This window comes from Hylobates moloch, unplaced genomic scaffold (assembly GCF_009828535.3).
Source record: "Hylobates moloch isolate HMO894 unplaced genomic scaffold, HMol_V3 SCAFFOLD_13, whole genome shotgun sequence".
Lineage (NCBI taxonomy): Eukaryota > Metazoa > Chordata > Mammalia > Primates > Hylobatidae > Hylobates > Hylobates moloch.
This window is the reverse complement of record NW_026652288.1, coordinates 56887866-57176223: the sequence shown is the minus strand read 5'-3', so window position 1 is coordinate 57176223 and position 288358 is coordinate 56887866. Positions and strand designations below refer to the sequence as shown.

Sequence of the window (288358 nt, the reverse complement as noted above, 5' to 3'; positions counted from 1 at the left end):
CTGGACCAAACTGAACAGACTACAATACACAAGAGGGAAATTAGATGCCCATTTTATGATCTTTGGAAACAAAGCTGGAAATCAGCAATTTCTGATCAGATTGCAACCATGGGTATGGGATCCATGGGTTCATTGGCAGCAAAGGAGTGGTAGTGTCTTTTTTTTTTTTTTTTTTTTTTATTATTATTTTTTTTTTTTTTTATACTTCAGGGTTTTAGGGTACATGTGCACAATGTGCAGGTTTGTTACATATGTATCCATGTGCCATGTTGATTTCCTGCACCCATTAACTCATCATTTAGCATTAGATGTATCTCCTAACGCTGTCCCTCCCCCCTCCCCCCACCCCACAACAGTCCCCGGAGTGTGATGTTCCCCTTCCTGTGTCCATGAGTTCTCATTGTTCAATTCCCACCTATGAGTGAGAACATGCAGTGTTTGGTTTTTTGTCCTTGCAATAGTTTACTGAGAATGATGTTTTCCAGTTTCATCCATGCCCCTACAAAGGACACGAACTCATCATTTTTTATGGCTGCATAGTATTCCATGGTGTATATGTGCCACATTTTCTTAATCCAGTCTATCGTTGTTGGACATTTGGGTTGGTTCCAACTCTTTGCTATTGTGAATAGTGCCGCAATAAACATACGTGTGCATGTGTCTTTATAGCAGCATGATTTATAGTCCTTTGGGTATATACCCAGTAATGGGATGGCTGGGTCAAATGGTATTTCTAGTTCGAGATCCCTGAGGAATCGCCACACTGACTTCCACAATGGTTGAACTAGTTTACAGTCCCACCAACAGTGTAAAAGTGTTCCTATTTCTCCACATCCTCTCCAGCACCTGTTGTTTCCTGCTTTTTTAATGATGGCCATTCTAACTGGTGTGAGATGGTATCTCACTGTGGTTTTGATTTGCATTTCTCTGATGGCCAGTGATGATGAGCATTTCTTCATGTGTTTTTTGGCTGCATAAATGTCTTCTTTTGAGAAGCGTCTGTTCATGTCCTCTGCCCACTTTTTGATGGGGTTGTTTGTTTTTTTCTTGTAAATTTGTTTGAGTTCATTGTAGATTCTGGATATTAGCCCTTTGTCAGATGAGTAGGTTGCAAAAATTTTCTCCCATTCTGTAGGTTGCCTGTTCACTCTGATGATAGTTTCTTTTGCTGTGCAGAAGCTCTTTAGTTTAATGAGATCCCATTTGTCGATTTTGGCTTTTGTTGCCATTGCTTTTGGTGTTTTAGACATGAAGTCCTTGCCCACGCCTATGTCCTGAATGGTATTGCCTAGGTTTTCTTGTAGGATTTTAATGGTTTTAGGTCTAACATATAAGTCTTTAATCCATCTTGAATTAATTTTTGTATAAGGTGTAAGGAAGGGATCCAGTTGCAGCTTTCTACATATGGCTAGCCAGTTTTCCCAGCACCATTTATTAAATAGGGAATCCTTTCCCCATTTCTTGTTTTTGTCAGGTTTGTCAAAGATCAGATAGTTGTAGCTATGCGGCATCATTTCTGAGGGCTCTGTTCTGTTCCATTGATCTATGTCTCTGTTGTGGTACCAGTACCATGCTGTTTTGGTTACTGTAGCCTTGTAGTATAGTTTAAAGTCAGGTAGCATGATGCCTCCAGCTTTGTTCTTTTGGCTTAGGATTGACTTGGCGATGCGGGCTCTTTTTTGGTTCCATATGAACTTTAAAGTAGTTTTTTCCAATTCTGTGAAGAAAGTCATTGGTAGCTTGATGGGGATGGCATTGAATCTATAAATTACCTTGGGCAGTATGGCCATTTTCACGATATTGATTCTTCCAACCCATGAGCATGGAATGTTCTTCCATTTGTTTGTATCCTCTTTTATTTCATTGAGCAGTGCTTTGTAGTTCTCCTTGAAGAGGTCCTTCACATCCCTTGTAAGTTGGATTCCTAGGTATTTTATTCTCTTTGAAGCAATTGTGAATGGGAGTTCACTCATGATTTGGCTCTCTGTTTGTCTGTTATTGGTGTACAAGAATGCTTGTGATTTTTGTACATTAATTTTGTATCCTGAGACTTTGCTGAAGTTGCTAATCAGCTTAAGGAGATTTTGGGCTGAGACAATGGGGTTTTCTAGATATACAATCATGTCATCTGCAAACAGGGACAATTTGACTTCCTCTTTTCCTAATTGAATACCCTTTATTTCCTTCTCCTGCCTGATTGCTCTGGCCAGAACTTCCAGCACTATGTTGAATAGCAGCGGTGAGAGAGGGCATCCCTGTCTTGTGCCAGTTTTCAGAGGGAATGCTTCCAGTTTTTGCCCATTCAGTATGATATTGGCTGTGGGTTTGTCGTAGATAGCTCTTATTATTTTGAGATACATCCCATCAATACCTAATTTATTGAGAGTTTTTAGCATGAAGGGTTGTTGAATTTTGTCAAAGGCCTTTTCTGCATCTATTGAGATAATCATGTGGCTTTTGTCTTTGGTTCTGTTTATATGCTGGATTACATTTATTGATTTGCCTATGTTGAACCAGCCTTGCATCCCAGGGATGAAGCCCACTTGATTATGGTGGATAAGCTTTTTGATGTGCTGCTGGATTCGGTTTGCCAGTATTTTATTGAGGATTTTTGCATCAATGTTCATCAAGGATATTGGTCTGAAATTCTCTTTTTTGGTTATGTCTCTGCCAGGTTTTGGTATCAGGACGATGCTGGCTTCATAAAATGTGTTAGGGAGGATTCCCTCTTTTTCTATCAATTGGAATAGTTTCAGAAGGAATGGTACCAGTTCCTCCTTGTACCTCTGGTAGAATTCAGCTGTGAATCCATCAGGTCCTGGACTCTTTTTGGTTGGTAAGCTATTGATTATTGCCACAATTTCAGAAACTGTTATTGGTCTATTCAGAGATTCAACTTCTTCCTGGTTTAGTCTTGGGAGGGTGTATTTGTCGAGGAATTTATCCATTTCTTCTAGATTTTCTAGTTTATTTGCATAGAGGTGTTTGTAGTATTCTCTGATGGTAGATTGTATTTCTGTGGGATCGGTGGTGATATCCCCTTTTTCGTTTTTTATTGCATCTATTTGATTCTTCTCTCTTTTCTTCTTTATTAGTCTTGCTAGCGGTCCATCAATTTTGTTGATCTTTTCAAAAAACCAATTCCTGGATTCATTAATTTTTTGAAGGGTTTTTTGTGTCTCTATTTCCTTCAGTTCTGCTCTGATTTTAGTTATTTCTAGCCTTCTGCTAGCTTTTGAATGTGTTTGCTCTTGCTTTTCTGGTTCTTTTAATTGTGATGTTAGGGTGTCAATTTTGGATCTTTCCTGCTTTCTCTTGTGGGCATTTAGTGCTATAAATTTCCCTCTACACACTGCTTTGAATGTGTCCCAGAGATTCTGGTATGTTGTGTCTTTGTTCTCGTTGGTTTCAAAGAACATCTTTATTTCTGCCTTCATTTCATTATGTACCCAATAGTCATTCAGGAGCAGGTTGTTCAGTTTCCATGTAGTTGAGCGGTTTTGAGTGAGTTTCTTAATCCTGAGTTCTAGTTTGATTGCACTGTGGTCTGAGAGACAGTTTGTTATAATTTCTGTTCTTTTACATTTGCTGAGGAGAGCTTTACTTCCAACTATGTGGTCAATTTTGGAATAGGTGTGGTGTGGTGCTGAAAAAAATGTATATTCTGTTGACTTGGGGTGGAGAGTTCTGTAGATGTCTATTAGGTCCACTATATGTAGAGCTGAGTTCAATTCCTGGATATCCTTGTTAACTTTCTGTCTCGTTGATCTGTCTAATGCTGACAGTGGGGTGTTAAAATCTCCCATTATTATTGTGTGGGAGTTTAAGTCCCTTTGTAGGTCACTGAGGACTTGCTTTATGAATCTGGGTGCTCCTATGTTGGGTGCATATATATTTAGGATAGTTAGCTCTTCTCGTTGAATTGATCCCTTTACCATTATGTAATGGCCTTCTTTGCCTCTTATGATCTTTGTTGGTTTAAAGTCTATTTTATCAGAGACTAGGATTGCAACCCCTGCCTTTTTTTGTTTTCCATTTGCTTGATAGATCTTCCTCCATCCCTTTATTTTGAGTCTATGTGTGTCTCTGCAGGTGAGATGGGTTTCCTGAATACAGCACACTGATGGGTCCTGACTCCTTATCCAGTTTGCCAGTCTGTGTCTTTTGATTGGAGCATTTAGCCCATTTACATTTAACGTTAATATTGTTATGTGTGGATCTGATCCTGTCATTATGATGTTAGTTGGTTATTTTGCTCGTTAGTTGATGCAGTTTCTTCCTAGCCTCGATGGTCTTTACAATTTGGCATGTTTTTGCAGTGGCTGGTACCAGTTGTTCCTTTCCATGTTTAGTGCTTCCTTCAGGAGCTCTTTTAGGGCAGGCCTGGTGGTGACAAAATCACTCAGCGTTTGCTTGTCTGTAAAGTATTTTATTTCTCCTTCACTTATGAAGCTTAGTTTGGCGGGATAGGAAATTCTGGGTTGAAAATTCTTTTCTTTAAGAATGTTGAATATCGGCCCCCACTCTCTTCTGGCTTGTAGAGTTTCTGCTGAGAGATCAGCTGTTAGTCTGATGGGCTTCCCTTTGTGGGTAACCCGACCTTTCTCTCTGGCTGCCCTTAACATTTTTTCCTTCATTTCAACTTTGGTGAATCTGACAATTATGTGTCTTGGAGTTGCCCTTCTCGAGGAGTATCTTTGTGGCGTTCTCTGTATTTCCTGAATCTGAATGCTGGCCTGCCTTGCTAGATTGGGGAAGTTCTCCTGGATAATATCTTGCAGAGTGTTTTCCAACTTGGTTCCATTCTCCCCATCATTTTCAGGTACACCAATCAGACGTAGGTTTGGTCTTTTCACATAGTCCCAAATTTCTTGGAGGCTTTGTTCATTTCTTTTTATTCTTTTTTCTCTAAACTTCCCTTCTCTCTTCATTTCATTCATTTCATCTTCCATCAGCGATACCCTTTCTTCCAGTTGATCGCATCTGCTACTGAGGCTTCTGCAATCTTCGCGTAGTTCTCGAAACTTGGCTTTCAGCTCCATCAGCTCCTTTAAGCCCTTCTCTCCATTGGTTATTCTAGTTATCCATCCTTCTAATTTTTTTTCAAAGTTTTTAACTTCTTTGCTATTGTTTTGAATTTCCTCTCGTAGCTCAGAGTAGTTTGATCGTCTGAAGCCTTCTTCTCTCAACTCATCAAAGTCATCCTCCATCCAGCTTTGTTCTGTTGCTGGTGAGGAACTGCGTTCCTTTGGAGGAGGAGAGGTGCTCTGTTTTTTAGAGTTTCCAGTTTTTCTGCTCTGTTTTTTCCCCATCTTTGTGGTTTTATCTACTTTTTGTCTTTGATGATGGTGATGTACAGATGGGTTTTTGGTGTGGATGTCCTTTCTGTTTGTTAGTTTTCCTTCTACCAGACAGGACCCTCAGCTGCAGGTCTGTTGGAGTTTACTAGAGGTCCACTCCAGACCCTGTTTGGCTGGGTGTCAGCAGCGGTGGCTGCAGAACAGCGGATTTTTGTGAGACCACAAATTCAGCTGTCTGATAGTTCCTCTGAAAATTTTGTCTCAGAGGAGTACCCGGTTGAATGAGGTGTCAGTCTGTCCCTACTGGGGGGGTGCCTCCCAGTTAGGCTGCTCAGGGGTGAGGGACCCACTTTAGGAGGCAGTCTGTCCGTTCTCAGATCTCCAGCTGCGTGCTGGGAGAACCACTACTCTCTTCAAAGCTGTCAGTCAGACAGGGACATTTAAGTCTGTGGAGGTTCTTTGCTGAGTTTTTGTTTGTCTGTGCCCTGCCCCCAGAGGTGGAGCCTACAGAGGCAGGCAGGCCTCCTTGAGCTGTGGTGGGCTCCACCCAGTTCGAGCTTCCTGGTTGCTTTGTTTACCTAAGCAAGCCTGGGCAATGGCGGGCGCCCCTCCCCCAGCCTCGCTGCCGCCTTGCAGCTTGATCTCAGAATCTCAGACTGCTGTGCTAGCAATCAGCGAGACTCCGTGGGCGTAGGACCCTCCGAGCCAGGTGCGGGACACAATCTCCTAGTGTGCCGTTTTCCAGGCCCGTTGGAAAAGCGCAGTATTAGGATGAGACTGACCCGATATTCCAGGTGCCGTCTGTTTCCCCTTTCTTTGACTAGGAAAGGGAACTCCCTGACCCCTTGCGCTTCCCGAGTGAGGCAATGCCTCGCCCTGCTTCGGCTCGCGCACGGTGCGCTTCACCGTCTGTCCTGCACCCACTGTTAGGCACTCCCTAGTGAGATGAAACCGGTACCTCAAGTAGAAATGCAGAAATCACCCGTCTTCTGTGTCGCTGGGGCTGGGAGCTGGAGACCGGAGCTGTTCCTATTCGGCCATCTTGGCTCCACCCTCAGGAGTGGTAGTGTCTTGTTGCCCTTTCCCCCTATCTGACATGCTTGCACTAAAGGGCCTGCATACGACACTCTCAGGACAGGATACTCTCATTAAACTAGTGGCTGCCCCCAAGCCATCCACAGTTCTCCAATCAACACCAGTTTCAGAACCATGTTGGTGGTGATAAGAGCAAAGGAGTTTGAGACTGTATTTATGATCTGCTTCCTACAGCAAGAAGCAGCTGCCATATCATGGAAAACTCAGGGAAGTATTCCGAGCACTGGCCCCTCAGCTACTCAGGTGGTCCACTTGATCCCCAAATTCTACAGGCTTGTTGCCTTTGTGGGCTTACACAGCCTCATGCAAGCAAGCATGAGTGTAACACACACACACGTTGACACACGCTGAGGTGGTACACTTGCAAGAGAGAAACCATGGCACAGAGACAGGCCACATAGATGCTCTGCTCATGTCTTTCCAGCCAAGAAGTTTCGAGAAAAGGGTAACACATTTATTACATACTACGCCAGAAATTTAAGCCTTGGGAAAATCTCCATATTTGCAAGCAACATTGAATAAAGACACAACATCTGTCTGGGGTTGTATTTCCTCATCTGTAAAAAGAGAGGACCAGAGGTTCATAAATATTTTAGTGGAAAATAATGGCAGAATGCTTTTACCCTAAGAAATCCTACTCAGAACCACAATATATAAAACAAACGCCGACTTGTTCTTGTTGAGGGGGGCTGAGTCTTCCTTCCTGTCCCCTTCCCCAACCCCCATACCATAGGGAAAGTCTGAAACTCACTGCACTAAATGAGCTCAAAGCCTTCTTCTGGACCCAGCTTTCTGTGAATTTGTAAGTTAAACTTGTTTGTGTATATTTGTAGCTCATGCTATATAGAATATGATATGGCTAAACAGCAATGCCTTTTGGCTGCTACAGTCAGGTGTTGGCAGGAGGCTTCTTGTGGTGTTCACAGAAAATGTTAGAGCTTTCAGTCTTTTGCTCAACAGAGGACAGGTTTCGGCTCAGTTACCCTAGGCAGGGATCACAAACCTTCCCACCAACAGAGTGTGGAGAGAATGAACTCAGAGAGCGGGATCCCCAGCTGCAGAGCACAAGGTGATGGGACTAAAGAGTAGGGCCCAGGAGGGGCCACATGAGGAGCTAGATGTCACCTAAAACATTATCAAGCCACTTCTGTCTTTATCTATGTTACTCACACATTCACTTACAAACAAAAACAAGGTAAGGGGAGTTCATAGCATAATCTTGGAATTCAATAAATGGTATTTCAATCTGAATCTCATACCTTAGAGTCTGCAGAGAAGTGGCATGCTTTCGTTTTCAGATGAAAACCTAAAAATGTTGCTGTTTACTTGACCATGCAGAAAATCAAAGGTCAGCTAAATATACCACATTAACATAAAAGCCCCAATAATTTTTTTCTACAAATGGAAAAAAAATTACTCTTAGAATATCATTGAATACTCTCTTCTGACAATAGCTTCAACATGAAAACAAGGGATAGCTGAATGAATTCTTTTTGAGAACACATTTGAATAGAGACTTTTAAATATAAAACCGTCTTCAAGTCAAAAATGGATTCTGCAGAAAATATTCATTCCACATTCTGAAATGTATTATAAATGCAAAGTGGAATATTTTAGGTAATTGTATTCCAGATATTCCCTTTTATACTCAGATACGCTGTTGTTTTTGAGAACCCATTTAATCAGTAGAAAACTAAAATGTGAATTTCTAAAGGTAAAAATGTTCAAATGTGATCTTTGCTATCATTTAAAACATGCTTTGTTTAAGCTCTCAAAATGAAGCAAAATGTAAATTGTACTGTATATTGAAGTAGACTAATAATCAAAACAATTTAACTGCAAATATTGTAATTAAAGTAACAAGAGATTCTCTCATCTAGAAACTGCACCGACTTCTTTGCTTTACTGCTCTGCTTATCTGCTTAATAAAAATTCCTATTCATTCACTTTGAAAAATGCTGTACTATCAAAGAATAACAAATAGAGGATATCATTAACGATTAAAAGAAAACAGAGAAATTTTGAAGATGCTCCCTGACTTTGAAGCATAATTGCAAAGGCCTAAAAAGTAATAACAATAGTTTTGTGAATACTCCTAGGCAGTTATTTCTCTTTTCCTCTAATTTAATTCAATCACTCCTTTTACCTCCTCTCAAACTTATTTGATGTAACTTTCAAAAAGTTGCCCTGAGATAGGTTCCAGTGCTGAGATTTGCAAGATGATGGGTTTGTTGAACACCCCTAGGCACGTGGCATAGAGTTTGGTGATTGTTGGCACAACCAACAGACTAGAGGCACCACGCCAGTTCTCCGCCCTGATGCCTGCTAGATCCACCCTTCCAGCCTCAGTTGCCAGTAACAGCATTCAACTTCCCTGCTTATGGCACTTGCCATTTAAGGAAACTTTCAAACTCACAAGAATGGTATTATGGGACATCTTATCCAGGAACAATTGTTCTGCTGTCTCCAGTTCACCTGGATGGAAAGCAGCACGTGTGTCCTGCAGAAATGACGACCAGTCTAGAGCCATACCAGGGAACAGGTGGGTTAATGGCACTTGGTTGAACTTAATGCTGTAAATTAATTCCTTCCAGCTGGTCATTTATCCTCAGGAAATGTCCTGATTCTCAACCACTGTTTTCTAAATCTTGGAACAGAGTATCTCTCTTAGAATCTTGAAGCTGTCAATGCATGGAGGCCTTTATGCGGTTGTTTGGGAGACATTACCCAAATTTTCCAGATCTGGGAAAACTCTGTTTCCTCCTCCAGTCTTGCTGGCACCAATGAAGATTCACAGCAAATCTCATCAGCTATATTTGGTAACTCCAAAAGAATACATGCCCGATCTAATAGTTGTTTCTGGGTTTTTTTTGTTTTTTTTGTTTTTTTTTTTTGCCAATGCGATTGCTCACATAGATATGATTCTCAACAATTTGTATAGCTTTTCTTATTGAGGACACATAATGTAATGAGATTTTCCTTCTCGCAGGATAATGTTAAAGAAATGTATGAATCCTTACCCCTTCTAATGACTGACTTACAAAAATCCATTAGAGGGGACGCGTAAGCCTAAGAAAAAAATTAAGGAAAATGTAATAAAGAACAGGTTAAGACTTTCCCAAGATGTCTGAAAACAAAACTATGTTTCATGCCAGAAAACTTGACAGCTGCTACTCTGTAATTTTTTAAATATTTACTATAAACAGCATTAAGAATAGGCTGCTTTTTCCTCTAAAGGCACTTTGTGTTTTTGGTAAATGTCATTAGCCCCAATCAGCAGGTTCTCTTGACAATGTGGTTTACGTGCTATGAGGTTAGGGTTTGAGGATATAGAGAAGACGGATTTCTAGCAAACCAAAAATTGTTCAGAAAATACGACCATCACGTAATTCCTGAAGCCCACTCCATTAAGAAGCCCCATTGAAATACCTCCTTACTACTTCCTAGTAAAACTTCACTAAGTATTCTCATTGGGTTAGATTTGTCTTTTCTGATATACTTTATCTTGTCCAGATCTAGAAAATAAACTATGACCATGTTTCATGTAAATCCCTTAATTTTTATTTCTATGCACATTTATTTGCATGTCAAAAAGGCATTTGTTATTTGCCTCATTTGCTAAATGCTTCATCATCATGATTCCCACCTTTGCCCCAAAAGGAAACAGCTGATAGTCTCCCTAACTCTCTCCTAAACCCATGCAGAGGAAGAACAGCTTTCCCTGAAAAGCCAGGCAGTTTACAGGATTACCAGGAAAAACTAGAGGATAGTCAGAAGAGTCCAAACTTGAAGCCCCACAAGACAATCATCCTTATCCAATGACACCTTGATTAGAATTCCCAAGCATAGCCGGGCGCGGTGGCTCACGGGAGGCCGAGGCGGGCGGATCACGGGTCAGAAGGTCGAGGCCACGGTGAAAAAATTCACTAAGTATTCTCATTGGGTTAGATTTGTCTTTTCTGATATACTTTATCTTGCCCAGATCTAGAAAACAAACTATGACCATGTTTCATGTAAATCCCTTAATTTTTATTTCTATGCACATTTATTTGCATGTCAAAGAGGCATTTGTTATTTGCCTAATTTGCTAAATGCTTCATCATGATTCCCACCTTTGTCCCAAAAGGAAACAGCTGATAGTCTCCCTAACTCTCTCCTAAACCCATGCAGAGGAAGAACAGCTTTCCCTGAAAAGCCAGGCAGTTTACAGGATTACCAGGAAAAACTAGAGGATAGTCAGAAGAGTCCAAACTTGAAGCCCCACAAGACAATCATCCTTATCCAAAGACACCTTGATTAGAATTCCCAAGCATAGCTGTGTAGCCCTTTCGCAGAATAAGAATGGCTGCAAGGAGAGAAAGCCCAGGGAAAAGCTGTCAGTGAATGGCAGGGCATCTTCCTTGAGCCCCAGAACAGACCCAACGCTGATTAGCTGCGTTGGTCTTGAGCCAGCTGACTCTGCCACAGAACATGCTGGGGCTGACTGTCGCCTGCACGCCTGCAAGGAGAGAAACTGTTCTGTTCACTGAGTGCATTTTTGGAGACACTGTAGCCAAGAGGTAAAGTGTCAAAATACCTTCCTAAAATAGATAGTGCGCCTGCCAGGGATAAATGTGTACAAACCAAGGCTACAGCATCGTGGCTGTAGACAGTTGTTGGAAGCATCTGCTCGTATCTCAAAGAGGAATGAATATCAATCCTGAAGGGTGTGAGTGTTCTGGTGAGTCAACCTATGACAGGAGCGTGCAAGTTAATTATAGTTATCAGAGATTATTCTGTATTAGCACAGCAGCAAACCTGTTAGCCTGGTCTTTAGCACTTCTATTAACAGGCAAAGTAGTCCCTTTATGTATCATAGTTGTTCCAACACATTGAAGCTTGCCAAAAAGATTTTTTTTAAAAAGTCCATAAAGCTGACTGATTTTTGATATCTATGTCTAAAGCTTCAACAAAGCCTCTGCTAATGAGAAAAGATTATGTTCAAAGTTACAATTTGAAAACCCAAAGAGAAGATGTCCTACAATTTAAAAGACTCAGTGGAAATCTTTTCACCCCGTTAACACACAACTATCAGAGCCTGAAATAGAATGCTGAACCCCGAATTCGTGGCAAAGATTGCCATCATGATTTGAAAATACAGATAGAAACTATCTGTTAGAATGTGAAAACACAAGAGCATTCAAAGTCAAGTTGCTGCCTCTGACAGTGACTCAAAAAGACAGTTTGTAGAAGTCTAGATTCACTTTTATTAAAAAATAATCATGTTAGAAGAGTGCATAGGACTCAGCTACTGCAGCCTTCTGTCTTCCACCCTCCACCCTCCAACCTTACTTTGGGGAAATAAGACATAAAGAGCCAGGAGATCTGGCACTGTCACACGGCTAGTTAGGGCCAAAGCGAAAAGCAGAACCCAGATCCACTGACTTCTGGCTTACCACGCTGATCAACCTTCAAACATTAGAGATGATGCTGATACTGTTCTAGCTTTTACTGAGAACTTCTTCCACATAAAGCTATTCTGTAAAACATTTCACAAGCCCAGTTCTAATCCTTTTTCAACAGTCAACCAATTAACAGTTTTCATGTGTCTAGCATGAATACCTGGTTATTACATACAGCTAGCCTGAAAAGAACATGCAACACTGATGCCAAAATACTTTTTCACACAAAAATCCAAGATGAAGGTGAGGCTTAAAGCCACTCTTTGAATATACAACTTCCCACCATTTTTTTCAGATTTAAGTTTTTAAAAATAAAAGGAATTTCAAACAGTGCAGCCACATGGCAGTTATTGAGATCATGGTGGTCTAGACCTGGAAATCTAGGGTTGGTAGATAGAGAACGAACCCTCATTTTTCTCCCAAACCCAGTGCAGCTCAACCCCAAATCACAGAGAATGAGGCCATATCCCACTAATCCCAACCCAAGTCAATCCAGAGAGTGAAGGGAATGCTGCCAGGTCTTCCCCCTGACATGTCATCCAATCCAAGCCATGGACTAGCCCAAGCAGAATGGGTCAAACATTCCAAAAGTAGACTTGCCAAAAACAGGATAAGGCTCAGATTTTAGCCACAGTTGAAGAGCAACATGGAGGTGTAAACCCCAGTATTCACTGCCATCTGATGCCACCTTTGCTGTGATAGAAACAGAGCAATACAATATAGACTGGTACCATTGTGGCACCAGTGTGGATTCAGCATGAACGTGAACATGAAAAGGCTGCACTGGGCAAAACTGTGAAGTTTGCTTCGGTTCTCTATCCTTCCTCCATTTCAAGGAGCCTTTCTTTCTTTCCTGGAGGGATCACAATCCCTGGGAGTCTCCACCTTCATTTCCACCCTGGTTTTTCAGAGTCCTTGCGAAGGCTTTGCTCCCAAGCCTGCCACAGGCTCTGAACCTGGCCAGGCATCCTCCTTAGCATCCCAGCATAGCTGCTCTGTGTCCTGCTTGCTGCAACCCACCCTGCCCCCCGCCCACCATCTATGGAAAGATGATGACAGATAACCCATACCAGCTTATTAATGATTGAAGGTGATTTAATGCTGGGTTGACAGCATTCTAAAGATAGAAACAAGTGGCAAATTATCCTGTGACATGCCCAGGTACTTGCCAATAACTGTCAACCCTCATAAATCAGGATGGGGAAAGAGAGTACAGCAATTCTGTAGCAAGTGTCCCGCAAGTCAAGAAGACAAGGTCACACAAATGTGGAACCAGGCCAGGGGAAAAAAAAAGAGCGGGAATGGGGGAGGTGAGTTATTTCAAGCTTTACTTTGTCTGTGTCTAAGACCATTGCACAGACATTAACTCCTTTTATTAGGGAAGCAGAAGGGCAAGGAGTCAAAGATTCGGAACCAAACCTCATAGAGTGAATCTGGTCCTACCACTTAACAGTTGAGTGGCCATGGCCCAATTGCTTAACCTTTTTAAACCCCACTTTCCCCATCTGTATTTCTAGGATTATTTTGAAGATCATATGAACTAATGAATGTTAAGGTGCTTTGCATGAACCTTGAACAGAGTAGGTGCTCGATAGGGCGAAATCATTATTACTCTTTTTAATATTAACCATCCTTATCACAGCAAGGCTGTGCACTTTCTATTTTGTCATGCTTCCTCTGCAGTCAGCAGCACAGCCTTGTATCACCAAAGGTGGAAATCTTGTGGTGCCAAAGAGTGCAGGCTTTGCCACCACACAGAGCCAAATTTAATTGCCCACTCTGCCACTTACTCTGTGTCCCTGAACAAATCACCTGACCTGAGCCTCCTCAGTTTCCTCATCTGAAAGTAGAAGTAATAACATCCATCTCCTAGGTTTCCTGCAAAGATCGAATACAATAAAGTATGAAAAATATTTAACACACAGTCCAGAACACAGGAAATGCTCAATAAACAATAGCTGGTGGTGTTAGTAGTAGAGGTAGTATTCCACCAAAGGCATGTGTGCCTCAAATGACTCACTAATCTGCCCCAGTTCCAGTCATGACCCAAAGGCCTCCATCCATCACTTCTCATCAGATGGCACCTCATGAGTGACTTTGCCTAGCCTTCACCCTTTGAAGTCAGTCTTTCCACACATTACTTTGTTTATTTACTTCAGTGCAATTGTCACAATCTGTAATTAACTTAGGGCTTTGGGTTTACTTGTTTATTTTCCTTTTAAAAGGAAAATAAAGACAAGATGCTGATGAAGAAAGGAACTATTTCCAGGTTCCTTACATTATATAATTAGACTGTATGATCCACAAGGGAACTGTGTCTATCTATCTAGTTCCCCATTGTATTAGTCCCTTCTCATGCTGCTAAAGATATACCCAAGACTGGTGATTTATAAAGGAAAGAGGTTTAATTGGCTCACAGTTCAGCATGGCTGGGGAGGCCTCAGGAAACTTACAATCATAGCAGAAGGGGAAGCAAACAAGTCCTTCTTCACATGGCAGCAGCAAGAAGAAGTGCCAAGCAAAAGGGAGAAAAGACGCTTATAAAACCATCAGATCTCGTGAGAACTCACTGTCATAAGAACAGCATGAGGGTAACTGCTCCCATGATTAAATTACCTCCCACTAGGTTCCCTCCCATGACATGTGGCGATTATGGGGAACTATTCGAGATGAGATTTGGGTAGGGATACTGCCAAACCATATGGCCCATCATATATCTACATCAAGCAGAGTAAACTCATAATTAATGTATGTTAAGTGAACGTATGTATGAATTCTACCCTTAGGCCTAGCCATGCTGGCCTGTGTGAGCCTTGAGATAATCTGCTGAAGGTATTCATGGGGAAACAGTGGGAGGTTGTTCAGGCCAATCATCAGGTATCTGCCTCATGCCTATAAGCCTGTGTTTCTCAAAGTTTAGTGTGCATAGGAGACACCTGTGGACACTGTTAAACTCTATTCGTGGTTTTCACCACAGCCAATACTAGATTATAAGCAACATGGGTAGAGGCTAAGAATCTGCATTTTTGTTGAGCTGTCCCAGATGTTTCTGATGTAGGATGTTGAGGACCACACATTGAGAAATGCTCTTTGAAGTATCCATTTCCTGAGATGGCATTTAAGACTTACTCTCTTCTTGCATAGTGAGATGAGACAATCTGGTGGGGAGATGAGACAGTAAACCCTTATAGAGCAGTGCAAGGCATATTCAAGGGTTAAAATGACATAGGAATGCAAAAGTACTTTGGGAATGCATACAAGGAGAAGTCTAGATGGGCTCTGGGGCTACAGTTGACTCTTGAGCTTGAAAATAAGAGGGAGAAAGGCCATTCCCCTACTGGGCCAGAAAACTAGAACTAAAAAAGCATCCCCTGTATATCACGCCACTTGACTGAGCAGTGAGTTACCTACCAGTACTGTTGATATTCTCAACATCTCAGAAAAAACATATCCTGGTATGGATTTTGTAAGACAGCACAGGGGTAAAGATTCTGTAAATCTCAAGGGAAGGCAAACATTTTTAGGAGCCCACTAAGGTCATGGTGAGCGTCGCTTTCTGCCCAGTATCTTTTGTTAGACCATTGTGTTCAGTTCTAAAGAATAAATTCATGGATGAGACACACAGTTTAAAGGGGTTTTGAGTAGAATGGGGCATAAAAATGTAGTGGATGAAGAATAAGGAAGCTGGAGTCCCTGTTTGTCACAAGCTTCGTGACCTTGGGCAAATCCCTAATGTACATGATTTTCATGATTATGCATTGAGTGTACACCTACGGTAAGTATTTTTCTGTATGTAAAAAAAATGCATTCAATAAAAAGAAATGGGGAAAAAATAGAAAAGAAAAAAAGTATCCTGATTTCAGAAATTTGAGCTCTTCCCATGGCATGACCACCCAACGGAGGCACAGCTAATGGTGTTTCCGGAGAAATTCGTTGATGACATTCTTTAAAAACATAAATGAGAAATGCAAAACAACTTTGAAAAATTCCATTTCTTTTTTTAAGCTTGCTTGCAAGGGCTGGATGAATGTGGGAGACACGGAATCAGAATGGATACTTAAGAATTACATAAAGAGAAGATGACAGATTTGAGGGGGAGAAGTTAACAAGTTTTTACTTCATTAGAAGAAAAACTGTCAGTTCAATTAGTATTTATTTCATTCCTGCAGGAGGTAGGACACCACCATATGTAATCAAAATACTGAAGAGGATTTATTTCATGCATTAAATAAATTCAAGCTAATTAGCAATCATGTTCACTTCCTTCCAAAACTGTACCATACTATGGCTCATAACAAAATATGTCATATTCCACAATTGGAAAGTCCCTTAGCTCCAAGAATTTTGTTGCCACCCAAACTCAATACTTTTACTTACAGGAAAAATTATTTTAAAATTATATTTAAAATGTGTTCTCTGTGTCTAATCATTTTACTTCATTTTGTACACCCGCTGAAAATTTGAATCATGACTAGGAAGAGGGTGGTCTCTCTCACTCTGCAGCTTTTTAGTAGGTTATTTTAAAGATATTTACCCTGTGTAAAATAAAAAGGAAATAGACAATGCTGACAGTTTGCCTGGTCAATGTGAAATGTTGGCATAATTCCACTCTCGGCTCTGCAGGATTCTAAAAAGATGAGCTCATGTATTTAGTGTAGGATTTAATCTTCACTTCTGTCCCCTCAGGGATTCTTCCATTCATGGAGTTCCTCCTGAAATCAGGACAGAAGATGAGTTTGGGCAACAATACCTAAGAATGTATGCGGGTGAAGTGGGTGGTATTGAATAATCAGCTTGTTAGGTATTCTCAGGCTTGTACAAAAGCTGGTTAGGTCTGGCTTGAGGGAATATTAGGTTAAAACAGGTCAGTTTAGACAACTTCATGCAGTTGCTCTGTAACATAAAAATAATGTCTATCTCCTTGCTGGATGCTCAAAGGGTAGAGGGGAAACAAGTGAATTTGCTACTGTGTGTGTGATTCCAATCAACAAGCAAGAACTGGTGATATGGAAGCTACTAAAATCTTGGAAGAGATAGTGTTATCTTCAAGTTGAACAAAAACAAAGAAAGGGAGAATAGATACATGTGTGTTCTCTTAGACTCTAGATAGAATATTTTAAAATCAGAGAAAAGAGCCTACGGAAGATGCAACTATAAAAAGAAACACATCTCAAGAAACTCTAAAAATTACAATCTCTACTAAAAAAAATTCCTGAGCAATCTTTAGGTAAAGAAGAACTGAATTAAAGACTGTGATTGCACAGGCTGCTTGTTTATGAGTTTAATTTTAGAAGAACTTGAACACAAGCAGTCCAACCAGCTCCACAGCCTCGCTCCCGCTTGCCCCGCCAGAATGCCTCCTCCATATCCTGCACCCTCACAACACAGCTAAGAGCTTTTACTTACCGAGCATTTACTATGAGTCAGGGCAAGTTGTTAACTGCTTTTAAATATCATTTAATCCTCACCATGACTCTGCAAAGTAAGTACTGTTATCTCTAATCTAAAGATAAGACAACTGAGGTTCAGAAAGATTAGGTACATTGCCTTATATCACGCAGCTAATGAGCAGCAGAGGTGGAATTCCTATAAATAGGTTTATATTGTATAAATAACTTATAAGGATGGTGTAATGAACAGACGGGAAGATGACATAACATTAGCAGAGGACAACAATAATAATGAAAATTAAGACTCCGTGGCTGCCTGCGGTGGCTTACAACTTTAATCCCAGCACTTTGGGAGGCTGAAGCAGGAGGATTGCTCATGGGACCAGTTTGAGACCAGTCTGGGCAACATAGCAAGACTCCATCTCTACCAAAAAATTTAAAACTTAGCCAGGTGTGGTGACCCATTCCTAAAGTCCCAACTACTCAGGAGGCTAAAGTGGGAGGATCACTAGAGCCCCAGAGTTTAAGACCACAGTGAGCCATGATCACATCACTGTACTCTAGTCTGGGTGGCAGAGTAAGACCCTGTCTCTAAAAAAAAAAAAAAAAAAAACCTTATCATGCACTTAGTCTAAATATTTCACCTCTACAGTTATTTCTCTATATCTGTTTTTTCTATGTTCCCAGTAACCCTATGCAGTAGGAAATTTTATTACCCAATTTTGCACAGGGGAAAACAGATTAAATAACCTACCTAATGTTACACAGGCAGGATTTCGAGCCCATGCTCTTAAACAGTAGGTTATAATGCCTTGTAGAAAGAGGCAGTATTGGCTGATTCCTCTTTAACTTCAATTAGTCATTCAGCAAACATTTCTTAACCACATGCTGGGAGCCCAGCACATTTTTAAGCACTGGAGACACAACAGAGAGCAAAACGAACAATACAGACAACTGAAACCTCCTGCTGCCATGGAACTTAAATTCTGGTGGGAGAGTCAGATGAAAAACAAGATGGTATAAAATGTGAGGTACATTAGATAGTGATAAGTAGTGCTAAGGAGAAAAAGCAGAGAAGGAAATAGAAAGTATGCATAGGAGAATGAAATTTTAGAGAAGGTATCTGCAAAAGTCTTCACTAAAACTTTTGAATAAACACCTGAAGGGAGTGAGGACATGAGCCACGTGGGTATCTGGACAAAGGACATTTTGAGCATGGGAATGGCAAGTGCAAATGTCCTGAGGTGAAAGCCTATCTGGTGAACTCAGGAAAGCAGTGTGACTAAAACAGAGGGAGGAAACGTGATGGAAGAGGAGGTCAGAGAGTAACTTGGGATAGAAGTAACAGGGAGCCAGATCATTTAAGGCTTTGTAGGTCATGCATAGGGCATTGGCTTTTATCTGAGCAATCTGGAAAAACATTGCAGTATTATGAGTAGAGGAATGACATGATACGGCCTATGCTTTGGAAAGATTACCCTGGCTGCTGTGTGGAAAACAGAAAACAGAGCAAAGGTGAAAGCAGGGAGACCAGTTAGGAGGCTATTACAAATATCCAATGAGAGATAATGGTGGTTCACCTAAGATGGTAGCCATGGAGGAGATGAGTGACCTGATTCGGGACATATCTTAAAGCTAGAGCCAATAGGATTTGTTGATAGTGTGAGACAAAAGATGAATCAATTAACTCCAAGGTTTGGGGGCTAATCAACTAAAAGAATGGAATTGCCATTTTAGAGATAAAGAAGACCATGGGAGTAGCAGTTTCTTTGAGAGGAGAGATGGATATCAGTTGTTCAGTTTGATCTTGTTCAATTTGTGATGCCTATTTGATATCCAAGTAGAAATTCTGATTAGGCAATGGGGGTATGAAGTACAAGTCTGAAATTCCATGGAGTGTCCAGGCTGAAGATAGATTGGGAATTATCAACAGGAAAATGTTACTTGAAGCCATAAGGCTGGATAAGATCATTTAGGGAGAGACAGAAAGAGAAGAAGACCAAGAACGAACACTGGGGTGTTGCAATATTTGGAGGTTAGAGTTAAGGAAGAACCAGTAGAGGAGACATCACTTTGCAAAAAGGTTAATGGAAACCAGAAGAGTGTGGTGTCCTCGAAGCTAAATGAAAAAATATCCCAAGGAAGAGAGACCAACCTACTATGTTAAATGCTTCTAGTAGGCCAAGGAGAGGAAGATTGATAATTTGATCACTGTATTTGAGAAGGTGGTTGTCACTGGTGACCTTAACATGAGCAGCAGAGTGGAGAGGTGAAAGACTGACCACAGTCATGGAGACCTCAAGTGCAGACAATACATTTGAGAAATTTTCCTAAGAAAGAAAATAGAAAAACAGAGCAACTGAAGAGGGAAATAAGGTCTATAGAGACCTGTGTTGAAGAGGAAGGAAATAATGCCTAGATTCTGGTAGGAATGATCCAATGTAAAGGCATTATTTGGTGATAAAAAGGAGCAGAGAGAATTCTGGCAGCAGTGCCCTTGAGTAGGCAAAAGCAATGAGATTCAGTGCCCAAGTGGAGGAATACAAGCCAAAGAGAAGGCACAGCATGTAGACAGAGATGTACATGGGTGATTAGGTGTGCTGAGAGGAACTTGTGGAGGTTTTCTTGCCATAGCTCCAATTTCTTTGGTGGATTGGGAAGCAACGTCAGCAGTTGAAACTCAGTGAGGGAGGAGATGTTAAAGGTCTGAAGAGAAGAAAGAGGAAATTAAATCATTGTCTAGGCAAACAGAAAATTGTACGCAAAGGAAACACAGTCAAACTGATGGGAGGAATCATGGTTCACTTGAGGTTACTGATCACGAATTTGAAGTGTGAACAGGCAGCAGTTTGTTTTTTTTTTCTTAGCTGTGTCTGAAAGGGGTAAAAGAGGGCCAAAATCTAGTCTGTGTCTCATACCCAGAGAAGACACCTTTTCTTAATTCATCCACCCAGAGGGGTTGCCTCTGGTGTTTGACTGGTGGAGACACTAGATTGAAGGTCCTAGGAGTGTTGAAAGATTGTTGGAGCTAGGCTGCTGCAAGAAGTGGGCAATAAAGATGAAAAACATGATCTAGGAGCTGAATGTTTGAAATTAAGATTCTGGCAAGGTTCAAGTTAAGGGTAAGCACAAGATCTACTGGTGTAAGACCATGTGAAAGTTTACAGAACCAAAATGGAGTTACTAGTGTTTAAAAGAAAAAAAGCTCTTTTGCTCCCTCTATCACCATGTGATACCCTGGCTCCTGCCTTCACCTTCCACCATGATTGTAGGCTCCCTGAGGCCTCACCAGAAGCTGAGCAGATGCTGGCACCATGCTTCCTGTACAGCCTAAAGACACACTCTGGAGGAAAAACCAGCTGAAAAATTTGAAAGGCCTAATTTGTGGCTGCATCACCCATATGAATTCTTCCTTATGGAAAGACTGTGCAGGCACTGCTCTAAGAGTTGGGATTCGGTTTTCAAGGAGCCAATAGTGGGCAAAGAAATACCAATCTAATGTCAACTAATGGCAAATGAATGAAGTCTAAGATTCCTGAACATGCTTGACATTTCCTAAACCACACATTTTGGTTCTGTATGATCTATGATGCAGGGATATATAGTTGTTTCATGAAAGGCTGTGGGGCTTCTCTTTTGTAACCACCAGTCAGCATCCCAAGGAGGCGGCCCTGCTGACAGATGCCAGGTGTGAACCATAAGGAGCAAAGACAGATGATTTGTCTGAAACTTAAGCATACCCAGCCTTAGATCTTTCCAAAGTTTAGAGTCCAAAAGCCTGGCTCACTAAGGCACTGAACCAAAGAAAGTAAAGATGGCAAGTGTGGATATTTTCTATGAAGTTTTATCCCTTGCCCTTCTTTCCTCCTCACTGAACACCTCAGCCTTAAGGAACTATTTTCAATTCCCCAAAACATGTTCTAGGACTCTGTGTCTGGGCCACAAGTATTTGTGAAGTTATGCCCTGTATGAAGACAGGGGTTTAAGTGGATCTGCAAAACAGCCACTGTTACTCTGCTGTACAAAATGTGCTTCCCGTAAGAGGCACTCCTCTAATTGGCACCTAAGTTGTGGCCACCTACTAAATAATGCACCACAGGACTGCATCTGACTGAGGAAACATCTTTATACAGACTTGCATGAAAACAGCACGCATACAGGCTGGCTGTAGACCTGACAATATAAGACTAATCTTCACCATCTCCAACTCTATGAACTCTATTTACCTCTTAGACTTCTTCATTCAGTCCAAGTCTTGGTTGGACCCCATCCTGGTCCTTTAAATGTGACAGAAAATTTAATGAAGAATCCAGGTGTGGTGCAGAATGTAATTCACATGTAAAATAAAAATAGAGCTTATTTAAAATAAGACAAAACAGATTAAATACAAAAAAAGTATTGTATTGTTCAATGCAATTTACATCTTTTTAAATATATAATGCATAATTAGATTAATGCAGACTAATATGCAGTTTCATTCCATGCTGTAATATATTCTATGCATTGTGCATACATTTAAATGCATTGTCAATATTTCTGAATGTCAACAAAATTATAATTTTGAAATTTAAAAAGATGGCAATTGTTTAGAAAATCAGCAAAGTAGAAAAAATGAGTTAAGAGGCTTTGTTTCCACTGGAATTAACAGCAACCTGTGCACTCAACATCCTTATCTAATGACAGCTTTTGCAAAGTCTTGCCAAATGTATATAAAGGCTGAATATGGAAACATATAAAGATTGCATATAGGTTTAAACAGTTAAAGCATAAATCTCTATTTACCATGTTGTGTTATAAACGACCATACATTAATTAAAAATGCTCACAGTAAAAAACCAAATTTTAAAAACCCTTACAAACAGAACCAGGGAAGGCCACGAAGTGAAGGTTCTTCTGGCTAGGATGCCTGACAGTAAAAACTATCATGAAATACTGCAAAAACTACAACCTTGCACAAAGGCCATCGCAACCTCACACAAAAAAATACTTCTGCAAGGACATCTGCACAGCAAGTGCTTGTCCAACCTTGAACTGGTGTCACACTTGTCATTGGTCTTTGTAGCCAAGGATAATTATTTCAAAATGATGATGTATTCCTCATTTTTTCCTTTAAAAACTTTTATCGGCAGTGGCACATGGCTGTAATTCCAGCTGCTAAGGAGGCTGACATGGGAGAATCACTTGAGCCCAGGAAGTCAAGGCCAGCCGGGGCAACATAGTGAGACCTTGTCTCTAAAAATAAAAAATTTTTTAAAAAACAAAAAATCTTTGTCTTCCTTTACCTCCCTGAATATGCACATAGTTTACCATGGCACACATATTGACAAGGCAGTGCTCTATTTGCAAATAAACATATTTCTTAGAGAGCTCTGTTAATTTAGGTTGACAACTATGAGGGAGAGTTACTGAGATAAGACAGAGGACAAGACAAGCAGAGGAGAAAAAGTCAAGAATCCTCTACATGTCTATTTAAATTACTAACAATTAAAGAAATAATGATGAGAGAATGGCAGTGAGCTACAAGCTAAAAAGTCCTCAAGAAATCAGGCAGAGTGACCCAAGGTGTTCTCATGGACTACAGCAAGGAAGCAGGGATATAGGGTGACCTAAATTGACAACATATAACAGATTTTAAGGAGAGAGAGAAAGGTCTAGAGGCAGACCTTTGGGGACCCTTTGGGGGGTCTCACTCTGTTGCCTAGGCTGGAGTGCAGTGGCATGAGCATAGCTCACTGGAACCTCCACCTCCTGCATTCAACTAACTGATCCTCCCACCTTAGACTCTTAAGTAGCTGGGACTACAGGCATATGCCACCATGCCCAGCTAATTTTTGTATTTTTAGTAGAGATGTGGTTTCCGTATGTTGCCCAGGCTGACCTCCAACTCCTGGGCTCAAGAGATCCACCCACCTTCGCCTCCCAAAGTGCTGGGATTACAGGTGTGAGCCACTGTGCCGGCAGAAATTAAGGCAAAATAATTCACCCACCTCCAGGTCCAGCAGTGCAAGAAGGATGAGAGAGAAAATGTCCATCTTTCAAGAGAGCTGCAAGGAAGCAGTGTCTTGGGAAGAGCAAAGAAGTGAAGAGAAGATTCAGTGAAGAGTTGAAGATTTGGGAGATTATGCTGACAATTGGCCTTAAAATTCCAAAGGGCCAGTGAAATCCTTTAAGAGAAGTGCAAAGTCATGGAGGAGTCTTGGCATGAAAATAGCCAGGCAGTCCTGGGCTTCATGTGATAAGTGACATGATGAGAGTAGCCCTGTGGTCTCCAAGCACACAGGAGGTAGAGAAGACATAAGTGACAGTGGTCTTTATAGGAGTCCAAAGAATTCTACAGCACTCTCTTGGCTTCTACTAATGGAGACTTCCACGCCAGCAGGAGGTGATCCTACTCTTTTGGTCATCTAACACAGATCTGACAAGCCCAACAGAGCTTTCTGTGATCATGGAAATGTTCTATATCTACACCGTCCAATATGGTTGCCACCCGCCATATGTGGATGGCACAAATCTAACCCCAACCATATCCCCAGCCTTTTTTGACCATTCTCTTCATTACTAACAGGAGTATCATTCCTTGTCTACCAAAGAAAATGTATGTCAACTTAAAAAGCACAGAATAGACTACGTAAAACAGACTAGAAAACCAAGGCAGTGGGCACCTTCACGCACAAATTGAGGTCTACATTTCCAGATGATGATTAGAGGTGATAATTATAAATGGACATACATTATCATAAAGCTTGAGCTTAACAAAGTTCTAGAATAGATTATGAAGCTGATCCTGACACCTACTAAGGAATGCTCTCCAGAAGTCAGCATTGGCTCACTAAGAAAATGTCCCAGGACCTCTCTAGGGACCAATTTACAATCACTCAGTAAATGTTCTCTGCTAATGTTGAGAGTACAGTTTCTCCCCAACCATGAACACCTATCCCAGAAACAGCCCGGAGTACAGGGAGTCATAAGAGAGGAAGGTGACCTGCACCTGGGGAACTACTACTGGTAGAACAACATAAAAATGGGTTAGGAATAATTCAGTCACAAACACCAGATGGAAGAACTTCCTTTCTCATCACTGCATACATGGGACACCAGAGAGAGAAAGGAGAAAACAGAACTAGAGATTTTAAATGCTTTATTGAAAGAGAGAAAAACATCACTTTCCTCCTTTCCCAGTGTTTGTTTTTGACCCAGCAGTGGCCACTGCAGCACTGCATCCAGGAGGCTCACCATCCTAGATACTGGATCTAAGGAGTGCTTTTTAGCAGACAGAGAGGTAAAAGAGAAAACAAGGGTTAGAATTTGAGATCTCCTACCAATGAGCCACACAGAAAAAAGCAAGAGGTTTTCTTTTCTAATTCCTTAAGAAAACATTTATTTTTCCTGTCTCTGGGGACCCATGGCCGTCTAGGGATGGCGTGTGTGTTGCCTCACCTGCCTTTCCATGTGGTATCTCCCTGTGCAAAGCTCTGGTGATGGCTTGCTCGCTGGGGTTAACGCAGTGTCTCCACCACTGACCCCAGGCAGACACAGCTTCATGAGTCAGTAAAGGCTAGCCTTCAGAAGCTATTAAGTCCCAGAGAGGGGAGGCCGAGAAACATGTCTCCTCTGCTTGGTGGCAGTGTCATGTGCAGGACGTTTTCCTGGCTCCAGAGTTAACCATGCAGCTAATAAGCTGGATTCCAGTGAAAGGGAAGTCTGCGAGTCACAGATAGAAAACACTCTCTTTTCGTCAGTCACAGTGTTACACCCTTAAGAGAAAAGAAAGCAAGTATTCATATAATCTGCCTGCTGTAAAAAAGGCAATGATTAAATTTTTAGTGGTATTCGGCGGCCAGTTCCTTTGTGAAATTTTCTCTTACCATAGTTAAAATCACGGCTACCATTTACTGAGTCCATCACTACGGACTAGGAACCAGGATAAGTGCTTCAGACACACATTCTCCCATGATCCTCAAACCATCTTATATTCTGGATACCATTCAAGTGACGAACAAACAGACTCAGTCAAGGTTCCAGCTGTGACCTTACACACACTGGCAAATGATGGAGCCAGGGCTGTCTGATCCCAGAACCTCCTAATCATGATGATACTATCAGATAAACAATGTCCACGTAAATGCAACAATCATCCACCGCAATCTGAGCAGTAACATTCATGCTGAATGTTCTGTAATAAAATCTAATAAAAATTATCCTGCATGGTCTTCCATTTCTGCATACTACATTCAAAAAAAAAAAAAAAAAAAAAAGCTACTGCCTGACTTCCAGGTTTGATTCTCAACTCTCGTGGAGTTCCTCTCCCCAGCACCCAAATTAATGATATTATTTGTATTAGTCACTAGGCTAATCTAGTGCTCTATAGGAAGTCATAATTGCTCTCAGTTGTTAAACAAACCTCTAGGCTCATATCAAGATCATTGCCAATTAGTCCTTTTAAAGTCATTAAAAATAGGAAAAGCTTGGCCAGGCGCCGTGGCTCATGTCTCTAATCCCAGCACTTTGGGAGGCCGAGGCGGGTGGATCATGAGGTCAGGAGATCCAGACCATCCTGGCTAATACGGTGAAATCCTATCGTACTAAAAATATAAAAAATTAGCTGGGCATGGTGGCAGGCACCTGTAGTCCCAGCTACTCAGGAGGCCGAGGCAGGAGAATGACGTGAACCCAGGAGGCAGAGCTTGCAGTGAGATCACTCCAGCCTGGGTGACAGAGTGAGACTCTGTCTGAAAAAAAAAAAAAAAAAAATAGGGAAAGTTCCAAAAGACCAAAGACAGGAAAATATTGAAACTGTGACAATGAAATTTCAGATCAATTTTGTGGTATCTAGTGGACAAGATGGAGAAATAACATATTAAATAACTGACATTAAATGCTTGACACTGTGATAAATCTTTGCTATAATTTATCTTAGCCCTCACTTCAACATAGGTATTCCTCCACTTTACAGATGATGATGGTGAGGTTCAGAGAAGTTATTATACATAACTTTTCCAGTGTTGCCCTACTAAGTGAAGAGCTTCAAAATTGGTGCCATGGACTGAACATTTGCATCTCCCCAAAATTTGCATTTTGAAGCCTGAAACTCCAACATTAGGGTCTTTGGAGATGAGGGCTTCAGGAAACAATTAGGTCATGAGGGTTGAGGTGTCATGATGAAATTAGTGCCCATATACACATACAAAGAGACATGAGAGAGCGTCCTCTCTTTCTGCTCTCAACCATGTGAGGGTAGAATAAGAAAATGGCCAACTGCAAGCCAGGAAGAGGATGTCACCAGACACCTGCTAGTGCCTTGACCTTGGACTACCCAGCCTCCAGAACTATGAAAAATACATTTCTATTGTTTAAATCACCCAGTCCATGGTATTCTGTTACAACAACCCAAACTGAATCAGACTCGTGAGTAGCAACTATAGAGTTGTGGGAAGAATCAGCTGGTTGAATCCAAAGTCAAAGAGTGTTGATTAGTAGATGGGTATTCATCTCAGAGCAAAATTTGTAATGGGGTGCTGGAATATGCTTCCTTGTATTTCTTATTCATCTTCATGCTTATCAAAATTATGGGCACCAAAAATACCTCTAACTGGCAAATTCAAAATTACATCAGAGGATAAGTGAGCTGCAGTGAAATTAAACTGTTACATGTAGATTTACAAAGTCAATTACACAGCTATCGTGTGGAAGAAAATTGGGCAAATAATGACATTTAAAATTTTCCTTTAAAAGCTAAAACAGTCTTAGGCTCTATTAGTAGATCCATCAAGGAGACTCTTATTCTGCATATGGAGTGCTGAGACTAAATCTTTGTGCTGCATTTTTTATTATACTTTAAGTTTTGGGATACATGTGCAGAACATGCAGGTTTGTTACATAAGTATACACATGCCATGGTGGTTTGCTGCACCCATCAACCCATCATCTACATTAGGTATTTCTCCTAATGCTATCCCTCTCCTAAACCCCTACCCATTGACAGGCCCCAGTGTGTGATGTTCCCCTCCCTGTGTCCATGTGTCCTCATTGTTCAACTCCCACTTACGCGTGAGAACATGCTGTATTTGGGTTTCTGTTCCTGTGTTAGTTTGCTGAGAATGATGGTTTCCAGCTTCATCCACATCCCTGCGAAGGACATGAACACATCCTTTTTATGGCTGCATAGTATTCCATGATACATATATGCCACATTTTCTCTATCCAGTCTATCATTGATGGGCATTTGGGTTGGTTCCAAGTCTTTGCCATTGTGAACAGCACTGCAATAAACATACGTGTGCATGTGTCTTCATAGTAGAATGATTTATAACCCTTTGGGTGTATATCCAGTAATGGGATTGCTGGGTCAAGTGTTATTTCTGGTTCTAAACCCTTGAGGAATCAACACACTGTCTTCCACAATGGTTGAACTAATTTACACTCCCACCAACAGTGTAAAAACATTCCTGTTTCTCCACATCCTCTCCACCGTCCGTTGTTTCCTGACTTTTTAAATTATCACCATTCTAACTGGTGTGAGATGGTATCTCATTGCGGTTTTGATTTGCATTTCTCTAATGACCACTGATGATGAGCTTTTTTCATGTTTGTTGGCCACATATCTTCTTTTGAGAAGTGTCTGTTCATATCCTTCACCCAGTTTTTGATAGGGTTGTTTTCTTGTAAATTTAAGTGCTTTGTAGATTCTGGGTATTAGCCTTTTGTCAGATGGATAGATTGCAAAAATTTTCCCCCATTCTGTAAGTTGCCAGTTCACTCTGATGATAGTTTCTCTTGCTGTGCAGAAGCTCTTTAATAAGATCCCATTTGTCAACTTTGGCTTTTGTTGCCACTGCTTTTACTGTTTTAGTCATAAAGTCTTTGACCATGCCTATATCCTGAATGGTATTGCCTAGTTTTCTTCTAGGGTTTTTTATGGTTTTAGGTCTTACATTTAAATCTTTAATCCATGTTGAGTTAATTTTTGTATAAGGTGTAAGGAAGGGGTCCAGTTTTAGTTTTCAGCATATGGCTAGCCAGTTTTCCCAACACCGTTTATTAAGTAGGGAATCCTTTCCCCATTGGTTGTTTTTGTCAGGTTTGTCAAAGATCAGATGGTTGTAAATGTGTGGTGTTATTTCTGAGGACTCTGTTCTGTTCCATTGGTCTATATCTCTGTTTTGGTACCAGTACCATGCTGTTTTGGTTACTGTAGCCTTGTAGTATAGTTTGAAGTCAGGTAGCATGATGCCTCCAGCTTTTTTCTTTTTGCTTAGGATTGTCTTGGCTATACAGGCTCTTTTTTGGTTCCATGTGAAATTTAAAGTAGTTTTCTTCTAATTCTGTGAAGAAAGTCAGTGGTAGCTTGATGGGGATAGCATTGAATCTATAAATTACTTTGGACAGTGTGGCCATTTTCATGATATTGATTCTTCTTCCTATCCATGAGCATGGAATGTTTTTCCATTTGTTTGTGTCTTCTTTTAGTTCCTTGAGCAGTGGTTTGTAGTTCTCCTTGAAGAGGTCCTTCATATCCCTTGTAATTTGTATTACTAGATATTTTATTCTCTTTGTAGAAATAGTGAATGGGAGTTCACTCTTGATTTGTCTGTTATTGGTGTATAGGAATGCTTGTGATTTTTACACATTGATTTTTCTATCCTGAGACTTTGCTGAAGTTACTTACAACTTAAGGAGATTTTGAGCTGAGACAATGGGGTTTTCTAAATATATAATTATGTTATCTGCAAACAGAGACAATTTGACTTCCTCTCTTCCTATTTGAATACATTTATTTCTTTCTCTTGCCTGATTGCCCTAGCCAGAACTTCCAATACTATGTTGAACAAGAGTGGTGAGAGAAGGTATCCTTGTCTTCTGCTGGTTTTCAAAGGGAATGCTTCCAGCTTTTGCCCATTCAGTATGATATTGGCTGTGGGTGTGTCATAAATAGCTATTATTTTGAGATACATTCTATCAATATCTAGTACTTTGAGAGTTTTAAGCATGAAGTGGTGTTGAATTTTATCAAAGGCCTCTTCTGCATCTATTGAGATAATCACATGGTTTTTGACATTGGTTCTATTTATGTGATGGATTACATTTATTGATTTGTGTATGTTGAACCAGCCTTGCATCCCAGGGATGAAGCCGACTTGATCATGGTGGATAAGCTTTTTGATGTGCTCCTGGATTCTTTTTGCCAGTATTTTACTGAGGATTTTCGCACTGATGTTCATCAGAAAGATTGGCCTGAAATTTTTTTTTTGTACCTCTGCCAGGTTGTGGTATCAGGATAATGCTGGCCTCATAAAATGAGTTAGGGAAGAGTCCCTCTTTTTCTATTGTTTGGAATAGTTTCAGAAGGAATGGTACCAGCTCCTCTTTGTATCTCTGGTAGAATTTGGCTGTGAATCCATCTGGTCCTGGGCTTTTTTTTTTTTTTTGAGACGGAGTCTCACTCTGTTGCCCAGGCTGGAGTGCAGTGGCGCAATCTCAGCTCACTGCAAGCTCTGCCTCCTGGGTTCATGCCATTCTCCTGCCTCAGCCTCCCACGTAGCTGGGACTACAGGCGCCCGCCACCACGCCCAGCTAATTTTTTGTATTTTTTAGTAGAGACGGGGTTTCACTGTGTTAGCCAGGATGGTCTCGATCTCCTGACCTTGTGATCCGCCTGCCTTGGCCTCCCAAAGTGCTGGGATTACAGGCGTGAGCCACCGCGCCCAGCTGTTGGTAGGCTATTAATTACTGCCTCAATTTCAGAACTTGTTATTGGTCTATTCAGGGATTTGACTTCTTCCTGGTTTAGTCTTGGGAGGGTGCATGTGTCCAGGAATTTTTCCAGTTTTTCTAGATTTTCTAGTTTATTTGCATAGAGGTGTTTATAGTATTCTCTGATGGCAGTTTGTATTTCTGTGGGATCAGTGGTGATATCCCCTTTATTTTTTGTGTGTGTGTCTATTTGATTCTTCTCTTTTCTTCTTTATTAGTGTGGCTAGTGGTCTATTTTTGTTGATCTTTTCAAAAAAAAAAAACAGCTCCTGGATTCATTTATTTTTTTGAAGGGTTTTTCGTGTCTCTATCTCCTTCAGTTCTGCTCTTAGTTCTTTCTTGTCTTTTGCTAGCTTTTGGATTTGTTTGCTCTTGCTTCTCTAGTTCTTTTAATTGTGATGTTAGGGTGTCAATTTTAGATCTTCCTTGCTTTCTCCTGTGGGCATTTAGTGCTATAAATTTCCCTCTGAACACTGCTTTGAATGTGTCCCAGAGATTCTGGTATGTTGTGTCTTTGTTCTCGTTGGTTTCAAAGAACTTATTTATTTCTGCCTTAATGTTATTTACCCAGTAGTCATTCAGGAGCAGGTTGTTCAGTTTCCATGTAGTTGTGTGGTTTTGAGTGAGTTTTGTAATCCTGAGTTCTAATTTGAATGCACTGTGGTCTGAGAAACTGTCTGCTATGATTTCTGTTCTTTTGCATTTGCTGAGGAGTGTTTTACTTCCAATTATGTGATCAATTTTAGAATAAGTGCGATGTGCTGCTAAGAAGAATGTATATTCTTGATTTGGGGTGGAGTGTTTAGTAGATGTCTATTAGGTCTGCTTGGTCCAGAACTGAGTTCAGGTCCTGAATATCCTTGTTAATTTTCTGACTTGCTGATCTACCTAATATTGACAGTGGGGGTGTCAAAATCTCCCAATATTATTGTGTGGGAGTCTAAATCTTTTTGTAGGTCTCTAAGAACTTGCTTTATGAATCTGGGTGCTAAGTGGGGTGTTCAAGTCTCTCAATCTTGTCTGGGGGTCTAAGTATTTTAGTAGGTCTCTAAGAACTTGCTTTATAAATCTGGGTGCTCCTGTATGGGGTGCATATATATTTAGGATAGTTAGCTCTTCTTGTTGCATTAATCCCTTTACCATTAGGTAATGCCCTTCTATGTCTTTTTTGATCCTTGTTGGTTTAAAGTCTGTTTTATCAGAGACTAGGATTGCAACCCTTGTTTTTTGCTTTCCATTTGCTTGGTAAATATTCCTCCATCACAACCAACTTGTGAGCTGGTTAACTGGGTAAAGGTTAAGGTAAACTTCCTATGTGTGTCTTTGCACATGAGATGGGTCTCCTGAATACAGCACACCAATGGGTCTTGACTCTATCCAATTTGCCAGTCTGTGTCTTTTAACTGGGGCATTTAGCCCATTTACATTTAAGGTTAATATTGTTATGTGTGAATTCAATCATGTCATTATGATGCAAGCTTGTTATTTTGCACATTTATTGATGCAGTTTCTTCATAGTGTCAATGGTCTTTACAATTTGGTATCTTGTTGCAGTGGCTAGTACCAGTTTTTCCATATTTAGTGCTTCCTTCAGGAGCTCTTACAAGGCAGGCCTGGTGGTGACAAAATCTCTCAGCATTTGCTTGTCCGTAAAAAATGTTATTTCTCCTTCGCTTATGAGCTTAGTTTAGCTGGAAATGAAATTCTGGTTTGAAAATTCCTTGAGAATGTTCAATATTGGCCCCCACTCTCTTCTGGCTTGTAGGGTTTCTGCAAAGAGATCCGCTATTAATCTAATGGGCTTCTTTTTATGGGTAACCCAACCTTTCTCTTTGGCTGTCCTTAACATTTTTTCCTTCATTTCAACTTTGGTGAATCTGATGATTATGTGTCTTGGGGTTGTTCTTCTCGAGGAATATCTTTGTGGTGTTCTCTGTATTTCCTAAATTTGAATGTTGGCCTGTCTTACTAGGTTGAGGAAGTTCTCCTGGATAATATCCTGAAGAGTGTTTTCCAACTTGGTTCCATTCTCCCCATCACTTCCCGGTGCAACAATCAAACGTAGGTCTTTTCACATAGTCCCATATTTCTTGGAAGCTTTGTTTCATTTCTTTCTTTTTTCTCTAATCTTGTCTTCAAGCTTTATTAAGTTGATCTTCAATTTGATATCCTTTCTTCCACTTAATCAGTTCAGCTATTGATACTTCTGTATGCTTCACAAAGTTCTCGTGCTGTGTTTTTCAGCTCCATCAGGTCATTTATGTTCTTCTTTAAACTAGTTATTCTAGTTAGCAATTCCTCTAACTTTCTTCAAGGTTCTTAGCTTCCTTGCTTTGGGTTAGAACATGCTCCTTTAGCTCAGAAGAGTTTGTTATTACCCACCTTCTGAAGCCTACTTCTGTCAATTTGTCAAACTCATTCTCCATCCAGTTTTGTTCCCTTGCTGGTGAGACATTGTGATCCTTTGGAGGAGAAGAGCCATTCTGGTTTTTGAATTTTCAGCCCTTTGGTGCGGGTTTTTCCTCATCTTTGTGGATCTACCTACCTTTGATCTTTGATGTTGGTGACCTTCAGGTGGGGTTACTGTGCGGGTATCCTTTTTGTTAATGTTGATGCTATTCCTTGCTATTTGTTAGTTTTTCTTACAAAAAGAGAAGAGAGTGTGGAAATCATGCCATGTTTTGTTGAATGATCGGAATCTAGAACAAATGAGTCTGAAAAGGAAAAGATTCAGGAAGATAATGTATGCCATTAAATATATAAAATAGAGATTTGACTTGCATGAAAAACCAGAATAAGACAGACCTGCTGGAAGTTGTTTGGGAGAATTTACTATGCTCTGATAGGTCAAAGTGGTGAAGTCCCCTTGACTGGCCTAGCCCAGTGAGTAGGTGAATGAACAAATGAATAAAATGTTAGAGCAGAAATTAAATGATCATCTCCCAAGAGATAGCATCCAAAGATTCCTGAATTTGGATGAAAGGCTGGATTGTCTTGAGTACATCGTCCTCATATTGGCAGACTGTCCAGTTGCTAAGAATCATTCTCAGGGACTAGGCCTCCTTTCAGTGATTTTAAGGAACCCCATACCAATGCCAGCATCCTTCTCTAAGGTATCTCTTCCTGGACCAGGTATGTTAGACCCTCACAGGCTGAGCATATCAAGGAAAGACCATTCCTTACAATTCCCTATCTTCTACATTCCCTAGCCTAGTGTGTTGCATTAACCCCTCACTGAGGGGCAAGATGGGGATTGACCAAAGGTCATGTATTTCAAGTGAAAGTTTAGGAAGCTACAAAGAGGTGGAAGCTAGGAAGTCCCTGCAGATGCAGGGGACACACACCAAATAACTGGCTAGGCAACAATTCCCCCAGTCATACCCCACCCCAAACCAGAGGAAAACTTGGCATTGGAAAGAAGCTGTGGAGCAACAAAGCAGATATGCCATGTCCCAGGCAGTGTTCCAAATACACTATATATGTTAATCCATTTAATTCTCCCAATAACTCTGTGGGATATTACATCCTTTTTATAGACTAGGAAACTGAAGCCAAGGAAGAGCTGACAACTTCCCCATGATCACACAGCGAGTAATGGTGGAGCCAGGATTAGAACCCAGGCAATGCAATCCTGGGCTCCTAACTAAGCCCTTTAGTGTTTACTGAGATGTGAATTTGTACTTCAATCCCTTCTGCTTAAGGTGAAACTAATTAGAGGCAGCTTCTGACACAGAGTACATACTATGTGATCAATAAACAATTATCAAATTCAATTAGTACTTTAAATCATTTGGAACTTATTGACAGTGACCAGGGTATTCAGAACTGGAGATCTCTGGATGCATCTTCATGTTCTAGTTTAATTCCTAGCATGAAACCTTCATGTCCTCCACATTCCACTTTGTCTTTGTGGTTTTTATTTTATTGGCATGTTTTTGTTATTTAGCCTGGGGCATAAAGTCATTTATTTGGTCTTAGGCAAACCAAATTTAAATGTTGAGACCAGATTCCAGCTTCCTGTGGTGCCTCATTTGCTGAAGAAGAAAAAAAAAAAAACTTGTGAGCTGATTAACTTGGTAAAGGTTAAGTTAAACTTCCTTTACCAAAGAGGACAGAATTACTATCTACTTGGTGATCAAGCCTTTCTTTGATACCTGAATTAACCCTCAAAATAGTAAATTTAAGAGTGTAGTTGAAAGCCTAAAATTAAGAAAATCTCAGTTTTTAAGGGTTCAGAGTTGAAGAGGCCTGAAAATTCCATCCCCACCCCTGCAGGCTTCGTCCAGCTGGGGCAGGGACTGGGCTTTGACACAACATGGTTACGAGAGCCTCAGGAGAGCAGCCAATGGATGTCCTCAGGGAACAGGAGTGGACTTCACAGCAATCCACAAGGCCCTGGCCTTCAGTCTCAGTCCAGCTGGCTCTCAGTTCCAAAAGGCGGAATCCACCAGCTGAATGAATCCCAGCAGCTGTGGTAGCCTGGAGGCTCCATCCTGTACAATACGTCAGGCAGCCAGCCAATTCTGAGCCGACTACTTTCTGTACGATGAATCAGCCCTGGCCCCCAAAAGAGAGGCAGGTCAACATGTATGAGGTCCCTAGACTGTACATATCCCTTCCCACGCTGCTTTAGGCACTGAGAATTCATCAGTGGGCAGGCCAGATAACACCTCTGCTCTTGTAGAAGTTACCTTTTGAATCTACTCTAAGGAAACAATCAGAAATATACCCCCAAAATTGCATATAGTATTATAATAGCAAAATATTGGAAACGATTTCAACAACCAACAGTGGTCCACTGACTAAATAAATTCTAGTATATCTATTTGAAGTCAGAGAACTAACCATTTTTAAAAATCATGTTATACAAGAATACCAAATGATTTAGAAATTTTTCAATATATCAAATGGGAAAAAAAGATTACAAAGCAAAGAGTACAGTATGTCCCCAAAGTTGTGAACAAAAAAAAATGCTTATATGCACATGAAAAACTGGAAAGATACACACCAAAACACTAACTATAGCTACTTTTGGATGGTGGGATTAGTGGCAATTTTATATTCTTCTATGTTCTACAAAACTCTCCTCTTGCCAAATTTCAACAATAAATACACGTGTCAGTCAAGTTCCAACTAAGAAAACAGCACATACCAGGTAGCTCAATATTAGGAGTTTAATATGGAGAACAAGTTACAAAGCTTTTATGAGAGGTAACAGGAAACAATGAGGTAACAGGAAGCAATAGGGCAGTCCAGCAATTAGCAGAATCAAGAAGCTAGTACCAAGAAGTGGGAGAGAAAAGAGAAGAGGTGATATTAACAGAGCCAGTAGTCTGAGCCACCCAGTGGTATCTATGGCTTTTACGAGAGAAAATATAGCTACTTTTGGAACATCACTTGAAGCAAAGAAAGAGGGAAAGAAATACCATTGTTCTTCAGTACAGCACTTCACACCCCGCAATCCCCTGCGGTGCTTCACACCCACTAAGCCTGGAGCCAGTGGGGAAGGGAGCTGGGAAGTGAAGTCTGCAGTGGAAGCCACCTGCAGTTCAGAACAGTCAAAGATAAGAGTGGGGATGGATCTGAAAGCAAACACACAGATGACTGGCACATTAGTTCTAGAACCATGAGGGGAAGAAAAAAATTGATGCTTTTTTTTAAGAGAACACAAAAGTAGGACACATCTCCAAATGTTGTCTTCCTTCTGCTTGTAATTCAAGAACTTAAGATGCAACAAAGTCCTTGTTGTTTGCAAGCCATACAGAGGCATGTACATTGTCAGAATACACATTGTCAGACACTGAAAGTCTTAGGGAAAAAAATCAATCTGGGTTTCCTTTCTTGTTTTTCAGATTCCCAGCTTTACTTTGCCAATCACCTCTCAGCTGAAAGCCCTCAGCTGCCCCAGGTTTCCAATGTGGTGCCCCCTTGGGCCAACTCTTTCCTTTCTCTCCTCCACCCAAAATTCCCAAGCAATCCCTACCTGTTCTATGAGTCACACCATACAAGTCCCATTTGCTTCCAGAAAGTAGATGTTACTTTGAGAGATTTAGTGTTGAGTTTAGGGAAAAGGTGTATTTAAAACAAATTAGTTGCTTTAATCATCCTATAGGGCGTGAGTTTAGAGGGCTACAAATCTTTCAATTAAATTTAAATAGTTTTTACCAAAAACTTGAAATTCACCCAAAACTGCAATTGGAACTATGAAACATACAAAGAAAATTAAAACCAGCTTCTTTTTCACAAGGAACAGATAAGAGGCTTTCTGATTATTCATGACAAAAGTTCTGGAGTCTTCCTCATAAACTGTCAGTAAACCCTTCTGGTTCAGCCTTCAAGAGATATACAAAGTCTAGCCACTGCTCATAATCTCCTCTAAAGCAACTCTCCCCCAAGCCACATCATTCAACACCTGAATTGTTTCAATGGCCTCCTCAGTGGCTTCCGACCTTCCACACTTGTCCCCAACCTCCTCACTCCCCACAGTCAATCCTCAACATAGCAGCCAGAGCGATCCTTTAAACCATAAGAAAACCTACATCAGTCCTCTGCTCACAACCTTCCAATGGTCTCCCATCTCAGAATAAAAGCCAACATCCTTTAAGTGACCCATGAGGTCCTAAGTGACCTGCAAGTCCACCCAGCCATTACCTCTCAGCCCTCAATGCTCACTCACTCAGCTCCTCCGAGATGCCAGGCCTACTCCTGCCTTGGGACCTTGGCAGTTGCTTTGCCTCTGCCTGGAATATTCTTCCTCCAAACATAGGCAAGACTTCCTCTCTTACCTCCTTCATATCTTTGCTCAAGTCTCGCCTTCTCAGGGAGACCCTTCTTCAATCCTCTCTTTCTCCTGTTTCTATTTTTCTGCCTATGCCTTATCAACTTCTAATATGCTGTATAATTTACTCAGTTATTTTATTGCCTCTGCCCTCCCACCAGAATAGGTAAACTCAAGAGCTGGGATTTTTGTCTGCTGTGAACACTAATGTAACTCCAGCATTTCAAAAAGGGGATAGCTCCTAGTAGGTACTCAACCAGTATTTGCTGAATGGATGCATGCTGGCATGTGTCTGAATGACAACAGCACAAGGCAGAGGTTGGTGTGGCAGGTCAGTGTCCTGGGCCTGGCAGAATCAGGTGGGTGATGGATGGGAGCCTAGGGAGAACTTTCTGTCTCCCCATCTAAAGGAAGAAAACGTTCACCCTATGATGAATCCTCTCACCCAGCTGCTGAACCTTGTTCCCTCAGCCTCCCCAGGAAACCTCACTTTATCATCCTTCTTTCTTTATATTAGCCACACTCTATTTTTTTGAGACAGAGTCTCACTCTGTCACTCAGGCTGGAGTGGCACAATCACAATGCACTTCGGCCTCGACCTCCCAGACTCAATCGATCCTCCCACCTCAGCCTCCCAAATAGCTGGGACTATAGACACATACTACCATAACCTGCTATGTTTTTAATTTTTTTGTAGAGATGGGCTCTCACTATGTTGCCCACTCAGGTAGGCTCTTTCCAGTGGTTCTTTTCCTTCACACTAAAAACTTGCTCTTATGTCCCCATCTTACAGGAAAAGAGAAAGAAAAAACGCTCCTTGGATCCCACACCCCCTTCACCTATCCTATGGACTTCCTCCTTCTGTCACAAAGTCCTAGAAAAAGCCTGTTTCTCATTTTTTGGTTTTATTCATTTGTGCACTTATTAGCTCTACCTTTGCACCTCTCGTTTATTTCTCAACCCTCTGCAACCTGATGTCCATGCAGAGCAATCACTGGTATTGTGCTCATCTTTTTGTGGCCAAGTCCAGTGAATATTTTTCATTCCTTCGCTTATTTGTCCTATTTGTTTAATGTGCATCGAGTCTCCTTTCTGCATGAAACCACCCATTTAGTGCTTTTGCATCTCTAACTCCTCTGCACTCTTGAGTTCCTCCTGTCTCTCTGCACACCTCATCTCCCCCAGCTCACACTTCAAGGATGGGTGCTCCCTGCACTTCTGTCCTTGGTTCTCATCTCTCCACATTACTCTCCCTTGCCAATTTCATCCATCCCCAGGGCCTCTATTATAATCCACATATTGATGATTCCCAAGCCTATCTTCACATTCCAGATCTCTCAGATTCATAGCCGTATTCACTGCCTATTTGCACAAATCAAAAGCACCTCGCACTCCATATATTCAAATCTCGCCACCTTTCCTCCTTTTGTTCCTCTAGCATTCATCTCTGCAAAGGGCCCTTCTGTCAGGTAAAACCAGATACTACAACTCATTCTTGATTCTTCCTTTTCTGTCAACCACCACCCAAATAATCCTGTCTAATTTTTTCATGTGTCAAATATCCACACCTTTGTCCCCAGACTATTCCCCTAAACCCAGCTGCCAGCACTTCCTTACTATTTTCCCTGTGTCCAATATTACCCTTCCAACCTATTATCTGTCTGTGCCACAGTGATCTTTGCAAAGAACAACCCTGGCCAAGACCCTTACCTGGCTTCCCTTTGCACAATATAAAAGCTTGCTGGCTTTTATATTACCTCTCTATGGCCTTGTACCCTTAACTCCCTCTTTCCCCCATCTTTACTTTTTGGTGAATTGCTGGGACCCTGATGAACTACTTGCAGTTCCTCCACAGAACAGGCTTTCTGTTACATCTCTCTGGACAGACCACCCCACCTGGTCCAGTGCATAACAGTTATGGGATCAGGCTCTGGAGTGAACAATTATGGGATCAGCCTAGATTGGCTCCAACAGCTTACTAGCTGTGTTATTTTGGGCAAATTAATTATCCTGTGCCTCAGTTTCCTTATCTGCAAAATGGAGGCTAGAATAACAGTACCTATATCATAGGGCTACATATAACATACTTAGAACAGTTCCTGATACATAGCAAATATTCTATGCATAGTAATTATTATTATTAATGCTTATTCATCAGACTATCTCTTATTTGCCCAAGCCTCTAGAAAGATTCTACCGACCCCTTAGGTCTAGATTAGGACTAATCCATACATTCTTCTATCCTAGCACATCTTATACTCTACTGTTTATATGTCTGTCCCTCCCTCCACCCCAAAAAACTATGACCCTGTGAGGGCAGGAACTCTTACTAATCTTAGAATTCCCAGCACCAGTTCAATACTTAACAAATAATGCATTCAGATTAAGTTTGTAGAATGAACAGATGAATGCATGGATAGTCATGGTATGTCATTAACGTTTGCTCAAGCATTTACAGGGCTCGAAACACCTTCACATATTTCTCTCATTTGTTCCTCACATCAATCCTATACAGTAGGCAAGACAGGTATGATTATTCATTTTCTTAAAGGGCATTCGAGTTTAACTATATGAAGTAACTTGCTCAAGATTATAAAGCTGATCAATGACGAAGCCCAACCTGGGAGCAAGGTCTTCTAACTTCAAATTCTGCTCTTTCTTCTCTACAACAAACAGAATCACCACTGGAGAATTACAAGGTACACGTGGGATGCATAGAGCTATGAATGGCAAGCAAAAGAGTTTTGAATTTCAAACATGGCATCATCCAGTATACACACAGCAAAGAGAATGCCCCCAAAGAAAGGGAAAGATTAAATCTTAGAAATAGCTTCTGCATTCAAGGCCAACGTGGACAACATAGTGAGACCCCATTCTTACAAAAAATTTAAAAATTAGCCAGGCATGTTGGTACATGCCTGTAGTCCCAGCTACTCGGGAGGCTGAGGTGGGAGAATCTCTTGAGCCTGGGAATTAAAGGTTACAGTGGTCTGTGGTCACACCACTGCACTACAGCCTGGGCAACAAAGTGAGACCCTGTCTCAAAATAAGAAATAGCTTCTCCAACCTCAGTGTTGAATCAATTTAGGTATTGTTTTCAGCAGCTAGTAAAAGAGGCCTGAATATAGTGGCTTCAATAAACCAAGAACATGTCTCTCATTTGGCGGATCACAAGGTCAGGAGATCGAGACCATTGTGGTTAACACAGTGAAACCCCATCTCTAGAAAAAATACAAAAAATTAGCCGGGCGTGGTGGCAGGTGCCTATAGTCCCAGATGCTTGGCAGGCTGAAGCAGGAGAACGGTGTGAACCTGGGAGGTGGAGCTTGCAGTGAGCCGAGATCACTCCATCTAAAAAAAAAAAAAAAAAAAAAAAAAAATTTCGGAGTTAAACAGCTTACAGGTGATGAGGAGGCACCACAGTTCCTGAGAGCCTGGCTCTGTATTTCTACTGCACCATCTTATGTGTAGGAGGCAGAACTCAGTTGGTCCCAAGATTCCTGCCCCTGATGTTCAGAATAGTCCCCTCCCCTCTATCACAGGCAGGATAGTGAATAAGATGGATCTCACTACCATGATTAGGTTACATTACATGACAAAGTTGAAGAGGCATTGCAGATGTAATTAAAGACCCAAATCAGTTGACTTTAACTTAATTAAAAAGGAGAATATCCTGAGTGGGTCTGATAACCAAGTGAGCCCTTAAAAGGCATTGGGCTCATCCTAAAGAAATTACAAGGTAGCTTTTGAGCCTTTTTAAGAGAGATTCTCCAGTTGGCCTTTAAGAAGAAAGCAGCCATGTGGGAGGGGCCATGAGGCTAGGATGTGAGGGCAGCTCCAGGGAGCAGCATGGACCCCCACCCAACAGCCCAGAAGAAAACAGGACCTCAGTTCCACCACTGCCAGGAACTGAATGCTGCCAAAATCTGAACGAGCTTGGAAAAGGGGCCCAAGCTCCAGATGAGAGCGCAGCCCAGCTGACGCCTTGATTTCAGCCTCTCGAGACCTTGAACAGAGACTCCATCCTCAGACTCCAAATCCACAGAAACTGTAAGATGATAAATGTGTTGTTTTAAGCCACTAAATTTCTAGTAATTTCTTATGTAGCAACAGAAAACTAATACACTATAGATGCTGTACACTAATACCCCATAGGCGCTGTGCACTAATGCCCCGTAGGTGCCGTGCACTAATAACCTATAGGCACCGTGCCTTAATACCCTATTAGGCGCTATGCACTAATACCTTACAGGTGCTATACACTAATACACTGTACTTCTATTACCAAGCACCTCATGGTGCAAGTTGGCTATGGAAATCCCACCATCTGCATGCCAGGTTGCAGAAAAGAAGGGAAAAGGCCAAAAGGGAGCTGCTCTGCACTCAGTTCTCTCCTACTTTTAAGCAGCCTCCTCTGCTTAAGTCCCCAGAGAACTTCACTTAGTTCTCCTAAGCCAGACCTATGTGGCTAAATCTAACTTCCCAGGAGACTGGAAAGTACACTTTTTAGTGAGGCACTATGTGACCCCCAGTAATATAAGGAAGGGAGATGGGCCACCAGGGGGGCCACTCTCATAGAGACTGCAGCTCTAAGATGGCAGGGACTTACTTGCCCATGTCTTTGAGCTCTCTCATGGCCAGGTCTGGAATATTCTGACCACTATACCATGTGCTCTGCATTGCCAGCAGACTTGTGGGAGGCCAGAAGTGCTGATCAATGGCCTGATGCCCCTTCCTCCACCTTCTCTACTGGAATCCTTCCCGATTGCCTTTCCTCCCTGTGACCCTAAGCACAAGTGCTAGTCACACCAGACTCATTGACACTATCCACACTCTCCTTGGAAGGGAAAGCATCACTTGACCACTTCAGAGCAGAATTTTAACCGATTGGAGCTGAAAATAAAAACGACCAAGATCTAAGGGTAAACTCTGGGGGTGGGGGAAAGGAAGTCCTGATTCTATAGGAAAAAAAAAAAAGTGATTTCGAGCTGTTGAATCCAAGAGATGGGAAGAGATTTTAGTAATGTCATGGAGGCAAACGGAACCAGATTGAGGAACCACTGGAAGATAGGGCACAGCTGAGAGCAGAGCTGACCTTAAGACAAAGTATGTATAGGATAAAGGAGTTCTGCTAATGGAGACTAGGAAATTGGGCACTAGAAGAGCCTGAGGGGAAACTCAGCCCACCAGTCATGCTCAGCAGGAGCTAACAGCTACTTAACCAGGCAGAGGCATTACAGATGCAGCTGGAAATTATGCAATGATAAGGAAATGGGGAGTAAAAGAGTAGTTGTGGGAGTTGTTCACAAATGGAAACGTGAACAATATCTTGGGTGCAATAAATACCAATTGCTTAATCACTCTGTGGGGTGAAACATTTTGCAATGGAAATGAGTTATCGTTTTTCCATCTATGCAATTACAGAATAGCAATTCCCTCATCATTAATGAGAACTCTGGGTGAGTTTCCAGAAGATTTGATATATTTCCTGGTCTTTGATGACCTTGTAACACCAGATGTTCTTTTAACTCTAGGTATTTCCTTCAGAAAGTAAATTCCTTTCAAATTCCTTTCCACCAATGACAAACCATATATACAACAGTGCTCCTTGTAAGATTATACCACCGTATTTTTACTCTACCTTTTCTGTTTAGGTAAGTTTACATGCAAAAATACCATTGTGCTACAATTGCCTACAGTATTCAGTTCAGTAACATGCTGTACAGGTTTGTAGCCAAGGAGCAACAGGCTATACCATATAGTCCAAGTGTGTAATAGGCTATACCATCTAGGTTTGTGTAAGTACATTCTATGATGTTCACACAATGACAAAGTTGCCTAGTGATGCATTTCTCAGAATGTATCCCTCTCATTAAACTACTCATGACTGTATGTGTGAAAGAATAAAATGACGCCACCTTTGTATGAATCTGGTGTGGTATGCTGCAATTTTCAAAAATTAAATGGCCAAACCATGCCTCCATGCACTGTCTCTATAAAAGATTGTTATAAGCGAACATCACTTCCTAACTACCAGTAACCAAATATTATACAGAACATAGAGTGGAATTGCAAAGACTGATAAAGTCAATACTTAATAACCGTATAATCAGCTCCACACAATAAAAGCAAAAACTAAGAGAAAGACAGCAAGGGAGTGGTTAGGAATACAGGTTCTGAAGTCAGAGAGCCTGGGTTTGATCTCAGTTCCAGTGCTCAGCAATCTAGTTCAGCAACTTGGATCATTATTTGACCTCACTAAACCCCAGTTTATCTGTAAAATGGGATAATAGTAGTGCCTGCCCCATAAGGGCATTGTGTGCTTAGTAAATGAAATAATGCATTCCAAGCCCAGCACAGCACCCGGGTTCATAAATATTAGCTATTATTATTCAGAGGCTTTTTTTGTTATGTCTCTGAAGTCCTAACCTGTAATTCCAATCTGCTTACTTCCTTCCATCTAACTCCACAGGCTACAGCAATATCCAACAGCCCACATATATTTCTGGAACGGGAAGCCATCTTATAAATTGTATATCCAGCCAAGGATGCACAACCAAGGATGTATCAGACCCTCTGGGCACCCATGGTGTTGAAAAAGTGTACCTAGTTAAGAACCACTGCCGTGCTCTAAATGTCTCACTTTACAGAAGAGCAAGCTGAGGAGGCCCAGTAGCATGAAGAATCTTCTGGGGTCACAAGACCATTTTCAGAATCTCCTCTTGACAGACCTGGCTCAGACCTCAAACTGGGAGCCAAGTGTCTTGACTCTGATTGCACAATTTTGGCACTCCCCCGGGCCGTCTTATGAAATTCAACAAGCATTTCCTGAGAAACCACAGTAGGGGTCAGGAAGGAGAACAAGATGGAAACCCCGCCAAGAATGGCATCGCGATCTCATCAGGGAAACAGGCATTGGCGGCGTTAAGAATTCTATAAGAAGTGCCAACAAAGTGCTAAGAAGTCTGAAGTGCTGCCGCTAACTCACGAAACTTTCATGAAGGAGGTAGAATTTCTACTGGACTTAGAAGGCTAGGGATTGAAAGGAGCCATTCTGGGTAAAATAAATCATTCAAGCAAAGGCCCCGAGGTTTCAAGAGAGAAAGCTCATGAGAGATCTTACAATCTTCTTGAACACACAAGGAGATAAACCACAGAGCTGAAACATCTGGGTTCAGAAAAAGCCAACAGTCAAGTATCTTTTAGGGCTGCAAAGTGATAAAATTCTTCTACTGTCTCTTTCCAAATTATCCACAGAGCATCTGCTTTCTGCCTGCCACTGGTTCTGAAAGATTGAATGCCAGGGAAAGGAGTTGCTAGAACAGTTCATGTGTGGGACCCTACTCTGAAGACATTAAGAATGGAGAGGCTCACTTCTCATTCTTTGTAGAAGTAGAAGCCAACAGGAATAGAGCCAGCCCCTCTACTTGAAATCTGAGGAGATGATGTGGGAATGAAAATGACAATTCACCTCATGATATTTGATCCTACATGAAAAAAGTACAAATTTCCAATAATTCTTAATCTATTTTGCTCTGAAGTTTCAGTAAGCAAATAACTACAGCTTGCCATCATGATTTAAAGCTATTGAAACAATAGAAATAATACTATTCAAATTTTCTTTACAACCTTACTAAAATGTTAAAAACAGGTTTGGTGTAGATAAATCCTCCCATCTTGTTCTGGTTAGCTATTGCTGTGTAACAAACCACTCCCAAACTTGACGGCATGAAACAATTATTTTATTACTCTCGTGGATTCTGGTTTTATCAGTAGAGGGTCTTCACAGCAAGTTGTCCAGGTTCTTAGCGTTCGGAACAAAGAATTGGACAAAACACAGCAAAGCAAGGAAGAATGAAGCAACCAAAGCAGAGATAGAAAAGTGAAAGAAATAGAAAGTGTGGGAGCAGGCCCCAGCAGCAGCTCAAGGGCCCCTGATACAGAATCTTCTCGGGTCCAAATACCTCCTAGAGGTTTCCCATTGGCCACTAGGTGTTCACCTCATGTAAATGAGGTGGTGGCCCACAATCAGGGGCTGAAGTGAAGTTACAAAGGTCACACTCCTATGCAAACATCTGATCGGTTGTGGGAAGCAACCAGTCAGAGGCTAAAGTGAAGTTACAAAGTGACACTCCTATGCAAATGTCTGATTGGTTGCAAAAAGCAAACCAATCAAAGGTACTTTCAATTTCCCATATGCTGCAGAAAAGGTGCGGGTTTGCAAAGGGAGTAGCCTCTGGTCCTTTTGTCACTTAGGCCTGGAAAGTTAGGGTTTTCCTTTCAATTCAGTTCTAGGAAGTCAGTGTGAAATGGCCTTAAGTTTCCTGCCTCTAGACCCTGTTCTCCTGCCTCACTGGTAGGTTAGGCATTTGAAGGGGATACATCATAAATGGCATATCCCTGCTCCATGTCATCTGGGGCCTGATCTAGGGACACTCAAAGTGTGAAAACATCTCCATCCACTGTTGGGTGATGCTGGCTGTCAGCTAAGACCTCAAGTAGGCTGCCAGCCAACCTACACGTGGCCTCTCCTCCACATAAGTGGAACAGGGCTTCCTCACAGCATTGAGGCTGGGTTCTAAGTGTGAGTATCCCAAGAAAGCAAAGACAGGAGAAAACATCACCTCGGTCCAAGGGGAGGAAACATACCTCCCAATATGGGGACTGTCAAGATCGCATTGCAAGAAGAACGTGTGGGAGAAGAGAACACTGCAGTCTTCTTCAGAACATATAACCTGCCACACATCCCAAGTAGCATTCTATATCCACCTGCCTCTGCCTGAAACTGACACCATAAAAGGAGCAACCTGTGATGATAAAGTGTTCCCTCAGCAGGATTTATTAGTTTAGTTTAAAAAATTTCAAATAGCACTTTACACCTGGCAAATCCCCTTCAGGGTATTCACAATCTCCGTGTGTGGTTGTTATTCTCACACTACTCTATAAATGAAAGGCCTGAAATTCAGAGGAGTTATATGAGTTCAGCAGAGACCTTTGGGAGGTTAAGGATAGACTCACAATTTGAACTCAGAACTTCAGACTCTGAAGACTATATTATTTTCACACTTCCTTTCAAGTGAAAATAGGTTTATCCAATAACAACCAATAAATACCAAATGAATTAACAAATGGATAAACACTAGACCCTGAAATTATTTTCGCAGAAATTCTAGTCATTTATCAGAGTCCTGTGGAAATGGGACACTAACTAGGTTAGTGCTGATGAAACACGAACACCTTTTGAGAGCGTAAGCCTGAAGAAATGCCTTGGTAGAAACCCTGAAAGCCAATGCCAACTAAGATGGGGAGGGACTCTGTCAATGCTGAAGTTAAAATTGTGGGTGCCCCCAAACTTTGCCACAAAAAGCCTGTGAGGGTGGGCATTTTCCTGTTTTTCCATTTTCAATAATAACGTAAAGGTGCCACAGACAATTTAAATCATTGCCAATTGTGACATAGAAAAACTCTTCTAAGAGAATTAAATATTCTTGGAACACTGAAATAGTTGGTTTTCACATTTCATTCTTGGAGACATTTTTCCAGCTGCAGCCTGCTAATTAAAGTATAGCTTGTCTAATCTAGAATATGAATGATTTCTTATCTTCTGTTCCCAGCACGACTCCCCAGTATTATTCTAGGAGACATCAGATTAAACTTGAGAAAAATAATCTGTATCATTTTCAGAATTAAAAATGTTGGAAATTAATTCTCTGAATATTAGTTCTACCTCAATGACATTGCACAATGAAAAGAGAATGAATAATTTAAGTTTTCACTATTACCTTTAAAATGTAGTTAGGGCCGGGCACGGTGGCTCACGCTTGTAATCCCAGCACTTTGGGAGGCCGAGGCGGGCGGATCACGAGGTCAGGAGATCGAGACCACGGTGAAACCCTGTCTCTACCAAAAATACAAAAAATTAGCCGGGCGTGGTGGCGGGCGCCTGTAGTCCCAGCTACTCGGAGAGGCTGAGGCAGGAGAATGGCGTGAACCCGGGAGGCGGAGGTTGCAGTGAGCCGAGATCGCGCCACTGCACTCCAGCCTGGGCGACAGAGCAAGACTCCGTCTCAAAAAAATAAATAAATCAATAAATAAATAAAAATAAAATAAAATGTAGTTAGGAAGTAATAAATGAAGAAGTAAATTCTCAGTTCCGCAAATGTTCCAAGAATTGGCAGAGTAGGCATAACACTAAAAATCTTCAAGTTCTAAATAGATGTAAATCAATATGGAAGAATAAAGAATAACTTTTAGATTTCCAGACTACTAATATTTTTCCCTAAAACTTTTCTTTCAGTGTCCTTGCTTTGCCATTAAAAGTTCTCTAATGTTAAATGGGTTGAATAACCATCATTTATATCATTTCAGTATTTATAAATCTGTCCCAGATAGGTACTGGAGCACAGAGGCCAATTCATATTTCACATAATTCAATATATTCCTTTTTATTTCTCTAACAGAAAAATAGTAACTCCCAGGCTGTAATCTCCTTTTTAAAATGGGCCATTAATGATTTCCAAGGGTGGTTTTTGTTTTTTGTTGTATGGTTTTTTTATAAAGGAAGAGAAATAAAACCTTTCATGAGTAGTCTTCCAGGCTGGCTTTTTCCGAGAACATGAAAAAGGTATAAAATATGGTGTATAAGAAAAGCCCAAGCCCAACCTCTCCTCTTGGCATTCTGGTCCCTTTAAAATCTGTTCTTTACTTGCTTTTTCTAGCACTTCTTTCCCACCATCCCCTATCCTTCCTTCTTCAGCTCAAGAGAATTCTTCTCCAAATCCTTTCTGGACCAATGTGTGAGTCATTCTTTTCTGCTTCTCCATTTATGGGACCCTTACTCCTCCTCCAAGGTCCAAATCAAACACTGTCCTTGGCTGAAACATCCTCTAATCCACCCAGGGGATGATAATCACTCTAGCCTCACCTCATCTAACAAATAGAATACAACACTTATTTCATTCTGGTTTTTAAGTGAAATCAGGTTTATTAGGAAAGTAAAGAAATAAAGAATGGCCACTCCATAGGCAGAGCAGCCTCTAGTTGAATGTTAAGTGGTCATTCTTTACACATCCACATCCCCAAATGAGTTGCAAATTGCAAACTCCCTGAGGAAGGAAGCCCTGTATTATTCCATGGTTATATCCTTTCACAATGCATAGAATAGCTTAAAGCAAGCTCTCAATTTTATTAATAATAGCTGATATTTATTGATCACATACTACTTATCAGTCTTAGTTAAGCATTTAAAGCACTATTTCAATTAATTCTCACAAGAGCCATATGTATAAATATCATCTTTCACACTTTATAGAGGAGGAAATGAGATCACAGCATTTAAGGAGCTTTCCCGTCATGCAGTTAGAGACACTGGGATTTGAACCTGAGTATTTGGATTCCACAGCCTAAACCCCTATTCTCTACTTTCCACTTGATAGTTTAAATGAATTAATTTTAAGAAATTCAAGAATAGCATAGGCTATTCATTAAAAATGAAGTTGTAGAATGGGCGGAGGAAGTAGTTCTGTTACCGGTAGATGGTCTTGACTGCAAGTTGTCCAGGTTCTTGGCGTTTTGAACAAAGAATTGGACAAAACACACAGCAGAGCAAGGAAAGAATGATACAACAAAAGCAGAGATTTATTGAAAGTGAAAGTACACTCCACAGCATGGGATCCGGCAGCGGCAGCAGCTCAAGGGCCTGGATATAGAATCTTCTCAGGTCCAAATACCCCCTAGAGATTTCCCATTGGCCACTTTGTGTTCCCCTCATGTAAATGAAGTTGTGGCCCTCAGAGACTAAGGTGAAGTTACAAAGTTGAACGTCTATGCAAACAAAGACTTGGCTGGCGATCAGTCTGATTGGTTGCTATCTGCAACCAGTCAGAAGCTGAAGTTACAAAGTTACACTCCTATGCAAAAAGCAACCAATCAGAAGTACTTTCAATTTCCCACATGCCACGCAGAAAAAATAGGGGTTTGCAAAGGGAGTAGCCCCTGGTCCTTTTGTTACTTAGATGTGCAAAGTTAGGGTTTTCCATTCAATTTAGTTCTAGGAGGTCAGTGTGAAATGGCCTTAGCTTCCCTGACTCCAGACCCTATTCTCCTGCCTCAATTCCATTTGCTTATATATTATTTTTGTTGTCTACAACATATATGAGGAATCTCTGGAATTTCATCTTTCATAAGCCAACACCTGGATTTTCTTAAAACAGAATTTTTTCTTATCCATTAGTCAAAGTAAATTCATCTTCCCTTAATATCATGACACCACCAGGAGTACTAGCAAAGCATAATAGTAATTGTCTCACTCAGATGTACAATCATAGAACATAAAAGAGAAAACATTCTTCCTTTTAAATTCCTTATAACTCTCAAGTGATAAATAAGGGAGTAAATTTGGGTCAAAAGAAGGGTTCAGGCTATGTCTATACAGCCAAATCGCTAAGTCATACATCTAACAGGCTAATTATTATGTATTTTTAAAATATTTTACCATTCATATTGGCCAAATCAATGTAATTGATTCATAAATGCCAGCAATCCCTGTGTTGGGAATTATTTTTCCATTTATCTACTGATGCACAAAGTCCTAGAAAAACGAGAGATAAATTAACAAACATTCAACTTTCTTGTCTCTCCAATCCCCCCTCAGCATTGTTGATGGCTTTCTAAGATGCAACCTTAAGTGAAAAGAAATGAACTTCGACCCATACATTTCACCTTATCCAAAAATTAACTCAAAATGGATCACAGACCTAAATGAAAAACCTAAACTATACAGATTTCCAAAAGAAAATTTAGAAGAAAATATTTACAGCCTTGCTTAGGTGAAGATTTTAGAAAATATACCCAGAGGTTGTAGTGAGCCTGGGTGACAGAGTGAGACTCCATCTCAAAAAATAAACAAAAAAGAAAATATACCAAAACCTGGACCACAAAAAAGTTACAAACTGGACTTATCAACATGAAAAGCTTCTACAAGACACTGTTGAGAGAATAAAAAGATAAACCACAGACTGGAAGAAAATATTTATAAAATACATATAAGGGATTTGTATGCTGAATATATAAAGAACTCTCAAAACTCAACAATAAGGAAAAATAAAACTGGGCAATAGATTTGAACACACACTTCACCAACAAAGATATATGGATGGCAAAAAAAGAAAACACACACACACACAAAACGTGTTCAATATCACTAGTCATTTGGCCAAAAAAAAAAAAACAGTAAAACCACAGTGAGATTATCATTTCATATCTATGAAAATGACTCCATTTTTTAACTGACAATATCAAGTGCTGACAAGGATACAGAGTAACTGGAACTCTCATATGTTGCTAATAGGATTGGAAAAGGGTACAAGTACCTTTGGAAAACAGTTAGGCAGGTTCTTATAAAGTTAAACGTATACTCTCCAGTGACCCAGTAATTGTACTCCTAGACATTTACCCAAGGGGAATGAAAAAGTTATATTCATAAAAAGCCTGTACCTGAATGTTCATAGCAGCTTTCTATTACCAAAAAGTGAAAGTAAACCAAATGTCCTTTGATTGTTGAATGGATTAAAAGCCTGTGGTATATCCATGCCATGGAATACCACTCAGTAATACAACAGAACAGACTACTGGTATACATATTAAATGGATAAATCTTAAATATATTATGCTAAGTGAAAGAAGTCAGACTCAAAAAGCTATATATGTTATTGTGTTCCTATGACATTTTAGAAAAGGCAATGCCACAGGAACAGAAAACAGATCACTGGTTACCAGGGACAGAGGAGAGCTGACTTCAAAGGGAGAGCCTGGGGGACTCTTTTGGGATGGTGGAACTACTCTATATTTGTCTAAAGGGGTTGCAATATGACTTACACATTTGTCACAACTGGTAGGACTGTATACCAATGAAAGCGAATTTTACTGTCTTAATTTAGAAATAAAAAATTAAAAACAGTTATGTCTTAATATCCCTCTGTGGCTTCCCATCAATGACAAAAAACTCAATTTGCTTTAGACTACCATTCAAAGCCCTTCCTGTTTTGGTCTTTCCCTGCCTCTCTAGTTCCTTCTCTTTCCTGTGCCTCAGACAGGCCACATCACTGTGGTTCCCTGAATACCCTGCATTGTGTCTCAGCTTTCTGCCAGCGTGTGGTTCTCCAGGAACACCGTGCCTACTGCCTCTACAGGTTCTCTCCCCCTGGGCCCCACCCTAAGCATGTGAAGCTCCAACCGGGCTGGATATCTTGCAGTTCCCCCAAAATGTGCTAGGTAGTTTCAAGCCTCCTGGCCTCTGTGCATCCTCAGTCGGGAATATTCTTTCTCCCATGTATTCTTTTTAATAAAAGCCCAGTAAACATTCACTTGTCTTAGAATTCTCTTCTAACATTACTTCTGACATTTTTCCTGAAGCCTCCCCATGAAGGAGCTTGTTCTCCCCTTGTAATCCAACCATTCCATGCAGAGACTTCTATTATAGCATTTGAAAACGTTGCAGCCATGTGTTTTCATGTCTATCGTGACCTCTCTAAGGGCAGGGATCCTTCTTTTTCATTTTGTATTGCCACTACCTACACCTAGCATATTTCTAGCACATGACAGGTGCTTGATAAATGTTTGATGAATGAATGAATAAAAACCTAACAAGCGAATGAGCTAATAAATCTCATCTGGACTAAAACTCTGAAGTGTCCTGCAGAAGCATGCTCTACATCATCCCAGTTCTGAGCAGCCCACTTCCAGCACATACTGTCTTTCTTTGATGTTTGTAAACCAGTGTTGTAATTACCTATTTACTGTACATGGTTATGCAAATAGGTAATTATACTAGATTGTGAGTTCTTCCAGGGACTCACTAAACTCTAGATACCTAGCACCCAGGAGACAATGCCCAACTCAAGTAGTTACTCAATAAACTTGTGTTAAGCCAAGTGTAGTGGCTCCCAGCACTTTGGGAGGCCCAAGGAGGGAGGATGACTTGAGGCCAGAAATTTGAGACCAGCCCAGGCAACATGGCAAGATCCTGTCTCTACACAAAAATAATAAATGAAAATAAACTTGTGTTAAACTGACTTTTCAGATGAGTAGATTCCATGCTTTTTTCCTCTCCTGAGCCCAGGGCCCAATTAGGCTGCAGTGATGCCAGTAATAAGAAGTGTGTGAAAAGAAGAAAAGTTATAAAGTTCTTAAAGAGAAAACTTTAAGACAGGCATGCATAATCAGAGTAGAAAGACATCAATAACCCAACAGTAATAAATGTAGGGAATTAGAAATGACCTTGAACCACATTTTCCTCTGGAAAAATAATCCCTCAAAGAAAGTGAGAGCAAAATGAACAATGGTAGGATAAGCAAAACTGCTTATACCAAAAGAATCCTTGGAAGATAACACATGAAGTGAGCAGACACAGTATCTCCTTTTTCCAAAGCCCGGAATTAGTTTCAGGTCTGCTGCTTGGCCCCATCTCCCCAGGCATGTCTGCGTTGTCCCAGGAATGATTTAGAACCTGCAAGGGCAACATTATTTTACTAATGAAGGGGAATCCTTGGTTCAGTTTGGCCATGATACGTTCTGAATCCAAGTGCAATAGTACATATTCTTTGAATCTCAGTTTCTAAGAATTTGAGCAAAACAAATATTTATGTTATAGAAGACTTTGTGAATATTAAACTTTCCCAAATGAACTCTGCTGGAACAGCATTCATTGGCTGAACATTGCCTCCCCACACCCCACCTCCCTACCCCCGCTTCTCTCTCTCTCTCTCTCTCTCTCACACACACACATACACACACACACACACACACACACACACACACAATTTCGCTGCCTGTTGCCCATTTGGAGCTGATTAGCTCATCCCCCAACAAGTACTAAAACATTATGAGCTCAATGAGCCTGCTTACCCCACTGAGTAACCCCAGACTTGTATCTCAGCAAGCCCTGTGCTGAAACGTAAGTGCCAATTCCCTTGCTGCTTATCATAAAATTCCCATCAGTTACATGAATATTTTTAAACACTTAATTTTGATCAATCCTTTGGCTTTTTCCTATGTATGTGTATCTGTGTACGCCTGTGTCTATGGTGATTCTTTTATTAGATGGGTCTTAAATGTGATAGGCAATAATGCAACAAATCTAAAATTTGCAAGTCTACGTTCAGGGTCAGGACTAGGATAAGACAAGAGAGGGGCTAAAGTGGCAAAATTCAAGAAGGCCCTCACTGTCAAGGTGCCCAAAGCTTTTTCACTGCCAGTCTCACTCATCTGAGGCTCTGTAAAGTGACATGCTTTACTACTGTGCAAAAAAACACACACACGTCATCTAATCCTCTCACAAAAAATGCTGTGTCTCCTCTTCTCATAGCTGACTACTTCTCAACCTTCAAGTTCTAGCTCAGATGTCTCCTCCTTGGAGAGAATGTTCCTAAAAACCTTCTTTAAAGGAGCATCCTCTCCTATAAGTCATCATGGCACTCTTATATTTCTTCTCCATGTTGGTCAAAATGTATAATTACTTCTTGTTTACTGTCAGTTTCCACAAGAATATTAGCACTGTTAGGGCAGAAACAATGAATGTCTTGTTTAACACCATACCCCCATTGCCTAGCACAGTGCCTGGCACATAGTTAACACACAATAAAATAAGTGTTGAATGAATGGAACTTTAATGGCTTTGGGATGATTCAAGTCCACTAGTGACATTTACTTGCCTTGAATTCTTAGATGACTTACATAAATCCTCTATGGCCTACCTTTGAATGTTCTCACCTCAAAATGGAGATGTTCATTCATCCATTCATTCATTAAGTTGCTTGCAATGTATCTGACATAAGTCAAAGAGTAAATAAATGAATATTTATTTTCCCATTTGGAAGCATAAAAAGTTATATACTGTTCAAATTTACATGGCCAGTGTTCTGGTTTTTTAGGACTATATAACAAACCACCCCAAAATTTAATGGCTTAAAACAATTATTACTTCACTATGATTCACAGTTCCTGTGAGTCAGGAATTTGAGAAGGGCTCTGTTGGGTAGGTCTGGCTTGAGACTTGTCACCCAGTCAGATGGTGGCCAGAGCAGGAAAAAAAAATAGACGCCTGGAGAAGCTAGGGGTTAGCCAGGGATTGATATATTTCACCCTCCTCTCTCCTCTCTCTCTTCCCCTCTCTCAGCATGCTGTCGCAGTGCTTCTTTATATGATCTCTCTAGGTAGACCAACTGGACTTCTTCACAGCATGGTGCCCCTAGGGCAGTCAGATGGCTTACCTGCCAAAACAGCACTCCATTGCAAGTGTTTCAACAAGGCAGAAGTTGTATTGCCATTTATGACCTAGCATTGGAAATGCAGCTAAGTAGATATTTCAGGATCCTTCCTGCCCACATTCATTCTAGAAAACAAAGGCCTCTTTTCATTTTGCTCCGTCTGTCCTTTTCAGTTCAAGCTGATACAATTCCTTTAAAATTTTTTTGTGAAATTTTTGTATATTAATTTGTAATCTACTCCATTAAATGAAAGTTAGACAAAACTCTTTAAAGTAAGCCTTCACTCCCTGTGAGGTTGCCTTTGGAAAATTCCCTTAAGTGTCTTAAAAGTCCTGGCACAGTGGCTCATGCCTATAAATCCCAGCACTTAGGGAGGCCAAGGCAGGAGGATGGCTGTAGCCCAGGAGTTTGACACTCACCTGGGCAACATGTTGAAACCCTATCTCTACCAAAATACAAAAATTAGCTAGGCTTTGTGGCTTACACATGTGGTCCCAGCTACTTGGGAGGCTGAGGTGGGAGAATCCCTTGAGCATGGGATGTGGAGGTTACATCCCTTGAGCCAACAGCGAGCCACTGCACTCTAGCCTGGGAGAGACAGCAAAATCCTGTCTCAAAAAAAACCCTAAACAAAACAGTCTTAAAAAAACAAAAACAAAAACAAAAAATTTTAAAAACCCTATTAACACAAAGTGTTTGTGATGCACACCCTTCAGATTCTTAGAACATTTTTGTCTGTTTGAGAGGATATGAGGCCCCACCTAACATCTTTGAGGTCTTAACAAAGGATTGTACAAGACCACCCTGGATTTGATCTCTGCCCTGAAATTAGTACTTGAGAGTTTTTGTTCTCTGGTAAAATAAGAAATATTTATTTTCAAAAACAGTCTTGACATCTTACTATTTCCTCTATGTTTTTATTAAAAACTGAACAGTTGCATTTTTGGCTTATCTATTTGTGTCTTAGCGTGATGTCTAAAAGAAACCAGTTGGCCTTTTCAACATTCTACCTGCAAATTTTCTCAGACAGATCCATTAGTTCATTGGGTATGTTTCCTCTTTTCCATACTACTACAGGTGACAATTTGGCTAAACTTTCTACCACCACCTAACAAAGGCCTCCTTTCTTCTGGTTTTCAATAAAGTTTTCCTCACATTCCTTTAAACCTTTACAACAGATTCTTCAGGGCCCAAGGGGCTTCTGCTGACAATATCTTCAAGGCTCTTCCAGCATCTCCCTGATGCCTGACCCCAAATTGTTTTCATCTTTTGTTCTAGCAGCACCCCACTACAAAGTAACAGTCTGTTCCATTTTTCTGATATATATCAAATCTATCCAATACTTAAGGTCTTGAAACAAGAACAAACATTTTATTCTCTTGTTCTTTCTGTGGGTCAGGAGTCTGAGAAAGATTCTACCAGGGTGGGGTTCAGTGGCTCACTAATCCCAGCACTTTGGGAGGCCAAGGCATGCAGATTACTTAAGGTCAGGAGTTCAAGACCAGCCTGGACAAAACAGTGAAACCATGTCTACTAAAAATTAAAAAAAAAAAAAAAATCAGCCAGGCATGGTGATGCGTGCCGATAGTCCCAGCTACTCAGGAGGCTGAGGCAGGAGAATCAGTTGAACCCAGGAGTAGAGGTTATAGTAAGCCAAGATGGCACCACTGTACTCCAACCTGGGCAATAGAACAAGACTCCATCTCAAAAAATAAAATAAATAAAATTTTTTAAAAAGGCTCTGGCTTAGGGTCTCTCATGTGGTTGCTGTCAGACAGTGGCTGGAACAGTAGGTAGGTTGGAGCAGATGGGAGATGCTGGGCAGCTCTTTTATTCATGTATGCCCAGGGCTTCTCCATGTAGCGTCCTTACACAGGCTACCTTGGGCTTCCTCACAGCATGGTGCGTGGAGCTCCAGCAAGGCAGTATTAGCATTACATTTTGTCTTCACTTTGGAATTCACACAGCATCACTTTCATCACACACTGTTGAGAAATATAGTGAAAACACCTGCCCAGTTTCAGGAGAAAGAATGCAAACCCACGCCTTTATAGGAGGAGTGTTTTTTTAAGTGCAGATTTATTTTCAACCCTCTATATCCAGTAAGTAGCCATTGAACTACTTGTTTTCTATTACATTAAAGGAAATAGAAAACTTCATTCACTCATTCAATTGTTCATTTATTCATATTCCCTTAATCCTCTGTGTATATCCTGTTACTAGAATATCACATTGTTTTCAAATGACCTATTTTTGTATGTGTCTCTTCCCTTAGACTGTCATATTTCCCAATGTGGTTGGGAATTGTTTCATTCTTCTTTGTGTCTTCATTACTTAGTGTGAAATCTGACTCATAATAGATGCTCAAATAATATATGCTGACTAAACAGATGAATAAGTAAATTGTACTTACTTTATTTACAAATGTTGAATTGGAATATTTTCTATTAAGTAATGAATCACCAAAAACTAAATTTACATTTCTATTCCCTGTTGCTAGAAAATTTTGTTCTTATTAAGTCAACAGCATAATCCATTTATATTGGCTTTGCTTTGTAAATATGCATTTTCACATGTAGACCACAGAGAGGGTATACCCTACCTTAGAATCCAAACAACTGAAGCAAATGTAAAAAATACCTTCCAAAAAACAGGCTGACCCAACCACAGCACAGGACGGATTGCCTAGCATGGGGAAAGGGACAAGAGAACAACCTTGGGAAAAAGCAGCAGCAGGAAGAGAAATATTTTGGCAGAGGTGCAGCCCTCATGAGGAAGAACAGCAAAGCTCTGCGACCCACCTTGAGGCTTCTGAGCTGAGGAAATAGTTCCAGGGCATAATAAATCTCTAAGTGCAAAAGTTAGAAGAATACAAAGCTAAGGTGGTGTGAAAAGATGCCCAGCTCCAAGAGACTTGACTATTATGGATAAGGCAACAAGGCAGGGCACAGGGCTGGGCTCTTCCTCTGCATAAGGGATTCAGGGGATAGAGAGATTGGTGGTTGGAGGAAGCACACTCATTCTGCATGTGCAGGGAGTGGGGGCTTGAGGGAATGTTAAGGAGGGGCTAAGAAAGAAAATAGCTGAAAGGCTAGGACTACGATTTTAGCAGAAAGGCACCAAACAGCAGGTTCCCTCTCTGTACCTCCACACCCTACCCCCAATCTTGAATTCCTCCCAAGATGAGCATTGGTTCAGGACACTACCACATGTTTATTGTCACTGAACGGGAAAGATCTGGCTGATCTCCAGGCACTGCAGCCCCAAAGCTTGAAGGCTAAGTGTGTTTGTTGTTGTTGTTGTTTAACTCTGTTACACAATTATCCATTAAGGCAGATGCATCCATTTTTTTCTAAACACACATGAAACTGATTCCTTAGCACAGCTCATTTATTTGCCTCTGAAGAATGGTATGAAACAACTATTTGGGGAATAACACACAAGAGAATATGTTTCCCAAACCTCTCATTAGTGGGGAGAGGACTTTTGTGTTTTGCCAGGGGTCATACAAATTCTGGGATGGGGTGGATGGGATGGATGAGCGTTCTGAGAAACTGAGAAGAAGCCAGGATTGGACAGACACAAACATCTATAAAAGGTAAAGGGCATTTTTTCACAACAAATTGTTTGCTGAGAATTGTTTTTCACTCTTGAGAAAACCATGTATGTTCCTCCTCTTCAGAAGTTACATGGAAATTATAATAAAACTATTGCATTTATAACATTCCTCTGGTAAAACTGAACCTTCTCTCAAAACTACCAAATACTGACCCCCTGAAAAATAATTCTATTGTCACAAGCATGACTGAGGTGAGATCAGCAGAGCTCCCTACTCTACAGGATGGAGTTAACTAAAGGAATCATAATTACCTGAGCACTCACATCATTTGACTTCAGTCTCTGATCAAAATGGTGCCTAAATCAAGTTTCCTGTTTTTCCACCCTGTTACACAATGATCCATTAGGACAGGCGGATCAATTGGACCAGCCATCCATGCAACCTCTGGTTCCTGAGAGCAATCTGCTTATTTGCCCTGGTGAAAAATAGCATGAAGCAATGGTTTGAGAACAAAATTTACAGTTCACTTACAAGAGTTGGCATCATGTAGATACAATGCCTGAGAGCCAGTTTGGAATTTCTGATTACCATGCTATAAATCTTACCCAGTGAATAAAGAAGAAAAAGTATCAAGTCTTTATTTGCCTTTAATGAGTGTTCCTTTCTCTTAGTTCTCTCACATACCCTAGTCAATCAAAGAACCTAAAGGCATTAATGCCAAGTGAATCATTTTATGCTCACATATGCAAGCAATGGATAGTTTTTTTCCCCAAATTTTGGAGCAAGAAGCCTTTGAAACACTTCTAAACTGCACTGTATATTTTGTCAAGATGTGCCAGACAACTAGAGATGGAGTTATTTTCTTGGCCAACACAAAATGGCATGTGATTCACCATACCTTTTCCTACAGCAACAAGCTGCAGGAAATAAAACAAGGTAGAAATTATAAATGTATGAGAAAATAATGCTAGAACGCATCATATCTGGTAATTTGATAAGAGTTTGAAAACAATAAAGTTTCAGTATTTTAAACCTTAAAAGAAATCAAAGTTTCAGCCTGGGCAAAATAGTGAAACTCTGTCTCTACAAAAAACACAAAACAAAAAAAAATTACCTGGGCATGGTGGTACATGCTTGTGGTCCCAACTATTTGGGAGGCTGAAATAAGAAGATCGCTTGAGCCCAGGAGGTGGAGGTTGCAGTGAGCCAAGATGGCACCACTGCACTCCAGCCTGGGTGACAGAGTCCCCATCTCAAAAAAGAAAAGAAATTCAAGTTTACAAGTAGAGTATTACATTTTATGTCTTAATGTTTCCCACCAAGAATACTACTTAGAGAATTTTGTAAAGGTCTAGATTTCACAACAATGAGACATTAGTCAAAATCAAAAAAGGAATAGCAAGGATGAGGTGAAAAGAGTACTTGAATGTATTTCTGGATGCACCGGATAGTGGCAAATCACTTTTGAATATAGTTTATGAGTTTCATGATCCATAAAAGTATTTGTACTATTTGGCCCAGATTTTGCCATTTGGACTATCAACCCTAAGGAAACAATTTTGAAATATATGTTTATATTTTAATATAAACAAAATAAATTTGAAAAAGATGTTTTCCATAGATTATAGCAATAAGAATTGGAAATAATTTAAGTGGCCCCAAATTAAGGCAATTACATAATTTGGGATCCAGCCAACAATATAATTGTTAAACTACGGTACCATTAGGGCAATATAAGCAAAGGCACAGGTGTTTTTTTTTTGGTAATTTCCCAACTAACGGTAAGTGGTTATGATAGTTAGATTTTTAAAATAATTTAAGTCCTAGAAACCCTACCAATGCACTTGAGTGTTATGAGCACTTGAACACTGAGGTAGTTTTATAAACTCTGCTCTGAGGAACAGGATTGGGGAGGGAAAGATTGCTGCTTTTAATACTGTGTGATTTTAGACCATTTAACAAAAACTTCATATAAAGAAAATGACAATTACTGCGGTAAGTACGGAGGACAGAGACTATAAGCAAAGGAAACATGTGACCAGATTGTGTTTTAGGAATAACCCTCTGGTCAAGTCTGGAGAGTGGGTTAGAAGGAACTAAGGAGAAGATGGTTCACTGGAGTTAGAATGCTTTAACGATTATTCTTTACATTTGTGTTGCACTTTATAAACTACAGTATTCTTTCACTCCATGATCTAATCTAAATTCTTTCCATTTAAAAAAAGCAACGATTCAACATCAGGTTTCAGGAGAAATCAGCATGTAAATTAGACATTATGCAAAGAAAAAATAAACTTAAAATCTACAATGAAAATACGTCAGAGTCCACAGCTGCCAGGAAGCTCTAAGACATGTTTTATCCCAGGATCTGCCATTGAGCTATATTTTAAGTGTATCTGTTTTGTCTTCCTTCCTCCAGGTCTTTTGATATTTATTCTTTTTTACTTCTTTTTAAAAACAGGGTTTCCCTCTGTCGCCCAAGCTAGAGTGCAGTGTTACGGTCTCAGCTCACTGTAGCCTCGACTTCCTGGGCTCAGGTGATTCTCACACCCTCAGTATCAGCCTCCCAGGTAGCTGGGACTACAGGCACACACTACCACGGCCGGCTAATTTTTGTATTTTTTGCAGAGCTAGGTTTTCATCTTGTTGTCCAGGCTGATCTCAAACTCCTGGGCTCAAGCGATCCTCCCACTTCAGCCTCCCAAAGTGCTGAGCTTACAGGCATAAGCCACCATGCCCAGCCTGATATTTTATTCTTACTGAAACAAACTTACCATTATAACCAATGTCAGTTAGATGTCCCACCTTTATCTTCAAGTCACCCATACCCCAACCCCCACCCCCACTCCTTGCTCCAAAGAACAAATGGTTGATCATGGCTTGGATAAGTTTGTTCTCTATTCCCCAGGACCTTTTTACTCCTCTCGCATTTACCACTCTGGCTACAGAGAAAGAAGAGGCAGCACTGTCTCATCCAGGATGTTCCTGCTACTCAAGCTCTACCCACCCACCCACCTGCCTCCCACCCACCCACGTGCCTCCCACTGAGGGTGGGGAAGCAGTGGTTATGGCCCTGAACCCTCAAGTCTGGCCTGTGCAGAATACTTCACATGCTTGCTTTCAATGATGCTCCCTGCAGCCTTATAAAGCAGGTACTGTTATTCTCTCTACTGAGCTGCAAAGAAAATAAAACTTAGAGAGAGTCCTGCTAAGGCCACACAGGTAGTTAGTAGCAAAGCTAAGGTTCAAACCCGTGGTGTATAACCCTAAAAGTTTGTGCTTATACATTACAGTAAATACGACATTATTCTTGGGTGGTCTTCCCAGCCCACACATCCTTCAACCCTTTAGCTTTTACTTCAGGTTAAGTAGAGAAGGGGTGTTTGTGAAGCAACAGAATGCTCACAGTTCATGGAGCCTCTGCTTCTCGTTAAACCCAGGATAATACATTCATCTTATCATAGCAGTTGCTGAAATACACTTAAAAGGCTAACTCAATTCAGGGGTTTTAATGAGTGTGTAAAGACAGGCATATTCCTGAAATTCTACTACATAAAGCATCTGAGTCAGATTATACCAGAGCACGTGCTGGGCTATTTTTAGGAGGGCTGTATATAGGACATAGTTTTCTGGTTATGTCACGAGCTTGCAGGTGGGCCTTCTCTTCACATTTTAGATAAAAATAGATACATAAAGATAAATACAATACAGTTTCTGCCCTTGAAGAGTTCCAAGACTAATTACAGGGAAATAAAAGGTAAAAATGAAGCATGAGAATGTGAAATTTGGCATAACAGAGGTAGAGGAGCAGAGATAGCAGGAATTTAAGGCACCTTAGAAGCCTCTGCTTCATCTGTGCAACACATTTATTACATGCCAAGCACCAGTGAAGACAATTATGCACAAAAATCAACACCGTCTCGGCTGTCAGGACTCCGCTTTCTCAGGTGGGGAAATCAGACCTCATCAAATGCCAGCACAAAAGCAGAGTTCCGCCTTTCCCGCAGTGACCACCTACTCACACGAGAACATGCCTCTCGCAAAGGATCTCCTTCATCCCTCTCCAGAAGAGAGAAGAGGAAACACAAGAAGAAACTCCTGGTGCAGAGCCCCAATTCCTACTTCATGGAAGTGAAATGCCCAGAATGCTATAAAATCACCACTGTCTTTAGCCATGCACAAATGGTAGTTTTGTGTGTTGGTTGCTCCACTGTCCTCTGCCAGCCTACAGGAGGAAAAGCAAGGCTTAGAAGGATGTTCCTTCAGGAGGAAGCAGCACTAAAAGCACTCTGAATCAAGACGAGTGGGAAACCATCTCAATAAACACATTTTGGATGAAAAGAAAAAAAAAAGCAGAGTTCCACACTGAGGGAAATATGCCCAAGGAAAGCAATGCTGTCTGCAGAAGACACACAACAAAAGGACCTGCCTTGGACAGGGGCTGGGATGAGTGTAATCATGGTGGCCCTCCTCTGAGGAAGTGACTCTTGAGCTGAGAGGTGAGGACAGAGGAGGCATTAACTCAAGCAAAGGAATGGGGCTGAGAGCATTCTAGACAGGCAATCACGTGTGCCAAATACCGGGGATGAGAAAAGCAGAGCCTTTCCAAAACACTGGAAGGAAGTCATGTGACAAGAGTGCAGCAAGCCAGGGGAAGGGGCACAAAAGGATGGGCAGGGCGGGAAGATACCCAGGAGCCAGGGACGGTGGTGAGGATTACAGGTGGCAGAGATATAACGACACAAGACTCTTCACCTCTTTTCCATGTACCACGTAGGTACCATGTCCCCTAGGTAGCCACCTTTCCACAGCCTTGCACCATGACAAAAGTAGCACAGAACCACTACAAATGTTCAGACAGGTCATGTAACCTCTTAGATTCTTCACTTATTACAAAATCAACATTTTGGGCCAGAGATATGTTTTAAAATCCTTTCAGTTACGTGAAATATGTTAACATCAACCGTTTTCAGACTCTTCCCCCTACTAAAAGGTTGGTAGTAAACATTTCTACTGATCGAAAAAATGGCTCTACTGATTGATAAATGGTACTGGGCTTTCCGTCCAAACGTTAAATGAAGTCTAACATAGTCATAGCAGCACCTGCATTCATTTGAAAAATGATAATCCACGCATGTGTCCCAGATATAAGCATTTTTTTATCTGCAGAATGATGTTTGTGACACATATGAATTTAGGGACCACTTGTAAAAATGATATGGCCCATAACTTGGAAACCTCAAGGCTAGATAAACTCTAAGGTCCCTTTCAGTACTGAAATTCTGATTCTATCATAATTTTCAGTAAGAATCATTTTTATCCTTATATATAATGGAGCAAAAGACAGAAAAAACTGGCTAAAACTACAACTAAAATCTTTTGGAACACAAAGCCAATTAGGAAAATCTGCTTAAGTTGACCATGATTTACTGAGATTCTAAACATGTGCGCTCTGCAGCTGATTAACAATTCTCTTTAATGTGTTTTTAAGCTTCTTGACCCTCTTAACTTCAGCTGTTCTGAATCTTGATGTCATCAGCCTTGATCTCCCTACATCCAAATGTTCTCTGTGGGCTTTGCTTTCGCACAAACCCTTCCTATATAATCACCCCAATAGCTCCGGGCTGATGTCCTCTAGCACTGCAATTTCAGGAAAAAAAAAGTAGCTTTACGTTTCCAACACTTCATAAAAAAATCCAGAAATGAGTCTCCCAGACCTGGATTACACCTTGTGCTCATCCCTGAACCAATTGCTATAGCCTAGAAGACGGAAATCACAGATTGGCCAAGCCAAGTGTCACTATCCATACACTTGAGAGTAGGGAGAAGAGGGAGGTTCCAAAGGAAAAACCAAGGGGACATGATATGGATATCCCATAGACCAAAGCAACATTTTTAATGGCCTTCTGGACTTTTTTTTCTATTGCAAATGACAGAAACCCAATTTATGTGGTTTTAGCAAAAAAGAGTCTTAATTGGCTCACATAACTGAGAACTCCAACAGTAGATTGGCTTCCGGCATAGCTAGATTCAGGGATTCAAATAACTGAACTCCCTCCTCTTCTCCCTCTCCATCTCTCTCCCTATCCTGATTTCTTTAGTCTTGACTTCATCTTCAGGAATGCTTTCTCCAAATAGAAGACTGTGTAGTCCCCAGCAGACCTAACGGACATAATCTTAGCTTCTGAACTTTCCAAAGGAGAGTGGCCTTTTCCCTCCATCTCAGGCTTCAAAGGACTCAGAATAGCCCCCTGGGGCCACATGTCCAGTCAGCCACAAGTCACCCCAACCAGAGCATGAGCTACTCTCATTGAAAAGCCTAGAGCCCATACCTGGAGTTGGGAAAGTAGGGCCTCAAATTAGACCTACAAAATATAAAAGAAAAACAGTTCCTTAAAGGTAAAGTCAGATGCTCCACCAAAAAAAAAAAAAAAAAAAAAAAAAAAGAGAGGGAAAGTGGGGGGCACCAAAAAAAAAAAAAAAAAAAAAAAAAAAGAGAGAGAGAGATTGGGGGATAGGAAGGCAAAAGCAATAGGTGTCTATTATGGTCCTCATGCTAACATTCAGCTCCATACATCACCATGTCTGTCACCCAGCATTTGAGCTTCTGACCCTGTTGTTTTCCTCTCCCTCCTGGCTGAGCACACTCCTGGAAAACCCTTGGTGGTAATTCTCTTGCTTTAGCTCAACCTCAAGACCCTTCTTTTCCATACTCTAACCTGGTAGAAAGTCTCTATTCCAGTATGTATTGGTCATTTGGGCAGGATTTGCAAGTAAGAAGCCGGGGTTCGGGTGTGCTGGGGACTGAGGCAGGTGGAGCTGGTGATGAGGGTTCAGGAGGAAGAGAAGAATTCGTTGTATGTGAACGAGGACAACTTTACAAATAAAGATAATAGAAAGTACAATAAATGGCATTAACGCCAATGAAGAATGAAATTATTTTAGAGCAGTAATATCTCCCTATTACTAAGGGAGATACTACTATTTTTTAATGAACAAAAAGGAAAGAATAAAGTGTTACGAAGGGACAGGAAGAAAAGTCTATGGCAGTATTTCTCAAAGTATGGTCCCTGGACTATAGCAGCATGTATTAGCCCATTCTCATGCTGCTATGAAGAAATGCCCAAGACTGAGTAATTTATAAAGAAAAAAGGTTTAATTGACTCACAGTTCTGCATGGCCGGGGAGGCCTCAGGAAACTTACAATCACAGTAGAAGGCACGGCAGCAGGAGAGCGAATGAACGCTGGCAGGGGAAATGCCAGACGCTTATAAAACCATCGGATCTCGTGAGAACTCACTTACTATCACGAGAACGGCATGAGAGAAAACCGCCCCATGATTCAATTACCTCCCTCCAGGTCCCTCAGGACACGTAAGGATTATAGGGATTACCATTCAAGATGAGATTTAGGTGGGGACACAGCCAAACTATATCACAGCATCACCTGGGAGTTTGTTTAAAATGCAACTCTGAACTCGTCAGAAGCCTGAGGATAGGCTCCTTCAGGTGAATCTGATGCATGACAGTTTATAGACCTTTTACTCTAAAGGATGATCAGTCCTTCCTCTCTGGAGATCCATTTCTTGTTTTAAAACAAGGTGCTGATATTCATCTTTCACAATTTGTAAAATGCCCCCTTTCTAGTCTCTTCTTTCAATTCCTTCTTCCTTATTTTCTGCAATTTCAATTTCTAGTCCATGAGCATAACACAAACTGTCAAGTTTAGGTCAATGAACATAGCTAAAGACAAATAAGGAAAAGACAAAAGAACGGCTCACCATTTCTCAGTGTATATTAGCAAGGAGGAATTACTTGAATCAACCAAACTTTGGCTTTGAACTTTCTGCTCACAAAAATGGACTAGTCATTTTTTGAGCAGACATGCAGTGGAAAGGGAGCTTGCATCTTCTCTGTTGTACACCAGCTTATACATAGACTGTAGAAAGCAAGCATTAAAGTTTTTCATCTTAAGGAATAAGTTTTTTTCTTTTTTCTTTTTTCTTTTTTTTTGAGACAGACTCTCACTCTGTCGCCCAGGCTGGAGTGCAGTGGCATGATCTCAGCTCACTGCAACCTCCACCTCCCTGGTTCAAGCAATTCCCCTGACTCAGCCTCCTGAGTAGCTGGAATTACAGGCACCCACCACCAGGCGCAGCTAATTTTTTTACGTTTTTAGTAGAGACGGGGTTTCACTATGTTGGTCAGGCTGCTCTCGAACTCCTGACCTCATGATCCGCCCACCTCGGCCCCCCAAAGTGCTGGGATTACAGGTGTGAGCCACCGTGCCCAGCTAAGAAATATTTTTTAAAAATTTTACAAATATTATACCAATGTTATAACCTGGGAAATGCGCAGACATATTCAGTGTGAATGAAAAAGGAAGCAGCTACAGGACACAGACCAAATAGAGAAATCACAATGAACACTCTCATGGTATTTACATGCCAGGCCCTGTTCTAAGTGCTTGACGTATATGAGCTTATTCAATGTTCATAATAGCCTTACAACTTGCATACTGCTAGCAGGCCCATTTGAAAGATTAAGATGAAGCACAAAGAGGCACTTACAAAGACCACACAGTCTGAACTTGAAACCAGGCAGTGGAGCCCAGGAACCAATGAATGCTCTTGACCACCTTTCTTCTTAATTTCTGGTCCCAACCACTCTTGCAGTCTACCTCGAAGCAGAATTCAGTGATATTACTGTAACTTTAAGCAGATCAAGGGCAGCCAGGAGCAGGATGGGAAGAGGCAGAGATTTGAAGGAAACATGGAGACAGGAGGAATGAAGCTGGACAACCGGGCATAGAGTAGCAGCACCAAAAGAAAAGGACAAGAAGTCAAGGAAGGGGAAGCTGGAAATGGGTTGATGGAGTTCATGGGCAAGGGTGAAAAGCAAGGAAGTTGAGAGAGAGTAAAGGGGTCACCATGTTGCTCTGGAGAGGCTGAGGATGAGTTCAGATGATGAAGGGGTGGGAAGCTGCAGGAAGAGGGGACACAGACAGCTAAGGAGACCAGAGACCCAGGGGAAGGCATGAGGGAGCCAGTCTGGGAGGTAGAGCCAAGAAGAGATGTGTTTAGAAACGAGGACTTGGGTCCAGAAAGATAAAATAGAAAGGGGACAAATAAAAAGAAGGGGACAAAATGAAAAGGGAAGGTCCTCTCCTTGGGCATTCCAAAGGCCATCATGCACTATGGTCCAGATAAGAGAGCATTTGTTAATAAAAATTAAAAGACTTGGATCTAGCACCAGTGCCTTTTCATTTTGTTCATCCATTCCCTAACAGCTTGTGAGCTTTCACTTCTAAAATAATAGAGACAGAAGAGACCAAGCCAGAATGACATTTCCCATCCACTCAATACATGTCTCAGTCCTGTCAGTGGGGCAACCACAGAGGAGGGATTGAGCAATAGAAACCCATTTTTACTGCCTTTAAAGGGCTATTTAAACATGCCACAGAGAACATGGCCCAATTCAGTGAAAGAGAAGCTCTTAGCAGCAGCTGCCTGCTCCACTTGGACTGTGCGGATCCACGCTCTGGCTCCACAGTGTCACAATTCTTCAAGACGGGGAGGGCTGGCCTTGTGTCACATTTATCTGAGCGACCTGGGTTCCCAAAAGTCTAAAAGAATGTGACTGAAGAGTCAAAGGCATACAGACAAAGACAATTTAGGAATATTTTGCTTATTGACCAAATAGGTGGGAATTCTTGCATGCAACAGATTGCCTTCTGAATACAATCCAAGTGCAGGGCCTCCCTTTATCATTCCAGCCCTCACATTCCAGGGCTTCCCAAACTTACCTGATGTTAGCAATCACTTCGAGTACTTGCTTTAAAAAGAAAAGCGTTTGCCAAAAAAAAGTACCCCCGGGATTCTGAATTAATAGATTTAGGCGAAATCTAAAAAGAAACCTCTTTTTTTTTTTTTTTAAATTCCCACAGATACAAACACTTACAGAAGTAATTATTTTGGTCTGACATGTTCAGGAGGCTCTGGTATGCCCTATTCACCACCTAAACTGCATTTCTTTCTGTCGTTTAGTTTCGTTTTGTTTTGTTTTGAGACAGGACCTCACTCTGTCACCCAGGCTGGAGTGCAGTGGTGCCATTACAGCTCACTGTGGCCTTGACTTCCTGGGGCTCAGGTAGGTGATCCTTCCACCATGCCCAGCTAATTTTTGTATTTGTGGTAGAGACAAGGTTTCATCATGTTGCCCAGGCTAGCCTCGAACTCTTGGGTTTAAGAGATCCACCCACCTTGGCCTCGCAAAGTGCTGGGATGGCAGGTGTGAGCCACTGCACCTGGTCTAAACTGCATTTGTTTTTGCTCAAATAGTTCCCGCGTCTTTCCTACCCATACTCTTTACATCACACATCTACCTATGCGGACTTCTAGATTCCCCAACTTCTGCCACCACATGCTATGCTCTCCTATTGAAATCCTTGAAATTCTAGCCAATTCTCAGCTGGGATTTCTTGACCTCTCAATTTGAAGGTGGTCTCTTCCTCTCCACTCTCAATGCAATCCAGTTTGTACTTGTCTTGTGGCACATGCTCCCATTTTACCTTGCTATAGGAATAGTACCCATCATACTCTCCTTGCTAGACTGCAAAGCTTGTTGAAGGCAGTAGCTATGTCTTCAGATAGCCCCACAGATATCAAATGCTTAGCACAGTGCATGGGCCATTGTGTCTCCTCCAGAACGAATATTCCCCCCTTCCCTTTTCTCTTTCATATCTCTTCTGTGCATAGCAACAGGCTTTGCATACGGTATCTGTTTACTAAATGTATGTTGAATAAATGAGTAACTGAAATAAGAACTTTTGGAGACTTTTGTTAATTTGTGTTACTTTTTTTGATTCAGATAAAACATGCTTGGGAAAAAGTACCTGGAGGCATTTAGCACACAGAAAGGAGATGTTTTGTTTTTCTCTCTAGGCAACTCATAAATCACAATGCTAAAGTCTTGGCTGTTGAATTTTGGGACATTTTTAGAATAAACAAGCATTTAACTGAGTATCTAGAATGTTTTACAGAGCTCTTCAGAGAACTAAAGAAGGAGACAAAATAAATGGGGGAAAGATTCTCCTATTCTCATCAACACAGAGTTTTGTTTAAATATAACGAAATACATGGGGCACAGCAGCTCACACCTATAATCCCAGCAGTTTGGGAGGCGGAAGCGGGAGAATGGCTTTGTTACAGTAGGTAACTAGTCAGGCATAACCAGGGCAGGAGAGGGCTCCCCAGCACACCTCACCAGCAAAGTCAGGCAACCATCAGTTGATGGTCAGGCAGTTGTCACACTGCCTCTCTAAAATAATAACTGGTCACAGCCAGCACCAAGGAAAGGCAGGTCCCCTACAGATAGAAAATACCTGAAATTGGTGATTGACAGCTTCTCAATTAAGATCTCAGGAATTGGGCGAGTGGGCTCAAGCATGCGTATTAAGAACCAAAATGGCGGGCCGGGCGCGGTGGCTCACGCTTGTAATCCCAGCACTTTGGGAGGCCGAGGCGGGCGGATCACAAGGTCAGGAGATCGAGACCATGGTGAAACCCCGTCTCTACTAAAAATACAAAAAAAAAAATTAGCCGGGCGTGGTGGCGGGCGCCTGTAGTCCCAGCTACTCAGAGAGGCTGAGGCAGGGGAATGGCGTGAACCCGGGAGGCAGAGCTTGCAGTGAGCTGAGATTGCGCCACTGCACTCCAGCCTGGGTGACATAGCGAGACTCCATCTCAAAAAAAAAAAAAGAACCAAAATGGCGGAGTATGACCTTCCCAGGGCATTCCACTGGAAAAGGGACAAAGTCCCAGGCAAGCATGAGCCAGACTCCAGTAAACACACTGTGCATGCTCACCTCCCAGGTGCCAGTAGGCCACTGCACATGCTGGCAGGTCACCCTAAGGGAAGAATCAAGGAAAAAGGGACGCAGGAGCCCGGAAGTATGCCAACATATAACACCCTAAGTCAAAGGTCAAATGCCACACTTGACCTCCAAGATGCCCACTTGGGCCTCTTCCAAGTGTACTTTCCTTTCTTTCGTTCCTGCTCTAAAGCTTTTTAATAAACTTCCATTCCTGCTCTGAAACTTGCCCCCATCTGTTCTTCTGCTTTATGCCCCTCAGTCGAATTCTTTCTTCTGAGGCGGCAAGAACTGAGGTTGCTGCAGACGCCTACGGATTCGCTACTGGAAACTCGGATAACTTCCACTAGTAATAGCTTGAGCCCAGGAGTTCAAGACCAGCCTGAGCAACATAAGGAGACTGTCTCTACAAAAAAAAATTGTTTTTAATTAGCTGGGCAAGCTGGGCTGGAGTCCAGGAGGCTGAGGTTGCAGTGAGCTGTGATGGCACCACCGTACTCCAGCCTGGGTGACAGAGCAAGACGTTGTCTCCAAATATATGTGGGGGTGTGTGTGTGTGTGTGTAGAGTCTCACTTTATATAGATAGATAGATAGATCTCTATATATATCCAATATTATATTATTAAATCATTATATTATGAAATATATTAAATACAATCATTATATTATTAAAGTATTAATTGTTGCAGCAATTTCACTTAGTGGAAATTTCAGCCAATGTGCCAATTATTACCAATTATTCCAACTGCCACAAGAGATTGTTTTGCTCACTTTAGATGACGAAGTGATCTATAAATTGATTCTTCAGTTCATTCTCCAGTTTCTTATTTTTCTTTTCTTTTTTTTTTTTTTTTTTTGAGATAGAGTCTCACTTTTGTCGCGCAGGCTGGAGTGCAGTGGCGCAATCTCGGCTCACTGCAACCTCTGCCTCCCAGGTTCAAGCGATTCTCTGGCCTCAGCTTCCTGAGTAGCAGGATTACAGGCACCTGCCACCACGACTGGCTAATTTTTGTATTTTTAATAGAGACAGGGTTTTGCCATATTGGCCAGGCTGATCTTGAACTCCTGACCTCAGGTGATCCGCCCACCTTGGCCTTCCAAAGTGCTGGGATTACAGGCATGAGCCACTGCACCTGGCTGATTCTCCAGTTTCTTGAGTTGAAATTAAGCTTTCTTCAGTTCCATCTTGATGTGTAACCCTGGCTTTGCTAGGTCCTCTCCTGCAAAATACCAATTTAATTGGATAATGATCACTTGTCCTTGTATTATTATTATAAACATCCCTATACAACTGGATGTAATTTCTTCAGAAATCGGGGAGAATTCTACACAGCAAAGAAATCTTTTCCAGATATACTTTTGAGATTGTGTATTAGTATTAGGATATAAAACTACAAAACAGCCATGTTCTGATGTTGACTATGTAACTATGACCACATTATGGCAAGCATACATTCACATTAAAAAAAAAAACTTTAAAAACACAATTATCCAATGTTTCTTAACATCCAGCTGTTTGGCATTACAAAAACAAAACATCTGGCTAGCAATTACATGTATTTAGTTATCACAAAGATATTTTGCTTCCTATAAGACTGTATAAGAATCTTAAAAATCTTATTAAATTTTTTTGATAATCACCTCCATGGTCAAAGTAATCAAGGTAACAGAAATTTGAAATGTAAATTGTTTCCTGCCTTCAAACAATGCTCAGTGTTGCTGGCTCTAACCTCGGATGAATGCATAGCTTGTAAATTTCTTCTGAATGCATTGCATTCCAATCTTCACAAGTGAGGACTTTAAATAGCAGCTTATCATTATGTCAAAATTCCTTAATGCTTTTACACCAGAAAGAAGGCATATAAGGAAAATAAGAAATCGAATGGTTCCAGACCATCACACTGCTATTTATATGGTAAATGGGACACACAGTGACCTCTAAGAATTGTAACTGTTCAACTGTACAGTACAGCTGGTACATATAAAAAATGAGTTCTTTAGGAACTGGTTAAACAAAAAGATTCATTTGGAACTAGCTCTAATGCCTTTCAGTTACATAATGTAAGATGTGAAAAACTTCTATGCATATGTCCTGTGGCATTATACAAAAATAGCATCTCTCAGTGCAACTTGATCACCAGATAATACTGAGGATGGAGACCGGTAGCAAGTAATAATAAATTGTGGCTATGCAGCATTAACCAGAAAAAAGAAAAAAGTAACCTGGTGAACTCTCCAGTTAGTAATCAGGCTCCTTTCATTCATCTGAATTATAAATACAGAGAGAAGAAAAGAAAGAAAAGATCCACAAAATATTTTACCTCAATTAATTCCAACAGAATGTTGGAATGTGTGTGTCAGACTCGACCATTATTAAGCCTGGTATATAATTATAGCAAAACTTCTTGCAGAATCTTGAAGCAATCATTTTCATTTTTCGTTTCTACTTGGTGACTAAAAATTACCATTTCAAATTTTGATGAGTAATCCACATCAATTTTGGATATTTTACAAGTCACATAGACCTGAAGACATTATAAAATTTACAAAAACATTCAGATACAGGTAACTGTAGTTATCAGATAGGATGCTACAATATTAGCACTGCTTTTTTAGAATGATACCTACGTGGTAAGTAGAAAAACAAATGTATACCCTTTATCACTCCTCAATTATATCTATATGACTGAAATAGCACCTGAGGCAGAATATTCTGTGTTGGAACAAAATAATCATTTGAATGTGAAATGTTGTGTGCCAGTCAAGACAGCTCTGATGCTCTCCTTTACCAGAATGTAAGCTCTTTGAGGGCAGAATTATTTGCATGCCCAGTGCTGATCACCTCTGTGCCTAGAATAGTATCTGACATATATTTAGGTGTTCACTAAACATTTGTTGAATGTATGAGTGAATTCGGTCTTTGAACAAATACTTCCTGAGAGTCTTTTTGTGTGTGTGTGGAGACAGGGTCTCACTCTATCGTCCAGGCTGGAGTGCAGTGGTGCAATCTCAGCTCACTGCAACCTCTGCCTCCCAGGTTCAAGTGATCCTCCCACCTCAGCCTCCTGAGTAGCTGGAATTGCAGGCACACACCACCACACCCAGCTAATTTTTGTATATTTAGTAGAGATGAGGTTTTGCCATGTTTCCCAGGCTGGTCTTGAACTCCTGAGCTCAGGCAATCCACCGGCCTCGGCCTCCCAAAGTGTTGAGATTACAGGCATGAGCCACCGCGCCTAGCCTGAGAGTCTTGGTTAACTATCACAGGTGCAATACCCAAATATAGGATACTAGGATACTTGGCCTTCAGAGAAAATAGAGGGCATTTCAAACCAGGTGACCACAAACCTACTGTTTAGGTAATTTGAAAGGAAAACAAAAAAAAAGAAACAATTGAGAATTTAGCCTTGGTTCCTTCTGTGAAAGCAGCAGAGTAAGATAGTAAGGAGGAACTTCAGGAAATTTAGCCTGAGGTTGTGAACAGTCAGTCTGCTGTGGTTCAGTCTAGACATTTTGGGAGAAGAAAAAGGGGACTAGCAAGATTTCACACAACTATATGCGTGGCCATGTTATTGTTTGTTTGCTTTTAATTGTTGTCTAAATTTCTGATTTCTGAAAGGGGCTCTAGCAGAAGTGCTAAACACCTGAAAGAAGCTACTCTGGCCATGTTGGTCATCAAAACAAACCAGGAGGAATTACCTGTTCTCATAAGAGTTCAAGTCCAGTTTTTCCAACTCTAGAGACAGAACATTTGCCTGAGAAATGAAACTTCCTGAGGGTCATCCAAAACAAGCCCAAAAGTCTTTTGAGGTTCTCCAACTGCTACTTATCTTCTACCATAATTCTGCTTATAACTGTAAGTCTGTCTGATATGATCCCTGATCCATTTTTTTTACATATATCAATTTTTCTATTTTATAGTTGTGCTAGGAGTGGTTTAAAGTTGTGGTGTCATAGAAGTTAAATCAGACAAACTTTTTTAAGTGCTACCAAAATTACCTGAAATATGTGTGTGTGTGTGTGTGTGTGTATATATATATATATATACACACACATATACATATACATATATATCTTTATATAGCTTATCTCTGATTCATTTCATTGGGTTTAATACAGTGGGATGTGCTAAAATATAAATAAAGTGCATCTTTTTCTGTGATTAGTAAAAAGCTGTTCCTAAGATTTGCTTAACCTCTTGCTGTGTGCAATTGCCAATGGATCCCATTAAAGGGTTGGTTTGATGCTGGCTAATCTGAATTCCCAGCAGTTCAGGCTGAAGGAATTGTTTCAGGGCACTGAGACCAATCAGGAGAAAAGACATCCAACCAACAGAATTGCTATAGGATTGTCACACTATCTGTTTACATTTTGATGATACTGTTTAGAAGACAATGTTCAGGCACTGTTCTTGCTGAGTGTTTAATGTGCCCAAGTATCAAACTGAGTGTTCTACTGCAGGACCCCAGGTGTGTCTTCTTTCTTTAAACTTAGGCAGAAAGCACAGCAGCCTCCCACTGCTGCTATATAATTCATTCCAAGCTTTGCTTGATTTTGTAGACCCAGACAGTGCCCCGACCTAAGCTACCTCTAAGTAACACACACCCTTGACTCAACACGAAGCCACCCCACCCACTTCTGCATGTAAAGACCCAAAGTGCTTGCCTTCCAGAGGGTGGTTTCTCACAGCAGTGAGTAGGAATAAACATTGAGTCAGACAAATGATCAATGGCTGCTCTTTGGAGGAACCAGTACTCTTCGCTTTGCTTTTAGATAGGTGAGCTCAGAGGCACTAGAAGATTCGTTTCTATAGCATCATTTATTCTGGGGCAACAAAAAATGGTTTGGCAGTCTCTTCCAATTGTTTTTATTTTGTATTATTCGATATATTTACTATATGACCCAGCTATCCTACACCTAGGTATTTACCTAAGATAATGAAAACATGCTCGTAGAAAAATGGGTACACCTCTGTTCCTAGTCACCAAAAATGGGAGGCAATCCAAATGTTCTTCAATCCGTGAATGGATAAATAGCCATCGGATGGAATACTACTCAGCAATAAAAAGGAGCAAACCACTGATACACGCAACAACCTGGATGAATCTCAAAGGTATTAGGCTGAATGAAAAAAGCCAGTCTCAAAAAGTGGCATACTGTATGATTCCATTAATACAACACTTTCAAAAATATGTATACAACCATAGCAACAAAGAACAGATCAACATTTACCAAGGATTACTTGTGAGAGCAGAGGATTGACCTAGAGGGTGATGGAATTATTCTGTATCCTGAATGTGGTGGTGGTTACACAAATCTCTGCAAGTGTCAAAACACATAGAATAGGCCGGGTGCGGTGGCTCACGACTGTAATCCCAGCACTTTGGGAGGCCGAGGTGGGTGGATCACCTGAGGTCAGGAGTTTAAGACCAGCCTGGCAAACATGGCGAAACCCCGTCTCTACTAAAAAAAAAAAAAAAATCACTCATAGGATAAAAAATCAAAGTCAATGTCAAATTTACTGTTTATGAATTTAAATAATCCCAAACAAACACACACTGAGTGGTGGGAATAGCAGAAAACTAATATTTGAAGAGACCATAGGTGAAAATTTTCCAGAGTTCTTCCACCATTTCTGAGGAGTGATGGCCCAAGGTGAGAACGAAACCTGCAGAAGTGAGTGCATCTCAGCACAGATGACAAGCTCTCTAGTTGCGCTTGGAACCAGGGTGATGCATCCGCCACCATCCCTCTGGATACAGACAGAAGCCATGGAGTATGATTACCATTTGAGGGGTTCCAATGACTCCCTGCCACCACCCCATGACTTGAAATTGTTAGCATTAGAGACCTTCCCCAGGCTTAAAGCAGGTGTCTTCATTGTGCTATTCCCATATAAACATGCTAACTAGGAAAAAGAATCCATTATCACTTTACCAAGAGGTTTTTCAGATAAAGTAGACTCAGAATTCTGGGAGAGCAGCACACAAGGCAGCTGTATTTGCTGAAAGGACGCAGAGGAGAAGGCTGGACCAAGGAAAGTTACCAAGTAAGGGAGCCCTAAGGAAATCAGCGGAAGCAACAAAGGCCACCAGTGAGGACAGTTCCCCAAGAGGGGACAAGGCAGCCGTGTCAACACAATTCGTTGTCCATAAACACCATGTCTGTGTCCATCAACATTAAAATCAGCCCAAGCTGCAAAGCACATGAACTATGCATAATGGATCTCATACTTTAAACCTGACTGATTTTAAGTTCCTCAGGGACAGGACCTATTTATCTCAGGGTAGTGATCCTTCCTGTGCTCCCAGAAGGAGCTTAATAGTTTTCCAAATGAATAGAATGGATGATTGAACATGCAAAGTTTATTAAGGAGGTCAGACTGATGATGACAACACCTCAACAAAATCCCTTTCAAGTTTCTCTTTCCCATTTTCCAGCCTGAAACTCTTTAGTCCATAAACCAAATTCTCATACCTTGTCAGAGTAGAAGCACTGCCTTAGAACCACATACACACTTCCTCTGAGTTTACAGAAGTGGATTAAATGGACAGGGCAATATCATATATTTTTCTCAGTAGTTGGGACAATTTTTCCTGGACTATGTTTTCTTCCTCTTTAACCTGTCCTGCCTCGACCTACCTTCTCCCTGCCATGTCCTCACTCTACCATGCTAAAAATTCTTTTACTATTCTCAAGAAACATTCTCCTCCTCTGGAAAATAGCAAAGTTTAGAGACCAACTATATTTCTGATATCCAATCTCAAAAATGACTCCAATACCATCTATATGTGTTGACCAGGCTGGGCACGATGGCTCACGCCTGTAATCCCAGCAGTTTGGGAGGCCAAGGCAAGAGGATTGTTTGAGTTCTCGACCAGCCTGGGCAACATAGTGAGACCTCGTATCTATTATTTTAAATAAATAAATAAATAAATAAATAAATAAATAAATAAATAAATATGTGTCGACTAAGAGTTGAGGTAGGTAATTGGACATAGGTTTCATTTTCTCTGTTCTGGAATTAGCATCTTTCTTTTAAATTTCACTACCACACACATTAGTCTTCTTTTTTCCTTCCTTTTTTTGATATGGACTTCAAAACAATTATTCAGTTATTATACAGATGCACCAATACACATCGCCAAAGGATATTATACACAACAATCCTTATTACATTTATCTTCAAACACAAAGGATATTTCCTTTTGAACAATGCCTTTCTCTGATAAACTTGTTTAGTATAGAAAGCAGTTATATAGAATTCTATCTCCAACAAGTATTGTCTTGGGTGCTGTTTACTGTCAGTTTTTATTGAAATTATATTTTTTATGTGTGCATGCACGTTTATTATAGACCATACATACAGTAATCACACACATACACGTGAACTGTGACTCTGTCTGAAGACTTCTGTACTATGCAGAAGCATGAAAATGTTAAGCAGACATCACTGGTACTGGCTCCGGCCACATAGTATCTCTTTTCATTAAAACAGAACTTTTTTCAGCAGTAAGAGCATGGCAAGACCTGAAGGAGGTCCAGCCTTCTGGCATAGAAGCGGAGACACAGCTCTACTGTTTAACACTGAAATGCTATTTATTAGATAAACATTACATTGAAATAGCCAAAGAACATACAAGGCCATTACAAGAGTGAGCCTTTTTTTTTCTTTTTTTTTTTTTTTTACCACCACTTATTTCTTTTCATGTTATCTCCTTAAAGAAGGACTTTCATACCAGAGCAACCTTGGGGAAAATGAGACCCACAAAAACAGCATTCATGGTGGCAATTTTCTAGACCCTCCATTCTATTATTTTGGATATTTCCTTTTGAACATGGCTTTCTTTCCCACAGCTATGCTTGGCCTCCTGGTTTGCAATGACGTTATGTCTGTGTTGGTGACTTCCCCAACTGTCACTGGGAAAATTAGTGCCACAAATTTAACATAAAGAGCTAAATTCTAGCCTCAGTTGTTTCACTCTAATTCAAGGACTCTTTGGCTGTAAATGTAGCCCTGATACAGTCTTTTTTTTTTTTTTTTACTACTTTCAGGAATGGATGAAAAAATAAAGGCAAAAATAAAATCCATATGCCAGATATATATCACCAATATTGTATCCAATTCCTCCCAACTTTATCAACAAATATTTATCAGGCACCTTCCATTTGAAAGACAGCAGGGGCTACTAGAAAATGAGAAACAATATTATTGTCAAAGAACTTTTGATCTGTAGGAACACAACCAAAGATGTAACCACTTCTAGGCGTGTACTGAAAGAAAAATACAAATACATGGAAATTGGGAGAATGAAGAAAGTAGATTAATAAAGCTTTCACGAAGAAAAATGATTTGAGCTGGGTCTTAAAGAATGATTAAAAGTGCAAAAGTATGAAATTGGAGAAAATAGAGGAGAACGACATACCACATCAGAAACAAGCTAATGAGGTGCATCTTGAAGAACATCGTGTGGCCGTGTACCATTTGGGCAGCACAGGCTTCCTTCGTGTGGCTCTCCAGCTCTGGCTCATGCTAACCAGTGTCCCGGGCTTTTAAGGGAAGGGTTGACTTGACCTGCAATTGGCATGGCCCAAGAGAGCCAAGGTCAGAAAAAAATTAGGTTAGAACTGCCAGGCACGGTGGCAATCCCAGCACTTTGGGAGGTTGAGGTGGGTGGATCACTTGAGGTCAGGAGTTTGAGACCAGCCTGGCCAATATGGTGAAACCCTGTCTCTACTAAAAATACTAAAATTAGCTGGGTGTGGTGGCGCACGACTGTAATCCCAGCTACTTAGGAGGCTGAGGCAGGAGAATTGCTTGAACCCGGGAGGTGGAGGTTGCAGTGAGCCAAGAGTGTACCATTGCCTGGGCAACAGAGTGAGACTCCGTCTCAAAAAAAAAAAAAAAAGAAAAGAAAAGAAAAGGAAATTAGGTTGGACCTATTTCTAATCTAAAGAATCAGAAGACAGATCCTAAGAATGTTAAGATAAATTGAATATATATTGCTAAAAATGAATGAAAACTTCAAACTCCCGAAGCTCACCGTTATTAGTTGTAGAACCAAATGAGGCTCAGTAAATATTTTTTTCAATAATGAATGAATTCATGATGGAGTCAAAAAATTGATAAAGATTTTGCAGGTTGGTAAAACTATTAGTAACTGTTAGATTTTGGTCAATCTACCCGGAAACAGTGATTTCAAATCTGTCAATTTTTGCTAACATAAGTAACATTTAAAACATGGCCTGTTTATTTAAAGATTGTTCATATTCAAATATCTAACCCATTTCATTGGGCATACATGTGTTCTCCTAGAGCATGCTTTTGTAGCTAGAGATGGGGAGAAATTCTTGGAGCAACCCACACTTGATTTCATGGTTGTTGAAAATCAGAGTGTTTCTTAACTTTCTTCTTGAGCCTCCACTTTTTAAAGAGAACTGCTATAACAGTATTTATGCCTATAATTTCCTAACATCACCTAGCAAGATAGAAGATGTAAGACAGAAAAGGTCAATTGCTGCTGAAAATGCAACCTCATCACAATTTATTTTTAAAGCCCAGGACTAATGAAAAAAGAGTAAATCTACTTGTTTTTAAAGAAAAGCTTTCTTCAGTTCTACTTTAAGAGATGATTAATGGCAGTGATTTTCCTGTGTGTTCCGCTGATCTTACTGAACTGCATTCCCTGAATTCAAGTGGCAGTTGGGGCTAAATAGCTCTATATCTTCTGGTATCACATGTCCTGCCTCAAATGTAATTACAAGTTTCTAGAGGCTGAATATAAAGAACTCATTTAGAACAGCTGTTTAGGTTGTTTACTATAGACCATACATACAGTTACTCAGAACTGTAAACTCATTCAGTTACAAATAGGCCTTTTAAAAAATGAATAAACCTCTTGAAACTGGGAGGTTTGACTTTAATCAGTGCTCCAATGTTCAATCTTGCCTTTGCCATTAGACCCAAGTCCAAAACTGGGGTTTGATTTTGTGCCATTACAGCAGTCTGTATGCTCACCCTGACCTGGTTCTCCAGTGCTCACTGAACTGCCTTAGCAGCTGACAACTAAAAAAAGGAAGTGCCTCTTTATCTGCTAAAGAGAAATGACAGCTGTCAATCTGGAACTATGAGTCACGGAGAACAGCTCCTGGTTCACTCTATAGTTTTAAAGCAACAATAATCCCAGAAAAATTCTAAAGAGCAAATTGATACCCTTAGTGTGTTTTGAGTTTGGTTTGTGTTGTTTTCATTTTAAGCTTTCATTTGTATAGTCAATATTTTGTCCTTGTTTTTCTTCAGCTTCCTTTTAACCAAAAAAAAAAAAGTAAAATTGTGTATTTTCTACCCTGTTTCAAAAGTTGAAAAATCCTGTGACACAAATAAGTATAAAAAGCAACCTGTCACACAGCTGAGTGTCACAGTTTCCATGAGGCAGTAATAATATTAGCTAAATTAAACACCACTGGAATTTTCATGAAATTGTGTTTACTTCTAATGAGATATTTTTGAAACATTAACAAGTTAATCTGTTCTTTTTCAAATCAGCCTCATTTCTCTTCCCAGGAATAAAAAAGGTTATTACGATTGTTTATTTAATCTGGTAGCTCTCAGATTGCTTTTCACCCATATCCGAAACAAAATTATGAAGATCATATATCTTCAAATATAATATTTCCATATGCAATTGTGAGACCAGCTCTCCTGACTAGTAAATGACAGGAAAGATTGGGTTTCATTACACAATAAATGGAATTTCTGCCATTTCTAATATTCTACTGTACGTATGCACATTCATGTGTGGATACGTAGTCCTCATCACAATGGGCAAGAAGCATTCAAATAATAAGATCCCAGAACTGTTGCTGCCAGGAGTATCAAATGGGATGCACAGGAGATTTCATGCATCTGTATTTCTGCCCAATGGGGAAATCTATTTTCAGTTCTATCTCCAAGCAGAGTTGCTTTTCCTGCCAGAGCTGGTTTAATACTCTCCTCCCAGTACTATGATATGCATCCTCTTTAAGGAGAACACACAAACCAAAGCATACACAAATGCAGGAGAGCATGCAGAAGTGTAGACTAGGGTGAGGGGGCCTCACTTAAGATGCAGCCATTGTTGCTCATAGGTGTTAAAAGAAGAACTTAAGACAAACTGAACTTAACAGAGTTCAGTTGAGCAAGGAACAATTCGCCAGTCAGGCAGCCCCCAAACCAGAATAGGTTCAGAGCAACTCCCACATGTGGTCACAAAGGATTTGTTGACAGAAAAAGGAAAGCAAGGTATGGAAAACAGAAGTGAGGTACCAAAATCACTGGATTGGTTCCATCTCAGCATGTGCCTTATTTGAACATGGTTTAAACAGTTGGTCACCTTAAATTGGCCAAAACTCGGTGATTAGTGCAAGAGTTGGTTACAGTCTTTTGACGCAGCCTGTTAGGTTGCAGCCTGTTAGGTTACAGTTCAGTACATATGGAGAAACTTTCAGACCGAACTTAAAACATGTAAAGAGGCAGCTTTAGGCTTAATTTAATGTCAGTATAACAGACCAGCATTTGCAAGGCATATTGGAGAAAAGCCAAACCTCCTATAAAAATCAAATGACTTAATGAAAATAAATGTTTTAAAGACCTGAACCTGGAGCAAGAGAATAATGAAAGACTGATGATGGTCTGTGATTGCTCATAGCAGATACCAAAATTTCATGGACCTTGCACAGTGGCTTGGGGGGATCAGAACTACTCCTTCTATCAAAGGTTATTTCCAGGGGGTGAAGCCAAGATGGCCAAACAGGAACAACTCCAGTCTACAGCTCCCAGCGTGAGTGACGCAGAAGATGGGTGATTTCTGCATTTCCAACTGAGGTACCAGGTTCATCTCACTGGGGAGTGCCGGACAGTGGGTGCAGGACAGTGGGTGCAGCGCACTGTGTGTGAGCTGAAGCAAGACGAGGCATCGCATCACCCGGGAAGCGCAAGGGGTCAGGGGATTCCCTTTCCTAGTCAAAGAAAGGGGTGACAGACAGCACCTGGAAAATCGGGTCAATCCCACTCTAATACTGCACTTTTCCAATGGTCTTAGCAAACAGCAAACCAGGAGATTATATCCCGTGCCTGGCTCAGAGGGTCCTACGACCACGGAGCCTCACTCATTGCTAGCACAGCAGTCTGAGATCAAACTGCAAGGCGGCAGCGAGCCTGGGGGAGGGGCGCCCGCCATTGCCGAGGCTTGAGTAGGTAAACAAAGCGACTGGGAAGCTCGAACTCTGTGGAGCCCACCGCAGCTCAAGGAGGCCTGCCTGCCTCTGTAGATTCCACTTCTGGGGGCAGGGCATAGCCAAACAAAAGGCAGCAGAAAACTCTGCAGACCCAAATATCCCTGTCTGACAGCTTGGAAGACAGTAGTGGTTCTCCCAGCATGCAGCTGGAGATCTGAGAACGGACAGACTGCACCCTCAAATGGGTCCCTGACCCCGAGTAGCCTAACTGCGAGGAACCCCCCAGTAGGGGCAGACTGACACCTCACTCGGCCAGGTACTCCTCTGAGACAAAACTTCCAGAGGAACGATCAGGCAGCAACATTTGCTGTTCACCAATATCCACTGTTCTGCAGCCTCCACTGCTGATACCCAGGCAAACAGGGTGTGGGGTGGACCTCCAGCAAACTCTAACAGACCTGCAGCTGAGAGTCCTGACTGTTAGAAGGAAAACTAACAAACAGAAAGGACATCCACACCAAAACCCCATCTGTACGTCACCATCATCAAAGACCAAAGGCAGATAAAACCACAAAGATGGGGAAAAAACAGAGCAGAAAAACTGGAAACTCTAAAAATCAGAGGCCTCTCCTCCTCCAAAGGAATGCAGCTCCTCACCAGCAACAGAACAAACCTGGACGAAGCATGACTTTGACGAGTTGAGAGAAGAAGCCTTCAGATGATCAAACTACTCCAAGCTAAAGGAGGAAGTTCAAACCCATGGCAAAGAAGTTAAAAACCTTGAAAAAAAATTAGACAAATGGCTAACAAGAATAACCAATGCAGAGAAGTCCTTAAAGAACCTGATGGAGCTGAAAACCATGGCACAAGAACTACGTGAAGAATGCACAAGCCTCAGTAGCCAATTCCATCAACTGGAAGAAAGCGTATCAGTGATGGAAGATCAAATGAATGAAACGAAGTGAGAAGAGAAGTTTAGAGAAAAAAGAATAAAAAGAAATGAACAACGCCTCCAAGAAATACGGGACTATGTGAAAAGACCAAATCTACGTCTGATTGGTGTACCTGAGAGTGACGGGGAGAATGGAACCAAGTTGGAAAACACTCTGCAGGATATTATCCAGGAGAACTTCCCCAATCTAGCAAGGCAGGCCAATATTCACATTCAGGAAATACAGAGAATGCCACAAAGATACTCCTCGAGAAGAGCAACTCCAAGACACATAATTGTCAGATTCACCAAAGAAGAAATGAAGGAAAAAATGTTAAGGGCGGCCAAAGAGAAAGGTCGGGTTACCCACAAAGGGAAGCCCATCAGACTAACAGCTGATCTCTTGGTAGAAACTCTATAAGCCAGAAGAGAGTGGGGGCCAATATTCAACATTCTTAAAGAAAACAATTTTCAACCCAGAATTTCATATCCAGCCAAACTAAGCTTCATAAATGAAGGAGAAATAAAATCCTTTATAGACAAGCAAATGCTGAGAGATTTTGTCACCACCAGGCCTGCCCTAAAAGAGCTCCTGAAGGAAACACTAAACATGGAAAGGAACAACTGGTACCAGCCACTGCAAAAACATGCCAAATTGTAAAGACCATCGAGGCTAGGAAGAAACTGTACCAACTAACGAGCAAAATAATTACGAGCTAACATCATAATGACTGGATCAAATTCACACATAACAGTATTGACCTTAAATGTAAATGGGCTAAATGCTCCAATTAAAAGACACAGACTGGCAAATTGGATAAAGAGTCAAGACCCATCAGTGTGCTGTATTCAGGAAACCCATCTCACATGCAGAGACACACATAGGCTCAAAATAAAGGGATGGAGGAAGATCTACCAAGCAAATAGGAAACAAAAAAAGGCAGGGGTTGCAATCCTAGTCTCTGATAAAATAGACTTTAAACCAACAAAGATCAAAAGAGACAAAGAACGCCATTACATAATGGTAAAGGGATCAATTCAATAAGAAGAGCTAACTATCCTAAATATACATGCACCCAATACAGGAGCACCCAGATTCACAAAGCAAGTCCTTAGAGACCTACAAAGAGACTTAGACCCCCATACAATAATAATGGGAGACTTTAACACCCCACTGTCAACATTAGACAGATCAACAAGACAGAAAGTTAACAAGGATATCCAGGAATTGAACTCACCTCTGCACCAAGTGGACCTAATAGACATCTACAGAACTCTCCACCCCAAATCAACAGAATATGCATTCTTTTCAGCACCACACCACACCTATTCCAAAATTGACCACATAGTTGGAAGTAAAGCACTCCTCAGCTAATGTAAAAGAACAGAAATTATAACAAACTCTCTCTCAGACCACAGTGCAATCAAACTAGAACTCAAGATTAAGAAACTCACTCAAAACCGCTCAACTACATGGAAACTGAACAACCTGCTCCTGAATGACTACTGGGCACATAATGAAATGAAGGCAAAAATAAAGATGTTCTTTGAAACCAATGAGAACAAAGATACAACATACCAGAATCTCTGGGACACAGTCAAAGCAGTGTGTAGAGGGAAATTTATAGCACTAAATGCCCACAAGAGAAAGCAGGAAAGATCTAAAATTGACACCCTAACATCACAATTAAAAGAACTAGAGAAGCAAGAGCGAACACATTCAGAAGCTAGCAGAAGGCAAGAAATAACTAAGATCAGAGCAGAACTGAAGGAGATAGAGACACAAAAAACCCTTCAAAAAATCAATGAATCCAGGAGCTGGTTTTTTGAAAAGATCAACAAAACTGATAGACTGCTAGCAAGACTAAAAAAGAAGAAAAGAGAGAAAAATCAAATAGACACAATAAATAATGATAAAGGGGATATCACCACCGATCCCACAGAAATACAAACTACCATCAGAGAATACTATAAACACCTCTACGCAAATCTTCTAGAAAATCTAGAAGAAATGGATAAATTCCTGGACACATACACCCTCCCAAGACTAAACCAGGAAGAAGTTGAATCCCTGAATAGACCAATAACAGGCTCTGAAATTGAGGCAATAATTAATAGCTTACCAACCAAAAAAAGTCCAGGACCAGATGGATTCACAGCCGAATTCTACCAGGGTACAAGGAGGAGCTGGTACCATTCTTTCTGAAACTATTGCAAACAATAGAAAGAGAAGGAATCCTCCCCAACTCATTTTATGAGGCCACCATCATCCTGATACCAAAGCCTGGCAGAGACACAACCAAAAAAGAGAATTTTAGACCAATATCACTGAAGAACATAGAAGTAAAAATCCTCAATAAAATATTGGAAAACCGAATCCAGCAGCACATCAAAAAGCTTATCCACCATGATCAAGTGGGCTTCATCCCTGGGATGCAAGGCTGGTTCAACATAGGAAAATCCTTAAAGGTAATCCAGCATATAAACAGAACCAAAGACAGAAACCACATGATTATCTCAATAGATGCAGAAAAGACTTTGACAAAATTGAAAAACCCTTCATGCTAAAAACTCTCAATAAATTGGGTATTGATGGGATGTATCTCAAAATAATAAGAGCTATCTATGACAAACCCACAGCCAATATCATACTGAATGGGCAAAAACTGGAAGCATTCCCTTTGAAAACTGGCACAAGACAGGGATGCCCTCTCTCACCACTCCTATTCAACATAGTGTTGGAAGTTCTCACCAGGGCAATCAGGCAGGAGAAGGAAATAAAGGGTATTCAATTAGGAAAAGAGGAAGTCAAATTGTCCCTGTTTGCAGATGACATGATTGTATATCTAGAAAACCCCATCATCTCAGCCCAAAATCTCCTTAAACTGATAGGCAACTTCACCAAAGTCTCAGGATACAAAATCAATGTGCAAAAATCACAAGCATTCTTATACACCAATAACAAACAAACAGAGAGCCAAATCATGAGTGAACTCCCATTCACAATTGCTTCAAAGAGAATAAAATACCTAGGAATCCAACTTACAAGGGACGTGAAGGACCTCTTCAAGGAGAACTACAAACCACTGCTCAATGAAATAAAAGAGGATACAAACAAATAGAAGGACATTCCATGCTCATGGGTAGGAAGAATCAATATCGTGAAAATGGCCATACTGCCCAAGGTAATTTATACATTCAATGCCATCCCCATCAAGCTACCAATGACTTTCTTCACAGAATTGGAAAAAACTACTTTAAAATTCATATGGAACCAAAAAAAGAGCCTGCATTGCCAAGTCAATCCTAAGCCAAAAGAACAAAGCTGGAGGCATCACGCTACCTGATTTCACACTATACTACAAGGCTACAGTAACCAAAACAGCATGGTACTGGTACCAAAACAGAGATATAGACCAATGGAACAGAACAGAGCCCTCAGAAATAATGCCACATATCTACAACTATCTGATCTTTGACAAACCTGACAAAAAGAAGCAATGGGGAAAGGATTCCCTATTTAATAAATGTTGCTGGGAAAACTGGCTAGCCACATGTAGAAAGCTGAAACTGGATCCCTTCCTTACACCTTATACAAAAATTAATTCAAGATGGATTAAAGACTTACATGTTAGACCTAAAACCATAAAAATCCTAGAAGAAAACCTAGGCAATACCATTCAGGACATAGGCATGGGCAAGGACTTCACGTCTGAAACACCAAAACCAATGGCAACAAAAGCCAAAATTGACAAATGGGATCTAATTAAACTAAAGAGCTTCTGCACAGCAAAAGAAACTATCATCAGAGTGAACAGGCAACCTATAAAATGGGAGAAAATTTTTACAATCTACTCATCTGACAAAGGGCTAATATCCAGGATCTACAATGAACTCAAACAAATTTACAAGAAAAAAACAAACAATCCCATCAAAAAGTGGGCAAAGGATATGAGCAGCCACTTCTCAAAAGAAGACATTTATGCAGCCAAAAGACACATGAAAAAATGCTCATCATCATTGGCCATCAGAGAAATACAAATCAAAACCACAATTAGATACCATCTCACACCAGTTAGAATGGCCATCATTAAAAAGTCAAGAAACAACAGGTGCTGGAGAGGATGTGAAGAAATAGGAACACTTTTACACTGTTGGTGGGACTGTAAACTAGTTCAACCATTGTGGAAGTCAGTGTGGCGATTCCTCAGGGATCTAGTACTAGAAATACCATTTGACCCAGCAATCCCATTACTGGGTACATACCCAAAGGATTATAAACCATGCTGCTATAAAGACACATGCACACGTATGTTTATTGTGGCACTATTCACAATAGCAAAGACTTGGAACCAACCCAAATGTCCAACAATGATAGACTGGATTAAGAAAATGTGGCACATATACACCATGGAATACTATGCAGCCATAAAAAAGGATGAGTTCATGTCCTTTGTAGGGACATGGATGAAGCTGGAAACCATCATTCTCAGCAAACTATCGCAAGGCCAAAAAACCAAACACCGCATGTTCTCACTCACAGGTGGGAATTGAACAATGAGAACACATGGACACAGGAAGGGGAACATCACACACCTGGGCCTGTTGTGTCGTGGGGGGAGGGGGGAGGGATAGCATTAGGAGATATACCTAATGTTAAATGAAGAGTTAATGGGTGCAGCACACCACCATGGCACATGTATACATACGTAACAAACCTGCAGGTTGTGCACATGTACCCTAAAACTTAAAGTATAATAAAAAAAATAATAAAAAGGTTATTTCCTCCTTTTTTTTTTAATCACCAGACCCTGGCTCTGAACTGACAGCAGTTTATTTCATAAAAATGAACTAGAGACTACCTTTAAGGCGCTTACATTCTAGACGAGATCAGGGAAGAGAAAATAAACAGTAACACAAGTAAATAATATCAGGTGCTAATAGAAGTATAAAAAATACAGAACAGACTCCTGTGCTAGGGGTTGCTGGTAAGAGGTTGACTCTTGGGAGTGGGGGCAGTAATTTTAGTTGACTGGTGGGGACAGCCTCTGTGAGGGGGGAATATTTGAACTGAACGTGGGAACAAAGATTTCCAACCAGAAAATGCAGAGCACAAAGTTCCTAGTACAGAAAAAGGCTTTGTATTATTTTGCTAGGGCTACTATAACAAACACCACAGACAGGGCGACTTAAACAACAGAATTAATCTTCTCACCATTCTCGAGGCTTTAAGTCCAAGATCAAGATTGCAGGGTTTATTTCTTTTTTCTTTTTTTTTTTTTTTGAGACAGAGTCTCGCTCTGTCGCCCAGGCTGGAGTGCAGTGGTGCGATCTCGGCTCACTGCAAGCTCCGCCTCCCGGGTACACGCCATTCTCCTCCCTCAGCCTCTCGAGTAGCTGGGACTACAGGCGCCCGCCACCACGCCTGGCTAATTTTTTGTATTTTTAGTAGAGACAGGGTTTCACCATGTTAGCCAGGATGGTCTCAATCTCCTGACCTCCTGATCTGCCCGCCTCGGCCTCCCAAAGTGCTGGGATTACAGGCGTGAGCCACCGCGCCCGGCGGCAGGGTTTATTTCTTTTAAGGCCTCTCTCCTTGGCTGATAGATGGTTGTCTTTTCCTTGTGTCTTCACCTCATTTTCCCTCTGTATGTGTCTATGGGTGGAAAAGCAAACCATTTTCCTCTATACACTCACAACATGCTTGTGACACCAGATGTGTGGGGATTTCTCCCACCGGCAAGCGATTGTGCAGAGGACAACAGCGGGGTGTCCTCCAATTCAACTCAATTCTGACAATATCTACCTGGAGACAGCATCAGATCACAAAGGTTGAGGACTCAGCCGCACAAGACTGCCCTCCCCTTCCGACGACAATTGCAAGCCCCAGGTTATTTTGCCCGTGCTTCTGACTCACGAAGTATAAATCAGGGCTCCCACGAGCTGCTAGAGCAGGTCACAGAACTCAGGGAAACAGTTACTTGGTTTATTACACAGGATATTTTAAAGGATACAAATAAACAGCCAGATGAAGAGAGGCATAGGGCAAGATCTGGAAGGGTCATGAGCCCAGGAACTTCTGTCTGGGTGGAGCTGGGGTGCGCCACCCTCCCAGCTCGTGGATGTCTTCTTGTTCATCTTCCTGGAAACTCTCGCATGCTCAGCTATCTACAGCTCTTCCAACCTGGTTCTTTTGGGGTTTTAATGAAAGCTTTGTTACATAGATATGACTAATTAAATCAATCAGCCATTGGTAATCAGCTCAACCCTCAGCCTCTCTCCCCTCCCTGGTTGTTGGGTGGTTAGAGTGTGGGGCTGACCACATGGCTAGTTCCCCTGACCACATGGCTAATTCTCCCCTGGCAATGAGCACCCCATCATTTGCCCACCCTGAGTTTCCAAAAATCACCCCATTCACACCAGCTCAGATGTGGTTGAAAAGGCTCTGTTACAAATAACAAAAAAACATCTTTCTCCCTCACTTCTCTGAAGCTGTTTCTAGGGTGTTTCAAGAACCCAGGACAAAAGGCCAAATAATTTAACAAAAGGTATTCTTATTGTTGTAGTCACTTAGGAAATAGCAAGGCTTGCAGGAGCCGAGAACCTGGAATCATGGACAAAACTCAAAATATATACATCATAATATCATGGTCGTATTGAGAATACGTCATATTGGATTACGGCCCACCCCAATGACCTCATTTTACCTTAACTGTCTCTGTAGAGGTCCCATCTCCAACTACAGTCACATTCTGAGGTACTGGGGCTTAGGACTTGGGCATATGACTTTAGGGGGCTGAAAGGGCACTATTTGGCCTCTAACAGGCTGGGTGTGTTTTAGAGATAGAAAGAGCACCAGAGCGGCTGCAGTGTGGTCCATCCAAAGAGAGTAAATGGGGGGAAAGAGGGAGAGAGGACTCTAGATTTTATTCCACCTGTTTTTCCAAGGCTTAGCACAACCATAGCTAAGCCCTTTCTATGACTTCAGTGCTTTATTCAGTGTATTTTATTCTCAATCATTTTTGCATGGCTTACATATATCATTAACTTAGTGTATCGCTTTATGTGTTTTCTGTGTTATTTTGAAATCACTGACACATAATAATGATAAAATAGTTCTTATGTCATACTATCATCATGAAGATCTAACTAGATTCAGGTAGGCACTCAGCACAGTCTAAAACATGGTAAGCACTCGCACGTGGCAGCTACTTGTCATCCTCCTCATCATCGTGTTGATGGAAAAACCAAACTTTAAAATATTTTAAAGAGGCTTACTGTGAACTTGTATGAGTGACCATGGCCCAGGGAACAGTCTCAAGAGGTCCTGAGAAAGTGTGCCCAAGGTGGTCAGGTTACAGTTTGGTTTTATACATGTTAGGGAGATGGGAATTGTAGACCAATTAATAAATCAATACAAAGCCAGGTGTGGTGGCTCACACCTGTAATCACAGCACTTAGTGGGCAGATCACTTGAGCTCAGGAGTTTGAGACCAGCCTGGGCAACATGGCAAAACCCTGACTTCACAAAAAATACAAAATTAGCCTGGCATAGGGTGCACATCTGTAGTCACAGCTACTCAGGAGGCTGAAAAGGGAGGATCCCTGGAGCCCAGGCAGTCAAGGCTGCAGTGAGCTGTCATCATGCCACTGCACTCCAGTCTGGGTGACAAAGGGAGACTCTGCCTCAAAAAAAAGGGGGGGAGGGCAGATTTTATGGTTTGTAGGATGTGACTTAACCCCTGCCTTGCATGGCCTCAGGTCTTCTTTGTAATTTGGTATCCCATTGCCACAAAGATTCTGTTTTGCCAGTCTTATGATCTCTATTTTAACCTAAACCCCAGAAGAGTACAACAAGGTGTGTTCGGCCTCCCTTCCTGGCATGGCCGGGAATTTCGTTTTTTGGATTTCTCTGGGGTTCCCTCAGCCAAGAGGGGGTCTGTTCAGTTCAGTGAGTTGGGGGGTCAGGATCTTATTTCTGGCTTACAATCATCAAGAGGCAAGCCCTAGTTCCCAGTCCGGGGCAATGTTCCCCCTAAATGCCAAAAAAGAGGACAACTTGAGGCTTGTCCTTGAAAAGTCTTCTCCAGACACTTCCTCAACTAACTACAGAGCAAGCTCAGAACATGAGAAAACAATACACTCGCCATATTTTGAACATTGACAGGAGACAGACTTGCTCTGTTGATTGGGATCCACCCACCTGGGACTGGGACTGTGCTGGCCTAGGCTGGAGGAAAGCTCACCCCACGGAGGGAAAGCAGACTTTTCTCCCTCACACCTGCTGCTGCCTGGCCCGACAGTGGAGCCTCTTGCTGGCCTTTCCCCATGCCCCAGCTTCTGAGGCAGCCCTTTCTATGCAATGCTCCTTCCCTAGCACCTGGGGGCTACATAATCCAAGCACAAGATAAGTAGAAGGGAGCATGTGAGAGCTTTCTGTCCCCAGTTGCTGGATAGAAAAGCCCTCAGAAAACTCCAGAAGGGCTCTGGCTTGTATGAACAACTGTTTTGTTCCATGGTGAGTAAGTAAGAACTGTTAAGTCAAGTTTAGCCTAAAGGTGCCTCCCTACATATTTTAAGTTCTGTGTAAAGGTTTCTCTGTACATAGTGAACTGTAACTTAACTGGATGTGTCAACAGACTGTAGTCTCCTCTTGTGCCAATCACCAAGTTTTGGGCAATCAAAGGAAGCCAACTGTTCAAACCTTGTTCAAATAAGGCAAATGCCAAGCTGTAACCAATCTGGCTGTTTCTGTACCTCACTTCCATTTTCTATATGTCACTTTCCTTTTCCCATCCATAAATCTTCCACCACGTGGCTGCGCACTGGAGTCTCTGAGCCTACCTGGGCTCTGGAGGCTGCCCAATTGGCGAACCGTTCTTTGCTCAAATAAACTCCATTAAATTTAATTTAGCTAAGGATTTTCTTTTAATGTAACAGAAGCCTTCAGTGACACTAGTGGAGATAGCTAAAAAGAAGCAGGTGAGTCAATCGCTTGGGTCACTGGGAAAACTGAAGGAGAAAAACGGGAGCCTCCCAGGATACCCTCGGAGATTTACACCAAAAAAAGAGGTCCCACAGCTACCTTCCCTCGAACTCACCTAATTCCTCAGCTATTCCTCACTTCCTACCCCCATCCTGCTTGAACTCATGCCACAGGCCATGGGGATCACCACCTAAGGATTGAAAACGGAATCTCCACTCAGTATTCCCGAACATACGAGGAGAAGGGAGAGGAAAAAATAAGTATAAGGGAGAAAGAAGAGAGTAAAGCAGAGGCTGAGAAAAAAGGGGGAGGGTTATGTTCCTGGCATCCACTTGGGAACTCTGAATACATTCTCCTGATACAGTCAGCTAGACCAGTGGGTAGAAATTAGAGTGGGGCCGGACGTGAGTTTAATGGAAGGATATGTTTTCTACTAATAAGACATGCCCTAATGTTAGTAAGTTGCCTTATGTTATAGAGTGTTCCCAGTCACTGGGAGGATTTAGACAAGGTCTGGATTGCCCTGTGCCAGAGATGGAGTTGAATGGACTCCCTTCTTAGATGGAAAATTGAACTAAATCTCCCTTTCAGAGGGAGAATCTTTGATAAGTTACATATAGTGAATCTACACGGCACCATAGGTATATTTGTAAAGAGGTAATCTATAAACCATTGGAACTTGCTGTTGTTCATTCTTTCAGGTACTGATGAGTAACAGCACTAACAGGACCATTTGAACAAGTTTACTGAAAAAGTAAAGTCCCCCCTATCATGGGTCACATAGGCTCTGATGACTAGCCTGGAGCATGGCCTCATGTATGACTTTGTTTCTATTGGAAATAATGAGTTCAGCAGGGATTCAACACATTTTTTACAAATGTTTTCTTTTCCTGACCACATGTGGTAAGCAGAACAATGCATTCCCCCACCAAAAATATTCATGTCATAATCCCTGAATCCTGTGACTGAGTTGCCTCACTTGGCAAAAGGGACTTCACAAGTGTGATTAAGGATACAGGCCTTGAGATGGGGAGACTATCTTGGATTATTTACGTAAACTCAAACTAATCAAGAGAATGCCAAAAGCAGGAAACATTTTCTAGTTGAAGCCCATCAGAGGAGATATGTCTATGAAAGAATGGTCAGAGAGATGCAACTTCACAGCCTTTGAAGACGAAGGAAGGGGGCCATGAGCCAAGAAATGCAGGCAGCCTCTACAAACTGAAAAAGGTGAGGAAATTGATTTGATTTTACCCAATGAACGCCTTTATTTTAACCCAGTGAAATTTGCAATGGACTCAACCTATAGAACCATAAGATAATAATTCATGTTTTTTAAGCTATTAAGTTTGTAAGAATTTGTTACGGCAGAAATAGAAAACTAAGATAACACTAAGGTAATGTTTGCTTATTTTAAGAACTTTGGAAATTTTAGAAAACATTTAAAGTAGAAACAAAAGTCACCCTTAATTCTACTCCCCTATAATATCCATTATTAACTTTTTGAGGTACATCCTTCCAGTCTTCTTTTTCTTACAAAATTAAAAGCACCTTTAATCTATATTTAAAAACATAAATGTATACTTTTTCCCCATCAAAAGTAGAATCATTCTTCATGTGATTTTTATGATCTGCTTTTCTTCAGCAGTGTGTGAATATTTCCCCACAACGTTATATATTTTCTGTAGCAGTGTTATGTTAGTTACATAATTTACCATCTTACAATTTTAAGATCAAAATTATGTGAAAAATTCTTTTAGAAATAGACTATGTTGTACACATAAACTTGTAATTATAGATTGCATATATGTGTATTTTAAGTTGTACAATTTTATATTATAATGCAACTATGTTGTACTCACTTAAAGCCTGGAACAGTATGTATTATCACAATTATTTTTTCATCACCTTGTCTTTCCAATCCCACTCAAAGACCTTCCCACTTAGAAGTTACAGATGCATCATCATTACCTATAATCAGTCCTGCATTGGCCAGCAACTGTCAGGATAGAAAAATTCAAATGGTTTATAGATTATCTCCTTACAAATACTCCTGTTGTACCGTGTAGGGTAGCTATACCTAACTTATCAAAGAATCTCCCGCTGGAAGGGAGATCAAGTTCAATTTTCCATCTACTAAGGGAGTCCACTCAACTCCATCTCTGGCACAGGGCAATCCAGACTGTCTAAATCTTCCCAGTGACTAGGAGCACTAAAACATAAGGCAGCTTAATAACATTAGGGCATGTCTTATTAGTAGAAAACATAACCTTTTATTAAACTCAGGTCTGGCCCCCCCTGATTTTTTTTTTTTTTTTTTTTTTTTTTTGAGACGGAGTCTCGCTGTCGCCCAGGCTGGAGCGCAGTGGCGCAATCTCGGCTCACTGCAAGCTCTGCCTCCCGAGTTCACACCATTCTCCTGCCTCAGCCTCCGAGTAGCCGGGACTACAGGCGCCTGCCACCACGCCTGGCTAATTTTTTGTGTTTTTAGTAGAGACGGGGTTTCACCGTGGTCTCGATCTCCTGACCTCCTAATCCACCCGCCTCGGCCTCCCAAAGTGCTGGGATTACAAGCGTGAGCCACCACGCCCGGCCCCCCCTCTGATTTCTACCCACTGATCTAGCTGACCCTTGGAAGCAATATGCAATAAACTTACACCTTCAAATATTCAATTATTTGAAGAAAACATTTATAACCTTGAAGAGTGTGGCTCTGCTGAAGGGATGTTGGGATTTTGAGGTCCTAGTAGAATTGTAGTTAAGTGTGGTCTCTCTTAAAGACATGTCATATGGACATTCTGTTGCCAGTCCTCAGAAATATCAGGCAATTCACCTAGAATTCAGAAAGCAACAAATAGAACAATTCCTTTCTCTTGGGACTTCATTTTCTTGGATCTAAATTTTTAAGCCCTGAAGATTCTGAACTATTCCAAAGGATTAGGAATTTAAAATTCTCTCTTTCTCTTGGAGGAAAACCAGGAGATATATAAAAAGGTATCCTGCTAGAGGATTCCAGGCTAAGGATGGCTTAGGGAAGAACAGGTAAGATTATCTGGTGTTATATTATTTTATTTCCACCTTATTAGTGACTTAGACTTAATTACAATCTTAATAAATATTCTAGTCTTGTCTCAACTGTTATCTGGGTATTGCAGCAGATTTATTTAAATATAGATCATGAAGCCCCCTTGGTGTTAAAGGGCAGAATTATCTTCCTGACAGCAGTAATTAGCAAGAGACCTTTAAGGTAGGAATTACACATAATGTCATCTTTAACACCAATACCAATCAATTAGTAGTGGCTGCCTGAAGCCACATCCAGATTCAAACAGGAAAGAATGCTTTGATCAATTAGTACTCCTATCAATCATGAATACAACAGAGGAAGTGGCAACATAGGTGAATGGTGAATATCATCCCTGACCTAAAGGAAGTCACATATCAAGGAACAAGGTTAGGGCCTTGGAGGATCCGGGTTTTAATTAAAAAGGACAATTCACTGTATTAAGGAAGAAAATATACTAAGTTATCATTTACCATATAATTTCACATCATAATTTCTCTGGGCAATTGCCTTCATTTCCTTCAAATGTTCATCACCCAACATGGTTTGCAGATCTTTTGGCATGTGGATTATGCATGATGAGGCACATTCTGGTTTACCTGTGTACATTCTAAAATGCTGTGCCCAGAACTCCCTGGAAAGGGGTGGAATAGGGAACAGCATAGACAAAAATATCCCCAAGTAATATTGGAAATGGAGAAATAGAATAAAAACCACAAAACAGCAAGAATATCCTCCAACACCTTTATTAAATCTAAGAGAAACAGTGGAGGTGCATCTAACTAGTATGGCACCACCAAAAAGAAAAGGCAGGCAAAAAATCTAAGGAAGATGCCTCCAGTGAAAGAAACTCCAGTGCTAACCAGAAACTTACAGTCAAGGGTAGGCAAATTTTTATTCTGCATTTGAAAAAGATAGATAATTTAATAATCATTGCAGAAATAAAGGTGAACTACTTCATTAAATAACATTTAAGAAGTAAGTATTAATTACAGAGAAATATAATATTAGAGCTTTATATATGTAAAGTAAAAGTACCAAGGCTGAAACACAATTGTAAATGTTCAGTACATTCTTGGGCCATTCCAATCTATTCATTTACATCTATGATTATTTTTCAAATGTACCTGAAACCAAAAATCACAGGAAAGAATAAATTTGAAGAGTATGTATTATTCCTTAAGAGAACCATGTGGTCTCTAATTAAAAGCTGTGTAGTCCAAAGGCCTCGTATAAGGCTGGCTCAGTCCCAGAAGTAGCTCTCCTGGCTACACATTAGAGATACTTGGAGAGGTGTTTTGTGCTTATTGTTTTGTTTGGTTGTTGTTTTTATTAATTCCAAAGTTGGCCAATTAAATCAAGCTTAATCTGCAAAAACCTCTCCAGAGGATTCTAATCAGAAACCAGGTTGAGTCCTACCTAAATTCTAACGCAGTTTTGCCTACGTTAGATTTGCTACATTCAATTCTCTAACAACTACTCACTCCAGCATGCCAGGTGGTAGGATGAAAATTGACTATGAGCTAGGGAAATTAAATTCTTCCTGCTCTGTTTTTATCAGATAACTCCTCTCTGTTCCCAATTAAGCCATGACCCAGTACCTTCTCATTTATGTAAATTGTAGATGATGTGTCCAAGCGAGGAGGACATAAGAGAAGCAAGGTGCCAAATAAAGAATGAGAGGTCAAATGTGTAAGTAATAAAAGTATTTCTTCAATCGCGTTTGTCAGTTCAAAGCTATGAAGACTTTGTTCCAAAAGTGCAGATATTTTTTAACAAAGCAAGAGCATTTGGTACATTTTTTGGCAGATGGCAAGATGAAGTCCATTTGCTTAAGAAGCCACTCCTTCTTTGATGTGGTTAATTATGACCTCTTGGGGTACATACCAACCTTATCAAAATCCATCTGGGTAGTGCTGTCTCTTGTAAAAATGCCTCCTCTTGTTTTACTGTTAGTATTGCTTTCATGTCAACAGTGTTCTTGACAGTGCATAATCCCAGGAAGACGGGGTTCCAAACCAGTGATTTGAAACCTAAATAACAGACTCAGCAATTGAGACATAAAACTACAGGTGGGAATGCGGGCAAATTTGAAGATTGTAAGTTTCATTTCATTTTTCTTCATCCTTCCTTTTGTCGCCCATAAATCCATACTTTTTTTTTTTTTAGATGGAGTCTCCCTCTGTCGCCCAGGATGGAGTACAGTGGTGCAATCTCGGCTCACTGCAACCTCCACCTCCCAGGTTCAAGCAATTCTCCTGCCTCAGCCTCCTGAGTAGCTGGGATTACAGGCACATGCCACCACGCCCAGCTAATTTTTGTATTTTTTCTTCTTTTTAGTAGAGATGGGTTCCTTGTGTTGGCCAGGCTGGTCTCAAACTCCTGACCTCAGGTGATCTGCCCACCTCAGCCTCCCAAAGTGCTAGGATTACAGGTGTGAGCCACAATGCCTGGCCCACACTTTTTCTCATTTTCTTTTCTGTGTTACAGAATATAATTTGCTGACTATAAGAGGGAGGGGTTTTTTCCCCAAAATGCCAAAGTACATAAAGATGAAGGTGAAGGTTTCCTCTCACCAGTTCCAGTGTTAACAGTGAGGTATGTGTTATTCCAGACATTTGTTCCCATGCGTATAACAATACTTAACTTTCACTGTTGCTTTTTATTAAAAATCAAAACCATTTCACACAAAATGAGTTTTGTAAAGACCTTTTTAGGAAAGAATTTTCTAGTCAGTCTGATAGATTCAGAGGGAAAAGATCTAAAGGTTAAGTGTGGGCAAGAGGAAGAGACAAAAATGAAACTAGAAGAAAATGAGAGAAAGTCTTCATCAATAAATGGAGAATTAAAGACAGACTTCGCTATGGCTCAAACAGTTAAACAGAGGCAACATAAACAATATGGAAAACAAAAAGTCTCTATCTTATTCTCAGTGGTATGTATACCTAGGGGCATCAGAACTTAGCATAGTAGGTGCTTAATGAATATTTGTTTACTAAATGAATACCATACAGTCTCACTTGTGTTGCATGGCCTAGATCAAATTAGAACCCAGGAAGGCAGAGGTAAGTTTATGATAGTTAACAAGACAAGAAATTAGCTCAAGAAAAGCATTTTGATGTTGAGAGACATATTAACATTTGATGCTGGCTTATACATGTTTAAGAGAAAGAATCTAGAGGTAAAATAATAGGAAAAAGCCAAGATAGATAAAATATAGTTATTGATTATAGCAGATATAGAGGGAAAACTATAAAGTATTTGTTAGAGAACGTAACCAGACAGGGTAAGTTGGGGAGCCCAGAGAATGAATCAACATTTGTGGAGTTATAGCACGTGCCAGGCTTTTTTTTTTCTTTTTTTATTTTTTATTTTTTGAGACAGAGTCTCACTCTTGCTGCCCAGGCTGGAGTGCAGTGGCACGATGTCGGCTCACTGCAACCTCCGCCTTCCGGGTTCCAGTGATTCTCTTGCCTCAGCCTCTCAAGTAGCTGGGATTACAGGCGTGTGCCACCATGCTTGGCTAAGTTTTTTTTGCATTTTTAGTAGAGACGGGATTTCACCATGTTGGCCAGATGGTTTCGAACTCCTGATCTCAAGTTATCGGCCCACCTCGGCCTCCCAAAGTGCTAGGATTACAGGCGTGAGCCACTGTACCCAGCCAGCATGTGCCAGACTCTTTCACCTGGGTTATTTTATTCAATTGCATAACAAACCTGCAAAGGAGCAATTAATGATCTTCATTTAAAAATACGAAAACTGAGGCTCTGAAAGGTTTGGGGTCTGAAACTTGTTAGATAATAAAGAGCAGAAGCACTTTTCCAAACCAGGCCTTGGTCCTGTAAGCCCAGGCCTCACTCCAACTGACCGAAGCTTCCTCCAGAGCAGTATGTTGTGGGAATAAGCTCATCGGAATTGTAAACAGTAGCATAGAGTCTTACTATTCAGAGCAAGCTATAGGGACCATTATCATGGGCATCACCTGGAAGCATGATCTTGGGCCCCACTCCAGAATTACTAAGCAACAATCTGTATTTTTACAGATCCCTAGGTGACTGGTATGCATATTAACATTTGATAAGCCCTCATTTGCCTATTTCTTCTTGCAATTAAAGAGAGAAAGAAGCACTCATTAAACATCATTTTCCCTGGAATTCAGCACCACCCATTTGGGAGAATTTCAAGGATTCTCTAAAACTAAAATGCCTGGAAACAGTGAGAAGCCAGTTTCCATTAGGTGCCTTGCCAATTGCATACTGGACTCTCTTTAATCATTGCATCCTTGTTATGTACATATCAAATGGTTCACGTAGTGGAACAGAATAAAACAAGTCAAAAGTCAGGATTACTCTGATTCAGTGTAGAGTAGGCTGATGCATCTCAGCAACATCCAGTTAAAATGCAATTCTCTGCCCACGTTCTTTCCTTTCCTTCCTATCCAAAGACATATGACAGCCAACTTTACCTCCACCTCTACTGCTTAGACCTCAAAAACAACCACTCACAGGCTGTGCATGTGTGTGCTGGGGATGAAAAAGCACATACTTTGGAAACTCTCTCAGAGCTTCTATGCACTACTAGGGTTTAGGTAACCAAGTCTTAGAAAGCCTTATTCTGGTGTGGTCCCTCCCACTCACTCACCCAGAAGATGCAGCTGGCTCTAGACAACTGGAGGTACAGAGCTCTCTGTCATTCAGTACCCAAGGGCCTTGAGAAAGCCATTCATCCTTTCTGTGCCTCAATTGCCTCACCTGTAAAATGGGCCTTACCTAGTTCACAGGGAGACCAGGAGAATTAATTAGTGTTTGTAAAGCTTTAAGATACCCTAGATGAAAGTGGCTATGTAAGTGTAAATGATTATCATTATCATTATTATTATTATTACATAAAGTATGGATGACAGATTAAGTATGGGATTATATGTCAACCTCCTGGGGATGGCAGATTTCTGGATAAACAAAAAGTGCTGTAGACTATTATTATCCACCTGCCTTTCCCATGTCTGTTCAGGAATGCATCATCATGTTTACTAGGCTAATCATATAACAAGAAGTCTTCCTTAGTTCACTAGAGATGAACTCAGAAGAAATGGTAATGAATGAAGACTAGAAAATCTCTTAAACTGTGTATCTCCAAGATAAAGCAGAATTTGCTACCCACGTGAACTGTAATCATCTGGTAAATGGGGATGGGGCAATTTTGAACCCAGCCTATCACTGAACCAAGTTACCAGGTCAGTCCAATTAAAAGTTTGCATTTTCCTTTCAGACGTACTATAAATGAAAGTATAAATAAATGCTGAGAAAACTTAAAATCTCTGCCAGATGATCCCTCTGCACAACAACAAAGCAAAGGAAATCTGTAGGGGATTAAGGCCACTTCTGTTCACCCTGAGTAAAACTGAATCAGCCTCACACCAGATGTTCTGTCCTTTTTTTTATTCTTTTCTGTTTTTGTTTTTGTTTTTTGTTTTTTTTTGCTACAACCTGGCCCTAGAGTGTATGTGTGTGAAGGGGCTGGAAGTTCCAGGTGCCAGCCAGGCAGCTCTGCCACATGTAGAAACCAGAAATTCTAGGAAAAATAGCTAAATAAGAGGTACTTAATGTAGGTTCCCAGCACCCTATGGGCATCGTTGGGTCCGAAAGCTTTCATATGCATGTGAATTTTTATGGGGAGAAGGTTCACGGCTTTCATAGATTTTCAACAGTTTCTGTGACCTCAAAGGATTAAGATCCAAATGTTTTCCTCCCATTTAATTTCGCTCTCTGTGGACACACACAATTTCAGGTCTCCTGAAATCCTAATTGACACTGCTTCCTGATATGGACGTGATAACTGCATCTGATAACATGGTTTTCCCAACAATTTCTCCACTCTGATATGCTGGCCATTATTAGGAAAAAGTTTAAGTCAACACGAGCTATAGAACCTGAATCTGGTTCTAATTTTATGTTTAGGTAGGAGCATTTTTGTTGTTCCAAACCTTTCTCTATTTGAAATAACATTTGTGCTTTGCTGTTCAGATTTTTTACTACACTTCTAATGCTTACACTGTTCATTTAACTGCCCTTTCACTGGATTAAAATGACCAGACTATGATTAAAATTTGGTGGAGTGGGAGCTCAGTCTGAGAAAGTATGAATCTTTATTTTATTTCAGATAAGCTCCTGGAAAATGTACATATTTTCCAAAGCAATCAATCAGAATTCACTTGGCAACTAAGCAATCCTACAGGCCCCAGTTCCCTTATGTGATTTATGAGACCTTCTCTTTCCAATAAAGCTGAAAGTACCAGGAGAATAGCTTCTCACCCAGCATTTTTTAACTGCAGCTTCCAAGCTAAGCCAAGAATTAGAAAGGCGCACGATGGGATGCAAAAATTCAGAAATGGAACACATTCTATGTGGAGGCAGAACATCCTCCCTAAATCACTTTCTAGCTCAATGTCTCTGCATTTTTCACTGATGCAAATATTAAATGAAATACTGCTTTATACTATAATTCATAAAGGGTCATGCAGCATTGGGTAGTGTGAGTTTGAGGGTTTTTTAAATTACACAAACCACCTTGGGGGAGTCAAAAGAACACAGGACTGAGAGGTAGGAGGCCTGAGTCCTAAGTCACTACTTGCCTCTTGAGTGAACTATCACTGCCCTGTTTGTAAAATGAGGAGGGTCTATAGATAGCCTCCAGCTCTAAAGCTCTATACCACTGAACTCTACATGAGTACTCTAAAGATTATTTAGAGGCATCCTGTTGAGATTTCTGATCTCCCTGGCTACCACAAACATTAATTGAAAAGCTGTTTTATGCTAGAAGCTGAGCCTAGTGCAAGATACTCAAGATAAATAAGACATTATCTCTGCCCTTCAAAAAGCTCCCAATCAGAAAAGTTGACCCCAGTCAAGGTTGTGACCATTTCGCCACTGCACCAGCCGAAGTAAAGAGACCCTTTCTCAAAATAAAAAAGAAAGAAAACAAAGAAAAGAAGAAACAAAGGAGACAAGGCCTGCAAAAGCACGGAGAAATGAAATGCCTTGTGTGGTCAGGGATGGGATGAGCAAGCCCAGGATTTGGCCTCCTTCTCCATCCTGGTAAATCAACCCAGGCAATTTGAAAGGAAACTCAGAGGTCTCCTTATCTCTCTCCCTCCAGCTAATCTGTGCCCTACTTCCTTTAATCTGGACCCATCTTTGTCCCTCTAGTTCTAAAGCCAAGCAAAAGGCAGTCCCACCCCCAGAGAGAAGGCCCTAAAGTTCAGTCCTCCCTTATCATTTCTTTACTGCCTGGCTCTGTGTTGTTTATGCCTAATGGGAGAATGGTGGGAAGAAAAACTGGGGTTGCCTTTCACCACTTCTGCCGCAGAGTGAATTACTTCACTTCCATCCAATTTCCTGCTCAACTGTGTTTACTTCTTTCCCGTTGTTCTACTTGATTGGCGTTTCTGGAAGAGCTCCTTGCTCCTCCCTCCGTATAGTCTATTGTCAAATGGCAACCAGATCTCCCAGAACTCTTCTCTGGAGGTGTAGGGTGAGGGGGTAGAATGTCTGGGCAAAATACATTGCCAGAAGTATTCATATACGTCACTCTTCATAAAATATGATAGTATCAGAAACGCTTGTTTACTTTTCTAGCAATGTTTCTGGTGTTAACTCACTCTTTCACTCTGTCTCCCCTGTGATTAAGAGAACATGACTGCTAGGTAACTGAACCAACAGTATAAAATTCAGGATTCACACTCAGATGTCTGTCTAATGCTTATAGCAAGACACGACAGTAACTCAGTATCAAACTAGAAAGCAATTGCGACAATCTACAATTATTATGCTATTAGATAGAGTAACTTTTCCCAATAGTATTTGATCAACTAACAAATGTTCCTCCCAAAAATGAATTCTGTAATCAAACAATTTGAGGTGGGGCACAGTGGGACTCACACGGGTAATCCCAGCACTTTGGGAGGCCTAGGTGGGCAGATCACTTGAAGCCAGGAGTTTGAGACCAGGCCAACATGGTGAAACCCTGTCTCTACTAAAAATACAAAAAATTAGCCAGTTGTGGTGGCACACACCTGTAGTCCTCGCTACTTGGAGGCTGAGACAGAATAGCTTGAACCCGGGAGGCGGAGGTTGCAGTGAGCCAAGATCGCACCCCTGCACTCCAGCCTGGGCAAGAGAGTGAGACTGTCTCAAAAAACAAAAGAAACTGAAAAATCAAACAATTTGAGAAAATCCTGGGTTTAAAAAAGTTAAATAGGTCTCCACTACAGAACTTTTCAGATCCCTTTCAGATCCTTTAATTTGCTAATGTAGTCTGTAAGTCAAGAAAGTAATTCGGCGGTAGCAGCACGGAGTCGGTGCCCTTAGTACGCCACTGGCACCTACCTTGACTCTCGCTGGCCGCGCGAACCCGTTTGTGTTTGGTATCCTAGTGCACACGCCTTGCAAACGACGGCGCCATGAGTCTGACTTCCAGTTCCAGCAGACGAGTTGAATGAATCGCAGCAGTTACCGTTGCTGCTGGGATAGCTGCAACTGGTTATCTAGCTTACAAAAGATTTTATGTTAAAGATCATCGAAATAAAGCTGTGATAAACTTTCACATCCAGAAAGACAACCCAAAGATAGTACATGCTTTTGACATGGAGGATTTGGGAGATAAAGCTGTGTACTGCCGTTTCTGGAGGTCCAAAAAGTTCCCATTCTGTGATGGGTCTCACACAAAACACAACAAAGAGACTGGAGTCAGCGTGGGACCTCTGATCATCAAGAAAAAAGAAACTTAAGTGGACAGTTTTGATACTTGTCGTGAAATTACCTGATTGTTTAATTAGAATGACTACCACCTCTGTCTAATTCACCTATCCCGGGTTCTAAATGTGGTATATTGCAAACTGCAGCTTTCACATTCATGGCATTTGTCTTACTTCTTGAAACATCGTGATGCACATTTGTTTAAACAAAACAAAACGCAACAAAAAAAGGAAAAACCAAAAAAAAAAAAGAAAGTAATTCACAAATTTACTAGACCCCTTTTTGCCAAAGTACATGTGAATCACTCTGAGAAACTGTTGAAAATTCATATTACCAAGCCCCTCAGAAGCAGCCCTGGAGCCTGTACTTTAACACCCCAGGTAGTTCAGATGCAGATGATCTGCACACTGAGAAATACTGACATGAAATGTTTCCCTAACTAGGGTTCTTGGAACACACTTTGGGAAATGCAAATGCTGGTGCAGGGAATTAACTCAAGGTCAGTCCCCCAAAGTGCTTGTTTTGTTCCAATACATCACAGTTCTCATTCACGTTAATTTAAATAGCTTGTTTTGTTATAGTTGCAAGATGACAACTCACTATTGAAAAAGGGGCAAACTAGCAACAGAATTAAGAGGAGGCAACCAGCTATTGACAAGGAAACCCCTAGTAGAGCTAATAATGGCGGCGTCAAGGTTTTTGTTGTTTAGTTTATTTCTAAACATAATCATCCAAATCAAAACAGACTTTCTCTAACATCTTTTTAAGCCAGAGAAAGAAAAGAACATTTTATTTCAGGGATGGTAAATTTAAACCATCTTAGCACTTGGCAAGTTATGAGGTTTGGCCTCATAAGATTTTTGTGAATGTTGACTATTAACCACCAACACCTCTGAGCTATCAACAGTTAAGTACCAGAAGGCGAACACACCGATGGGATTTTGATTCTTTTGAATCAACAATATGCGAGATGGGTCATAGCTACAGTGAGCCAGGAATAAAATGTTAGATATGCACTTCAGCTGTGTCAAATTGGAGAGTATTCCTAATATCTCAGTAGGACCTACTCCAGACTCATTCACTAATTAACAAACACCACCTCAGGATGCACCATGGGGACATCACGCTGGTAAAATGAAATCAATATTTCAAAGGGAGAAAGTACAGTGTTCTTAAAATGCACAGTAACTATATCTTAACAGGGCTTTCTAGACACAGTGCTGTGGTTGAATATAGATAATAATCATTATCTGAGGATAATTAAAAGTTGGTTTTAAAAAATTATTTTAATGTGGATCAGCTTGAACATAATATTTTATTTTCAAAAGAAGGGGGAAAATCTTGTAAAATGAGCAAAATTATTAACATCGTTTATTTCATCTGTCTTATGGCTTAAATTTTGGCTACACGACATTTAATGCTAACATTATACAGACTGAATGTTTGAGTGAAGACATTCACTCAAATCACATAAATAAATATGTCAGTCTACTAAAGAGCCTTAAAAATGATGTAGACAAAGAAAAAAGAAATGAAGTCCACAACATGAGATCCCATTTTTTACAGGGAAAAACATGTCTGAAAGGATAGGCCATACCAAAATATTAACAATGATAGTATCTACATTGAACAAAAGTTGTTTTTGTGTTTTTAAAGATTATTGCTTTTGTATCTTTTTAAAGATTATTGCTTTTGTATATCTTTTTAAAGATTATTAAATACCCAAGCCACTCAACTATTTTTTTTTAGCTATGCTCTGTTCATTGTAATATATTGGCTTTCTTACTGAATTCGCCCTGGTTTAAAATCATTTCAAAACTATTTACTGGAGGTGGGTTTACCTTGTGGCAAAAATAAAAGCAAAGGAGACCATGTTAAAAATACATCTAAAGAAACATCCATATGTAAACATTCAGGAGAAGAAGCCTGAATTCCCTGGCCTACAACTCTACCATTTTCAACTTTGTGTGCTGACTTTTTTACAATTGTTCTAAATTTACTTAAAACTGCAAACTTTGGGAAACTGTTGTAAAACAACAGAAATAGATGTCAACTCAGATTATTTCCAAGAATCTCCCCTGCTTTCTCACATAAAGGATGAATTCAGAGAGCCGTGGGCTTTTAAGAATCCAGCAAAGTCTCACTGAGGTTTGACACAGCCTCCAAATACAGTTTATAAAAGAGTCAAAGGGCCTAATTTTAAAATTCATATGACAAGAGGAAATTGAAGGAATAAAATTAAGTAGAGAATATGAAACAGAGAGGCAAACATTACAGTAAATGTCTTTCTTTAAAGTCATTTAAAGAAAAGTTTATGAATGTAAAGGCTTAAAAACATTTCTTTTGCAAGTCACAATGAATTTTTAAGCTATCCAAACTTATTTAATTGAAGACAAAATATTGCCCAAGCAACACACATGTCCAGGAGGCCCTGAAGGTAGAAATCCACTTCCCTAGAAACATATTTATTTCACTCTTATAGCAACAGAAGGAGTGAAAGAAGAAACAAGGAAGCTTCAAGGCTCAGATTTTTAAGTTACAGCTATTGCATCAGAAAGAGGAGTATACTTAGAAACTGAAAATATGGGTTGGGTCTTGGCTCTGCAATTTACCAGCTGTATTTTTTATTTTTATTTTATTTTATTTTATTTTATTATTTTTTTAGTTGTAGACACAGGGTCTCTCTGTGTTGACCAAGCTGATCTCAAACTCCTGGCCTCAAGCCATCCTCCCACCTCAGCCTCCCTAAGTGCCAGGATTGAAAGTATGAGCCCATCATACCCTGCCTTCAGCTCTATTACTTTGGAAAGATCATTTAACCAGTCTAAATCTCAATATTTTGGTCTTAAAATGCTAACAACTATATGGTTGTTATGAACACAATGGCTGGTACATATTGTATTCTCAATAAATATTTGTTAAATGAGTAAATTATGTTTGTGAAATTACTTTGCAAGCTGTACGGATAATCGTACACTCACGCACTTAACACCACTTGACCCAATAACATCTATTACTTATTTATTTTGTGTATATTCTACCTTCCCCAACTAAATGCAAGCTCCATAAGGGAAGGATTTTTTGTCTTTTCTGTTTAAGGCCGTATCTCCAGAAACTAGAACAGCTCCTTGCACATACTAGGCACTTAATAAATATTTGTTAAATAATTTTTTGTGTAAGTGCTTGTCACAAGCTAAGCCCTTAATCAATGATATCCAATATTGTTATTCACCTGTAAACCATCATACGAACGTTAAGAATTAAGTATTCCAGGCTAGACACGGTGGCTCACGCCTGTAATCCCAGCACTTTGGAAGGCCGAGTCAGGCGAATCACCTTAGGTCAGGAGTTCAAGATCAGCCTGGCCAACATGGCAAAACCCCACCTCTACTAAAAATACAAAAGTTAGCTGGGTATGATGGTGCGCACCTGTAATCCCAGCTACTCAGGAGGCTGAGGCAGGAGAATCGCTTGTACCTAGGAGACAGGGGTTGCAGTGAGCCGAGGTTGCACCACTGCACTCCAGCCTGGGTGACAGAGTGAGACTCCATCTCAAAAAAATATATATTAAAAATAAATAAATAAAAATGTATTCCCAAGCATCCTGAATCATCCTCTTCTACCCTACTTTGTTTTAGCTTTAATATCATGCTAATCCTTCCTCACTAACTATATCACCAAGAACAATTTCTGAGAGCCTCCTGAAGTCAACCCATACATATTTATCTCCTAAGATCTTTTCCCATAAATCAGTCCTTCATGCCATTAATCATTTCTGTTTCTGAATTGTTTTCACCTTCTAGAATTTAAAACAAAGGCCTTAGGGCAGAGATATGGAAATGGCAGTGAGAAAGATTATGTTTCAGGCGCTCTCTTCTCATATAATCTTGATAAGACATCTATAGCAGAAAGAGCTTTTTGGCTCTGAGTAACAAATGCTCTAGCACTTCTTCTCTCAACAGGAATTCTGTCCCAGTCTCTCTAGAATGTGTTTGAACTGCACAGGTACACATGTTGGGATGAGAAAGCTAGAGAAGAATTTAAATAGACCAACTTATATTTCATCAAGGAAGCTGATTCCCCTTTCCCCTGAGTGTAAGCTCCTATAGGGTAGGGATCTGTCTCCACCTGGTTCATAGCTGCATTCCAGCAGCTAGCATAGAGCCTGTAACACACTGTCCTTCAATAAACAGTTGTGAAAAGAAATATTTGCAGAATGAACTTACTCTCTGATTAGATTTCGGAATACAAAGCTGCTCCTGGACAGTGGAAAGACAGGTCTATGAGAAGGCCTGGAATCCAAGAGACAGTCATAATCTTAACAGAGTAGAATGGAGATGTAGCAAATGGGGGCACAGAAAGAGGAACGTTGGTTTGTTACTAAAGAGAAGAAAATATATCTGATAGGTTAATCATTCCTTAGAAAGGGCTGCCTGATGATGGTAGAGCCACGTCTTTTTAGGGAGGCTATATCTCCTAACCCAAGGCAAACACACATTCAAATGTAAGTCAGCCAGTAAGAAGAGTATTGGTTTCTATGTTTTGAAAAGCAGCTCCTAAAAATGTCAGCCTCTCTTAACATAATTTGTTCTTTGTCACCTAGAATAACTACAACCGAGAGGGAAAAAAAAAGGGGGCTAAAATCAGATTTCCTCACTTGGTGCCTCAAAGCTGCTTCAATTTGACCTATTTTGGAAGGATTCATCAAAAAACAAATTTTTGTTTCCCTCTCAGACAAGTACAGTTGTCTCAATGCACCTTTCGTGTGCATTCTAACTTTGACAGATCATTGAACAGGAGTTGGGAAACTCCATTTACCAAAGAGACAAGGTACTTTTTAAAATACCTCATAGTTACCTAAAAAGCTTCTCTCATCTCAGAAGTTGTGACTTCCTCTGTTTCTCTCATTGTTGACACCTCGAGGTGGTAAAGTTAGTTCTGCTCTGTGCAGCACTCTTAAAAAAAAATGTACCTTTCAGACTTCTGAGTGTAAAAAGAACATAAAGTTGCATTTGCTTTCAAAAGCATTACAACAGGCTCCTAATAAAGACTCCATAGAGATTTCCTATAAAGCAAGGAGCTGTGAAAAGGCCTAGCATTTACTGCCATGTGATAGTGATGCAAATTAAAATGAAGCTCTAGGCTGGGCACGGTGGCTCACGCCTGTAATCCCACCACTTTGGGAGGCTGAGGTGGGCAGATCACCTGAGGTTGGGAGTTTGAGACCAGCCTGGCCAATATGGTGAAACCCCATCTCTACTAAAAATACAAAAAATTAGCCAGGCATGGTGGTGGGCACCTGTAATCCCAGCTATTTGGGAGACTGAGGTGGGAGAATCGCTTGAACCTGGGAGGCGGAGGTTGCAGTGAGCTGAGATCGCACCAACTGCACTCCAGCCTGGGTGCAACGGAGGGAGACTTCCGTCTCAGAAAAAAAAAAAGAAGCTCTAAATGATATACCTTGTTAATGTGCTGCAATTCTTTATCAACACTATGGAAATTGAAATGTTTCCTTTATCCTTAACTTTCTTGAAATGACGACCCAAATTCCCTTAATACATAAGCAGGAATGGGCAGGATTTCTACAGAAAAAAAAAAAAAATAAGAGTTCAGCTTTGGAGTGCGTGATATATAGTAAATACCAGATACATTTTTGCTTTATCTAGACATCCCTGGGACATTGCCCTTGTCCCCCTTCTCCGCATTGCTGTTCATCTGCCTTGCAGCTAACAGAATCCTCTATTTTCTGAGAGGCAATCTACCCAGACTAGGCTGCAGGACGTTGAGGCACTGCTTATGATCTAGGCTTCTCCCAACTAAATGAAACCCTCATTTAAAATTTAACATCTTCCCATGCATAGTTTGTACTTCACATAGCATTTTCACAGGCATCATTTTATTGAATCCTCACCATAACATTGTGAAGTTTAAATTATTAACTCCTTATTCTACATGAGAAACAGGAGTAGAGAAGTTATGACTTGATCGTACAGAAAAACAATGGCCACATTGAGACTTTTTGAAAAAATGATTTCTGTTTACAGTGTCAAAGCTCCTTTCACTATACCACAGTTGTCTCTGAGAAAATCTTTATATAAACCCACAGGTCAGAATATCGGGCAGATGAACTGGCTAAATCCAAATATAGAAATAACCTGTTATATCGAATTCTTGCTCTTTTGTTTTTCCACATCATTTTTCATTGTCATCACTTACCCTTGTTCCCAGTCATTGCAAAGTCCTGAGTAAAAGTGGAGTAGAAGAGTAGAAGATTAACTTTGGAATTGTTTTAGTGTTTTCGTGTTTTATATTAAACATCATTTAAGTAAGGCTAATTTTTTTTAACTTCTTGAAAGAATTCTCTCCATCCCTTTTTATTTAAATGTAAATTGCAAAATAAAATCACTAACTCGATTGATTATTCATCAGATACCTGTGGGCCATGAAATCAATTATTCATCATTCTGTGAGAGTGGTCCACCAAAAGAATAAAGTAAAACAAAATTAAATTAAATAATATTGGGTTTCATACCAATTATTCCCTTTCAAATTACAATTCTTGCAATTAAATCACACCAAAATGTGAATGAACTAATTGCAGGTCTAAGTTAACAATGCACAAGGTTTATAACCTGCAGAGTCCTTGTCACAGACAATGACAGCTACCACTGTCATTTTTTTTTGTTGTTTTTTAAGTTTTTTTTTTCTGTAGCCATGACTCTCATCAAAACACAAGGATATTTCAGTAATTGCTGACTTTTTTTCCTCAAAGATCATGTACAATTAGCTCAGATAGAATAATTAACCTCAGATAGACTATTTAATGGTTAAAAGTTTCTAGGAGAGCACTTTTCACTTGTAACACAATTTTGGAGGAAAACTTCTATGCTTTCTGGTGTGAGATTTTTTTGGCTCAGTTTTTCAAGACCCACGTCTGTGTTTTGTTGCATGTTGGAAAGCTTCCTGTCCTTTGGAGAGTAGGGCTTTGATTTGGAATGTGTAGCTGGCTTCAGAGAGCCACGACCTGCCCCAGCTGTTGGAGAAGCTGAAGATAAAGGGAATCAACAAGCAGCCAATCATCCAAGCCAGCAACCTCCTCGCCGTGGATACCAATGTCCCCACAACTATTTACGTAGCCTCTGTCCTCCTAACTCCCCTTCACAAGATGGCAGAGACCGAAGCAGGTGAAGCCCCAACTGAGAACCCTGCTCCCACCACTGAGCAGAGCAGCGCTGAGTTACACCAGGCACCTTCACCATCAGCAAGGCAACCTGAAGAATTAATGACCACTCAAAAATAACGTAAAGCAAAAAGCAGACCTCGATCTTACCAGCATCAAAGACACATCCGAGCAAGAAAGTGGAAGACTAACCAAGATTTGGACATTAGAATGTTTACTATTATTCTTTAAGAAAATAACAACTGCAAAAGGAAAATGACAGCAAATTTTTCCAGTAAGTTGAGACACTAGGAATGCCTGCACAACAAAAGACAAGATGGCAACCTCTCCAGTTTTCAGCAAACTTAGGGTTTTTTCCCCCGTTTTTTACTGTTTTGGTTATATAAATTGAAAGAAGAAATATGTGAATTCAAAGAAGGAATATTAATACCACCTCAGGAGAACCCCAACCCAAAAAAGTCTGAAATATATAGCAAAGCCTTTTTATTTTATTTTTGTGTGTTCATTTTGTATGCTGGTGCTAAACTTCCAAGTGTTCTGATTTAAAAAGAAATTTTACACCCTTCTTATTTATTTCTGGGATGTGGGGAGAATAACATTTGTACTTTCTCATGAGACTTTCTTTGAAAATGTGCAGTAAGGCCGGGCGAGGTGGCTCACACCTGTAATCCCAGCACTGGGGGAAGCAGAGGCTGGTGGATCACCTGAGGTCAGGAGTTTGAGAACAGCCTGGCCAACATTGTGAAACCCGAAACCCCGTCTCTACTACAAAATTACCTGGACATGGTGGTGCACATCTGTAATCCCAGCTACTCTGGAGGCTGAGGCAGGAGAATCGCTTGAACCTGGGAGGCAGAGGTTGCAGTGAGCCACGATCACACCACTGCACTCCAACCTGGACAACAGAGTGAGACTCTGTCTCAAAAAAAAAGAAAGAAAGAAAACGTGCAGTAAGAAATTCCTCAGAAATAAAATATTTACCCTTCAAAGGAAAAAGAAAAGCATTTTACATATATTTACATATATTAAGCTATTTGTATCTGAAAGCAGTCATGTAAGGTAGTGCTAAAGTATGCTCCTGGGTGACAGGCAAAATGGATTCCCCATGGCTAAGGTGCTCAGAATTAAAACAGAACCAGGTGGTCATAACTGGGCGAGGGAGCTGTCACACACTCTGTGTTACCAGAAAGACGTTATAAAATGTCACAGGATCTCCCTTTCTGAAATCAAGCCAAACAAGTTCCAATTGTCAGTGCCAAAATAAACTGTGACTAGAAAAACCACCACTACCCCAGCCCCACTTCCAGCCATTTGAAAGAAACATCTGACAGAGACTTCTGGTTTTAGACTTGGAAACCAACTAATCAAGGCTCACCAGCCCCAGCCAATCAGGGCTCAGCTGTAACAACCAATCAGAACTAAGAAAGTGTCAATCTTTCATTTGCATAAACAGACCTGATCGGGAACCTGGGCAGGAACTGATTGGATTTTTTGTTTTTTGGTTTCTGGTTTTCATGGGTTTTTTTAGATAGAGTCTTGCCCTGTTGTTGGCCAGGCTGGAATGCAATGGTTCGATCTCTGCACAATGCAACCTCCACCTCCTGGCTTCAAGCGATTCTCCTGTCTCAGCCTCCCTAGTAGCTGGGATTACAGGCAAGTGCCACCACACCTGACTAATTTTTTTTTTAATCTTTAATAGAGATGGGGCTTCACCATGTTGGCCAGGCTGGTCTTGAACTCCTGACCTGGTGATCCACCCACCTCAGCCTCCCAAAGTGCTGGGATTATAGGCATGAGCCGCTGTGCCCAGCTGTGTTTTCTGTTTTTTTAAGAGATGTGTCTTGCTCTGTTGCCCAGGCTGGAGTGCAGTGGCACAATCATAGCTCACTGTAGCCTAGAACTCCTTTGCTCAAGTAATCATCCTGCCTCAGCTATTTGGGAGGCTGAGACATGAGAATTGCTTGAACCCAGGAGGCTGAGGCAGGAGAATCGCTCTGCCAGGAGGCAGAGGTTTCAGTGAGCCATGATCACACCACTGCACTCCAGCCTGGGTAACAAAGTGAGACTCTGTCTCAAAAAAAAAGAAGAAGAAAGAAGAAAGAAGAAGAGGAAGAGGAAGAGGAGAAGAGGAAGAAGAGGAAGAAGGAAGAAGAAGGAAGAAGAAGGCAAAGAGATTTTAGGTTACTCAACTTACTATATAGAGAAATCAAACCCAAGCACTGAGGCTCAAGATTCCTGGTTCTTAATGCCTTTTGTGCCCACTCCAACATGGAAAGAGAAAAACCCCTGGGGGTTTCATGCCCAAGAAATGCTGAGAGGACCACAGAGGCCTAGGTTCTGAACAGACTGTGCCAGAGTTTTGGGTGCAGAATCCTGGGGACTGGAGGCAGTGGTTATCAGCAGTGGTAACCAATAGATGGGGCAGATTCAAGTGCATAAGAAAAGCCAGTGTCAAGGCACATTGCATTAACTTCAATAGACGCAAGAAGGGCTGAGGCAAATACACAGGATGAGGCAGGACAAGACAGTTCACCAGGACGGGATGCTCACTCTGCTGCAACTGAATACCATGCTGCAAAGGTGCAGTGGTGGGAGGCCCTTGAGAATGGTAAGGAGGAACCACTAAGACAAGACATCATTTCAAGTAGAAGGAACTCCTATGCCCTTAATCAGTAAAATCAAGTGTTTCCTTCCTTAAGGAAGCTGAAGACCTAGATCAGTAGTTCATGTGGTAAAAAATAAATTTGCAGGCTCATGTCTGCCCAAGGTTTTCCACTCTCTGTTCTCTCTTTCTAGAATGTTCTACCCAGGTCTTTATAGTCTTTCCCTGGCTGCATTTGGCTGTCTGTTCAAATGCCACTGCTCAGAGAGATTCCCACTGCTTCCGTGCCCTTTCTCTGCTATAATATACCAATCATTCCCTGTAATCTCTTTGTTCATTAATCTATCCCTCAACTAGAATGTATGCTCTGTGAGGATAAGGACTTGTCTCCTTTACTGCTTTATCCTCAATGCCTAAAACTGTGGTCAATGCACAGTAGATGCTTAGTAAATATCTGAATAATGTATTCATGTCAACCACACTGCATTCACGTTTAGAATGATAATGCTAGAAGGGAACGTAAAATTCAATTTGGTGGCTCCAAAATGATTTTTTTTTCTTTTAATCAGCAGTAAGTATTCTTTAAAGACTGTGGTAAAATCAGAAAAAGTCCTAACAGGTCTGCTTGTGCCCTGGAAGTTAGGGATGGGGCACTTTCTAGGAAAAGTTTTAGACAACTGTTTAGAGACCACTTATCTAGACCGATTGCTTCATTTTTCAACTGAGGATATTGAAGCCCAGAAAGGTTAGATAATTTGCTGAAAGTCACTAAGTCCAAAGTTAGTTAGTCTTCATGAGCTTCAGTCTAAATGAACACTATATTTGCAAGTTACTTCTTTTGCACCAGGCAGAGTAAAGATTCTGGTTCCAGAAGTAAGACCATTGTTTAGATTTCATGTGATGAAAACTACCCTGCCTGCAGACTCCAAGGGTCATGAAATTTCTTGAATATTACAAATCCAGGCTCCAGGTGAAGAATGCCGTTTCTTAATTTTCTGATCTAACAACTAAAATTTGGCAAACCGGCTAATGGTATGATGTGTGTTTCCTCTACCTTCTGAAAGGAATCAAGATATTCTTCCCCAAAATATATTTCTTTGACATATTTTGGAATGACAATCAGAGAGCCAGCAAAATGAGGTAACACCCTCGAAACCTGTCTTTTGCTGGGAAAATTGTGACCGCCCAATGGGTTCACCTTGCCTGCTGCCTACACAGAGCTGATTTATCAAGACAGGGTAATTGCCATGGAGAAAGAGTAATTCGCGCAGAGCCGGCTGTGTAGAAGACCAGAGTCTTATTATTACTCAAATCTGTCTCCCCGAACATTCGGGGATCAAAGTTTTTAAAGATAATTTGGTGGGTTGGGGCTTGGGAAATGGGGAGTACTGATCGGTCAGGTTGAAGATGGAATCATGGGGGTCAAAGTCAGTTTTTGTTTCTGTCTTCTGTTCCTGGGTGGGATGGCAGAACTGGTTGAGCCAGATTACCATTGTGTATGGTATCAGCTGATCCATCCAGGGCAGGGTCTGCAAAATATCTCAAGCACTGATCTTAGGTTTTACAATAGTGATGTTATCCCATGAACAATCTGGGGAGGTTCAGACTCTCGGAGCCAGAGGTTGCATGACCCCTAAACTGTAATTTCTAATCTTGTAGCTAATTTGTTAGTCCTGCAAAGGCAGACTGGTCCCCAGGCAAGAAGGGGGTCTTTTCGGGAAAGGGCTGTTATCAATTTTGTTTCAGAGTAAAATCATGAACTGAATTCCTTTCCAAAGTTACTTCGGCCTACGTGCAGGAATGAACAAGGACAGCTTGAAGGTTAGAGGCAAGATAGAGTCAGTTAGGTTTGATTTCTTTCACTGTCATAGTTTCCTCAGCTATAATTTTGCAAAGGCAGTCAGATGTTGCATCTATAGATAATCCACATTGATGCAGCCAGGCCTTCCCTTGTCCACGTCCAGCAAAGATTAACTGAGAGTCCGACATCTCGAAAGGCCTAAGAAAACAGTTACTAATTCGTCTATATGAGGGCTGCTACCCGTGAGGTGTCATTTACATAACAAGACCACCTTTGCTAGCCAAGTCTCTTCTCTTCCTCCCATAACCTGTCTTGCCACTAAAACCTGACTTACACCATATGCTGTTTTTGGCCATGAACTAATCCCCCATTCTCTCTGTAACCTCAAGATGGTATACAAGTTTCTGCGACCTACCAGGGGGTTGGGTCTTCATTCTGAAGTCTCTCCATCTACAGCATACACATTAATAAATTAGCATGCCTTTCTCCAATTAGCCTGCCTTTTGTGAGTTGATTTTTTTTTTCAGCAAACCTATCCCTTTGCTCCTAGAGTTTGGCTTAGTTGGTAGGGTCAAAGTTCCACTCTTCTGGAAGCTACAGATAAGAGAATCTGGGACCTGATCCATGGGCAAAAGGGTAAGAATTTCTTACAGCCAGGCTCCCAGCATCTCTCTTTGTACAATACAGTCAGGTGGATGGCAAAAATCACTGTTTCATCTGCAAAATTCTGATTAATGGGAGAAGAAGACTTATGTGACTAGTCTTGGGGCAGTGACTCTAGTGTACTATTTGGTACTTTGTGATATGAATATTCATATTGTTTGATCTCTTTCCTCCCAGAAAAAGTCCTTTCCTTTGACTTTGTCTGTCATAAAGAGGGGCACTGGTTGAGGCTCCCTCTGTTCTTGTTCCATGTGCCTGAGAGTTTGACTTGTGGCCAAACAGAAGTACTCCCTCTTGGTCTCTACCATCCAGGGGACATGATTTTCAGATCACATTAGGTGGTCAGCCTGAAAATGACCTGGAACCCAAGATTTTCATTCCGAAGATATGATGCTTTTGGGATAGTTTGTTTTGAGATGTTCCAACCCTACAGGACTTATGTCATTTCAATTCTTGTTGCCTGGTTAGTGCCAGAAAAGTCCAGTTCCAGGAAGGCATATGGGATGTCTCAGATTAGGAGGTCTGTGACTGGTGTCCCCTTATAAATTTGTGGGTTACTGGACGCAAACCCCGTCCTTAAACATCTGTCACAACAAATGCCTTTTGCTGTCTTAGCCTAATCCTGGTGTCAGAGGCAACTCCATCTTGAATAGGGGCTAGGTAAAATAAGGCTAAGACATGCTGGGCTGCATTCCCAGATGGCTAGGCATTCTAAGTCACAGGATGAGGTAGGAGGTCGGCACAAAATACACAAGGTCATAAAGACTTTGTGGATAAAACAGTTTGCAGTAAAGAAGCCAACCTACCAAAACCAAGATGGCAACAAGAGTGTCCTCTGGCTGTCTTCATTTGTTGTCCTAACTCCCACCAGTGTCATGACAGTTTACAAATGCCACGGCAATGTCAGAAAGTTACCCTATATGGTCTAAAAATAGAAGACATGAATATTCCTCCCCTTGTTTAGCATATAATCAAGAAATGACCACAAAAATGGGCAACCAGCAGCCATCGAGGCTGCTCTGTCTATGGAATAGCCATTTTCTTTTATAAAGATACCCTATGGGGACAGAGTCTCACTCTGTCACCCAGGCTGGAGTGCAATGACATGATCTTGGCTCACTGCAACCTCTGCCTCCCAGGTTCAAGCTATTCTCCTGCCTCAGCCTCCCTAATAGCTGGGACTACAGGCGTATGCCACCATGCCTGGCTAATTTTTGTATTTTTATAAGAGACTGGGTTTCACCATATTGGCCAGGCTGGTCTCGAACTCCTGACCTCATGATCCACCCGCCTCGGCCTCCCAAAGTGCTGGGACTACAGGAGCCTGCCACCGCGCCCAGCAACTTTCTGGATTTTTAGTAGAGACGGGGTTTCACCATGTTAGCCAGGCTGGTCTCGAACTCCTGACCTCGTGATCCACCTGCCTCGGCCTCCCAAAGTGCTGAGATTACAGGCGTGAGCCACCATGCCCGGCCAGAATAGCCATTCTTTTATTCCTTTACTTTTCTTTACTAATAAACTTCCTTTCACTTTACTCCGTGGACTTGCCCTGAATTCTTTCTTGGGCAAGATTCAAGGACTCCCTCTTGGGGTCTGGATCCAGACCCCTTTCTGGTAATGCTGGGAGTAGATTTTTTTTTTTTTTTTTTTTTTGAGACGGAGTCTCGCTCTGTCGCCCAGGCTGGAGTGCAGTGGCGCAATCTCGGCTCACTGCAAGCTCCGTCTCCCAGGTTCACGCCATTCTCCTGCCTCAGCCTCTCCGAGTAGCTGGGACTACAGGCACCCACCACCACGCCCAGCTAATTTTTTGTATTTTTAGTAGAGACGGGGTTTCACTGTGGTCTCGATCTCCTGACCTCGTGATCCGCCCGCCTCGGCCTCCCAAAGTGCTGGGATTACAAGCGTGAGCCACCGCGCCCGGCCTGTAGATTTTTTTTTTTTTTTGGATGGGGGCGGTCTTTGGGATTGCTTCTTCTATGCCCTCTCCAGGAAGCACCTTTTTTTCTAAACTTGGAAAATTACATCCTGGGCTTTCCGTAAATAGGCAATTGGATTGAGTTGCTATTGGAATAATTTCCACTGGAAATTCTAATTAATTGTCAATGGCCAGAAGATGGATACTTTAAATTAGACTCCTAAATTTAAAAACAAAACAAAACAAACAACAAAAAAAAACAGAGATCTCTTATTCTAAATAATTGATGGGAAAATCAAATTAAAAGAAAGACACATAATACTGTCATGACTAGCCTTAGAAATTCTCATGACCAAATTAAATAGTAAAACCCTGACCTAAAACAAAGTTAAAATCCTGCTCTAACTGCCTGCTTTGGATCCCTGCAGGATTAACAATGAGGGCTGCTTCACTTTGTAATCCAAAAGTTAAAACGTTCCCAAAAAGCAAGAAACTATTAGACTACCACACAGCTTGGATTAGATTTCCAGTAAGGGAACCCATCCTTTTTGGTTTGTTTGTGTGACTTTTGACTTTTTGGGATGCCCATTCACCTCTCTGGAATCACCTCATGCATCCTTGGTTAAGTCATATTCTTGGTTCACTTGGGAGGGTGTCTTTGGTAAAAAATAATAATAATAATAATAAAATAAAAATTCAAGAGCCAGAAATATCGGCTGTTTTTCCCAGCTAAAATCTGAGAATAAGGCCAGGCACAGCGCCTCACGCCTGTAATCCCAGCACTCGGGAGGCCAAGATGAGTGGATCGCCTGAGGTCAGGAGTTCGAGACCAGCCTAGCCAACATGGTGAAACTCTGTCTCTACTAAAAATACATAACTTAGCTGGGCATGGTGGTGCATAACTGTATTCCCACCTACTCAGGAGGCTGAGGCAGGAGAATTGCTTGAACCCAGGAGAATTGCTTGAGCTGAGATCATGCCACTGCACTCCAGCCTGGGCAACAGAGTGAGACTCCATTTCAAATAAATAAATAAATAAATAAATAAATAAATAAATAAATAATCTGATAATAATAGATTTTAAGATAATTTTTTAAAGGCTCTATGGTTAACAGTTCACTTAATTAAAAGCTAATATTCAAACTACTTATAGGTATAGGTATATTTTAAAGGACTTTCGGTATATGTTAAAGGACTTTTGGTTTTCTCTCGTTTGTATCCTGTTTTTAAAATTTTTTTCTCAATTGACCGAAAATTTTTTTTAAGTGTGTGCCTGGTCCCTCTGTTCACTTCCTTTCTCAAGAATAGTTCTCCTAGGCCAGGCGCGGTGGCTCATGCTTGTAATCCCAGCACTTTGGGAGGCCGAGGTGGGCGGATCACGAGGTCAGGAGATTGAGACCACGGTGAAACCCCGTCTCTACTAAAAATACAAAAAATTAGCCGGGCGTGGTGGCGGGCGCCTGTAGTCCCAGCCACTCTGAGAGGCTGAGGCAGGAGAATGGCGTGAACCCAGGAGGTGGAGCTTGCCGTGAGCCGAGATCGCGCCACTGCACTCCAGCCTGGGAGGCAGAGCGAGACTCTAGCTCAAAAAATAAATAAATAAATAAAAGAATTGTTCTCCCATTTACTTCTACTGCTCCCTGTTCTTTCTTTCCCTTTGCCATCTTTGGTACCACATGAAAAGATCTATGGGGACATCTAATGACTCAGATCCCTTACAGAACACAGAAAAAGGTATCGCTCACCCCATTTTAGGGTCTCATGTCTTCCTGTAGAGTCTAAAGAGTTGTGGACAGATTCAGCTCTAAAACTATGCGCTCTTTTGTATTATATTACCTGATCTCTTGGGCTTTTGGGAGTAGCAGAGATTACTTTTTACTGAGAGGACACTTGCCCTTTGTGTCTATGATGACTGCAAGTCCCTGGCAAGAGCTACAGTTTTAGAGGTGACTGACAGCAGTCATTTACAATAAATGATTATTACGACAGGGGGCTAGTTATTTTTTTTTCATGTTTAAATAAGAAAGGCACAATCTAAACACTTAGAGAAATGTCTCTGTAGCACAGTGCACTGTGGAAGCATTGCATGGCCCTGCCCATGGTGTTTTCCTCTTTTGGGGGACCCACGATTCAGTGCAAGGGTGAGATCATTGGTTTTTAAAGGGCTAAATGTTCTGTCTTCCAACTACACCTGCTTTTCACGTATTTAAAATATCAGGCCCTAAAAATTGCAAATGCACTGTTGGCCCTGTTCCTTAATGGGCTCTGCCATGAGCTCAGTGGTCTAGTTCGAAAACAGAACTAAATTAACAGCTATCTGCTGAAATGAAATTGTTCTCTTTATATAATTCTATGGTAAATTCCTATCATTTTGTGTTACCGTGGCTTCTTTCTTTCTTTTTTGTTTTTTTTTTTTTTTTAGTAGAGATGGGTTTTCACCATGTTGGTCAGGCTGGTCTCAAACTCCTGACCTAAAGTGGTCCACCCATCTCAGCCTCCCAAAGTGCGAGGACTACAAGCATGAGCCACTGTACCTGGCCTATCTTGGCATTCATTTTTAATCTTCCTCTAACACAAACTCCTTATTGAAAAAGCTTAAATTATCTCTGTGTATATGCTTTGAGATATAAATTGCTACCTGGTTTTCTCTAAAACTCAATAAGGGTTTCTCAGGATAAACCCTAACCTTTTCCATTTACAAAGGCACAGTTTGCCTCCCGCTGTCCCTTTAAATTAGTGAGTTTTACTATTCTCATGGCCAAAATTCTAAAATCAGAACTATAAAACCTTTATTGATGTCTGTCTATGGTTTTATGTGTACATGTGTATTGTCTGTTTGTGTACTATCTATATGGTACCAAATTGATTTATAAGTAAATAAGCACTCATAAATTAGGTAAATAAGCTTAAATGTTGTTTAAGTTCACATGATTTTAGTAATCTTTGGCAAATAGTTTGTTAAATTGTAAATAAAAACATCTTTAGAATATAATTTAGACAATTTTTGCCTGGGTCTATTGGTCAGACAGGTTTACACTGTCCTGATAAATGTTTTAAGGTCATAAAACTGTTGCTTCTATGGTATTTTTAACACTTGAATAATTTGTCTGTTAGCTTACATCTTTGGATTTGAGCCTTTAGATTCTGAAGTCTAGATAAGTGACCATGGTGGGGTGTGGGGACAACACTTAGGCCCTTTCCTCCCTTGCCCAGCTGTACCTCTTGGCCATGCTGAGAGGGGTTATATCCTCTAAGCATTGTCTTCACAGCTCTATCTTTTGTCCTGGACATTACATCTGATGCATGATTAAAATTGCTTACTGCTGAGGCTTTTCATAAAAAATAAGGGTTATTAAGAGTAAACATTTAATTAATATATGTAATTAAAACTATTAGATATAAGAGAAACAATTCCATATGTAAAGTATATAAAGAAAGTAGGAAGGACTTTTGGTTGAAAAGGAAAGTTATAAAAAGGCATCAGAATGTGGTTTTTGTTAAAGGGAAAGTAACAAAATTTGCTTGCCTTCTAAAAGTTGGTTTTAGCTTTTAAAAGTTGGTTTATACTAAAGAAATTAAAAAATTGATAAACTAAATGGATATAAAAAGTTGGAGAAGCTGGGCGCGGTGGCTCACACTTGTAATCCCAGCACTTTGGGAGGCCGAGGCGGGCGGATCACGAGGTCAAGAGATCGAGACCACAGTGAAACCCCATCTCTACTAAAAATACAAAAAAATTAGCCGGGCATGGTGGCGGGTGCCTGTAGTCCCAGCTACTCGGAGAGGCTGAGGCAGGAGAATGGGGTGAACCCGGAGAGGCAGAGCTTGCAGTGAGCCGAGATCGCGCCACCGCACTCCAGCCTGGGCCACAGAGCGAGACTTCGTCTCAAAAAAAAAAAAAAAAATTTGAGAAAAATTGTAAGAGGTTATAAAATATTTATAAAAATCTTATCTTGTGGTTAAAACTGATTGAGATTGGATATATTTGCTTAAAAGGTTTTATTAAAATTAGCTTGAACATTAATTATACACTAACACGAAGGTAGAGTTTGGATTTCTTTTTTGAAAAAGATTTTTGTATAGTATTAATAAGAGATAGTAAAATATTTTTGTTTAACTTTTGACTAGACTACAAGAAAAAGAGAGGGGAGTGAGGGAGAGACAGATTTTTGTTTCTCTTATGGTGTTTTTGTCAGGTTTTATAATTGGGAAACTTAGTGCCCTCTCTGTCAAAGAGTAAAATGTTTTGCTTTTTAAAATGTTTACATTATCACTTAGCTAAATTAATATTATCTTATAATGATCTGTGATCCTATTTCGAGCAAATTTTTTAAACTTTTGATATTTGACAAACTTTCCTAAATCAACGTTTCAAATTCTAAATTCAGTTTTTTTAACCTCAGACTAACTTTGTGTATATTACGCCCCCTGGAAGTTCAAACGAGCTATATTAGGATTATTTAGTATATTAAAATCATACAGGAAGCATTGTCAAATATGAAATGGTGTTTAACTTTCTTTGCATTATATTTGTGTAAATGCATTATTAATATATATTCCAAAATTATGAGATTTCTAAAATTCTGATATATTTTAGTATATGTTAATAATAATTATGATTATTATGTTAAATTATTGCATGTCATAGAAATAACCAAATGTCCTTGTCAAATGTCATTAGCCATAGTTATTCTAAGATTTTTGTCATCCACAGACAATTATTGTTTTACTATGATTCTTCTCAAAAAGTGGTTTATAATCAGCTACAGTATAAAATTGCTTCTTTAAGAAAATTTGTGGAAAAGGCTCTGACAAGTACTCTTATTCAGGTTTCTGATAGCTTTAGGGATTATACCATTGGAATAAATAAAAACTTCCAGCATTCATGAGAATTGCTAGCCCAACATCAAGCAAAACAAGAATTAATTACATGGGACTAAACTAACAGTGGACTAAAATGATGTTTTCTGATTTCTTTTGTTTGAAGCACTGCTTTTTTTTTAACGTTTTGTCTTCCAGGGTCAAGAAAACTTTTTCTTTTGAGCTATTCAAGCTTACGACAAATTGGGTAAAGTATATTTTGTGAGCAAAACCTGAAGCTTACAACAAATTGGGTAAAGTATATTTTGTGAGCAAAACCTGAAGCTTTTATATTTCTCTCTACCTGATTTCTCCAGAATTTGGAAACTATATTTTTAATTTATAGCAATATGGTTATTTGCATAAATTCAATAAAAATCTGTTGTATTTATGTTTGTTTGTTTGTTTCTCTAACAGGAAACAATTGGAGATACTGGTTACTTTACAAAGCATTTAACTGGAATGGCATATTTTCCATAATGACCAGACTGCTTTGAGGAATTAAGGTTGACTTATAAAGCTCAAAAAAAGCTTCTTGGAAAGGCTGGCCTGGTACGTTGTCTACAAGGTTCCTTTACAAGGTCCCTGACCTTTGATAAGTAAGGAATGTCACTTTCTGACAGTCCCAGGAACCTCAAATTATTTGAGTACTTTGAGGAAAGAGGAACTCACCCAATTCATACAGATATTGCAATAGTCTGATGGCAAATCCTTGGCATGGCTTCTAGCCTTGAGGCTTTTAAAAGTCTAATCTGAGATTCCTTACGAAGAAGTTCCAGCAAAGTCAGTCTTAAAAGAGTTTATATGCAGCCTGAATGACATAGTGAGAATCCCATCTCTAAAAGAAGAAGAAAACTAAATAAAAATTAAAAAGCCTATATAGCCAATCACAATTCTTGCTGCACTTTATGCAAATAACCAGGCCAAGTATAATAAGACTAAAACTTACCTCAAAAATAAATTGGTCCTACTGTAATTTGTCTTTGGTAGAAATGGAGGACTGTAGAAATAAAAATTATTTTCCAAAAGAAAACTAGAGTATACCTGTTATGAGATTCCAGCTGTGTCCATTATTTTTGAGTTTTTATTATATGCCTACACTTTGGATTGAATTCTGAATTTTTTCCTGGCCACATGTCTCCAAACTGACATTTCCAAATGTTTCTTTCACTTTCCTGACTTGGAATCACTAGAAACTAAAACTGTGCTTTTCTTAAAGCCTTGCAAACTGAAGCTAAACAACTTAAATGAACTTCAGGAGAAATCAAAGCAACTTTCATAAACAACCTTCTCACCTCCTGATGTATGGACTACTCAGAAAGTTTACTTGAACACTTAATTCAAACTACAATCCAGAAAAATCTGTCAGATTGCCATTACAATTTGAAGATGCTTCAGAGACTCTAGAAAAATTAGTCTATACAGTATTCCAGATATTAACCTTTTTCTTCTTTTTCCATAGAAATGCCTCTTATTAAAGATCTGTTTGCCTACATCATATGTAGAGGCCTATCCTATCTGCAATGCCACCTCTTAGAATGGGATACAGCCATTTAACTAAACTGATCTATTCTCATGGCTAAGAGGCTGATTAAAGAAGATATGGGATGATATATTTGAAGTTGTTCTTTTGTGCTTATCCCAATTTGTTTCCACTCCTTCATCTAGCAACATCTAGCCCAAATCCCTCCAGTGGGATCAACTTGGTTTTTAATATGTGAAAATTTTTTAACGTTTCAAAGTGGAGTCTGAAGGAAAGAAAAATATTTTTCCTCAAAATACACTTCTTTGACATATTTTTGAGATGGCTATCAGAGAGCCAGCAAAATGAAGTAGCACCCTCCAAACCTGTCGTTTGTGGAGAAAATTTGCATCTGTAGAAAATCTGCATTGATGCAGCCAGACCCTCCCTCGTCGAGACCCAGCAAACATTAACAGAGAGTCTGACATCTTTAAAGGACTGGGGGGAGAATTTTACCATTTAATCTCACTGAGGACTGCTAACTCTGAGGTTCCATTTACATAATAAGATCACTTTTGCTAGCCAAGTCTCTTCTCTCCTTCCCATAACCTGTCTTGCCACTAAAACCCGATTTACCATCACAACTTGTTTTTGGCCATGCACCAAGCCCCCATTCTTTCTGTCACCTTGAGATGGCATATAAGGTTCTGCACCCCAGTGGGGAGTTGGGTCTTCATTCTGAAGTGTTCCCATCTACAGTGTAAACATTAATGATAAATTAGCATACTCTTTCTCCAATTAGCCTGCCTTTGTGGAGTGATTTGAACCTTCTGAGGACAAAGAGGAAGTTTTCCTTTCACTCTTACACTTCTTTACAGCTTCCTTCACCAGGCCCTTGCTTACACACCCAGGATCTCAGCCTCATCTCATTTTGCAGCACACTGATGTTCCTCTCTTCCCCCAGTCCTCCTCTTCACCATACAAAGTTGTGCCACACATGTTCTGCATCTGTCAAAATGACCTGCAGCTACACACTCCAAAATACTTACACACACAGTATCTCCTGAGGATGTACGTAGGTTCTCTCTCTCTCACACACACACACACACCACACACACACACACACACACACACCACTCAGCTCTTACTATCCTAGGACTCTCAGTCAGGTCTTTGACAAGCCAAGCCTCCCCTTGCTTGCTGTGTCTTTCCCCCCCTCCAGGCTCTGCCAGGCATGACTCACTTGCCACTTTACTCCATCCCGTGGTTCCTGTAGATGGCAGGGGGAAGTGGGATCATTGGCCGTGAGTACCAAATGATCTATTATTATGGAAAATTCTTTTCCAGATGAAACTCCTCAGTCATCTGGCAAAATGTGTAATGAGGGGAAACCAAAAGGAGAAGGAAAAACCCATGAAACATTTGCTCATTTCAGGTTGGGAAGGAAAATAAAAGCAGAATATGGTCTACTCAAATGCATCTACTAACACAAAACATAAGACAGAGCAGCCTATATTAGTGAAAGAAGCATCTGTATTTCACCCCTGAGTACACAATATTTATTATTGGTTTAGCGATGGGATCTCGCTATATTGCCCAGGCTGGATTTGAAGTCCTGGGCTCAGCCTCAAGCTTCCACCTCAGCCTCCCACCTCAGTCTCCCAAGTAGCTAGGACTACAGGCATGCACCACCATACCTGGGTGATAATATTTATTTATTTTATTTTTTTTGAGACAGAGTTTTGCTTTGTTGCCCAGGCTGGAGTGCAGTGGTGCGATCTTGGCTTACTGCAACCTCTACCTCCCAGATTCAAGCGATTCTCCTGCCTCAGTCTCCCAAGTAGCTGGGATTACAGGCACATGCCATCACGCCCAGCTAATTTTTTGTATTTTCAGTAGAGACAAGGTTTCACCATGTTGGCCAGGCTGGTCTCAAACTCCTGACCTCAAATGATCCACCTGCCTCAGCCTCCCAAAGTTCTGGGATTATACGCGTGAGCCACAGTGCCTAGCCTGGCTCATAATATTTAAATTGTGGATTTGAAACTAACTTTTGCCAGGAGAAACTTGTGAGAGGCAATATTTGTAATGGTGTTAGTTGGGGAGAACATTTGCATTTTTGACTGACACAATGTGTGAATAACATTTATTTGCCTTGCTCTTCCTAAGTAAAAGTAAAAACCATTCTGTGATTTTTGTTTTATGTTAATTTATGAAAAACATTTTAACGTCAAAAATAAAAAATTATCTAACATTTCCATTTTATGCCCATATTCTGAATATGTACTCTCCCTGATGTTTAAATATTCTACTCATGTAACCTGAAATCAGAACAGAAAGTCCCAAGGACAGAGTTAGAATCATAATATATTCCTTCTCTTATAAAGCTATAGATCAGCCACAGTGGAGATTTGTCCACTTTATTTCCAACTGAGACAGAATTTTGGCATAAGACAGAGAAAGAATGTGCTTTATGAGAAACAGACAATGCTGACTTTTCCTTAACTTGGCTCTGACAAGCAGAAAGTTATTTTCCAGTAATGAAAGTACAAGAATATTTCTGTTTGGATAATAATCATATTTGAATTAGTCACATCACAATGGGATATGAATTATCCATGTCAAAAGGGGAAAAGAGAGTGGTGATTATCAAAACACTTTCAAGGTCCTCTTAGTTTTCCTGGTATGCAAAAAGATGCCAATATGCAAATTTCAAAACATCCTAATCAGCCTTTCAAGAATAAATAATTCCTGAGTCCTTAGATCCCTAGGGAGAGGCCCAAGACTCAGCATTTTATCTGCCTTAGAGGACCACGATCTTTCTGTTGGGTTCCCATTCCCTATATGTGAAACTTTCAACTTTGACTCTGCATTTTAGATCCTTTTCTTTCCTGATTGTAGCTACATCGTGCTCTTTATTATTTGCAGTCCTTGGCTCTGGTCTCCCACCTCTTGCACGCACTACAAATTTCCCCTCAAGGAATGAGTCTATGACTGTGAAAGAAAAAAAGAAGAAAACCTCCCATTTCCCAGCTTGGTGAGGGACTGTGTGTTTATACACTTTTCCCTCTTCCCCTCTGTATCTTTATCTGCTTCTTGGAGTGGTGACAATGCCAACTGCAACACTGACTCGACAAATGCAGACTAGTGAAGATTCTTTTGATTAGAAGCAACAGAAGAAAACTTCACACTTGCTCTAGCCAAAAAAACAAGGTGGGAGGGGGAGATTTATCATAAAGATACAGAGGTGATTCATACAACCCAAGAACAGGAAGACAGCGAGGCCTCAGGAAGACTAGAACAGGGATGGAAGAGGGGTGAAAGCTTTCTCCATGTCTCCTCACAACCCTTCACTTCATCCTTCTTAATGTGATGATACTTGTCCACCCAGTGAATAAGAAATGGCTGCCCATAATTCCAAAGTTTCAGTCTCATAGAGAGACAGACCTTCCTTAGAATCCCAGGGAAAAAAAAAAAAAAAAAAATGTTCTAATTGGCCCAGGTGCACATCGTTGACCTAATCAGCCGCAGCCAGGGAGGGAAGGATCAGATTCCCATATTGAGAGATAGCGTGCTGGCAGTCCTCACAGCCCTCACTCGCTCTCAGTGCCTCCTCGGCCTGGGCTCCCGGCCTGGGCTCCCACTCTGGCCACACTTGAGGAGCCCTTCAGCCCGCCGCTGAACTGTGGGAGCCCCTTTCTGGGCTGGCCAAGGCTGGAGCCAGCTCCCTCAGCTTGCAGGGATGTGTGGAGGGAGAGGCGCTGGCAGGAACTGGGGCTCCGCGTGGTGCTTGCGGGCCAGCGCGAGTTCCGGGTGGGTATGGGCTTGGGACCTGCAGCCCGCCATGCCCGAGCCTCCCCCGTGTGGGCTTCTGTGTGGCCCGACCCTCCCCGACGAGCACCGCCCCTGCTCCACAGCGCCCAGTCCCATCGACCACCCAAGGGCTGAGGAGTGCGGGTGCACGGCGCAGGACTGGCAGGCAGCTCCACCTGCAACCCCAATGTGGGATCCACTGGGTGAAGCCAGGTGGGCTCCTGAGTCTGGTGGGGACTTGGAGAACCTTTATGTCTAGCTAGGGGATTGTAAATACGCCAATCGGCACTCTGTATCTAGCTCAAGGTTTGTAAACACACCAATCAGCACCCTGTGTCTAGCTCAGGGTTTCTGAATGCACCAATCCACACTCTGTATCTAGCTACTCTGGTGGGGACTTGGAGAACCTTTGTGTCGACACTCTGTATCTAGCTAATCTAGTGGGGACATGGAGAACCTTTGTGTCTAGCTCAGGGATTGTAAATGCACCAATCAGCGCCCTGTCAAAACAGACCACTCTGGCTCTCTGTAAAATGAACCAATCAGCAGGATGTGGGTGGGGCCAAATAAGAGAATAAAAGCAGGCTGCCTGAGCCTGCAGTGGCAACCCGCTGGGGTCCCCTTCCACACCGTGGAAGCTTTGTTCTTTTGCTCTTTGCAATAAATCTTGCTGCTGCTCACTCTTGGGGTCCACACTGCCTTTATGAGCTGTAACACTCACCGTGAAGGTCTGCAGCTTCACTCCTAAAGCCAGCGAGACCATGAACCCACCGGGAGGAATGAACAACTTCAGACACTCCGCCTTAAGAGCTGTAACACTCACCGCAAAGGTCTGCAGCTTCACTCCTGAGCCAGCGAGACCACGAACCCACCAGAGGGAAGAAACTCCAAGCACATCCGAACATCAGAAGGAAAAAACTCCAGACATGCAGCCTTTAAGAACTGTAACACTTGCGAGGGTCTGCGGCTTCATTCTTGAAGTCAGTGAGACCAAGAACGCACCAATTCCGGACACAATATCACTGCTGGAAGCCCACCATTAAGAAAGGGTGATGCCGGGTGCAGTGGCTCACACCTGTAATCCCAGCACTTTGAGAGGCCAAGGTGAAAGAATCAGTTAAGGTGAGGAGTTCGAGATCAGACTGGACAACATAGCAAGGCCTTGTCTCTACAAAAAAATTTCAGAATTAGCTGGGCAAGGTAATGTACATCTGTAGTCTCAGCTACTCAGGAGGCTGAGGCAGGAGAATCCCTTGAGCCCAGGAGGTCAAGGCTACGGTGAGCCGTGATTGCGCCACTGCATTCCAGCCTGGTGACACAGCGACACCCTGTTTCTAAAATAAAAATAAAAATTTCTGGCCGGGCGCGGTGGCTCACGCCTGTAATCCCAGCACTTTGGGAGGCCAAGGCGGGCGGATCACGAGGTCAGAAGATCGAGACCATCCTGGCTAACACAGTGAAACCCCATCTCTACTAAAAATACAAAAAATTAGCTGGGCGAGGTGGCGGACGCCTGTAGTCCCAGCTACTCGGGAGGCTGAGGCAGGAGAATGGCGTGAACCCCGGTGGGGGCGGAGCCTGCAGTGAGCTGAGATCGTGCCACTGCACTCCAGCCTGGGTGACAGCAAGACTCTGTCTCAAAAAATAAATAAATAAATTAATTAATTAATTAAAAAAAATAAATAAAAAATAAAAATAAAAATTTCTTTTTGAAAATAAAGGGTGAGAGAGTAGTCCCATACTGGGAAGATACAGAATAATAGTGACCACCGAGTGACTGAACAGGGAACACTAAACTAGGAAATGGGGTGGGATGACAGGACGTGAAAAACCAGCATTATTTTAGCCATTAGAAAAAGAAATTGCGACCGACAAAGCTTAAATAAGTGTAAACCACCTAGAATCCCAACATAATAGAAAGATTAAATGTGTAACTTGGGGACCTATAAAGAAGCACCCTTTTTCTCTCCTCAGAAATCCCCTGGAAAATGATCCCACTAAATTATAATTCACATGGAGTAAGACTTCTTAAACGTTCTGATAATTTTTTTTTTGTAAACTTTCTGTGAGAATTTGTGTCAGTGAAGAAGAGTGAGAAGAAAAGGTCTGACTGAGATGTAGCGAGCAATTCCCTTCAGTTGTGTCCCACAGACCCAGGAGAGAGAACTGCTCCTTCAGGCCATCAGAAAGCCTGTGTCATCAGCAGAAGCAGCACCACCTCAATCTGCTTTTTTGGCTGTGGTTCCTTTAGCCTAAAGAACAATTTAAAGCCAGGCTCTCAGGAAAGACAGCTCCTACTGCTCACCATCTCCCAGACCCGAAATCCAGCACCCTGGGTGTTGTAAAGTTCCTGAGTGTCTGTGACATATCACTGCAGCTACTGTGTCTCCTAAATATCAATAAGACGTTGAGAAAAAGTGTCTGCGAAAGTGAAGGACGCACAACGTGCAACACAAGGCTGGAAGCTCAAGTCGATTTTACCTAAGAGTCCATCACAGGCTGAAACCCACAGGCCAGAGCCCAGCTATGAAACCAGGCAGAGCCTCCCGGGTATGTTTTTGTTGTTGTTTGTTTGTTTGTTTAAAGACATGACCGGCCTAAAACTATCTCTGGGGACCAACATGAAATCAAATAGTGTACATTTAATATATATAAAACATAGTTTATCTTGGAATACTAGTGTCTACAATTAGAGCTATTTAACAAGAAGTCAGCAACTAGCAAACAGCGTTAAGAGCTTAGCTTTGGGCAAGTTTGCCAGATCTCCCACATAACTGCAGCCCACTCCCAGGACTCAGGAACGCTGATGTGTCAGCTTCCTTCCCATCTGTCCCAGGGAACACTCATCCTCCATGAAAATGTGGCAGTAGCCACAGAACTCCTCCCTCTCTGCCTCTCCTCTTCTCTGCTTAGAACCTTAACTCATACGAGAAGACAGAGGAAGAAAGAGGAATTGATGGGGAAAACAGCAGAGGAACAAAGAGGAATTGATGGGAACAGGGCAAATATGAGCTCATTTAAAATGCAAGAATGATGTTGTTGACTTTAACTCCAAAGCGAAAGTCTACAAATGACATCTCCGGTCAGCTCAGTAATGAAAAACATGCATTCGAGTTGGTAAACTCCCTGTGAGGAAAGATGAACTTCACGGACTTACTGGACTTCTTGCCAAAGAGTTCTCCAAAGGCTCCAGAACCATTTTCTCTAAGGGTAGTGTTACCAGAAAGGGGTTCCAATCCAGACCACCCCGAGAGAGGATTCTTGGATCTTGCGCCAAGAAAGAATTCAAGGCGAATCCACAGAATAAAGTGAAAAAAAGTTTATTAAAAAGTAAAGGAATAAAAGAATGGCTATTCCATAGGCAGAGCACAGCTTGGGCTGCTGGACTAAGGACACTTATAATTATTTCTTGATTATTTGCTAAACAAGGGGTGGATTATTCGTGAGTTTTCTGGGAAAGGGAAATTCCCAGAATGGAGGGTTCCTCCCCTTTTTAGATTATACAAGGTAACTTCTAGATGTTGCCATGGCATCTGTAAACTGCCATTGGTGCTGGTGGGAATGTCCTTTAACATGCTAATGCATTATAATTAGCATGTAATGAGCAGTGAGGGCGACTAGAGGTCACTGTCATCTCCATCTTGGTTTTGGTGGGTTTTGGCTGGCTTCTTTAATGCAACCTGTTTTATCAGCAAGGCCTTTGTGACCTTTATCTCCTGCTGACCTCCTATCTCATCCTGTGACTAAGAATGCCTACCTCAGGGAAATGCAGCCCAGTAGGTCTCAGCCTCATTTTACCCAGCCGCTATTCAAGATGGAGTTGCTATGGTTCGAATGCCTCTGACAGTAATATGAGCTGCAGAGCCTTATTAAATACTGACAAGATCTCAGCTCCTGCCACCTTCACCCTTCTGGGGAGTATCAGAGTTACTCAAATTCAAATATGTTTTCTAGCTGAGAAGCCTCATTCCTTCCTTTGGTCAGTTAGTCGTTATTACTTTTTTTTTCCTAGTATCTACTAGATCCCAGACACTTTAATAGACGCTGGGGACACGGCAATGAATAAGACATAGACCTTACTCTTAAGGCTTTCAGTGGATGAAGGAAAAACATGAGAGAAATAGTATGCATTGGCTGCATGGAATCTCCTTGAAACTTGAAATCATGTGTGACAGCTCCTAACCCTACTGAGCTGTGTGTGGCACGACATTTTCCACCCACTTCCTATAGTCAACTGGTTTCAGTGTTGAAAAAGATGCGTGTTTTCTGACAATGGAAGTATCAATATGAAGGTAAAATATCACTCGATGTATAAGGAATTTGAGGGAAAAAGTAAATAAATTACAATCTTTGGAGAGAAGAGCCAGGCTACAGAAGCACCAAACAAGGAAACAAAATTTTTTCAAATGACATGTCTAAGATCGAAAGAGTAAGTTTTAGCAATTAAGCACACGCTTACAAGCTGGAATGCCAGGATTTGGGTAGAGTAACGGACAGTCAAACATGTACTCCTAAGCCATACATTGGTTCCTGCTACTCCCTTACTTAAAATCTCCCCACTAGCTTCCTGTTACTCACTTAACAAACTCTAAGTACACATACTCACACATATAGTTCATTCATTCAGCAGAACCTCTAATATGCTATGCAACATTGTAAGCAATGATCCCCGTCCTCAAGAATCTCAGTCTACATGAGAACACAAATTTTTAAAAATGCAATATAATGTCCTCAGAGCCATAGTCACATGACGTACATTGTGCCACAGAAGTACAATGAACAGAGCCAAACTCTCTCCCAGGGGAGAAGGGAAGTAAGGGCAGGCTTTATAGAGAATAGATATTCACATGATACTTGAAGAATAAGTGGGAATTTTGAAAGAGATAGAGGAAGAAAAGGCAATGAAGAAAATTAGGCAAAGCAAAGGGTTTGAAGTCTGACTGTACTTGCTATTGCCTATGGAATGATCCAGTTGTGAGATGGATCAGTCAGCCAACCTGGCCTGTATACACAGTCTGTACTGGGCAAGTATAACTCTGGGCTTCAGGAAATGAGACGGTTTCTAGGAAAGTATTTATATTTGAGTCCTTTCCCTTTTGGGAGAAGATTTCTGAAAAGAGTCGGATAGGAGAGAAAAAGATTACATTCACCACTGACAATCATGTGTTTTACATACCTATTGTAGCTTATGATTTTATCAATATATTTATCAATGTACTTATAATTTGATGCTCTGTATGAAAAAATCAAAGGTACTTTTAGTAAAAAGTGAAAGGAAAAGTTGTCAGTTATCCAGGTGATCTGATATATGTAGATAATCTTAATAGCTTAAACAAAAAGAGATAATTTGACAATGATCTGGCATTTTAGGCTATATACATAATTGAATGATAAGATATATTTATTCGACACAAGTTTTCCAGGTGCCAGACTTGGTGCTAAATCATTTAAACAACACAACCCCCTCTCAGAGAGCATACATTCTAGTGGAGAAGACAGACAATAAAAATGTAAGTTCAAAAGATAAGTTTGTGACAAGAGCCAGGAGGCTTACAGTGGTATGCCAGACAGTCACTTATTTTTGAGGCAGCTATACTTAGGCAGAGATTTGAAGTGAGGGTGAAAACCTTTACTTCCAGAGCTCAGTATTTAAATTGGGTTTCCACATAGATAAAATTAATAATTATAATGTAATGGAGGAAAAAATGAATTTTGGAGCTGACACATGGAATCTGAGTTTGGCCACCCTGGGTAATTTACTTCTCATTTCTGCACATGTGCTTCCAGATATAGCCATAATAGTGCTCACCTAACTGAGCCATTGGTGGAATTAAAAGGAGGCAGTATCATAGTGAGTCAGATGTGTGTGTTTCTTTTCTTTTTTTTTTTTTTTTTTGAGATGGAGTCGCTCTGTCGCACAGGATGGAGTGCAGTGGCGCTATCTCAGCTCACTGCCAGCTCCGCCTCCCGGGTTCACACCATTCTCCTGCCTCAGCCTCCTGAGTAGCTGAGACTACAGGTGCCTGCCACCACGCCTGGCTAATTTTTTTGTATTTTTAGTAAAGATGGGGTTTCACCTTGTTAGCCAGGATGGTCTCGATCTCCTCACCTCGTGATCCCCCCGCCTCGGCCTCCCAAAGTGCTGGGATTACAGGCGTGAGCCACCGCGCCTGGCCCAGATGTGTGCTTCTATATGAATTCATTTATATCACCCAGCAACCCTAGAGCACAGGCACCATTATTATCCTCATTATACAGATGAGGAAACCAAGCATCCAGAGGGTAGAAGTGGGGTTTAAATGGGGATGGTTTGACTACAGACCCAGGCTTTTAAAATACTATTCTATGCTGCCCCCTGGTATTAATAACTAGCAAACAGGGCTTAGTGAGTCTTTTTCCCCTTCACTTGAGACAAATACAGCTTTAGAAAACAGAAATTTTTTTACAAGTTTATCCTAATAATAGATGAGCACAGAGTTAGTTAAAGTATGCTCATCACTACTAAAGAATGTTGATTGATTGATTATTTTTTAAGTTCTGGGGTACATGCACAGTATGTACAGGTTTGTTACACAGGTAAATGTGTGTCATGGTGGTGTATTGTACCTATCATCTCATCACCTAGATATAAAGCCCAGCATGTTTATTTTTAAAAGTTGTTTTAATATCCTAAAAATGTATCATATAGCCATAAAGTTGTGGTTATAAAATAAGATTAAATGGCATGGGAAATGTCCACTACATGTTAAGTAAAAAGCAAGTTTCACCTGTCCGATGTGATCGATTGTTGTAGTGCATATACGCCCAGAAAAAAAGACATGCATAGCGGGTGGAGAGAGCAGGGAGGAGGGCATTTCTGGCCTCAGTGGATGCTTGTCCATTAGGCTGTACAGGGTGGCTGGGGCTTTGTATTTTGGGATTTTTTTTGTATTTTTCTATACTTTTCAAAATTTTTAGGATGAACATGTCTTTTCAGTACAAGAGAAACAATAGAAATGGAAGTTATCAAAACCCCACTCCTTTTACAACAGCCTGTTTGTCTTTGTGTATTCATACAATGTTTTTCTCCTTGTGGCATAATACTTCTATTAATGGAGATAAAGCATTCCTACCATACATTGCATTCTCAGAAGTTTAATGAATGGGTTGGACAATCGTAGCCTCTACCCGGCATTTGCACTCTCCCTCTGTTTGGCTGCTATAGGGCACCTTCTCCCCAAGCCCCTCATTCCGAATTTAGTGCTTTCCCTACAAAGGGTCTTACCCTTCTCTTGGGGTCAAAGAAAAATTGGGCAAATGAAATGTGTGCTTCTCTGTTAAAGAGGAGGGGCATCTGGTTCCTTGCTAGCTAGAACAATTAAAACACTGATCTTTAACGTGGAACAGAGGTGAAGGATGGCATCTTAACAGCCACTCTGCCGCAATGAGAAAATCGGACCCCATTTTGTCTGAATTTAACTGGAAATCTCATCAGCATTCTTCTGTGACTCTAACTACAAATGTTACGTTTATGGTTGGAGAGCCCTGGAGTGCACTAACCTATAAAGCAGATAAATTAGAGGAAGGGATTCTGCATCACACACAAAAAGATGCTTTGCCTTACACAAGATTCACCTCGGGGTCTTTTGACTATATGGACCCCTGTGAACAGCTGTTGTGTTGTTTACAGGTCATTAAGTATTTAGCTGAACGATGGGTGGGCTTCAGAGCTGGGGCCACTATGGATTACAGATCAATTAAATGTGGAAACAGCGTTCCAGTGGGGAATCCCACCCTTCTTTTCTGTCCTATGTCTGGGAAGGAACTGCTAGGGAGACAGGAAAAGACAGGCAGATTAGCAAGAAAGTAATTTGGGGGTACTTCTGAAGAAACTACAATGTGTGCATGCATAGAGGGTGGAGGGAGCGAGGAGGAGGGTGCTCCTGGCCTCAGTGGGACACCTGCCCCTTAGGCTGTACATGGTGGCTGGGGCTTTGTTGCTCCCAGCAGGACTGCAGTGGGAGGAACCATCAATCACAGATCCCCGTCAATGTTTGTCTCTGCTATGGCAGCTTTGGGACAGGACCTCTTGTTTTGCAGACTCCAAAATTCTCCCTAAGAGATGTCTTAAGTAGAGGAGGACCCCCAAGGAAGAATTGTCACTGGGGCTCTCTAACCTCTACTGTAATTAACAGGCCTTGAAGAAATCTGTATCTCTAGTAACTGATGGACTGAAAGACTACTAAAAATAGAAATAAGATCCACCCAGTTTAACCTATCTCATTCCCTCAAAATTCTATGCCAGCTGCTTTCTCCTCAACAAATTACAGAGCTAGGTCTCCCAGTCACCTGAAGTACAGGAAGGTTTTAGGTTTAACCACTCAACCATTACTTTTCTGTTTCAAGTAATGAAAAATTTAATTTTTCTGGCAATTATTGATCTGATGTCAGTTCTTTATTCTACAGGTCATGATTTATGGCTACATCATGCGATGTGCATTGATCCAAGGCTTTTAATGCTCCTTCACAATATTTATTTTCCTACTAGTCTGAGAATCAGAGCCAGCACAGGATTTGCTTTCTGACCAACAGTTACATCATTGTTAGTGCCACGTAAGGGAGTTGACCATAACCTCCCCCTGGTATTAACTGGTACCTGAACTGTTTGGTACCAGCTCCAAATCCAAGGTGCCTACTTTGGCCAACAGAAGATGAGGATCCTTCCTACATATTCATTATATGACACCACTTTCACATTTCAGGAGTGGCCTCTAAAAGCAGTTGAACCCGTTGACCAATTATAGCCTAGAAGGACAGCTAACTAGTAATTATGTCAAACCCAGCTCCTTTGTCAGATACACTGTCACATATAAATGGATAACGCTAAACGATTTTATTTAAAAGATTTCCCCCACTCAGTTATATAGATAGGACTTCATTTCTGAGCTGAATTATCTTGGAACAAAAGTCAGGCTGTGACTTTTGTGTATTCAAAATCAAACATGATTCAGGAGTTAAATTAAGAATTCTCTAGATAAGAAGTAAATAGGAATTTGGGTAATCTCTTTCCTCAAAATACTCCAGGTCAAAGTCTGTCCTCTGCATTTCTTAATGGGGTAGAATTTGGGGAATTCAATTAAGTATTTAAATTCTTTAAGAGATGAAGAGCTCAGAAATGAGAAAATCCCCCACATTGTCTGTAGCTACTCCTGAGTTTATTCTTCATTATTTTACTCCAGATCCTTTGTGTAAGCATCCTTTTGACAAATTTCTTAAGAGCTTAAATTCTCCCTTTTAAGAATTTTTTTGAAAAAAAAAATTTTAAAGTCTTTCTTTTGTGATAAACCTTGATCTTTGAGGGCTTTGCAACTAGTCATATTTCCTACCTTATCTTGGCATCTAGAAAGTACAGTGCCTGGGGAGAAAGACTGGGTAGTTAGGAGAAAAGGTGAGACGGAGACTTTTCAGCATATACACATTTTACCTCTTGAATTTTGAAATTATGCATATATTATCTATTCAGAAAATTAATAAAATTTAAGTAAGAATTTCATGACATAATGGCAACTTAGAAGACTGTTCTTTATTCTGCCATTATTTCCTTCCCATTTGTTGTTGAGAATGACTAGGCTTTGCTTTGTTTACTTTTATAATATCCTTATTTGGCCAAATTAAAAGTTAGCAACCCTATATTATCCCTCCGCACTCTTTACTACTTGACTTTTGTCTTTGAATCTAGGTTTCAGGCTTTGACTCTGAATGTATCAATGCCTTTTTTAAAAAAACATAGACACGGGGTCTCACTCTGTTACCCAGACTGGAGTGTAGTCAGAGTATTGCTATGTTGCCCAGGCCGGTCTCAAACTCCTGAGCTCAAGCAATCCTCTGACCTTGGCCTCCCAAAGTGCTGGGATTACAGGCGTGAGCCACCACACCTGGCCTCTATCAGTACCTTTCATTAGAAACTGCCTCATTTTGTTTTTGAATTAGGCTAGATATAAACACGCAAATGCATGCACACACAAACACGCACCATACACATACATAGGGTCACACACTAAACTTTTGTGCTGAAAGTTCCTGTTCACATCCCTTCACATGGTGAATGAGGAATATGCTACTGTTACTATGCCTGTTAATGGTGGCCCAGGACCTAGAACCCAGGTCTCCATAATTCCCAAGTCCATCACCCTTTCCATTAACATTGAAAGTACATTTCAAATCAATCAGAAACATGATTTGATTTCTAAAAATACTGTTGCATACCACTTGGGAAAACCTAACAATTGCAAAAGGATCTCCAAGAAGTAATTTTTATCTTTATAGGAAAAAGAAATAAGCTCAGATATATTTTTTTCTTTAGCAGTGCTATTTCTATTCAGTACCTCGTGTTACTTTGAAAAAAGGACATTAGTATAGTCACTTTCTGCTCTATTGGCTCCTTCCTCCCCATCTCCGAAAGCTAAAATATGAACTCCTTAGCACAGCATCCAGCGTTCTTTAGATTTGTGCTTTCCCCTACTCTCTACCGCATCAAACTACTTCTGGGTTCCTAAACACACCATTTCCCCTCATGTTTCCATGAGCGTGCACATGCTGCCCCTCCACCCAGGACCACTTTTTCCATCAAAACCATCCCTCCCGCAATAATTCGTTCATAAAGACTCAACATCACTTCCTCCAAAAGGCTTGCCTGGCCTCACAGATGTCATTAGTTACCCCTTCCTTTGTGCTCCCATTGACACTTTGGAGATACCTCTTTCAGCACCTATCTCACCATTCATCATTCCTGGAATATTTGTCTCCCTAATAAAGCTGTAAGCTCAAGAACAGCACTGCTATCTTTCTTGCAATTGTCTCCCCATTGTCTACCTAGCATTGTGCTCGGCATACAGTAGGTGATCAATAAATGTTCTCAGAAGGAAGAGCAAGGAGGAGGAAGGAAGACCATCAGTTGAGATGCAAACAGAATAAAAGCTCTCCTGCATGTTCCCTTTTGGATTGTGGTCAAGGAAAAGAATGTTTTCACCTTGGCTAGTGGCCCAGAAATAACTGCCTAAAAAGAGCCTTTACAGAAACCATGGAGCCCGGGCCTTGAGGAAGAAAGCAGGTAGGCACACCCTTTGCTGCCTTATTCTCTTCTTCATATTTAGGCACGTGCCTGTGGAACATTCTCTTTGCCCTGCACAAAGGCAGAGAAGCCTGCCTGATTACCCTTTAGTATTGAGTGACATACAGAACGACTTAGGCCATGCTTACATAATCCTTATTATACACAAAACTGAGAATGGTGACTTACCAGCTCATGGTGTATGCTGCTAATCCATTTTACCACTCATTCCCTAGCTTCTTGAACTTTCCTTAAACACTAGTTTCTCCAATTGGGAAGGGACAAAAGGAAAAAGCAGAAGTCTGACGGCCAAGTTCTAATCCCCACTGTGCCATGTAACTGTGAGCGCATTTTCTCTCTTTGAGAAGTCTCAGTTTCTGCTTCTATAAAATGACATGCTTGGACTAATGATCCCCCACAGCTCTTCTAGATCTAAAAACTATGATTTTGTGTAAGAGCATCTCAAGGTATGGAATTACATGCTGAAAAAATATAACGGTAATCAACCAATATTCATTACATTTAGTTTACTTGCAGACCAAGTGCATAGGTGTATGTGAGGGATATAAAAAAAGTCTAGGAAATGACTCCTGCCCTCCATGGGCCAACAACCTAATCAGAGCTTTAAAACACACTGAAAACATGCCAAGTATTGTGAGCAGATGTGCCAAGTGCCAGGTGAACGGTAGAGATGATAAAAACTTAGACACCACATAGCCAATATATTAGAAAACCTCACTCAGAATAAGGAGAGAATGAACCACTGAAATGACAAGAATGCGGCTAGCTTCCCCATCCTTTGATGCTCATAAATCAGTGAGGAATAAGCCATGGCTTTCTGTTAGACATTTTAAATCAATGTCAGCCTCTAATTTAAAAAGTGAGAAGAAAAGAAAATGTAGTCTTCTGTTATTAACCCTCAGTACTCTAATACAAATAATATTCATAATAATAATAAAAAACTTGCCAAGTGCCAGTCCTGAATCCATTGATGGGCAGTTGCACTATGTAAAATCGTGTGACTTAGATCAGTTTTCAACAACTTTGCCTCTATGGAGGGTGCTTCCTGACAGCCGCGTCCACCTCAGTTCCGGATCAAGACCTTTCCGCCATGATTGTAACAAGAGCTTCGTTTCCTCTGGCTGTGTTTTGAGAGTTACCTCTCCTTTCTCTTCCTTTTCCCCCTAACGCTGTCACTCACACACCTCTCCTGATTCCCACTGCATTCTTGTTTTTCTCAGGCCCTGCTGACAGGCTTGCCTGCCTGCTTTAACCTATTTAACCAGACAGTAAGAATAAGAAAACTATAGCTGCTTACAGGCAAATTCCAATTGCAGATTTGAGGAGATTTCATACAACTTGCAAATGTAGGAGTTCAAGTGCCAGGCAGAAGTATAGGCTGGGATCTCATATCTTGAGTCATTCATTTGGGGAAAATTTATTCCCGATTCTTTGACTTCATTTTAGCTCCTTATCTCCATGGGCTTTTTTTTTTTTTTAGTTCTCATATTGAATTATTCTGTTTTGGTGGCTGAAATAGTACTTTTTAGCAAGAGTGGGTTGGAACTCTGAAACTCTATAAAAAGGATTAAGTGTGCTGATTTGTGTGTTTCTCTCTAAGGCTCCTTAAACTTCATTATTTTACAATGTAGAAATTAAAAGAGAAATTTCCTGTCAGATAACTAATCCTAAAAATTAATTATTGTCATTTGATTATTGTTTTAGTCTCCCATTTGCCTTTTAACCTAATGGGTTTAGTAAACCAATTTCCTTTACACATTTCACTGAATCGCATCATGAGTGACATATTATTTTGCTAATGCTTTAGGACAGTTAATGTAGAGGAGAATGTGTTCTAGTCACATGGTTAGCACACTAACATAAAAGACTAATTTCTAGGCCCATCAGTGGCTCTCATTCACCAGAAAGCCACATCCTGGTGGCAGGGGTGCTGGCCTGGGAACTAGTTCCCAGGAGCTCAAAAATGAGAGCTGCTTCTAGTTGCTCCTAACTCCTTCCTAGCATCCACCGCTATATCTGGATTTTCAGAGTTGGTGAGCAAAACCAATAATTTTTCCAGGAGAAAATGGAGTGTAAATGTAGTCATCTCTATTTGAAAGTTTTTTATACTTACAACCCATAACCACTATTGAACATGTCACTTTTTTTCTTATGCTTTCTTGAGTTTTGTTTTACTTTAATGCCCCACAGATCCTGAGCTCGGGCTGGGCGTTGTGGTCAGTGGTAGGAGTGTGCCTAGGAGGGGTGGAATTCTTTAAACTCAGACCTCTGGGAACTTCTGCCCCAGCAACAGCACTAGTGAGAGGAAAAGCTAATGTAGTCATTGTAGGTCATACTTGAAGATATTTATGGAACTTCACATGCTATCTATAGGAGTTCTTCAGGCCTGGGGTCAAAAGTAACAGAATAAGCAACATTCTGAAGCAGGAGCTGCTACTTTTTATAGGAATGAGAGAATATATAGTAAAATCTAAGATCTCAAGTTTCAGAGGTAGAGGATTGATTTTAGTCCTCCTTCAGTCACTCAACTACAAGTCCCAGAGTTCTTTTTATATGAAAAAAGAGAAAATGAAAGCACCGTTTAACCCAAGACATTTCCCAAAAGAACATTAGAAGCCAGCATGTCACTCAATCTTAAGTTTTTGTAAGCTCCCGAAGCAAATAAATTAGTCTTGAGTGTCTCTACATTGCACCAAGAAGATCTGAAATAAAATTAGATTAGTAGCTTTGAGCAAAAAGGACATTTATTTCTCCTTTTCCTCTCTCTCAAACTTACAGGTATGTGAAATCATATTTCATAGTATAGGTTTGAAGTATAAACAAGAAAGCCAGAGTCAGAGAACCAAAATAAACCAACCACCAATCTATTCTCCAGTCTCAGCGCCTCCATTTTTCTGGTAGAGGTCTGAAATTAATCTTGTTTCCAGAAGTTGGGTATCTGCTATGGAGCTCCTTCAAGCCACAGCTGTGCCCCCATCACATGTAAACACCATTGGATTTCACATTGCTTCCTAATTTGGCCACTGGGACTCTGGTCCACACTTGTACCTTAGCTCCATTGGTTGAACCATAACAACCTGACATTTCCTCTTCCTGGGAGGTTAGACTCTGCAACCCCTAATTGCTGCTTCACCCAGCTCACCGCCTCCCCATCCTAAGGCTGACTCTACTGCCCACATATATGGCCCCGACCTCCTTCACACTGTGAACCACACTAGGCTTGGCTGGATCACCTTAGGGTATGGGCTGGCCAGCCCTACCTGCCCCCACCTCACTCCCTTCTCCCCACCAGCTCTCCATTAAGATCCCAGTATCTATTTATCTTTCAGTGGATACTGAGCACCTACTCTGTTCTAGTTACTGTGCCAGGCACTGGAGTCGCAACATTGAATTAGGCAGCATTCTGCCCTCAAGGGACAAACTAATGGAAAAGGCAGCAAATCAAAGATGACAAAGATTGCTGTGACAAAGGAATGAACCCTGACCCAATGTCCTCCTTCTGCTCATCTTTGAGCAGAGGGGAAATGGCCTTCAATTCTTGCATACGTACTAAGTAAACTCAGCTTTTATATGAAATTATCAATTCAGCTCAGTTGACTGTGAAAATACATAATTCATTTTTTAATGAACAACACGGAATAGTTGAGTATTGCCCAAGGATTATAATCTCAAAATCGCTGCTGGCCATACTCCCAAAAGCCTGGTGAAAACATGTTTGTGGAGGATTGCCTGAAGGAAGTGCAGATCAGCTTGGTCTGCTTTACAGAACTACTATAAACTACTGAATCCTCCTGGGATCCCCAAAGCCCACCCATTGACCCTTCGAGGGCCTCCTTTAAACCTCTTAGTGGTGGGACTCTAGGGCTGCGTGGAGCACAGTTTGCTCTGGGCAGCTTAAAACTTAGAAGAGGGTTGGTATTGCTCTCTTCCTGAAATGCCCTCGCCTTTGGTATTCATTCAACACTTTCTCACTATCTCCTTCCTATCTCTTTGGCTTCTTCTTTTAGCCAGTTTTGAAGATTACTTTCTCTGGTCATCCAAAACGGAACTCCTTATCTTCTCCCACAAAACTTGTCCCTGCTTTTAAGCTCCTACATGCCTCAGCCTCTGCCCACCTCTGCAGGTTCATCCAAGCCTCCACCTCACTGCTCTCCTTTTGTGCCCCATACTGCAGCCAGTCTGAACATATTTCATGTCCTTAGATTCAGCCTATTTGCATTCACCTCCTCACGTTTACACATGATGTTCCCTCTGCCCAAAATACTTAGACACGTGAGCACACACACCTACATGCACACATCTTACCCTCAGTTAGTTCATCTTCTAGGTGCCTCTTCTTCCAAGAAGTCTTCCGTCACTCTCCCTCCATCCCCTCCAACTATGCAATACCAGAACACTTTGGACTACTCGCTTTATTGTCATTGTCATATATTCTGTTAAGTGCCTGTTACAAAATGAAGTGATTTTTGTTGTTGTTGTTGTTGTTGAGATGGCGTCTCACTCTGTCTCCCAGGCTGGAGTGCAGTGGTGCAGTCTCAGCTCACTGCAACCTCCAAGTCACAGGCTCAAGCATTTCTCTTTCCTCAGCATCCCAAGTAGCTGGGATTACAGACATCTGCCACCATGCCAGGCTAATTTTTGTATTTTTAGTAGAGGCGAGGTTTCACCATGTTGGCCAGGCTGGTCTCGAACTCCTGACCTCAGGTGATCCACCCTTCTCAGCCTCCCAAAGTGCTGGAATCACAGGCGTGAGCCACGATGACCAGACAAAATGAAGGAATTAAATTGCTCTTCTAAAAAATAAATTTCATTGAATTCATGGGTGCTCTGAGAAACATCCCCAAGAAACACATTGTGAGTGCTCTGTGAAGATGTTGTTCGTCATTTCTCTAGAGCCTTCTTCACGTGGACCTGGGGTGTGGGTGATTCTTTCTGCTCTTCAATTTACTAATAGTCATACTTCTCCTAAGAACAGGATTGTTTTAATTTAGACACCTTTCCCATTGTGTAGGAATTATATAACCATTGTCACATTGGCTGCTAGAAATCTGAAAACTAAATCGTGTCTCACTCTTTATGGGATGAATTTTATGAACTTGTCTCATTTATTTTTCTCATCTTTCATATCTACTTTCAAGTTATGCTAACTTGCTATGTGTTATGGGTACATAACAGTAAGTGGACATAAATCTTTTTTGGAATAAAGGAATAACTAATCGAATAAATAAAATGATAGAGGAGTATAAAGTTCAACAGAGAAAAGTAGCCTCTAAATGGTGGAAGGGTGTACCAAACGGTACTCCTTAATTTGCAAGTCACATAAACCCCCAAACTGGTTTAAATGACAACAAAATATTAAATTAACTGAAAAGTTTAGTGGTAGTTCGTTTTCAGGTAGAGTTTGATCCAGGAGCTCAAATCATGCCATCAGATCCTGTTCCCTCACCATCTCACCCTTCTATCCCTCCTTCATGCTTGCTTAATGCTCAAGCTTCATGTGACAAAATAGTTTCTGGAATCTAGACCTTTGTATTCCAAGATGTATGTTTAAAAGACAGAAGAACAAGAGAATATCTCCTGTCTATGAATAAAAAATCCATAAGGATAGAGACTTTGGATATTTGGTTTACTGTTGAATTCCCAGCAAGGCGGTGGCTGGTACATAAGTGATCAATAAATACTTGTTGAAGTTGTTGTTGTGGAATCACTAAAAGCTCATGCACAAATCCTAATACTTGACATGGGTCACATGCCCATCCCTGAACTAATCTTTTGGTCAGGGGATCCAGTGCTGTAATTTTCCAGGTCTGGGTCACCTGATCCTAACGCCAAAACCACGGATGAGTCTCCAACTAATCCATGTGCGCTGACAGTGGGAGAATGTGGTTCCTCAAGGGAAATCGGGGGCATTACAAAGAAGGAGAAACAAGCTTGGCAGACAAAACAATAAATAATGCACGTCAATGGACTACCAAGAAGGTGATGTTTGAGTCGAATGGTAAAGGATGAGCAAGAGTTAGCTAATAAAGAGGGCAATTTTCAGTGGGTAACATTCTAGGTATTTTCAAAGCACAGAGTCATAAAACAGCCTGATGCTTTTGAAGAACTGTAAATAGTTTAATATGGTTAGAGCAAACAGGGGTGGAGAGTAGTAAAAAAAAAAAAAAAAAAAGCCAGAGAGATAGACACAGAGCAAATATAAAAGACCTTTAGAACTAATCCAAGGAGTGTACAGTCTATCCTGAAAGCCCTGAAGAGCGTAAGTAGGATTTTCAGCCCGGGAGCACGCCTGCCAGCCAGGCCCTTGCAGATCATTATAGGGTCAACACTGATTCACCCTGCAAACACTGGGTGGGGCTGGGTCTGCAAGTCAAAGAAAGGAGTCCCAGATGTGGATGAACAAGAGACACAGTGAACAGATGCCAAGCAAATCCTAGGAATCAAACAGACCTGGGAATCAAACAAAGATTGCCAACACTGTCCGATTGTTGCTTAATTCTCAAGCTTGTGGCCCACACTATCATGAATTCTTCATCTAAATATGAAAATCCTCTTTAGTGAGCCAGGACACATTCAGAGCATGACATGGTTGGGTATTGTACTAGTTTGCTGGGGCTGCCATAATAAAGTACCACAAACTGGGTGGCTGAAACAACTGAAATTTATTGTCTTACAGTTGTGCAGGTGGAAAGTCTGAGATCAAGGTGTGGGTAGGGTTGGTTTCTTCTGAGAGCTGTGAGGAAGAATCTGTTCCATGCCTCTCTCCTGGCTTCTGGTAATTTGCTGGCAATCAATGATGTTCCTTGGCTTGCGGAAGCATCACCCTGATCTCTGCCTTCACCTCTACGTGGTGTTCTCCCTGTGTGCATGTCTGTCTCCAAATTCTCCTCCCCACCTCTTTTTGAGACATGGTCTTGCTGTATTGCCCAAGCTAGAGTGCAGGGGCACCATAATGGCTCACCACAGCCTCGATGTCCTGGGCTCAAGTGATTGTTCTGCCTCAGCCTTCCAGTAGCTGGGAACATAGGTGCATGCCCATGCCACCTCACCTGGTGATTTCTTTTCTTTTCTTTTCTTTTCCTTTTCTTTTTTTTTTTTTTTTTTTTTTTTGGAGAGACAAGATCTCCCTGTGTTGGCTGTTGCCCGGGCTCATCTCAAACTCCTGAGCTTATGTGACTCTCCCACCTCAGCCTCCCAAAGTGCTGGGATTATAGGCATGAGTCACCATGCCTGCCCAAGTTGCCCCTTTTTATAAGGATAAAAGTCATATTGGATTAGGACTGACCTTAGTGACCTCACGTTAACTTGATTAACTCTGCAAAGACCTTATCTCCAAATAAGGTTGCATTCTGAGGTACTGCAGGTAAGGACTTCAACATGAAATTTTGGAGGACACAATTCAACACACAAAAATGTTATTTTTAAAAAGAAGTTGTAGCCAGGCTCAGTGGCTCATGCCTGTAATCCCAGCACTTCAGGAGGCCAAGGCAGGTGAATCACCTGAGGTCAGGAGTTCGAGACCAGCCTGGCCAACATAGAGAAACCCTGTCTGTACTAAAAATACAAAAATTAGCTGGGTTTGGTGGCATGCACCTGTAGTCCCAGCTACTCGGGAAGCTGAGGCAGGAGAATTGCATGAACCTGGGGGACAGAGTTTGCAGTGAGCCAAGATCGTGCCGTTTCACACCAGCCTGGGCGAAGAGCAAGACTCCATCTCAAATAAATAAATAAAATAAAAAGAAGTTACTTAGCCAGGTACGGTAGTGCATGCCTGTAGTCTCAGCTACTCATGAGGCTGTGGCGGGAGGATTGCTTGAGCCCAGGAGTTTGAGGCTGAAGTGAGCTGTGATCACCGCTGCACTCCAGACTGGGTGACAGAGCAAGGCTGTCTCAAAAAAGAAAAGTAGACATTCTCTAAGTGAATTGATTTCTTACAAAAGATATGACACCACGTTGCTTTGTAAAGACAAAGAAAATAACACCATTAATAAAAGAGACGCAGAAAAAATAAAAAAGAAAAAGAGATCCAGGAGCAACTCAAGAGTTCACAATGAAGAATGCTTTTTCAGATTAAATAAAAAACAGTTCTTTTCTACTTGTGGGATTTTGCATGGAGGCTGCTATAGAGAAGGGTGTTTGTGAGAAGATGGCTTATAAAATGACATACAAACGTTCCCATGATTTCTGCAGCATTCAATCTTCCCAACAGTTCCCTGAGCTGAATATTATTACCCTCACTTACCAATGAGAAACTAAGGCTGAGAGAGGTTAACTACATTACCCCAGGCTACATTTGGTAAGTGGTGGGGCTGAAATTTGAAATCAGACTGTTGTGACCCCAGACCATCACATGCACTGGCCGGAGTAATTTTATGAATCCTGGTTGAAGGCCAAATATTCACCTTTGCAATGGATCCAAAAGATGCTGCCCAGCACACCGTCCAAAGAGGCAGTAATCCTCTAGAGGGAATGACCGTGTATCATCTACAGTGCTCAGGGTGTCTGCTCCACATAATAGATGCTCAACAAATAAAACCTTTGTGAAGTCACTGTAAAGCAATAAGTCCTCTGATGTCAGACTCATTTCTTACCATAAGGTAACAATTTCCCCAATTAATAGGGAGATCTGAGTGCAGGCTGTATAACTATGCTTTCCATGAGGTTCTTCCACCAGCTCTGCCTGCTCCAAATGCCTACTGGCCCACTGAAGAGGACTTTCTCATGAAGATGTGGCTGTGGGAGGTAAATGATGCTGTCCTCCACTCTATCCCCCATTGATTGTGTTCCACTGCATTTGTTGGGAAACTGCTTTCATTTGGAGGTTTTGATAGAGACGATCAACAGGCACCCAAAGACACTAACAAACAGTGGACTAGTGGACTCTCTGCTCTTAAAAGTAGTCATTTTCACTACCTCCATAGGTGAAATAAATCTTATTTCACCTATGCAGGTAGTGAAATTTTCTTTGGCAGTTCTGGAGGTTAGATAGAACCTAAAAGTTGATAGCTTAATAGAAGCATTTGTAACCCCAGCAAGATAAACAGACACAACTTCAAAGGCCAATTCCAATAAAATGCTGAGGGGCAAGAAAACCTGGTTTGTTCTTTCCCAGATTCTCGTCACCTGAGGTCAGGAGATCGAGACCAGCCTGGCCAACATGGGGAAACCGTCTCTACTAAAAATACAAAAATTACCTGGGCGTGGTGGCATGCGCCTCTAATCCCAGCTGCTCGGGAGGTTGAGGAAGGAGAATCGCTTGAACACGGGGGCGGGGCAGAGGTTGCAGTGAGCCGAGATCGCGCCACAGCACTGCAGCCTGTGTGACAAAAGCGAAACTCTGTCTCAAAAAAACAAAAACAAACAACAACAACAACAACAACAAAAAAAAAAACCACTAGCAAGTGGAATTATTTCAAAAGCAACAGCCTTGTTTCCTGAGTGATCTGAGCTCAGGAACTCTGCCTGGGCATCTAGACAGGAGAAAGTATCTACAGCGTGGGGAGATCTGAGTCAGAATTACAGAGCACAGTGCTGAAGCCAAACATTTTCCTGGATTTAGACCGTTTCCTCCTCCATTTGCCTTTATTTCCTTACATTCTCTTTCTCATCGGCTCCATTTTTGCTGAGTATTCCTTTGCTTTATTCCCAATGAAAATCGAAAAGACTTGGTGTTCTGAGAAATTCTGAGACTGGCAGTTCTGATTTTTCTTAAAGGGATAAAAATTGCATCAGTCAACACCTCCCTCCACACTCCCCCCACACACATCCTCATCTTCCTGGAAGATGATACGGTATTCTAGAGCGTTGTGGAGAGGATGGAGAGGTTAAGGAAGCCCTGGCTTTGCAGAGGCACCTGTCAAGTTCAGGTTAACAGCTGCCGCCTGTGTCTGCCCTCTGCAGCCCAGGGAAATAGTACCCACATGGTGAGACTCCACAGATCCGGAACTGGAGAGGGTGGGGGGTTCTAAGGTTTAGTGTGACACAAATGTCAGGGCAGAACTTTCAAACAGGCTGAGCCCCAGTTCAACGTGGGTGAGTGCACCTGAGAGCCCAGCTCTGGGAATTGAGCAGACTGAAAACGTGGAGAGTAGTTTGGCCAATGAAAGATTGTCACCGTGTTCGGATCGATGCTTTGAACCCGCTTTTAAGTGCGCCACGCTCACTTGGGTCAGGCTCTGGACATTGCAGTGGGCTGATGTTTTCGCGGGCACGACCCCCCACACTAAGTTTTCATGGAGACGACCAGCGCCGTCGAGGCGGGGAAGGGAACGGACTAGAGGCTGAACTTTGGCTTCTTGCTCTGCAAGATCACTCCTCCGGTCCCGGGGCAAAGACTCAGACCAGCCTGTGGGATTACACGAGACAGGATCGAGTCCAAACGGGTCCCCAGCGCGGTGAGGCGCGCCGGAAGGAATCTAAGTGTTTAATTAACTGCCCCCTTCACACACACCCCCCAAAGGAGAAGGAACTCAAATAGGCACCCCTACCCAAATCGTTTGATCAGAGGAAATTGGGTTTGTCTCTCCCCCACCCCCCACCCCGTCCCTTCATTCTTCCTGTGTTTCAGTCCATCGGGATTGTTGGTTAAAAAAAAAAAAAAAAAAAGGCATATAATCGGGGGCGGGGCAGAGGCTCCCAGCGAGCCGCACTTGCGAATCTGGGCCGCGGTTGGTGAACTTCTTTCTCCCTGCGCATAATCCGCCTGCTGCTCTGCCCCACCGGCTGCGCGCGGAGCGGGTCCCAGCCCTGCTCGCAGCCCTGCGCCCTGGCGCGGCCGGAGCCGGGCCCGACCTCGCTTTCGGGGCCGAGCCGGGGTACGCGTGGGCGCGCGCCCAGCGGCCTCGATCCCGTGGCGGCGTCCGCACTCCGCGTTTTCGCTCGCGCCGGGCCCCGCGGCCGAGGGCGGGGTGCGCGGCTCCGGAGCCCGAGCGCACTCCGCCTGCAGCCCAGCTGCCAGCGCCGCCTCTTGCGGCCGCCGCCGCCCGACAGCGCGCTCGGAACATGCCAGCCTCGCGCAGCCTGCGCTGACTTCCCCGAGACGCGCTGCGGCCGGCACGGAGACTTTCTGGGCTCTGGATGGTTCGTGCGCTGCTCACCCTCGCCCACCCCTGACGCCGCGGACCGCAGCCCCTCAGCCCCGCAGCCCCGCAGCCCCGCAGCCCCGCCGCGGCGCCGAGGACAGTGCAGCCGAGTTGCGTCTCCCTCGCGCGAGGTGAGTAGCAGCCCGGATCCTGGCGGATTCCGCAGAGGGGGCTGCGGCGCGGTGTTAGGGGGCGAGCGCCGCAGGGGCAGGGCCAGGCACCTTCGTTGGCACCGCCGGCGTCTCTGACACCCAGACTGGGTCGGTGTCGCAGAAGATCAGGGAGAAGGTCATAATCGGTTTGTTGGGCTATGTAGACAGGGAAAGCAGATATTGGCTGCAGCATCGCGAGGGCTCCGCAGAGGCTCCCCGCATGGCTCCTGTTTGCTGCATCACAACCAACTCTTCCCTTGGTTTTCTCTGGCGTGGAAACAGGTTCTGTAGCCCGAGGGTCGGGGCGATGCGGGGCGCCGGGAGGCGAGGGTGCGTTGGCGTGTTCCCGCCGCTTAGGATCGCCTGTCACCTACTGGCGTCCGGAGGGAGGGTCCCGATTCTCTCCTCTCGCGCTGGGGAAAGGGCTGGTGGATTTTTGGCAGGGGCGAATCAACTCCAACCACTCTCCCCAATCCCCTGCCCCGCGATGGTGTTTTCTGAATGTAGCACACATATAGGAAAAAAAAAAAAAATTGGAGCGTTTTCCTCTCTTGAGGTAGAAAAAGTTGAAGAAACTAGGCATGTTAATAATTATTAGGAGCGGGACTCAGGATGCAGCAGAAAGCTGTTAAATTTTCATTACCCTCTAAGAAAAACAAACGGCATCGCCAGTGACTGTTGGCAGTGCTGTGTTATTCTTGGGACTTTGGGAAAATTGTTCGCAGATTGTCTTCAGGAGGCTGAAGAACGAGGTTGGGGGTTGGGAGAGAGGGAGGACGGCTGCATCACGCTGAGTTCCAGCTTGCCTAAGGAAGGTTCAGGATCACAAGCCGAACACGTTTGGTTGCTGATTTTTTAAAGGGTATCAGCGGCAGAACAGGCCATGAACCAAGGCAAACACACCACGGGAACCTAAAGGAAAGAAAAAAACCACCAACAACTACAACCAAAAAAACCCGTAAAAATCTGCCTCTCCTGCAGAGTTCACATGCATTTGTGCTATCAAATGGATGCATGTATATGTGTCTTTTAGGATAAGTTTTATGAATGATAAATCAATGAAATTGTATCTTGTATCTGTTCATACATACAGTGTTGTCTACTGCCTCGTTTTAATCAGTACTTCGGAAGGCTGTGCCTGCAGTTGATGTTATATAATTGACGTGGTTCATCATCAGACATTTTTAAATGTAGTTTTGGAGTAGAGGGAACTTCCATCTGTCTTTTCAGACAGGCCCAAGGTGTAGACTGGTGACGGTTGCTAGTGTTTGCGGTAGTCCGGCTCCAGATGTGTGAGCTCAGCTGTTGCCTGTCACTTAGGTGACAACTGGCCCTTTCCCACTAAGCCTTTGCTGTCTCCATTATCCTCAGTGAAGTGTCAGTGTTCAGCCGCCTTCTATCAGGAGTGGACTGTAGCCCCTTGGGAGCCGGCAGCCTTGTTTGACCGTCCCCAACATTATGTCTGTTTTCAGACTGTAGAAAGGAAAAAAAAAAAAAAATCCCATGACAGCAAGATAGATACATTTTGAATTGAGCATCACCTTAATCCAAAGATTGTGCTTTAATCAAGACAGTTCTGTAAGGATGACGCAATATTTGTCAAGCCTTTTCTCTGGAACAATATTTACTCCCACCAGGGGATTTTAAACTTAAACAGCAGCCATTCATCTTGCTGTCTGGTGGAGCCTGGTTCAGTTTGCCTCCAATGTGGTCCTAGCCTTGGTGGCTAGGCTTGGCCTGGGACAGGAATCTGTCATTGTAGCCCAGCTGGAGCCTGAAGAAAGCAAAATACAGCACCTGCTGGTACCGGAGGGTTTCTAAATGCCATCAACTGGCGAGTCAGGAAACACAGAAGGAGATACTTTACAAGCTCTTCCAGAAATGTTTATACAAAGGATTTAGAGGTTAACAATGCATGTGCTCTACATATTAAAACCAAAAGGTGCAACAAATAAATGGATGTTACCCACAGTTAAGGGTTTGCACACTTGCTGATGAACTCGAAAATCTCCAAGTTTAATAAGTCCTGGCTAACATAGTATGATTCATTCTTATAAATAAGCCTCAAAAGGAAGGAAGGAAGGAAAAGAGGGAGGGATGGAGAGAGGGAGGGAAAAAGCAAGGAAAAACTGGATAGTGTATAGAGATAGACATATTGATGCAACTGAATGGGCTTAGTAAATTAATTTCTCCATCTTTAATTTGGTACTAATTGGCGAGTTATCACTGAGTGAGCCTGTTGGTTCATAGGTTTTAAAAAGAAAAATGATATATTTTACGAAAGTGACAGATTTAATCAGTTCTGCCAGTAACACCAGTGAAGCTTAAAAAGCTTATTATGTTTTTATAATCAAGGTCCATGGAAGCACTATTTGTCCATGGTGGGTGGTGGTGTAATAAGTCAGCTTGAGTCCCCCAAATAAAATCTAATATTAGCTAGGGAGAAATAAAGATCCCCTATAGGGTTAATAGCTGAACTCTTAACTTTAGAGTCAGATGTAGTTAAGTCTAGTTGTTCCTAATATTCTCTCCTTTGATAATTCTGAAAAGACCAAAAAAGTTAAATTTTGTAGTTTCTTTAAGGCTTTTAAAAATTAAGCTGAAATGTAAGTTTTAAAAGTTGCATCATAATTTCTCTAAAATCTCTTATAATTGCTTGAAAGCAAAATACAAAGAATTAAGTATTATGAGTGATTGTCTATAATACTTATGAAATGGAACAAGAATCCTTGCAAAGTATTTTCCAGTAATTAAGTAACTCTCTTAATGGCCTATACCTATATTTTGGGCTCTCTAATATTATGGGAAACAATTTTCAGTAAAGATTATCATTACTTGTATTCTAGTTACTGCAGTTAATTTCCTGGTTAAACTAGTTTATAAAGAGCGAATTTTTCCTTTTAAAGAAAGACAGGAAAGCTACATGCAGTGGTGCTTGGCTCTATAGCCCCAGCTACTGGGGAGGATCGCTTGAGCCCAGGAGTTCAAATTCAGCCCAACCGACACTGTTAGACCCCATCTCTGGAAAAAAAAAAAAAAAAAAGGTAATTTTAAAAAATCAAAGTGATTCTCATCTGTGAATAGAAATGTTGAAAGTATCACTTGACTAGAATGGACTCTTCCCCCTTGGAAAAAATAGCTGTCTCTTTCATCTCCATGTTATGTAAAATAATACCAACTGTTTAACCCTTATTAGTGAGAGAATATTAAGATTGCTTAAATCTATATATGATTATTCTACAATAAAGAGAAGGAGTTAGGAAAGTGAAAGGGTTGTGTTTCTGGGTTGCTTGGTTGGTTGATTGGTGTTTTAAGGGACCATTACTTCTTTTTCTTCTGGTCGCAGAAGAAAGGATTATTGGATTGCACAATAATATCTTTAGAAGGTTGGTGTGAGCAAGCAAGTTGAGAGAGGGAAGTACGGTAATCTGGGCGCCAAGTCCTGCATTGTTGCAGTTCCTCGAAACCTCATGCAGCCTATGGAACCAGCGCTCCACAACACGTGCCAAGGACCAAGATGGCATTGAGGAATCTGGAGCAGCCCCAAGCCTCTGACTTCCCCATCTCTGGACACACAGAAATGTAGCGCCTCATCTGCCCCAGGAACTGGTAACCACATCCCCTTGTTTATGGTCATGCTGAACTGAAGTGGAGGTTAATTACCTACGTGTTGATGAATGAACATTTTGGAGCAGTGAAAAAAGCCTGGCCTAAAATTGTATGGGGAATCCGAGTAAGCTGCTATTTCCCCCGCCTTCCCCTCTCTCCTGAAACAGGGATGGCGAACCAGACAGGCTTTACAGGTTGGAGCACGCTGATGTCATGACACTTCTGGCACAGAGATGTGATAGAATAATCAGATCACTTTTCTGTATGCCAGAATGACACAATTTTTCCGAGAACCATTCCTGAGCCACTGGTCCACTGGCATTGACTATTTCTGGTTGTGGGGGGTGGGGAGGGTGATCAAACCTCTCACAATGTAATAATTCTTCCTATGTCTCTGTTTTATGCACTTGTTTAGACTAAAATCTAAATGCATTTTGGTTATTTTTGAAGGGACCTCTCCAGGAACAAGAATGATTGCCCAGCCTGAACCGATTAGACCTTTCCAGCTTCATTCTCCTATAAAGAGAGATTTTACGTATAAAATAAAAGTAAAAATGTCAGCCAGGCAGAAGCCAATGTAAACATTTTAAAATGTAGAGCTGCAAACTAGCAAGCAGCTATCATTTGCCTTTACTTAACTTTCTTCTCCCCTAAGTTTAGTCCTAAGTGAGCCTAAAAGTCAACTGGCCAATTCAACAGCAGTTGCATTTTTCTCACTGATAGATTTGGGGTAAACTCTTGGGAGAGATGCCTTTCATTTCTAGTGGATTACACTTAAGAAAAAAAAAAAAAAGTTAGGGCTGTGTTATTTCAGTTGTTCTGGTACTGAAGTCATGGACTCCTTTCTAAGAGTTTTGTCCCAGCTGCTGATTTATAGCACTCACCAGCTTCTGCTTTGCGTGTGCTTCTCTCTGTGTCCTTTTCTCATTGGGTCTCTGGAAGAAAGATCTGTCAGTAATGCAATGAAAATATTGCCGTGAGATGCAGACCCGTAAGTAGAGTCCTCCATGCCGAGCACTCTCGCTCAGCTGCCCTTCTTTTATCTGAGGCAGAGATCCCCGGGCTTGCAATTATGGTCTTTGACTTTGGTAACAATTCTGTTTGAAATGTTTCCAATTACACACAATATTGGCGGCATGTAGCAGCTGCATGCCAAAAAGCATTTCGAAGTGTGTTCCAAGAATCAGGCTGTGATTGCTTTTAATTTAAATAAAGGCTATTTGGTTTCCTGTGATGTTTTTTATAACCACCTTTCCCCCCATTTTTGTTGCCTTTAAAAAAAAGAAGTCTCATATAAAGTAGCCACCACTTAATGTGCTATAATATTGGCCCTAGTTTTCTAGGATAGCCATTTTCTTTGAGCAAGCATAACAAACTTTTTAATAAAGGAATTTTAAAGAAACATTTATAGCAGTTTGGATTACCCCAAAGAAGTAAAGGGGAAAAGGTTATCTTACAGCATATTGTAAATAGCTAATGTTTTCAAGTTTGCCTGTCTCCCTCTTTAGGGACATATCAATATAATTATCTTTTTAGGTTATTGGAGATCATTTGGTACACTTTTTTTTTCCAGATTCCTCTATTTTTCTTTTTGTGGGTCTATGAAGAAGTGTTATAAAAGAACATTAAAAAGGTAGAGAGATCTCAATAAGAATATTCTTAAAATGGGGGATAGAGGGGAATCAGCACATAATTTCACGATTTTATTGGAAGTAAACTCTCCAAATCTGCCTCCTCTGTGGGCTTGAAATCTCTGAACACTGAATGCTTTTTAGAAACCTTTTAAAACTGGTGGTTTAAATCTTTTAATAGCTACCAGATATATTTGACTTATTAGATCTGAAAGTAAGAAAATATACACTCTCAGGACTTGGAGTAAATGGACAGGTAATAGAACTGGGGAGTTCTGTTTCCAGGACAATTTTGGCCCACCTGAAACATAACACCTGAAGCTAGAGGGTATCCAAGAGGTGAGGTGCTAAGATGGTCCTAATTAAGGTGTTTTCACATAGGCTCTTTCAATCCTGGCAAAAACATCCTATAGAGGCCGGGCGCAGTGGCTCACGCCTGTAATCCCAGCACTTTGGGAGGCCGAGGCGGGCGGATCACGAGGTCAGGAGATCGAGACCATCCTGGCTACCACGGTGAAACCCCATCTCTACTAAAAATACAAAAAATTAGCCAGGCACGTTGGCGGGCGCCTGTAGTCCCAGCTACTCGGGAGGCTGAGGCAGGAGAATGGCGTGAACCCAGGAGGTGGAGGTTGCGGTGAGCCGAGATCGCGCCGCTGCACTCCAGCCTGGGGGACAGAGGAAGACTCCGTCTCAAAAAAAAAAAAAATCCTATAGAATATAGTGCTTCTTTGGGTCAAACAGTAGTTGACTTGCATAAATGCCAACATCTCTTCTGGCATCTTTGGAAATCTTCCATCATGTAGTAAATAGTACTGTATAATCCAAATCTGTAAATGCCATGTTTCATGTAGAGACAGCTGAAATTAGCCTATGCTGCTAGGAATGATTGAGATCCTGGAGGTTAGGTGACTGCCTAAATCCAAAGTACTACCAGTAACTAATGCTGTTGGAGGCCTTTGATGAAATACAGGAGAAGGTGTGAGGTTAAACTTAGCACAGTACTGTACTGCGAAGAATAGCACACCAAAAGATGCTTAGAGTTTTCCCTTAAATCCCCTTTATCCTTGGAAATTGTCTTTCGATTAAGCAAACCTTCTTGGAGGAAATTTGCTCAACTAGAGGTAAAATGAGGTTTATGTTATTTTACCAGCTGAACACCCTCGCTTGCCAGACACATCCACCTTACCCAGGCCCATTGCTATAGAGACAAAACCCACAGTAACTATGGTTGAAATAGAAAGTCTATTAAAACCTTTTTCTATATTGGCCAACTCCTCTGCCCCAGTTAAAATGCTGCCTTCTGTGTACACACACACACACACACGAGTTTCAATCTAATAATAGTAAACTGCTTTAAGCCATGTATAGTTTCACCAAGGGCATTTGTACTTCTTTGGTTTCTTTTATTTCACTGATAAGCAAATATGGCAATTTTCGGAAGAAACTCATAACTTGTTAACTACAATTGATACTTCCAACTCTCCTATTTACATGCATGAATAATCTAAGTTCCTAATTTGGGATCTGAAAAGGGGCTAGAATTCAGGGTGTCCAATCTTTTGGCTTCCCTGGGCCACATTGGAAGAAGAATTGTCTTGGGCCACACATAAAACATACAAACGATGGCTGGTGAGCTAAATAAAAAAAAGAAATCACACACACACAACAATCTCATAATGTTTTAAGAAGGTTTACAAATTTGTGTTGGGCCGCATTCAAAGCCATCCTGGGTTGCATGTGGCCCACGGGCCGTGGGTTGGACAAGCTTGCGCTATGTAGTGTGGTATGTTGTTTTGCTTTGAAATGTCTCTTTCAAATCATTTAGAGAATGTTAGGTTTTACATAAGAAGACTGCTTAGTGCTCTAATGTTGAAATACGTCAAAAAGAGATTACATTTTACATTCTTCTGTGACTATGTAATTAATATGTATGTTCAGTGCTTGAAGTATATGCATGTTACATGATTTTTAGAAAGAGATAAAGTTAGGTCTGAAGTGCATTAGAGAATCACAGATGTTTCTTTTAAGAGAATACATATGCTTCATAGGAATTTTGAACTGCTTTCTGATGCTAAGCTTTGTTCACTGCAAGGATCATATGAATAATTTCATTGAGTTGCCCCAGTTCTTATTTACACAAGCCTTGAGAAAGGAGCTGAAGTGATAAATAACTTGCCCCCCTCACCTAGTTCTGAATTGCTTTAGCCTTTTATGTTTCATGAATGTGAAGGGAGGGAATAAAATATACAGAGAAGATGTTTGTGTTTAACTAACTTAATCATACAGGTTCCCTTTGTGGGCCTTCTATAAGCTTAAACAGCTTGGCAGGCTAATAGCCAAAAACATGTCCTCAAGTACTGCCAAAAGTGTTAAAAGCAGACCAGGCTTTCTCCATATTGAGGTACTGGGAACATATTTTTTTTAACCCTCTGAATTTTGGGAATAAATCAGAAAAATCACTCTTTTTTTTTCCCCTCCCCTTCCTTACCCACGGAAACCAAAATTATTATTCATTGCAGTGCTGAAATGAGAAACTGATAGGAATTATGATTTTTGCGTGAGAGTGTTTTAAACTAGCCTGATTTGGCTGTTTAGGCAGGAAGCAACCAGGTTATGGTAGTGTATCATGGATCTTTTTTTGTTACTGTTTATGCTGCCTGTGGACACTGGCTTCTTTGCTTTAGTTCCATAACTTTTTTTTTTGAGATGGAGTCTCCCTCTGTCGCCCAGGCTGGAGTGCAGTGGCATGATCTCAGCTCACCGCAACCTCCACCTCCTGGGTTCAAGAGATTCTCCTGCTTCAGCCTCCCAAGTAGCTGGGATTACAGGCACATGCCACCACGCCTGGCTCATTTTTGTATTTTTAGTGGAGACGGGGTTTCACCATGTTGGCCAGGCTGGTCTTGAACTCCTGACCTCAAGTGATCCACTCGTCTCGCCCTCCCAAAGTACTGGGATTACAGGCGTGAGCCACCTCACCTGGCCTAGTTCCATAACTTTTAATGAAATACTTTGTCGATTTATCCTGTCTTTTTCTCAAGCAGAGATCCCAAAATAGACAGTAGTGGAGGGATGTGCTATAATAGTACAGAAAAAGCCAGTTTTTTTTTTTTTTTTTACAGTTTTTTGGATTAAAAACCAAAAAACTCAGACTAGTACAATAACTGATTTTTGAGCCAGTTTCTCAGCCTCTCTGGGCTTCAGTTTCTTCATATATAAAATGAGGGAATTAGACTAGATCAGTGCATATTAATCAAAGGATTGAATCACACACATCTAAATACAAATACACAGATTTTAATGCAGTAGGTTTTCGGTGCAGTCTTGCACTTTTAGCTTGAACAAGCTCCTCAGGTGATTCCAATGTACAACTGCTGCTGAGCCATTAAATTAGGTGATGTCTAAGGTGTCTTTCTCGTTCCAAAATTTGTTTCTAATCCTACTAGACCAAATTATCTGCCTGCCTGCTTTTCTTTCCTTTTCCTTTCTCTCCCTTCCTTACTCTCTCTCTCCCTTTCTGCATCCTTCTTTCCTTCCGTCCATCTGTCCTTCCTTCCTCTTTTGTTCATTGATTCACTCTTAATGACTGCTTTTATTCCTTAAAAGTAGTCATTGATATTTTGCTGTCAAAATATTATAGATGTCATTTCAACCTGGAAATGAAGATCTACGTTCTGTGCCTGTGAGTAGATGCGAATCACAAGGAACCATGTTTGTTCACCATTGCATACCTCATGCCTACCACAGTGCCTGGCGCATAGTAGACACTTGACAAATACAGGGAGCTCAAAAAGTCAAGAAACTTAAAAATATATATGCTGTTATGTTTTCAAATAATATGCTCAGTGTATATTTTGTCGACTTCCAAACACCTCTCGCACAAAGTACCTCCAAATTTAAAACAATAAACATAATTGTTTATCTGAAAAACAACATAGTAAATACATTATTTTCCTTCAGTTTCCAGACTTTAGGCATACTCCACAGTGCATTTATTGTATTTTTCTCCAGGTTAACAACTGATCTCATTGCTTTAAATTTGGAATTACTTCAACTGGAAACATATCTGGAAGTTGACAGAAAAAGATGTTGAGCATATTATTCAAAAGTATAATTAATATACTGTTGAAAAATAAATTGATCCTGTGTTTCCTCACTTTTTGAGCATCCGTATTTGTTGAATGAATGAATTCCAATTTTCTGTGTCAGTTTAAGAAATATAATCTGGTCAAATCACTGTAAAGGTTTTTAAATGTATCTGGGGCCAGGTGTGGTGACTCACACCTGTAATCCCAGCACATTGGGAGACCGAGGCGGGCGGATCACTTGAGGCCAAGAGTTTGAGACCAGCCTGGCCAACATGGTAAAACCCCATCTCTACTAAAAAAAAGCAAAAAATTAGCTGGACATGGTGGCAGGTGCCTGTAATCCCAACTACCCAGGAGGCTGAGGCAGGAGAATCTCTTGAACCCAGGAGGTGGAGGTTGCAGTGAGCCAAGATCGCACCATTGCACTCCAGCCTGGGTGATAAGAGCAAAACCTATCTCAAAAAAATATATATATATAAACTCCATCTCAAAAAAATAATAATAATAAAGAAGACATATGATACCTACTTTACTTGATTTGTTGTTGTTTGTTGCCATTTTGGGGGAGGTTTTATTATTGTTTTGTTTGGTTTTTAATTAAAAGAAGAACTTTAAAACTCACTATTCTGAAACCTGGCTAACTATCCAATTTCCTTTGAATTTTTACACTATACAGACGTGGCCAGTGGCAAAATCAGCTAGCTTTAGCACCTTCTTCCTACCGTATGCCCTCTGCCAAATCAAATCATCAGGGTCTCAGAATGGAAAATTCTACCTGAATTATCTACCTGGGTTGTTTGCACGTATAACTGGAAAACTCTCTTTTAGTTATTATGTGAAGAAATACTGTGAGGCATTTTAGGAAAAATACTTAACTGTAGCTAGACAGTTCAAGGATTAATTGAAATGAATTGAGAGCTGGTTCAGAGTATTGTATAAAGCCTTAATATTTGCAGATTTGACTTTCCTGAAGTTTCACAGCAGATCTCCTTGTTTGTACTGGACTTTAAGCTAATGTTAAAAAAAAAAGACATGTGAAATCACAGCTCACTCTGTCCCTTCAGGTCTCTGCTCAAAAGTCATCTGATGTCAGCCTTCCCTGGTCACCCTGTAAAAAATAGCAGCATCCCTGCTTTTTCCCAGTCACCATCTAGCACCCCCCAATCCTCTTAAGCTGCTGTACCTTTTTTCATAGCACTGTTAGATATTTATTGTGATAGCTATCTGTTCCCTGAAGATACCTCTGTACTGTTTTGCCTACTGCCATTTTAATGTTGTATATAAAATAAAGATAAGGTCAGGAGCAGTGGCTCACACCTATAATCCCAGCACTTTGGGAGGCCGAGTGGGCAGATCACCTGAGGTCAGGAGTTCGAGACCAGCCTGGCTAACATAGTGAAACCCCGTTTCTACTAAAAATACAAAAAATTAGCCAGGCGTGGTGGTGCGCGCCTGTAGTCCCAGCTACTCGCAAGGCTGAGGCAGGAGAATCACTTGAACCTGGAGGCGGAGGTTGCAGTGAGCCAAGATCGTGCCATTGCACTCCAGCTTGGTCAGTAAGAGTGAAACTCCGTCTCAAAATAAATAAATAAATAAAATAAAATGAAATAAACACAAATAGTAGCCAGTATTCTGTTTTTATCTGAGCTAAAAATGTTTTAGAAAGGAGATAAGAGATATTTTATTTGGAGCATTTTTGTGGGTTTTTTCCCCCCAGCTGAAGTGGAGTTTCTCAGCTGTTTACCCTTTTATCTAAATAAAGCCAGAGAAACATGATAGAATAGAAGGAAAGATACTTATCAAATAACCCTCCTTCCTTTCCCACACTCCCAAGTGATCAAGGAAATGTAATCATCTAGCAAAGGGATGCTATATTAATAGAAGATTGAATACGTGCAACAAGGAAGCTATGTGACTTCCTTCTTCATAATACACCCATGCCACTCTGTAACCTTAAAAAAAAAATAGAGGTAGACTCTTCAGAGAGGCTTGTGATGTTGCCATGTACGTTAAAACATGGATGACAGACTGTCTTTCACTCAAATAATCTCCTGATTTAAATTTAAATTAGTAAGTGATTTCAACCAGCTTGCTAGGAAACCTAGTTGCTTGAAATTATTATTTTAATGTCTCAAGTTCCGGAGCTAAATTGGCAGTGAGTCCGTTTTCCTATTAAGAAGTTGAGCCAACTTATTTATCCAGAAATTACCATGTTTAAACTTGGGGGTTCTTTATTATAATAAGACTAATACCTCCAAAGTACACAAAACACTTTCATATTCATCTCATTTATCTTCCTTCTATCTTTATGTGCAGGTCTGACCAAGGTTATCCCAATTTACTGATGAGGAAGCTACCTTTTAGTTTGAGATGCAGCTTCCTAAGGAGCTTTGGTTTGCCAGTTCCTAAATAAAGGAATGTTTGCAGTTAAATTTTTAGAAAGAAAAAAAAAAAAGAACAATAGAAAGGGAAAGTAAGCAAGCACTTGTAGCTTACCCAAAATTGTTTGATGATGTTTTATGGTTTCATAAATATTGCTGTGCTTATGTGCGTTCTATATTAAATGCTTTTACATAATTATTGCATCTCCTACTAACTTGCGTGGGATCTTGGATGAGTCACATAATTTTCTGGCCTTCGTACCCACTCTGTGCCTCAGTTTCCTCAGTTGTAAAGTGAGGAGAGGCTGATGATTTTTTAAGCTCAAAATTTACTTGATCCTAAAAATTTGGAGGCCATAACTTCAGGGGGATAGATAATAAATAACAAATGTGAGCTGGTAGTATTATTAGTCTCATCATTCTCACTACCCAAATCCCAAATTAGAATTTTTTTAACAGTCTATTTCAAAAGTATTCATATGAGCCAGGTGCAACTTATAAAGCTTTATTTATTATTCAGTGTAGCCAGTTAAAATTCAACAATAGCTATGTTTTAAAGGCCTGAGGGCCTAAGAGAATATACACTTCCCCTGATCAAAAGTCTGGTTTATAGTTTACCTTAGAGTTCAATGTGACAGCTAAAAAAAAATTGCAGTGATATTAAAGAGCAAATTATTAATCAAATGTTGTTACAACAGTGGCATACTTGTGTTTATACTAAAAAGTACAAATGTGGTTATTATGTTTATACATGGGAAATGTGGACAATTTTTAAAGTAGTACTCAAATTAGCATGTTCACTTGTTGACACACAGTGATTAGAACTGTGTTTAAAATGTGCGTGCCCATTGACCAAACTGGATTTAATTTGGGGAGGCTTACAGAGGGTTTGCTGGAAAATAAAAATAACCTAACATTCATTTTAGTTGCATTCCTAATATTTTCAATAACCCTAATAACTTTATCTTCCAAACTCCCCAGATAAATGCTGGTGTAACTATGCAGTATGTAGTGAAACTCTTCCTATATTAATCTTTGATAACACATGTTGGCATATGTCACCATACCTACTGGCCTGGATGTTCCTTTTAGTAGCATTGTAATTAATTAAATCACTCACTTTTCAGCAAATTCTTAGGACCTCAGGTCTTGTTCACATTCTAATTAGGCTGCACCCAAAGTTATAAGCAGCCCACCGGGAAGCATTATACTATCTGTATTATATCTGAGATTAAGTTTTTGAATTGTTCAGATGAACACAGCAGTGAGCCATGGTGTGTCTCCCAGAAGATTCATAAGTGACTATGAAGTGCTGTAGCAATAGGAAGAACTAATAAATGTGACATTAACAATCACCAGTTTGAATCTGGGTCACTTCAGCCATGACTCAAAGATCAAACGCTATCAGATGGTAATGACTGTGTGAAAATTCTGCAGGAAGGCATTTCATTTCTTAATGACACCTTTGTGGGCCTTCTCAGCAGACTGTTAGAGGGTGGAACAGAAATAAAGTCGAATATGCCCCTTGGTCTGGAGGCTAGCGCTCCAGGGTACGGTTGACACACTTTTGCAGAGATGCTTTAGGAGCAGTTCACAGTGTTTTCTGTTGTTCTCTCTCCTTAAATGGATCTACAGAACCTTTCATCTTTTGCCTCTTTTCCTAACCATTTATTCCCTTCAAAGTGATGGGGGCTGTTTTGCATATTCTCTGCCTTCTTTTCTCTCCTCTGAAAAGTAAGGAGAAATTGCACTTACAAACGCACGTTAACCATTTAATGTTAAGCTTTCCCATTTTTATTTCAATTTGGTGGCATGGTTTTCCTTTCAACACACCTTTATTGAGTGCCTGTGGTTTGCCAGGCATTATGGTAGGTTCTGGGAATACAAACATTACATAGAAGTGGGTTCAGTTTTTCAAGAGCGCAGTTGTTTCGTAAGGGAGGAAGGCATGTAAGCACTTATTGGCAATATATTGTTGTAATGGCAGGAATAGAGAAATGTACTGGATATAGCAGTAGCACAGAGGCAAAGCCTGAAGTTATTTGTTCTATGTGGACTACTAAGGGAGGCTTCAAAGAGGAAGAGATTATTGAGCTAGGTCTTAATGACTAAATAGGAATTTGGCCAAGCCATTATCAGAATAGCAGAATGGGCCAGTTTAGGCAGAAGGAAAAGTATATACAAAGGCAGGAAACATTAGACAAGCATTATGCTTAGTGAATTGCAAGTTTTTTGTTGTTTTTTTTTGTTGTTGGTGGTTTTTTTTTTTTTGAGATGGAGTTTCGCTCTGTCGCCCAGGCTGGAGTACAATGGCACTATCTCAGCTCACTGCAACCTCCACCTCCCAAGTTTAAGCTATTCTCCTGCCTCAGCCTCCTGAGTAGCTGGGATTACAGGTGCCGACCCCCATTCCCGGCTAATTTTTGTATTTTTAGTAGAGATGGGTTTTACCATGTTAGTTAGGCTGGTCTCGAACTCCTGACCTCAGGTGATCTGCCTGCCTTGGCCTCCCAAAGTGCTGGGATTATAGGCGTGAGCCACCGCGCCTGGCCCAAATTGCATGTCTATTTGGCTATAAGATTAACTGTACTCTTAGGGACTGATTGCCACCTTTGTAAATCAGTTTAAATCAGAAATAACATGAATTGTGACAACTTTGATTGTAATCCTGGCTTTTCTGTGGCTGGCCTTAAGGTTCTGAGTAACAACTCTCTGTGTTGCTTCTTAAATATGGCAATTACCTGGCCAGCCTACCAGGTGTTTACACTTGTGTCTTTTCATTGTTACGTTGTTACAATCTGAACTTATTTACTCTTTAGTTTCACTGCCAGGTTAGAATTTCAGCCTCAAGTGTTTAGACAACATTATGTAATGAATATTATGCTTTTATGACATTTGCTTTAGTACTGTAAGAGCTTTCCATGAAAGCTAATGGTTGAAAAAAAAAAAGAAGCCTGAATGTCACCAAGTGGCCTCCAGATGTGCTTTATTGTGTTGGTATCTCTGTTTTGTTTTCATAAAACTTTTTTTAATCTTAAAAAAAAAAAAAAAAAAAAAGCTTTACCAAGCAGAAATAGCAGACAACAGTCTCTTAGGAGATGAACTATTTTCTTCATTTCCTGATTGTTATGTTTTGAACTCCTGCTTAAAAAAACAGCAACAACAAAACTTACGATTCAGTTGAAGAAAACCTCCACAACAGTATAAATACTGTACTTTTAAAAGCAAATCATGTGTATTCGTTTGTTTTTTGAAGGTAAACTCACTTCTTAGGTTGAAAGGTTCTGCCTTCTTAGGTTGGAAGGGTCTGTTTTAATATGTGATTCTTCAATATGGTGATATTAAAATTGTGATTTAACATCTTTGAGAATTTCTGCCATCTAGTTGTTCACTGAGCAGTCAGAATGTTTTCAGGCAGTCTGGTGTGTGATAAATATTTTGTAGCATATGTGGCTGAACATGCCAATTTCAAAGAGCTTTACAAGCTTTAATTAATTTTCACAATAACCAGACACAATTTGCTTTATTGATGGAAAGTCCACAGACAGTGGGGTTCAGAGTGTTGCCCATATTTGTATAGCAAAGTGGTTTTCAAACTTTTTTGTTGCTGAATGCTTTTCTCAAACACAAGATGATCTGGAACCGTAGCATGGAAAGTAGGATTGCTTTTGCTGGGAGGCGGAAAGGAGTTTGTCATAAGGCAGCTGTACTTATAAACACACACAAGATACCTAGGTAAATTTGAATTTCAGATAAATAATGAATAAGTTTTTAGTATATGTGTGTCTGAAATGTTGCATGTCCCCAAGAAATTATTGGTTGTCTGTCTGAAATTTAGGTTTTACTGGGCATCCTGTATTTAACCTGGCAACCCTAAGCCAGTGGCCATAACCCCATCCCTCAGCTCCCTTTTCTCCTTCCAGCCAGGTGGGGTTCCTGGTTCCTTGAACACAGCTTGAAAACCACAGACAGGAGAAGTCTATACAAATGCTGAGAAAGAAATAATAGTACATTTTTCTTCTCAGTCCTAAATTTAGACAATATTACCACTTCCTTGGCTATGTTAGAGAATCTTCATGATGATGCATACACTGCCACACATAATAATTTTAAAGAATGATTGCTCAGCCTGGTGTGGTGGCTCATGCCTTATAATCCTACCATTTTGGGAGGTCAAGGTGGGTGGATCACTTGAGCCCAGGAGTTTGAGACCAGCCTGGGCAACATGGCAAAATCCCATCTCTGCAAAAAATAGAAAAACTAGCTGAGTGTGGCAGCACTGGAGGATTGATTGAGCCTGGGAGATGGAGGCCGTAGTGAAGTGAAATCTTGCCACTGCACTCCAGCCTGGGCAACAGAATGAGACCTTGTCTCAAAGTAATAATAATAATAATAATAATAATACAGAAAGAATTATGCTTTGCTTTTCCTTTCTTTTATCTTAGAATAAAATACTTTCTCTCCCAATCTTTGGGAATAATGTTTAAGTTGCCTATTTGTAGAAGCTAAAACCTTAACTCCTGTGAGTTAAAGAGAACTGATGATATAATCCAAATTGCAGTTGGCCACCTAGAGTCAATAAAGAGAAGAATAAATAGGAGTTTGTGAGTATGCCTCTAAAGCAGCCCAGCGCAGAATTGTCTCATGTGGACTTCTCCTTGTCTATTGGTCTATTTGGCAAGCACATCTTATAGTGGTCCTGGCTTGATGGCAATGCCCATTGAAGTAATTCTGTTATTTTGCTCTAATATTTTAAAGGAGCCCTCAGATATTGCTCTCGGTTCTCAAGTCAACTACTCCACAGAGCATTTATTTATTTAGCCATTAAATGTTTTAGTGTAAGTGAGTACAGTCTGATTAGCGATCAGAAATCGCTAAGTTTGTTTAGGCTGAAACACTCCTCCAGTGCCCAAGGAACTCACTGGATTAACTGATTTTTAAAAATGTTTTCTTAAACGTACAAGAAACAGAGGACCATAGCCTGGATCTAAGGAAATCTATGTGCTTTGGGTTCGATGCTCTGCATGGGTGACCTACTAACTCTATGTAAGATTTTGTATTTGCAAAACGTTAGTAGTGGTTTATTTCCTGGTGGTTAGAATAGGAATGGGTATGATTTTATTCTTAAAATTTTTTTTCCTTTGAGACAGAGTCTTGCTCTGTTGCCCAGACTGGAATGCAGTGGTGCTATCATGGCTCGCTTGCGGCCTCAACTTCCTGGGCTCAAGCAGTCCTCCTACCTCAGCCTACCAAGTAGCTAGGACTACAGGTGCATGTCACCATATATATATATATATATATATATATATATATATATATATATTATATATTGTAAGATGAGGCTCACTTTATTGCCCAGGACAAATGACCCTTCTACCCTAGCCTTCCAAAGTGCTAGAATTACAAGCTTGTGCCTTGATTTTATTTTTTTATGCCATTCTCAGGTTTTTCAAAATGTGTGCTATAAGCATGTTATTTTAAAAACAAGTTTATTTATTTATTTATTTGAGACAGAGTTTTGCTCTTGTCGCCCAGGCTGGAGTGCAATGGCATGATCTCGGCTCACTGCAACCTCTACCTCCTGGTTTCAAGTGATTCTCCTGCCTCAGCCTCCCGAGTAGCTGGGATTACAGGCGCCCGCCCCCATGCCCAGCTAATTTTTTGTATTTTTTAGTAGAGATGGGGTTTCACCATGTTGGCCAGGCTGGTCTCGAACTCCTGGCCTTAAGTGATCCGCCCGCTTCGGCCTCCCAAAGTGCTGGGATTACAAGCATTAAGCCACCGCGCCCGGCCTAGAGATATATTTTAAACAATGTTCCTGTGCTTAAATGTTCCAAAGTAGAGATGAAGATCATCTGGGATATTAATAATTTTTTAAAATCTGCAAATGTTTATATATCTTTCAAGGTTAATTGTATTGTGAAATCTGCCCAAATTGTTTACTCTTAAAATTTCTCTCTCATTCATTCATTTATTCATTCAACAAATACTTACTGAAGAAATATAATATAGACATAGTCCTTTATATCACAAGAAAGGGGCTGGTGGGTAAAAGGAAAAGAAAAGGAAAGTGAAAGATGTAACCCACAATCTTTGTCCTTCAAGACTTCACTATGTAGTGGGGCAGGACTGGGGCATGTACTCATATAGGTACCCCTGAAATGGGGAGAAAAGATGATTGGCCTCTATAGCAAACGAGCTCTTTGATGCACAGTGATAGTAAATGACTTTCATGAGGCTGTATGTTACTATCAGTACCAGAACACCCAGGACACCTGAATTCCTATTAGGGGTTCATACTCCTGCATCATAAAAACAAGCACAAGCTCCTGTCCATCAGGTGGGTCTGAAAAGTCATCACAATCCCTGCTGCTTTCCAAGCCCAAGGCCTGGGACCAGGGAGTTCATCTGCTTCCTCAGATAAGACCAGGCCCAGAACTGGCTGCAGACTGAGGCTAGGATCCACCCCCACCAGCTTTAAACACAGCCTGAGTTTGTGCTGGATGCTGTCACCCTTCTGTAGCCTGGTTTCAATTATTTTGGTTTTTAGCTTCTTTTTGTATTCTCTTGGAGGAGACAATAGCCTGTAATTTTATTCCTGTAATACCTCTTCATAAAACCCGTTTACTGATCATTTTTTTTACTCTGAAGCTCATTCCAAATCTATGATATACAGGAGTCCAAAATATTTACGTTTTTTTCTTTTATAATATTAACACATGAAAAAAGTTACCATTCATTATGTTTACCTCCTTTCACAGTTCAAATAGGGTAAATTTTACTCTCTGTTTCTCAGTGGCTGGATGAAGGCAGAATTTGACAGGCAATTTGAGGGGATTTGTGTAATAAAGCGTAGAAAACTAAAGGTTTTGTACATGTTAAGACAAACTTTGGGTCAAAGTTAAATTCACACTTGCGTAGTAAATTAAACTGAGTTATTGCTGACATTAATATGTAAATGCTTGTAAAAATAATCTACCAGATATACAATATAGTTGCTTTAAAATAAGGCTAAATATTTTATTCTTTATTTTGATTGGATATTTTAAAGGTTATATAATAATTTAATAATTTTCAAGAACTTACTGAATACAGAATTTTTATTTATTTATTTATTTATTTAGAGACAGAGTTTTGCTCTGCTGCCCAAGCTGGAGTGCAGTGGTACAATCTCAGCTCACTGCAACCTCTGCCTCCCGGGTTCAAGTGATTCTCCTGCCTCAGCCTCCCAAGTAGCTGGGATTACAGGCACCCACTACCATGCCTGGCTAATTTTTGTATTTTTGGTAGAGATGGGATTTCATCGTGTTGGCCAGGCTGGTCTCGAACTCCCGACCTCTGGTGATCCACCCGCGTCGGCCTCCCAAAGTGCTGGGATTACAGGCATGAGCCCACTGTGCCCGGCCCAGGAATTTTTACTTTTAAGAGGCACATTTGAATTTGGAAATCCACTGAAGTGGATATGAAAGAACTTTCCTAAAGGATTTTTTTTACTTATGAATAAACTAGGTATTTTCTAGAAAGAGAAATATGGGTGCCATTCAAAATCGCCTAATCATAATTCTGTGAGCTGTTGAAATCAAACAAATGCCTCGATCAGTTGAGCTGCCAGATGGAATTTTATCTAAAACCAGTTCAGCTGCTTTCATACTTCAGGACTCCTGTGAATTTTATCTCAAAATTACTTCATACTCCATTTGGAAGGTAGTTACTTAAGCATGGAGTATGACAATTGTTTAACAGTGCACAGTGAAAATTAAATAATTTATGACTCAAAGAAGGGAGCTATATCTAATTGAAACATCTAGGGTAATTCAGGTAGGTGGTCATAACCGCTCAGGTGTCATGCACTATTCCAATTCAGATTGGCTAGTGAGCCTATAAGGCTTTGCCTTGCTTTTCTTGAGTTTACTTGTCCATTAGCACAGTGCCACCTAACATCACGCTGGAACATTGATTTTGAATTGATTCACAAAGAAGTGCCGGGGGTCACTTAGTGACTATCTAGTCAATAGCAGGTGTCCTTTGCAGATCTTTCATTTCAAAGTCTGTGCTGTTTAGCTGATGACGCAATCTTTCGGCTTTACCATCCCGAGCAGGATTTCCCAATGCCACAGTGCTCATCTTAAACATGAAGACTGGTGAAGTGATGTGTTGCCATTACTGATCCATCTGTTCCAGAGATTATGTCACCACAAAGGAGTTAATTGGTCTTGTTTTGAGGGTCATGTTTAATTGCATAGGTCAGCAAAGGAAGATAAATGACTACTTCTTTAAGTCTGTGCCTCACTTTTTCTCTAAGACTGCTGAAACAGTACAATCAATTTCCTTATCGCTGCAGCTGGCACCATAAGAATGACATACAAGCTGAAAAAGATTACTGGTATATAAAAACCTGAGTTAATGAGTCCAGATAGTTAAATATAGAATATGCTTAAACCGACTTGCTCACAGAAATCTTCCCACATCCAACAGGAAGAAAGGAGGCACTAGATGGCAGTCTTCAACAAACTTGAAATGACATTTCCTCTTAAAAGAAATGCATTACTTAAAAGCAGTCACGTCTGTTCTGAATGAACTTAGGCTTGAACTCTGCATCATAAAAATTGCAAATCTACGGGCATTATGTACTTCAGTGTCACATTATCGAATTTTGTTTTGAAATGTAAAACGATTCCATATATACTTTAAAGGTCCATTGCTAAATTAATTACTGAGTTATTTTAATACTTGTTTTAACTTTACATTTTAAGATGCCATCAGAGAGCTTGTTTCAGGATGTAACGGCTAGGGAAAAGTGATGGTATATCCATAAAGTGAAAAATTATGCAGCTGTCAAAAAATAAAGATGTAAAGTAGTATGAAAGGATATTCAGGACATATTTAAGTGGAAAAGGCAGATTATAGACTAGTATGTACGGTGTGATCATTCTTTTGTGGAAAGTAGTATGCCTTCACTGTGTATTGGTATGTCTGTGCTGCTCTCTGAGAGATGGGATTATGGATTATGGATTTTTTTTGTTTCTGCTTATCATTTTTCTATCAAAAAACATATTTCAGTAGACACCAGGGACTACAAAAGATGGGAGGGTAGAAGAGGGTTGAAGAATGAGAAATTACCTATTGAGTACAATGTTCACTGTTCAGGTGATAGCTACACTAAAAGCCTAGACTTCACCATCATGCAATATATGCGTGTAAGAAATCTGCACCTGTACCCCCTAAATCTATAAAAACAAATTCAATTAAAAGATGTATTTCTTCTGAATTATGATAGCTTTTAAGATGTACATAATAGAATAAAATTGCCTTGCTGATCTGAGATGAACTTTTTGAAAATACTGCTTACAGTCATTTCATTTTATTCATCAAGTGTTTTTGCCACCTTACCCTATGTCCTTTCTCATGTTGCTTAGTTAGTATTTACACCATGAGATTTTTGTTATTTAAAATAATGTGAGCTGGGCATGGTGGCTCACACCCATACTCCCAACACTTTGGGAGGCCAAGGTGGGAGGGCCACTTGAGTTCAGGAGTTTGAGACTAGCCTAGGCAACATGGTAAAACCCAGTCTCTACAAGAAAATATGAAAATTAGCCAGGTGTGGTGGCATGCACCTGTGGTCCCAGCTACTCGGGAGGCTGAGGTGGGAGGATGACTTAAGCCTGAAAGGCAGAGGCTGCAGTGAGCTGAGATCACGCCACTGTGCTGCAGCCTGGGCAATAGAGCCAGACCCTATCTCAAAAAATACATATGTAAAATAAAATAATGCAAAAAGTGTTCCCTATTTTTCAAAGCATAGTGAAAATGAGGCTATATATATTAGCAAATTCTAGGCAGATCTCAAGGATGATTTATATGTTAATTTATTTTCTTTAGTTTCATATCCAGTTAGGTACTTACTGGACCAGATTCCATTCACAATGAACATTTATGAAACACCAAAGATGTGCAAATCATACATTATTGGGAATTACAAATATTGGATTGTGAAGGAGATGAAGGTTTTCAAGGGTTATTTTTCCCTATGAGCTATTCTTCATCTGTGTGTACGTACATGTGTTTAGAGAGGAATGCGGAATGCATATCCCCACCTAAAGAAGATAACGCTTATACCTCTTTTTTTTTTTTTTTTTGAGATGAAGTCTCGCTGTGTCACCCAGGCTGGAGTGCAGTGGCACGATCTTGGCTCACTGCAACGTCCACCTCCCGGGTTCAAGCTATTCTCCTGCCTCAGCCTCTCGAGTAGCTGGGATTACAGGCGCCCACCACTGCGCCCAGTTAATTTTGTATTTTCAGTAGAAATGGGGTTTCACCATGTTGGCCAGGCTGGTCTTGAACTCCCGAACTCAGGTGATCCATCCACCTCGGCCTCCCAAAGTGATGGGATTACTGGCGTGAGCCACCACACCTGGCCAATAATGCTTATACTTCTTATCTTCTCTCTTGGACATTGATATCTTTGCTCCTATACTACAGGTAGAGAAGAATGTCATTTGGGGAAAAAATTGAAGTATTTTTTAAAATTAATAACAACACACCAAAAGCTTACTTCCATTTGAGAAACACTCCAGAAATAATCTGACAAGACTGAAAATTTCTATAGCAGACTGTACTGTAGTAGTCTTCATAAAGCAAGTTCACAAAATACAGTTCATTCATAAGGAGTCAGTGTAGACTTTTGGGGAATATTAGAGATCATTGAAAAGTTTATCCTGCCCTTAATAGAATACCTAGCACAGAATATGTATTCAGTAAATATTTGTTCAATAATTGATGGTATCCATCGAGGAGTTTTGATCCATCAACAGACCATCTGGATTGAAAACCTCTGTATACTTGGCATAAGGAGCTTTAGAGAAGGGTACAATGGCTCAATCTGCTGGACATTTTGTTAAGGTATGTTGATCCCCCATGAGGCCAGTTTCGTTCCATTGTGAATAATTGTTTAAAATAGTAATATTAAATAATCGTCTCTTTGCCCCTCGTGTGTTTTATTTTCTGCACCCTGAACTTTGAGGTCCTTGAGGAAAACAACTGCAGTATTAAGAGTTTCTATTTTAGAACCGAGCATATGAGAGTGGCTCAAAAACTTTTTCCTTGATGAACAGATAAATGTTTCTCAATTGAGAAGCCAAGTTTCGGACACCAGGCCCTGATGACTGTATTAACCCCAGTGAGAGTCACTGTCCACTTCTTTATCTCTGGTGCCTGGCTTGAAATAGCACAAAATGTTTGATGAATGGAAGGAGAGTGGAAGAGAGAGAGAAAGACAGAAATGTAATAAAGATTCAGAGTTTAAGAATGCTTTTACACACATTCTCATTTAATCCTAATAACAAACCTGTAGGTCAGTTGTCTCATTTTATAAATGAAGAAACAGGTTCCAAATGGTTGAGAGAATCCCTGTGGTTACACAGTTATTGAATATTAGCAGCCAGTCCAGAATGCAGATGTTCTTACGCAGGTCTGGTCCACTCTACCAGCTTGCTTGAGGCCCACATTTGGAGTACTCTCTGTCTCACAGCCACCTCCCCCTCCAATTGCTGTTTGCCATCATCCATCCTCAAACCCTCTCCACCGTGTGTATCCTTCTAGGTTAGTAGCTTCAGCAACCACGGAGTTATTCAACCTAGAAAACTGGATGTTATCCTTAACTCCTGTTCTCATTTTCACATTCATTCAACCACAGGTCCCATCTAATTTGCCTCCTGGACATTTCTGGAACCAGCTTCCCCCTTCCCTCCATTCTTTCATCCCATTCAATAACCCACCTAAATCCAGGCTTCTGGCCTCTTCCACAAAGCAGAGTGATCTGTCCAAAATGAGGATCTCATGATACCACACCTTTGTTCCAAATGTGCTTCTACTAAGAGCCCTCCACAGCCTGCTCTGCATTCCTTCACAAACCTCCTGCCAGTCTCTCCCTGGCCTTTGACCATCTCGCCACACAGCCTGGCTTCCATTGTCCCACATATCTTGCAGGGTACAATCACATGTTTCCTGTCCCTCCTCCCATCCCCGGTTCCTTGTTCTGGCTCGTTTTAGGAGAATATAGTACTCACCAAATCAGACTTCAAAGCAGGAGACTTGAAACAAAGCCCTGGCAGCTCCCAGAGGGCAGTGTGGCTCTTCCTTCAGTCCCTTAGCCCAGTCTGTCCTCAGCACTCTCCTGTCTCACCAGCCTCTGGGATCCTGACTGAGGTCGGGGCTGGTTTAAAAAGAGAAAAAGAAGGTAGGGAAACTGGATGTGCATGAAAAGCAATTCGCAAAAGTAAAAAGCAGATTTAATCAAGTACACATAACAAATGGATAAACCCGCAGGATTGGCCAAGCTCTGTATGACTGCTTTGGTTGTTGTGGGGAGTGAACCCATAGAAACAGTTCCCTTTTTATTTACCTTTTCCCTGTCCCTGTGCCTTTTAAGGATCCCATTGTTGATTTCATGCTGCTTTATTTAATGCCAGTTCATCATAGCCTTTACCACCTTTGAAAAAGTACCAATTTGGGGCAGGGGATGGGGATAGGACACTTGCATCCCACATCCCCTGTTCTGTTCTCCTTTTCCCCAAAACACATCCCTCTTGAGAGAAGTACTTTCTTAAGTTTCTTGGTTCTTAATGTGACCCCAGATCCTTCCTGCCTTCCAGCCACTGCTGTCCCCCATCCCTCCAACTCGCCTGGGCTGACTAGACTTTGAGGAACCCCTGTTTTAAAACTTCCAGAGCTGATGGCCGCGCCACTTCCCCTCTCCTCTTCTCAGGCTCTACCCCAGATGTGCTGTGCTGGCCAGGGTTCCCCCAGTACTGGGAGAGCTGCTGCTCCCAGAACTCTAGGAATTTCCGCAGGCAGCTTAGATTTCGTGAATCTGGGAACACAATTAAGCTACTAATATTTGTTATTTGTCCTTGATTACACAGACTCAGATACTTAGGAATAATGTTTTTAAACGTGATATCTATGTTAACTCTTTTTAGGAATCGTTGTTTACTTTCAGTTTGCTAATACTAGTGTTCCTGCCCCGACGTATTTAAATAAATGCAAATTAAATGCAAGTTAATCCCTTTTGCAATAATTGAGTTACTGTTCTTTATTACCAGTGGTGTTGAGCTTTGCATCTGGATACACCACAGTAAGCATATCCTTTTGCTTTTGTTTACATTCTACTAGGACTTAGGAATCCAAATAATTCTGAGATTGACCCCCAAAAATAATAATAACTACATTCTTTTAGAACTAAGTCTTCCAAAGATATTTAGTCAAATACCTCAGTGAAATTTGAGAAATGTTGGTATTCCTAGAATTTAAAATATGACCTCAAGAAAGATTTCTTCTCTTTTTTTCTTTTTTTGAAGAGTTTCACTCTTGTCGCCCAGGCTGAAGTGCAGTGGCACTGTCTCAGCTCACTGCAACCTCTGCCTTCCGGGTTCAAGCGATTCTCCTGCCTCAGCCTCCTGAGTAGCTGGGATTACAGGTGCCCGCCACCACACCTGACCAATTTTTTGTATTTTTAGTAGAGACAGGGTTTCACCATGTTGAGCTGGCTGATCTCGAACTCCTGACCTCAGGTGATCCACCTGTCTCAGCCTCCCAAAGTGCTGGTATTACAGGCATGAGCCACCACGCCCAGCCAAGAAAGATTTCAATAGTGTTTTGGACTCTGCCTCCTCCAATACTGGGATACAGGCCACCACCACACCACTAATTTTTTGTACTTTTATAGAGACGGATTTCACCATGTTCTTGACCTTGTGATCTGCCCACCTCGGCCTCCCAAAGTGCTGGGGTTACAAGCGTGAACCACCACACTTGGCTGGAAAGAGACATTTTTCATAGTGGGAGAAGGATGGCATAAGTTTTTTTGATGATATTTCACTTTAGAAATTACATTCTGGTTTGTGCCCATTATCCCAACATAATCATTAACTGTACCCATTGTACTTGAAAAATGTCCTGTTTTACATGACAAATTGTATATTCTTCCTGTCTGTACTCTATTTAAATATTAAACAGTTGATCAGGATTTTTCTTTGTCTTGTGGATACATGCCACCAAAAAAGATTCTTTTTTTAAAAAACTCCAATATCATGCAACATTCATATACCCATGATAATTAAACATTTAAAAAATACTCCAGTATGTATGTATTATATTAATTAATATTCTTCTTTCTCGTCCTGCTGGAATTTTGCTTGCCACAGGCAAGTTTTCGTTTGTGGCAGGCAGTTAGCTCTTTATCCAGAACCATAAAATTGTCCTGTTCAAAATTTTTTTTTTTTTTTTTTTTTTTGAGACAGAGTCTGGCTCTGTTGGGCAGGCTGGAGTGCATTGGTATGATCTCGGTTCACGCAACCTCCATCTCCCGGACTCTAGCAATTCTCCTGCCTCAGCCTCCCATGTAGCTGAGATTACAGGCACCCGCCACCACACCCAGCTAATTTTTGTATTTTTAGTAGAGACAAGGTTTCACTATGTTGGCCAGGCTGGTCTCAAACTCCTGACCTCAGGCCCGCCTTGGCCTCCCAAAGTGCTGAGATTACAGGTGTGAGCCACCACACCCAGCCCCCTGATCACAATTTAAATTTTTAAATTAAATCTGTCAAAACTTGAATGTAGGCCGGGCGCGGTGGCTCAGGCTTGTAATCCCAGCACTTCGGGAGGCTGAGGAGGGTGGATCACGAGGTCAGGAGATCGAGACCACGGTGAAACCCCGTCTCTACTAAAAATACAAAAAAATTAGCCGGGCGTGGTGGCGGGCGCCTGTAGTCCCAGCTACTTAGAGAGGCTGAGGCAGGAGAATGGCGTGAACCCAGGAGGCGGAGCTTGCAGTGAGCCGAGATTGCGCCACTGCACTCCAACCTGGGCGACAGAGTGAGTTTCTGTCTCAAAAAAAAAAAAAGAAAAAAACTTGAATGTAAGCTATGTCTTTATTACTGCCCAGAAACACTGGGCAGTAATAAACTATCTTAGCAGTACAGTTTCTTCCATCTTTATACAGTTTTTTTTCTTTTCCTTCTGTGATTTAGGATATTGAAGCCACTCTTCAGATAATATTCACATCTCTTCTTCGCAATACACAGTTGATGTTTAAATTTTCTTTGTGCATCTGTCTGCAGGTCTTTTGCCTTGCTTTGGTTCTTCCTTGTCTACTTATTATTGAATCTTCACATCCTCATTTTTTTTCTTACAGTTAATCATTTCTCATTTCTTCCATTGGTAGTTTTAATTTTTTCTTATTTTTAAGGTCTCTTCCAGGGATGCTGTGTTTTGGTATTCTCAGTAGTACTTTATCAGCTGCTTTCAATACATCTGCAACTTTTCTTACCTTCCTTTAGTTCTAATATGTAAATAATATATTTTAACTCTGCCTTTTTAAAAATGTTTATTAATATCTTTTACGTCCTCGAATTGAGTTTCATTGTCTTTTTCACAATCTCTAGTCAGGTTTCCTTCCCTGTCCCAATCATTCCTTTTGTACTATTACCATGTTAGCATTTATACTTTAATTTTCTACTGCACAAACAATAAGATATCTTTGCCTTTTGACTGATTTGAAAATGGGTGGGAGCTGGGCACAGTGGCTCACACCTGTAATCCCAGCACTTTGGGAGACCGAGGTGAGCAGATCACCTGAAGTCAGGAGTTCGAGACCAGCCTGGCCAACATGGAAACCGTATCTCTACTAAAAATAACAAAACTTACCTGGGTGCAGTGGCACGTGCCTATAATCCCAGCTACTCGGGAAGCTGAGACCGGAGAATAGCCTGAACCCAGGAGGCGGAGATTGCAGTGAGCTGAGATCGTGCCACTGCACTCCAGCCTGGGCAACAGAGCAAAGCTCTGTCTGAAAAAAAAAAAAAGAAAACAAAAGAAAAGAAAATTAGTGGAACATCATATTTTTGCTTATTTTCTTTGGAGTAGCTGTAAGATGGGAGCTCAATGACTGACAAATTCTCAATGTGATTTTTAACTGGGAATATGCCTTGCCAGCCTTAGACATGACTTTTCATAGTTAACTGTACACAAATATTTCATAGTTACTGTGTGTAAACATTGAGTCATTTTCATTAAAAATTGACATCTAAAATGGAAAATAAAATACATTTCATTGTCCACTCTGAATAAGTCTCTGGTGAGGATTTGTAACAGGCATATTAACCTGTAATTAAAAACTATTTTGAGCCTTAAAAAAATCTAATCTTTAAATTTGAACCAAATTAGTTTATACATTCTTGGACAGAATAAACCTTCCTACAGTTAATAACACACTTGAAAACACATATTCGTAGAAGATAAATGCCATCAGTAAGCAATTCTATGACTATTACAAAACTTACAAGTTGAATAGAGTAGAAAAAATAGTATTTAAGAGAAAAACTTGGGTGGAGTAATCAGAAAGTTTGGTAGAAGAAAGAAGGTCAGAAAAGTGATGGGGAGTGGTTACAAAGGTCTATTAGTGAAAAATGCCATTGTCTACTTGCTACTTTTCTATTGTGTTATTTTTAAAAATAGATCTTTCGCTTGCAACACACACAACAAAGGGAAAAGAGAATAAAGGTTATTACTAAATATATAGTCCCTTGTTGGCTCAGTCTCCACCATCTTGCTGTAGCAGATGAGTTTATTATTAGTGGTAGACATTTGAAGGGTGCTGGTTTGTTAAAGTCTAACCTCTAAGTCACTTCCCTAACATGATTTTTCTAATATCTTCAAAAGTTTCTGAGGCTTATCTCTTTTTAATCTTGTCTGGAATTGTGACAAATGCCTCAAGGAAGAGGGAAGGATATAACCTGTCCTCAGAGATTTATAGCATTTCAGGCATCACAAATCCTGTAAGACATTTTTGTTCTTTTTGAGGATAGGACTCTATTAATAATTTTTATGTCATTAACTAAAGTTAACGGCATGATTATAAGTTATAAGAATTCCCAATAGAGCATGTGGGGTTTTTTTGGGTTTTTTTGTTTTGTTTTGTTTTTTTATATGAAGATGGGCTTTTGACCTGCCAAGCTTAAGGGATGATTTTTTTTTCTAGAATTAGATGCACATCCACCGTTGTCTAACCTTAGTTGTGAATAGTAATAACCATATGTGAGATAGGGTTGGGGATACTGGTTTCAGCCATGGCAAAGCACAAAAGTAAATACCTGCCTAGTCCAGAATAAAATATAGAAATAATAAATGCTAGCTTTTAATGGAAAACTGGATCACATAATCTCTTTCTGTTTCCACCCTGTCTAACAAATAGTCCCAGATAATAGAAATGGTATACGTTTGAATACTCATGTCAGATAATGTAAATACCCAAATAATTAAAGGAGGCTGGGTGTGGTGGCTCACACCTGTAATCCCAGCACTTTGGGAAGCCAAGGCGGGTGGATCACCTGAGGTCGGGAGTTTGAGACCAGCCTGAACAATATGGTGATACTCCAGCTCTACTAAAAATACAAAAATTAGCCAGGCATGGTGGGACTTCAAATCTTGGCTACTCAGGAGGCTGAGACAGGAGAACTGCTTGAACCTGAGAGATGGAGGTTGCAGTGAGCCAAGATCTCACCACTGCACTCCAGCCTGGGTGACAGAGCGAGACTGTGCCTCAAAAATAGTAATAATAATAATAATTAAAGGAGATTTCCCAATTATCTGTGATATCGAAATATTTAATACTTTACCTTAAGTTTGAAGAGCTGGTTCCTGTTCGTTTCTTTCCAGTGTACACAGAACTATTGGTAAGCACATTAATTTTGTGAAATAATGTTTAGGGAACATGATAGGATTGTTTCATTTGCCTATAATTTGTGTATCATATAAAAAACCCTTCAGCACAGGCTCCAAACTTCACACCTGGAATGTAAGTTCCCCCGTTGTGAGAACTTGATAAAGACATGTTTAATCAATCAAATCAGGTAGAATCAATACCAGAGCCAAGGGGTAGGTCGGTTGCCTGTATTTGAGACCAGGTCAGGTGCAGTGGCTCACACCTGTAATCCCAATGCTTTAGGAAGACAAGGCAAGAGGTTTGCTTGAGCCCAGGAGTTCCAGATTAGCCTGGGCAATATAATGAGGCCCCCATCTCTACCCCCCCAAAAAAAAAAAAATACACACACACACACACACACACACACACATACACACACATATATATACACATTTGTGTTTTTTTAAAATTTGCTGGGCATGGTGGCACGTGCCTGTAGTACCAGGTACTTGAGAGGCTGAGGTGGGAGGATCGCTTGAGCCCAAAAGTCTGATGCTATAGTGATCTATGATCGCACCACTGCGCTCCAGCCTGGGCAACAGAGCAAGACTCTGTCTCTGAGAAAGTTTTTTTAAAAATTAAAAAGAGAAACTAGGATATTTCTGTTAGCATGGCAAGTCTTGAGTGGGCTTTACTTTGGTACATGTTAAGTAGGAAGGTGCAGTTAAGCATCTTGACATCAAAATACCTCTTCTGAATTTAAGGTCTCTGACAGTTCAAATGGCTTATATAGGTTAATGTTGTTTTCTAAAAGCCACCAGGAAACAGTTTGAAATGAGATATGATGGTAGGGACGAGGAAGAAAAAGTGATTTCTTTGTAGGAATTCTGATGCATGTCTAGCCCTTCACAGAGGCCTGAGCTCATTATCCTTTGATTTTCTTTTTAGAAGTAGAAGGGCTCTTTTTTCGAACTCCTTAGTAAATCCAACTTCCTAATTTTCTACAGAAATCTACACTCTATATTGCAGCCTGAAAGCTAGGACTTGTTGCAAATGAAAAATTTTTACAATCATGTGATTTGGTTCACCTGGTTAAGTATTAGCTGTTCTTTTTTTTCATCTCCCGCCTGTTTGCTATTTGATTGACTAAGGAAAATTAACTAATTCCATATACTTGCTCTTTGAACAGTGTCATTTACTTTCTCATTGTAGTGCTTCTTTGCTGAGTTTTATACAATATCAACCATGCTTTTCAGCTCTAGCTCCTCTGCAGAAAAATGAAGTTCTTTAAAAGAAAATAAGGTCATTAAAGCCAAGAAATAGCGCTTTATTACTTTCTCTAGCAGACTTTTAAAAGAAAGTGTTGCTTTGTAGTTTAGTAGCTCAAAGACAGCGAGCTTGTGGTCCGGTGTTCACTCACGGCTGGCATCCACTGGCCCGTGGTAAGGCCAGCTGGGGGATCCAGGCAAGCAGGGTCCTGTTGGAGACCTTCACTGCATTTTCCACAGCAGCGTCGGAATTTTCCTAAGGCAGTTTCACATCTGGAATTTTAAAGAAAGTTTGCCCTTCCATAAAATGGTAGTAAATCTTAGGAAACATTGTGCCTTTTTTGTTGTTGTTTTTTAATTAACCTGGCATTTCTCTACCAAACCATTAACAAATGATTGGTTGTTCCCTCCCTTTTACACCCTTCATGGTAATAACGGACAAAGAGAAGGATTATTAAATTCATTTTGTGTGTTACTTTTGAATTACGGTAGCACGAATATTTCTCAGAAAATCTTTTACATTTCGTACATGAGAATATGTATGCATTGATCTAAGGTGTAAGTATTACATTTTATTTATGTAAAATAGCACCAGCTTGTTATAAAGGTACGTAGTTTGAGTGGTTAAACAATATCGAAACACATTTCTAGTAGGTGGCTTGTGTGTAGACATGCGTTTATCCAGTTTTAAAGACAACTACATAAAGACTGTCTTACTCGGAAGCCTGATTTGGAGGCTGTCATCACTCCGATGTGCCAATTACTAAGCACGTGAAGTGTCTCTCTAAAAGCCAATTTTAATGACTCTAGCCTGCTATTAGAATAGTCTAATCAAATTCTGAAAGCAACAGTCTCTTATTTTAAAATGTCAAAGCTGTTCACTTTTTGATTGAAAAGATTGTGATGATTCTGGAATGAGTAGCTTAGTGTGTGTTTGAGGAGCCTCATATATAGAGAGAAAAACTCTGCATGGTTACATAGAACAGTCATGAAACCTAAAATTTGATTTGCCAGTTTTATAAAAACAAGATGACTCCCACAGAAATCTCAGGATTGTAATCACTCAAGTCTTCCATGCATTGTGCATGATGGATAACATAAGGATAGATCCAGGCCTTTTCTCACTCCTAAAGCAACTTTTAAATGAACAAACATGGACATCTTTTAAAAATAGAGCATTTTCAGAAAGGAAGAGAGGAGTTCTGTTTGTTACTTTGATTATTGATTCCCCCCACCCCAAATTTTAAGGGAAGCATATGTTGGGGAGGGAGGATGCAAACTAGAGATTATCTGCTGCTTTTGTACACAAATTGAGCTACTTGAGCTGGCAAGTTATTTAGAATGTGAAATGCGTTTTCCCAAACGATGTGACCAGATACAGTTAGCTTGCTTCCTTCATTTGGCCCTTCTTTCAGCTATTTAACAGACACTTAACTGAGTTGCTCCTCCGTCCAGGCACTGTCCCCAGGGCAGTCCACAAAAGCTTAAAGGATAATGCATATGTATTGAATAAACTGACTTTATTTTAAAAGCCTTCAACCGTTATTTTAGCTAGGTGCATATCTTCCTGTCATTGAGTAGCACTCACCAGTCACCACTCTGGTAGAAAGTAAAGGCCTTGAGCCAGGCAAGGTGGTAGTCCCAGCCACTTGAGAGGCTGCGGTAGGAGGATCACTTGAGCCCAGGAGTGCTAGACCAGAGCAAGATGGTAAGACCCTGCTTCTTAAAAAAAAAAAAAAAAAATTGAAAAATTTTTTTAACAAAATAAAGGTTCATTCCTTGGTCTTTGTCCTAAACTAAGCCATAAACTCTGAAGGCAGGGCAGTGTCTTATTCTAGTCTGGGTGCCTGGCACATTGTAGGTGCTCAGAAATAATTGTTGAGCAAAGCATAAAAACTATTTGTGAAGAACATTCAAATTTGCAAAATCCATATCTTTGCATTATCCATTTTAATCCTTCTTTGCACCCCATCAGGCATGTACATATATTGGAAAGTCAAGAAGTTGGGTATTGACTATGTAAACTTCTTGGCTAATTATAAACTTGACTATATAAACTTGTTGACTAATTATAAAACTCATTTGTTCAGTCACTTAATAAAGATTCATGAAGGCCCCTACTTCGTACTGAATCCTATTTCTGAATAAGGATCTAGATCCAAGAGCACAGGCCTGGAACCTGAGAGCCTGTGTTTGACCCCTGGCCATGACACTTAGATAGTAGCTGCACGATCTCCAGCAAATCAGTGAAGCTCCTCTATAAAGTGAGGATAATAATCCCTCCCTTACAGGGTGGGATTATGTGATTAAATGAATTGCATAAAATACTTAGGCCCTGTATAGATATTATTGTGGCGATGGTCATGGTGGTGGTTGTTATTAGAAAGAAAAAAGATGATCGTGTCTTGTGATGGAACGGGGCAGAGGGGAGGAGCCAGGTCTTCCAGGGTCTTGCTGGCCTCACAAACATTTGAGGCTTCATCCTTGGGCCTGGGAAACACTGAAGCCCTTTATGCAGGGAGAGGGTTGTAATGAAGTCTGTAGCTTTTTGCCTTTCTCAAGGCCAGAGATGCTCATTCAGCAAATTCAACAATCAATTGCTTAAGGCAACCTAGTAAGTGGCCACTTGCACATAATCAATAGAACTTTATGCCTGAATTACAGAAAATAATATGGATTGTATTTAGCAACTGAGTGAGGTGGCAAATGTTTGCTTACCTTCAAAGTGGAATTAAGAGATACATAATATTACAGACCTAACCTCAGGCTATTTGTAAAGAAAATCAAATTTGGTGATTAAATAGTGAAAGGCATAATTCTTTTCACTCTCTGGGCCCTTAGAATAATAGAAGGTTTATATGCACTGGGGTTAGGAGTGAGGTTATTGCTAATGCTGAACAACCAAGTGGTATATAAAGAAAATGCTATACAGAAATAATGGCCGTTCTAGAAGGATTCTAGGGGGATGCTTTTTTAAAAGCTATTTTTTACTGTTACCTTTATTAATTGTTAAAATATTTAGAATGTATTATACCTTACAAATACCCATTTGTTCTATCTCAAAATTTTGTGTTAAGCTATAAAAAGCCATAATGAGAACATTTTCAGCTCTGAGCTCTGTGTCATTTGAAACTCAACAAAACATTGAAATAATGATCTTTGTGTTCCCTTAGAAGAAAAAGCTAATTATGGGTATGTAATACTCAGGTAAATAAATGTTGTGAAAGGTTTTAAATTTTAAAGGTGGGAATAAGAAAAGCAATGAAAAGAAACATTGCTAAACTGATTTTATACTCTCACATAAAGATTATTGTTTTTTGCATCTATAACCACAACAATACTATTTAACCCCAAAATAGTTGGGCTAAGTCTATTCCATTTTCCTCTGTAGTCTAACAGAAATTACTGCTTTTTATTTTGTTTTGTTTTTGAGATGGAGTTTCACTCTTGTTGCCCAGACTGGAGTGCAATGGCACGATCTTGACTCACTGCAACCTCTGCCTCCCAGGATCAAGTGATTCTCCTGTCTCAGCCTCCCGAGTAACTGGGATTACAGGCGTGCACCACCATACCTGGCCAATTTTTTGTATTTTTAGTGGAGACAGGGTTTCACCATGTTGGCCAGTCTGGTCTCGAGCTCCTGACCTCAGGTGATCCACCCTCCTCAGCCTCCCAAAGTGCTGGGATTACAGGGGTGAGCCACTGCGCCCGGCCTGAGAATTTATGTATTTTAAAGGAGTTTGAAGAATTTTTTTGATAGCTACCCACCCGAAGCAACACTTAAATGAACCATCCCATCTAAGTGTCCATATTGCACTACCTAGTGAGGTACTCGTGTAAGAAAAAAAAACAAGTTCTAGTCCATTTTGTTTTATTTAAACTAGAGGAATTTTCATCTTGTTGCCCAGTACCTTAGGGAAAGAGTTGGTGAAGGGAACGTGAGCCTCACTTTTAGTGGGAAAGTTCTGTGTTTTATAACCTTCACCACAAAGAGAATCGGGCTTTGTTGGCATTAGCAAATTCACTCCCTTTATTCTCTTGGGTTTGGTTAAAAGTCTTTTTTTAAGCTTGAAACTTCCTTTTTTTCTAGCAAGAATTTGCCTCACCTCTTGTGATGCTTTTCTTCCTCACAGGTTTCCAGTTCACCCTTTGAGTAACTTGTAAACTGCAAACGAGTCTAAAAGGGAAATACAAAAGTCACCTCCCACCTTTGGAAGACATCAGTGTCTATTCCGTCTCCTTTTAAAAAAGATAACGAGGGAAATCAATGGCCATAGTTTTCTTGGAAATAGAATTTTTCTCCAACTACCATTTTGGTCATTTGTATAGGGCTTTGCTGAATTCCAAGTTTTCAGTGTGAAATTATGGGTTATTTTACTTTTTCCTGTTTTTAGTCATTTGTATTTTCTATTTCCTTTACAATAAGAATGAGGAACACTATGTAATGAGCACATAACATATGCAAGACTCACATGCGTTATTTCTTTTAATCTTCACAACAATAAACAAAATAAATTGTTTTAAGACCCTGTATAGTATCAGCTTATTTAATGTCACCACAGCTTGATGGGTGTTTTGGTCTCCTGTTTTGTTTTTTTGTTGTTGTTGGTTTGTTTGTTTTGTTTTGTTTTGAGACGGAATCTCACTCTTGTCACCCAGGCTGGAGTGCAATGGCGGCATCTCGGCCCACTGCAACCTCTGCCTCCTGGGTTCAAGCAATTCTCCTGCCTCAGCCTCCCCAGTAGCTGAGATTACAGGCGCCAGCCACCAAGCCCTACTAATTTTTATAAGTTTTAGTAGAGATGGGGTTTCGCCGTGTTGGCCAGGCTGGTCTCTAACTTCTGACCTCAGGTGATCCGCCCGTCTCAGCCTCCCAAAGTGCTAGGATTACAGGCGTGAGCCACTGCGCCCGGCCTTTGTCTCCAGTTTTTAAAGGAGAGAACTGAGGCAGTTGCTCAGTGATTTGCTGCAGGTCACCTGGTGTAAGCAGCAGAACCAGACTTGAACCCCGGCAGTCCAACCCTACAAGCCATTGTCTTAACTTGCTAGAGTACCACTCCCTCCATCACATTCAGAGTGCCTGCTATTATCTGTATTTTACAGATGAGGAAACTGAAGCTTAGAGAGGTTAAGTAACTTGCCCAAGGTGACGTTACCTTGGGCAATGATGGAACAGGAGGGACACTCAGACCCCCCGCCCCACCCCACCCCCGATTCTAGAGCCAATTTGCCTTTCAGTAACACAACACAATGGACTTATTGTTTGGAGAAAAAAAGTTTTTTTTTTTTTGAGACGGAGTCTCACTCTGTTGCCCAGGCTGGAGTGCAGTGGTGCGATCTCAGCTCACTACAAGCTCTGCCTCCCGGGTTCACGCCATTCTTCCGCCTCAGCCTCCCAAGTAGCAGGGACTACAGGCGCCCGCCACCACGCCCGGCTAATTTTTTGTATTTTTAGTAGAGACGGGTTTCGACCGTGTTAGCCAGGATGGTCTCGATCTCCTGACCTCAGGTGATCTGCCCGCCTCGGCCTCCCAAAGTGCTGGGATTACAGGCGTGAGCCACCAAGCCTGGCTGAGAAAAAAAAAAAAATTTCAGAACCTGGGGATGACACATAAACATTCATATTCTAAAACAGGGGTCCCCACCCCCAGCCCGAAGACCAGTACCAGTCCTTGTCCTGTTAGGAACCGGGCTGCACAGCAGGAGGTGAGCCGCCGGCCAGCGAGCAATACAGCCTGAGCTCCGCCTCCTGTCAGATCAGCGGCAGCATTAGATTCTCAGAGGAGCTCAAACTCTATTGTGAACCGCGCGGGAGAGGGATCTAACCTCCCTAGATTGCGCGCTTCTTATGAGGATCTATTGCCTGATGAAAACATCCACTCCCACTCCACCCCCGTGTCTTCCATGAAACGGGTCCCTGGTGCCAAAAAGATTGGGGACGGCCATTCTAAGAGACCACTTCCCTATTCGTCAGAAATGTGATTGTGTTTACTCCAATTTAAAACAGGGTCTTTACGTACGCTCCTAATACAACTGCTGCTTGCTACTCCTACTCACAGCGGTCTGTGCCCAACTCTTAACTTCCTCCCTCAAGTCCCTCTGGAAAGAAGAGAGGAGATGCCTTCCTTCTGACGATGGGACCCCCATTGGTGATTCCTGAGACTTTATCGCTAATTCTCTGACTTTGGCTGTAATGACGATAAGAATAAAAAAGCAAATACAACCCACCTTTGTGGAGCACCTGCTCTGTTCGGGGCTCTGGACTAAGTGCTTTTCATACATTGTCTTACTTAGTTTCCTGTTATTAATATTCCCTCCATTTTACAGAAATAGGAAATAATGTAGAGTGACATTAAGGAACTTTCTTGGCCTGGCGTGAGAGCTCACACCTGTAATCCCAGCACTTTGGGAGGCCAGGGTGGGAGGATTGCTTGAGCCCAGGAGTTCAAGACCAGCCTAGGCAACATGGCAAAACCCTGTCTCTACTAAAAAATACAAAAATTAGCCGGGTGTGGTGGCATGCACCTGTGGTCCCAGCTACTCAGGAGGCTGAGGTGGGAGGTTCACTTGAGCCCAGGACGCAGAGGTTGTAGCCAGCCGAGATTGCGTAACTGCACTCCAGCCTAGGCAACAGAGTGAGAGCCTGTCTCCAAACAACAACAACAACAAAGTAACTTTCTTGAATGTGTACAGGTTGTGAATTGTGAATGGCTAATGGAGATTTCAGTCAGTATTTGTCATACTTGACAAAATCCATCTTCTTAGCTTCCATGCCATACTGTAGGTTAAGGACTATAGTAGTTTTAAACATCATAGAAATATAGTGGGGCTTTCTGTTTTTTGGCTGAGGTGGTGTGGATCAGCTGCTTCCCACAAACTGGCTTTTAAAAATTCAAAATCCTTTATTAAGTTGCTTCATAATTATATGGTGTCTGTTTATGAAATTAACTGGACTCTAGCATTGGACCCATTGAAAATCAGACAGCCGACCTTTTGGAAGGGAGGATTTCCAAATAAACATCTCCTCTTCCCTTGGGCCACACGCAGGGAGAAGAAACCAGCTTCAACCAATTGGCCCTAATGTGTGTGTTTCTCTTTCCTCCGCTCTCCTCCTTCTTTATTTATTTGCCATCATACAGAGATGGCACCCTTATTCTTTACAGGTGGATCAATATTTACAGCCATTCAGTGGGGACTTTGTTGGCTCTTCCTGTTCTGCAGGCTGCTGTGTAACAAAAGCTGCCTGTTTTTCTGGGACCCTCCACATCTGCTAGCAGAACTGCAGTTAGTATTACTGGGAGCTTTGACTGATGACCAGTTCAAAGTCAGTTTGTTTGGAGTGCTTACAACAATCTTCCTGTTTGCTAGGAAGTAAAATAACTCTGCTACACACAGGTATCAGACCCAGAAGGCAGATATGTGGTTCACAGTAGACATTTATTTCTCCATCTTTATTTTTTCTCATGATCACCTCAACATTCTGATGTGTGATCACAACCATCTGTACAATTATAGTTATTTAAGCTACTGTAAGTTTAAAATCGAAGGTTGCATAGGTGCATATTAACAAGGGTGGTGCTGATAAATTTTGAAAAAGAGGTAGCTGATCACAATGGCATTTTAAAATTAATGAATGCAATTGGCTTTAATTATAAAAAAAATACATATGTCTAGCAGGCTTCCTCAATAAGGCTTTTTTGTGCTGACTGTGGCACATTTTTCCTCAAATAATTGCAGAGCTCAGCTTTATCATTAAGCAGATGGTTTCTATTAATTCCCAAGGAAAGTAAATGATTGCAATTAACCAAACACTCAAAACTTGAGGATTTTAGAGTTCAGCCGTAGTACTTCAGGCAGCAATCTGTGTGTCACCCAGTTAGTCAAGGGATGCCAAAAAGGAGAAACTCTCCTGACAATTTTATAATGTCTCCTCCTTTATAGATGGGCTTTGAAAGTAACTTCGAGCATTCTCAAAGCTAAGCTATTGCTAAATCTCTGTTGACTTGCTGGTTCTAAGTTTTTGTGGTGTTTTCTGTTGATTTGTTGTTTTGTAGTAGGAAGAGGATTGGAAATATTCTAGATAAATCTGAGTATCAGTTGAAAACAGTTCAAAAACTCTGTAAATTCAGGTAGTACTGTAGGGGTTATGTCTTTTCAACAAATGCCACTGTGTTTCTTTGCCCTATAGTATGACATTTGGGAGACTATTTTGTTGGCAGTTTCAAAGAAAGGATAAACTGATAGAGAATACCCTTATGCAAGTCACCCCTTCCCTTCCAGTAAATAAACTAATGTTTCCAGTGAATTTCTTCAAACTTCTTGGTTTTAACCAAATGATATTGCTTCTTCTTTTCCTCATTTTAAAGTTCAGTCATTTACTCAACAGATTTTTTCTTTCTTTCTTTTAAGATAAGGTCTTGCTCTGTTGCCCAGGCTGGAGTGCAGTGGCGCGATCATGGCTCACTGCAGCCTCGACCTCCTGGACTCAAGCGATTCTCCCACCTTGGCCTCCTGAGTAGCTGAGACCACAGGCATGTGCCACTATACTCAACAGATTTTTGTTTGGGTGAGCTACTGTGTGCCAGGTTGGAGGACAGAAGGAGAAAAATATTCTGTCCCTGGTTTCAAGGGGCTTGCAGTGTGGGTGCAAAGTCTGACCTTGTGAACCATAGCATTACTATGAGGTACATGGACAGCGGAGCATTTCAGCATGTGCAAAGATGTCAAACGAATCAGAGCAGAGATGCTGCTTGAGCTTGGGCTAGAAGGATGAGTGGAAGTTTCCCAAGTTGTCAGTATAGTAAAGAGGGAAGAGTGTGTGCAAGACAGGGAGGCCCCCAAAGCAGGTTAAGCTCAGGGACCTCTTAGGTAATTAGATGTTGCCAGAATGCAAATTTCAAGGGAAGCATGTTGGAAGCTCAAGTCAGACTGATAGGCTGGGGCCAGATAATGATGCCCTTTGGAGCTTTGCTAAGAAGTTCAGATTTTATCCTATAGATGATACTCTATGTGGCAGCAGTGTGGTGTATGGATAGGTTAGAGGAGGTGGAAGCGGACTGGAGAGATAAGTGAGCCATCTATTACACAAGCTAGGGAAGAGAGGGAAGAGTCTATGGGGACTTGTAGGTTCAGGTTTAGGCAATTGCTGGGAGGAGGCTTGTGCATGCTAGAGATAAGGAATGTGTGGTGCCTTTGAGTCATCGAGGTGGAGATGTCAGTGAGGGGTAGGGGTGGGTTCCATGATCCCAGACCCTAAAGGAAAGATGTGGCCTTGAGTCATAGTAAACCCTAACCTGAGAACTCTGCACATGACTCCTGAAACTATGTCAAGATAAGCTTAACAACAGATATTTCCACCTTTGTTTTCTTGTTTCTTTAACTTTTTATGTTGTAGTCATGCAAATTCCTTAGGATGTAGATTCAGCTGTAGCCACTTTGATGCGTGTTCTTACCCTTGACCAAGCTTCAGCAGTTTGATACCATACACATCTGGGAAATGAGGAACGCTGGGCGAGTAGCAAATTGTTCATTAATATTGCCCCTAATGGTTTTTTCCCTAGCTTTCTATGGAGAGAGGTGACGTTTATTTAGGTTTTTTGTTTGTTTGTTTGTTTGTTTTTTGGAGACGGGGTCTCACTCCGTCACCCAAGCTGGAGTGCAGTGGCCCGATCTCGGCTCACTGCAACCTCTGCCTCCCAGGTTCAAGAGATTCTCCTGCCTTGACCTCCCAAGTAGCTGGGAGTATAGGCACACGCTATCACACCCAGGTAATTTTTGTATTTTTAGTACAGACAGGGTTTCACCATGTTGGCCAGGCTGGTCTCAAACTCCTGGCCTCAACTGATCCACCTGCCTCGGCCTCCCAGAGTGCTGGGATTATAGGCATGAGCCATTGCACCCGGCCTCACCCTTCTTCTGAAACCAAGTGATGGAATCTTCCAAGACTCATATTTGCATCTTTATCATCAGTTTCAATTGGAGGTGAGGAATGGACAGGATAGCACATTCTCTCCATCTGAAATAATGACCTCCATGCTACTCACCTCTTTTCCAAATCCCACCTCAAAGACTCAACACAAATCCCACCTCCTCTTCTTTTGACTGTACCTTCTGAAAGTGAGCCTAGCTTTGCTCTTTGGAACTCCTGTAGTGTTTATTATTTTGCACCCTTTATTTACCATTTAGCATTTACTACTTGTGAAGTTAGTTATTCCAGTGTGCAGAGATGCCTTCGACCCCCTTCTAGATGGTTATCTTCTCAGGAGTACCCTATGTTACCCTCTTTGGGTTCCCCGCTTTTTGTCTTCTATATTGACTTATGTTTACGAAGCACATAATAAATATGTGTGTGTTAATATGTTTGAGAAACTTTAAAATATAGGATGGTTTTTTTCTACTGCATATGTAGGTTGAGCATCCCTAATTCAAAAATCCAAAATCTGAAATGCTCCAAAATCTGAAACTCTTTGAGCACACCAACATGACACCACAAATAGAAAATTCCACACCTCAAGTAACTGGTTGACCTCAAGTGACTGGTTGCAGTTAAAACTTTGTTTCAGCTGAGTGCAGTGGCTCACTCCTGTAATCCTAGCGCTTTCAGAGGCTGAGGCAGGAGAATCACATAAGCCCAGGAATTTGAGGCCAGTGTGAGCAACATAGTGAGACCACATCTCTATTAAAAAACACAAAACAAACAAACAAAATTTAAAAACTCTGTCTCATGCACACAATTATTTAAAATATTGTAGAAAATTACTTTCAGGCTATGTGTATAAGTTGTATATGAAACATAATTAAATTTCATGTTGAGACTTGGGTTCCATGTTCGTGATATCTCATTACATATATGCAAATATCCCAAAATTCAAAAAATCAAAAATCCAAAACACTTCTTGTCCCAAGTACTTCAGATAAAGGATACTTAACCTGTACTATGAATGTGTAACCTTGATTTTCCTCTCATAAATTAACATTATCAGTTGTGAAGGTAGCTGCCTTTATTATGTATATAACATTGTTAATCCGAGAACCTTGGAAGTGGGTTTATCCAGCTCCTAGCTTTTAATCTGAATTGACCTAATGATAATAGATCATATTATTTGGGCATAGTATACGTTATCCCATTCAGTCTTTAAAAATAATATCATGAAGTGGTGTATTTTTTCCCATTTTACAGATAGGAAAACTGGGCCTTAGAGAAGATAAGTGACCTGTTTAGAAACACACAGCCTTGAAGAGACAAAGCAGGGACAGGACCCTGCTGGGTCCAGCTCCAACTCCAAGTCCTGGGGTTTATCCATAGCATAGTGCTGCTGGCCCTTGTACATCTGTTATGTTACATAATCTGCCCAAGGGCCTCATGAATACTTTTGCTAGCCTCATTTACAGATAAATAAACTGAAATTCAGAAGTTTTAGGTGGCATACCAGGGTTATTAATTAGGTCTGTCTGGCTCCCAAACCTTTGTTCTTTCCACCATACATCACTTCCTCCTAGTAGTAGTTGCTAGGAAGATGCCTCAGTAAAGGTTAGAAGTAGCTTATTGCTAAGACCTTTCCAATTCTAAGTTTCTATGTTATAGGAGGAAGATTTATCAGGGAAATAACTTTTCAGGGATAGAAATTATTCCAGCTACAGAAGGTGACTTCATACCTCCTGTTGATTGTTCCTATATTAGTGAGAATGCATGAATACTTGGAACTTGCAGCTAATCCAAAACAAAACAAGCAAAAACTTGGGGTATATTTTGTCAGAACTGTTAACAAGCAATAAGAATGGCTGGTTCAAGTTTCTTTCTTTTCTTGCAAAATAGTTGAAATGAAATGAAAGTGAAAGGCCCAAGGACAGACAACAAGAAATCACATATAAAGGTCTCGAAAAATCCACAAAACTGCATAATTCAGCCAGTAAATTTAAGAGTTTTATAGTCAGCTTAAGAAATTATCCAGTGCTAAATGGAAGATTCACTATTTTATTTTGTTTTGTTTGAGATGGAGTCTTGCTGTGTCACCCAGGCTGGAGTACAGTGGCATGATCTCGGCTCACTGCAACCACCGCCTCCCAGGTTCAAGCAATCCTCCCACCTCATCCTCCCGAGTAGCTGGGATTACAGGCACAGGCCACCACACCTTGCTAATTTTTGTATTTTTAGTAAAAACAGGGTTTCACCATGTTGGCCAGGCTGATCTCAAACTCCTGACCTCAAGTGATCCTCCCACCTCAGCCTCCCAAAATGAGACTCACTACTTTAAAAGATCTCAAGTGAAGAAGAATATTTAATTCTTTACTCAGTTTGCCTCAAATATCCCTGAAAGCTGGATAGTATAGAGAGTCAGCATTAAGTCAGGTGAAAAGTTCCTTCCATTGTGTGAATCTGTTTTCACCTAATTTTTATTTATGTCCACTATTCTCATTTTGTCTCTATATAACATAATTTTGTCTGTGATTGATTACCAGTCCATTTCAAATTTATGTGTACTGTGATTTAATTAACTTTACCCTTAAGGAATGTGTTTTGAGACATATTAATGAGGTGGGAGTTTTTTCAGAGTATTCATAACTTATACATCCTCCTTTCATTTTTTGGCTTGGCATCAGGCTTTGAAATTCTGCAAGGCAAAGGTCTGAATTCTAAGCCTATATGACTCCAGGGAAGATCTCCTATATATTTTCTGGCATGTTTGTTCGTTGGTGTTTATAAAAGATTGCTTTTTTACATCTAAATTCTTTTCTCTATTGCTAATTAAGAAATTACTTGAAAAAAATCTTTTGACTATAGATTTTTTTTTACTAAGTCATTCAAATAACTTTCAAGAATCTCCCTCCTTCCATATAAATAAATAAATAAATAAATAAATAAATAAATAAATATATATATATATATTTTTTTTTTTCTTTTTTGAGATGGAGTCTTGCTGTGTTACCCAGGCTGGAGTGCAATGGCGCAATCTCGGCTCACTGCAACCTTCGCCTACCAAGTTCAAGCAATTCTCCTGCCTCAGCCTCCTCAGTAGCTGGGCTTACAGGCACATGCCACCACGCCCAGCTAATTTATTTTATTTTTAATAGAGATAGAGTTTCACCATTTTGGCCAGGCTGGTCTCAAACTCCTGACCTCAAGTGATCTGCCTGCCTCGGCCTCCCAAAGTGTTGGGATTACAGGCGTGAGCCACTGCACCCAGTCCCAAAATATTTTAGTGTGTTCAGTTTTAATGTTTTCCAAGAACATACTAAAACAAGATACAAATAAACAATTTAATGCATGTGACTTTGGGAAATTATGTATTTCTCTTCCATTCTGCCCAGTACATTCTTACAATGAGAAACTGCAGAATGCAGCATGGCTTTGTGCATTTGGATATGTGTGTCATTCATTGAATGACATTCAACAAGTTTTTTTCACTGCCTGCTAACTATGTGCTAGGTGCTGTTAAAATTCAGTATGAGGCCAGACATGGTGGCTCACACCTGTAATCCCAGCACTTTGAGGGGAAGAAGCTGGGTAGATCACTTGAGCTCAGGAGTTCTAGACTATCCTGGGCAACATGGCGAAACCCCGTTTCTACAAAAAATAAAAAAATTAGCTGGGCATGGTGATGTGCACCTGTAGTCCCAGCTACTCAGGAGGCTGAAGCAGGAGGATCACTCGAGCCCAGGAGGCTGACGCTGTAGTGAGCCATGATCATGCCACTGCACCATGATCTTGCCACTGCACTCCAGCCTGGGTGACAGAGCAAGACCTCATCTCAAAAAAATAAATAAATAAATAAATATTTAAAAAAAATTCAGCGTGGTAGTCCTAGGAGCTCTTTTCCACTTCTCCTGCAAAGCAAGGAGAAGGAAAGCAGCTAATCCTCATATGTGATAACAGGCGGTCAGACCAGACTCAAGTTGGAAAATCAACTGTGGTAGTCTCTACATATTATTTTGAAATATAGAGGTAAATCTCAGAAGAAATAGCTCCAAGAGACAAAAGTGGTTGCCTTCAGCAGCCAGGTAACTACCATTTCTGTTGTAGACTTTTAGCCCTCACTATTTTGCTCTTAAAAACATGTACTTATATATTACTTTGATAAAATAAAAAATAAAAATTTTTAAGAGTGTAACTAGTTCTATCAGAGGGTTAGCATTATCCTTAGAGTTTTTGGTAGAGAGTGAACTTCCTGATGGAACTCTCCTGTCCTGCAAAGGGTAATGCTCACTTTTACTTGTCTTATCTTTAGGGGCCTGAAGTTAGGTCCATAAATGTTAACATTATGGGAGATGGGAAGATGGGAGTAGGGGAGATTTTGCCTCAGCAGATTCCCAGCCCAAATCCTGAAAGTTGCAGAGGATTTTAATTGATAGTGATGATAGATGACAAATACAACAAAAATTAGCTGCAAAAGTGGGAAGGTTGTTAGGAATAGTGCATTGACACACTACAAAAAAAATTACGTCTACTATATAATTAGCTGTACATTACATATACTAACAAAGAAAAATACATACCTTCCTAATGGAAAAATCTGGTGCTGACCAACATAATCAAGTGATCACTCATAAATCTGTAAATAGTAAGGCAGCCTAGTATGTTTCTTGATGTGCAGCAATGAAGTACAGTTGACCCTTGAACAACACAAGTTTGAAAAGTGCAGTTCCATTTATATGTGGATTTTCTTCCACCTCTGCCACCCCTGAGATAGTAAGGCCAGCCCCTTCTCTTCCTTCTTCTCAACCTACTTGACATAAGATGACATGGATGAAGACCTTTTTGATTATCCACTTCCACTTAATGAATAATAAGTATATTTTCTTTTCCTTATGATTTTCTTAACATTTGTTTCTGTAGCTTACTTTATTGTAAAAATACAGTATATAATACTTATACAAAATATGTGTTAATCAGCTATGTTATCAGTGAGGCTTCTGGTCAATAGTAGGCTATTATTATTTAAATTTTGAGGAGTTGGCCAGGTGCGGTGGCTCATGCCTGTAATCCCAGCACTTTGGGAGGCCAAGGCAGGCAGATCACGAGGTCAGGCAATTGAGACCATCCTGGCTAACACGGTGAAACCCCGCCTCTACTAAAAATACAAAAATTAGCCGGGCATGGGGGCGGGCACCTGTAGTCCCAGCTACTTGGGAGGCTGAGGGAGGAGAATGGCATGAACCCGGGAGGCGGAGCTTGCAGTGAGCTGAGATGGCACCACTGCACTCCAGTCTGGGTGACAGAGCGAGACTCCGTCTCAAAAGAAAAAAAAAGTTTTGAGGAGTCAAAAGTTCCATGTAGAGCTGGATGTGATGGCACATACCCATAGTCCCAGCCTTGCGGGAGAATGAGGCAGGTGGATCACTTGAGCCCAGGAGTTCGAGTGCAGCCTGGGCAACATAGTGAGACCCCATCTCAAAAAAGAGTTATACATGAATTTGTGGCTGCTCAGGAAGTCAGCGCCCCTAACACCTACATTGTTCAAGTGTCAACTGTACACAGTATCACCAGTGAAATCTTTTCAAGGACACTTAGCCTGAATCTTAGCAAGCCTTACACAGTTTATAGGAAATAAAGGGGTGTCTTCGTTCATTTGAGCTGCTATAACAAAGTACCTTGGGCTGGGTGGCTTATAAACAACAGAAATGTATTTCTCACAGGGCTGAAGACTGGGATGCCTGAGATCAGGGCACTGGCAAATTTGGCATTTGGTGAAGGCTTGCTTTCTGGTTCATAAATGATGCCTCTTGCAGTGTCCTTATATGGTGGAAAGAGCAAGGCTCTGTGCTCAAAAAAAGAAGAGTGGGGGTCCTGGCATGATGGCTCATGCCTGTAATCCCAGCACTTTGGGAGGCTGAGGCGGGAGAATCATTTGAGCCCAGGAGTTTGAGACCAGCCTGGGCAACATAGTGAGACCCCATCTCTACAAAAAATGTAAAAATTAGCTGGGTGTGGCAGTGTGCACCTGTCTTGACTACTTGGGAGGCTGAAGTGGGAGGATTGCTTGAGCCCAGGAGGTCGAGGCTGCAGTGAGCCGTGATGGCACCACTGCACTCCAGCCTGGGCAACAGAGCAAGACCCTGTCTCAAAAAAAAAGAAAAAAAAAAGAGAGAAGAGTAGAGTTGGCATGATTCTTGCATAGGAAACAACAACCAAACTAGATAATTGAGGACAAAAACAGTCTTCTTTGTGATCCGAGTAATTTTTTCCTTATATAATATAAATTATGCATATAATCACCAACTTCTGTTTTGTTCTGAGCTATCTGGACCTCATTTCAGCAACCGATGCCTAAAAGTTTTCCTCTGGAAAAGTGCATCTTATGTTACCAACTGTATTTGTATATTAGTATATTTCTTGAAATTGTACTTCAGTTCTTTGAATTATTTATCTCTGGGGGCTATAGAGCAATTCCAAGTGAGCAGCTAATATACTTGTTTAAATGAAAGAAAACCAAATACTTCTCTATTATACCCATAAATAGATATGTTGTATAATTTGAGGGAAGATTTCTAAATACAACCACAAAGTGAGAGGATCGTAAGGAGTAAGGAGGCTTGATGGAGGTAGAAGAAAATATTTCGGCTGGGTGCGGTGGCTCACAACTGTAATCCCAGCACTTTGGGAGGCTGAGGTGGGCAGATCACCTGAGGTCAGGAGTTTGAGACCAGCCTGACCAACATGGTGAAAACCTGTTTCTACTAAAAATACAAAATTAGCCAGCGTGGTGGTGCATACCTGTCATCTCAGCTACTTGGGAGGCTGAGGCAGGAGAATCGCTTGAACCCGGGAGGCGGAGGTTAAAATGAGCCAAGATCACACTATTGTACTCCAGCCTGGGCAACAAGAGCAAAACTCCATCTCAATATATATATATATATATATATATATATATATATTATATATATATATATTCATGACCACTATGATAATTTTTCACTATAATAAAATAATTACATTCTTTATATTTGTTTACTATAAGTGCCATATGGTCAGTATTGCATTAAATGCTCCTAACAATCCTCCTTGCCTTCCCATTTCACCAATGAAGAAACTGAGTCTTAAAGAGATAATTTTCCTAAGACCAACATGATGAGGAGGCTGAGTAGAGAATTTGTTTTCAGGTAGCAACTTCAGACTCAAACTCTTACTGTGACACTGCAGCCATCTTTCTATCAGAGCTGCTTATCTCCTCCTGTGGGAAACATTCTATCAGTTATCCTCCCCACAGTGAAGTGGGAGTTTGAGGAATCATAGCACAAACTTTTATTGGCTTATGTTATGTAGCACGAGTAAAGCTATGGATTTAACTCTTGAAACATTTCCATCTTTTAATGTGAAAAACACCGTCTTAAAACCAGGGAGGTTCATGATGTACACACAATATAATCCCTGACTAACTTGACTAGGTGGAATGAGTCTATGTTGTACTGATGACAGTTGATTTTCTTCTCACACTGCCTAGAATGCCCACTGGGAGAGATATCAAGTATTCTCTAGGACATTAGATTGTAATTAAAAGGCTCTGTTCCACTGTTTCTTTAACTTTCTCTGAAGTCCAAAATCAAAACCAGAACCCTAGCATACTTGACATTTCTTTCAGTCTTGTGCATTAATAAAACTTTTTTTCTTGTTGCTTTGTCAGGAATACATTTAAGAAGGCACAAAGGACTCTTTTTAAAAACACTTAATGCATAAATATGTGACTTTTCAAAATACAAAAATGACTGACTTTATAAACCTAACTCTAAAGCTTTTAATTAATAACTGATTACAAATAGGGATTGCTGAGATTTCTAGAAAAATAGGAAATTTTGGATGGAAAGCTATCATAAGAATTGTGCTCATAACAAGACAGCAGCTGTCTTATTCAAAGACATTGCTCTCTATTTCAGGGTAAAATAGGTCTCAGTAATATAAGGACACAGATAAAGTTTCTGATTGTATTACTTTTTTTTTTTTGAGACTCCTCTCGCTCTGTTGCCCAGGCTGGAGTGCAGTGGTATGATCTCGGCTCACTGCAAGCTCCGCCTCCCAGGTTCACGCCATTCTCCTGTCTCAGCCTCCTGAGTAGCTGGGACTACAGGCGCCCACCCCCACGCCCGGCTAATTTTTGTATTTTTTAGTAGACACGGAGTTTCACCGTGTTAGCCAAGATGGTCTTGATCTCCTGACCTCATGATCCACCTGCCTCGGCCTCCCAAAGTGCTGGGATTACAGGAGTGAGCCACCATGCCCGGCCAGATTGTATTACTTTTGTGAATATTTTAATCATTTTCTAACTTCAAAACAGTACTTTGACGTTCAAGTTTTTGTACTTTCAGGAGACTATTCAGCATTCCTTCAGCTATCAAATTACATTATATTTTTCAGCTATTTCTTAAATTATTTGATGTATGTTATATTAAAATTTAAAATTCATTTTAAAGCCACTAAATAGAATTACTTCCCATGTTTTTTTCTTGAAGTTGAGATAGCATAGCTACCACTCTCTAACTTTTGGGAAATCTAAGGCAATAAATGGTCAGATAAAAGACCTAATGTCTTTAAAAAAGAAACAAGGAACTGTATTTATGTGTCACATTGCAGCAATTTGCAGCAAACTACATTATATATAATGCACTTAAAGATAGGAAAACTTACTTCCCTTGTATCCCTACACTGTGTGGTCCATAATTAGGGATGTGAAGAGTAATAATATATGGTTCTGTGTCTTAATGAGCTTAAAATCTAATTGGGAAGACAAAAAAGATACACATCAAACTATTAGGGCATTAAACCATATGGTATTAACTCTAGTAGAAGTTCACAGAAGGGAAAAAGAATGATGAGCTAGAATCTTGATACTCCATGCTCGGGACATGGAGTGATCCTCTGACCAGTAGCAGTTCTATTGTTCAGAGTTTATTAGTATTGTAAAATGTCAGCACCTCCACCCCCACACCCCTATCTTTTGTATCAGAATCAGCATTTTAACAGCATCCCCAGGTGAATGCTATGCACATTTAAGTTTGAGAAATGCTGAGTCAGAACCATGCAAGCACTGTGTTTTTGACCCCACATCACTATCCAACAGAACCTTCTGCAATGATGGAGACCATCTATTTTTTTTTTGCTGCCTAGTATGAAGCTACTAGCTGTTGAGCAACTTGATCGGTAGCTAGTGCAGCTGAGGAACTGGATTCTTATTTCTAAATCTAAATTTAAATAGCCACATGGACCTAATGGCTACCATATTGGACAATGAAAGAGAAGAAAGAGCACTGGATATATATATTTAGAGACAGGGTCTCCCTATGTTGCCCAGGTTGGTCTCGAATTCCTGAGCTCAATCGATCCTGTCTCCTCAACCTCCCAAAGTGCTGGGATTACAGATGTGAGCCACACCCAGCCAAGAGCACTAGATTAAGAGTCAAGAGATTTAATACTTCTCCCAACACAGACACTCTTTGGACGACCTTGGGAAAGTGTTTTTAACTGCCCTTTGCCTCAGTTTTGTTAACTATAGATGATAGTTTCATTGTATTATGTCATTGTTTTATTTCAGTGTTACTGTTACACGATTGTTTGGTTGAAAGAACGCTTCTTTGAACAAGTGAGTCCTGAGATGGACATGCCATTTTCGGAGTGTATCTTGGGCAGAATCCCCAAAGCACAGGAAGGGATAAAAGTTGAATTTACAAAGTAGTGGTTCCACAAAGGAGGAGAGCATAGTTTGCTAGTCAGCACATATGAAATATTCAGAAAATATCTTGTTTTCCACTAAATCTCCAAGGCTTGAATCACTGTCTGGTACACAGTAAACACTCATTAAATATTTGTTGAATGATTGAATCAAAGTGATGGTTAAATACTCAGTAAAACAGAGTTGGTATTCAAGCCTGTTTGATATGGTCAATATTACTGGGTTTTGTTTGGTTTGGGTTTTTGTTCCCTGGCAGATTTGTTTAAGAATAGTCTCAGACAGCCAGGCATGGTGGCTCATGCCTATAATACCAGCACTTGGGGAGACAGAGGCAGGATGGTCGCTTGAGCCCAGGAGTTTGCGACCAGCCTGGGCAACATGGCAAGACCCTGTCTCTCCAAAAAAAATTTAAAAAAAAAATTAGCTGAGCATGCTGGTGCACGCCTGTGGTCGCAGCTACTCCAGAGGCTGAGGCAGGAGGATCACTGGAGCCCGGGAGGTTGAGGCTACATTGATGAACTGTGATGAATCGTGAACCATGATTACGTACTACACTCCAGCCTGGGTGACAGAGTAAGACCCTGTCTCAAAAAAAAAAAAAAAAAAAAAAAAAGAAGTCTCTACTTAGGCCCCAGGTAAAGCAAAACAGATAATTTATTAGGCATATTTGTGTTGAGTGAGGTGTTTTAATTTAGCAACACCTAAATAGGATCTTTATGTTGAAATTTGTGTAAATGTAAGAATCAAGAAGAACCAAAACAACTCCATAGGTGGATTACATGTAGTTTTACCAAAGAGTTCATTTAAGAGCATTGCTAATTATAATATGTATACATACCAGTAACCCTCCCAAAGATGGATAAAATTTGTCATTACATGAACATGAAACTTAATGCGTCCTCATGGCAAATGGAGCAAAAACTATGCACACCAAGTGAAGAAAAGCCCTTCAAGATGAAAGAGTGGACAAGAGGGATGGGAAGAGGTAGGAGAAGACAGTGATGGGCTCAGGGGCTATTCAGGCAACCTCAGCATTGGATGACCCAAAGAAAGTGGCAGCATCTTGCCCAGGTGAGCAGAGTTCAGGAATTCAGAAACGAGAACCTTCTACACATAAGTTCAGGGAGTCAGGTGAGAGAAGCTGTTAGAACTAAGCAGTGTAGCAGGAACCAAAGAAAAAGTCCAGGTCTGAAGACCGGGACACAAAAGAATATAGGAGACCATACCCCAGGAGCCCTTGGTTAGTTTCAGAACACTGGACTGGGAGTTCAGGAAGGCGGCTAATGTCCAACTCCGCCGAAGAGGGAGCTGGATGGAAAATTGATCTGAGGAAACAGGAATTGGTTGGAAGGAGAGATCAGCTGGAGGATCTAGGGGTGGTGAAAACTAGGAAAATCTCCCAGGCCTAACAGTAGTTTGCATCACCAAGAGGCATTTTTAATGTTGGCCCTGTTTTGTGGTGTCCCTCCTTACATTCTATCCCCAATTTCCTGGATTAATTTCTTTCTTTAGCGTCTTCATTTCTGGAAATAGACAAAAGTCCCCTTGGAGTCCCTCAGTTCCAGTGTCTAAGTCTTTCTGCCCGTAATTGCTGCTACTACTGATGCTGATCTTTTCATCTTTTCCATTCTCTTTATCTTTTGGCCTTTGCACATTTGAGCCTTTCATCACACTGTTCAGTGGGTGATATTTCTGTGTAGACCAGAGAACCAAGACTTTTCTTTTACTCAGGTGTTGCTTTGAATGTACTGTGTTCAGTTTGTGGGTAAATTATGATGTGAGTGTACTAGCCTGTGCTTCCTTCCTTTGCCCTCTGGAGTAGCTGATGAACTCCAAGGGGGAAAGGGACTATCTCTTGTTCATTATCGTATTCTTACACCTAGCACAGATCATCATATACATTAAACAACCAATAACTATTTATTGACTCCTGGCTGTTTATATCTATATTTATTTTATTTTATTTCTTTTCTTTCTTTCTTGTTAAATAGACAGGTTCTCACTCTGTTGCCCAGGCTGGAGTGCAGTGGCACCTTACTGCAGCCTCAAACTCTTGGGCTCAAGCAATCCTCCTGCCTTGACCTCCCCAATAGCTGGGACTAGAGGGCGTGTAACCATATCCAGCTTGCACCTGCATTTCAAAGCTCTGCTTCCTACTCTGTTGGCTGCCTGCCCCTAAGGAAGAGCAATCTCATTCTAACCACTGGAATTCTCAAACAATTTTCTCAATGGTCATAAAATTTAGGATCTTTCTGACCACCTTTCTGCTATTTTGGCTAACACTGGCCTTTGTTGACCCTCATATCAGTTTCCTCTATACTGACTCTGAGCCACACCGGGTCTGTTCTGTTTGAAAAATCCAACTCAAATTAGCTTCTCTGAGAAGAGGAAATGTGTTGGTTCATTCAGTTGAAAAGTCCAAGACTAAATGTTGCTGCTAGCATGGTGGAATCTATATGTTTTGTGATTCCTAAAGACTGCCATCTCTTCTTCTTCAGCATGTCTTTCTCTTGTGCTGGCTTCATTGTCAGGCAATATTGTCCAAGATGGAGCAGGTGTGCACACCAGCAGCTGTACGTTTGCATCTTCCTCAATAATTCAGGAAAGTTCCAGAATTGAGCTGATGTGCCAGCAGTCATATACCATATCTGAACCAGTTACTGGCCATGGGTATGGAATGTTCCAGTTGCCTAGGTTTACAGGGTCTTATGTCCCACCCTAAACCTGAGGGTGGGTTCTGCCCCACCAAAACTATCACAAACTGAGAATGGATGAGAGATGGTGTCCCAAAGAAAAATTACTTTTATTAGGGAAAAGGAAAATAAATGTCAGGAAGTCAACAAAACATACGTATCTACTGCAGCACACTACACATATTTTCTTTGTCCTTACTCCATGGCTTTAGACAAGAATGATTTGTATTTTGTGTTCATAGATGGGTTTATCTTTCTAGGAAAATAAATCTGTTTCTCTGGGGTTTTTTTTAGTATCCCCTTTCAAAAAACTGTTCCTTTTCCCACAATTGTGGGGGTAATGAACATCTGAGTGTAACACTTGGAAGTAGAGACTCTGCCAAAGAGAGGAAGAGTCCTGACTCCAGACTCAGCAGATCCCTGCTCTGCCCTTTACAAGGCATGCTGCCTTAGACAAATTATTAACCTCTTGGTTAATATCTATCTCAAAGGGCTACTGTAGAGAATTAACCCATTCTTATGTGTAGAGTTCTTAGCATGCGTCTAGCTCATCAAAAGTGCTTAATGCGTTTTACCTATTGCTTCTGTTGTTAAGGATAATAATAATAGCCACAGCTCACACACTGTTGCTGGCCCCCCTGCTGGATGCCCACAGGCTGAAATAGCTCTGGCATCCTCCCACTCCCTTATCATAGTCCAGCCAACACTGGCCTGCCCTTTCGGAATTCACCCAAGTCCCCATCCGCCCTGGACCGGTACTTCTACCCTCACTTCTGCGGGAAGATGCTTATTCCCATTCTTCCTGGCAGGCTCTCATCTCTCAGCGCTCATCTTCAGTGGAGATTGTCCATTGTCAATGGAGGGGACTTTCCTGACCCCTTCTGCATCCAGATCTGCTCTTTTCTTTCTTTCTTCATCTTTTCCTTTATTGCCCTGACCACCATCTGTAAGTATCTACATGTTTTTGTGTGCTTCTATTACTGACCATAAGCCCTACTTTATACAATAAGTAGGAGTTTTAGTCATTATTTCTCAATAAAATCAATCTAGGTCAGATATTTCCTGGGCCTACCTGAAGGTAATAGGAACCTTGTTGAGGATACAATGAGGAATGTCAGCATAGCTAGACAGTGCAGAGCTAGTGACGGGGGAATATTGAGAGAAAATGTTGAAGAGGAAGTTGGGCTAGTTTTGTCCTTAGGGGTGTTTTTGTGTGGGAGGGGAGTTGTGAGGGCACAAGATGAAGAGTGTCAGAAGAACAAGGCCTCTGCTGTGTGAAGTGGGTGCCATGCGTGTGACATTCCTTTCTGTTTTGTTTTACTTTTCAGAGTAAATTTAGTCTATATTTAGCATCTTTGCCAATTTATGTATTTTCTCTCTCTCTTTTTTTTTGTGGGGTATGGCAGTACAAGGAGGTGTTGGTCACATTGCCTATTTATTATACAATTCCCCCAAGCACTTTGGCAACTTTATAAATAATGACTATTTATGATTGTTGTCTAGACTTAACAAATGGTTATTTAACAGGCAATGAAATAATTTTCCCACGGTTCTTATACTATATTTACACACACCACTTTTAAGGGGCAAATGTTAGGGCTTATGCTCAAAATGTAAGTCTTGTTCACAGCAGTGAATTATTCTCTATGGACAATGAAATTAGTACTCACTGGTATGAAATGTGGAACAAAGACAAGTACAGTTATTTTTCAGGGATCAGGTTCTTGGAGTTGAATGTTTAAGTCATCATAAATCTAATCAGTGCTGATTGGAAAATATTAAATAACATAACCATTCATTAACTTCACGATAATATAGATTTATTGTCAAACAGGCAAAAAATACAGAAAAAAAAAAAGAAGAAAAAAAAAATCTATCCCCAGAATAACATGGTAAACATTTTGGTATATACCCTTCTAGGTTTTTTTCTCTTATTCATAGATTTTTAAAGCATACAATTAGAAATATACTGTACTTATGTCATAATCTATTTTTAAATTTTAATATCTCATTAATGATTTTCTAGATCTAAGCCTTATCTATAGCTACACTATTTAATACTGTAACCACTAGCAACATGGGCTGTTGAGCACTAGAATTGTGGCTAGTCTGAACTGAGATGTGCTGTACGTGCAAAAAACACACCAGATTCCAAACACAATTTTTTTTTTTTTTTTTTTTTTTTTTTGGAGACGGAGTCTCACCCTCGCCCAGGCTGGAGTGCAGTGGCGCAATCCTCCCCCCTCCCCAAACCCCCCCCCCGCGGGGTTCCCCCTCTTCCCCCCCAGCTAATTTTTTGTATTTTTAGTAGAGACGGGGTTTCACCGTGTTAGCCAGGATGGTCTCGATCTCCTGACCTCGTGATCCGCCCGCCTCGGCCTCCCAAAGTGCTGGGATTACAGGCGTGAGCCACCCCTCCCGGCCGGAACAACAAACACAATTTTTAAAAAGTAAAATATCTCGTTACTAATTTTTATATTGATTACATGTTGAAATATTTCAAATACGTTGAGCTAAATAAAATATATTAACAAAATTAATTTTACTTGTTACTTTTTACTTTTTCTAATGTGCTTACTAGAAAATTTAAAGTTACAAATGTCAGTCATATTCTATTTCTGTTAGACAACACTGGTCTATAGTTTCATAGCTGCATAATTTTCTATTATATGAGTAAAATTATTTGACCGGTTCTTAACCACCATCTTGTTGAATCCTCAAGAGACTTCTTATTTTTTAGTATTAAAAATTACTCATTGACCACCTGTACATAGAGATCTTTTTTACATATCTCTGATTGTTTCCTTAGGATTTACTGTTAGAAGTAGAATTGCTAGGAAAATGAAAATTGTTATTTCTTTCTTTCTTTATTTTTTGAGGCAAGGTCTTGCTCTGTGGGCCAGGCTGGAGTGCAGTAGCACAGTTATGGCTCACTGCAGCCTCAACCTCCCAGCCTCAAGCCATCGTCTCCACTTCAGCCTTTCAAGTAGCTGGGACTACAGATACATGCCACCATGCCCGGCTAATTTATTTATTTATTTTTTTGGTAGAGATGAAGTCACCCTATGTTGCCCAGACTGCTCTTGAACTCCTGGGTTCAAGCGATCTTCCCACTTTGGCCTCCTAAAGTACTGAGATTACAAGCATAAGTTACCATACCTGGGCAAAAATTTTTTAATGAGAAATAATGTTATAAATAAATGAAGAAAGTAAAAAATAATGCTCTTCCTCTTCATTATTCAATTATCTTTCTCTAGAAAGAGAGTATCATTCTGATCATTAGCAGTTGTTCATTTTACATTGAATCAAAAGCACCATTTCAGCTGTATTCAAATTAATTAATGGTAGCTACCATTAAGTTGTTTTTGAAAAGTCAACTCTGAGTTGTCCTGTTTTATGTGAATTACGAAGTATTAAGGATTGGAGCTCAATGTTATCCTTTCTCCTGAATTAAACTACACATCTTTTAGTTTATTCATTGCTCACAATTATGAAATGGAAAAGGTTAACAGTAGGTATATTTTTAAGCCTTTCTGAATTATCTTTGTAATACTACGATGGAGGAAAGGTGTAGGCAAAGGAGTTGTGAGCCTAAGAGATCATTTATCAGAGGTCCAGAATATTTGATCTGTTATTTGTGTGAAGGTATAACCTAACATTTTAACACTATTATTGTACAATAAAAACAAAGCCTTGGCCGGGCGCGGCGGCTCACGCCTGTAATCCCAGCACTTTGGGAGGCTGAGGTGGGTGGATCACTAGGTCAGGAGATTGAGACCATCCTGGCTAACACGGTGAAACCCCGACTCTACTAAAATACTAAAAAATTAGCTGGGCGTGGTGGCAGGCACCTGTAGTCCCACCTACTCAGGAGGCTGAGGCTGGAGAATGGCGTGAACCTGGGAGGCGGAGCTTGCTGTGAGCCGAGATCGTGCCACTGTACTCCAGCCTGGGAGACAGAGCGAGACTCTGTCTCAAAAAAAAAAAAAAAAAAAAGCCCTTACCATCTTTAGCAATAGGGCAATACCACATGAACAAGGTTGTACTTTTCTTATAAAATTAATCTGATGGCCAGGCATGGTGGCTCATGCCTGTAATCCCAGCATTTTGGGAGGCCGAAGCAGGTGGGTCACCTGAGGCCAGGAGTTCGAGACCAGCCTGGCCAACATGGTGAAACAGGGTTTCACCATGTTTTACAGGTGCCGGGCACCTGTAATCTCAGCTACTTGGGAGGCTAAGGCAGGAGAATTGCAGGAACCCGGGAAGCAGAGGTTGCAGTGAGCTGAGATCATGCCATTGCACTCTAGCCTGGACTGACAACAGTGAGACTCCGCTCAAAAAAAAAAAAAAAAAAATTTAATTTGATAAAATGCACTGACTTTTTGCCTCAAATGGCCAAGAGAGCCTCTGTAAAACCTTCCTTTGTGGCTTTCTTAGACTTTTTGCATTTTGTACTTTTCTCTAATGTCTTTGGGATTCATAGAAAAATTGTTGGGAACCTTTAGGAGTTGCTGAACTCTCATATCCTCTGGGTAGTATTAAAGAAAATGCTGATTCAAGAAATCGAGCTTACGTTTCATGAGGCAATATAGTGTTATTGAGGATTTAGTGGACTGAACAGTGACTTGAATATAATTTAGGGGGAATGTTTTATGGCATTTCTAGAGTATAAAATGAAGAGTTTCCAGTTCACCATTAGTGTTTCATATGAAATAAAAAATTACATTGTCTACCAGTGGAAGAAGAAGAAATAAAAATCTATAATTTAATCCAACTTGAAAATTCTTCCTTATAGGCCGGGCACGGTGGCTCATGCCTGTAATCCCAGCACCTTGAGAGGCCGAGGCAGGCGGATCACTTGAGGTCAGGAGTTCAAGACCAACCTGGCCAACATGGTGAAACCCTGTCTCTACTAAAAATACAAAACTTAGCCAGGAATGGTGGCACATGCCTGTAATCCCAGCTGCTTGGAAGGCTGAGGTGGGAGAATTGCTCGAACCGGGGGGGTGGAGGTTGCAGTGGCCAAGATAGTGCCACTGCACTCCAACCTGGATGACAGAGTGAGACTCCACCAAAAAAAAAAGGAAGGAAGGAAGGAAGGAGGGAGGGAAGGAGGGAGGGAGGAAGGAAGGAAGGAGGGACGGAAGGAAGGAAGGAAGGAAGGAAGGAGGGACGGAAGGAAGGAAGGAAGGAAGGAAAGAAAATTCTTCCTTTTTCCTTTTACTTTTTTTTTTTTTAGACAAGGTCTCACTCTGTTGCCCAGGCTGGAATATAGTGAGTGGAGCAATCTTGGCTCACTGCTTCCTGGGTTCAAGCAATTCTCATGCCTCAGCCTCCTTAATAGCTGGGATTATAGGCATGCGCGACCATACCTGGCTAATTTTTTGTATTTTTAGTAGAGATGGCGTTTTACCATGTTGGCCAGGCTGGACTCAAACTCCTGGTCTCAAGTGATCCGCCCACCTTGGCCTCCCAAAGTGCTGGGATTATAGGCGTGAGCCACTGCACTGGCCTTCCTAACTTTTAATTTAAAGAATTTGAAGAATCAACCCTGCCCTCACTAAGCAAAACTGTAAGCAGGATTGTCTGTAAGAATCACATTTCTATCCTTTGGCATTTTAAACACGAGAACCAATATTTTATTTTGTATAAACAATAGCAAAGCATAAGCTAACTTGACTCTTCTGTCTCCCAAGAAAGTAGACAGACAGCTGCCATTCTGGCAGTTAGAAGAACTAAAATTTATTTTAAAGGCTATTCATTTATATTTCTTTTACCCTGTCTACATAATTAATAGCTTAGTTTAATTCTATTTTAAACTTTTGCCATCTGCAGGATTGCTATACAGTGGTGACATCAAGTCCCATGGGAACATGTTTGAGTAATTAAGACTACAGAAAAGCCTTCCAGAACAACATTTTGATTACAAATAAAATTCAAAGTAAAATACCTAGTTTTGAAGGACTAGGTATTTTTCCTAATTAAAAAACAACTAAAAGCCTGTCATTTATTTAGTATAATTTTGAAAGTGTTTCCATGTGTAATGCCACAGAGCTAAAAGTCTAAGTCTGATACATTCATTCATAAAAAAAAATAAAAACAGTAGAAGGATAGGGGCCATTTTCAAGGGAGCCTTCCCTTAGCCAGTGGTGCCTTAGAGGCAAAGAGTCATCTTTTGGTTTCCTTATGAAGAATTATTTGAGGTGCTACAAGGATTATTTTCTAACTAGTGTGATAGAGAAGCTGTGTAGTCTGTTTTAAAAATTAAATGGTACAGTTCATTTACATGTTTGTTGTCTAGCTTACACATGCATGTTATGTGTGATGATTTTTCTTGATTTGATTCAATCAGTGGATATTTTTTGAGCATTTGACTGTGAGGATATCCAGTGGAATGTCACAAACTGGCATATTCTGAACATTTCCAGTTACATCAACTTCTGCCTGATTGACAGAATATGAAAAATTCTGGTGGTTCACATGTTTAATACAAACATTTAACTCCTTTATAACTTATTGAACTTACCTATTTAATAAGCTAATATTTTTAAAGCAATAATGTTTTATTATGAATGACATTTAAAAGCAGATGTAAACCTATGCTATAATTTTTAGGTTCTTTTTATTAAAATGAAGACTTCTTGCAAATGTTGTTTTTCTCAAAATTAAGAGCCCTACTTAAACACGATTTTATTTATATATTTATTTTTACTTCAGTAAGACTTCCATAAAAAATTAGTTTTTCGGGCTGCGCACAGTGGCTCAAGCCTATTATCCCAGCACTTTGAAAGGCCGAGGTGGGAGGATCACTTGAGCCCAGGAGTTTGAGAGCAGTCTGGGTGACATGATGAAACCTCATGTCTACAAAACAATTAGCCAGGTATGGTGGTGCACAACTGTAGTCCCAGCTACTTTGGAGGCTGAGGTGGGAGGGCCAGTTGAGCCCGGGAGGCAGAGGTTGCAGTGAACTGTGATCTTGCCACTGCCCTCCAGCCTTGGTGACAGAGCAATACTCTGTCTCAAGTAAGTAAATTAAATACATAAATAAATAAAGAAGGTTAGCTTTACCATGTAAATTTCATGACGTTTGCATTTTATTTTATTTGTTTATTTGCCTTATGGCTAAAAGGTAGTATGTAAAACTTTGGATATATATATATATATATAGTATAAAATGAGTATATATCAACTCCAGTTGGTAGCCTCTATTTAATAGATTACTTATCATTAGATACAGATCTCAGATAGCTGCCCATTCTTCCCAATATCAGTGCTTCTTGATCAGTCTTATTTAAAGAATTTTTTTTCTTTTAATTCCTAACATTTTACTCTCCATTTTATAAATGAAGAAATCAGGGCACAGAGGGATTTAGAAGATGCATGTAATTCTGAGACTCAGCCCACCACTTTGTTCACTTCCTGCTTAACAAATTGAATGGACAAGCATTTGTTAAGTGCCCTGTCTGTGCCAGGCATATGCCATGTCTTGATGGGCTCCCCGTAAAGTCTGAGTAATTGACCTTGTCATGAAATGGGACTTCTAGCAGTGCTTCATCTCATTGCCTGCTAAGTGGATTTTTGAGTTGCATCTTGACTTCCACGCTGGAAGGAGAGAAGGAAGCAGTTTTCCTATAGAAAACACACCTTTAGGCCGGGCGGTGATGGTAGCTCACGCCTGTAATCCCAGCACGTTGAGAGGCCAAGGCAGGCAGATCTCTTGAGGTCAGGAGTTCAAGGCCAGCCTGGCCAACATGGCAAAACCCCTTCTCTACTAAAAATACGAAAATTAGCCAAGTATGGTGGAGCGCACCTGTAGTCCCAGCTACTCAGGAGGCTGAAACAGGAGAATCACTTGAACCTGGGAGGCAGAGATTGCAGTGAGCCAAGATGGTGCCACTGCACTCCAGCCAGAGCTACAGAGCGAGACTCCATCCCCCCGCCCCCCCAAAAAAAAGAAAAGAGAGAAAAAAAAAGAAAACACACTCTTAAATTGTACCCTTTTCCACTGACACCATCTGATTTCTTCACTTCTCCTTTATTAACTGCTCTAGTCATCTGAATGTGTGGAGATAGTGCTGGTCCACAGTGTGACACTGGGCACATCATCTTGGACAAGCCCCACTCACCGTCACCCCTATATCATTCAAGCAGCATACATAGTCTCTTGATTCTGTCCGGTAATTCTTCCTTGAATCTAAGCCCTTGTTTCATCTTATTGCCATGCTAGAGACATCATCATTATCATCATCGTCATTATTTTATATTTTTCTAACTGATCTTTCTGCCTCAGCCTCTTTCAGCCCTCCTCTAAGCCTTTTTTTTTTTTGGCTTAGAGGAGTGCTTTTGAGGGGGAACAGTGGCCATGGTCACTGTTCCAAAAGGCAATTCTGCTCATGACCTGACTGTGCTAAAATGTGTACCACTTCTCATCAGTGTTCACATGCAAGGCCCTATGCAAACTGGTCCCAGTCGGCTCCTCCAGGCCTCTCTATCCAGTTTCCCCATGTGCACTCCCAGCCACACAGAACGTCTCACCACTCTCAAGGCAGAAAAGCTGCTGGGTACGTCCTCCCCACTCCTAAGCGACACTTCCATCACTTTTTTGCACTGTGTATTACTACTCACGTTCCAGCTCCACATCAGGTGTCCTCTGTGAAGGTTCTCTTAATTCCCCCAAACACACCTCAACCTCTGCCCCCGCCAACTCCTCAGCATTTTCTTCAAACCTCATTCATACCTCCATTCTGTAACTTACTGCATCAGCATACAAGCATACAGTTGTTCCTCTCCCCTACCAGGTTGTAAAGCTTTTCAAATACAGCATTTAAAAAAAAATGATTTTTGTTACTCTAAGGTCTAGAAAAGTGCCAAGAAATACCCATGAATCGTGAATGCACTTCTGGCCTGAATTTTTGCCTGCACATTCTACTGGCTGAGCTTAATCCACATCAGAGGTTTCATTAAGATACAGCCACTTTAGCTTCACAATGAATACATTAGCATTTTGTAATCCTAGAGCACTCTGCTCCAAGTTTCCAAACACTTAAGATCCCTTAATTCTGTTTTCAACAGAAGACAGCTCAAATGCGCTATATTACTTTCTTGGGAAGAGGCATTCATCTCCTCTTTGTCCTTTGTAATGGATTTTGGTCCACTGATCATAATGACATTTGACATCTATTTCAACACTTAGTATGTGGCAAACATGGTGCTTTGTATGTATTATCACTTTTACTGCCTACATCAACAACATTATGATGTAGGTGCTTCTGTTCCCTCGGTTTTAGAGAACAGGAAATGGAGGCACAGAAAGATGACATAACTAGTCTGAGGATGTAGGGAAAAAAAAAAAAGCAAACAAAGCTGCTTTTGCTATTTTCTCACAACAATCAATACAGACTTCTGGGACCTCTGGTCACCAGGAAGTGTGTGGGAATTTCTCCCTGCCAACAACCAGTCAATCAATTCTGCAGTGGCCACCAGCTGCAGAATTGTCCTCGAATTCAATTCAATTCTGACACTCCTGCTACCCGGAGAGAGCAGCAGATCCCATAGGTTAAGGGCTCAGTCCCACAGGACTTCTTTCCCCACTTTCAATGCCAGTAGCAAGCCCCAAGTTGTTTTACCTGTGCTTCTGACTGACCAGCTCTATATTGGGGTTCCCTAGACCCCCTCGTTGGGTTTGACTAATTTGTTAGACTGGCTCGCAGAACTCAGGGAAAGACTGACTGACTTTTATCAGTACATTTGTATAAAGGATATCACAAAGGATCCAGATGAAGAGATAGATGCACAGGGCAAGGCACCTGCAAAGGAGAATGGAGCTTCGATGCTCTACTGCCCTCCAGGAACCTCCATGTGTTCAGCTATCGGGAAACTCTCTGAACCCAGTCCTTTTGAGCTTTTATCGTTACGTAGGTCTGATTGATTAAATTTACTAAGTTGGTGAAACTCCTTCCCCAGTGGCTGGAGAGTGTGGCTGAAAGTTCTAACTCTCTGATCCTGCCTTGGTCTTTCCAGTGACCAGCCTAGAAGCTGAAGCTACCTAGCGGCTGCCATCTAGCAGTCATCTCATTAGCATACAAAAAAGACTATCATGTTGAAATCATGTGAAATCACATCGGAGATTCCAAGGATTTTAGGAGTTGTGTGCCAGGAAACCTGGACAAAGACCAACTATACATTTCACGATGTCAGAACGAGTAAGTGGCAAAGCTGGCACCAAGGCTGCATGACTCCAGAATTCATGTCCTTAACCACTACGCCTCACTATCTTCCAAAAAAACAAATATTCTAAAAACAATCATAACTGATATAGAGGGATTTTTAAATAAATGTAAATATTTAAACAGTGATTCGCCGGGCGTGGTGGCTCACACCTGTAATCCCAGCACATTGGGAGGCTAAGGCTGGTGGTTCATGAGGTCAGGAGTTCAAGACCAGCCTGGCCAATATGATGAACCCCCATCTCTACTAAAAATACAAAAATTAGCCAGGTGCTGTGGCATGCACCTGTAATCCCAGCTAGTCGGGAGGCTGGCAGGAGAATCGCTTGAACCCGGGGCGTGGTGGTTGCAGTGAGCCGAGATCGCGCCACTGCACTCCAGCCTGGGCGACAGAGTGAGACTTCATCTCAAAAATAAAATAAAATAAAAATACAGTGATTATTACCAACAATTTTTACTCTGTGGTTTAATTTTGGTCCTTTGATTATTTCAGGAAAACTTTAAATCTACCATTGGATTAGTAGGAAAAATATTCTGAAAAAACAATCAAGATTACATAGCTAAAATGTAGGTGCTTGGACTTACCGTCCTTTCATTTTTCTATAATATGCAGTGCTTCAAGACAGCCTTGATTGTTATAATCAAATATTGTATACAAAACAACACTTTGTAGAGCTGCTGGCTTGTACATGTGCTTGCTGTTTCAAATTACCTGTATTGCGCAGGCCATTTTAGTGGAAAGAAAATTAGCTTAAAGATAGGAAGTGCCTTATTAGCTCAGTAAAGCCATGGTCTGTTCAATTAAAGTGTTAACAAATATTTCAGAGGAAAGAATGTTTGGGATCATAAATTAATTCAACACAGTTGTTCCTTAGCACTTACTATTTACCTGGGAATGTGTACTGTGTTTGGTGCTTTGAAGATAAATGTTATTTACAAAACACCTAGCTAATAAAACCTTGCTTCAGAATGCTTTGTTTGACATCAAAGATCTTTATGCTGAACTTTATGGTTGACAAGGTTTAATTTCATTTAAGTATGGGATAGGAGAGTCTTACTGGATAAGTCTGTATATAGATAAAAGTGACAGGTATCCAAATCACCTGTTCTGACTGTGTTTATAGCTGCATTTCCACCTGCACTGTATAATGTGACACAGATTTTTTACCCTTTAATGCACCCATATGGCTCTTATTTGTAATTGTGCATCTGTTAAGCCATCTGAAATACTGAGTTTGCATGTCTGTGAAAATTCATTGCTGCTACCAGTCTTCCTTCTTTCCTTTCTTGGTTGTTTGAAGACTCAAGAGAAGTAGTTAATATCAGTCTATTGTTTCAAACCACAAACTTTGGAAACAGATGCACTAGTGTGAAAAACAGTTTGTTGACATAACTGTGAGATGGCCTCTTTGTGAAAAGACCAGTTCCCTATGTCTTGTTCAGAATTCAAGAGTTGCCCCTATGTAAACTGGGCTGCAGAAAAATTCAGAAAATGAGCATCTTGGTTAACCTTTAAATGCTTATTCCAAGTTTAAAGGGGATTAAAAACCAAAAAATCAGCTGGGCGCGGTGGCTTATGCCTGTAATCCCAGCACTTTGGGAGGCCAAGGCGGGTGGATCATGAGGTCAGGAGTTTGAGACCATCCTGGCTAACACAGTGAAACCCCATCTCTACTAAAAATAAAATACAAAAAAATTAGCCGGGCGTGGTGGCGGGCGCCTGTAGTCCCAGCTACTTGGGAGGCTGAGGCAGGAGAATGGTGTGAACCTGGGAGGCGGTGGTTGCAGTGAGCCGAGATCGTGCCACTGCACTCCAGCCTGGGTGACAGAGCGAGACTCCATCTCAAAAAAAAAAAAAAAAAAATCTGTTAGAATCACCTTTCAACTAACATGAACTGCTTTGGGACATGGGTAGTCTTTATAATTAAAGTGACTAAGGATGAAATGCATGGCACAAAACTTGCTTTCTTCATGAGAGTCCACTGAAAATCCCTAGATCCCTAAAGATCAAATTTATGTAACATATCCACTTTAAAAATAACTGCCAATTTTCTGCTTTAAAAAAGATTCTATTTGCTAATGGAAAAAACAAAACTTTGTCTAGCCACCAAAGTAATAAAACTTATTTGATGCAATGGTGCATTTCCCATAGCAAAATGCCACATAGGATACTAAGGAAAAGGGCGTTAATGTGACCAAGGCCCACACACAGCCAATGTACACAGATCTCATTTTCCAATTTTTAAGAGTATTTTAAAACTCTGTGTTAAACTTACTGAAGCAAGATATATTTTCATATAAATATATTTTGATATAATTTAGAAACCAGATTTGATCTGGTTCTCTTGAAAATGGACTATAGTCATTCACTTCTGCATCATTCTAGTTGTATAAGTGTGGTAGAAAATAGCCCTAAAACCCCTGATTTCAGACAAGCATGATGTGTGCCTATAGTCCCAGCTACTGAGTAGACTGAGTGGGAGGACTGCTTGAGCCCAGGAGTTTGAGACGAGTGTGGGTAACGTAGATGCTGTCTCTTACAAAAAAGTTAAGGCCGGGCATGGTAGGTCACACCTGTAATACCAGCACTTTGGGAGACTGAGGCGGGTGGATCACCTGAGGTCTGGAGTTCGAGACCAGCCTGGCCAACATGGTGAAACCCCGCCTCTACTAAAAATACAAAAATTATTTGGGCATGGTGGCATGTGCCTATAATCCCAGCTACTCGGGAGGCTGAGACAGGAGAATCACTTGAACCCATGAGGTGGAGCTTGCAGTGAGCCGAGATCGTGCCACTGCACTCCAGCCTGGGCAACAAGAGTGAAACTCTGTCAAAAAAAGAAAGTTACACACACACACACACACACACACACACACACACACACACCCCAAAAACAAACAAACTGATTTCACTTGCAATATTTAGATAACTAAAACCAAAAGCAAATTAAGTCATTCTAAGAGTAGTGGTTTCACTCTTCACTATTGCTTTATGTAGACATGGTCTTCACATGAGACATTCTTAATGCTGGGAGAACTGGGACAGATTAGAAGAAGGTGGCTTGTTCTCGGTTTTAACTGGTTAGTTAATTTCTACTGTTAATGGCTTTTTTTTTTTTTTTTTTTTTTGAGACAAGGTCTCACTCTGTCACCCAAGCTGGAGTGCAGTGGTGCAATCTCAGCTCACTGCCACCTCCATCTAGCAGGCTTAAGCGATCCCCCCACCGCAGCCTCCAGAGTAGCTGGGACTATAGGCACATGCCACCATGCCAGGCTAATTTTTGTAATTTTTGTAGAGATGGGGTTTCACCATGTTGCCCAGGCTGGTCTGAAACTCCTAGGCTCAAGTGATCCTCCCGCCTCGGCCTCCCAAAGTGCTGGAATTACAGGTATGAGCCTCTGCAGTAGGTCTATTAACTGCTTTTAACTGTATCCTGTTCATAACCATTTTCAAACACAGTTAAAGGTATTTTCCTTTATCTACTAAATATATAATTAGTAAAGAAATACAATGTTTCTCAAAATAATGTCTTAAAATTCTTTTATCTACTAAATATATAATTAGTAAAGAAATACAATGTTTCTCAAAATAATGTCTTAAAGTTCCTTTATCTACTAAATATATAATTAGTAAAGAAATACAATATTTCTCAAAATAATGTCTTAAAGTTTTTGCCACTATTCTTTGGACTTTCAATTATATAATCAATATTTACATTAATAAAATATAAATTGCCTACAGAGACTCTAAGGTATGTCTTCTTTTATTTTATTTTATTTTTTTTTAAGACGGAGTCTCATGCTATCGCCCAGGCTGGAGTGCAGTGCAGTGGCTCAATCTTGGCTCACTGCAACCTCCGCCTCCCAGGTTCAAGCCATTCTCCCGTCTCAACCTCCTGAGCAGTTGGGATTACAGGCATGCACTAGCATGCCCAGCTAATTTTTGTATTTTTAGTAGAGATGGGGTTTCACCATGTTGGCCAGGCTGATCTCGTACTCCTGACCTCAAGTGATCTGCCCGCCTCAGCCTCCCAAAGTACTGGGATTATAGGCGTGAGCCACCGCGCCTGGCTAAGGTATGTCTTTAATGTATTTATCCCTCTGTCAATAGATGTGAGCACACACTCTCACATCATGACATATCTGATTAAAATGGACACATTTTGACATTTCTTTGAAGCTTGCATTCAGACTGTAACATTTGCAACACCTCACTGTATTGCTAGCCAATCAAATCTAATCAACAGTTTGACGCCCTGCCTAAATTAAAGGACATTTTAAAAGTTAAAAATTTTTTTGAAGTGTAAGTGTATTTGGGGGTTAATGTAGATAACACATAAAGTGAAGCCTCAGTCAAATTAAAACAATATAATAGACTGTTTGGCAATGAGCTTGTTCACAGTAACTCCCCACTGTGCAAAGCTCTGTCTATGCAGCATCTCATTTAATCCCCATCGCAACTCAGTGCGGTAAATTTTGCATTTCCGTTGCATAGTTGAGGAAAATGAGATTAAGGGAGAATGAAATGTCTTGCCCCAAATCACAAAGTTAGTAAATGGGAGAGTCATATTCTGTCTCAGGGCTGTCTGCCTCCAAAGTCCACTACCTGTTAATATTCTTCTCATCTGCATTGACCACCGTAGTCTTACATCTTCCTTTTCCACATTTTAGGTTATGCTGGAAAAGCACAGAGAAATTTAGTCACAGTGTGTATTAGGGACTCACATGTTCTCCAGTGGAGATTACATATAACTATCCCACATCCACCACAGATCTGGTGGTCTGGATAATTTATCATCCAAACCTGGACACTTGAGAGGGTGCTTTTTTACCAGAAAAAGAGGCACAAGCTAGGATTTTCCAGAGCAAAATGGGACATAAGATTACCCCATATAAAGCAGTGGTCTCAGGGAAGGCATGCCTTATCAGAACTTGTATGGAGGGGGTTGAAATACCCCATCCTGGGCTGCTGTTAAAACACTCAAAGCCATCAAGTGCAATGGCTCGTATCTGTAGGCCCAGCTACTCTGGAGGCTGAGGTGGGAGGATGGCTTGAGGCTAGGAGTTCAAGGCTGTGCTGAGCCATGATCTTCCCACTATACTCCAGCCTGGGCTACAGAATGAGACCCCATCTGTAACAACAACAACAAATACTCAAAGTCACAGGTCAGATTTCTGCTTTGCTTTCAAGCTACCCAGCATCAGCCCACCCCTTTTAGCCACTCCTTCTAGAAGTGTTTCCTCACCTACCCCATCACTGGTCTAGAATTATGGAGAGCGTTTGTGTAAGTGTTCATCCACCTGTGAATTAACCAAAAGAATAGGCCATTTTACTAACCATTTATTAATATTCAGTCTCCAAGATCAGAGAAGGGGTTGGAGTTGATCAAATATGTTGAGGCACAAAAGTCTGGAATATCTCCTGCATCTGGTAAAGTCTAAAGCTGGTGCTGAAAATTCAGTAAAGCCAGGTACGGTCGCTCATGCATATTATCCCGGCACTTTAGGAGGCCAAGGCGCATGGATCACCTGAGGTTAGCAGTTCAAGACCAGCCTGGCCAACATGGTGAAACCCCATCTCTACTAAAAACACAAAATTAGCCAGGCATGGTGGCACACATCTATTATCCCAGCTACTCAGGAGGCCGAGGCAGGAGAATCACTTGAACCCGGGAGGCAGAGGTTGCAGTGAGCAGAGATTGTGCCATTGCATTCCAGACTGGGCAACAAGAGCAACACACCATCTCAAAAAAAAAAAAAGGGAAAAAAAGGAAATTCAGTAAAGCAACACTGTGGAGGGAACAGGTAGTTCCCTAAATAATACCACCTAAGAATTCTTCATGTTGAACACATTTGTCAGCATTACAGATGGTAACAATTACTACTTGAGGGTCATGTGCCAAGAGGGAAGTAATGTAACCCTTCTTTGCAACATTTCAGGTCTGATTCTCCTAAATAAAGCTGAGAATTATCAATTCTCAAGCCATGGTGCATTTCATTTTTACTTCCTCCAATAAACTGGAAAGTGTACGTGATATTGGCATTATAACCATGTTATAACATTTACACTTCTTAAATCTAATTAATAAGTGTAATTTGCAGTTTATCAGAAGGCTATAGGGATATTATTGCTAATGTTTTGAGAAATATAAGATGTATTACTCCTGCACCAATCAGTAGATATTGCCAAATAAATTTCAAGGTCATGTAACTGAACATTAATATTGAACACAGTTTAGTTTTAAATAACAATGGGATTAAAATTCATCTTACAACTTCTATGTAGATAAATTCAATAATGTTTTAGTTTTAAGGTTGGAAGACAGATGCAAGGGGGACAAATATAGGAAAATTAAGGATCATTGAGCTATTTTTAACACTTTCAAATTTAGGTTGGCAGCTGTTGTTAGTGTCAGGACTTAAATAACTTTACTTTGTTAAAAAATAAATTCGCAACATATGGATTTCAGCATGTTGTGAATTTATTGTTTGTGCTTATTAGGGAAAGACACTTCAGTTGAAAAAGTAAGAAATTCTCCAGGGTATAAAAAAACCATCCTTGTTAGTAGACAAGTGACCATAGTCTTATCAAGACATCCATCCTCAGCCGGTTGCTGTGGCTTATGCCTGTAACCCCAGCACTTTGGGAGGCTGAGGCAGAAGGATTGCTTGAGTCCAGGAGTTCAAGACCAGCCCTGGCAACATGTCGAAACCCCATCTCTACAAAAATTTTAAAAATCAGCTGGGGATGGTGGTGCATGCCTGTATTTCCAGCTACACAGGAGGCTGAGGCAGTAGGATCACCCTGGGTGACAGAGTAAGACCCTGTCTCAAAAAAAAAAAAAAAAAAGAAAAATCCTCAGAAACTTCTGATCTTTTTAATTTAACCAACTTTTACAGTAAAACCAGTCTTCTTGCTAATGAAATGAAGGAATTGCATTAGACTGGGTTTTAAATTCTTAAATTATGTTATTTTGGAATTATAAACCCAGGCCTGGGAGAGACATCCTGAGACCTTTTAATTCCCCCTTCAAACTCGATAAATGTATGCCTATCTAGTGTGGAGAAAGAAACCCATCTATTACATAGAAAAAACATCTTTCAGACTACCAAAGGAAATACCCCACTTTTCTTGTTAAGTACCCAGTTTAGTATTTAAAGACACATTTACTTTTTATCAACTGAAATTCCTCTCCTCTCCCTTTAGACTAGGGACCTCAAGGGTTGTAGGGTGTCCTTAAAGCCAGGAGGAGGCAATAAGGCTGGTACAGTATTTGGGGATGGCCTTAAAGACTAGCCTGTGGAAAAACTGGTCTAGGAACCTCTGGTTAAAGATGGCAGACTGGGCCAGGTGCAGTGTCTCACGCCTGTAATCCCAGCACTTTGGGAAGCTAAGATGGGCGGATCACGAGGTCAGGAGATCAAGACCATCCTGGCTAACACGGTGAAACCCCATCTCTACTAAAAATACAAAAAATTAGCCGGGCGTGGTGGCGGGCGCCTGTAGTCCCAGCTACTCAGGAGGCTGAGGCAGGAGAATGGCGTGAACCTGGGAGGCAGAGGTTGCCGTGAGCTGAGATCATGCCACTGCACTCCAGCCTGGGCTACAAAGTGAGACTCTGTCTCAAAAAAAAAAAAAAAAAAAAGATGGCAGACTGAGTACACACATTTAGTTCTGTCCCCTTGCAAAATTTCATTAAAGTGACAGTAAAAGTATTTTTTAAAAAGAAGTAACCCACAAAGATGAATAAAATGGGAAAGAAGAAAATAACAAAACTTTGGAATCTGAAAACAGGATAATTAGCAGCTAACTTAGGAGACTCAAAGAGGCAGATCCTGATCTGGAAGTACAGATTGAGAAGCAATGAGTTATTCCCTAGAACTCCCAAAAGGCTCAAGAAGGTTTATCCTTTGTCAAGGGTGGAACAGAGGTTCTCTACACTATGAGACACAGGCACAGTTGAGGGAGAGGGTACCTAAACAAAACCAGAAGAATCAGGTAACACACCTCAACTTGGCTGCCACATCATTCAGCTAGGTATCACCCACCCCATAGGCAGGAGATGGGAAAAGCATTATCTGAAGAATCTGGTTAGCCAAAGGCAAGGGGTAGGGAGAGGGGGTGTGGGTGCATGGGGTGAGAACAAAGCTAAGAATTCTGACTTTGGGGGTTTCCCAAGGAAACGGCCCAACCTAGATCATGTTAGTCTAGATGACAGAGTCAAAAACCCCCCTTTCCCTGCCCTCATCCTTCCAAACACATACAGATGGCTTCCAGTAGCTTTTTAGTATCTCACTATTAAATATGAACAGAAAGATGAGGATGAATAGAGAAAGAGAAAGATAATAAGAACAGATGAATCAGATACAAAGAAGAACACTTAAAATATACATATCGTTGATATTGTCTGAGAAAGAAGAGATACCCTGTAAACAAGAACAGGATGCTACAAAAAAGGAACCTTCATGGACATAGGAACTCTTGGATATTAAAAATATGAAAGAAGAAGCTGGGCGCAGTGGCTCACGCCTGTAATACTAGCGCTTTGGGAGGCCGAGGCAGGTGGATCACGAGGTCAGGAGATCGAGACCATCCTGGCTAATGTGGTTGAACCCCGTCCCTACTAAAAAATACAAAAAATTAGCCAGGCGTGGTGGTGGGCATCTGTAGTCCCAGCTGCTCGGGAGGCTGAGGCAGGAGAATGGCGTGAACCCGGGAGGCGGGGCTTGCAGTGAGCCAAGATTGGGCCACTGCACTCCAGCCTGAGTGACAGAGCGAGACTCTGTCTCAAAAACAAAAGTGAAAGAAGAAATGGAAGGCCATTTGCTAGAAGTCTTGGAAGCTACAGTATAGGAAATTGCCTAGAAAGTAAAAACACCAAAGAAATGCAAAATCGGAGAGAAAAGATGAGAAAATTTGAAGTCCAGTCCAGGGATCCAATATCTAAATAGCAGGAAAAAAATGGAAGAAAGAATATCATCAAATAAATAATTACAGAAAATTTCCTGAACAGAGGACATGAATTTCTGGATTTTAAGGCTTACCAAGTACTGTGTACAGTGTTTGAAAGTAGATTCATACCAGTGTACATCATCAGGTAATTTTAGAATACTGGAACATAAAAGGCAGGTTCTACAGCCTTTTAGAGAGGAAGAAAAGGTCTCATGTGAAGGATGAACATCATAATGGCAATACTGGAAGCCAGAGGACAGCAGAGCAGGACCCTCAAAGTTCTAAAGAGAAATCAGTTTTGGCTTAGAATTCAGAAGTCCACCAAAGTATCATTTGAGGTTAAGTATAGAAAAATATATTTTCAGATAGGTAAGCTTTCAACAATTTTACCTTCCATGAAAAGATACATGGGATAGAGTGTGGGTAGAAGTTAACAGATAATGCCTTAGGGGCTGGGCACGGTGGCTCACGTCTATAATCCCCAGCACTTTGGGAGACGGGTGGATCACCCGAGGTCAGGAGTTCGAGAGCAGCCTGGCCAACATGGTGAAACTCCATCTCTACTAAATACAAAAATTAGTCGGGCGTGGTGGCAGACACCTGTAATCCCAGCTACTTGGGAGGCTGAGGCAGGAGAATCGCTTGAACCTGGGAGGCGAAGGTTGCAGTGAGCCAAGATGGCACCATTGCACTCCAGCCTGGGCAATAAGAGTGAAACTCCATCTCAAAGAAAAAGATAATGCCTTAGAGCCAAGTGTGGTGGCTCATGCCTATGCCTATAATCCCAGCAGTTTGGGAGGCCAAGGTGGGTGGATCACTTGAGGACAGGAGTTGGAAACCAGCCTGCCCAACGTGATGCAAACCCATCTCCACTGAAAAATAGAAAAGTTAGCCAGGCGTGGCGGCTTGCACCCAGCTACTCAGGAAGCTAAGGCAGGAAAATTCCTTGAACCTAGGAGGCGGAAGTTGCAGTGCCAAGATCATGCCACTGCACTCCTACCTGGGGGACAGAGCGAGACTCCATCTCAAAAAATATAGATGATAGATGATAGATAGATAGATAGATAGATAGATAGATAGATAGATAGATAGATAGACTCCATCTCAAAAAACATAGATGATGATAGATAGATAGATAGGTAGATAGATAGATAGATGATAGATAGATAGATAGATAGATAGATAGATAGATAGATAGATAGACAGACAGACAGACAGATAGAGCCTTAAAAAAAGTTAAAGTAGTAAGATCAGTATGTTATCTAGAGAAATGGAGATAAATACTAAAATAATCAGCTAACAGAGGGGAAGCAGAAAAGGGAAGAAACTGAGAACTGCTGTTTCTCAAAACAAGCCTTTTAGGACTGTTTGGTTTTTAAACAGTGTGCTTATATAATTGTAAAAAAAAAATCAAGTTTAAAAAAGAAAAAATGGAATAGGTCACGATGGGCAAACTTTCTTTTCATTTTTGTTTGATAATAAGGATCTTTCAATTTGACAAGCCCTTTGACAGCGTATAATAGATAAATGTTCAGATTTAATTTTAGCTCATCAGCCTTTGAGTTTCCCAAGGTGTTTCTGTTGGTCTGCATGCATTAGTGAAATCATTCTTTTGTAGCAGTAATTAGGTTATATTTAGATAACTATTTCTTATGGGGACACTGACAAGAGATCCACAGGAAAAAAAAAAAAAAAAAAGACGATGATCTTTCTTCTTCCACTGAAGAACCATGAGATAAGAGAACTAGCAGGTGGAGGTTTAATCATTTTCTGACACACAAGCATATATGGAGGAAAGTATGAAATGCAGAAAATAAAAGGATTTTAAATCCCAGAATGGAAGACATAGTTTCAGTTACTGCAACCTGAAACTAATTGTTTTTATTAGCTCATTAATGTTTCATGATTTGGGGATATATTTGTATACCATACTGTTAGACTGTTTTATTGCAATGATGAGGCCTCAAAGGATTTTGAAAAGCACCAAATGAATTTTGAGATGGTTATAGTCTTGGGGCTATTGCATGTACTAAACTGAATAGCTTCCTAATATACAATGAGATTGTATCCATGTTTTATTATATCTTTTTTGTTGTTTTTTGGAGGCAGAGTTTCACTCTCGTCGCCCAGGCTGGAGTGCAATGGTGCGATCTTGGCTCACTGTAACCTCCGCCTCCTGGGTTCGAGCAATTCTCCTGCCTCAGCTTCCCAAGTAGCTGGGATTACAAGCATGCACCACCACGCCTGGCTAATTTTTTGTATTTTTAGTAGAGACGAGGTTTCACCATGTTGGCCAGGCTGGTCTCGAAGCCTTGGCCTCAAGTGATCTACCTGCCTTGGCCTTCCAAAGTGCTGGGATTGCGGGTTATATAATAGGCCACACCCGGCCTATTATGTAATAATTTTTTAAAGGAGACACCAAAACTTTAAAAAGAGAGAGACATAGGGGACAGCATTGAAGATATGTAAATAGAGGGAGTAGATAGTGAATTAATTAAGGGCAAAGAGTAGCTCTTATTCATTTTTTTTTTTTCCAGCCCAACAGCATCTTGCTGTGTTGTCCAGGCTGGAATGCAGTGGCTATTCACAGGCATTATCATAGCACGCTGCAGCCTAGAACTCCTGGATTCAAGCACTTCTTCTGCCTCAGCCTCCTGAGTAGCTGGGACTACAAGAGTGCCCAGCTGTATTCATTTAACAAATATTAATTGAGTACCTATTATGCACCAGGTATTGGAGCTACATCAGTGAACAAAATGGATAGAAATCCTTACCTATGTAGAGCTTACATTCTAGTGGGGTGGGAGGTGAAGAAAGGAACCAAACAAAATGATGACAGGCTGGGCTGTGGTGGCTCACCCCTGTAATCCCAGTGCTTTGGGAGGCCGAGGGGGGCGGATCACCTGAAGTCAGGAGTTCCAGACCAGCCTGACCAACATGGTGAAACCCCCTCTCTACTAAAAATACAAAAATTAGCCAGGCATGGTGGCAGGCGCCTGTAATGTTACTCGGGAGGTTGAGGCAGGAGAATTGCTTGAACCCAGGAGGCGAAGGCTGCAGTGAGCCAAGAGGGTGCCATTGCACTCCAGCCTGGGCAACAAGAGTGAAACTACATATAAAAAATAATAATAATGCCTTAGGGTGAAGTGGGCTCTAAGGCATTGGGATGCCATCTTGGATTTTCATAGCTTGAGGAGAGAAGTCAATGCCTGACTTCCAAGCTTCAAAAGAGAGGCTAACTCTCTAGTTAGGGCCAAAATTAGCCGAGCATGGTGGCACATGCCTGTAATGCCAGCTGCTTTGGAAGCTGAGGCAAGAGAATCACTTGAACCCGGGAGGCAGAGGTTGCAGTGAGCCGAGATCACACCACTGCACTCCAGCCTGGGCAACAGAGTGAGACTCCATCCCCCCAAAAAAACAAAATGATTACATACAATACATACTATGTCAGATAGAAATCGGTGCTATGAAGATAAATAACTCAGGAAAGAGAGATGAAGAGTGTGGAATAGGGAGAGGGCAGGGGATACAGTTTTAAATAAGGTAGACACATAATAGGCACACTAAAATGCTTGCTGAAATTATTACTTGATAAAAACACAATGTCCAGCTGGGCACGGTGCCTCATGCCTGTAATCCCTGCACTTTGGGAGGCCAAGGCGGGTGGATCACTTTTAAGGTCAGGAGTTCAAGACCAGCCTGTCCAACACAGTGAAACCCTGTCTACAAAAAATACAAAAAGAAATTAGCTGGGCATGGTGCTGCACACCTGTAGTGCCAGCTACTCGGGAGGCTGAGGCACAAGAATTGCTTGAACCTGGGAGGCAGAGGTTGCAGTGAACCAAGATCATGCCAGTGCACTCCATCCTAGGTAACAGAGCAAGATTCTGTCTCCAAAAAAACCAAAACACATATCTGTCCATATCTGGAAACTTTGTCTGACCCTATCTTTTTTTTTTTTTGTAATGGGACCATCCTTTGGGGCATTCAGGCACATCATTGGAGCTGAAGCAAGGACAAGAACCTGGAAAGAACTAGGGAAGGTTGCTTGAATACCACAACCCCAGTGGGGTAGAATGATGGTATAAGGAGAGTCAGATGTAGATCATGGCCTCACAGACCTCACAGTCCATTAGTCCTTAGCAAAGCCAAGCTCTTTGCAAAATACAAAAGATTCCCTATAATAATGGGAGACTGTTTGCTTGTTTTTTCAAGCATTCTTTGCATCCTGGAAATGTACAGAGCACAATATCTAGCTTTGAGAAGTAAAGAAAACCTTTCAAGTAAACCTTTGTTCCAGAAGAGATCAAGCTGTTCCCTATTCATCCCTTGCTCCCAGCATCTAGGTGCCTGGGTTTCTTGGAAATAATACTCTTTATACATGTCTCTAATACACATCTCCAAGCAAGGGCTAGGAAAACTCAAGAGTAAGCCTTCAATCGTTTTCACAGACATTGGACTTCCATACCCCCCTCTCCTGTGGAACCTGATTTGGGAAAGTAGGTTTTCGTTTTTAATTTTCAGGGAAGTTAAACAAACAAGGCCAATGGATCAGAGCACCCACCACAAGGCCAGACCCTCAGAGGAAATTCAATAAATACTACTTTCTGTTAATCTCATACCTGGAGGCTTTCTCTTTGCATCCTGCAAGCCAGTATAGTCTTTTATTCTTATTTTTATCCACATCTGCAAAATTCATGTGGACACCTGCAGATTACTCTGGGTTATCTGCAGACGTACTCCTTTCTTTCCCTCTCTCTAATTACGTGCTAAGGATGCAGCCCCTGAAGCTCAACTTCCATTTCTCCAGCAGTCTCCTCACCCTTGTAGAATAATGAGACCCTGTCTTTTGAGAGTGCAGTGTTTAAAGTAAATGGTGTTTAAACTGAAGTTTCCCTCTGGTTTTATTGGTAAAGACAGAATCCTTGACTGCCCTGCAGGCACAGTGCCCTTGACTCTTCTGGCTGGTTTTTGTTTTGGGGGAGCTGTTGCAACCTGTGTGTAAACATCACAGTGAGGGGCACACCCAGGGCATCCTCTGTGCTGGGCCTGCTTCTTTTGAAGTGTCTGGTGATTGTACCATTGTCATGCCAGTTGGAGGAGTCCTTTTGTTTTACAATGGCAAAGCTCTGAAGAGCCAGCTGATAAGACTTGGGACCCTGGTGTGAAACTGACCCTTTGAACTAGGAAGAATCTTTTCAGATAAGCAAGCCTTGGCATTTTTATCCCACAACTTCTTGTTAGAGCTTTTAATAGAGCGGCGGGTTAGTGTCCTTACTAGGCTCATACATAAAGGTTTTTCAAGCTCTTCTGTAATAACACAGACATAGGACATAGCCTCCATTTTTACGAAGATGCAAACCTTCCAATTGCCCATCTCAATAAAGATCTTTGGGAAAATAGCATCAATTTTGGAAATTCATTGATAGTTATTCATTAAAAAACATTAATTATACCAGGAATAAAATACAAATGAAAGCCAATTAAAAACCTTTAAAAAAAAAAAAGTTATGCTTTCTCCCTTAAAAATGCTCTTTTTTTTTTTTTTTTTTTTTTTCAAAATTTAATCAAGACCCGGTCTTGCTATGTTGCCCAGGTTGGTCCTCGAATTCCTAGCCTTAAGCAATCCTCCCACCTTGGCCTCCCAAAGTGCTGAGATTGCCTGCATAAGCCACGGTGTGCCCAGCCTTTAAAAATTGTCTGAATAGCCAGGCACAGTGGCTCACACCTGTAATCCCACCACTTTGGGAGGCAGAGGCGGGTGGATCACGAGGTCAGGAGATCGAGACCATCCTGGCTAACACGGTGAAACCCCGTCTCTACTAAAAATACAAAAAATTAGCCGGACGTGGTGGCGGGTGCCTATAGTCCCACTACTCGGGAGGCTGAGGCAGGAGAATGGCGTGAACCCAGGAGGCAGAGCTTGCAGTGAGCCGAGATTGCACCACTGCACTCCAACCTGGGCTACAGAGTGAGACTGTCTCAAAAAAAAAAAAAATTGTCTTAATTTTGAGACAGAGTCTCGCTCTGTCACCCAGGCTGGAGTGCAGTAGCATGATCTCGGCTCACTGCAATCTCCGCCTCGTGGGTTCAAGCCATTCTCCTGCATCAGCTTCCCGAGTAGCTAGGATTACAGGTGTGCGCCACCATGCCCGGCTAATTTTTGTTTTCTTAGTAGAGAAAGGGTTTCACCATGTTGGCCAGGCTGGTCTCGAACTCCTGGTCTCATGATCCGCCTGCCTTGGCCTTCCAAAGTGCTGGGATTACAGGTGTGAACCAGCTCGCCGGGCCATGATTTTGATAATCTTTTGGACAAAATGGCATGAGCTATTTCTTAGTAAAGGCCATTAGTAGAGCAGTAAGTAAAAAAATATAGTAAGTGGTAGTCTTATATTATTATTATTATTCTTGTTATTAAGGACGAAGTCTCGCTATGTTGCCCAGGCTGGTCATTCTGTTGTTCAGTTACTCAACAAACCTTTGTCCAGTTCCTTCTATGTGATGCTGCACTGAGTATGGTGCTCTGGTTCTCCATCCTCCCAAGTCGTCCCACCCAGCAGATACCACAGACATCAAACAGACAACTAAAATAAAGGGTGAGTGGAATAAGGCAGGGAAGTGATGGTGCTGTGGGAGCATCCTTTATTGATACGGAAAGACCCTTGGAACTTAATTCTGGAGTGTGCTTTAAAGGAAGAATTTTATTTTCCTTTTTCAATAGTTCTTTGAGAGTTTCCATGTTTTATGTTCAATTTTGCTTTCCAACTTTTCCTTCATGTTAGCCTAAATGCGTCTCTAGGCAGTTTCCCAAAATAGAATTTTCCATTTCAGACTAAAGAACTGCAGATGAGATCGAGAATTTAGGGTAAATGCCTTAGCACTTGCATTTGAAGTTTAATACTGTCTAAACCCCAAGGAGACAAAAAGGCCTTGTGTGGCTGCTCAGACTGTCAGGCCCATCACCGGCTGTGGTCTGCTCTGCAAGTACAGGGCCCAGCAGACTGGCAGGCTGCTGTTCTCAAAGGGAGCACATGCAATTGTTTCTACTTCATCACTCTGGGGTGGAGCCACAGGTTCTAAAATAGCTTTTGGGTTTAAACTGGCCCCTATATATACAACTGACCTTTATTCCTAGGGTTTATAGACTGAAGGAATCAGAGAATTATAAGATTTCATAGCCAAAAGAACTTAGAGATCATCTGCTGCTGTGTAGATGAGAAGCTGAGGTCCCCAGGGTAAAGGTCTTCTAGCCAGTTAGTGGTAGAAGCAGAATTACAGTGACAAGCCCTGTTCATCTCCATTCCAGAATCAGAATAGAGCGCCACAATCTCCAAGCACCCTGGAAGTGCATCCCTCTCCCCTTCTTCCTTTCCACTGCTTCTGGTACCTCTCTGTCCACCTGTGTCTAAAGCCAGGCAATTTGGGATATTTTCTATGTGTTCAACCTAAAGCAAATTTCTTTTCATATATATATGCATTTTTTTCTTTTACCTCTAAGAAATAAAGCTATTTATGAAGCAATTCCTTATCAATGAGTCCTGTTGATGAATTTCACATTTCTAATTTGGTGTATGTTATATACCCATATATAAAACAGTTGAGCCCAGACCAATAAATGTTATCCTGAGAACTGCAGTAGGGATTTACAGATTAATTACCACTTGCCTTTTTTTTTTTCTTAAACAGTAGCTCACTTGTGAGAATTACATTGCACATAATGTTCAGGCCTACTTGAATTTAAACCAAAAAAGTTTAAAGTAATGGTATAGGATATTCTAGTAGGAAGAGATGTTTTGCTAAGGTTATTGCCGATATAATGAAGTTCCTAGTTCCTTGACGCAGTATGAGTGTGGAGGATCCCTTATAAAAAATACTTAGTCTAAGGCCAACATTTCACCCCCTTTCCCTTTTCCTGTCCCCGCCTCCTTCTCAAAGCCACATTCTCTATTTTTTCCATTTTCCACTAGAGCCCTTATAAAAGAATTATTATCTTTTCGTGAGTTCTTAAAAATATAAAAATGGTATCTAAATCGCCATTGAAATATATTTTCACTATTGCTTGTTTGTATAGTTAACTTTTATAAAACCCCAAAAAGGAAGAATTGATGGATTAATCCAAATGAGATTGACATCGTTGCATTTTATATCCTGATAAAATCACACAGGAACAGGAGCTGTAATCTTATACTGTGTATCCTCCAATATGTGTTTATCTTATTCTCTGGCTAATGAGGAAAAATTAACACTGCCAATACTGCGATTGAAGCTGGAGATAAGCTTATGTCTAGTCTATCACATGACTGACTATAGTCATCTTCTATTTCTCTGCATTAAATCAACACAGATGCGTTGGCTTTATAAATGTCAGTCAACATCATTTAGGCTCTGCCGCCTGCTCAGTGCAATGCAACCTTCATTGACAGTATGATGGGGAATGGAGGTTAGTTCCTCCAGAAGAATTCTTCCTTACGATAATATGATCATAACAGCTCAAAAAAAATTCTTCCATATAATAAAACAAATCAGAAGACTGAGCAAGTGAAAAGCTATAGAACTGGTGCAAGGAGAAAGGAATAATGTTACAACAGAGAGGAGCAAGAGATACAATTGTGAGCAGATGGAATCATTTGTCAGTGGCCACTTTAGGGCAAATAACAAGTTGTGGTGTCCCAGTGAGTTAGGGTATGTTTAGTTCAAAAGGGTTCAAAACCCTTCCCAGCTTTTGTCTGTAAGAGTCATGTGTTTTAATTGTTTTTCTGTTTTGTCTACACAACTTGATCTGCTTAGTATTTTCAGTAACTATCCCCTATCCCCCAAATGACAAGTGATCTGCCTGCTATGTGTCCGTCTGTGTGCCGGAACACTAATGAACACTCAGAACTCAGGGAGATAGCAGCTGCCCAGCAGCCTTCAAGTTTCAACAGCCCTACCCAGCAGGACAGCAGTTAATTTACATCCAGGGGAGCAGCACTCACCTCAAAAGCTTCATGAACATACAGCTTTTGCATAAGAAATGTGTTGAAATTGCAGAAAATATGCATAATTAAAATTAAGCCTTGCATGTCCCCCAAATAATGGGTTTAGATATTAGATGATGAAATGGCCTGGATTTCTACGTTTCTCATTTTGTGTTTTTCTAACCCCTCCTACAAACATTTTAGAGAAACCATAATATTCAAAGGTTTTGTGGCTCAAAATCAGTACCACAAGCTATGCCAAAAGAACATGGCCAGGTGCGGTGGCTCACGCCTGTAATCCCAACACGTTGGGAGGTTGAGGTGGGTAGATCACAAGGTCAGAAGTTCAAGACCAGCCTGGTCAAGATGGCGAAACACCGTCTCTACTAAAAATACAAATATTAGCCGGGCATGGTGGTGGGTACCTGTAATTCCAGCTGCTCGGGGCTGAGGTAGAGAGTTGCTTGAACCCGGGAGGCAGAGATTGCAGTGAGCCAAGATCATGCCACTGCACTCCAGCCTGGGCGACAGAGTGAGACTGTCTCAAAAAAAAAAAAAAAAGCCGGGCGTGGTGGCTCACACCTGTAATCCCAGCACTTTGGGAGGCCGAGGCGGGTGGATCACAAGGTCAGGAGATCGAGACCATCCTGGCTAACACAGTGAAACCCCGTCTCTACTAAAAATACAAAAAATTAGCCAGGCGAGGTGGCGGGTGCCTGTAGTCCCAGCTACGTGGGAGGCTGAGGCAGGAGAATGGCGTGAACCCCAGGGGGCGGAGCTTGCAGTGAGCCGAGATCGCGCCACTGCACTCCAGCCTGGGTGAAAGAGCGAGACTCCTTCTCAAAAACAAAAACAAAAACAAAAAAACACTATTGGGCTGGGCGCGGTGGCTCACGCCTGTAATCCCAACACTTTGGGAGGCCGAGGCGGGTGGGTCACCTGGGGTCAGGAGTTCAAGACCAGCCTGGCCAACATGGTGAAACCTCATCTCTACTAAAAATGCAAAAATTAGCTGGGGGTGGTGGTGGGTGCCTATAATCCCAGCTACTTGGGAGGCAGAGGCAGAAGAATTGCTTGAACCCAGGAGGCAGAGGTTTCAGTGAACCCAGATCACGCCATTGCACTTTAGCCTGGGCAACAGAGTGAGACTCCATCTCAAAAAAAAAAAAAAAAAGAAAAAGAAAAAAGAACATTTTTGACTTATATAATTAATGAAGTTAACTTTCATTTGAAAAAGACATCTTAACTCAGATGGGTCAAATCCCTAAAATCGTACTTCCCCTTTGGAACTTTTCATAAAAGAATCCTGAGAGTCACTCAGAAACATGGGTGCTTGATACGCAATATTGAAGACTTTGCAATGTCCAGGTAGAATTTTGCCTTAACCAACTAATGAATGAAAACTTAAAATAACTTTTTGTTCTTATTCCACAAATTTACCACTTTTTTAGGAGAGCTGGTAACCAAAGTGAATGATGTCTGTAGACCAGTGGTTCTTACACCTAGGTACAAATTGCAATTATCTATGGAGGCTACATTAAATGCAGATTTCTGGATCCTAATTCAGAGTTACTGAGTCAAAATCTATAGGGATATGATTGAGGCTTCTGTGTATTTTAAGAGGATTTCCAGGTGATTCTTACATTGCCAGCCCACTCAGCATCAATTGCTGTTGGAGCACAACTAACAAATGCAACCTGGGCCAGGCGCAGTGGCTTACAACTGTAATCCCAGTACTTTGGGAGGCTGAGGCAGGTGGATAACCTGAGGTCAGGAGTTTGAGACCAGCCTGACCAATATAGTGAAACCCTGTCTCTACTAAAAATACAAAAATTAGCTGGGCATGGTGGTGTGCGCCTGTAGTCACACCTACTCCGGAGGCTGAGACAGGAGAATTGCTTGAATCCGGAAGGCGGAGGTTGCAGTGAGCCGAGATCACACCACTGCACTCCAGCCTGGGCAACAGAGTGAGACTCTGTCTCAAAAAAAACAAAAACAAAAACAAAAACAAAAAAAGGCAACCTAATTCCCATGCATCATATCTAATAGCAAGTACTGTTGCCTTATTCTACAAATAGAATGTTTTAATCCATTTAAATGACATTTTTAGAATACCTGTGGAGGACAAAACTGTTCCACCTTTGCTGAATTACTGGCCTCCAGCCCAAACACACACACAAATCCAGATCCATCTACCCACATAGATACATGGCCAAGGGGTGGACCCTTTGCAATCATAATGGATCCTAACCCCGGAACTGTGAAGTAGCCGTGTTTTTGTTTTTCTTTTTTTTTTTTTTTTTGTTTTTTGGTTTTTTGTTTTTTGAGATGGCGTCTCGCTCTGTCGCCCAGGCTGGAGTGCAGTGGCACAGTCTAGGCTCACTGCAACCTCCACCTCCTGGGTTCAAGTGATTCTCCTGCCTCAGCCTCCGAGTAGCTGGGTCTACAGGTGCCCGCCACCACGCCCAGCTAATTTTTGTATTTTTAGTAGAGACGGGGTTTCATCATGTGGGTCAGGCTGATCTCAAACCCCTGACCTGGTGATCCACCCGCCTCGGCCTCCCAAAGTGCTAAATTACAGGCATGAGCGAGCGTGCCCAGCCAAGTGACCATGTTTTAACCTTACAGAACAATGAGCCATAAAGTCCTGTCTGTCTGCAACGAGAGAAAAATAAAGTGTTAAACCAGAAATTAGCAGAGACAGGAATGGAGAAAGAATGCTGTCTAAATGTCTGGGGGTTTTCCATTTCTGAATTATAGCCATTTTCTGAAGCTCAGCTGCATTCCCGCCCTCGTGTTAGCCTGAGACACCTCTATCCTTCCAGTGAATTATTGCCCCTCACCCTTTTCCCCCTAAGTTACTTTGGTTTCTGTTACTTAAAACCACAAAACACTAACTAATACAAATCTCATTCAGCAGTTTCAACAAAACTCATTTTACATCAACAGTAGCTCCCTCATACACTTACAAAGCTTGGGTGCTGCAAAAGGAGAGAAGCAACACATTTGTAAAGTCAGTTCCAGAGCAACACTAGTTCCGTGCAGATTTTTCTGCCCACTAAATGTGCTTTTTGGAGGCAGGCATTCTTTGATTCCCCAGTCAGAGTATTTTCCTTAAAGTCACTTGAATTGTAACTAAGCAGTTTCCCTGTACTCTGCCCACCAAATATTCCTGAATAAGAAGTTTCCTTTCTTGGCACCATGCCCAGGACTTACATCCAGGAGTGGTGCCTCTGAGCCTTTTCTGGCCTCTATTTTCAGAAATCTGCAATCAACTGCTAACATCCCCTGCTTGTTACGGGTCCTCACGTTTTATGATACAGAATTTTCCTCAGACCTCGCTTCTCTTCATATCTCATTTTCCTCCCTTTTTTAAACCATCCACAGAGTTGATATTCTGGTGTCGTATATTATTTATCATTTAGAACTTCTAAAATCCACATATGATTTTTGCGAGGAAGTGGGTTTTTGATTGTTTTTTTTGCCACAGACCTAGAATTTAAGCTAAAGTTAGTCTCAAACCTTTTTTTTTCCCAAGAATTCCCTTTGTTACTTAATTAAATAACCAGAACCCGCTTTTTGAATTATAGGCAGATTCATGATGGGAGGACCCTGGGAGGAATTTCGGGAGGTTACAGGAACCTCAGGTGTGACCTAGCATTCATCCCTTTATTAAGTGAGTTGGAAAAGGTATAAAGAAGGTGAGGAGGTAAATCAGATTCCCATAGCTGAGAATTACCCCAACGGCTAGGGATATTCGTATATGAATTATTTTTGTGCATTCATCCTTCTATAAGACTCAGAAGAGAAATCAGCTTTCTTAATTGTTCTTACTTTAGTGTTTTCCTTAGAACAAGTATTGAAGTCAGTGGCTCTTAATTGTGTGTTTTGTGTATGTATGTTACACTGAAGAGCTCAAATAGACCATCTCTCATAATCATTCTGTAAGGTCTGTGTTCTTTTCTCAGTAGTTACTTTAGTTAAGATTTGTATTGTGATAGTCTATTTTGGGAAAATTCCGGGGATTTTAGTGTGTCTTAATTTCTTTACTACCCAGCACTGCAAAGAATGTATCCCCTTGTGTAAAATGAGTGTGCGGGAAGTCTGGACATGCTCATCCCAGGTGGTAGTAACTAAGCCCAGGACTTTACTAGATAAGTAACAGGTGTGAAATGTTGTCAAAAGGCTCTTCTCTTTGACAGCTGAATTGAGCCATAAAATTTTTAACTAATTTATGCAAGTCTGCGGGAGCCCAGATATAGATTGTTAATCCAAGGCTCAGAATGCACGAGTGTTGATTTCACAGTGAAATGCTTAAAAGTTAATTTTTGTATTGCGTCTCTTATCTTTGGCCTAGTGAAAATATTCGGATTGCCCCACAAGTCCAAATTAATTTAGTAAACTATTACCCATGGACTTAACATGTTCTGTTTGCTCTTAAGTAGAATCAGAGTTTATTGTAATCATATGTTTCCATTTACATTTTAAAATATTACAAGATGGCCAAGACCAGGGTTAAGAAACCTTTAAAACATCTTTAATTTCAGCTTAACTGCTAAGTTTGCATACTCTTCTTGTAAGCTGGATTTTTCCTCCTCAAAAAGAGAGAAGCAAAGCAACATGTGGTTTGTTACATTTGTTGCTCTTCTTAGGCTGTTTTGCATTAGGAGGTTATGGAAACCTAAAACTGAAAGCTCCATAAAGAAAAACCTTACAGGGAAGGAAAGAAATAGAGAAAAAAAGACATCTGAGACTCAGCCCTTTTCCCGCATCTGCCCTGAAAATACATTCCAGTGTAAAATGTGCATCCTTGGTAGTTGAAAGTAGAAAGGAGAAGAGAATAAATATTTTTTTAAAAAAATCACACAAGCCAGACGTGGTGGTTCATGCTTGTAATCCCAACACTTTGAGAGGCCAAGGCAGGAAGATTGCTTGAACCCAGAAGTTCAAGATCAGCCTGGGCAAGACAGTTAGACCCCTGTCTCTACAAAAAAATACAAAAATTAGCCAGGCATGGTGGTGTGTGCTCGTGGTCCCAGCCACTTGGGAGGCTGAGGCGGGAAGATTGCTTGAGCCCAGGAGTTTGAGGCTGCAGTGAGCTTTGATCGTGCCACTGCACTCCAGCTTGGACAACAGAATGAGACTCTGTCTCAAAAAAAAAAAAAAAAAGAAAAACAAATATGTATCTATATATAGGTATCTATATATGTATATATAGGTATCTATATATAGGTATCTATATATCTATATATAGGTATCTATATATCTATATATAGGTATCTATATATAGGTATATATATATAGGTATCTATATATCTATATATCTATATATAGGTATCTATATATCTATATATAGGTGTATATATATCTATATATAGGTATATATATGGGGGTATTTATATATATAGGTATATATATGTGGGGGTATATATATAGGTATATATACGTGTGTGTGTATATATATAGGGGGATGTGTGTGTGTGTATATATATAGGTGTGTGTGTGTATATATATATAGGTGTGTATATATATATACCTATAAAGTACTCCGGTTAAGTAGGCCTTGTATTTCCCCTTCTGAGAAAAAACACAAAGAGAAAACTATAAATGTCCATTCATTCCAGGCCATTCTGTAAATTAACTGTCACACCTGTTGGCAGGCTTCTAGGAGTAGCATGGCAAAAGTCCCAGCCCATCTTCGAATTGCTCCTAGCAATGTTGATGGCAACAGTGAATGTTTTCCTCACAAGCACAGAAAATTTGCAGTACAGATAATGCACTAGCAGTTGTCTTGAATTATTTTTCCCCTTATAATTCCACTATTAATTAAATTTGTTATTTATATAGCATCAGCATCATAATGCCTGGATGTTTCTGTTACAGGTTTTCAAGGATCCCAAATATTTATGTGTGTGATCGTCATATTTATTCTCCCTAAGAAATCTCTTAATTAGGCATGAGAAACTGAATGACAAGCATTTTTCTGTAGTAGATTTTAATTTGCCTGACTGTATGGGGGAAAAAAAAAGCCGCTTCATGAAAGATATTCATAGGAATCAGTTGCATGTTAGGGAAGGTCATTTTAAAGGTTACTGGAAACGTAAGAAGATGATCATAAATGTTGCTTGTTTAGGAATTTGCTCTCATTTTTTTTTTTTTTTTTTTTTTTTTGAGACGGAGTCTCACTCTGTTACCAGGCTGGAGTGCAGTGGCACAATCTCGGCTCACTGCAACCTCCCCTTTCCGGATTCAAGCGATTCTCCTACCTCAGTCGCCTGAGTAGCTGGGACTACAGGCACGCGCCTCCATGCCCAGCTAATTTTTGTATTTTTAGTAGAGACGGGGTTTCACCATGTTGGCCAGGATGGTCTCAATCTCTTGACCTCATGATCCGCCTGCCTCATCTTCCCAAAGTGCTGGGATTACAAGCATGAGCCACCTCGCCCGGCCTTGCTCTCCTATTTTATGTTTTGAGCGGTGGCTCCATTTACAGAGACTGTCTAGCCATATTATTGGATTCTTTCAAAAAACCTGTGTTCAGATCCTAAAAATGTGATGACTTCCTAAATCATATTTTTAGTCTTCATTAAATCGCTCCCACCAAACACACTTTTCCAATAAGTAGAAGCATTTCAGAGATTACTGGAATCTTGTTAGAATTTCTTGAAAGAAAAGCTGATAAGTTCAGAAATGGTTGACCATGGAAATGTGATCTAGTCTGTTATAAAAGTACCAATGTACTCAGCTCTTTAATTGGAACTAGAGTTTGTGTTAAGTAAAAATGTTTGGTCTTCAGCAGGAAGTAGATTGTCTTTACAAGCCCATGTGATACGAGTTCTAATAGTCTCCTATTATTTGAGCTCATCTGCAATAAATTTTTGTTTGGGGACATATTGTTAGGATTGCCCAGATATGCTGCTAGAAAGAATATTAATTCTATTGCTTTTTTTTCATTTGTTGAAACTGAAAGATTTTAGTAAAAAAAAAAAAGAGAGAGAGAAAATTCATGAAAAATGTATTATAGTGCTGTGAGTTGAGCTATAATCAATTTTGTCTGAAAAGTTTATTAATGGCTGCATTACTTCATTGCCTTCGGGATATCACGTGAGATACGTTCGGTAGAATGCATTACACACAAACTAACAACTGAACCATGCTCATGGTCTCTCTTTTGTTCAGCATAATCTGCATTTAAGTGGAAGAGGTTGGGTTGCTGAACTCATCCAAGAGTGCTGTCTTTGACTAAGTGCTTAGTACATACTGATACTGGTAATGCCTAATATGCAACAGAGCAACTATTATATAAAGATCTTCAAATACAGGCTAGTTTTGTTGTATTTGGACAATAAAATTATTTTGTATCTATAGAAATTAAGATGGTACAATGAACTGCTTCAGAAAGCTCAGGGTGTCATTTGTCTGATTATCTCCAGGGTTGGTGTGTGTATTGGAGGGTCCCCTGTGTTTTGGCCTTTGTGCTATATAACTCTTTGGTCCTAAAGGCCAGCAAAGCCAAAATATTGTCATTGAGCTCCCCTAAATGAGACTGACAATCATTGCTTAATTTCTGGCTGAAATAATATGGTATTAAAAATTTCTAGGCCATGGCTGGGCACGGTGGCTCATGCCTGTAATCCCAGCTCTTTGGGAGGCCAAGGCAGGTGGATCACTTGAGGTCAGGAGTCCGAGACCAGCCTGACCAACATGGTGAAAACTCATCTCTACTAAAAAAAAAAAAAAAAAAAAAAAAACTACAAAAATTAGTCAGGCATGGTGGTGGGCACTTGTAATTCCAGCTAGTTGGGAGACTGAGGCAGGAGAATCGCTTGATTCTCTGCCCGGGAGGCAGAGGTTGCAGTGAGCCAAGATCAGGCCACTGCACTCCAGCGAGGGCAACAGAGCAAGACTCTCTCTCAAATAAATACATAAATAAATTTCTAGGCCAGGCACGGTGGCTCATACTTGTAATCCCAGCACTTTGGGAGGCCGTGGTGGGTGGATCACCTGAGGCCAGGAGTTCAAGACTAGCCTGGCCAACATGGTGAAACCTCATCTCTACTAAAAATACAAAAATGAGCCGGGTGTGGTGGCGTGTGCTTATAGTCCCAGCTACTCGGGAGGCTGAGATAGGAGAATTGCTTGAACCTGGGAGATGGAGGCTACAGTCAGCCGAGATCACACCACTGCACTCCGGCCTGGGCAATGGAGCGAGATGCTAAAAAAAAAAAAAAAAAAAAAATTCTAGATTTATTCTACTTACATTCTGATGATGCTGCCAAGAGAAAAGCCAGGAAAAGCAAAGCATATTATTTTGCTATTTATAGGAAGCTCTACTTTAAAAACAAATAGTCATCTAGAGCATCAGCTTTGGTGTCAGACCAAGGTTTGAATATAGGCTCCTCCCCAAATTACCTGATAACTTTATACAATTTACCTTACTTACTTTTCTCCTTTGTAAAATGGGAAACTAAGATCCACCTTATGTTGTTATAAGGATTTTTTTTAAAATGTACATGATTTAGTACAATGTCTAGCATACGAGTACTCCATAAGTTATAGCTGGTACAATAATGAGAGTGGTTCATTTGGCACTATTGTGTTCTTACTCGATCTATCACCAAAGATGAAGTAATGACATCACACCGTATGTGAAAAATGACTCAGAATTCTAATACATACGAGGTGGAGCCAAGATGGCCGAATAGGAACAGCTCCGGTCTCCAGCTCCCAGCCCCAGCGACACAGAAGACGGGTGATTTCTGCATTTCTGTTTGAGGTACTGGTTTCATCTCACTAGGGAGTGCCTAACAGCGGGTGCAGGACAGTCGGTGAAGCGCACTGTGCGCGAGCCGAAGCAGGGCGAGGCATTGCCTCACTCGGGAAGTGCAAGGGGTCAGGGAGTTCCCTTTCCTAGTCAAAGAAAGGGGAAACAGACGGCACCTGGAATATCGGGTCAGTCCCATCCTAATACTGCGCTTTTCCAATGGGCCTGGAAAACGGCACACTAGGAGATTGTGTCCCGCACCTGGCTCGGAGGGTCCTATGCCCACGGAGTCTCGCTGATTGCTAGCACAGCAGTCTGAGATCAAGCTGCAAGGCGGCAGCGAGGCTGGGGGAGGGGCGCCCGCCATTGCCCAGGCTTGCTTAGGTAAACAAAGCAGCCAGGAAGCTCGAACTGGGTGGAGCCCACCACAGCTCAAGGAGGCCTGCCTGCCTCTGTAGGCTCCACCTCTGGGGGCAGGGCACAGACAAACAAAAACTCAGCAAGAACCTCCACAGACTTAAATGTCCCTGTCTGACTGACAGCTTTGAAGAGAATAGTGGTTCTCCCAGCACGCAGCTGGAGATCTGAGAACGGACAGACTGCCTCCTAAAGTGGGTCCCTCACCCCTGAGGAGCCTAACTGGGAGGCACCCCCCCAGTAGGGTCAGACTGACACCTCATTCAACCGGGTACTCCTCTGAGACAAAACTTTCAGAGGAACTATCAGACAGCTGAATTTGTGGTCTCACAAAAATCCGCTGTTCTGCAGCCACCGCTGCTGACACCCAGCCAAACAGGGTCTGGAGTGGACCTCTAGTAAACTCCAACAGACCTGCAGCTGAGGGTCCTGTCTGGTAGAAGGAAAACTAACAAACAGAAAGGACATCAACACCAAAAACCCATCTGTACATCACCATCATCAAAGACAAAAAGTAGATAAAACCACAAACATGGGGAAAAAACAGAGCAGAAAAACTGGAAACTCTAAACAGAGCACCTCTCCTCCTCCAAAGGAACGCAGTTCCTCACCAGCAACAGAACAAAGCTGGATGGAGGATGACTTTGATGAGTTGAGAGAAGAAGACTTCAGACGATCAAACTACTCTGAGCTACGAGAGGAAATTCAAAACAATAGCAAAGAAGTTAAAAACTTTGAAAAAAAATTAGAAGGATGGATAACTAGAATAACCAATGGAGAGAAGGGCTTAAAGGAGCTGATGGAGCTGAAAGCCAAGTTTCGAGAACTACGCGAAGATTGCAGAAGCCTCAGTAGCAGATGCGACCAACTGGAAGAAAGGGTATCGCTGATGGAAGATGAAATGAATGAAATGAAGAGAGAAGGGAAGTTTAGAGAAAAAAGAATAAAAAGAAATGAACAAAGCCTCCAAGAAATTTGGGACTATGTGAAAAGACCAAACCTACGTCTGATTGGTGTACCTGAAAATGATGGGGAGAATGGAACCAAGTTGGAAAACACTCTGCAAGATATTATCCAGGAGAACTTCCCCAATCTAGCAAGGCAGGCCAGCATTCAGATTCAGGAAATACTGAGAACGCCACAAAGATACTCCTCGAGAAGGGCAACTCCAAGACACATAATTGTCAGATTCACCAAAGTTGAAATGAAGGAAAAAATGTTAAGGGCAGCCAGAGAGAAAGGTCGGGTTACCCACAAAGGGAAGCCCATCAGACTAACAGCTGATCTCTCGGCAGAAACTCTACAAGCCAGAAGAGAGTGGGGGCCGATATTCAACATTCTTAAAGAAAAGAATTTTCAACCCAGAATTTCCTATCCCGCCAAACTAAGCTTCATAAGTGAAGGAGAAATAAAATACTTTACAGACAAGCAAACGCTGAGTGATTTTGTCACCACCAGGCCTGCCCTAAAAGAGCTCCTGAAGGAAGCACTAAACATGGAAAGGAACAACCGGTTCCAGCCACTGCAAAAACATGCCAAATTGTAAAGACCATTGAGGCTAGGAAGAAACTATAGCAACTAACGAGCAAAATAACCAACTAACATCATAATGACAGGATCGGATTCACACATAACAATATTAACGTTAAATGTAAATGGGCTAAATGCTCCAATCAAAAGACACAGACTGGCAAACTGGATAAGGAGTCAGGACCCATCAGTGTGCTGTATTCAGGAAACCCATCTCACGTGCAGAGACACACATAGACTCAAAATAAAGGGATGGAGGAAGATCTATCAAGCAAATGGAAAACAAAAAAAGGCAGGGGTTGCAATCCTAGTCTCTGATAAAATAGACTTTAAACCAACAAAGATCAAAAGAGACAAAGAAGGCCATTACATAATGGTAAAGGGATCAATTCAACAAGAAGAGCTAACTCTCCTAAATATATATGCACCCAACACAGGAGCACCCAGATTCATAAAGCAAGTCCTCAGTGACCTACAAAGGGAATTAAACTCCCACACAATAATAATGGGAGATTTTAACACCCCACTGTCAGCATTAGACAGATCAACGAGACAGAAAGTTAACAAGGATATCCAGGAATTGAACTCAGCTCTACATAAAGTGGACCTAATAGACATCTACAGAACTCTCCACCCCAAGTCAACAGAATATACATTTTTTTCAGCACCACACCACACCTAATTCCAAAATTGACCACATAGTTGGAAGTAAAGCTCTCCTCAGCAAATGTAAAAGAACAGAAATTATAACAAACTGTCTCTCAGACCACAGTGCAATCAAACTAGAACTCAGGATTAAGAAACTCACTCAAAACCGCTCAACTACATGGAAACTGAACAACCTGCTCCTGAATGACTATTGGGTACATAATGAAATGAAGGCAGAAATAAAGATGTTCTTTGAAACCAATGAGAACAAAGACACAACATACCAGAATCTCTGGGACACATTCAAAGCAGTGTGTAGAGGGAAATTTATAGCACTAAATGCCCACAAGAGAAAGCAGGAAAGATCCAAAATTGACACCCTAACATCACAATTAAAAGAACTAGAAAAGCAAGAGCAAACACATTCAAAAGCTAGCAGAAGACAAGAAATAACTAAAATCAGAGCAGAACTGAAGGAAATAGAGACACAAAAAACCCTTCAAAAAATTAATGAATCCAGGAGCTGGTTTTTTGAAAAGATCAACAAAATTGATGGACCGCTAGCAAGACTAATAAAGAAGAAAAGAGAGAAGAATCAAATAGATGCAATAAAAAACGAAAAAGGGGATATCACCACCGATCCCACAGAAATACAATCTACCATCAGAGAATACTACAAACACCTCTATGCAAATAAGCTAGAAAATCTAGAAGAAATGGATAAATTCCTCGACAAATACACCCTCCCAAGACTAAACCAGGAAGAAGTTGAATCTCTGAATAGACCAATAACAGCTTCTGAAATTGTGGCAATAATCAATAGCTTACCAACCAAAAAGAGTCCAGGACCTGATGGATTCACAGCTGAATTCTACCAGAGGTACAAGGAGGAACTGGTACCATTCCTTCTGAAAGTATTCCAATCAATAGAAAAAGAGGGAATCCTCCCTAACACATTTTATGAAGCCAGCATCATCCTGATACCAAAACCTGGCAGAGACATAACCAAAAAAGAGAATTTCAGACCAATATCCTTGATGAACATTGATGCAAAAATCCTCAATAAAATACTGGCAAACCGAATCCAGCAGCACATCAAAAAGCTTATCCACCATAATCAAGTGGGCTTCATCCCTGGGATGCAAGGCTGGTTCAACATACGCAAATCAATAAATGTAATCCAGCATATAAACAGAACCAAAGACAAAAACCACATGATTATCTCAATAGATGCAGAAAAGGCCTTTGACAAAATTCAACAACCCTTCATGCTAAAAACTCTCAATAAATTAGGTATTGATGGGACGTATCTCAAAATAATAAGAGCCATCTACGACAAACCCACAGCCAATATCATACTGAATGGGCAAAAACTGGAAGCATTCCCTCTGAAAACTGGCACAAGACAGGGATGCCCTCTCTCACCGCTCCTTTTCAACATAGTGCTGGAAGTTCTGGCCAGAGCAATCAGGCAGGAGAAGGAAATAAAGGGTATTCAATTAGGAAAAGAGGAAGTCAAATTGTCCCTGTTTGCAGATGACATGATTGTATATCTAGAAAACCCCACTGTCTCAGCCCAAAATCTCCTTAAGCTGATTAGCAACTTCAGCAAAGTCTCAGGATACAAAATTAATGTACAAAAATCACAAGCATTCTTGTACACCAATCACAGACAAACAGAGAGCCAAATCATGAGTGAACTCCCATTCACAATTGCTTCAAAGAGAATAAAATACCTAGGAATCCAACTTACAAGGGATGTGAAGGACCTCTTCAAGGAGAACTACAAACCACTGCTCAATGAAATAAAAGAGGATACAAAGAAATGGAAGAACATTCCATGCTCATGGGTTGGAAGAATCAATATCGTGAAAATGGCCATACTGCCCAAAGTAATTTATAGATTCAATGCCATCCCCATCAAGCTACCAATGACTTTCTTCACAGAATTGGAAAAAACTACTTTAAAGTTCATATGGAACCAAAAAAGAGCCCGCATCGCCAAGTCAATCCTAAGCCAAAAGAACAAAGCTGGAGGCATCACGCTACCTGTCTTTAAACTATACTACAAGGCTACAGTAACCAAAACAGCATGGTACTGGTACCACAACAGAGACATAGATCAATGGAACAGAACAGAGCCCTCAGAAATGATGCCACATAGCTACAACTATCTGATCTTAGACAAACCTGACAAAAACAAGAAATGGGGAAAGGATTCCCTATTTAATAAATGGTGCTGGGAAAACTGGCTAGCCATATGGAGAAAGCTGCAACTGGATCCCTTCCTTACACCTTATACAAAAATTAATTCAAGATGGATTAAAGACTTATATGTTAGACCTAAAACCATTAAAATCCTACAAGAAAACCTAGGCAATACCATTCAGGACATAGGCGTGGGCAAGGACTTCATGTCTAAAACACCAAAAGCAATGGCAACAAAAGCCAAAATCGACAAATGGGATCTCATTAAACTATAGAGCTTCTGCACAGCAAAAGAAACTATCATCAGAGTGAACAGGCAACCTACAGAATGGGAGAAAATTTTTGCAACCTACTCATCTGACAAAGGGCTAATATCCAGAATCTACAATGAACTCAAACAAATTTACAAGAAAAAAACAAACAACCCCATCAAAAAGTGGGCAGAGGACATGAACAGACACTTCGCAAAAGAAGACATTTATGCAGCCAAAAAACACATGAAGAAATGCTCATCATCACTGGCCATCAGAGAAATGCAAATCAAAACCACAGTGAGATACCATCTCACACCAGTTAGAATGGCCATCATTAAAAAATCAGGAAACAACAGGTGCTGGAGAGGATGTGGAGAAATAGGAACACTTTTACACTGTTGGTGGGACTGTAAACTAGTTCAACCATTGTGGAAGTCAGTGTGGCGATTCCTCAGGGATCTCGAACTAGAAATACCATTTGACCCAGCCATCCCATTACTGGGTATATACCCAAAGGACTATAAATCATGCTGCTATAAAGACACATGCACACGTATGTTTATTGCGGCACTATTCACAATAGCAAAGACTTGGAACCAACCCAAATGTCCAACAACGATATACTGGATTAAGAAAATGTGGCACATATACACCATGGAATACTATGCAGCCATAAAAAATGATGAGTTCGTGTCCTTTGTAGGGACATGGATGAAACTGGAAAACATCATTCTCAGTAAACTATCGCAAGGACAAAAAACCAAACACCGCATGTTCTCACTCATAGGTGGGAATTGAACAATGAGAACTCATGGACACAGGAAGGGGAACATCACACTCCCGGGACTGTTGTGGGGTGGGGGGAGGGGGGAGGGACAGCATTAGGAGATACACCTAATGCTAAATGACGAGTTAATGGGTGCAGGAAATCAACATGGCACATGGATACATATGTAACAAACCTGCACATTGTGCACATGTACCCTAAAACCCTAAAGTATAATAAAAAAAAAAAAGAATTCTAATACATACTTGAGTCCTCATGCTGTTAGTTTTGGGACTGATGGAGAGTTCTGGAGCAGTGAGAGCTCCGTGTAGAAGCCCTTGGTCTGATGGGGCTTCAGGGAACATTTCCTGGATCCATCCTGAGCAAAGTCTTGAAGTAAGAGTTAGGTTAACAAAAGCAAGTGGTTAGATGGCTCTAAGTAGAAGAAACAGCAGAATGAAACATATAGTTGGAAACTACCAGTTCTACAGCCCGAAAGTGAGGTATGACCAATGATGGAGACAGAGCTGGAGGATCAGTAGGGACTGGAAATGGAGGGGCTTCTTTGCAAAGAGTCTTAAGTTTATCTCATGAAGGTTTTGGAAAAACTGAAGAAGGAATTTTTTTTTTTTTAATTTAAATAGAGACAAGTTTTCATCCTATTGCCCAGGCTGGTCTCAATCTCCTGGGCTCAAAGAATCCTCCTGCCTCAGCCTCCGAAAGTGCTGGAATTACAGGCGTGAGCCACCATGCCTGGCCCGCAGAAGAGGTTTTAAAAGAAAATGAGACCAAGCACAGTGGCTCAAGCCTGTAATCACAACACTTCAGGAGGCCAAGGTGGGAGGATGGTTGAGGCCAGGAGTTCGATACCGGGCTAGACAACATGGCAAAACCCCATCTCCACTAAGAATACAAAAAATTAACCAGGGTGGTAACACACACCTATAGTCCCAGCTACTCAGCAGGGCTGGGGTGGGAGGCTCACTTGAGCTCAGGAGGTGGAGGCTGCAGTGAGCCATGATCGCACTACCACATTCTAGCCTGGGTGACAGAGCAAGACCCTGTCTCCAAAAAAAAAAAAAAAGAGGGAGAAAAGAAAAAAACAAAATGAGACTAGGCATGGAGGCTCACACCTGTAGTCCCAACACTTTGGGAGGCTGATGCGAGAGGATCGCTTGAGGCTAAGAGTTAAGAGTTCAAGATGAGCCTGAACAACATAGTGAGACCCATCTCTATTAGAAATAAATAAATAATAATTTTTTAAGAGAGAATGGCATCATTAGATTTGTGGTGTCCAATGAAGAATGAACATAGGGATGGGCAGACCTGAGGGAGTGAGTTAGGCTGCGGTTGTGTCCGGGGTGGGGACATGGGCAGGCAGCAGCCGTAGGAGTAGGGAGGAAAGATACCAGCATGCTTCGTTTTACTGCACACTGCTGTATCATACTTCACAGATACTGCGCTGTGGCAATCCTGTGTCAAGCAGGTCTACCAGCACCATTTATTCCGACACCATGTGCTCACTTCGTGTCTCTGTGTCACATTTTGGTAATTCTAGCAATATTTCAAGCTGCTTCATTATTTTTATATCTGTGATAGTGATCTGTGATCAGTGATCTTTGATGTTACTATTTTAATTGTTTTGAGGTACCATGAACTGTGCCCATATAAGATGGCAAATTTAATCGAAAAAAAAATTTTTTTTTTGAGACGGAGTCTCGCTGTCACCCAGGCTGGAGTGCAGTGGCGCGATCTCGGCTCACTGCAAGCTCTGCCTCCCAGGTTCACGCCATTCACCCACCTCAGCCTCCTGAGTAGCTGGGACTACAGGCGCCCGCCACCACGCCCGGCTAATTTTGTTTTTGTATTTTTAGTAGAGACAGGGTTTCACCATGTTAGCCAAGATGATCTTGATCTCCTGACCTCGTGATGCGCCTGCCCTGGCCTCCCAAAGTGCTGGGATTACAGGTGTGAGCCACCGTGCCCGGCCATCAATAAATGTTTTGTGTGTTCTGACTACTCTCCCAGATGGCCTTTCCCTCATCTTTCTCCTCCTCCTTGGCTTTCCCTATCCTCTGAGACATAGCAATATTGCAATTAGGCCAGTTAATATTCCTACAGTGGCCTGTGTGTTCAGGTGAAAGGAAGAGGCACACATCTCTCACTTTCAATCAAATCTAGAAATGATTAAGCTTAGTGAGGAAGGCATGTTAAAAGCTGAGAGAGGCCAAAAGCTAGTCCTCTTGTGCCAAACCAGCTAGCCAAGCTGTGACTGCAAAGGAATAGTTTTTGAAGCTAGTTAAAAGTGCTAATCCAGTGAACATGAATTATAAGAAAGTGAAACAGACTTATTGCTGATGAGAGTTTTAACGGTCTGAATAGAAGATCAAACCAGCCACAACATTCCCCTAAGCCAAAGCCTAATCCAGAACAAAGCCCTAACTCTCTTCCATTCTACGAAGGCTGAGAGAGGTGAGGAAGCTACAGAAGAAAAGTTGGAAGCTAGCAGAGGTTGCTTCATGAGGTTTCAGGAAAGAAGCCATCTCTCTAACATGAAAGTGCAGGGTGAAGTAGCAAGTGCTGAAGGAGAAGCTGCAGCAAGTTATCTGGAAGATCCAGCTAAGATCACTGATGAAGGTGGCTACACTAAACAACAGATTTTCAATGCAGTTGAGTTCCTATATTGGAAGACGATGCCATCTAGGATTTTCATAGCTTGAGAGGAGAAGTCCATGCCTCAGTTCCAAGCTTTGAAAGACAGGCTGACTAGTTAGGAGCTGATGCACCTGGTGACTTTAAGTTAAAGCCATTGCTCACTGACCATTCAAAAAATTCTAGGGCCCTTAAGAATTATGCTAGATCTACTCTGTCTGTGCTCTGTAAATGGAACAGCATCCATATGGCTTCTGGATGACAGCATATCTGTTTATAGCATGGTTTACTATTTTAAGCTGAATGTTGAGAACTACTATTCAGAAAAAAAGATTTCTTTAAAAATATTACTGCTCATTGACAAGGCACCTGGTCACGCAGGAGCTCTGATGGAGATGCACAAGATTAATGTTGCTTTCATGCTTGCAAACACAACATCCATTTTGCAGCTCATGAATCATGGATGGTTTCATCTTTCAAGTCTTACTTTAAAAATACATTTCTTAAGGCTATAACTGCCATAGATAATGATTCCTCTGGTGGATCTGGGCAAAGTAAACTGAAAACTTTCTGCAAAAGGATTTACCACTCCAGATGCCATTAAGAACATTCATGATTCGCAGGAGGATGTTAAAATATCAACATTTTGAAGAAGTTTATTTCAACCCTCATGGAAGACTTCGAGCAGTTCAAGACTTCAGTGGGGCTGGGCGCGGTGGCTCACACCGGTAATTCCAGCACTTTTGGAGGCCGAGGCGGGCAGATTGCCTGAGCTCAGGAGTTCGCGACCAGCCTGAGCAACACGGTGAAACTCCATCTCTACTAAAATACAAAAAAAACATTAGCAGGGCGTGGTGGCACGTGCCTGTAGTCCCAGCTACTCAGGAGGCTGAGGCAGGATAATCGCTTGAACCCAGGAGACAGAGGTTGCAGTGAGCCGAGATTGCGCCACTGCACCCAGCCTGGCGACACAGCGGACTCCATCTAAAAAAGAAAAAAAAAAAAAAGAAACTTCAGTGGAGGATGTAACTGCAGAAATATCAAGAGAACTGGAATTAGAAGTGGAAGCCAGGTAAGGTGGCTTACACCTGTAATTTCAGCTACGTGGGAGGCTGAGGTGAGAGGCTCAGGCCAGGAGTTTGAGACCAGCCTGGGCAACATAGTGAGGCGACGTCTCTCTCTCTCTCTCTTTTTTTTTTTTTTTTTTTTTTGAGACAAGGTCTGGCTTTGTCACTCAGGCTAGAGTATGTGGTGGCATAATCTCAGTGACCTCTGTCTCCCAGGCTCAAGTGATCCTCCTGCCTCAGCCTCCCGAGTAGCTGGGACTATAGGTGCGCACTACCATTCCTGGCTAATTTTTATTTTATTTTGTTTTGTTTTGTTTTGTTTTGTTTTATTTTGTTTTTGTAGAGATGGGATTTCACTGTGTTGCCCAGGCTGGTCTCGAACTCTTGAACTCAAGTAATCCACCCACCCTAACTTTCCAAAGTGCTGGGATTATAGGCATGAGCGACCACACCAAGGCCCCATCTCTTAAAAAAATTTTTTTAATTAGCCAGGCATGGAGCACATGCCTATAGTCCTAGCTACTTGGGAGGCTGATGCAGGAGGATTGCTTGAGCCCAGGGGCTCAAGGTTGCCGTGAGTTATGGTGGCGCTACTTCACTCTAGCCATGGTGAGAGCAAAATCCTGTCTTAAAAATTAAAAAAAAAAAAAGTAAACCTGAAGATGTGACTGAATTGCTGCAATCTCATAATCGAATTTTATCAGACGAGGAATTGCTTTTTTTTTTTTTTTAGAGACAGAGTCTCACTCTGTCACCCAGGCTGGAGTGCAGTGGCATGATCTCAGCTCACTGCAACATATGCCTCCCAGGTTCAAGAGATTCTCCTGCCCCAGCCTCCTGAGTAGCTGGGACGACAGGTGGGCGCCGCCACGCCTGGCTAATTTTTGTATTTTTAGTAGAGACGGAGTTTCACCGTGTTAGCCAGGCTAGTCTCAAACTCCTGACTTCAAGTGATCCACCCGTCTCAGCCTCCCAAAGTGCTGAGATTACAGGCATGAGTCACCACACCTGGCCTGAGGAATTGCTTCTTAGAAATGAGCAAAGAAGGTGGTTTCTTGATGGAATCTACTCTTGGTGAAGATGCTGTGAACATTGTTGAAATCACCACAGAGGATTTAGAATATTACATAGTTAGTTGATAAAGCAGCAACAGAGTTTGGGAGGATTGACTCCAGTTTTGAAAGAAATTCTGCTGTGGGTAAAATGCTACCAAACAGCATCACATGCTACAGAGAAATCTTTTGTGAAAGGAAGAGTCAATTGATGCAGCAAACTTCATTGTTTCCTTATAAGAAATTGTCACAACCATCCCAACCTTTACCAACTACCATCCTGATCACTCAACAGCCACCAACATTGAGATAAGACCCTCCACCAGCAAAAAGATTATGGCTTACTGAAGGCTCAGATAATTATTAGCATTTTTTAGCAATAAGGTATTTTTAATTAAGGTATGTACGTTGGTTTTTTAGACATTGTGCTATTACACACTCAGTAGACGATAGTGTAGTGTAAACATAACTTTTATATGCACTGGGAAATTAAAATATTTGCTTTATTGCAGTGGCCTGGAAGTGAACTCACAATATCTCTGAAGTATGCCTGTACAGAGTCAGTAGATAATTTTTCTTTTTTCTTTCTTTCGTTCTTTTTTTTTCTTTTTCTTTTTTTTTTTTTTTTTTTTTGTTAGACACGGTCTTGCTCTGTTGCCCAGGCTGGGGTACAGTGGTGCAATCAGAGCTCACAGCAGCCTCCAACTCCTGAGCTCAGACGATCCTCCCACCTCAGCCTCATGGGTAGCTGGGACTATAGGTACATGCCACAGTGCCTAGTGGAGAAAAATTTAAAAGATAGAAAGATGTAATACATAACTGAATGATGATAGGCAAGAAGGAGGGTATCCTGAGTAAAGGAGGCATCTGTGATGACTGGGTTTCTAGTTTACTCCGAGTATTAGTGGTCTCATAAACAAACTGGGAATAGAAGAGAAAGGAGGATATTTGTTTGGAGGTAGGTGGATCATGTGATTTAGAAATTCAGGCTTTCTAAAGAGATTTCAAGTTAGTCAATTAGTTTGAATTTGTGTCAGATCTTTTTTTTCTGGTTAACCATTGCCATATCAGATCTTATAAGCCAAAAAGAACAAATGACCTAAACAATAAATTTTTTTTATTTTTAATTTTTATAGATACATAGAAGGTGTATATATTTATGGGGTACATGAGATATTTTGATACAGGTTTGCAATGCATAGTAATCATATCATGGAGAATGGAGTGTCCATCACCTCAAGCATTTATCCTTTGTGTTACAATCCAGTTATACTCTTTTAGTTATTTTTAAACGTACAGTTATTATTGACTATAGTTACCCTGTTGTGCTATCAAATAATAGGTCTCATTCATTCTTCCTAACTATTGAGATTTCTTTAAATATTTGAATTGGAACATTGCAACTCTAATGAGTTGACTCACTTTTAAAAATCCAAATAAAAATTTAAAAAAAAAAACAGAATAAATGGACTGATAATTAAGACTTAGTATGCGCAAGATTCTGAGTCAGGTTCTGTGGAGGATAAAATATGAACAAGACAGTCATTCACCACTCCATAAATATCTATTGAAAATCCCCTAGATGCTGGGCAAAGTATCTGCTGTATCTAATGTACCAGGCCAGAGTATCTCAGCACTTTGGATATATCATTAAACAAAACAGACAAGATCCCTTCCCTAGTCCCTCTATAATCCAGCGCAGACTCAATGTTCAAGAGATTAAAGCTCTCCAAACATAAAGGAGAAAATAAATATTAAAAGTAACTAGGATCAAAAGACAGTTACTTACTAGAGCTGCGTGTGATTCAAGATCAGCAGAACAATAAGAATTCCAAATCTTGGCCCTGGTGCAGTCTAATTAAAGCTTGTAAACCAGTCTTCACTACAAAATCACCTCCTTTAAATTCCTGCAGTTGCAGAAAGGGTCTTGGAATCTCAGATAAGATAAAGAAATGTTATGGAAAGCTTTGCTGGCTGTTTTCTTCTTCCAGGAGGCTTCTGGCTGCTCGAAATAATTCTTTACTGACACCTCTCTAAGAACACCTTGGTTAGTTATAGCACATGGTAACAGTGTTAAAAGCTGGCATGCCCAGATTTTCCCTTGTGGAGAACCAACCATCCTAGTTGGTGGAGAGTTTAAATATCAAAAGAAAATACCTGGTGAGCAAAATAGTTTTGAGCACATAGTTCATGAAACAAAGCAGCAAATATTCTATGATTTTAAAATTTAGCTGGCTGTAGTGGCTCACACCTGTAATCACAGCTACTTGAGAGGCTGAGATGGGAGGATCACTTCAGCCTGGGCAGCAGAGGCTGCAGTGAGCTATGATTGCACCACTGCACTCCAGCCTAGGTGACAGCACAAGACCCTGTCTCTAAAGAAATTTTTTTTTTTTTTTTAAATTCAAGATGGAGCAGGCTGGGCACGGTGGCTCACGCCTGTAATCCCAGCACTTTGGGAGGCTGAGGCAGGCAGATCATGAGGTCAGGAGTTTGAGACCTGCCTGACCAATATGGTGAAAACCTGTCTCTACTAAAAAATACAAAAAATTAGCCCGGCGTGGTGGCGGGCACATGTAATCCCAGCTGCTCAAGAGGCTGAGGCAGGAGAATCACTTGAACCCAGAAAGTGGAGGTTGCAGTCAGCCAAGATCATGCCATTTTACTCCTGCCTGGGTAATAAGAATGAAACTCCGGCTCAAAAAAAAAAAAAAAAAAAAAAAAAAGATGGAGCAGTATCTATTATTTCAAAGTTTTGTATAAAACCCTAACTACTAGATTGCACACCCTCATTTAACATACTAGCTTTCCAATGACATTTTGATCTCTGCAATAGGAGTTAGTTGGGTAGTTCTTCCACTGGGATTACATTCCAACCTAAAAATCATGTGCATACTTCTTTTTATAATGATAGGCCCCTGAGCTCTTTTAATTTTTTAATTTTTTGTTTTTTTGAGACAGAGTTTCTCTCTGGTCACCCAGGCTAGAGTGCAATGATGTGATCTCGGCTCACTGCAACCTCCGCCTCCCAGGTTCAAGCGATTCTCCTGGCTCAGCCTCCCGAGAAGCTGGGATTACAGGCACCCACCACCATGCCTGGCTAGTTTTTGTATTTTTAGTAGAAATGGGGTTTCACCATGTTGGCCAGCCTGGTCTTGAACTCCTGACCTCAGGTGATCCGCCCACCTCGGCCTCCCAATGTGCTAGAATTACAGGCGTGAGCTACTGCGCTCGGCCACTGAGCTTTTTAATATTACATGTAAATAGTGTAATATTTTTAAATACTCTATTTTAAAGGTGAATATCAACAGGAAGATAAAGTTTGAGCTTAGAAGCCTGGCGCAATGGCTCATGCCTATAATCCCAGCACTTCGGGAGGCTGAGGCGGGCAGATCACCTGAGGTCAGGAGTTCGAGACCAGCCTGGCCAACATGGTGAAACCTTGTCTTTCCTAAAGATACAAAAATTAGCCAGGCATGGTGGTGCATACCTGTAATCCCAGCTACTCAGGAGGCTGAGACAAGAAAATTGCCTGAACCCGGAGGTGGAGGTTGTAGTGAGCCAAGATCGCACCATTGCACTCCAGCCTGAGTGACAGAGTTAAGACTATGTCTCAAAAAAATAAAAATAAAAAAATAAGTTTGAGCTTAGAAATATAAGTCCTTCAGATTACTGTGTCTCCCATGGGCAGTGAAAAAAATGGCAATTCCAAGTGAGAGCTTACATCGGGGCTAAGCTATTGGTTGTCTTTCAAGTAAACCATGGAAATACTGACTCATTTAGGAATGTCTGGGTCCCTCCTGCCACCCCTTCCACTGCCCCTACCCAGGCTGTACACACCGGGCAGCCACAAATGCAGTTTATCCACCCTGAGAAATCACGCCCTCAGACACACCGACTATCTTCTCTCCCCTTGACTGCTGTGGCAGCTTCGAGACTCTTCCCATCTGGTTTCTCTGCAGAGTTTTCTCCACTCTCCCTCTAATTAGGGCATGAATACGACCATGTCACTCTTCTCTGCTGAAGCTTCTGTGGCTCCCCACTACTCCTAGAATAACTTGGCATCTTTCTGATGGCTTTTGCAGCTATTCACAGCCTGGGCCTGGCTGCCTTTGCGCAGTCTCCAACCTCTCCCTCCTGTGTTCCAGCTCTTTTGGCCCTCGAGGTTTGACCGGCTCAGCCTGGACTAGGCCCCCTTCCCTATCCCAAACCCATTCCATTCATCACTCTGATCAAGTACTTTTAGTCCTTAAAAATGCAGGTCAAATGTCACTCCACCTTCACGGTTCCTGAATCTTCACTTCTTATCAGAATTGACATATCAATATTTCCTTTTATTGCTATATTAAAATTTAACCATACCTCAAATATTCCTATAATCACCATGTATCATGGTCTGTTCTGTAGTTCTGAAAATTAGACCAGTCATTTATTTTCCTCACTTTTTTGTGTATTTTTCTCTGTCTTCTTTTTGGAATAAATCAAGATACAGAATATGGATTTAGAATGTGAAGTCTCTAAGCCAAGGGAAAGGTCTAGGTCGAACAGTGGTGCCCTTCAACAAGTAATACCCTGCATCTCAACCAAAGAATCTATCAGTGAATCCATGGATGGATGCATGAGGGATCAGACAGCCCCTGTCCCACTATGTGTGGCTCTATGGAAATGTGGGACTGGTGACACCCTCCTTCTCACAGTATTATAAGTAAATGCAACAGAGAGTCCACTCTTGAAGCTTGTGACTGGGAGGAAGAAAGCATGGAGAGGAAGTATGCATTCAGGTATCTTCTCATACCAACTAATACTTAAATTTGGAATTTTTTTTTTTTTTTTTTGGAGAGAAAGTATGCATTCAGGTATCTTCTCATACCAACTAATACTTAAATTTGGAATTTTTTTTTTTTTTTTTTTTTGAGAGAAGTCTCGCTCTTATCCCCCAGGTTTGAGTGCAATGGCTCAATCTCAACACTTTGGGAGGCCAAGGTGGGCAAATCACCTGAGGTCAGGAGTTCGAGACCAGTCTGAACAACATGGAGAAACCTCATCTCTACTAAAAATACAAAATTAGCCGGGCGTGGTTGCACATGCCTGTAATCCCAGCTACTCAGGAGGCTGAACCTGGGAGGCGGAGGTTGTGGTGTGCCGAGATTGTGCCATTGCACTCCAGCCTGGGCAACAAAAGCGAAACTCTGTCTTAAGAAAAAAAAAAAAAAAGATAGATTGATAGAGAAAAGGTTTACATATAATGTGAAAATATAAAAATTCATTTATTTTATCAATATAATTTTTAAATGATAATTTCCTACAATCTGCCCTCCCCTGGAAACCATACTACTGGTTTGGTATTTATAGTATCTAAATAATTTTGCAATGTATATGTCAGCTTACCAAATATTACTTATAACAATATGATCATACTATATACTGGGGTTTGCAATTTAATAAATGTTAGATATGTTGCCATAGTATAGCTCTCTCAATATTTATTGGAATATTTTTTCTTAGTTTCTTAACATTTTGGTAGTTTTTCAGTAGTGAAATTTAAGAGTGTATCAAACCACAGACAGACAGGTGTTGAGAGGGCTGCAGAGCCTAAGGTCAGAACCTAAAGTTATTTATTCAATTAAACTGAACGCTAGTTTAATTATCTGTTCATGAAAAGTAACAAACTTTCCTGGGTTGGGGGAAGGAGTATTTCAGAATAGTTGGGAGTAAGGGGTAGGGTAGGCAAAGATGGCAGTGTGTCTTCAGTAGTAGATAACAACCCTGAACAAGGTCAATGAATGGACCTGGTCCTATATTCTCCCACACAACTTGGGCTGTGGATGCCAGACAGCACAGCTGTAAACACCTATCTGGTATTAGTGTCACAATCAGCTATTGAGTCTTTAGAGACCCAGAAAATACTAGAACTGGTGGAGCTTCTGGGAGCATCTAGTTAGAGAGGGAGGTGCCTGGGGGCTGCCTTGGAAGAACAAGGGTGAGGAGAGTTGTGGGAGAGTGTCAGGAGGAAGCCAGTCCAGAACTTCAACAAAGCAGTGACACTTCTGTCTGTTTCTATGTCGAGATGTTTATTTCATTTTATTTATTTATTTTTTGGAGACAGGGTATCACTCTGTCACCTAGGCTGGAGTGCAGTGGCATGATCTCACTACAACATCTGCCTCCTGGGTTCAAGTAATTCTCTTGCCTCAGCCTCCCAAGTAGCCGGGACTACAGGCGCCCGCCACCATGCCCAGCTAATTTTTGTATTTTTAGTAGAGATGGGGTTTCATCATGCTGGCCAGGCTGGTCTTGAACTCCTGACCTCATGTGATCCTCTGCCTTGGCCTCCCAAAGTGCCAGGATTATAGGTGTGGGCCACTACGCTTGGCCGAGATTTTTTATTTTAGTTGGAAAGTGGATTGTGTTCTCTCCTCAAAAGTTCTAAACATTGACCTAATCCAAACTCCAGCATTTTTAGAGATGAAAAACACAACACCTTAGAGAAGAGATTCCTCCCATTGTCACAGAGCTAGTAATTGGCAGATAATAGACATTTAAGTCTCCTAACTTCAAACCCAGTGCATCAGGGTACTGTGAAGGGAGAGTTTACCTCCCTCACAAAGGAAGGAGGGTCAGGGAGGGGATGGGCACCTAGGATTATTGGAGTAGTAAATCTAAAGAGGGATTGAGTGTAGAAAACGTTAAAGAACCAGTGCTCTCTAATCACATTGCTTTAAATATAATCAAAGGGGAAAGAGTAATTGGAGACCCTGGGAAACTGCAACCTATTATAAAACTTTATAATGCCTGTTAGCCCTAAGAGGAGCTTGGTATCTGCCTTGGGGCCCTTCCGTGGGGATGCCACAGACCCAGGTAATGGTAACTAGAATTTGCAAATGTTCAATGACCCACCAGGGTATAATGACCAATCGCTGATACAACAGAAATGTTTAAAATTGACAAGAAAGTAACACATTTGGCATAAACTTTTAGTGGTAACAAATTTGGAAAGAAACAAAATATCATTACAGTGATTCCTTTGGATATTAGTTTCTTCATCTGGGTAAGCTGTAGGATCCCAAGGGTTTTGTGAACTCTACATTTGTATGACTGATTTTGTGATTCTTTTAGGTACCTATCTACATAGTCAGAACAACCAAACAGCTGTTCTGGAATATGCTTGCATTGAAAACTAGAGCTGTCACCCTATTTAATACTACATCTGCCAACTACCCCTCAAATTTAGGTTAGATGTCATTTGTGATTATCAGAGCCTTTGATCTCTCATTTCTATTAAGAAACCTGAAAGACATCTAATCATTTAAATACATTCTTCCTAGATTCCTGGCACTTCCAGTAGTTATAAATCCTTTCAAATGTCTGAGACCAAGAGCAACTAACTCTTACCCTTAAAACTAAAAAGGAGATCTGTTTACAAGGGAAAAAATGAAGGCGAGGAGCAGAAAAGACCTCAAGGTCACTATATACACAACATGGAAGAACCAAGGATTAGCGCCAAAGTTGGCTTTGTACTGTGTCCTTTATCTCTTTCTACCAGTCCCAACGTAGCTGGCTGACATTTGACAAACAAAATGCTGTCTCTTTATTTCTCTGCCCTTGGCATATTTCTGATTTTCTATTATCCTCTCCTCCATTAGGACATTGTAGTTCAGCTTGACTTTAGATTAGAAACAGACTTGTACAGGTATAGTATACTTCTGAGGGCCTGAGAAGAATAATGTCTGAGAATCATTCATTCACTTAACTCATGTTTATTAAATTTGTCTGCCATGTGCCAGGCATCATTCTAGGTGCTGAGAATACAGTAGTGAGTCCCCAAAGTCCCCAGCTTCTAGGAAAGGAGAAAGACAACGAACGATAAACAAATAGACATGTAAATACCTAGCAATGCTAAGTGCTTTGCAGACAAATATTGCAAATGGAGGGAGGGTGATATTTTAGTTAGGGAGTTGAAGCCTTCTCTGTAGAGATGACCTTAGAGCAAAGACCAGGATGGAGCGAGGGAACCAAGCCCTGTGAATTTTTGGGCTTCCTTTCTCAACTGGCCCCTAAAGTGTGATCTGCAAGCATGAATATTCCACTTGGCTGAAACAAAAGGATGCTGGTTGGGGGCCTTGCTCTCCATTCTGCATAAAGTTCACCCTTGACAATAACAGCCCCTTTCAGACCAGACTAAAGTCTGTTTCATTGAGATTGAACCCTCGTAGGAAGCTTGCAACTGTCTCCACACTGCTTCATCACTAAAAACGCTTCCAATGGGTAATAAACCGTGACAGTACCTGTTGAAAATATAACAAAACGTATTTACAAGTAACTGCGTTAGAGGAAGCACATTTACAATGGCTGACATTTAATAGTGGTAAGTGCTGCTATAGTTTGTAGTTGGAAGTATTTTGTTGCCTGACTAATGTGTAGCTATCCTTTAAAAGCTATTCCGAAAAGGGTCTGCCTGGCTTAATGTATTCACCTGCTGATACTCCCTTTATCATAATCATATGATATTTCAGAGTTTGATTTAAATCAATAATTGATTGCGCATTTCTCCTATAGGTAGGTGGTTGAAATCTTCCCTGAGGAAGCCCAAACAGAGTGAAGTAGGAAGAAGGAAATCTGACCTAGGTATTCATGGTTAATTTTACAGATCCACAGAGGAAAATGGTAACCTTTGAAGTCTTCCCACAAATCCCTAAACTAGGCCTAAGGCCAGAAGAGTTCTATATCAGAACGTTTTGGGAATCGTCTTCAAAACCGGAATCCATTTGGCCAATAGTCTATTTGAATTACAAATCGTGTTGTCTGAATCAGTGTTTCCAAACTAGTCTACCAGCAGAGCCACAACTTTTCTGTTTCTGCCACCTTAAGAGAGTAACAAAAAAAAAAAAAAAAAAACTTCTCAGCTGCCTTACTTTGTAGCTGAGATAACAGAATTTGGCCACAGAGTGATTTACTTGACTGATCTATTTATGGCAACTTGTTTATGTATTTTTAAATCACAGTTACAATGAGCTATTGTTCACGTGTAAACTGTAGAACCATATAGGTAGCAAATCACTCCCAAGGAATCCTGATGGTACAGGATTATTTTTTAGCTTGAAAAAAAAAAGATACCAAAGGAACTGGTGACCACTTTAAATTGCTTTTATTTACTGACCTTTTACAAGTTGATGAAGCTCTTAAATATTGCATTTCCCCCTTCATTCTCTTGGTATTTCTATCACCTTGTGATAAGGAGGCTATGGTAGAAACTAAAAGTTGTAGTTCAGAAGAGATTAGACCTCTACTGATGATTACTAATCTATCTTTTTTTTCTGGGCTTGCTTTGAGGGTATGTTTTGCTTCTCTTGATCCTTTCTGTAGACAACTGAAGCCAAGCTCCACTTTCTCTCAGTGTACCTACAAATAGCTCAGAAACAAGATTAGCTTCAGTATGGGACACTTCTTTGTGTTTGAATAATGATATTCACTTAACCTATTTGTAAAAACTCTCAGTAGTGTACTTGAGTTAGTACATCGGCGTGACCTTGGCTCCTTTTCTTTGCTGTTATTTACTGATAAAAATAAATCTCCTGTGCTAAGCAGTAGGAACCGAAATGCAGGGAAAGTCCTAAGAGAATTCATATGCTAATGAGCCCTTCCAAGTGAGAACTTGCTTAAATGTGCCATTTGCTGACATCATTGTTATGGGCAGAGTGGAGATGATTTCTTTAAGAGGTGGCCTTTCATATTCTCCCAGCGTTTCGTGGCCCGCGCGTGCACCTGCGGGAGGGGGAAGTTTACATAAGCGTCCTAGGGTATTTGCATCTTAGCGGCTTCACTCACTGGGCTCCGGAGAATGGAGCGGGCGGGCGGCGGTAGGTGCTGGAGCCGCGAGGCTGGCCAAGGGGGTGGGTAACTTTTCGAGGAATTGTGCGCGCGGGACCTCGTGGAGACCTGCCAGGGGCACGGTCAGCAGTGACAGTTCCTGGAAAGCGGGCGGCGGCGGGAGCAGGCTGGGCAGGCGCCGCCCGCGGGCAGGAACGGGGAGCGGGGCCGGGCTGGGATCGCGATCCGGGCGGCGGGCGGCTGGCGGCGGGCGGAGGGCGGGATCGGCAGGAAACGAAATGGTTACTTTTTTTTTTTTTTTTTTACTGCGGGCTCTGATTACTTTTGAAGATCGCCGGCCCCAGGCGGGCTCCCGGCGCTGAGCGGAGACGAGTTTTTCTCCCCGCAGAGGAGGATCCTGGAAGGACGCAGAGCTGGGGCTTAGGGGATGCAGTGGCCTGGACGAGGCGACTCCAACCCGGGGGAGCAGAGTCCGTCACGCCGGCAGGGACTGAGGGTCTCTGCGGAGCTGGAGGACCTTTTGTGGGATCCCTCAGGGCTGCTGAGGGGCTGCCGCGGGTGAGGCTCGCCGCGCTGCGCCGCCAGGGAGCTCGGCGGGGACAAGCTGGAGGGAAAGTGCGTCACGGCGGGGCGGGGGCGACCCCTCGCCCGCCAGGCAGGGCCAGCGCCGGGACGCGACCCGGGGGCGCGGTCCGCTGCCATGTAGTGGGGGCCCAGTGCTCGCTACCACACCCTGCTGGGGTCTCCTCCGGAAATGGGTGGGCGCGGGTGACCCGTAGGGCACCCAGCCCTCTTTACCTTCGGGAGCCCTCCGCGCCCGCTCCCGGCCGCCAGCCTCCTTCAGACGCTGAGCAGGCGGGCGGCTAGTGCGCGCCGAGGGCTCCGGGGCCGGTGCCGCGAGGGGCTGCAGGCCGCGCTCGGCTGCTGTCCGGGCCGCAGGTGGGAGCCGCTGTCTGGGTCCCAGGGCTGGATGGCAGCCTGCGGCGGGGGCTGAACGCGGGAGGGCTGCAGGGTGCGCGCCGGCGAGGGGCTTTTCGTCGGAAGCTGAGGGACAGACGTGGGGACCCGTGGCTGCTCGGCCCCACCGTCCAGCCGCAGGGCGAGTGCTGCTCCGTGGAGGTGACACGGCGCCAGGAGCGGCGCGAGGCTTTCTGCTGGAGGAGGGTAACGGGGAGTTCGAAGGCGACTGTTCTGTGCTGGGGGACAAGGGGCACTGTTCTCTCGGGGCTTCGCGTCGGCGCCGAGGAGGGGTTCGCTCGCTGCCTCTGCGTCTTGAGCTCGGCCTCTGGCTCCTGGGGCCGGGGACGCAGATAGGGGCCGGAGCCCGTCGACCCACGGCCCAGGGCGCCCCCTCGCGGCCTAAGCAGCTGCCGCCGCGCGGAGCGCAGGGTTTGCGGGGCCCAGGGGGCGCCGACGCGTGCTCTGAGGCGTCTCTGCTGCTGCGGCGGCGGGGATGGGGACGACCCAGGGGACCCCCTGCAACCATCACTGGCAGCCCCGTCAAGAATTGGCCGGCTGAGTTTTCCCGAAGTACGGTGACATCCTTTCCATCCCGCTTCCTCCAGCCCCATTTTTAAAAGCTCGGCCTTTCCCGTTAGTCTGTGTCTTTATAAGCCAGGCTATGTGTGGAATTTGTTTTTACAACTCGAGTCTTGTGACTTCTCAAACACTTTCTTGAAGTGTTTTCTCTGGAAACTTGTTTCAAATGAGTGCTGTAAGTTTCACAAAGAGGAGTGTTGTTCAGGAGCCAACAGGTGACGGGGCGAAACCTGAGTCTGTGTGTACATTGGAATCAAGTCTGGCTGCCGTTTCCTCGGGCCACTGTTGAAAATAGAAATCCAAAAAATCAATAGAAGACTGAGGGTACACGATTTTGAGAAAATATTTGCATCCCCCATTAGGGAAAATAATGGGCTCATTAGAGCACCGCCTTGTGTGGTGCCCCTCATTCCACGGCATGCATTTTGGGTTTTGTCTTTACATACTCGTGTGCGGATAATCTGACCCTAGAAGCGCCGCCCTGGCGGAGGACCAGGCTTTGTCGTCATGTTTCCTCCTTTTGTTTCTTACTGTCATGGAATGTACTTGTGCATGAAATTAGAATACTTTGAAAGAGTTCCACATTTCCTCTTGGAAAAATGGATAGTTTCTTGACCATTGGGTGATGTGTGGCAGCCCACTCTGCTGTTGGGAAATGTACAAGCTAGATGAAGGTTTACCTCGAAAATGCTAGACGGAGGTTTACCTGGAAAATACAGAAAATACCAAAGGGCGTATGGCCTAATGCTACTAATTGCCCGTATGGAGAACTTTTAGTAAAGGAATGTTTCATAAACAATATCTCCCGATAACTTCATTATGTTTTTATTTTTCAAATAAGTGAAATTGAATTGGGCTTTGTTGGCAGTGACTTTGTCTTTGGTAGGCAGTAAGCACTGAATGCTCTTTGAGCGTGTGAAACCTTTAAAGAAATGACAGTTTAGTGTCTCTTTTACTATAAATTTCACATCTCGATTGAAGTTAAGGACATCCTAAACAAGGAAATGTGTATATCCATAAGGGTGGCATATTTTGTATTGTGAAAAGAATGGATGTGTGACATGTTTCTGTACTGCTAAATTAGTCTGTAGTTAAATTTAATTCACCTGCATATGTAGCCTGGGAGAATTGGAGTAGCTTTTGAATGGAGAACCTGTGATCTGCATCTTCCATGCACTAAGACCTTGTTAACAAGCAGTTTAACAAAGAAGCTGTTAAACAGTTTGTAGCTCACGGATGGCACTTAGCAGCGGGGGACACCTAGGGAATGTTGGCCTAACTGACTTCACAAATCAGTATCTGTTCTGGCTTTTGGTGATCAAAGGATTTCCAACTTGCCTGGGCATATTCACACAAGAAATACTTTTTCATAGGGATCTTACAATGCCATGGTAGTCTTTATATAGGAACTAGAGTGGGATTGCATTGGAGAAAAAAATGTAATTAGGGATATGACCTTATACTTCATTTTCAATGGCAGGCCCTGACAATTACTGTTTTCTATTTGCATGATTTTGATTTGGTGACTTGGCTCAAGAAAATTATGAATAATAGGAATCATACCAGACCTGATATACAGTTACAACCTCAATATGTATCTGATTAAACTCATTCTCCTGAAATCCCTCAAATCCTCACTCCCCTTCTGAGTTGCCCTAAGGTACTTATGTATTGGTATGTCAATCATCTAATACTCAAAACTGTCTTTGGCCCAATTTCTTCCTTTCCTATTAGTTCCTTTTACTTTCCCTCCCCAAGTCACCATGTGTAGGCTTTCTTAGGGACAGTGTACTAATTGGCCCCTCTCAGGTTCTTTATCTTTTTCCTGACCATCACTACCATATTAATCTTCTTTAAGACCCAGAAGTATCTTGTGGCAGTCTACATTCATGTCTTTTGCAGCTTCCCATTGCCTTTAGTGATAAGCCCACAGTTTTCTGCCTGAAATGTGTAATTCTTGAAAATAGGTTTCAGACACCATTGCCATCTGTTGTTGCTTCTTTGGAAGAATCTGTCTTCTAGCAAAACTGTCCACTCTTCACTGCCTCTGTACCTTCATATACTGTGCTGACTTATTGAGCTCTTTACAGAAACATAGTCATGGCTCATTTATGTATATGTCAGGGTCAATCAAGATAATCCTTAGCTATCCTGGAAGCAGCATACAGACCAGTAGAAAATGAAATGATCCCCAAGTGGCCAAAATAGCATAACAAAATAATAAACCTTCTCTTTAGTTTGAATAACACCTTCTCACACTGTATGCTATCTTATTTCACCAGTGGTTACTGTGCTTATAGGAGAAGTGCTTAAGCCCTTGTCCATGCCATAATTACTACATATACTTTTTTTTTGAGACAGGGTCTTGCTATATTGCCCAGGCTGGTCTCAAACTCCTGGGCTCAAGCAATCCTCCCACTTCAGCCCCCAGGTAGCTGAGAGTATAGTCACATGCCCAGCTTCTATGTACTTTTAGACAAACTTTTTCAAAGAATAGTTGCCCAGTACTGGAAGCAACAAATTTTAAAAGGTTTGGAGGTTGTTGGCTGTGGGCAAAAGAGACAGGCACCTTAAAAAGAGACAGGTAGCAGGGATCAAAACATTATGAGAGCAGGGAGAAAACTACAAAAAGTTTGCTAGTTATCATAAATGTATGGCTCAGGGGCCATTCTGTTTCTTGAATCCCGAAGCCGGTGTTTCCTACTGTGCTCAAAATGAAAACAAATGATCAGCCGAAGGCTAAATCACATATAATTTTTACATGTGCCACCATGAAAGAAAGCAAGGAGATGAATAATCGAATTTTTTTTTTTTAAGATGGAGTTTCACTCTTGTTGCCCAGGCTGGAGTGCAATGGCATGATCTTGGTTCACTGCAGCCTCTGCCTTCCGGGTTCAAGCAGTTATCCTGCCTCAGCCTCCCAAGTCCTGGGATTACAGACATGCGCCACCATGCCCGGCTAATTTTGTATTTTTAGTAGAGATGGGGTTTCACCATGTTGATCAGGCTGGTCTCGAACTCCTGACCTCAAGTAATCCGCCCACCTCGGCCTCCTATAGTGCTGGGATTACAGGTGTGAGCCACTGCACCCGGCGGCTACATTTCTTTTTAAGTTATGGCTTTTAATGGAATAAATGTCAGTTGGCTCCTTTTGACATTCCCCAGAACCGTTCAGTAACAACTTTAAATATAAGGATGAATGAATGAATGCAGTGAATGAATCTAGAAAGTAAATTTCTCAAAGGAACCCCTCATTATATCACTATGTTATATGAATAAGGCCATACTTGAATTTGGGGAACAAGCTTTACCTAAGGCAACTAGAAAAACTGTCATGCTCCATAGACCACTACACATGCTGTGTGCGAATGTGTGCACGCACACACACTATGTGTATGGTGTTGGAGGCTTTATGTGGGGACTGGTTATAAGCTGCTTCCAAAGCAGCTGGAAATGTTGGCCAATAACTTGGCAAAATTGTCTGCCGTTCAGAAGGCTAGAGCTCTCACAAGCTCAAAAAGAAGATGAAACTCAGGTTTTGTTATTAACATGTTGTTTCAATTCCATTTGTCACTGGTTAGCTTCGAGAAAGTCTGTTTAGTCCCAGTAGAAGCAGCAATGCCAATTGGTACATTGCAATAGGACCTTTAATTCTTTATGGTCATGAAATTCTTTTCCGTTTTAAAACATCCTTAGACCATCTTTGGAAGGCAAATAGTGGCTGTTTTTAAAAATCAGGTCTCAAGATGTTTGTTGACTTGTCAAAGGTTTGAAGACATCAGGACCAAGTTTACTGAATGCTGAGAGCGTCAGATTCCATTCCCTAAGTATAGCCCTTCTCCTTTGGGTCAGATATTCTCTTGACAATGATGATTGAGAAGTCACACATCTGTTAGCTGCTTGTCTTTGTTTTTAATGGTGAGAAATAGCTATTTAACTATTTTGAAGGAAGAGGCGAGAGAAAGGACAAAGGAGGGAAATGGAACTGTTCCATTTTCTATTGCATGGAATAGCCCCATGATATTCCTTGCCTTTCTAAAAAAAAATTTAAAAAGTATCCCAGCTCTCTCTATGTGACCTTGGGCTTCTTTCTCACCTCCCTTGTGACCATACCCTTCTTTTCTGTTTGACATTTATTTCTCTACTTGACTCTGATAGTAGGCTTTTCGTTTTCAAAGTAGTGTCTGCAAAGAACTCATGAACCTGCTAAAGAATTAAGTTCTAATGGCTGTTCCTTGTGCTTGACCACCCCCTCCCAATGCCATCTTTGATGGTGGTGGTAGCTGTTAAAAGGTTTTGTGCCCTCCACACACCTCCTTAATGATCAGACTATTTGGAACCTGAACAAACCCATCTCTGAAAACTGTTTTGCTTTTTTTTCTCCTGCATTATGAGGTTTATTTACATTCAAAATTATAGAGAGACACTGGAGAAATAGGATGCCTACTGATTTATTTCCAAACTTAGCACAGGATTGGTTAATGCATAGTTGACATTCATTTATGATTAAGTTTGCTACAACATTTTAAGACCAAGACAATAAACCTGCCTTAGAATAGTCAAGAATACTGATGTTTTGAGCTGTGGTTAGGTAAAAGAATGTAAAAAAATACACTGTCAAATGGATCCCACAGAAGTATGTATACATATGAGAGAGAGAAAGAGGGAGAGGGAGGGAGGATGATGATGCAAAAGCAAATGGAGCAAAATGTAAACCACTGATGAGTCTGGGTAAGGGATGTGTCAGAGTTCTTTTACTATTGCAACTTTTTGGAAGTTTAATGTCCAAATAAAATTTTACCAAAAAAAAAAAAAAAAACAGTATAGGGCAGGGCCACTGTTAGTTCATCTAAGCATGGTTCTACAAAAGAAAAAAGCATCATAAAAAAAAGTTTTACTCTGTCATAACCCCAACTTTGAATAGTTCTATTTCCATTATAATGCAGCCTACTTTTAAACCTGATTCTGCCCGTTTCATGTGATCAACCTTAAGAGACAATACCTGAAAATAAAGTTACTAGAATTTTTCTGTTAGGTCTGATTTACCTGTGGTCTCATATGCTTGGCTTAAAACATGATGTTTTGGCAGACCACATTCAGCCATGGTTAGGTATCCTCAGGAAGACCCTAAGCCATGACCCAGAGCAGAAGGAACGGCCAGTCTCCCATCTTCCTTCTGTTCTGCAAAAGTAAATACCATATAGTGTTTTAAATGCCTAAGGAAGAGGTATTTGTGAGGTCACACATATATATATATAGAGAGAGAGAGAAAGAGAGAGAGAGAGACATATGTATACACATATATACGTATGTATATACATATATATACATACGTATGTGTGTGTGTGTATATATATATATATTTTGTTTTGTTTTGTTTTGTTTTGAGACGGAGTTTTGCTCTTGTTGCCCAGGCTAGAGTGCAATGGCGTGATCTCGGCTCACCGCAACCTCCACCTCCTGGCCTCAAGCGATTCTCCTGCCTCAGCCTCTCGAGTAGCTGGGATTGCAGGTGTGCACCACCACGCCTGGATAATTTTGTATTTTTAGTAGAGATGGGGTTTCTCCATGTTGGTCAGGCTAGTCTCAAACTCCAACCTCAGGTGATCCACCCACCTCAGCCTCCCAAAGTGCTGGGATTACATGCGTGAGCTACCACTCCTGGCCACATTTTTATAATTTTTAGTGTAACTTTTTACAAGCATAAGAACTGTGTTTAGCTCCCACTGCTTTACTCGACTGATATACTTAAGAACAGACTCTCAGGATCTCTTGGCAAGTACAAGCAACCTTTAAAAATAAAAAAGAAGTCAGGTGCTGTGGCTCACGCCTGTAATCCCAGCACTTTGGGAGGCCGAGGCAGGAGGATATTTTAAGTCCAGGAGTTTGAGACCAGCCTGGGCAACATAGGGAGACCTCATCTCTACAAAAAACGAAAACACAAAAAACTTCAGTGTGGTGGCACATGCCCATGGTCCCAGCTACTTGAGAGGCTGAGGTAGGAGGATTGTTTGGACCTGGGAGGTAGACAGGCTGCAATGAGCCATGATTGTGCCACTGCACTCCAGCCTGGGTGACAGATAAACAGGAAAAAGAAAAATCTAAATTGAAGTTTTTGTGTTATCAGGTAAATAAGTTGCTAGAAGCCGGGTGCCATGGCTCACGCCTGTAATCCCAGCACTTTGGGAGGCCAAAGCGGGCAGATCACCTGAGGTCAGGAGTTTGAGACCAGTCTGACCAACATGGAGAAACCCCATCTCTACTAAAAATACAAAATTAGCCAGGCGCAGTGGCTCATGCCTGTAATCCCAGCACTTTGAGAGGCCGAAGTGGGCAGATCACCTGAGGTCAGGAGTTCAAGACCAGCCTGACCAACATGGAGAAACCCCGTCTCTACTAAAAATATGAAATTAGCTGGGTGTGGTGGTGCATGCCTGTAATCCCAGCTACTCGGGAGGCTGAGGCAGGAGAATTGCTTGAACCTGGGAGGCGGAGGTTGCGGTGCGCCATTGCACTCCAGCCTGGGTAACAACAGCAAAACTCAAAAAAAAAAAAAAAGTTGCTAATGATGATGTAGCAACTCTTAGCACAGCGTGGTCCCATTGGAGGCCATGCCATATAACTTTTTTTTTTTTTTTTTCCCGAGACGGAGTTTTGCTCTTGTCACCCAGGCTGAAGTGCAATGGTGCAATCTTGGCTCACTGCAACTTCCGGTTCAAGCAATTCTCCTGCCTCAGCCTCCTGAGTAGCTGATATTACAGGCACATACCACCACGCCCAGCTGATTTTTATATTTTTAGTAGATTCGGGGTTTCACTAGGTTGACCATGCTGGTCTTGAACTCCTGACTTCAGGTGGTCTGCCCGCCTCAGCCTCCCAAATGGTGGGATTACAGGTGTGAGCCACTGCGCCCAGCCAACATTTTTTTAATGTTTGTGTTTTGATGAGCTCTGAGAACTTGCCAGTGAATGTAATGTTTTGTCATTTTAAGTATTCTCTGATATACAGGAAAAAGAAAAGCTTTCCTCAGTGAATAAACTCTGAACCAAGTGCTCATGAGGCCATTGAATTTTTACAATCCTTTTTGACTGTGTATCCTTAAAATGCCTTCCGTAGGTAAACTGGACTACCCTCCAGTTGTGTCATTTTGTGTGTCTGCAGCGCAAGTAGCTTGGCTGATTCACCAAAGAAAAAGGAATTGGCTTCATCAGCACTCCCCCTGGAGGCAGTGTGGGGTTGCAGGGGTTTAGGATCACAGCCAAGACCGCTCCTAAGACCACTTACTGACCTTGGGCAATTGACCCTGAGGCACATTGCTCTGAGGCCCAGATTCCCCATCTGTTAAATGAGACACCATTTACCGTGGGTTGCTTGATACAGTGATTAAATGCCGTAACACTAATGGTACTAGCCAGGCATGGAGAAGTAAGTTAGCCATCTGCTAAAAAATGAAACAGAAAGCCATGCCTATAATGAAAAGGGTATTGTCACTCATGTTCCTTTAGTTGGACTCTTTGTGCATGAATGACAGTCAATCCTCAATGTAATTTGTTGAAAGGCTGGAATGAAGTTGTGGGAATTGTAAGTTTGAGATGTGGCCAGAACTTCCAGGTGATTGGAAGGAGGGGATGGTGGGATGGTGGCATGTAGTGCTAACGTTGATTTACCTTGATTAGGATAGTAATTTACTGCACATTTTTGACAAAAAGGCTAATCAGGGAGTACAGCTGTAAAAGTAATTCAAATCTTCGGCCATCTGTATCTTTGTGCTAGCTTGGAAAATCCATGGCTTGTCTTAATTTGTGATGTTTTCTCTTGTTTTATAATCCAGTGACATTTAATTTTTAGGTTCTATTTAATATTTATGTTCTTTGTAAGTCTGCAGAGCAAATACCTTAGTGTCTCCCTGCTTAGCCTGATTTAGCAGGGGGCAGATGTTCATATTTCATGATTTGGGTTAAATTGCATTGAAGGCACTCATTCTCCTGGTAGGAGTTTTAGAGTTACTAATTAAATTCTTAACCTCTGGTTCTCTTCCTCTGACATGTGGGAGTGGTTTTTTCAAAATATCCAAGACATTTTCTGACTCATTAACACATCCTTTTTTATTGAGGAGTCAGAGGAATATGCCTATGTTTAGAAAGCCTTTCCTTAGTCAAGACATGAATGAGTTGCACCTGTGTGAAATGATGCCTTGTTTAAAAGGTCATAACCTCCCAAAGGTAATGTAGGAAATGAGGTCATCTTCACTTTTTGTTCAGGGTGAATGAAAGTTAAATTTATTAGTTAGAATAATATATGTGTGGCATCGCTCCTACTGCTAATAAAGATTGTAGCTATGAGGTGCTTGCCCTTCATTTGTGAACTGTTACAGTGTTAATTTTCTCAATGTCCTATCATTTATAAAAGAAAAACCATAAATTTTAATCAGGTTTTATTTTATTTTATTTTTTTTGAGACGGAGTCTCGCTCTGTCGCCCAGGCTGGAGTCCAGGGCTGCAATCTCAGCTCACTGCAACCTCTGCCTCCCAGTTTGAAGCGATTCTCCTGCCTCAGCCTCCCAAGTAGCTGGGATTACAGGCACCCACCACCACGCCTGGCTAATTTTTGTGTTTTTAGTAGAGACAGGGTTTCACTATGTTGGCCAGGCTGGGCTCAAACTCCTGACCTTGTGATCCATCTGCCTCAGCCTCCCAAAGTGCTGGGATTACAGGTGTGAGCTACCACACCCGGCCAGTAATCAAAGGTTTTAATAGGTAGTATTTTCCAACACTCAGTGTTTACAGTCTAATTGAGATAGTCGCTGAAAAATGACTTAGTCTCAGGCTGAAAGTGTATGGGTTTTCACTGCCTTTCCCACTTGTTTAAGCAAATGAGAACTTTTTTTTTTTTTTTTTTTGACATCCTTCCTGAGATGGAAGAACGTTTATTAAGGCAGAAGAATTTTTGGAAGTCTGACATGTCAGTGTGTATGTGTGACTAGACTCTGGCTTTTAGCCATATGACCTTGGACAAGTCTCTTGACTTTCCTGAACCTTGTTTTATCTAAAATGATTGGGTCGGGATAATTATCTATAATTTTCTTTCTTTACGTCATTTTTTTGTGGGTGAAAGGCCCAGGTATAAAAAAGCTCCATCTCTCCATCTGGTTCTGAAAGTTCTGATATTATTATTTTTTTCTTTGTGCCCTGGGATGAACGACGATGATTTTTAATCATCAGAAGATACAAAGAACATAAATGGTGATAGCAAAGTTCCTGGGTTGTAGGGCAGGGAATGTTGTCTTGACACTTTTATAGCCCTTCATCCAAGGAGGCTTTTTATTCAGAGGAGGATTTACATCTTACTCTGCCCATTGCAGCTGATGACATTTCACACATACTAGGCACTGACTGCATAACTTTTCAGTGAATGCCTGCTTATGATGCAATTAAACATTAACAGTCACCAAGCTGGATTTTATTTTCACATAGTGCTGTATTCAGTAACTGTTTGTTGAAGGAACTCATTGATGAATGTCTGGCTGACTTTAGCCCTTAGTAAAGGCTTGAGGATTTAATGTGCAGTATAAGGATTTAATTGTGCTATTTCTATTTTGTGTATAAACTCAGTTTAGTGTCTTACAAAACATAATTAGAAATCTGAAACCTAAGCAGTTCGGCTGAGTGGACCCACTCTCAGGAGGCAGCACTGCCTCAGTTGGAAAAATTGCTTAGGAAATACGGGGGGCCGAGTGGGGTCTTGAGCCATTTTTCATGGGGCATAGTAGTGCGCAAGGCAGGTGGCCTGATCCCTGACACTTCTTTCTACAACTTATAGGATGTCACAAGGATTTGTGGGCAAGTTAGAAAGTCAACACATCAACTTCCTTGAGAACTTTTCTAAGGAATCGACTGTAAAGAGGCACCTTTTAGAGGCTCCTGGAAATAAACTAGCTTTGGTGGCATGTTCTGAAATTCTGAGCTGGCAAAGGGACTACTATCAAATTATATAGCTCTAAATTTTAAATTTCAGGGGGCCTGGGGGGTGGTGCGGTAGTAATTTGGTTACTTTCTCTGGGCCCAGCTGTGTGTTAACAGCATTCAATAAAAGCTCTGGGTCGGGGGTAAGAGAAATGCATTCAGGTTTTAGATGTCTTTGTTTTTTCTTATATTGTCCACAGCAGCCACTGTTTGATGTCCTGTGACTGAGAAACCAGGCTTTAAACTTTATGCCTTTGGAGATGGAGCCCAAGATGAGCAAACTGGCCTTTGGCTGTCAGAGAAGTTCCACATCAGATGATGACTCTGGTTGTGCATTGGAGGAGTACGCCTGGGTCCCCCCGGGCCTGAGACCAGAGCAGGTAGGAATTTCATCATCCTATATTTACTCTTTGTTTTTCAGTGTGAGTTCAGACTTCAGAACATTATTTTGTAAATGGATAGAACATCACTGAGATGCTGGAATACCACCCTCCTCAGTCCTTATTCTTCTTTGTATGGCTTTGAAGTTTTACTTTTGAAGGTCACATTTAGTTTCTCAATGGAAGTTTCCAATCTCGTCGTACCCATGGTTCCAGAAGCCTCATAAGGATCCCATTTTTGCTCTAATGAATGAAATCCAGAGTACTACATATGCATTGGTTATGTGTATTTCGGATGAATCCCTCTTGAGAGTGAGAGGAATTTACCTTTTAAAAAACTTCTGTGACAACAAAAAGGCAATAAAAGAAAAGAGAAAAGTTTCCATGCCAGTTCTCAGCAATGCTTTTGCTTTGGAAGCGAAGATAGTGAGCTATCAGAAACCCTCTGAAGTGTTACTGCTTAGATGTTTGACCTTTGATAACTTTGCATATAAAAGAGCCTGTCACTTACACCACAGGGATTGGAAAAAAAATTAAAGAGTTAATTTTATGCTTTGTTTGTATTGTTATTTTAGGGAAGATGAGAACATTCCATATGCCTATTTAATTTTCCCAATATCTTTACAATGATTAACTTGTTGAAAATCACTGATGATATTATTAAAAGAGCAGAGGCATCATTTGAAAATCAAGTTGACAGTGGGGTATGTGGTTGCTTTGCTTCTGAGTTAGGGTTCTGTTTCCTGTAGGGTGGGACGTTTTATGAGAATAGGGTATTCTTATTTATCCATGGCATAGCACAGTACCTGGCATGCATGTAGCTGATATCAGTAAGTGTTTATAACTGTAAAAAGCTTCTAGAGCTGATAGAATGGGGAGAGGGTGGAGTGCTGGCGAAGCAGTTAGAAAAGCAATATTTTGACAAATTACTTAGAGAGAATCCCTTCTTACATCTTAGAGTGGGTAGGTTTTGTGTGGTACTAAGGTATTGAAGTAGACAGGCCCTAAATTCCTGTCTCCTGTCTTTTTTTTCTTTTATTCCTTCTCAGCTCTGCAGTATCCTTTGCAGTACTCATTAAGGGATGTTCCTTTAAAGACATCAGAAAAACAAACAAGCAGAAATTAAGTTTTCCTTTCAGAGTGAGCAAAGTACAGCTCAATGTGGTGTCTCTCCAATTTCCCTGGGGAGACTGACTTCAGGTATTCAGAAAATAGCACTCATGGAAGCAAAGAAAGCTGATGTTTGAGAGAACCTGATAAAGAAGAGTTTACAACATTTAGCAAAACAGCCTTTGTCTTTGTGATGTGTAAAATTCAGAGAGCAAATTAAATGTGTTTGTGCAGTGGCTGGATTTTGGACCATTTCACACAGTCTGTTTAGTAATTTGCAGAATTCACCCAGGACTTTCTTGCTGATCTCTTGTCTGACCCTTGGAAGATTGGCTGAGGAAGAGTAGTCTTTTTTTTTTTGAGACAGAGTCTTGCTCTGTCGCTCAGGCTGGAGTGCAGTGGCGCCATCTTGGCTGACTACAACCTCTGCCTCCCAGGTTCAAGCGATTCTCCTGCCTTAGCCTCCCGAGTAGCTAGGATTATAGGCCTGCACCACCACGCCCAGCTAATTTTTGTAGTTTTAGTAGAGACAGGGTTTCACCACGTTGGTCAGGCTGGACTCGAACTCCTGACCTCAGGTGATCCACCAGCCTCAGCCCCCCAGAGTGCTGGGATTACAGGCGTGAGCCACACCACTGGGAAGAGTGGTCTTAAATGTGCATATTTTATGGTGCATAATTTATGATGTCCCTAATTGTCACTACAAATTACATTCCTGAAGAGCAATTTAGCAGCTGGGTGCTAGTTATCTGAAGGTTTGCAGTTCTGCTGAGTTGGCTCAGCTGGTCTTCTCATTAGCTACAAGAGGCCAAACCCTGTACCTAGGGAAAGGTAACTTTTAAAGATTAAGTGAGCTGAGATGCTCAGTTCTGTATGTTGATGCCATTCTGTCTCTTTTGCAGATCCAGCTCTATTTTGCTTGCTTACCAGAGGAAAAGGTTCCTTACGTTAACAGCCCCGGAGAGAAGCATCGGATTAAACAGCTTTTGTACCAGTTACCACCACATGATAATGAGGTAAAATAGTAGGAAGAAGGCTAATTAGAAAAAATAAGAAAAAATGCGTGAGAAGCATTGAGATGCTGCTCATAAACCCCAACTCCTCACTGGCGAGGGCTCCCTTTTGCCTTTCTTTAGTTAAAATTTGGCCAGAGAATACAGCTTTCCATTCTTTGAGAGAAAGAGAGAAAAGAGTATCAGTGTAATAAACTTAACACAAGTTGGTTTTTATAGTGTTTGCAGCCACCCACCAATGGTCAGGAACCTACAAATTCCTGAGATTTCCCTGCCCCTGCATCCAGAGTGAATGCTTTATGGTCATTCAGGCCTGCAGTTGAGTTGAGTGCATGTAGAAGGGAGAGTAAAAGTGACAGTTAACAAGTTTAAACCTTTTGTGGAAAGGTTAATGTCCTATATATTATTTTTAATGTCTGTGTTGATAAGGGTTTTCCATTAAACATTTCTTATTTAAAAAAAAGACTATTCCTTCACGTTGCATTTCCCTTTTTCTAGAGAGGCTGTAAAATTCAGATATGGTATCATTTTAAAATCGTGGGGGTGTGACACAGGCGAGCTAAACTTACTGTTTTATTTCCTGAAACCCTAACTCTGGAAGTAGAGAACTGGTGAGAAAGACTGCACTCAGTGTGGTGTTTCTGTTTTGCTTTCTGTGAAGGTGCGGTATTGCCAGTCTTTGAGTGAAGAGGAGAAAAAAGAATTGCAGGTGTTCAGTGCTCAGCGGAAGAAAGAAGCACTGGGAAGAGGAACAATTAAGCTTCTGTCCAGAGCAGTCATGCATGCTGCGTGTGAGCAGGTGGGCAGCCCCTTCTCTGATGCGTAGCTTGTGGCAGTGACGTGGACGGGGTGGACAGCTGGGGGTAGGTGACTGGACTAGCAGAGGTGTGGGTCCTGAAAGCCTCCAGAAAATGAGAGAAAGACAGCCTAGCTTTTTATTAAATAGCAATTCATGTTTCATATTTGTAACTAGCTACACTGCTGTGTATGACAGCAGGAGTCAATCACCCTTATGCAAACGCTGGGTGAAATCCTGCCTTTGGTAGGATCCTGGCATGGAGGTAGGTGCTAGGATACATCTTGTATTCAAAAGATGCAGAAATGTAATGAAGACATTCAGATCTTTGCTGGCAGTTCTCAGAGTAGGAAATGTATCCAGCAGGAGGCTGGCACAGGAAAACCACTATTTGTGTGAATCAGATTACACCGTCCTTAGAAATAGTTGTATGTCTGAGATACGTGCCTTAACAGTGGAGAATCACCAGTAATCCAGCTTAATTAAAGAGCTACTTAATCACTAACAGGTGGCAAAAATAAACACATTCCTGACAAATTCGAGATTTGTCCTAAAGTAGGAAAGCCTGAGAATCCCGTCTTTAAAAAATGATCCTTTTACATTTACATTTGTTTGTAGTGTGGGTTGAAGATAAATGGAGGTGAAGTTGCAGTGTTCGCCTCCCGCGCGGGCCCTGGCGTGTGCTGGCATCCATCCTGCTTTGTCTGCTTCACGTGCAATGAGCTGCTGGTCGACCTCATCTATTTTTATCAGGATGGAAAAATTCACTGTGGCAGGCACCACGCAGAACTGCTCAAACCACGGTGCTCAGCATGTGACGAGGTAAAAAAAGTTCATCCTTTCATACTTGGAAAAATAAGCTTAGATTAAGCCAATATTCCACTGTTTACATCAAAGCAAAATATTAAAATTTCCTGGATGTTGTTCTGTGTGCATGTTTTAAAGATAATCCTGTACATTCATACAGTGAAATAATCTATATTTGGTTGGTGCAAAAGTAATTGCGGTTTTTTGCCATAATGGTCAAAACCGCAATTATTTTTGCACCTCCCTGATAGGGAAGCAGATGTCTTTGTATTTTGATAAGTATTTTGTCTTCGGTGGGTTGTGAGAAAATACAAGTTGCAGAAGAGCGTGTAGTAGATGGTCTTATTTTTGTTAAGAATGTAAAAAACAATATGATGTATGTATTTGTTTATACTCAGAAAAGGTACGGAAAGACAAATACCAAATTAATAATAGTTACCCTGGGGGAAGGTGGGAATGGATGATGGCTTGAAAGGAAAAATTTTTTTCCTTTAGCTTTTTATTTTAAAATAATTTTAGATTTACGGAAGAGTTGCAAAGCTATTACAGAGAGATCCTGCATGCCCTTCTCCCAGCTTCCCCTGACGCTAACATCTTACATAACCATAATGTATGTATCAAAACTAAGAAATTATCATCAGTGTAATACCATTAACTAAACCATAGTCTTTGTTTAGATTTTCCCAGTTTTTTAACAAATGTTCCTTTTCTTATCCAAGATCAATCCAGGGTGCTTCATTGCATTTACTCATTGTATCTTCTTAGTCTCTTTTCAATCTATGACAATAAACTTTGTTTTTATTTTTATACATTCATTTTATACGTTTTTTTAACAATGTTCTATTTGAACATATTTTTGTTTTTGTTTTGTTTTATTTTTTTGAGATGGAGTTGCTCTCTGTTGCCCAGGCTAGAGTGCCATGGTGCAATCTTGGCTCACTGCAACCTCTGCCTCCTGTGTTCAAGTGATTCTCGCACCTCAGCCCCCTGAGTAGCTGGGATTGCAGGTGCCCGCCACCATGCCCAGCTAGTTTTTTTTTTTTGTATTTTTAGTAGAAGCGGGCTTCGCCATGTTGGCCAGGCTGGTCTCGAATTCCTGACCCCAAGAGATTCGCCTGCCTCGGCCTCCCAAAGTGCTGGGAATACCGGGGTGAGCCACTGCACTCCGCTGAACATATTTTGGAAACCAAAAATATAAAAAAATAAAAGAACCTGCCAGGCTTGGTGGCTCACATCTGTAATCCCAGCACTTTGGGAGGCCGAGGTGGGCAGATCATGAGGTCAAGAGATAGAGACCATCCTGGCCAACATGGTGAAACCCCGTCTCAACTAAAAATACAAAAATTAGCTGGGCATGGTGGCATGCATCTTTAGTCCCAGCTACTCAGGAGGCTGAGGCAGGAGAATTGCTTGTACCCAGGAGGCGGAGGTTGCAGTGAGCCGAGGTCACGCCATTGCACTCCAGCGTAGTGACAGGGCAAGACTCTGTCTCAAAAAAAGTAAAAATATAAATAAATAAATAAATAAATAAATAAATATAAAAGAACCAGCCTGGACCCCATGGTGAGACCCCGTCTCTGTCCCAAAATGTTTTTCAAATTAGCTGGGCATGGTGGTTGTGCCCTTGTGGTTCCAGCTACTCAGGAGGCAGAGGTGGGAGGATCACTCAAGCCCAGGAGTTTGAGGCTGCAGTGAGCTATGATAGTGCCACTGTGCTCCAGCCTGGGCTACAATTGAGACCCCGTCTCAAAAAAAATAAAGAGTCGTTAATCTGGAGATGGCCACCAGGTCAGTAAAGCATTATCAACACAAATGCTGTTCACTCATTTCCAGCATCTGTGTAGCTGTAACTGTGTTGAGTCCGCAGACATTTTTATGAGTTTTCTTTCTACTAAAACAGCAAATTATTTCACTAAATTATTTCCGTGTTAATGTGTTCTTTGCCAGATTATGCCAGGGAAATGTTATTGGGCAGCAAAAATATGACCGAGTGAATTACCTCCAGTGTAGAATTCTGGTTTTAGAGTCGAAGCAAGCATGCATTATTTAGTTTCTTTTTTCAGCACTGTCAATTTATGCTCTAGTTTGTAGCTAAATCAAGTTAGAGTTAAGCTTGTGACTCTAAGAAACAAGGTTAGCTATCTGATTTTTTTAAGAGCCAGTGTCTGTCCATTGCCCAGAAAACATGCAGTTACTTGGCCTTTAAAATAGTTCCTAATGATTTTCTTTCATTCTCTGGTTTCACGTTTCTTTTTGAAGATAATTTTTGCTGATGAGTGCACAGAAGCTGAGGGTCGCCATTGGCACATGAAACACTTCTGCTGCCTTGAGTGTGAAACGGTCCTGGGAGGACAGAGGTACATCATGAAGGATGGCCGCCCCTTCTGCTGTGGCTGTTTTGAGTCTCTCTATGCGGAGTACTGTGAAACCTGTGGGGAACATATTGGTAAGTCCACAGCCCTGTCACCTAGCCATTAGTCTGTCTTGGATTATCCAGTCTTACTTTTTCTTTTTCTGTTTTTTAAAGTTGACATATAATTTACATACAATGAAATGTACAGATCTTAAATGTTCTAGCTGATGAGCTTTGACAAATGAGCAGAGAGCCGGTTCTTGTTACTCGCAGTAGTTGTGTTCTGTGAAGTTACTGCGAACACTGGATTAGTGAACACTGAACCGTTGCTTGTGGGGGAATACAGGGTTAGGTTCCTGTGAGCCTCTGGTCACAGCAATTTCGTCAACCCGTCAATACATAATCTTGTTTCACGTGTGTTTTTGCTTAAAGCCACTGCCTTATTGAATGTACACTGTTGATGCATTAATATTGAACTCACAGCCAGTAGCACCGTACTCAAGATTAGGAGCTTATGTAATACATGTCTTTTCTCCATAAGGCACATCACAGCCTTCTTGCCCTTAGCAACATGACAGCATTTCAGCATTATCAGCATTACACTTGGGGGCCATTTTAAACAGCAAACTCACCAACAAAGAGCACAAAAATGCAGAAAACGAGGCAGCAGGTAGACCAGGGATAGGACGCTTGTCTACAATATGAGAGCTGAAACAAAAGGCCGAGCATCTCCTGGATCAGTGCGTGTTGGTTCAGTTCATATTTTTGCCACTCTGCACATCTGCGAATGACCACGAAAGTGTTGTGAATATTAGTTTGGGGGTTGTGAATAAATTTTTATGAGTAGGCAAATTCACAAATACAGAATCCACAAAGAATGAGGATTAATTGTATCTGTGTCACCCACACAAGCTCCCCCATACCCATAATCTTTATTTATTTTCTTCATTTCTTCCTTATACCTTGTTTCAGGCATTAAACCATAACCTGTTATTTATTCTGTCCTTTTCAAAACAGGTGTGGACCATGCGCAGATGACCTATGACGGGCAGCACTGGCACGCCACGGAAACATGCTTTTCTTGTGCCCAGTGTAAAGCCTCTTTGTTGGGATGTCCCTTCCTTCCCAAACAGGGTCAGATTTACTGCTCAAAAACGTGCAGTCTTGGTGAAGACGTCCACGCCTCTGATTCTTCCGACTCTGCATTTCAGTCAGCTCGATCAAGAGACTCCCGAAGAAGTGTGCGAATGGGCAAGAGCAGTCGGTCGGCAGATCAGTGTAGACAGTCTCTCCTCTTATCGCCTGCTCTGAACTACAAGTTTCCTGGCCTCTCAGGCAATGCTGATGACACCCTTTCTCGAAAATTGGATGATCTGAGTCTCTCCAGGCAAGGAACAAGTTTTGCCACTGAAGAATTTTGGAAAGGCAGAGTAGAGCATGAAACTCCAGAAGACCCTGAAGAATGGGCTGATCATGAAGATTATATGACACAGCTCCTCCTCAAGTTTGGTGATAAAAGCCTCTTTCAGCCACAGCCCAAAGAGATGGATATTCGAGCCAGTGAGCACTGGATATCTGATAACATGGTTAAAAATAAGACCGAGTTAAAGCAAAATAACCAGAGCCTTGCAAGTAAAAAATACCAGTCTGATATGTACTGGGCACAGTCACAAGATGGACTGGGTGATTCTGCTTATGGCAGCCACCCAGGCCCTGCAAGCAGTAGAAGGCTTCAGGAATTGGAACTGGATCATGGGGCTTCAGGGTATAATCATGATGAAACACAGTGGTATGAAGATTCCCTGGAGTGTCTGTCAGACCTGAAACCAGAGCAAAGTGTTCGGGATTCGATGGATTCTTTGGCATTGTCCAATATCACAGGTACGTAATCTAGGGATTATGGGGTATTTGAAAAAAGGAGCTATTAAAAAGTGTATTCAAAAAATTGCAATTCAAGCCAGGTGCAGTGGCTCATGCCTATAATCCCAGCACTATGGGAGGCTGAGGTGGGCAGATCATTTGAGGTCAGGAGTTCGAGACCAGCCCAACCGACATGGTGAAACCCCGGCTCTACTAAAAATACAAAAATTAGCTGGGCGTGGTGGCAGGCGCCTGTAATCCCAGCTACTCGGGAGGCTGAGGCAGGAGAATTGCTTGAACCCAGGAGGCAGAGGTTGTAGTGAGCCGAGATCGCACCACTGCACTCCAGCCTGGGCAAGAGCAAGACTCCATCTCAAAAAAAATTGCAATTCAGCATGAGTAAGAGTTGTGTGTTATTCAAAACCATGGATCAAGGGAAGGAAGGAATCTCACTTAAATACCACACACTAGCAAAACAAACGTGGGTACAGGTGAGTGCATATGTATAAAATATATTTAGAGTACAGTCTTTAGGGATAGGTTTTATTACCCTGTTTTGAAGAGGAGGAAATTGATTGGATGAAGGAGTCTACAGCTGGATTGTGTCTGAAAGATATTGTATGCTTGGATTATTCTGTATGGATCCTAAGATACCGAAATTGGCCCACACCACACTTTACAAGCTCTTTTTTTTTCTTCTTTTTTTTTTTTTAAGGTGGAGTTTAGCTCTTGTCGCCTAGGATGGAGTGCAATAGCGTAGTCTCACCTCACTGCAACCTCCATCTCCCAGGTTCAAGTGATTCTTCTGCCTCTGCCTCCCCCAGTAGAGGGGATTACAGGTGCACACCACCATGCCCGGCTAATTTTTGTATTTTTAGTAGAAATGGGGTTTCGCCATGTTGGCCAGGCTGGTCTTGAACTCCTGACCTCAGGTGATCCACCCGCTTCGGCCTCCCAAAGTGCTGGGATTATAGGCATGAGCCAGCACGCCTGGCCACAAGCTCATTTTTTTTTAAACATCTTCCTGAACTTCCCTGTGACAGTAGCTCAAAAACAGCTGAATAGTTTTTATTTAGATTCTAAAATATTACTTTGTTTTCTTTTTTTTTTTTTTCTGGTTTTTTGTTTTGTTTTGAGATGGAGTTTCGCTCTTGTCGCCCAGGCTGGAGTGCAATGATGCAATCTCAGCTCACTATAACCTCTGCCTCTCAGGTTCCCAGGTTTAAGTGATTCTCCTGCCTCAGCCTCTTGAGTAGCTGGGATTACAGGCGCCTGCCACCACGCCCAGCTAATTTTTGTGAGGCAGGCTGGTCTCGAACTCCTGACCTCAGGTGATCCACCTGCCTTGGCCTCCCAAAGTGCTGGGATTACAGGTGTGAGCCACTGCCCCGGCCTACTTTAATGTTTTCAAAGCACAGTCATACCAGTTATCCACATTTTATCTTTAAAATGACCCTGAGCTGTATAGAGTGGATGATATGATTGCATTTCACAAATGAGGAAACTTGAATTACCAAAAGGCTAAATGCCAAACATTACATAGGTTCTAAAGGCAAGATTAGGCCTAGAACCTAGGACATTATGCAAATTATTTGCAAAAAGTCTTTGGATTATAGAAAGGTTGCTGTTGCGTGGCTAGTTTTACAGTCAAACTACTGACATCCAGCCCTTTCATGAAGGTAATGCTTCTGTAATGTAAACAGGAAAGGCTTAGTAGCTGCTTCCTGCCAGAAATAACTTGTGCCAGACGCTGCAGTGACAAGGAAGGGTACGGCAAAGCTACCCCCGCCGCCCCCCCGGCTTCTGTGGACTTGTCAAAGATAAGGCCAGCAATAAAGGGGAGTTGAAGAATGGTGGGTGAGACTGAGTAAGCACCTTTTGTCTGCCAGGCCCAGTGCTAGGAGTTTTAAATTTAATATCAGAAATAGACATAATTTGGCCAGGTGCGGTAGCTCACACCTGCAGTCCCAGCACTTTGGGAGGCCCAAAGCAGGTGGATCACCTGAAGTCAGGAATTCGAGACCAGCCTGGCCAACATGGCAAAACACTGTCTCTACTAAAAATACAAAAATTAGCCAGGCATGGTGGCATGTGCCTGTAATTTCAGCTACTCGGAAGGCTGAGGCAGAATCACTTGAACCTGGGAGGTGGAGGTTGCAGTGAGCCGAGATCGCACCACTGCACTCCAGCCTGAGTGACAGAGCAAGACTCTGTCTCAAAATAAATAAATAAATAAATAAATAAATAAAAGAATTAAACTAATGTGGTACACATTTAAGTGTTAGAGGCTGACATTCCTTGACAATAATGAGCTGAAAAATAGGCCCCCTTTAAAAAGTATGAAGTTATATAGGGCCGGGCGCAGTGGCTCACGCCTGTAATCCCAGCACTTTGGGAGGCCGAGGCGGGTGGATCACAAGGTCAGGAGATTGAGACCATCCTGGCTAACACAGTGAAACCCTGTCTCTACTACAAATACAAAAAATTAGCCAGGCGTGGTGGCGCATGCCTGTAATCCCAGCTACTTGGGAGGCTGAGGCGAGAGAATGGCGTGAACCCGGGAGGCGGAGCTTGCAGTGAGCCGAGATGGTGCCACTGCACTCCAGCCTGGGGGACAGAGCGAGACTCCGTCTCAAAAAAAAAAAAAAAAAAAGTACAAAGTTATGTAGTCTCCAGTTGACAACAGTATCACTTTCAGTCTGTAGGGCTATATGTATTTATCTTACCATGCCTGGGCCCTATTATATCAAAAGAGATCAATATCTGTTTTGTTAAATGTTTCAATAGAAGATTAATCTGGAAGTGGCATATTTTACACATTGAAGGCAGAAAAGACTGGATGAAGATCTAGGTCAGGGGTTGAGTAAACCTCTTCCATAAGGGGCTCGATAGCCCTTTTTAGGCCTATAGTCTCTGGTGTGACTACTTAGCTCTGCCACTGTAGAAAGCAGCCATAAACAATATATAAACAAATAGGTGTGGCTGTTCCAATAAAACTTGATACACAAGCTGTTGAGCTGTAGTTTGCTGACCAGTAGTCTCAGTATAAGATGAGGAAGACTAGCTCATGATGGAGACCGAGGGATTGATTTGAAAGATGTCCAAATGAAGCAGTGCGGCTTTAATGAATTGAGGGGCAGAAGCTTCTACATCTTATGTTAATGGATGAACAGGCTGCTGTGAAGAGCTCTTGAATTTTTGCTGCTCATGCCATGTGCTGTAACTAATCTTTGACTCCAGGCTTATAAGAGAGCCTGTGCCCCAGGCCAGGTGCAGTGGCTCATGCCTGTAATCCCAGCACTTTGGGAGGCCAAGGCGGGTGGATCACCTGAGGTTGGGACTTCGAGACCAGCCTGACCAACATGGAGAAATCCCGTCTTTACTAAAAATACAAAAGTAGCCAGGTGTGGTGGCACATGCCTGTAATCCCAGCTACTCAGGAGGCTGAGGCAGGAGAAACGCTTGAACCCGGGAGGCGGAGGTTGTGTGCCAAGATAGTGCCATTGCACTCCAGCCCGGGCAACAAGAGCAAAACTCTGTCTCAACACAAAACAAAACAAAACAAAACAAAAGGCTGTGCCCACCCCTTATAACAATAACTGCATTTATACCACTTCTCAATTGGCATAGATACATGTTGGCTTACCCTATGGGTTTTAATCAAATATTGAAATTGGAAATTTTCTTTGAAATATTTCCTTTCAGTAGCTTACTTTTAAGTACTGTCGAATATTAGGATGATTGAGAAGCCCATCTTGTTTTGGCCTCTTTTCTAGGGGCTTCGGTGGATGGAGAAAGCAAGCCAAGGCCATCATTGTATTCTCTGCAAAATTTTGAGGAGATGGAAACAGAAGATTGTGAGAAGATGAGCAATATGGGAACTTTGAACTCTTCCATGCTGCACAGGAGTGCAGAGTCCTTAAAGAGTCTAAGTTCAGAGTTGTGTCCAGAGAAAATCCTGCCTGAAGAGAAACCAGTACATCTGCCAGTGCTCAGAAGGTCCAAGTCTCAATCCAGACCCCAGCAGGTCAAGTTTTCCGATGATGTCATTGACAATGGGAACTATGACATTGAAATCCGGCAGCCTCCGATGAGTGAAAGGACTCGGAGACGCGTCTACCATTTTGAAGAGAGGGGATCTAGGTCTCATCACCACCGCCGCAGGAGAAGTAGGAAGTCCCGCTCCGACAATGCTCTGAATCTTGTTACAGAAAGAAAATACTCTCCCAAGGACAGACTGCGGCTGTACACCCCCGATAACTATGAGAAATTTATACAGAATAAAAGCGCCCGGGAGATCCAAGCATACATCCAGAATGCTGATCTCTACGGACAGTACGCCCATGCCACTTCCGATTACGGCCTGCAGAACCCAGGAATGAATCGGTTTCTGGGACTCTACGGCGAGGATGATGATTCCTGGTGTTCTTCCTCCTCCTCCTCTTCTGACTCGGAAGAAGAAGGATATTTTCTTGGACAACCAATCCCTCAACCCCGGCCACAGAGATTTGCCTACTATACAGATGACCTTTCTAGTCCACCGTCTGCACTTCCCACCCCTCAGTTTGGTCAGAGGACAACAAAATCCAAGAAGAAAAAGGGACACAAGGGCAAAAATTGTATTATTTCTTAACCAAGTAGTGATGGAGAGCATTTGTTTAAAACTTAGCCATTAACCATCTGAATCGTATCCTTTTCTTCCATAGGAAAGTTGTGAAAATAGTTTAAAGTGCTTTCTTTGCCCATGTAAATGAGAACTCAACTGCTGTTTACAGTGTCAGATTAACATTTGAAAGGTGTGATTTCTCCAATTTATCCTCCTTGGATGGTGCCAGGTGGACGTGACATCTTGTGCCTATCGGGTGCGGGTGCGTTACAGATTGATGTAGCTGCTTTGGTTTTCCAATCCTCAAGGGAATACTCAAGATGCTGTCTCAGGGGGATTGGATGTTGATTTTAGAAGATGGAGAACTCCAGCCACCTTTGTAAAGCAATAGTGTTTGTCATTTATGTAAGTCAGGTCGGCTCAGGTCTTGATAGTCCGTCTTGGTGTGAGGCATGCCCGTCACGATGACCTAGCTAACACTGTGCATCTTATTGTGAGGCCAACTTGTCCCCTCGAACCCTCTTTGGCCAGGTAAACATTGTATTGTATCAGCGCCAGCTACAGATTGAAAAAAAAAACAAACAAAAAACATTGCTATTTATAACTTAGTATTTCATAGACTTAAGTGTATTCCTAATTTAACGGTGCAAATATTAATGTATATACTGTACAGTTCAGATTTTAAAGCTGATATTTTTATATCCCTGAATTGTAAGCCGTTTGTTACGCTGCAGTGCTAGATTTGCTAGGGAATCAGAATTTATGGATGAACTGATTGCTTGTATTTTAGTCAGGGTTTATAAATGTAGATGGTCAAATTTACATTGCCTAGTGATGGAAAATTCAATTTTTTTTAAATTTTTTTTCCAATATTAAAAAAGGCTCTGTATGCATGGTGGGGCTATGTAAATACTCTTTAAAACTATGGCCCTATTAATCTTACAAGTGTTATTTATGGGTCAAGCAATGTAAACTGTATAAATGTAAAAACAACCCCCCCCAACACATAACCCCTGGAATATATGGTAAAAACAAGTAGAAGCTGTTTCAGCGAGTGGGTTTTTTCCCCTTGCCTGCGGGGGGTGCCTTTCTCATTTTCAGCAAGGTGATGATTATCTCATGGGAAATGACAAAGATCTGCTTTTGTGGCAGAGGACTTTGTAGATTTGTTATTTTAAGAGAGGTTATTCCTTTTTATTCCTTCCCTCCCGCTAATTTGTTGGCCTTTAACAGCAATTTTGAAAACTGGGTCTTCTGGTTATGTTTTTGTTTTAAAATCTTTAAATTAGAGGATGCTGTGCCATTGAGTACTCTAAGTTAATATGAGGTTCTGGTTCAGGGAAAACGTACGTTGGATCTGAACTAATGAGCAGATATTTTGATATGTGCCATTCTTGCATATACATCTCAGTCCTAACTAAAGGTTCTAGTAGCATCCAGGACCTTTAGGGAGGCATTTAATAAACGCTTAATAAATAACAAAACTACCTTTCCGAATATAAATCTTTGCAAATGTATCCAGATGATAACTTCCATTTTGTGCCTGTGTTCAGGCATGATTTGTTTTGCCGTTGCTCTACCATTAACAGACCTCCGTTTGTCTCGTGTGTCCACACACCCCACTTGTAGGCCAGAAATAGGGCTTCAGACACAGAGGCATATTTTTTCCATATAGACTGGAGTGGGGAAAATTTGGCCTTAGGGAGGGCAGACACAAGTCCAGCGGGTAAACCAGCGAGTAGTAGGTGGACAGCCTTCCCACACAAGGGTTTGTATCTGGGCTACACAGATTCCCTTCAGAAAAGCACCAATGGTGAGAGAGTTCTTCACTCGGTAACTTACATTCCCTGGTCTGGTGCCTTTAAAAAACCATCAGCAATGAAAAGGAAGTGCATACACATCACAAAAAAAGTCAAATAGGGCAAAAGTCAGAGACAGCATCTCCTTTCCATTCTTCATCCCAGTCCCCTGGTTCTTCTCCTCAGAAGTAACCGCCCTTACCCAGTTCTAGTGTCTCCTTCAGACATTCAACGCACATTCGTATAAATGTCTCTTAAAAGTGGTAGTGACCTATATGTGCTGTGACTTGCTTTTTTCCCTTTATATGTGGACATTTCACGTTAGTGCATATAGGTCTACCCATTCTTTCAGTGACTGCTTAATAGTTGACTTTTGGAGATACCTTTCACCAGTCTCTTAATGATGGAGTTGACTTTCCTCATACATTATGCTACACTGGCACATGTGCACATAAATCGGGAGCAGCATAATTACTGGGACAAAGGTTATGTATTTAAGACTGATGGATATTGCCAATTTTCCTCCAAAAGAAATTCTCCTGATTTACATTAATGTAATGTAAATGAGAGTGTTTGTTCCATCACAACCTCTCAATGTATTAGCAGATTTCTTGATTTTGAAGTATCTGTGCTGCAGCAAGTGGGCATCCTTTTAGAAAAGACTGTTGCAATCTGTTGCTTATAAAGGATGGATAATAAATAGTGAACAGGTGATAGTTAGCCTGGAGAACGCAGGTATAAGGTGAGGGTACTGCCCTTACTTTTCAAGTACATTCTCAAAAGATAAGGGTTACTACATACGCTGCCAAAGGCTTAAGGAAATGCAGAGCTATTTATTCACAATAATAATGTAACTTTCTTTTCCTTTTTCTGAGAGAGTTTTGCTCCTGTTGCCAAGGCTGGATTGCAACGGCACAATCTCAGCTCACTACAACCTCTGCCTCCCGGGTTCAAGCAATTCTCCTGTCTCAGCCTCCCAAGTAGCTGAGATTACAGGTACCTGCCACCATGCTCGGCTAATTTTTTATATTTTTAGTAGAGACGGGGTTTCACCAAGTTGGCCAGGCTGGTCTCGAACTCCTGACCTTCAGGTGATCCACCTGCCTCAGCCTCCCAAAGTGCTGGGGATTACAGGCGTGAGCCACTGCATCCAGCAATAATGTAACTTTCAAGCTTAAAAATTAATCCGTTTGTAGCAATAACAGAAGACTATCTACAACGGAAGAAAGAAGCAACTGCCTTACAGTTCTGTAAAGAATTGGCAAGAAAATAATGCCTATAGTTGCTGTCTTAGTCTGTTCTCACATGACTACAAAGAACTGCCAAGACTGGGTAATTTATAAAGGAAAGAGGTTTAACTGACCCAGTTCCACACGGCTGGGGGGGCCTTAGGAAACGCAATCATGGCAGAAGCGGAAGCAAACACGTCTTACATGGCAGCAGGTGGAGAGACCCTGTGAAGGAAGTGAAGGGGGAAGAGCCCCCTTATAAAACCATCAGATCTCGTGAGAATTCATTATCACGAGAACAGAATGGGAGAACCAGCCCCATAATCCAATCATTTCCCTCCCTCCACAGGTGGGGATGACAATTCGAGATGAGATTTGGATGGCGACACAGAGCCAAACCATATCATTCCACCCCTGGCCCATCCCAGTTGCTCTAAAAGTTGTTACTAGATCTACTTAACAAGAGTTCAAAGTATCTGGTCAGTCACTAAAACTCCAAAATTGGGTTTTGAGA

At 41.3% G+C, this 288358-nt stretch overlaps 1 protein-coding gene and 2 pseudogenes across 6 annotated transcripts; all 3 read left to right on the top strand.

Annotated features, from left to right (window-relative positions):
• Positions 1-61601: 61601 nt before the first annotated feature.
• LOC116480261 (small ribosomal subunit protein eS27-like) lies at positions 61602-61859 on the top strand (annotated as a pseudogene).
• A 41246-nt stretch (positions 61860-103105) lies between these two features.
• Positions 103106-103432, top strand: LOC116480379 (CDGSH iron-sulfur domain-containing protein 1-like; annotated as a pseudogene).
• A 46304-nt stretch (positions 103433-149736) lies between these two features.
• PRICKLE1 (prickle planar cell polarity protein 1) lies at positions 149737-287908 on the top strand. 6 transcript variants are annotated; one of them, XM_032173728.2, is made up of 8 exons: positions 149737-150018; positions 272092-272271; positions 274284-274397; positions 275056-275193; positions 275809-276012; positions 278257-278443; positions 279368-280231; positions 283987-287908. In XM_032173728.2, the coding sequence occupies exons 2-8, from the start codon at positions 272140-272142 to the stop codon at positions 284841-284843; spliced, it is 2496 nt and encodes an 831-aa protein (XP_032029619.1). In that variant the 5' UTR covers positions 149737-150018; positions 272092-272139; the 3' UTR covers positions 284844-287908. The 6 variants fall into 6 exon arrangements, with proteins under 6 accessions (XP_032029619.1, XP_032029622.1, XP_058282488.1 ...); XM_032173731.2 differs by having other exon boundaries at positions 149763-150018; positions 272095-272271; XM_058426505.1 differs by lacking the exon at positions 149737-150018 and adding an exon at positions 228703-228843 and having other exon boundaries at positions 272095-272271.
• The last annotated feature ends 450 nt before the right edge of the window (positions 287909-288358 follow it).

Excerpts from the sequence above, each read along its gene's own strand:
- PRICKLE1 (XM_032173728.2), top strand. The coding sequence starts at position 272,140 with ATGCCTTTGGAGATGGAGCCCAAGATGAGCAAACTGGCCTTTGGCTGT. Across the intron at positions 274,398-275,055 it reads TACCACCACATGATAATGAG|GTGCGGTATTGCCAGTCTTT; the intron begins GTAAAATAGTAG and ends CTTTCTGTGAAG. Across the intron at positions 278,444-279,367 it reads AACCTGTGGGGAACATATTG|GTGTGGACCATGCGCAGATG; the intron begins GTAAGTCCACAG and ends TTTTCAAAACAG.